Below are 288,358 nucleotides of genomic sequence, written 5' to 3'. Positions count from 1 at the left end.
ATATTCTTAGGTCTGGTACCATTCTGTGAGCCCGCTGCCTCATCAGGGGAACCAGTTGTTCCTCATCTCATTCCATGCTTGACTATTCAGATGATCCATTACTTCTTTTGTCACCATGCTAAGGTGTTACCCATTCCGATCTCATGATTGGACATGACACATGAGTGAATGATTCACATCGCTTTCACTCATGATGCCTTCCTTGCCTGGAAGATCTGAGAAAGCAAATACAGAGATAAATCAACACTCCTCTTGGGCAACTTAATCTACCTGCACATAAGTTGCATAAACCGTGGATCGCCAGCAGCCAATTCACTTCATTGTAGATACCTGCAAACTCTGCTGTGCTCTGCCGGTGATTGCACCCATTCTGAAGGAACGCGTGCCAAAACTAAGTGAGGGCAATTTTCAGACAGCCAGTCAGTGATGAATTTAGGCTTCTGCAAGCACTAAGCATTATTGTTGCTGTCACAGCCTCCTGTCTCTCTCTCTCTCTCTCCACCCTCCACCCTGATAAGGTCAGAAAACAGAGTAAAAGGTCTAAGGCACAGCCCAACAGTTTCCTCTGACAGTTCAAGGACAGATTATTTGGCCAAAATTTAAAAAATTCTGCAGCATGTTGATAAACATCTCAATCTTTATTTAACATTATAAAAAGAGAGTAATTTTCTAACCTTGCTTATGTCTGAATAATGTATTTTCTTTGCATTATGTGAAGAAGAGGGGTAGAGGATCAGGGAAGGGGTGAGGACTATACATGTACATTTGTAATCTGCACTGAGCAGATTCTTATGGAAGCTGTGGAATATAAGAAATAATAAATAAAAAATTAAGGTAAAAGGATAGGGGATCAAGGAAAGGGTTGGCAGAAGTGGAGGGAGATTTTGGCACTGAAGAAGGGGAGGAGAGAGTAGGAGGGGGTTTGCGTGCTTTCCATGATCTGGGGAGAAGGGAGAGATAGAAAAGCAGGGAGATTCCAGGATCTGGGGGTAGAATCCAAAATCAAGGGCAAAAGGATTTGAATTGCATTGGGCTGGGGGGAAAAAGTAGATGCCCCTACTCTGGTCCTGCTCCCTTTTGCATCTCATCTCTGAGCTCTCACCCAGTCTGGCACACAAGCACACCCCCAACACCAATCCCTTCCATCTCACACATACAAACACCGCTTTTTTTTTCCTCCATTTACTCTCTCTCTCTCACACACACAAATATGCTCCTGGCTGATCCCTTCTCAGTCCCCAGCCGCTCCCCTTGACCCCCAATAATACCCCATTCAGCCCCTCCTATCCTCCCCAAAATAATCCTCTTTTGCTATGTCTGCTCCAGGTTCATTCCCACTCCTCTCCCCCTGTTCCATGCACAACTGCCTAGGAAGGGAGGGGCTGGATCAGGAAGCAGAGGGCTCTTCTCTGCCGAGTAAGAATCATTAAAGTCGGAAGGTAGCAAACCTTCAGCAATCCTGCTGCCCCCAGATTTTTTTTACACCCTAGACACAAGCCTACTGTGCCTATGGAAAAAAATCCAGGCCTGCAGCCAGGTAATTGCTATTTTTCCAGGTCCTCTGTATTTGGATGTCAGGATTTGGCTTCCAGGAGATGAACAGAGCCAAATATCTGAATTTCTCCAGTATTTACTGGCATAAAAGAGGATATTCAGCTGCTATTCACTGAGGAGGCATTTTTGAAAAGCATTTAAGGGTGTATAGGGTGCATGGACTTTTGGAGAATTGCCCCCGGGGTTTAATTGCGTAAAAGTATGCCCTGAAGCTATTTTACACATACTTTTAAGAGTACTGCAAAGAGATGTTGTTAGAGGCAAGGAAATCATTTGCGCATGTATTTTTGATTTTCAAAAGTACGCTGTAGACCTGATTTAGTGCAGCTTTATATAACATGAAATCGTTTATAACCCATTCATAGATGTGGTTCCACATTTTTTTCAACGTTAGCATGAATTTTTTAATTGATAATGATAGAGTGCAGGTGGTTTTTTTTTCTTAACACAAACAGGTGCCATGGAAAGAGAGCTGTGCTCCTGACAATTAGCATTTCTAGCTATGCGGATATGGATTGATTTGGATAGCCAGAAGGCACATTTATTTTCATGGCAGCACTTTCATTTCAACCCCTGAAGAAGATAGGATTATTCAAAACTCTGCAGTGTCAGGTTGGCTGCAGAAGATTTTACACCTAAGTTCTAGAATGGCCTTACTTCAGAAACTAAGATTCCTGTGGAACAAATGTCAGTGGGAGCTTGCATGGGAGAAATACTTCTCACGGACCTGAGATAAGTACAGGTCTTTATCTTTATTTGACCAAGACCAGTTAATTTTATTCGCATCATAAAAAGATTTAAAAAAAATAATATATTTTGTGAGTTTGGAACAATTCCAGACCGATGATTATGAATATCCAAGCACGCAGTTATAGGACGTAAGGCACACGATAATATTGTGCTTATTGTATGAGGTCTCTTTGTCTGAAATGTATGTTTTCTAAAACTGTGCATGTTTCCTGTTAATAAGAGTGAGAATGTTATTGGGATTACAGTTATTTTTTCGTTCTCAGGGTTATTTTTCGATAGTGATGTTTTGTTCTTAGCAATAAAACCTTTATTTCTATGAAATCTGTATTTCCAGCATCCAAAAAATTGAACACTATATAAGATTCTCACATCTTTCTTATTTATTACAGCAAAATATATATACGCGATAAAATGTGGATTCACTTATCATGCGGACTAAATTTTTAGTCCCCTTCGCCAGCGTGATATGGGGTCTACAGTTTTATGCACATAAATGTTGGTATGGAACTTTACACCTGCTCTCTAACACAGGTGTGCACATTATACCTGCTCTCTAGCATAGGCTCTCTAGCAGGTAGAAATGTGCACGCCTGTGCTGCGCTAAGGTGCATATGGTCCCATTAATTTTCAAAGCAGACTTACCTACCCGGGGAGTTGAGAAAAAATTTCCCTTTGTGTTTACAAACTCTCCAAAAGATATTTGTGTACAGGCCAACCTAGGTCTCTACTAGATGTCCTTGACTCGGGCAACATACTATTCCTAACCAGCATCTCCTCCAAGGATGCTGAGAGTGGTGCATCCTTGCTGCTTAACTGCAGAAAGCTGCATAGGATGGTGCAGCACTTTAAGTAGAGCTTCGAAGAAGGAGGAGTGTTAAGTTTTAGAGTTCCCCAGTCTCCAAATGTAGGCCCCATGTTTGGATACTTAGGAGAAGGGGCAGACACATTCCTGTTCAGTACCCTACTGGTCTGGAAGGGGTTAGCTCAATAGTATGAGTAATTTTATTTTTATTTTTTTTTGAGAGTTGTGTTGAACTGTGTGGAATCTTTGTGCCTGGCCTTCAGGAGGATTGCTCCCCTGCCTGAAGGAGGACAGGAGTTTAGAAAAAAACCTGGTTTACCTTTTTCTTGGATTAACACTGCGAGTGTGGGGCCCCTCCCAAAAAAAAGCATTGCAAGCTGTTTGGTGCATTCTTTTGTCTCGTGACCAAACACCACAGGACAAAAGAACACGGCAAGCGGCCCTTTAATGCAATGGCGGCACCAACCTCACGGGACCACCATTGCCTTAAAGGGCTGCTGCTCTGAAAAAAAAGTTGTGTGCAAATGGAAAAGTTGAGCGGGGGTCAGTGCTGATCCCGTCTCAACCTGGGGCCACCAGTTGAAGTGGTCTCATCTCCCCCAAAACGTAAATTAGAAAAAAGAACTGTGCAGCGATGACACCGGCCCCCCCTCCCCAAAGCTAAAACATAAAATGTGGCCTCGACCCCCTACTACCAAACTCCCCACCTCCCAGATGACAGCAACAGCCCCCGACAGTCCATATCCCCCCAAGTGACAGCAATGTCTCCTGACAGTCTATAAACCCCCCCCCCCCCCAAGTGACAGTGATGGCTCCCGACAGTCCATACCCCCACACTCTTCCCCCCAAAAGTGACAACAATATCTCCCGACAGTCTATAACCCACACCCCCCAAGTGACAGTGACTGTTTCCCAATGGAAAGAAAAGGTCCCAGGCCCCTCCCATACCTAAAAACGGATCCCGCATCGGAGACTGTGAAAGAAGATTGAACATAACATTGAGAACATGTACTGGTGCCTGATGACAACCCTTGAAGATTTAGTACAGTAAAGTTTGTTTTGAAACACTTCTCTCGTGTCTAGTGTGATCATGCCAGGGAGAGAAAGAGAAAAGTATTCTCCCTGCAGCCTTGGGCCCTAGAGGTTCAGCCTCCCCCCACCCCAGTCGGTAAATCCAGACCCTGGGGCTGAATTAACTTGGGACTACATGCAGGGATTTAGCCCCGGGACTGGGTGTAACCCCTGCGCATTTTAACCTGAAACCCTGAAGTAGGGGCCTCATATGGGAGGGCACAAAAGATATTTGCAGCGTACAAGAGGCAGAGTCACAGTGCCACGGTGTTTTAAATAAATAAAACCTAAATCTAATCCTTTTCATTACTGAGCACCATTCTGCCTTTGGTCCCACACACAGAATGACTTCACCTACCTAAATTTGTGACTTTTATTCAGCCGCCTGCGGCCTCTACCCAGATTACCTTTCCTCCTGCTCTGAGTAGAAATAAGAGTGGGCTGCCTCCCATTTGCTCACATTGCTCCCATTCTTTCCAATGAGAGGAAAAATTAGTTTTTACATTTTATTTTTTCTCTAATTCCTTGTGAACGAAACTGAGAAAACAGTCTTGCTTGGATCTGTTTGACACTTTTAAAGAGACAGTACCAAAACAGCCACAGCACATTGCAGCACTTGTCTGTCGAAAAGCAGCATTTATAGCTCCTACCGACTACACAAGAATGTCAACACTATCTGCATACATTTTCGATAGTTCCCCAATCCATACCTCTTTTTCACAATCACTTTTACAAGTATGTACATTTATGCTCACAGTCTTGCACTCACACCCATCATTCATGTACACACACCACTAAATCTAGGAAAACTGTAAAGAAGGTTTTCATGGGCAATGATTCAGATGGACTGAATCAAATCACGGTGAACCTAGAAGATGTGGTAGGCCTGATTGACAAACTGAAGAGTAGTAAATCACCTGGACCGGATGGTATACACCCCAGAGTTCTGAAGTAACTAAAAAATGAAATTTCAGACCTATTAGTAAAAATTTGTAACTTATCATTAAAATCATCCATTGTACCTGAAGACTGGAGGATAGCAAATGTAACCCCAATATTTAAAAAGGGCTCCAGGGCGATCCGGGAAACTACAGACCGGTTAGCCTGACTTCAGTGCCAGGAAAAATAGTGGAAAGTGTTCTAAACATCAAAATCACAGAACATCTAGAAAGACATGGTTTAATGGAACAAAGTCAGCATGGCTTTACTCAGGGCAAGTCTTGCCTCACAAATCTGCTTCACTTTTTTGAAGGAGTTAATAAACATGTGGATAAAGGTGAACCGGTAGATATAGTATACTTGGATTTTCAGAAGGCGTTTGACAAAGTTCCACAAGACTGGCTTCTAGGAAAAGTAAAATGTCATGGGATAGGTGGCGATGTCCTTTCGTGGATTGCAAACTGGCTAAAAGACAGGCAACAGAGAGTAGGATTAAATGGACAATTTTCTCAGTGGAAGGGAGTGGACAGTGGACTGCCTCAGGGATCTGTATTGGGACCCTTACTTTTCAATATATTTATAAATGATCTGGAAAGAAATACGACGAGTGAGATAATCAAATTTGCAGATGACACAAAATTGTTCAGAATAGTTAAATCACAAGCAGATTGTGATAAATTGCAGGAAGACCTTGTGAGACTGGAAAATTGGGCATCCAAATGGCAGATGAAATTTAATGTGGATAAGTGCAAGGTGATGCATATAGGGAAAAATAACCCATGCTATAATTACACAATGTTGGGCTCCATATTAGGTGCTACAACCCAAGAAAGAGATCTAGGTGTCATAGTGGATAACACATTGAAATCGTCGGTACAGTGTGCTGCGGCAGTCAAAAAAGCAAACAGAATGATGGGAATTATTAGAAAGGGAATGGTGAATAAAACGGAAAATGTCATAATGCCTCTGTATCGCTCCATGGTGAGACCGCACCTTGAATACTGTGTACAATTCTGGTTGCCGTATCTCAAAAAAGATATAATTGCGATGGAGAAGGACAGAGAAGGGCTACCAAAATGATAAGGGGAATGGAACAACTCCCCTATGAGGAAAGACTAAAGAGGTTAGGACTTTTCAGCTTGGAGAAGAGTCGACTGAGGGGGGATATGATAGAGGTGTTTAAAATCATGAGAGGTCTAGAATGGGTAGATGTGAATCGGTTATTTACTCTTTCGGATAGTAGAAAGACTAGGGGGCACTCCATGAAGTTAGCATGGGGCACATTTAAAACTAATCGGAGAAAGTTCTTTTTTACTCAACGCACAATTAAACTCTGGAATTTGTTGCCAGAGGATGTGGTTAGTGCAGTTAGTATAGCGGTGTTTAAAAAAGGATTGGATAAGTTCTTGGAGAAGTCCATTACCTGCTATTAGGGATGTGAATCGTTTTCCATATCGTCTTAACGATAGAAATCGTGTGGCAGGGCAAGAAAATTGTCTTAGGCACGATTTTTTAGTTAAAAAATCGTTAAAAATCGTTTTTTCCGATTAGTGCGCACTAACTGGGAGTTAGTGCGCACTAACTGAAAATGATACAATTTGACACTTTTCAGGTCAGTTAAGGTCAGTTTAGGAATGAATATGTATTCCTATTGGCTGCCCTCTTATTTATTCATGTTACCAAGTTTCCTACTGACAGTATATGGGGGATGGGAAATGGAAACAGTTGGTAGCTTGACAAAACAAGTAATGTGATCAGTCAATGTGACTAGAACTTGTGCCCTAACCCTGATACCAGGGGTATTGTGATCTTCCTGCACACAGTGCCCTATCCCTATTAATACCAGGAGTGTTGTGATCTTCCTGCACACAGTGCCCTATCCCTAATACCAGGGGTGTTGTGATCTTCCTGCACACAGTGCCCTATTCCTGATACTGGGGGTGTTGTGATCTTCCTGCACACAGTGCCCTATTCCTGATACCGGGGGTGTTGTGATCTTCTTGCGCACATCCCGGTATCAGGGATAGGGCACTGCATGCAGGAAGATCACAACACTCCTGGTATTAATAGGGATAGGGCACTGCATGCAGGAAGATCACAACACCCCTGGTATCAGGGATAGGGCACTGTGTGCAGGAAGATCACAATACCCCGGAGGAGTGAGGGTCAGGCAGCTCCCCCCTGTCTGTGAAGCCAGCCTCTCACTAGTAATGCAGGGAGGGAGCTGTCTCAGACTTCACCATCCACCCCCCCCCCTCACCCACACACCATTCACTAGCTGGGACATGGGGGAAGTCAGGAGTGAGGGACAGGCAGCTCCCCCCTGTCTGTGAAGCCAGCCTCTCACTAGTAATGCAGGGAGGGAGCTGTCTCAGACTTCACCATCCACCCCCCCCCCTCACCCACACACCATTCACTAGCTGGGACATGGGGGAAGTCAGGAGTGAGGGACAGGCAGCTCCCCCCTGTCTGTGAAGCCAGCCTCTCACTAGTAATGCAGGGAGGGAGCTGTCTCAGACTTCACCATCCTCCCCCCCCCCCCCCCTCACCCACACACCATTCACTAGCTGGGACATGGGGGAAGTCAGGAGTGAGGGTCAGGCAGCTCCCCCCTGTCTGTGAAGCCAGCCTCTCACTAGTAATGCAGGGAGGGAGCTGTCTCAGACTTCACCATCCTCCCCCCCCCCCACCCCCTCACCCACACACCATTCACTAGCTGGGACATGGGGGAAGTCAGGAGTGAGGGTCAGGCAGCTCCCCCCTGTCTGTGAAGCCAGCCTCTCACTAGTAATGCAGGGAGGGAGCTGTCTCAGACTTCACCATCCTCCCCCCCCCCTCACCCACACACCATTCACTAGCTGGGACATGGGGGAAGTCAGGAGTGAGGGTCAGGCAGCTCCCCCCTGTCTGTGAAGCCAGCCTCTCACTAGTAATGCAGGGAGGGAGCTGTCTCAGACTTCACCATCCTCCCCCCCCCCCCCTCACCCACACACCATTCACTAGCTGGGACATGGGGGAAGTCAGGAGTGAGGGTCAGGCAGCTCCCCCCTGTCTGTGAAGCCAGCCTCTCACTAGTAATGCAGGGAGGGAGCTGTCTCAGACTTCACCATCCTCCCCCCCCCCCTCACCCACACACCATTCACTAGCTGGGACATGGGGGAAGTCAGGAGTGAGGGTCAGGCAGCTCCCCCCTGTCTGTGAAGCCAGCCTCTCACTAGTAATGCAGGGACGGAGCTGTCTCAGACTGGTATCAGGGTTAGGGCACTGTGTGCAGGAAGATCACAACACTCCTGGTATTAATAGGGATAGGGCACTGTAAGAGATGACTGTAGTAGATTGAATAAAGATCTGATGTTTCTGCTCTCCTCACACCAAACAAAAACAACACACAAGCAGAGAAGCCCTTCTTACAAAGCTGAGCTAGTGAGTTAAGTAGGAGGAAAAGTAAACATACTGGTGCCAGTGTGGCTACTTAAAAAATACACTTACCAACAATCAATTACATATATTTGAACTGTGTACAGTTCCAGCCAGGACCACCTTTCTAAAATGCACAGTGATTGGCAAATTCAACATGCACTAGCATTTCAGGTGCCTGCTAACAAAAATAATAAACAAACAAGTTCTAGTCACGTGAGTGCTGATCATTACATTACTTTTTTTGTCAAGCTTCCAACTGTTTCCATTTCACATCCCCCCAACCATATTGGTAACATCAATAGATAAGAGCACAGCCAGCCAATAGGAATACATACATACATATTCATTCCTAAGTGACCTTTACTGACCTGGGAAGTGTGAACACTTTGTTTCATTTTCTGTTGGTGTTCGTTAGTTTCCAGTTCCATTTCCCATCCCCCCAACCATCACCTCAGTGGTAACCTTGGTAACATCAATAGATAAGAGGGCAGCCAGCCAATAGGAACACATATTCATTCCTAACTGACCTTCAGTGACCTGGAAAGTGTTTATTTGTATCATTTTCAGTTAGTGCGCACTAAATCGAGTTAGTGCGCACTAACGGGGAGTTAGTGCGCACTAACTCGATTTAGTGCGCACTAACACGATTTAACGATTTTTAACGATAAATCGTTAGAATTTCTATTGTATCGTGTTCTATAACGATTTAAGACGATATAAACATTATCGGACGATAATTTTAATCGTTGAAAAACGATTCACATCCCTACCTGCTATTAAGTTCACTTAGACTTAGAGAATAGCCACTGCCATTAGCAATGGTAACATGGAATAGACTTAGTTTTTGGGTACTTGCCAGGTTCTTATGGCCTGGATTGGCCACTGTTGGAAACAGGATGCTAGGCTTGATGGACCCTTGGTCTGACCCAGTATGGCATTTTCTTATGTTCTTATGTTCTTAACACCAGTGTAGATGAGGGAAAAACGGTGTGGTTTTTTTATTTGGACATATACTGGCCTTACATTTCAGTAGTTGCTCATGCCTTGCATCTTGCTAAGGTAGTGGTTCTCAGCCCAGCCCTTGGGCACACCTAGCCAGGTCAGATTTTCAGGATATCCACAATGAACATGCATATGATAGACTTGCATACAATGGAGGCAGTTTGTGCAAATCTGTCTCATGCATATTCATTACAGATATCCTGAAAACCTGATTGGCTAGGTGTGTCCTGAGGCCTGGGTTGAAAACCACTGTGCTAAGGTATTGGTGATTTTGTATTTTTGCTTTTCCGTGTGTGTGAATGCTAGGGTTTCCCCTATTGATTGCAAATAAGTGTTTCAAAAAGTATGCAAATTAGGTGTTGCCAGTGAAGTGAAGGCAGGAATTTTTTACTTCTTGCCCTTAGACTGTGATGATTTTATGACCCAAGCATGCTCAGTGTAGATTCCTCACATTTTTTTTTCGGGAACTAATATCACCCTACTGACTTTCCATGTCCAAAACAGGATAATAAAGATCATGCATATGGAAATGAGGCAACTAATCCATTCCATGGCTCAGAGCAGGATAAGCCTGAAATGTCTATTGAAATGCCCATGTTCACTCTATTAAACCCTATTTGGCCTCCCCTGCAGCCTCTGCTCCTGCAAATATTTTTATTTGACAGCCTATCTGAACAGCAATTCATCTTGGCCTCCTTTCTAGATGCAAAGTGGGTGAATTGATCCCATTGTCTGGATCTAGGCAAGGCAAACTTGGAGGTAGGTCACTGCCATGCACTCTTGACTGCCTGACAGAACAGTACAGACAGAAGGGAGAGGGGTTAGATTGCAGTAGAACCATGAAGATGTATTTCTTCATCAAAAAGTTAGTTTATGCAGGGAATATATGTTGCTAGTTCCTCCTGCCTGCACTCTCTGATCTTATGATCAGATGTAGACACTTCTCTTTAGTGCCCTATCAAGCGGTGAAGAACACTCATTTGTTACTGGCTGCATGAAAATCCATTTCCTGGGACAGTGAATATTTGTGCCACATGCCACTGAGTACAGGAAATATCTGGCTTCAGCATGTGGCATTCAGCAGCCTCTGCTTTTGCTCTTAAGAGTTCCTTCTCAGCTGTTGCAACTGAGCTTCCACCTGCCCATCCTTTCAGGGCAGAGCTGCATGCACTCATGGGAAGCAATGGCAATGTCAGCTGACTTTCCTCTCTTGTATAAGGTTACCAGGTTTTGGCATGTGCACATATCTATAACATTGCATTACTCTTTGATTTCAATGGTTTAACCCCATCAGTGAACACAGAAAATATCTGAGAGCATTGCACTTTATGTGAATCAACAAAATATGTTTTGTTTTCATCTGCATCTCCCATAAATGTATTCAAGGGTGTTTCTTTTTGTCTATCAAAAATAGAAAAAAGTAAACAAATTCCATCTTTGTGTAGGAAGAATATTACAGGGATGAGATTTCATGGATTGTTCCATTACTTTTGGTTTCTGTACACATCACAAACTCCATCCTCCTAGACTTGTGTTAACTTTCTGGCAACCTTTTAGTTTCATGAGGCTATCAGGATCATTGTATGTGATTTGAAACTTTCTGTTCTCAGAATATCTACTTGCCTTGCCATGAACACACTCTTGACCATGAGAAGCAGAAGCTGTGACCGCACAGCCTTCATCATTTACTATTACACTAGCAGTATTTTTTCTCATTTGTTTTTAGACATACTCTTGCATGCTAATCACTATGGCATGGACACACACGCAAACACAATCTTCCTTCCTCATGCTTACTTAGCCATTCCTAATCTCAAATTAATCTCTCATCATTAGCCATACAGTCATAGCCTCACCCTCAAACACACACTTAAAAACAGGCAGTCACATCTGTATTCACAAGTAGAGTACACAGGAATCCACATTAGCTCCCATCAGTCAATGTTTCAATACTACAGCCAGTGTTGTAACTGAAAAGCAACTTCTGGTACAGTTACAGCAATTAAGAATGACAGTAGTTCAGTAGTTTATTAAAACATTTTTTAAATCAGAGCAGAGCATAGAAATGTGATAGCAGAAAAAGACCATATGGTTTATCTAGTCTGCCCATTCATACCAACTGCTCAGCTCTATAATCCTTACCACTCCCTCAGAGATCATCTGTGCTTATCCTATGCTTTCTCAAATTCACATGCTGGGGCAGATTTTATAAATCTGCGCACACACTTACTTTTGTTCGCGCACCAGGCGCGAACAAGAGTACGCGGGATTTTAATAGATACGCGCGTATCCATTAAAATCCTGGGTCGGCACGCACAAGGCTGCCCAAAATCGGCAGCCTGCGCGCGCCGAGCCGCACAGCCTGCCTCCGTTCCCTCCGAAGCCGCTCCGAAATCGGACCCCCCCCCCTACCTTTGTCGGCAAAGTTACACCTGCTGGAAGTAGGCGTAACTTTGCGCGCGCCGGGCCAGCTGCCGCGCTCCATGTTCCGGTCCGGGGGCTGGTCCGGAGGCCGCGGCCATGCCCCCGGGCCGAAACCACGCCCGTGGCGCCACCCCCGAAATGCCGCGTCACTCGCGACACGCCCCCCCAACACGCCCCTCCATGCAAGCCCTGGGACTTACACGCGCCGCCGAGCCTATGCAAAATAGGCTCGGCGCACGCAGAAGGGGTTTGGGGTAGGTATTCGGGGGGTACGCGCATATCTTTGAAAATCTACCCCATTGTATTTTTGTCTCCTCCACCTTCACTGGGAAACTGTTCTATGCAGCTACCACCCTCTCTGTAAAGAAATATTTCCTTGGAGATATTTAAATGCCCCTATGTTATCTGCTCTATCCCGCCTACCCCCATATACTTTATAACAAGAGACTTTCATTTTCAGTTTTTATTTTATTTTCTCCAAGAATGTATCAGTCTTTTTAATAACCAATTTAAGAAAGGACAAAATTGTGGAAAAAATAATTTTTTAAATGATTTTCTGCCATTATTTGGTTATAATAAGCATTGATAAATTCCCTATTTATAATGAATACCATTGATCATTTTAGTAGCCATTCTCTAGACTAACTCCATCCATGTTATATCGTTTTGAAGATGCAGTCTCCAGAATTAGGCATAGAAACATGATGGCAGAAAAAGACTATATGGCCTATCTACTCTGCCCATGCACACCAACTATTCAGCTTTACAATCCCTATCAGTCCCTCAGATCTTCTGTGTTTATCTCATACTTTTTTTTTAATTCAGATACTGTCCTTCTCACCACCACCTCTACAGAATTTCAAATGAGATTTCACCAGGGACTTATACAGAGGCAATATCATTCCTTTCCCTATGCAACCAAGCATCTTTCTGAATTTTGCAGTTGCCTTATCCACCTATTTGGCCACCAGATTCCACTCTTCTTTCATGCATAGAAGAATTACATTTCCTAGATTGTACTGCTCCTTTGGGTTTTTGCAGCCCAAATGCATAACTTTGCATTTTTTATCATTAAATCTTAGCTGCCAGAGTCAAGACTATTCCTTGAGCTTCATTAGATTCTTCCTCATGCTTTTCATACCTTGATGGATATCTACCCTGTTGTAAATTTTGGTATCATCCACAAAAGACAAACTATTCTGAAAGTCCTTCCTATCTGGCAACATTTACTATGCTATACTATACAATATTACTTATAAAGAGTCCTGCCACTTCCTGGCAGTCTCACATCTAGCAGCCGTACATACAAAACGGACAAGCATACTGTCATATTTACTATCCTTAAAATAATCTACATTTAACAGGGCATGAATTGGTTGTAATAATACAGATAATGATAAGATATCTTTCAACCATTGGCATACACCTTCCCAAAGTTTTATAATCGCAGGGCATTCCCACCATAAATGCAAAAAACTCCCTTTCTGACTGCAGCCCTTCCAACAATCCTCAGGCCACTTAGTATTTATTTTATGTAAACATGTAGGAGTCATGTACCATCTATATAGTGTTTTGTATCCATTCTCAATTAACGTAGCTGATAATAAACCTCTTCCTGTAGTCTTACATATTCACCCACATATCCTCAGTAATTTCATATCCCAAATCAGTTTCACAGGCTTTCATGTAGACTGGTTTAACTGGGGGATCTCTATTTAAGATGGCGTAAATTTTAGATAGGGTGCCAGAGATTCGATCTGCATAATGGCATATTGTTTCAAAATATGAGATTCCTTGTGTAAGGTGACTAGCTTTGAAAAATTTATAATTTGTAAATAAGCGTACATAGCTGAGTCCAGTAGTTTATAACATTCCTGTAAATCAGGAAAGCTACAGAATCCTTGTATATTCCATAAGTGCTCCCATCTCTCTATTCCCTTGGTTTGACAGTTACGGAAGTCTGCGGTCTCCAACAGCCTGAATTTATTATTATGGTAGATAGATGTACTAAATTGATAGCCTCTTGATCCCTCCAGTACTTTCTTCCATTTACGTCAAAGGGCTAAGGTTAATAGCATAGATGGTGGTAAATTCCGTGGGATATCACCTGCCCCCTTGGGTTGCCATATGTTTGGGTACTTGCCAGGGTCTTATGACCTGGATTGGCCACTGTTGGAAACAGGATACTGGGCTTGATGGACCCTTGGTCTGACCCAGTATGGCATGTTCTTATGTTCTTAAAGGAATATGATGTATAATATCTGTTCAAAAACTACCCAAGCTTTCTGCTGCCAATACCTATCCCAATCCACTATTGGCCTAAGATTAGCTGCTGCATAATACCAGGCTAATCGAGGGATTCCCATTCCTCCCCTCGGTTTAGTTAAGTATGGCTCCTTTTTAGCTATCCTAGGCCGTTTGCCCATCCATATAATCTCATTAATTTTGCCTGCCATTTTTCTAAAAGGTTTGATGATGTCTGTATTGGTAGTGTCTGAGACAGATATAGGAACCTGGGAAGTATGTTCATCTTAATTATCAATATTCACCCTATCCATGAAATGTGGTAGCGGTTCCACTCTTCTAAATTTTTTGAGATATTGTTAAGTAGTGGCACAATTCAAAGAATACAAATCATCTTTGATGCCTAAATATATTCCCAAATATTTTATCTTATGGGCCGCCCATCTAAAAGGGTATATTTCCTTTAATGATCTCTCCTGTTCCTGAGAGACAGTGAGATTCAAAATCTCTGATTTGTCCCAGTTAATCCTATATCCTGAAATCGAGCTAAATTCCTCTAGATCCACTACTGTCGTTGCCAGGGAATCTTTTGGGTTTGTCAAAGTGAAGAAGACATCGTCCACAAATAATAATAATCTGGAGCAAAAGGTTCCCAATGAGACACCCTGAATTGCCAAGTTTTGTCAAATTTTTTTTTATCACTAATGGCTCTAAAAATATAGCAAATAATAAAGGTGAGAGAGGGCACTCTTGTCTGGTACCTCTGCCCACTGGGAACAGATCCTAGTAGCTCCCGTTTATTTTAACGCAGGCTTTAGGGTCTAAATACAACGCTTGAAACCATTGTATGAAGTGCTCCCCAAACTGCATTTTACCCAGTAGCTGAAAAAGAAAAGGCCAATGAACCAGTTCAAATGCTTTTTCAGCATCTACTGATAAAAATAATGCCGGGATTCCTTGCTTTTTGACCCACCATATTATATCACAGATCTTCCGGACATTGTCTGCTGCCATCTTCCCAGGTATAAATCCTGCTTGGTCAGGGTGTATAATTTGGGCTATGAACTTATTTAGACGTCAAGCCAAAATTTTTGCCAAGATCTTTAAATAGACATTGATTAATGAGATTGGTCGATAGGATCCACATAGTGTGGGGTCTTTTCCTGTGTTCTGAACGTGGCCCCTTGAAACGAAGGAGAGTGATTCAACCCATGAGGTGGAACCCCACTAATCCCTCCCTTCGGGAGGTGAGGTTGGAGAGAAGCAGAGACCCCACTGGAGCTTCACCAGTACCAACCCATGTTCCCCTTAGGTTGAGCCCTCAGGTACCAGAGCCGGCTGGACTTATGAGGGGTCTCTGTGGTTGATGTCCAGGCACAGATTGAAGCAAGCGAAGGTCAAGACAGATGTCCATCGGAAGAGCAGGAAGAATCAGAAATTCAGGCAAACACCGGAACCTCTGAAACTACAGGAGACTTAGGAAGCACAGGAAAAAATCAGGAGCCACAAGAAAACCAGGAACCACAGGAATCTCAGGAACAAAAGAAAACTCTGGATGCCCAGGAGCACAAGAAGAGCCAGGCGTTGGAAAAAGTAATTGTCAAGGCACTAGTAAAGTGCAAGGATTATCCTCTTATAGTCCCTGCACTGTGATGTCAAAGAATAGGGCTGCGAGGATAGAAGCTACTGGCCCTTTAAACTAAAAGTAAACAAAGCACACACCTAAAGAGCCGGGATGACAGTGGCACTGAGAAACCCCGGCGAAGACAGCAGAGCCTTGACCACCTGAGACGCTCCAGCTGTGCTTACAGCAACGTCCATGGAGCAACCAGACTCCGGACACAAAGCTGAAGCCCGACGAGAGCCCGATGGCAGACCCCCGACTGCACACATCGCTCCCTCACGCACAGCAACAGCCATGCCACAGTCAAGCCCAGGCCCCAGTCGCAACCTCGAAGCCAAGGTAAGCGGAGTTGGACGTCGAGCAGTGCGTCCGACCCGCACAACATCCTGGCTTGCCTATTATGGTAATACCAGCTACATTAGTCTGTGGTGGTAATGCTGTTCCCTCCTGTAAGGAGTTATACAAATTTGTTAATAGTGGTGTTACAATATCAATCAATTTTTCATAGAAAGTATTGGTAAACCCATTCAACCCGGGAGATTTACCTGCTTTAAGGGCCTAAATCGCTGCTTTCACCTCAGTTTCAGATATCTCAGCTTCTAGAATATCTCATTGGGAATCCATCAGGGTTGGGAGATCGACCTAATTCAGGTAATGATCTATTCCGTCCTTAGTAATCTGAGTATTCGGGCTATATAATTCAGCATAGAACTCAAGAAAGCGCTTACGGATGTCTTTATTCTCATATAGCAGTTGCCCATGTTTATTCTTAATTTTGGTCACATTATTTTGCATCATTCGTTTTTTTAATTTGTTGGCCAGTAGTTTCCCGGCTTTGTTGCGTCCCTCAAAGTAGCTATGTTGAGTGAGTTCCAGGGCATGGCAATAGCCATTGTATCCCAATTATCTATTTGTTCTCTACATTGTTTTATTTGCTGATGAATTGATGGAGATAGTGAGGTCTGATGTTGTCATTTAAAATTTTTAACTAAGCCTTAAGTTTAATATATTCCTCTCTTTTCCTTTTCTTAAGATAGGAAGCTCTGGAAATTAAATATCCACGTATTACTACTTTAAGGCCTTCCCATAGCAAAGTAGAAGTGATCTCACCAGTATCATTTAGCTTCAAATAATTATCTATTTGCAATTTAAGCTTTCCCAAGAAACTATCATCACAAAGCAGTGACTCATTTAATTTCCAGAAGCATTGGCCAATGTCTTAATTTTTGAGGGAAATAGTGAACCAAACTGCTGCATGGTCTCTCCAATGGACTGGCTCTGTATCCATTTTTGTTATTTTATTTACTGGTCTCTTATCTACCAATAACATATCAATTCATGAGTATGAATTGTGAGGGCGTGAGAAAAAGGTATAGCATCTTGATTTGGGATATCTGATCCACCAGGTATCTAATAGGGTACCCTACTTTATTAACAATTTCAATGCTGTTCTAGTGGTTTTGAATCCCATGTTCCTATGCGATGAATTATCTAGCAGAGGATTCATTGTGATATTAAAGTCTCCACCCAAAATTAAAGCACCAGATGCTTTTTCCCTTATTAATTCACTAATACAAGTAAATAAGTGTTCTTAAGAACATAAGAAATTGCCATGCTGGGTCAGACCAAGGGTCCATCAAGCCCAGTATCTTGTTTCCAACAGAGGCCAAACCAGGCCACAAGAACCTGGCAATTACCCAAACAATAAGATCCCATGCTACTGATGCAATTAATGGCAGTGGCTATTCCCTAAGTAAACTTCATTAATAGCCGTTAATGGACTTCTCCAAGAACTTATCCAAACCTTTTTTGAACCCAGCTACACTAACTGCACTAACCACATCCTCTGGCAACAAATTCCAGAGCTTTATTGTGTGTTGAGTGAAAAGAATTTTCTCCGATTAGTCTTAAATGTGCTACTTGCTAACTTCATGGAATGCCCCCTAGCCCTTCTGTTATTCAAAAGTGTAAATAACCGAGTCACATCTACTCGTTCAAGACCTCTCATGATCTTAAAGACTTCTATCATATCCCCCCTTAGCTGTAACCTCTTCAGCCTTTCCTCATAGGGAAGCTGTTCCATCCCCTTTATCATTTTGGTTGCCCTTCTCTGTACCTTCTCCATTGCAACTATATCTTTTTTGAGATGCGGCGACCAGAATTTTACACAGTATTCAAGGTGTGGTCTCACCATGGAGCGATATAGAGGCATTATGACTTTCCTTTTTATTAACCATTCCCTTCCTAATAATTCCTAACATTCTGTTTTCTTTTTTGACTGCTGCAGCACACTGAGCCGACGATTTTAAAGTATTATCCACTATGATGCCTAGATCTTTTTCCTGGGTGGTAGCTCCTAATATGGAACCTAACATCGTGTAACTACAGCAAGGGTTATTTTTCCCTATATGCAACACCTTGCATTGTCCACATTAAATTTAATCTGCCATTTGGATGCCCAATCTTCCAGTCTTGCAAGGTCCTCCTGTAATGTATCACAGTCTGCTTGTGATTTAACTACTCTGAATAATTTTGTATCATCCGCATATTTGATAACCTCACTCGTCGTATTCCTTTCCAGGTCGTTTATATATATATATTGAAAAGCACCGGTCCAAGTACAGGTCCCTGAGGCACTCCACTGTTTACCCTTTTCCACTGAGAAAATTGACCATTTAATCCTACTCTGTTTCCTGTCTTTTAACCAGCTTGTAATCCATGAAAGGACATCGCCTCCTATCCCATGACTTTTTAGTTTTCTTAGAAGCCTCTCATGAAGGACTTTGTCAAACGCCTTCTGAAAATCCAAATACACTACTTCTACCGGTTCACCTTTATCCACATGTTTATTAACCCCTTCAAAAAAATGAAGCAGATTTGTTAGGCAAGATTTCCCTTGGGTAAATCCATGTTGACTGTGTTCCATTAAATCATGTCTTTCTATATGCTCTACAATTTTGATCTTGAGAATAGTTTCCACTATTTTTCTCGGCACTGAAGTCAGGCTCACTGGTCTATAGTTTCCCAGATCGCCCCTGGAGCCTTTTTTTAAATATTGGGGTTACATTGGCCACCCTCCAGTCTTCAGGTACAATGGATGATTTTAATGATAGGTTACAAATTTTAACTAATAGATCAGAAATTTCATTTTTTAGTTCCTTCAGTACCCTAGGATGCATACCATCCGGTCCAGGTGATTTGCTACTCTTTAGTTTGTCAATCTGGCCTACTACATCTTCCAGGTTCACAGTGATTTCATTCTTGGTGTTGATTGGTGTTGGATTGACTATGGTGATAAGTTCTCCTCCCACCAGTAAAGTTAAAAGAATATATCTCCCATTGGGATCAGTAATACAGTTCTTCAATTCAAACACCACATCCCTATGAATCAATATCCCCACCCCCGCATATTTATTAGTCTTCGAGCTTCCAGCCCAATATCTGTGCAGGAACTTATGTGTGCGCATTAAGTATTTGTACCTAGGATTTAGATGTGTCTCTTGGAGAAGCACTATAGCAGCCTGAAGCTTATCCAATTCTTTAATAAGCAAGTTGTGTTTTTTCGTGGTATTTAACCCTTTAATATTTAATGATACAACTTTAAATGACGCCATTTTATATCCATAAGTACTGCTGACATTTCCCAAGCCCCAATAGCATTGAAATAATCTCCCCAACAAAGCTTTTAAAGGCAACCCTTTTCACATTGGGTATATACCATATTGCACTCTGCACCTTCATTACTATCCCATGCATTACATCCCATATCAAACTATTATAATTTCCCTCAGAAACACCCCTATGCAGTAAAGAGAATAACAAGATCACCATCACTCACCCCTCCCCTCCATTCTCAGTGAGGCCTTCAACTTGCCCCCATTCCCAAAATCTCTGAAGAGGAGTCATCATGTGAAGCAGTGGTCCCCAACCCTGTCCTGGGGGCCCACCAGCCAGTCAGGTTTTCAGGATATCTACCATGAATATGCATGAGAGAGAATTTGCATGTTATGGAGGCAGTGCATGCAAATTTTCTCTCATGCATATTCATGGTGGATATCCTGAAAACCCGACTGGCTGATGGGTCCCCAGGACAGGGTTGGGGACCACTGATGTGAACGGCTCACTGCTCCTGAGCAGAACTTATATTAATAAGAATAACGTAAAATCTCAGACATTCGTCAACAATATCACTATGGAGATCAGTACCAAAATATTAGCTAGAACAATAAGTGTCACAAGTAAATCATAAGCATTATGAACTTGCATTCCCCTTTGCAAAAGCGAAAGCCATAATTGCAGATTTCCCAATATTGAGGTTTTATGTCCATCTTATGCGTGTTATAGGTAAAAATCTTGCCGCATAGAAGTCACAGTTCCTTCAGTCACCTATTTTGTACATCCTGCATTCAGTGTGTCTATTGGTGGCACGGATCCGTTCGAGTTTTGTCTGAGTCAGCGTCCACCTTTAGCTACTCTCTGCCAGCATAAATTATCCTCTCGGGTGAATGGAGCTTGTTTTGTAGTAGGTTGGTTAATAACACGAGCTATATTAGCCTCTTTTAGGATAGTTATAGCCTCCGCCGTAGTTCACCCAATGGGAGGTGCCCTTAATCGTGAATCCCAACCTGAAGGGGTATAGTCATCTATATCGCAGGTTCTCTTTGCGTAATACGCCTGTAATGTCCCGAAAATCCTGGTGTTTTTTCAGGGTGAGTGGTGAAAGATCCGCGAACACCGCTATTTCGTGGCCTTCCCTAAGCCAGGTAGCCTGTTTATGGGCCTCTCAAAATATTTGTTCTTTAAGTTCATAAGAATGAAAACGGACAATAATGTCCCTCGATTTGTTAGCAAATTTGAGCCCTAAAGCTCTCTGCGCTCATTCTAGTTTAACCTTCAGATCATCGGATGTGCTTGTGTCCGGAGTTTCAGTCTTTAAGAAGAAGTCCCTGCACAACTTAATAATTACAGCTTTGCAGTCTATGTACTCAGGCAATTCTGGTATTCCTTAGAACCGTAAATTACATCTACGGGTTCTATTTCCGAGATCTTCTAGCTTTTGGTTGACTCGTCAATCTCTATTTTTGTATCAGCTTGTTCAGATCTCACCTTCTTCATATCTTCAGTTAGGGCATCCACTCTGATGTCTGTATCATCTATTTGACGGCCTAATTCAGTCAGTTCTTCTTTAACCTCTGTAATAAGGCTCCTAAGTTCTTGCTTTTGATTCCTGATTTTGTGTTTTAGCTCTCAGAACCAAGCTCTAAAATCTTCACGGAAGGGTATTTCCATGCCCGGGCCTGCTAGCATCGCAACAGGTTCAGTGTCGGGATCGTTTTCTTCCCCGGTCGCCATATTGTCTCCTTCACATTCGTGGCCTACCTCTGTTTTGGAATATGAAAACTTGCGAAAATCTAATATTTTCTTCTTAACCAACATCGCCCGTTATTGCCTCTCATGTCGGGAGGAAAAAATACCATTCAATTTGCAACAATGCCTGAGATTTCGCTTAGATTTTACTGCTCTGTGGAGGAGCTCATTCAAAGCCGTCCGTTCATTCTGACGTCATTTCCTCCCCTGATATTTTGTATTTTTATGTATGTATTGGGTTTTTAGTATTATACCTCTCTCTGAAACCGAAAAGTGAGGGGCAAATAATCAAGTGTCATGTAAACAAAGACACTCAAAGAAGAGAGCATATGGAGATAGAATAAAAAAATGAGACTATATTACAATGAGGACAACATGTGCCAGAATTATAGCAAAGGTCTGAAATCAGCATGACCAAATTTCAAATTCTATTTTAATGACCTCTAACTACTCAGGAATGACTAAGCGTTGATTTGTCCAGAGGTCATTATGACTTACTTATTCATACTTACAACCTGCTTTGTTTAAAGAAAACAATAGGCTTACAATAATTATCATTACAAAGTCCTCAGCAACTATAATGTTGGAAAAGCATTTTTACTTAACTGTACATATACAGTGTTGAACAATACAGGATTTGCTTACCAATCATAAGCCCAATGAAATAAAGATATTTGCTATCATTAAATACTATCATATAAGACAAACAACCCTAAGAGTTTAAAACCAGAAAACAAGTCTTACTGCTTCTTCAGGTGAGATCTCATTTGTGAGGTGACAAAAGTGTTTTTCCTGTTTCCCAACCTACATATCCTAAGAGTTGCTGGGACTCCTTTAATGACTAATTAGGAGAGCGCAGACAGAATTTCTCTATAGAACTTTTGGATTATCAGAGGACTCCAACAGAGCAGCCCTTTGACTCTGCCTACCCCCCACCACCAGCCCTGCAAGCTAAACAAAACAGCAATGATGTGGACTGTTGTGTCTCTCCTACTGCACCCTCAATGATAACGATAAACTCTATGCTCAAATCTATGGCTCTTTAAGGCCATTAGTATGGCTCTTATATACTACCCAGGTTTTAAACATCATAGATTCAAATAAATCTAACAAACTTTAAAGCTAAAAGAGAGAGACTGTTTGTATATGGTTCTTTAAGGTGAAGCCTGCTGCTAAAGTGACTCATTGAGATATAAAGCTTGAGTATCACTGTTCTAAAACTATGAATTGAATTTTTAGTTTGAAACGTGATATTTAACCTCTCTCCGAGTCCTAGCTGAGAAAAAGTCCAAAGTCATTCTCTTATTTCATGCCTTTAAGGGCCTGATTTACAATGCTTTTCTTTCTGTGTCTGTGGAAAGATATCTTGCTGAATCAGGTCCTAAATCTACAAGGTTATAAATAAATATATTGTAAACCAGAATGTTGATATTTTATAAAGGTATTCCACTTCAAAAGCATGCTGTCTCAAAATGATCAAGTGAAAGGTGTTGGATTCGTGGACCCTTGGGCCGATCGGAACCAGAGGAGGAGTTGCTGTGGATGGTGGCAGCAGTGGCCCCGACCGGGAGGCGGCAAAGACGGGCTCGGAACTGGCCGGAGGAGGGACTCTGGAAGCCCTATGCGACCAAGGGCTTTGGCGAGGAGGGTGGAGACGACGGAGCTGGTCCAGTAGTGGGAAGATCTTCGCCCTGGAAGCCGATCCTCCCCCGAGAGGAGCTCGTAGGAGTTCGGCCGCTGGGACTTAGGAGATTCACCCTGGAAGCCGGAGTCCCCCCAGGAGGAGCCTGTACGAACCCGGCCGCTGGGACTTAGGAGGGCCCGCGGGGGCCGAGTCGGATGAAGTCCAAGGTTGAGTGCCGAAGAGTCGTCGCTCGCCAGTCCAGAGTCAGGGACCAATGGATCACCGTAAGCCAGTCCGAGGTCAGGAGCCAAAGAGTCAACGTAAGCCGGTCCGGGGTCTGAAGCCAGAGGATCACCGCAAGCCAGTCCGGGGTCAGAAGCCAGAGAATCACCGCAAGCCAGTCCGGGGTCAGAAGCCAAGAATCACCGCAAGCCAGTCCGGGGTCAGAAGCCAAGTAGAAGCCAAAGAATACAGGAACACAGCAACTGGAGACAGGAATATCTGGGAACCTCGTTGCAAGGCGAGGAGCAGATCTCGTAGCAGGGTTTAAATACCCTGAGGGCGTCTGACGTCATCCTAGGGCTGTGCAGCTATTTCCCGCGCTGGCCCCTTTAAGAGCTGGGGCCTGCCACGCGTGCACGTCTAGGGGGGCGGAGCCAGCAACCGCGGGGAACGCCGGCGGAGCTGGAGAGGCTGGAGCGTGGTGCCAGGAGGCCCTGCAGGCCCGAGAGCGGCAGAGTCGCGCCGGGAACGCTGCGGCTGAGGTCCCTGCGGCCCCGGGGGACGGGAAATAGAAGCGAGACCGCGACGGGGTAAGAGCCGATCCCGGGGCCGTCCCGGGATCGCAACAAAAGGGTTATGCAGTTTAGAACCTGGAAGCGCTTTTCTCTATATATTTGTGTAGTGCTTAGGTGTGAATGACTAAATAGATGAGCAGCAAAAAAGGGGCCAACAGTCATTCTTGAAATCTGAGGCAGCATCCTAATCACATCCCACCTTGGCCAGAAAATAACTTTCTTTTTATGAAGCAATTATATTCATTACACAACTTGCAGGTGGACTAGTTTTATTCCTGTTCCCTTTTGGTAAGTCTGAATGCACTTCAGTTTGAATTAAAGTGTAAGTTTACTCACCTATGCACAATGGATACTATTTGTAAAAGACTTTTGCCATTGACAGGATCTTAGAAGAAAATGGGACCCTGCATGTTCTTATTATGACTACCCTTGAGCATCTGAGGTTTGTTGTATACAAGACTGTGTCATGATAGGCTCATCTATTTAGTTCAAAACAGTTTTATTGAATTTTATAAGGAGAAGAATGCAAATGCAACAATACAAGAAACATTATCCACCATTGATACAATAACTCAAACTGATACAGAGAGTAAGTGATCAGATTGTGAGCCATAAAACTCACCCTTCTGCATTCCCATTCAACTCCCAGAGCTCTATCCTCCCGCCCACCTACCCCCACAGCTCTCCCTGGTCAGCAGAGTGTCCAATTAGGTCCAACCAAATTTCAGTCCATATTGCCTAACTCCCCGGTGAGTTAAGCATTCAGAATGAGACTTCAGATCCGATTTGGTAAGGCCTGAATGTAGGGCTCCCAGATGCGCAGGAAACGTTTATCACGAGGAGAGGAAGAGTCAGCCAGTTGCTTATCCATCTGCATCAACCTGTGGAAATGGTTCCTCCACAGCCAGTACGAGGGGGGATCAGGGGACTGCCAGCAAAGCAGGATGAATTTTTTCCCCACAGCAAGTGCTTTTCGCAACAGCAAGCGTGCTGCTTGCCCCCAAATCAAGGCCAAAGGAAGCTGTCCAAACAGTACCAGGCGCAAAGAAGTAGGAAGGGTAATGTCCAACAGACAAGCAATATATCGCAATATGCGTTCCCAGAAAGGCCGCACCAGAAGGCAGCCCCAAAACATGTGAAGCAGAGTTCCCTCAGCATTGTGGCATTTCCCACAAAAACCAGATGGTACTAGCTTAAATGCACCGCCATTACTGGCAGGATATAAGCTCTCCATAAAAATTTAAATTGCATCTCGCGGTAATACGAGTTAGAAGAGATACCCAAGATATGGTGGAAACATCGTCTCAGGATGTCCACCGTTATCACTTCCCCTCCATCTTTATGCCAGCAGTCATCCAATATGTTACAAAACTTATCAGTAGCTTGCCCCATTAACTTTTTATAATAATGAGCAAGAGGAGGACTATGCTGCTTCTCCAAGACAAATAGAGCTCCAATGTGAGAAAGTTTTGTGGTTGTTTCACGTCCAAGGAGAGGGATTTTATGTAGTGCTACAATTGTAAATATGAGAACACCTGCGCTGAGGGTAACCCGTATTGCAATTGAAGAGTCGGAAAGGGTAACATCTGGCCCATGCCATCCAAAACATGGCCTAAATACAGTATTCCTTGAGCGGCCCAGCTCCGAAAGCCGACCGATTGGGAGCCAGGTGAAAAATCCGGATTACCTCAAATGGGCAGGAAATAGGCACATAAACTAGGGATACACAGCAATTTGGTGGTCAGCTTCCAAGCAGTGCAGAGCGGAGTAATCAAAGATGCTATTAGCGGGGAAGGGAAGCTTGGTGGTCTCTGCCTGTAAGGCAAATCGAAGGTCTATGGGATCAACCAAAGTTCTCTCTGCTAGAATATCAATGAAGGAAGATTCCCCCAGGAGCCAATCTTGAATAATTCTAAGGTTCTCCGCTAGATTGTAAACCTTCAGGTTCGGTACACTTAACCCGCCATGGCCCCAATGAGCTTGCAAAGAACGGAGAGGAATACGCGCCTTCTTGCCTTGGCATAGGAATTTATGCAAGGCGGCCTCTATTAGCCTCCGATCTGATGCTTTAAGAGTAATAGGCAAATTTTGAAATAGAAAAAGCCATTTAGGAAGTATAATCATCTTGAACAAATTAAACCAGCCCAGCAGAGAGAGAGGGAGTGAGCGCCACATCTCTAAACGCTCCACCATAGTCTTTAGTACGGGGGCTACATTGCAGACATACAATGATTGGAGCTGAGTAGGAAGAAAAATCCCCAAGTACTTAACCTTGGAGGTTGCCCAAGACATCGGGAAGGGAGTCCCCCACATATCCTTCAAGGAGGTAGGAAAAGGTAAAGCCTCCAATTTTCCTTTGATTTAACCTAAGCCCAGAAAATGACCCAAATTCTTGAAAGAGCCAAAATGGCAGGGAGCAATTGTACAGGGTTCGTCAGGAAGGCCAGAATGTCATCGGCGAATGCTGCTTATTTAAAAGTCTCCATTTGAAAGCACACCCCTTTAATCGTGCGCATGTTTTCAACATGCAATAATAGCGGTTCAAGCTGTAGGATAAACAACAAAGGAGACAGTGGGCAACCCTGTCTCATATCCCTATAGATGAACAGGGATCCAACTGAGCTTGGTTAGCCACTATAATGGCTTTGGGATCATGGTATAACAACTGGACCGCCTGGTAAAAAAAAACGTATTCCCCACCAATTGTAAGACAAGGAACAGATAGCCCCACTCCACCAGGTCAAATGCTTTTTCTGCATCAAAGCTGACCACCAAATAAGGCACCCACCCCTGCTGGCACAGTCATAGCAGTTAGAATTTTATGGATATTAGCGCGTATCGATGGCGTACAAACCCCACCTGACCCGATCCAATCAACCCGGGTAGAATGCTCGCCAAACGATCAGCCATGATCTTTGCTAAGAAGTTTTGATCTACATTTAATAAGGAAATTGGACGATATGAATTGGGTCGCAAGGGGTCCTTCCCTGGTTTGGGAATCAACATGATATGCACAGTGTTTGTGCTGAGGATACGAGCCCACCACAATTAACATGTTGAAAGTATTAGTAATGGGGCTAACAAGAGGGTCAATCAGACTCTTATAAAATTCTGCTATATAGCCGTCAGGTCCCGGGGTCTTATATCGCTTAGCTTGTTTAATGATCGGTCGGACCTCTTCCTCTGAAATCGGGCTATTCAGCCATTGTTTCTGATCTACAGTTAAATGAAGAAGATTTACTCGAGTGCAAAATTGTTCACAGACCAACGGATTGTCCGGTTAGGCAGAATAAAGAGTAGTATAGTACTCCCTAAAGGAGCGTAAAATATAGGGGGTGTCTTGTATTATCCCTCCTTGGGGGGGGGGGGGGGCAAAGTGCGGATATATGTCGGGATGCCCTTTGCAATCTAATCAGATTAGCCATCATTCTACCCAGCTTATTTCCATACTGGAACATACAAAATTGAAAATTATGCTATGCCTTTTTTGGCCCTCTGGTGTAATAAAGTATTAACAGCATTTTGGAGAGCAAAATACTGTGCTCTATGTGCTGTGGAGGGGACTTGCTGTAACGCCTGTCGGGCCTGTCACAACTGTGCGGTCAAAGATAATAGCTGTTTATCTAAAAGTTTCTGTCGATGGGCTAAGTAGGCAATATTGTCCCCCCTCAAGACCGCCTTTGCTGTGTACCAAAACAAAACCAGATCGGTCAGGTGAGCACCATTGAAGTGAAGGTATTCATCCCATTTAGTGAGTAAATAATCTTGGAAAGTTGTATCTTCTGACAAGAAATATGGATAGCACCACCATCAACCCACAGAGTGGGGGGTGGACGAATTCAATTCCAGCCATACAGGCGCATGATCGGAGATTATGACATCATCTATGTCAGCATGTGCAACCTTGGAAAAAAGGCGGTGACTAATAAAAAAAAAAATAGTCAATCCAGGATTGAGAAGGGTGGGCTCTTGAAATAAGAGTGAATGTTTTATCAGTAGGTTGTAGAAGATGCCAAGGATCCAGCAAGTGTAAGGATTTTTCCAAAAACTGAATACCCTTACTAGGCGCCATGGCACAGGACTGGGTGCTAACCCTATCAAAAAGCAGGTCCCGAACAGAATTAAAGTCCCTGCCCAGAATCATGTCCTGCTCTAAGTAAGGTAGCAGATGACCATAGAGCCTCTGAAAAAACTCCATACACGGGTTATTAGGGGCGTAGACATTACATAATATGACTGGTTTTTGATCTAGTTCAGCGACTAAAATTAAATAGTGCCCGTAGGGGTCTTTAATTTCCTGCTGGACAGAAAATGGAACATTCTTATGCACTAAGATGGCAACACCTGCCGATCTGGCGGTTGCTGAAGCGAAGTGTACTGCCCACACCCATTGTCGGCGGAGCTTTTGGTGTTCAGCATCAGTAAGATGTGTCTCTTGAAGAAACACCACATCCGCCGCTTTCCTTTTCAACACAGATAAAATTTTAGTTCTCTTTACTGGGGAATTAATACCACAAACATTCCATGAAAACAATCTCAGGCCTTGTTTAGTCATTGTTTATGTGTACCACAGAGACCAGAGTGAAATGTGGCTAACCATTACCAAGTTATGGTAGCATGAAGGCCCTCCCAGCTGAGACCCCCACACAAAATGCCCATCTGAGCAGTAATAGGACTGGACTATATTAAATAGCACTAAGGCTAGATCCCGGTCTACAGACCAGAAGAGCTGAACCCACGCACACCCCTTCCCTCTATCCCTCCCCATCCCCCGCCCAAACTCTATGCCCATACCAAGCTCTTACTTCAAACCCCAACCTAAACCCTCCGTAAGGGAGGTCCAGAGGTCACTGTTGAGCCAAATGGCCCCCCCCCACCCCGCCCCATCCAACCACCAACAGCAAATAGGGAACATTTTATAGAGAAATAAGACATAGCAGGTGAAACAGATATGCTTCAAGAACAATAAGCCCTTAACAGCAAAATACCCTGCGTGTGAGAGCTGCGGTGAGGCTAATGACCAAAGAATAAAACAGAACTATGAAACCAGCCAAAAGAAAAGTGGCTAGTCTCATCCAGTTAGCCATTTGCGCCTCCATGAACCACTCAACAGGATTCGTCGCTAATAACTTAAAAAAAAAACGCCAATGCAATGGTGTTGTGCCGCCGTTCTGACCAGTAGTAGGAAATGGCAACTCAGGAAGCCAAAGAAAATTGTCCTCTGCCTGTCCAACCAAAAACAAAAGCAGCTTCATAGAGGGAACGACACGGCACCCGGCCGGGTGCCTCACGATTACTCAAGAGATGGCCGCTAGTACTGGCAGCACTGTCTCACGTTACTCAACATATTTAGTCGCCTCAGCGGGGTCTGTGAACCACCTCACCCCTGTGGTGGTGGCCACCCGAAGGCGGGCCGGATAAACAAGCATTGCCTTTCCCCCAGAACATGCAATTTGGAACAGATAGGCGACATTGCTGGGACACCGCTGGGTAAAAATCCCGAAATACTAATACTTTCCTGTTCTCATGTTGCAGCATTGTTCCCGCCCATATAGCTGACAGGATGCCTTATGTGCATAGTTCAGCACTTTCACTATAACTACCCGAGGACGGGCCTCAGTCGTACACCTCGGGCCTAACCGATGTGCACGTTCAATGCACAATGCGCCATGCACAGATGGCAAGTTTACTGCAGTCTGGAGCCATGATTCTAAAAACTTTGGTAACTCATGGTCCTGTATGCTTTCGGGAATTCCCACAAAGTGGAGATTGGATCTCTGCGAGTGGTTTTCAAAATCCTCCATGTGCTCCGTCTGTTGGTGCACTATGATTTTAAATGCTGCAAGTTCCTGCTGTAGGGTCTAGTAGCCTTCTTAAAGATCGGAGATACATTGTTCCCTGTCTTCAAAGCGGGTCTCAAAGTTATGAAAAGAAGCAGCCAGCTCGGTTAATTTAGAGGAAATCAGGAGCAATTCCTGGCAGATGGCCTCTTGTATCGCGGCTTTGATGTCAGCGATGACCACCGACATCGCAGCATCTGGGGGGTGCTCCTCCTCCTCAGCATGGATGTCTCTTTCCTTTTCTTTGTCCTTCTTCGTCTGGCGCGATGTCATGGTGCCACAAGGTATCCCAGCATGCTGCACCAGGTCAGGGAATCGTTTTGGAGGGCAGATCAGCTCTTTAATTGCGGTGAATGAGGCTAGATGGCAAGCGGGGGCGCCAAGAAGGGAAATGTGCATCCTTTCCCCTGACAGCATCACGTCAGGCTCATCTATTTAAACAGTAATCTTACTGGATGCAATGATTTGGGAGTTTTTGTCCCTGATTTATAGAGAAAATAGAAGGCTGACTAAAAACAGACAACTAAAAGAAAAAGGCAAAACTGGAATTCAGGTGTAATGTGCATTCAATGGAAAGAACATTCCAAACAATCTTCCATAATTTTGGATGAAGAATTAAAAAATGATTGCATAGTTTCTAATTAGCCTTTTGGGATGAGACATGTTTTGAATCTTCTTTGTCACACTGGGACACAAATGGTAGCAGAGGGAGGACTCTCTGTACAATGCAGAGGTCATTAATACCTTGAGGAAGTGTAGTATTGTTCAAGTTACTCTTATAAATTTAATTATTGCTTATCACAGACGTGGACTACTTACAGTTACTCAGAAACAAAATTATACCAAAATTACAGTTCGCTTTTTATTCACTCCCTGAGCTTACTTGAAAACAAGATATATAAACTGAAACTGTTTTTAGAATCAAAACACTGATTAGACATAGAAACACGATGGCAGAAAAAGACCATACAGTCTATCTTGTCTTCCCATCCACACCAACTGCTCAGCTATTGTTGCAACCGTCCCTTCCCGATGGCTTCACTCCGCCTACCTTTCTTTCTTTGCACCTCCTCTCGCTATGGATGGATGCCTGGCTGCCGCAGCGTCTGCCTGCCTTCCTCTCCGGCGTCCCCAGACCGGCTTGGGCGCTGCCTCCCGCCATGCTCCGCTGGTACCTTAGAGCGCGCGTGCCGCATGGCCCTCACTGTTATTTCCTACTTGGTACGAACCTCAGGGGCGTCCCCCTGTGATGACGTCATGCTGCCCAGATATTTAAAGCCTACGATGTTTGCTAGCCTTTGAGTTAGCAAGGGGAATCTTATGGATGGGATTCGCTCTCCGTACCCAGCTACTCTGCCTCTCCAATCTTCCATTGGACTCAACGCTAATGGGGTACCCGCTCCTCGGGGGCCTCACTTGCTTTTCAGGTCGCTATCAGGAAACCGGTACTCGCTCCTCGAGGGCCCATGTTCCCTGACTCACTGCCTGCTCCTACCTTCTCTTCTGCTTGGAAGGATTCACTATCTTCAACACCAGTGAGTACTACCATCTTCACCTCAGAGCTGTTCCCTGGAACCAGGTTCTCGCTCTTCGAGGGCCTGCCTCTGTTCCAGCCCTAGTGCCATCTCCTACGTGGAACCGCTATGTGGAACCGCGCCGGCCATCCAGTGCTCCTACCATGTGACAGGATCCGGCCAATGGCACGGATACCCTGTCACATGGTAAGGGCAAAGGGCCATCGGCGCCATTTTGATTAGTGGCAGCCGACGGCCCGGGAGCGGGAGGACAGCCCGGAGCGGTAGATTGTTCCCGGGACCCCAACTGGATCACCAGGTACCTGTAAAAGGTTTTTTGGGGGGTCGGGAGGGTGGGGGAAGCTAAGGGGTTAGCTTTAAAGGGTCGGAGTAGGTTTTTTGTTTATCGGCTGGGGCGCAGCCGATAAACAAAACCGCAATCGGGCCCGATGGGGAAAAAAACCCACATGTGAATCAGAACCAGAATCCGAACCGATTCCGGTTCCGATTCACATCTCTACCACCTATCCCCATTTCCTGGGGCTTCCGCTGGAACACACTTTACTGTGAGTACCTTGACTCTACGGTAAACTACCGTACCATCTCTAGTCTGGAATCCACTCTGGTGTACCCCACGCTGCGGGCCACTACCATACCATCTCTAGTAGGAGACCTCCTCAGGTGGACCTCTGCTGTACCATCTCCAGTGGGAAAACCCTCACCGGTGTACCCCGTGCCACAGGCCACTACCAGATCTCCACTACCGAGGTATTCCCTCTGGGTATACCCCACCGCACACACTCTGTGTCTTCTCCTGCACTCCCCGCTTCTCAGGCAGTGCCTTTCTGTCTCTCTAAGACTCTATTCCACAGTTGTGTCTGACGTCTGCTGAGATCTCACCTCCCGATGGTGAGGCTCACAGGGCTCCTCCCTGTGGGCGGTACCATCTCTCACCTCGGTCCAGGGCCCACATACCTACAAATCCTAACACCCTCTTCCCATGACCTCTTATTCCAGAGTCTCCCCTTTCTATTGAAAGAAGCCCACCTCCTGTGCATTAATACCTTGGAGTTATTTAAATATCTCTATCATATCTCCCTATCCTGCCTTTTTCTATAGGGTATATATGTTGGGATCTTTAAGTCTGTCCCCATATGCTTTATAATGAAAACCATTGGCCATTTTAATAGCCACCCTCTGGAATGATTGCATCCAGTTTATATTCTTTTGAAAGTGTGGTCCCCAGATTTGCCCAAAGGATTCCAAATGACATCTCACTAGGCACTTATATAAGGATAACACCATCTCCTTTTTTCTGCTGACCATTGCCCTCCTTATGTACCCAAGCATCTTTCTGACTTTTACCACTGCCTTATCCACCTGTTTGGTCTCATTAAAATCATCAGATATGATCACTCCCAGATCCCACTCATTTTGACCTTAAAAGAATTTCTCTAGGTTTTTGTATCCCAAATTTAGGACTTTGCAATTTTTAGTATTAAATCTTAGCTGCCGGATTATACCATTCCTCAAACTTTGATAAATCCTTTTTCATGGTTTCTACACCTTCCTGGGTGTCTATCCTATTGCAGATTTTGGTATTATCTGCAAAAAGACAAACCTTTCCCAATAGTCCTTCTGCAATATCTCTTAGAAAAAACCTGTCTAATGACAAATTTCTGTGACACACCAGTAATGCCCCTCTCCTTGGAGTGAACTCTCTTTACCACCAACCTTTATCACCTCCCATTCAACCAATTTATTACCCAGTCAGTCACTTTAGGTCCAATACCAAGGACACTCACTTTATTTATAAATTGCCTATGCGGAACTGTGTCAAAGGCCTTACTGAATTCCAACTATACTACATCTAGCGCCCTTCCCAATCCAATCTCATGCCACTAGTCAAAGAAATTGATCAGATTTGTCTGACAATACTGCCTTGTATCGTGTAATCCATTGGCATTATCCTCGATTTTAGCAGCGTTTCATTAATTTACTCACCATAAAGGACAGACTAATTTTCAGCCTTTTCCTTACTTTCACTTTTGTGAAAGGGAATTACATCCATCTGTCTTCAATCTTCCAGAACTTCTCATGACTCTAAAGAAACATTGAAAAGGTCAGCCAGTGGAGCTGCCAGAACTTCTCTAAGTTTCCTTACTACCCTTGGATGTAGTCAGTCACTTTATCTACTTTTTAGTTTAGCTAGCTCCACATGGTCTTTTGAAAATCATTTGCGCTTTACCATACTTCCAAACCTATTTGTGATTTGTATTCATTTTGTTTGGTCCTGGTCCTGGTCCTTCTGTAGTGAACTCCAAATAGAAATATTTGTTAAGGAATTCTATTTTTTCCTCATCAGCCTCTAATATTCCTCCTTTCACTTCTGAATCTCATAATGACATTTTTGCACTTCCTCCGATCACTAACATATCAAAAAAAAAAAAGTCATGTTCTCCTCCCCATTATACTGTATTTGCTATTTTTTCTAACATTTGCATCTTTGCTTTCCTGACTACTTTTCCTGCTTTTCTTTGCATTTCCAGATATTGTTTCCTGTCTTCTTTTTTTCTGCAATCTCTTGTAGTTTATGAACACTAACCTTTTTTTCCTTACCTTTTCAGCTACTTCTTTACAAAAGCATAGTGGCCTCTTTTTCCTCTTACCTTTTTATTTACTTTTCTATCAAAAAATTGATTGCTCTTACAATATCTCCTTTTAGTTTTGTCCGCTGCTCTTCTACTTCCCCTAGATTTTCCCAACCAGCTAACAACTCCTTGAGGTATTTCTCCATTTCATCAAAGTTAGTTTTCCTGAAGTTGAATGAACTTTCACCTCCTGTATTTTAATTTATTTAGAGATTTTTATACACCATGGCATGTTCAGAACATCACCTTGGTTTACATTAAACAGTAATGCAGCAACAGGCTTTACATTAAGAATGTTAAATAACAGTATTAAACAAAACAAAAGGATACATTCAACTGGATTTACAGTCATTTTGGAACTAGAACCATTTTTTTTTAAAATAAATATATCATTAACTACACATAACAGTGGTTACAGAAGCGTTTGGTGGAGGCACCAAAATTGATATCCATTTGGGCATTTACAGTAGATAGATTTTTCTAGGGAATAATTGCTGAATAGGACGGGACAGAAAGGTAAGGGAAGGGAAGAGTGTTATGTATACTGCAGGTAAAAGGGCCCTGTCAGTCATTGGTATGCTTTTTTGAACAGCCAGGTTTTTAGGTTTTGTTTAAATTTTCTGTGGCAAGGTTCCTGGCGCAGGTCGGTGGGCATACTGTTCCATATAGTGGATCCTGCTATGATGAAAAAGCCTACCAGAGTTCTGATTGATCCAGGTTCCCTTTCAACCACTTATTGTCGCCCCCAACCTTCCTCTTCCCTCATCCTAGTGTAAACCCCTCCTCACCAATAGTCTACCACTTCTTTGATTTCATTTAGCCCTCGACGTCCTCGAGGCACAGATCCATTATAGCATACTATGTAAATATTAACTGTAAATGCATTTTTACTATGTAAATATTCCTGTCCCTCTCTCTTTTCCTCCTATCCCAGTTGTTAACTTCCCCGTTCATTGTAACTATTATTTTCCGCACCAGTTCAATACCTCTAGTTCTATATTCAATGCACAACTTGTTAAATGTAAACCGACTTGATGCAACCTCTGGTCGTGAAAGCCGGTATAGAAAATAATAAAATAAATAAATAAAATGAATGAGCATTCCTTTGTAGATACATGTTTGGTGAGTTTACGGGAGGGTATCCGCAGTTTGGCCTGGTGCTGTGTTCTTGTTGGTCGAATGGTCTTATTGAAATACAAGTTTTCGGAGAACTATTGCATGTTTTGGTTATGTAAGGCCTTGTGTATTAATGTAATGGTTTTGTATATAATCCTGGATGCAACGGGTAGCCAATGTAGGGACTGAAGGGCAGGAGTGATGTGATCGTGTCGGTGTGTGTTGGTGAGAATGCGGGCAGCTGCATTTTGTAACATTTGTAATGGTTGTAATGTATTTTTTGGTAATCCTAACATTAGAGAGTTGCAGTAGTCGATCTTTGATAGTATTGTAGATTGTAGGACGGTGCGGAAGTCATTTGGGTGTAGAAGAGGTTTGATTCGTTTTAGGGTGTGGAGCTTGAAGAAACCATTTTTAACAGTGGCAGTGATGAATTTTTTTAACATAAAATGGTTATCGATGATGATGCCAAGGCTGCGGACTTGTTGTACAGTGGACGGGCAGACTTGTGATGGGAGATTTGTATTCATTATGGAGTTGTTTGGAGGTGAGATGATGAGTAGCTCTGTTTTGTTGGTGTTGATGGCTAGGAAGTTATCAGTGAGTAGTTTTTTTTATTTCTGTGAGGGCAGCATTCCAGGTATTCAGGGCATTAGGAAGAAAGTTGTTTATGGGAATGAGGATCTGCACATCATCTGCGTAGACGAAGTGTTGAAAGCCCAGTTTCGATAATAGTCGACAGAGGTATAAGATAGATATTAAAAAGAGTTGAAGAGAGTGATGATCCTTGGGGCACTCCTTGTGCAAGGCTTCTTGGTTTAGATTCATGTTGTCCCATTTTTACACTATAGGTCCTATTGCTCAGGTATGATTGGAACCAAAGAAGAGCGATGCCAATTTCGGTGAGGCGGGTGATGAGGATGTTGTGATTGACCGTATCAAATGCAGCAGATATATCTAGAAGATCGAGAATGTGGGAGTGGCCAGAATCTAGAGCTTTTCTGATAGGGAGAGAAGAAGCGTTTCCGTGCTGTGATACTTTCTAAATCCATATTGGGCAGGGAAGAGTAATTGATGCTCATCAAGGTATTCAGTGAGCTGTTTGTTAATGATTCTCTCTATTATTTTGGAGAGGAGTGGGAGGTTCGATACTGGGTGAAAGTTCGCCAGATCAGAAGAATCCAGGTTTGGTTTTTTAAGTGTGGGTTTTATTATAGCATGTTTGAACAGGGAAGGAACTATGCCAGATATTATAGATTTGTTGAGGATATTGGCTATAGGTTTTGCTATAGTAGTAGGGATCGACAGTAGAGATTTTGTGGGCATTATGTCAAAGGGGTGCAGTGCTGGATTGATTTTTTTTAAGTATAGACTCGATTTCTAGAGCAGAAGTAGTCTCAATGTTTGTGAGTGTGTATTCGAAGTTTGTGTGTGTGGCTGTGTGGTGTGAAGTTTGAGGTCGTTGGAATGTATACTACTTGTGTGGTTGGAGTTGTGGGTGTTAGGATATTGAGACGAATTGGGAGAGGAGCAGGAATTGAAGCGTGTTAATATAGTCTCAATTTTGTTGTGGAAGTATGAGGCTAGTTGCTCACATTTTGTTTCATCCTCGTTGTTTGAGTTTATGTTGGTGGGGGCTGTAATAAGGCTATTGACATATTGGAAGAGTGCGCTCGAGTTGAATTGGAACTGGTGTATTTTCGCTGCGTAGTAGTCTTTTTTTTGCTTTGTCAGTGGCTTTGCAGTAGTTGTGGAGTAATGACTTGAATTTTAATAATAGTGTTGGATTTTGGTTTCTGCACAATTTCTTTTCCAATTTGCGGAGTTCAGCTTTAAATCTGAATTCGGGGGTAAACCAAGGTTTTTTGTTTATCTTTTCTGAGTTAATTTCTTTGGTTCAAATGGGGCAAAGTTTGTTTGCTATGTTGCTTGTGATTTGAAACCAGGATGACGAAGCCGTCTCGGCGTCAGTGAGGTCTAATTTTTTTAGATCTGCTGTTAGAGCATCAATGATATCTTCTTTTTGACATTGTTTTCGGTAGTATATAGTTTCTTTGTGATGTTTAGTAAGGGGAGGGCACTTAATTGTACAGCGAATGTCAATCCAGTAGTGATCTGACCAAACCACACCATCCAGTGATTATTGGATCCCAGATTATCATTCACTATGACATCAGAAACACTCTCCTGATTTGTAAGCAACAAGTGCAGTATTGTCCCTTCCTATGTAGGTTCCATTACCAGTGGTCAGAACAGTTTCCCCCTGCAGAGAACTCAGGATCTCCCAGCTTCTAGATGACACCACATCCAGGATCAGGGCTGGTGCAAGTGTGTTTGGCACACTAGGTGAACCTTTGGTCATTCACCCCCTCCCCAACATACCTCCAGCACAGTGCTCCCTCCTACCAACGACAGTGGCTCCAGCATACCTCTCCATTCTTTGGTGGTATTAGTTCTGGTACAACACCTCTTTGCTTCATTCTGGTGGAATTTTGCCACTTCCAAAATGTTGGCACTCTAGGCATCCAGCTAGTTTGCCTAATGGAAGCACCAACCCTGGCTGGGATGTCCCATAATCAACATCCAAGAGATTGAAATCACTTAGCATTAGCATTTCCACTTTCATAGCAATTTTGAGGCTATCCTTCATTCAATTTCTATTCATTTCTTCTACTTGTGATAGCAGTTTGTATATTATACCAGTATAAATAGATATTCCATTCCCTCTTTACAGATTAACCTACATTGCTTCCTCCATACTTCCTAAGCTCTGCAGTTCTCTTGCTTTAATATTATTTTTTATATATAGTGCCACTCTGGCCCCCCCATCCCTTTCTTCCTACCCTTTCCTTCCTGAATAGATTGTAGTCTGGTATTACTACCAGACATGGTTATCTGTGTATCATGTCTCCATGACAACTACTTCTTCCAAGTCAGCCTCTTCCAAGATTTCCTCTACATCCAGGTCTTTATTTCCTATACTATGGGCATTAGTATATGTAGAGAACCCCTGGTCTTCACTAGGTGGACCTAGATCCCTACCCTTAGTTAGATAGCAAGGAGGGAGATACCATCCTATCAACACCTCCCCCTGAGGACATCTGAAGTGGTTTAAGACCTGCCTAGGAGGGGACACTAGGAGTCTAGAGAGTGTGATCATTTTGTTTTGGCTTCCGGAGAGGAAGGAGCCGGTTTTGGATAGCTGTGTTGATTTAAGAGGAGTTTCCTGCAGTGCACCCCTTGCCTGTCAGGACCTGCTTCCAGTTTAGTGGCCAAAAGACTTTGGTAAAGTTTTGGCATTTTTTTGGAGTTTTCCTGTGGTGAGACACAGGTGAGTTCTGGTGAGGGACAAGCCTCGGATCCAAAGGCCATAGGTTGGACGATCTGTGTGATCCTCCCCCTGCCAGTGAGGGGATGCAGTGACTTCACCTCAGAAGAAGTTTGGGATTTGTAAAGTGTTTTCCCCATTTTGGTTTAAAAGGAGGTTTAGTGACATTCCCTTCTCACGATTGAAGCTGGGCTATATTAGCCTGTTTTTTCAGCAGCAAATCTATCCCAATGAAAGGTCATATTAGAAGCAGACCAAAGATCAGAGACAGGAGCTTTGGAGACCCACAAGTGAATTTCCACCCTTTGGAACACAGGCTGGGAGCAACTGGACCTGAGAGGACCTCAAGTACAATTTTGACACGATTTTGATCACATAGGGATTTCTCTGCTCATCTGGGATATCTTGTTCTCTTACTCCCTGAAGGACAAGCTCCAGCTCAGGACCCTGTACTGGGGATACATGCACAGAAGAAGGATAGAGTAGTTCAAAATGTACATATACCAGTGTGAGCACAGATGTAAAGTGGAACAATTTATTTACTTGACTGGACTTTTTTTTATTATGAAAAATCACAGTAAAGTTTACGTTGAACACCCAAATTGTGTCTAGATTGTTCCTGCAGCATCATCACAAAGAGGATACAGTAACACACCACCAGAAGAGGGATTTCACTACACTGCCTGGGCCTTAAAGGTCAGCCTTCCCCCAACAGAAAAGAAAAATCCACTCCTTGGGACCAGAGGATTGGAGATGTGGCAGAGAAGTTAACCCCAAGGATTAAATTATTTTAAGGACCCACAGGATATAACCAATTCTTTAAAAAAGGGTTAATATGCATAACTGTCCAGATGTTGTCCTTTTTCCAAATTTCTCTGTAAGAGCTTAGACTCAAATGCCTGAGTTGTTTTATTTTTCCTTAGAGCTTTGTTCACTCATTCCTGACAATCCTAGTTTAAAGCCCTCCTCTGTAGGTTTGCCAGTTTGTTCTGGAAGATGCTGTGCATTTTTTTTGACAGGTGGACCCCATCTCTGCTCAGCAGATTAAATAATGAAAAACAAAGAATTAGGTCTTGTCAAAAACTGGTGTTGCGAATGTGGTGTTGGCGCTACTTGTGAGGGAGGTCCCCCACTGTCGGGAGGCGAGGCCAGACGGGAAGCAGAGGCCAGCAGGAGCCTTGCCACTACCAGCCCTCGTTCCCCACAGTTTGAGCCCTTGGGTACTGGGGTTGGCTGATCTTAGGTGGGCCTCTGTGCGGACAATCCCATGGGGCACGGCCAGACGAGGTGGATGATCATGAGGGACCAAAGATCCAAAGCAGGCGGAAGAAGACGTGGTCAGGTCCGGTCCAGAGGTCCGAGGGAGGTGGCAGAAGACGTGGTCAGGTCAGGTCCATGGGTCAGAGGCAGGCGGTAGAAGACATGGTCAAGAAGCAAGCTGGATCAAGAGCCAAGGGCTGTCCAAGGGAAGAGGGGTCCGGAACAGGAACTGGAAGGCAGGAACTGGAAGGTAGGAATGCAGGATCAGGAATGTAGGATCAGGAACACAGGATCAGCCAAACAAGCACGCTGGAGAAGACAGCGAGGATACCTGTTGCTAAGCTGCCTGCTGGGAGCTCGATGCAGCCTTAAATAGGCTGGAGGTGGATACATCATCGGAAAGGGCTGGCAGTAATTTCCCGCCATCGGCCCTTTAATATGCGGGAGGAGGCACGCATGCTTAGGAGGAGCCCATGGGGAGCGGCAGTTGGCGGTGTCCCAGCTGCCGAAGAGGAAGGAGAGAATTTGGCGGCCCCAGAGAAGAACGGCTGATGTCAGCAGCAGCTTCCCGAGGATGCCAGGGAGCCTGGGCCCTCTGCCACACCTGTGAAGCAACCAAAGGTGAATGATGCCGACTGCGGAGCCCCATGGTCGGCGAGTGTAACAACTGGTGGGTTTGACAAAGGAGCTGTCACTGAAATACATTCATTCTCAAACATTCTGAAAGCCTGTAGAGTGAAAAGTGGAACAGCTGTGCAGTAACAACAAAAATGAAACAGACAGGCCTCTATTCTGCAAAATGACCTGGTCGTATGCATGGCATTTTTTCTCTTTCTGTAAAATACTTGTGCTAACTCAAGAAATATTCAAGTATACACAGATTTATACTTGTTATTTTTTGCATTTTCCTGAATTTCACAGAATAGAGGTCATCCTTAATGGTTACCAAGGACTTCTGAATACTATTGGTTAACAGTTGGTTATCACTGCAGACAAGTGGTTACCTATGGGTCCATTTAAAATGTTTTAGGCAGCTATGTGGCCATGTAGAAGGCCATTATCTGGTGGAAAAATCTGAACTGCTTAATCACATTTGTCAATCCTGGCCAATGTAGAAGAAAAAGTCTGAAGTGGGCCCCAAGCATCAATGACTCTATGGGGGTTATTTTCCAAGCTGTGTTATGGGCTTTCGCATGCGAAAAGCACCATAATGCATGGTGTGATGCTAATTTAGAAAAGGGGTGGAATTTCTGGCCAAGTGGGCTGGCTTCGCAACTAAGCTGCAAAGCCATATCACACAGTTTTAACTATACCTTTTTCATTTGCGTTAAGCTGTGTGATATGGCTTTATCACACTTTGCAATATTTTTGCACAACATTGTTAGTCTTTTTTTTGAGAGAGAGAGATGGTAACATCAAGCTAGGTTGAGAGACATTGTGCAAATCTCATCTTTGGGCCAGTTTCCTCACTCCGAAGGACATCAAATCTTCACAAGAGTGCACTGTTCTGTTGTCTAAATGTTAAAGTGGCCCCTAACCCCTACACTAATACCTAAACTTCACCTCCAGTAACTAGGTGGGGCCTCAAATAGAGGTATAAATTCCTAACTACTAGAAGGGCCTTATAGCTAGGTGCTCTCTCTCTCTCTCTCTCTCTCCCCCCCCCCCAGTGGTTGTAGGTAGGAATTACAATTGTGGCACTTACTGCAAAATGTGAAAAGTTATTGCACTCTGCGGTAATACCTATGCGAAGCACTAAGATAGCACACTTTGTGATAAATAAGCTATTACCATAAAACTCGCCCCTCTTCCTATCATATGTGATAGTTTGATGAATCTAGCCCTATGGGCCTTATTAAATAAAGATATTATTTATAGATGTGAATAAGACTCTATGGGGCAGATTTTAAAAGCCCTACGCATGTAGGGGGGTTAAGCGCGCCAGGCTATTTTTAAAAGGCCCAGCAGCGCACGTAAGGCCCCAGGGCGTGTGTAAGTCCCAGGGCTTTACTGAATGGGCGGGCAGGGGGTGGGGCGGGGCGGGGTGCAGACGGAATTGAGGCCACTGTGCTGGGGGATCGTGCACCAGCAGTCGGCCGGTACCCACAACCTATGCCTGCCCAGAGGCAGGCGCAACTTAAAAATAAAGGTTAGGGGGGGTTACGTAGGGCTGGGGGGTGGGTTAGGTAGGGGAAGAGAGGGGAAAGTGGGGGAGGTGGAAGGAAAGTTCCCTCCGAGGCCGCTCCGAAATCAGAGCGGCCTCGGAGGGAATGGGGAAAGCCAGCAGGGCTCGGCGTGCGCAAGATGCACTATTGTGCACCCCCTTGCGTGCACCGACCCCGGATTTTATAACATGCGCACGGCTGCGCGCGCGTGTTATAAAATCGGGTGTACATTTGTATGCACCCGTGCGTAGGTATTAAAATCCGGCCCTATATGTTTTGGCAAACGTATTTGTTAGGATGAAACAGGTTTCCCTGAATTTGCAGTTATTGCTGGAAAATTCAGCTGCTATTTGGATACAGTTTTGTCTGAGTTCCCTGAGATAGAAATTTGAGCACATGTATACATGGTTTTGGATTTCTCAGATATATATATATATATATATATATCATACTTCATTTAACTCAGCAACAGAATCCTTGTCCTGTTCCAACTCACACTAGTGCTCTTCTAAATTGGATTGTTTCTTCATGTTCATTACTTGCTCGGGGTTTCCCTTCTCTTATTTCCTGCAGAACTAAGTAATGTTTATCCTCACTAGCTTCCTCATGGGGTTTCAGCTGTAAAATATGTTCACTGATATCTAAAAAACTTAACAAATCGCGTTCAAAATAAAATGAATTGTCTGACACCAGTGGTTGCCCTATGGATCATCTTTCTTGCCCTAGTACTGAAAAAAATGAGTTATTGATTATTATAAAATACTTTTAACTTTTTCTCATAGAGATCACAATATCTCTATGGGCACTTGAAAAAAAAATATAACAGAAAAATGAAAATCTATCTATTTTACACCATGCATTTTACATCATGCAAGTTTTCTGTTCCTCCTAAATATTTTTAGATACTGCAGCTTCTCTATTTTTATAAGCTGACTTGGAATAACCAATAAAGAATAGGCCAGACCTCTCCTCTCCTCTTCTATATTTAGGCTTCTTTTGCAAAACTAGGTACGGTGCATGTTACATGCATAAGTTAAACTGATGGAGAAGACAATAATAATGACTTATTTTTATGCCGGTCTTTCTTACCATTTTTGTGTCCTTTGTGTCAAAATGTGTCTGCCTGATTATACTGTTGCACAGGTGGAGAAACAGGGTAGAAACCTAATTGTGGAAGGAACAGTTGATATTATATGTTTGAAGGATAGAGTTGAAACAGAATTGTCTTAGTTGCTAAGGGATGAGTTATATAAAGGTAGCAGATTTTTAATGAGTGAATCTAGGACACTTGTGTCTCCTGTAACAGTGAGCAGTTTGTGTGGGGAGTGGGTGTCCAGGTGATTGTCCCCTCGGAAAATTGTGGTAAAATACTCTCACAATATGCAGTTTCTTAATACCTAAAAGTACTTACTTTAAGTCATCCAGAAACTATTTAGGACCCAATATAAAAGGTTTGGAGTTGGTTGGTATGTCCTGCCTTGAAGATATCCACCAGAAAAGCCCAAATCAATCAACAAAATACAGCTTTTTCCAACATGTATATCTCAGCCTCTGAGGAAGATACATCCAGCTCATGGGTCCCAGGATCTTACACTGATTGATCGGTGTGTCTTTTTTTTGTTGTTGTTGTAATCATGCTCTGGTCTTGTCTCTATTCCTATTTTTTATTCTTGCTTTAGGTATAGGATGTTCCTTACATTTTCAGTTTCAGTTCCATTTCTTCTTTCTTTGCCTCTTTCCTATAGTGGTGTATATTTCAATATTTTCTTTTCCTTTTCTATCTCTTTCTAATCTTGTCTTTCTTATTCTATCCCTTACTCCTGCTTTTCTTCTTTTCCCTTGTCCTTTTATCCATTTTTCCTATTCATCTTGTTTGCTTTCCTTTTCCCATTCTGTCTCCACTTTCTGTCCTCTCCTCTTTCTCCTGTGCTTTCTCGCCACCTCTTATCCATTCTCTATCCCCGACCTCTTCCATTACCATTCTGAAACTTCTCACCTCTAATCCAGGGCCCTTGCTTTCTCTATCACACCTCCCATCTCCGGTCCTCTCTTTCTCCATTTCCTGCTATCCCCAGTCCATACTTTCTTCCCTTATTCTAAGTCTTCTATCTGGTAATTAAAAAATAATATTTAGAAAATCCTAATGGATGTAAAAGAGACTAATTTTCATGATTTTTCTGAATTTTGCTTCCTTGAATAGCTGAAGATGTAATTAGATGTCTTCTGATGTGGCAGAAATACATTTTATTTGTGTGCCTAGCAGGGTAATTTTGAAAGGAATGCGCATGTGCTCATAAATGCGTGTATCAGCGCTCAAACGGAGAGACACTGCAATTTTACATTGTGCTCACAAGTATGTGTGTGTCATTTAAAGTACCCCTCATGTGCATATTTCAGCTACAGCTTCAGCAGCTTTTACGTGCTTATGCAAGTGGATTTTAAAACACATTTGCGCAAATGAAAAATCAGTTTTTCAAAGCAGTCCACCAGTTTGCCCAGTTGATATCAAGGTCTTCAAGACCCCTCCAGTTCTTTATCTTGCAAGACCCTCGCTTGACTCCAAACCTTCATGCTCCTCATCAGGACCAGACGTAAAGTTATGCTGATAACAAGCCAATGCGCGCCATGGTCAGCTTTTTTAAAATGTGGATTTATTCGTGTAATTCTTGGCCTTGCCCTGGAATACCCATACCACACCCATGCCCCAATCCTTTTCCATCCCTTCTTGACATGCGTACGGGAATGTATGCGTGTACTTCGTGGCTTCTTAAAATGCGCATTGCTCACGTAAGGCCCACATACACACATATGTAGCTGTTTTTGTGTGACCAACACTTTTAAAATCGACCCATAGGTCATTCCTGTTTAGTATAGACACTCTATTGCCATTAGGGATGTGATTTCATTTTTAATGACATAGGTAATGTCAATGATATACCTATTTAATTTCATATTGTTTCTGAAGCAAAATGACCAAACTATTCACATTTCATGTTTTTTACATTGGGAGGTACATTTTAAAAAAGCGCGTGCGTACTTTTGTTTGCGCACCAGGCGCGAACAAAAGCACGCCGGATTTTATAAGATCCGCGCGTATCTTATAAAATCCGGGGTCGGTGCGCACAAGGGAGTGCACATTTGTGCACCTTGCGCGCGCCGAGCCCTGCACGCGCTGCCCGTTCCCTCCGATTTCAGAGCGGCCTCGGAGGGAACTTTCCATTCACCCCCCCCCCCGCACCTTCCCCTCCCTTCTCCTACCTAACCCACCCCTCCCCCCCCCCCCCCCCCGGCCCTATCTAAACCCCCTCCCTACCTTTATCTTAAAAGTCACTATTGCCTCCGGGCAGTAGCAACTTACGCGCGCTGGCGGGGCAGGCTCCGACACAGGCCGCTGTGTCGGGGCACTCGGCCACGCCCCCGAAACGCCCCCGAGCCGGAAACACCCCCCGACACGCCCCCCCCAGGCAAGCCCCGGGACTTACGTGCGTCCCGGGACTTGCGTGCGCAGGGGGTTTTTAAAAGGGTTACGCGCGTACCTTATGCGTGTAACCTCTTTTAAAATCCGGCCCTTTTTGTTTAGTGCACACTATTTCGATTTACTGTGCATTATTTCAATTGAGTATGGACTATGTCGATTTAGTGCGCAACTCACATGGGGTAAGATTTACATGCATACAACTGGTTTTAAACATATAAATGCACTTTACTTATGTAAGTGATCTTTTGAAAATTGCTACAATATATGTTATTGAATTGTCCATAGGATATTCACATGAAAATGTAATTTGTGTGCATAAATAACTTTTTTAAATTACTATAATAGAATTTTACATTTTTAAATTATCTCGGAGTGTACACTAACTCAAATACAGGCTGATTCAATACCATGTGCTCAGGCTAACGCATAGGTTAACCCGCGGTTGGACATGCGTTTTAGATGCAAGTCGATAACCCCTTATGCAATAAGGTGATTAGTACGTCTAATACGCACGTCCAAACCAGTGCGTAGCTAATAGCACTCATCACATGTAAATGCTATTACCCCCTTATATAAAAAATAAATGTGTACCCTACGCACCCATTTTTACCCTCAAAAATTAACGTCAGCCCCCGAGCTGGCATTAAGTCTTGAGGAGCCCTATAAGTTTACAGAAAAGCAGAAAATACTGCTTTTCTGTAGCTCCTCCGACTTAATATTATGGCGATATTAAGTCAGAGGAACCAAAAAAAGGAGTAACCTAAAAAAAAAAAAGTCTTGCCAGCAGTCAGGTTAGAAAAATGGACGCTCAGTTAAGGAGCATCAATTTTTCTAACCTGTGGCTGTGTACAGGTTAGGAAAATGGACGCTCATAAAATTGAGCATCTGTTTTCCTAATCCACTCACAGCCACATCTCCTGGGTGCCCAATGCCATGGATGCTTTAAGGATACACAGTTTATCCCTAGCACATCCTTTTTAGCGCGGCAGCTCATTTTCCTATTGCATTGAGCACCTAGGAGAGCTGACTGTGCGTGCGTTAAAAAAATACGGCCAGTTTGGACGCATTTTTAGCACATCAGTATTGCATCGGCCTAAAAGTGCTTACTAAACAACCCCCCCCCCCCCCAAAAAAAAGCCCCTAACAAAATAAAACAAAAAAAGACAAAAAAATAAAATGAAACAAGTTTTATCGATGCACACCCCTAGTTGTTACTACATACATTGTTTCTGTTATTTTTAATAGCACTAACTTTCATGCATGTACTGTATGCTTAAAATGCTAGAAAGAAATGATTTCTGTCAAGTCATCTGCAATAGATAGTATAATACATATGACTATTTCTAATGTTTTTGTGGGTTACAGAAACATAGGTGTACTATATTGTGATTAGAATAAAATTGAGGTGGCCATGATAATTTACCACATGGTCCACCCCTCATTGTCTCTCTCCTCTTCTGTCCCCATCTCATTTACTTCTGCAGCTGCTAAAACAGATATTTCTGAAAGCAAAATATTGACCCCCCAGCAATTTTCTTTTTTCTGTAGTTGCCGTGTAAATTGGTAGTTAGTCAGAAAGTTTTATGAAGATTATGGATTTTGTATAATTTGATTTAATAAAAATATTCTCTAATTTGTAACATGGCATGGTAGGAGGTTCCTGATTCATGTGTTAAATTGAGGATTTTCAACCCTGTCCTGGATTACCCCCCAGCTAGTCAGGTTTTTCGGATATCTACAAAGAATATGCAGGAGATAGATTTAAGCAAATGAAGGCAGTGCATGCACATCCATCTCCTGCATATTCATTGTGGAAATTTTCAAAATCTACCTAAGGAAAGGGTTAAAAAAAATCTTGGATTAGTTTTAAACTATTATCAGGCCGATACAGTACAGTGTGCTCCGACGGAGCGCACTGTTAACCTGCCCTTGGACGCGCGTTTTCCCTTACCCCTTATTCAGTAAGGGGCGGAAAGCGCGCGTCCGACCCACGGCACCTAATAGTGCCCTCATGTTGATGGCCCTATTAGGTATGCACACACGATACAGTAAGTAAAATGTGCAGCCAAGCTGCACATTTTACTTTCAGAAATTAGCGCCTACCTTTGGGTAGGCGCTAGTTTCTGCCGGCACCGGGAAAGTGCACAGAAAAGCAGTAAAAACTGCTTTTCTGTGCACCCTACAACTTAATATCATAGCGATATTAAGCCGGAGGTCTCGAAGGGTGTAAAAAGTAAAAGAAAAAAAAGAAAAAATTTTTAATTGGGCCAGCGGCTGTCAGGCCGAAAACCGGATGCTCAATTTTGCCAGCGTCCGGTTTCCGAGCCTGTGGTTGTCAGCGGGCTCGAACTGACGCCGGCAAAATTGAGCGTCGGCTGTCAAACCCGCTGACAGCCGCTGCTCCGGGTCAAAAGGAGGCGCTAGGGACATGCTAGTGTCCCTAGCGCCTCCTTTTGCCCGTTTCTACCGCACCACCTAATATACATACTGAATCGCGCGCACTGGCGAGTGGCTGGTGCGCGCGCCGGGAGAGCAGGCATTCGTCCGCTCTCCCACATTTTTACTGAATCGGCCCGTATGTAAACTGTACAAACACCACAATATATGCTTCCTTTGGGTTATATCTGTTTATCATTTTTGTTGCAAACTAACTTCTAGATTTAGCAAAATGCTATATTTATGGCAGAAATAGCACATGGGTAATTTCCAAAAGGGGTGATAAATTTATCGCACCTGTGCTCATTTTCACTTCATGAGCTGATTAATTAACCACAGAGGCATTAGAGTGAAAAGGTTTTTATTGCACATGGAGAGAGAGAGAGACTCTGTAGAAACCAGTATGTCACTTTACTATTTATACCACTGTAAGGGGGGCACTTTTAACTCGGTGTGGGCCGTGGGGTAGGTTTGGGGGGAGCGTTTTTTACATGCACAGTAGGAGGTACGAACAGCAATGTTGACTTCACTGAAACGATGAAAGGTACAAGAGGAGTTGATTTGTACAATGCACTTTACCTAGCTTGTGTGAAGTTAGCTGGAAAGTGCATTGTACAAATCAACTAGCTTGTGTGAAGCTAGGTAGAGAGTGCATTGTACAAATCAACTAGCTTGTGTGAAGCTAGGTAGAGAGTGCATTGTACAAATCAACTAGCTTGTGTGAAGCTAGGTAGAGAGTGCATTGTACAAATCAACTAGCTTGTGTGAAGCTAGGTAGAGAGTGCATTGTACAAATCAACTCCTCTTGTACCTTTCATCGATTCAAACAGCAGAAAATCTTCAGTGATGTCAACTTTGCTGTTCGTACCTCCTACTATGTATGTAAAACTGCCCCTCAAACCTACCCCACCCCCAAACCCCCACACCAAGTTAAAAGTGCCTCCTCTTACAGTGGTATAAATAGTACAGTGACATATTGGGGTCTCTCTCTCTTTCTCCCCAGCCCCAAGAAATAATCTCTGGAGTAGAGCTGTGAGAGCACCACCTGGCTCTGAGCCCAATTGATGCATTTTTCCCCACAGTAAAATCCTGTGGGGGAAAATACTGCAGCAAAGAAACACCACACAATGGCAACTCCACATCCCAAGGCTTCCATATTTTAAAGGGGCTGTTCGGCCCAGAGCTCTCCATTCCATGGAGAGTAAAAATCTGTGGGAGGCCATTGACACTTCCTTCTGCACAACCCCTGCCACAGGATTATGTGCCCAAAGTATAAAAAGTAGATTGTAAGTGAGGCGGTGTAGTTTCTTCCCTTTGATCAGCTCCTCTCTTGGCCACCTAGGCTCCCCATCCTCCACAAGTACTACAGTCCGCTTACTGTTAACAATGGTGTTTTAGCAGTGAAGACTGCAGTGTCCCCTAGGCATCTAGGGATGGTGACTCAATTTTCAAAATGGTACTTGTCAGCTTCAGGCGCCCTTGGCAACAGAGGCAAAGGGGCTCCCGAGGCTGGCTGGTACCATTTTGAAAATCTTGCTACAGGAATGGGAGGGCGAGGGGATCTCAATATACCTCTACAGATATTTACACTCTGCCAAGGAGATGGGGAAGATCCAGTGGCATATCTACACAGCCAAAGTGTTCAGTCCTCTGTCTTAACGGAGAGAGCAGACGGCAGCCAAAGAAGGTGGGACTAAACTGCTGAGCCAAGCCACCATGGGGTCAGCAGCTCAACACAATGGAGCACTTTTTTCTTTGTGAACTGTAGCACAGTAGTCAGCAAAGGAAAACAGGCACTGGACTGACACCTATAATTGGCATGGCCAATTTAGGATCTCAAAACAGCAGAAGACCAATGAGGAGAAAAATCTGAGAAACTCATAGATGAATGCTGCTCAGTCTCCACCAGAGTGTGGGGGACACATAGCAGAAGCTGGGAGTGGACCTACTGTGAGAGCATTGAGAGGAGAAGATCATCTTGCTAGTGGTCGAAGAGAATCGGCAAGTATTGCTTTGGAAAAGTTTGAGGGAGAGGTGAAATAGTGGGGTATATTCTTTAGTGTGTGTGTATGTGTCTAATATAAACAGAAAGCCAAATGTAGATAATAGTTTAGAATTTGTGTGTGCCTGATATAAAAAGCAAGCCAAAGGTAGTTAATGTTATTGTCTGTATTTCCCTCCCTCTCATCCCAGTTTATCCTTTGATTTATAGGCAAAAGACACTTCCACATTAAAAATCAATCAGGATTTTATTGAAAACACAGGATTTCCCCAGCTCTTATCAAGAGTTTAATTATGCCCTGGCAGGTCACTACTAGATTAATCATGAATACACCAATAAATTTAAAGGATACTAATTTACACATTCCTACTCCCTATTACGCCTGTCGCTGCCAACTTCTCCACTCCACCCTCCTTACCTCTTTGGCGACTCCTCCTGCGGTTGACGGACGTTTGGCTGCCGCGGCGTCTGCCTGCCATCCTCTTCGGCGTCCCCTGTCTGGCTTGGGCGCTGCCTCCCGCCATGCTGTCTAGTTGCCTTAGGGCACGAGCGCCACGCGGCCCTGCTTCAAGTACCTTCTTTGGCGCGAACCTCAGGGGCGTCCCCCTGTGATGACGTCACGCATCCCGGATACAAATAGCCTACGCGATAGCTAGCCGTCGAGTTAGCAAAGGTTTCCTATCGGATGGGATTCGCTCTCTGTACCTAGCTACTCTGCCTCCACTATCGGTCTACTCTATTTGGGGTACCCGCTCCTCGGGGGCCTCTCTCTCTTCTCTTTCAGGTCACTGTCTGGAACCGGTACTCGCTCCTCGAGGGCCCATGTTCCTGGACTCGCTACCTGGACTTCTCTTCTGTCTGGAAGACACCGCTACCTATACCATCAGTGAGTTACCATCTACTTCTCTCAGAGCTGTTCCCTGGAACCAGGTACTTGCTCCTTGAGGGCCTGCCTTTACTTCAGCTCCTGTGCTCCACCCTGAGAGACCGCTGCATGAGTACATTACCAATGAGGCTCTATTCCTGAACCCTGCATATATTGCTTGTACTCACGATCTCAGTTTCTCTCCACTACAGCACAGCCATTGTGGGATTGCTGTTCCAGAGCCTGAGGGACTACAAGCCTAGCCGGGCTACATTCCTGCTCACTACCGCCACCTCTGGTGGCTCCTCAATACTGTTTAATAAAAGATCTAACTGTGTGTGTGTGTGTGTGTGTGTCCTAAAGCTGAGCCTGACTTGTGGCCCCTCATGGGATTTCCCCCCGTGGACGTGGTCAGCAGCCACAGAGTCCAGGGTCCACCCAAATCCTTACAAACAATAACACTCCCTTAGCAACCAAAACTTAACTAAGAACTCAACATAATTTAGATGAAAGGCAGTGATCCAGCAGCAAGAGGGGGGCCTACCATTTTTTTTCCATATATGATTTTCTACCTGCTAATGAGAGGTTGTCTGTGTGCACCCAGTGCAAAGAGCTCCTGGTTCTCAGAGAATGAGTCTGTTCTCGGGAAGCTAGAGTAGCAGACGTGGAGGAGCAGAGGCAGAAAAAGAGATATGTAGAGGAGATCTTCAGTGACATAGTAGCCAACTCCAGTCTGGCAGCCCTGGTGCTGCCTTGAAGGAGGAAGAACACCTAGTCAGAGAGCATCATTCTGGTGTAGCAGGAAGTGATCCTGTAGCAAGGACTTGCTCTCAAGTTGATGCATTGTCCTCTCACACTGAAGACGAGTCTCCCAGGGCTACTGCCCAGCAGGGAAGGGTTAGATTGGATGTCATAGTTGGTGATTCAATTATTAGGAATGTAGATAGCTGGGTGCCTGGTGGACATGAGGATCGCCTGGTTACTTGCCTGCCTGATACAATAGTGGTGGACTTCAAGTGTCACCTAGATAGGATTTGAGACAGTGCTTGGGAAGAGTTGGCTATTGTGGTTCATGTGGGCACCAATGACATAGGAAGATGTGGGAAGGAGGTTCTGGAAGCCAAATTTAGGCTTTAAGGTAGAAAGCTGAAATCCAGAACCTCCAGGGTAGCATTCTCTGAATTGCTCCCTGTTCTATGTGCAGGTCCCCAGAGGTAGGCAGAGCTCTGGAGTCTCAATGCATGGATGAGATGATGGTGCAGGGAAGAGGGATTCAGTTTTGTAAGGAACAGGACAACCTTTTGGGGAAGGGGGAGTCTTTTCCAAAAGGATGGGCTCCACTTTAACCAGGGTGGAACCAGGCTGTTGGTGCTATCCTTTAAAAAAGGAGATACAGCAGCATTTATACTAGAACAAGTGGGAAACCTGTCAATTGTTCAGCAGTATGTGATTTGGAGGAAGGTATCTTCAAAGGATATTAATGAAACAGGAGAGTTAGAACATCACAACAGAGAATTTCCGATAAAAGCAAAAGTAGTCCATGTGCCTATAAATATAGAATCACCTGAGTTAAGAGTCCAAATTATCCCTGTCAACTGAAAAGCAGGTTGTTAATACAAACTAAAAATACACTTTGAAATGTCTGCATGCCAATTTCAGAAGTCTAAGAAGTAAGATTGTAGATTTAGAGTGTATAGCAGTGAATGATAAGGTAGACATAACTGGCAGCTCAGAGACCTGGTGGGAGGAGGATAACCAATGGGACAGTGCTATATCAGGGTAAAAATTATACCACAATGATAGGGAGGATCAACTTGGTATTGGGAATGGGGGCTTTATGTTCGGGATGATTTAGAGTCCAACAGGATAAAGCTCCTACAAGAAACTAAATGCTCGGTAGAATCTTTATGGATATAAATCCCACATGTGTTAAGGAAGAGTACAGTGATAGGAGTATACTACTATTTTTACCTATCCAAAATGATAAAATGGATAATGAAATGCTAAGAGAAATTAGGGAAGCTAATCAATTTGTCAGTGCATTGATAATGGGAGATTTCAATTACTCCAGTATTGATTGGGTAAATATAACATCAGGACATACCTGAGAGGTAAAGTTCCTGGATGGAATAAATGACTGTTTCATGGGGCAATTGGTTCAGGAACTGACAAGAGAGGAAGCTATTTTATATCTAATTCTTAGTGAGAGCGAAAACAGTGGTGGGATCACTGGGCAATAGTGATCATAACATGATCAAATCTAAATTAATGACTGTAAGGGGGATACTAAACTAGCACTAAACTTTCAAAACGTAAACTTTGATAAAATAAAAAAGAAAAAAAAAAGAAAGGTGCAGCTGCAAAGGTTAAGCGTGTACCACAGGCATGGACATTGTTTAAAAATACCATCTTAGAAGTGTAGTCCAGATATATTCCACGCATTAAGAAAGGTGCAAGGAAGGCCAAATGATTGCAGGCATGGTTAAAAGGCAACGTGAAAAAGGCTATTTTATCCAAAAGAACTTCCTTCAAAAATTGGAAGAAAATAGGGAAACAGCATAAGCAATGGCAAATTAAATGTAAAAATATTGATAAGGCAGGCTGAGAGAATTTGAAAAAAAGTTGACTGTAGAAGCAAAATCTCATAATAAAAACTTTTAAAAAATATATCCAAAGCAGGAAGCCTGTGAGGGAGTCGGTTGGACCGTTAGATGATCGAGGGGTTAAAGGGGCACTTAAGGAAGATAAGACTAAATGAATTTGTGGAAAGACTAAATGAATTCTTTGCTTTGGTGTTTAATAATGAGGATGTTGGGGAGATACCCATTCTAGAAAGAGTTGGCAAGGGTGATGATTCAGATGAACTGAACCAAAACAAAATGAAGCTGGAAAATGTAGTAGTCCAGATTGACAAAATGAAGAGTAGCAAATCACCTGGACTAGATGGTATACACCCCATGGTTCTGAAAGAACTAAAAAATGAAATTTCAGACCTATTACTAATAATTTGCAACCTATCATTAAAATTGTCCATTGTATCTGAAGAATGGAGTGTTGCCAATGTAACCCTGATATTTAGAAAGGTTCCAGCTGTGATTCAGGACGCTATAGACCAGAAAGCCTGACTTCATTCAGTGTTAGGAGAAATCATGGAAACTATTCTAAAGAACAAAATCACAGAACATATAGATAGACAACACAACCAGCATGGATTTACCCAAGGGAAGTCTTGTTTCACAAATCTGCTACACTTTTTTGAAGGGTTAATAAACATGTGGATAAAGGTGTGCTGGTAGATGTAGTGCATTTGGATATTATTTATTTGTTTATTTATTTATTTATTTATTTATTTATTTAAAGAATTTATATACCGGGGTTCCTGTATAGTATACATATCACCCCGGTTTACAAGGAACCATAACTATCGCTAAGGAAACGATCATTTAGCGGTTTACATTGAACATTTAGCGGTTTACATTGAACATAGTTAATTTGAGAAAACATAATGAAACATAAATAAACATAAATGAACATAAATAGTTAATTTGAGAAGTATATAAAATGGTTAACCAGTTAATAACTAAAAAGCAGGTTAATAAGTAAATAAGTAAGTAAATAACATTGAACTTGGTAGAATCTGGTAACAGGATAAAATATAGTGTTGCATATGTTTAAGTACAGTTTCGTGTTAATTTCTTCAGAAAGATGTAAGCTGGGGAAGATACGGAGGATATGAAATGCCTTTTTTCTTGCTCATTAGCTCTATGGGAATGCTTGTTCGAACAACCAAGTCTTAAGTTTCTTTTTAAATGTAGTGTGGCACGGTTCAAGGCGAAGGTCCGGAGGGAGCGAGTTCCAGAGAGAAGGGCCCGCAGTGGATAGAGGAGGGCCCGCAGTGGATAGAGTGGATTTAGAGCTTTTCTATACCGGCATTCATGATACAATCACATCATGCTGGTTTACAGTTAACAGGGGGTGTAAAAAGCCTTGAACATTAAACAAGTGGAGAGGAGCAAAAAAGTTACAATAAAACAAAGGTGCTAGAACTGGGGGGAAGAAGAAGACAAAGCTAGAATAACTTAACAGTAGGATGAGCAATTATTTACATTGTGCTGAGAGTCACTCAATAGTTATTGAGGTGCTTCAGTTAGGTTCAGGAAAGCTTGTTTGAACAGCCAAGTCTTAAGCCTTTTTCTGAATGTTAGTAAGCATGGTTCCTGTCTGAGATCAGGGGGAATGGCATTCCATATAGAAGGTCCTGCTGTAGAGAAGGCCCGGTCTCTGAATGCTAGGTGATGTGTAGATTTGGTTTGGGGGACATGCAGTGATCTCTGTAGGCTTCTCTGATGGGTCTGGATGAGGTATGTAGTCTGAGCGGGATTTGAAGATTAAGAGGGGCTTGATTATGGATGGATTTATGGATGATGGTAATGGACTTGTGAAGAATTCTGAAATGTATTGGCAGCCAGTGTAAATTTTTAAGGATGGGAAAGATGTTGTCTCTTCTTCTAGTGTTTGTCATGATTCTAGCTGTCGCGTTTTGGAGCATCTGAAAAGGTTTTATGGAGGAGGAAGGGAGACCTAGCAAGATAGAGTTACAATAGTCTATCTTGGAGAAAATTACGGCTTGGAGGACAGTTCTGAAGTCTTGAAAGTGGAGGAGTGGTTTAATTCTTTTTAGTACCTGCAGTCTGTAAAAGCAGTCCTTGGTTGTGTGGTTGATGAATGTTTTTAGGTTCAGGAGGTTGTCGATTAATAGTCCTAGGTCTCTTGCTTGGGTGACGAATATATTAGATGGTGCACTTTGTGTGGTATTACTGTTTTCCGGGGAGATGAGGAGGAGTTCAGTCTTAGCTGAATTTAGTATTAGCTTTAAACTAGCAAGGAGACGGTTAATCTCTCGGAGGCAATTTTCCCAATGCTCGAGTGTTTTGGTAATGGATTCTTTGATGGGGATCAAGATTTGCACGTCGACGGCGTATAGGAAGTGTTTTAGTTTAAGGTTTGTTAACAGCTGGCATAGTGGAAGAAGGTAAATGTTGAAAAGAGTGGGGAATAGGGAGGAGCCTTGAGGAACTCCTAGTGAGGAGTTGTAGCAGGGGGGATTCTTTATTGTTGATTCTGACCTTGTAACCTCTGTTACTGAGGAAGGCGTTTCACAATGTCCCTCATGAGAGGCATCTAAAAAAAATTAAAGTCATGGGATAGGAGGCAATATCCCTTTGTGGATTATAAACTGGTTAAAAGACAGGAAACAGAGTAGGATTTAAAGGTCAGTTTTCTCAGTGGAAAAAAGGTAAACAGTGGAGTGTCTCAGAAACCTGTACTTGTACTAATGCTTTTAATATATTATAAATGATCTGGAAAGGAGTATGACAAGGGAAGTGATCAAATTTGCAGATGTCACAAAATTATTCAGAGTAGTTAAATCACAAGCAGATTGGGATGAATTGCAGGAGGACCTTAAGAGATTGGAAGATTGGGCATCCAAATGGCAGATGAAATTTAATGTGGACAAGTAGAAGGTGATGCATATAGGGAAAAATAACCCATGCTGTAGTTACCTGATGTTAGGTTTCATATTAGGAGTTATCACCCAGGAAAAAGATCTAGTCTTCATAGTGGATAATACATTGAAATTGTTGGCTCAGTGTGCTGTCGCAGTCAAAAAAGCAAAGAGAATTTTTAGGAATTATTAGGAAAGGAATGGTGAATAAAATGGAAAATGTCATAATGCCTCCATATCTCTCCATAGTGAGATCACATCTTGGGTACTGTGTGCAACTCTGGTCGCTGCATCTAAAAAAAGAATTTGTTGCACTGGAGAAGGTTCAGAGAAGGGTGACCAAAATGATAAAGGGATGGTATGGCTCCCCTATGAGCAAAGGCTAAAGAGGTTAGGGCTGTTCAGCTTGGAGAAAAGATGGCTGAGGGGAGATATGACAGAAGTCTATAAAATCATGAAAGGACTTGAATAGGTAAATGTGAATCAGTTATTTACTCTTTCGAGCTCACCGTACTGTATCGGCTTGTTTGTGCATAGTTAAGCTCTGGAATTCATTGCCAGAGGATGTGGTTACAGCAGTTAGTGTAACTGGGTTTAAAAAAGGTTTGGATAAGTTCCTAGAGGATAAATCCATAAACTACTATTATGGTAATTAAATAGCAATAGTAGCTTGTGATCTATCTAATGTTAGGTACTTGCCAGGCCACTGTTGAAACAGGATACTGAGCTTGATGGACCTTTGGTCTGACCCAGTATGGTATATCTTATGTTCTTATGTTATGTTCTTATAAGCAGCTCTTTGGGCGGCAAGCAGACAAAATATCTAAGAGCACGAAGACCATGATATTGAGCTGGATTGCCAACAGGATTGCTAGCGAGGGTGGAGGGAAATGCAACAGCGAGCAGATCGCCCACCGATTTAGAGTCCTTAAGGCCATCTTGAAAAATAAGATTACCTGATTGCGAAGTATGAGAGGGAGGATGCGCATCTTGCCCCATTACCCTGACAGCAATAGCGCAGCGCCTCAGAGAAAGCTGGATCCTGAGGTCTTTGAGGAAGTGGTGCCAGATCTAGACACCTATGATGATAAGGTGGAATGTAAGCCCTTGGGAGGTATCAGGGCAGGGGAGGGGAGAGTTGATCATGAGTAATGAGATTTTCATCTTTCTTAATTGAAAAGTGTTATAAGTCAAGTCTAAAGTGTTGCTCACTTGATTCATATGCTCTTTTGCTGGCTAGCCACATAGAAGATAATAACAGAAGAGCAACAGGAACAGCTAGAGGGAGAAGACCAGCAGGAGAGAGCGAGCTAGAGCGGCTGGAGGAGTTGAAAGAAGAGTAGCATGTGGGGGATCTCTCATTAACAAGCTTGATACCAGATATTCAATTGGAGTCAGACCTGTAGACTATGGTAACAGCAACCAGCACACCACACCATGTGCAGGAAGTGGACGGCCATCCAGTAGAAGGTCAAGAAACTGCATACACCTTCCCACCAAGGTCCATGCCAGTAATGCAATTAACTCCTGAAAACCACAGGCACCTCCACAGCAGTCAGAAGTGACAATAGCCATGATAAAAGAGGCTATCCATCTGCAAGGCAACACACTACACCGTGAATTCAGAAGTTTACGCCATGAGATGCAACTGACATGTCAGGCCCATCAGCAGCAAATAGTCACACTCTCCCAGGGCCTCAACAATCTGACAGTGGTGATACATACATTGAATACATTCCTTACATCAGCTGTTAGTTTGAACATAAGCCTCCTGCATGCAGCCCAGGCTTTCCAGCATGCAGCCCCCAGTCTGGCATCCATGACAATTACACCCAGGAACAGTCCCAGTCTTTCAGGCCATGGCCTGGGCAGAAGAGCCCTCAGACAAGAGGCCCAGATGAAATCACCAGAAAGGAACACCTACACAAGATAGTTGCTCTTCCACAGGGTTTCCTGTGCTAAGTCATCCTAGCACCTAGGCCTGTCCTGGCTTGAGTCCCTGTGCCAGGATAGTGGAAAATCTTGGCCATTAGATGTCACTAGATCCCTGTATAGAACTTTAATATCATGAGCCTTCCATCCCTTATTCGGCCCCTCCCTCCTGGAGGGCTATGTTTGGACACCTCAACCCTATTCAGCCCAGCCATTTTACGACAGAGTGTTAAGTTTTAGAGAGCCTCTGAACAATAAGGATGTTTTGGTTTTATTCTCCGGTGAGGCCTCCCAGCTTCATTCTGCATTTTCTGTTTGAAGTGATACCTCATTGAGCACTCCCTGCCAGACGGTCCTTCTCATATTAATTTCAAAGAGAGAGAGTTTTTATGCAAGATTCCCTTTTGTGGCAAAAGGGCTCTCACCCAGAGGACTGAAGACCTGTGAGCCCACTTTAAACCCTAGGAGAGGCAAGCACCAGTGACAGATCCTACTGAGAGAGACAGTGATAGCTGAAGATGTATCCAGCTTTACTTTTAGAAGTATTTTTTTGGACATTTGCTGTGTGTGGAGGTTTCTCCTGATTCATCCCTCCCCACTGGGATGCAGTGCCGAAGAATCCTGATCCCTTTTTTTTACTTTTCCTCCCAGAGAATTCCTTAGTAACAACAACTAGGGAAAAAGAGCAAGATCAGGAGACCCCAATAGGATCTCCACACCCATGGGACCATGACCCGCTTCACATGTGTCACCATTTCCGGCACCCCCTCATTTTGTCCAGGAAGGATATGGATTCAGTGTTAGGGTTTGTGGGTACATGGGCCCCTGGCCGAAGTGAGAGATGGTACCACCCATGGGGAGGAGCCCCGTGAACCTCAACGTCGGGAGGCGAGGTCTCAGCTGCTGGGTGCGCAGGGCAGCAGGAACTGAAGAGAGAGAGCGGCACTGCCCGCAGAGCGGGGAGTGCAGTAAGAAAGTCACACAGACCCAGAGGTGCCACGGGGTCTGTGAAGTGGAGAATACCCAAAGGAGGATTCCTCTGTGGAGATGATACGGCAGAACAGCAGAAGATTCTGGAGACTCTGGCTAACACCATAAATCAACTGAAGAATCGGCTGGACTCCGCCTCAATGTCTGCCAAGCCAAGCCCCGCTTCACATGTGTCACCATTTCCGGCACCCCCTCATTTTGCAGGTGACCCCTTGTTTTGTAGGGGCTTCTTGAACAAGTGCAACATGCACTTTTCTTTACAACCTACATATTTCCCTGATGTAATCTCCAAGACAACATACATCCTGTCTCTTCTGGACGGGAAAGCATTGGCCTGGGTATCACCCCTCTGGGAACGAATGGACTCGATCCTCCAGGACTTGCTGGGCTTCCTTGCCCTGTTTCGTTCCATGTTCAATGACCCAGGTTGAAAAATCATCTCTGGGTCTGCAACGCGGGGTACACCGATGAGGGTTCCTCAGTAGAGATGACACAGTAGTGGTCCGCAAGTGGAGTACTCACGGTGGAGATGCGACGGTTCCAGAGGAGGCCCCGGGGAGCAGGGCAGGCAGCGGTCCAGACAAAAGGCCCTCCGAGGAGCAGGTACCCAAGACGTCTCACGCCGAACAAGCAGGAGCTGGAACGGGAAGTCCATGTAGAGCGAAGTGGAATCAGCAGTGAGGGAACTTGTTGCCAAGTCGTAGGCAGACAGGGCCAGCCAGCTTAAGAGTCCATGGAGAATGACGTCATCCGGGGGGAACGCACCCGAGGTTCCCGCCATGACGTGCATAAGACTGGCCCTGAAGCTTGCGCGCACGGCTAAGGGGCTCCGAGGGCAAGATAGCGGTCGGCAGCATCTACGCCGTCCAGGGAGCCCCAGGAACAGGGGCGAGCAGGCCAGCGATAGCTGGCGGAGGCTGCAAGACTACCCCATGGAGTCAGTGTACTAAGGTAAGAGGTGAGCAACAGCGGTCGCAGCCGTCTGCGACCGACGGGCGTAACAGTCAGTAGGACTGTTTTGCTGTGAATGTGGGGACCCTTTGTTATTGTTTGTAAGGTTTTGGGTGGACCCTTGGACACTGTGGCTGCTGACCACGCCCACTGGGGGGGTGTCCCGTGAGGGGCCACAGGTCAGGCTCAGCTTTAGGACACACAACACAGAATTATCTTTTATTAAACAGAGATGACGAGCTACCAGATGTGACAGTAATGAGTAGAGATGAAGCCCGGCTGGGCTTGTAGTTCCTCAGGACACTGGAACAGCGATCCCTCAATAGCTGGCTGTAGTGGAGAGAAACTGAGAGAGTGAGTACAGTGGAGCATACACAGGGTTTTGGAATAGAGCCTCGTTGGTTGATTACTCACACAGGGGTTTCTCCCGGAAGGTAACACAGAAGCTGGAATAGAGGCAGGCCCTCGAGGAGCGAGTACCTGGTTCCAGGGAACAGCTCTGAGAGAAATAGATGGTAACTCACTGATGGTGTAGGCAGCGGTATCCCCAAGCAGAAGTGAAGCTCAGGCAGCCAGCCTGGGAACATGGGCCCTCGAGGATTTCCAGACAGCAACCTGAAAGAAAAGAGTGAGGCCCCCGAGGAGCGGGTACCCCGATAGAGTAAGTCCAATTAAGGAGAGGCAGAGTAGCTAGGTACGGAGAGCGAATCCCATCCGTAAGGAGTTCCTTGCTAACTTGATTAGCTAGCAAACAGAGTAGGCTTTTGTATCTGGGATGCGTGATGTCATCACAGGGGGACGCCCCTGAGGTTTGCGGCAAAGAAGGAATAAGAAGCAGGGCCACGCGGCGCACACGCCCTATGGCAGCTGAACAACATGGCGGGATGCAGAGCCCAGGCCGGACAGGGGACGCCGGAGAGGACGGCAGGCAGACGCTGCGGCAGCCAGACGTCCATCAACCACGTGAGGAGTCGCCAAAGAGGTAAGGAGGGCGGAGTGGAGACGTCGGGCAGCGACAGTCGTAACACCCTTCCAATAGGATTCACGGTTAGCTGCTGGGTGAGCTTTGTGCATGTAAAAACACCATATGCCTGAAATTAAGGACACCTGTCTACAGAGAAATACACATATACGAACAGTCAGATGTAACTTCAACATTATGGACAAATGGACTTTTATTTAATAATTGCTAAATCTGTAAACTTTATTTTAACACCCAGAGTCTGGTCCTGTCTGATTGTCCAGCATCTCAACCTTTGGGATGCAGCTACTAACACACACTGAAGGCAAGACACCATGGTCCGGGCCATAAGTCAGAACTTCCCCCCATAAAAATAATCCACCATGGGATAGAGATTCAAGCATGCGATGTAAATTTCTAGCTGGAGCAGCCCCGAAGAAAGCAAATATGTTTGTGTGCCCTTGGGACTCAACAACCCCCCCTCCCTCCCCCCGGGTAAGGGTACATGTCGCTTGAATATTTTCTGTATGGTGTTCTTGCAAAGAATAAATACAAAGTATTTGGTTTAAAATGGTTGTCAGAATGATACGTTTTGCACTCTACTTTCTGTTCTGTTGTGTTTTGCTTTAGTGCCAAGGGGTCAGAGTTTCTGTGCAGGGCTGGTGCAAGAGTAATTGGCACCCTAGGTGAACCTTTGGTCATGCACTCCCCTCCCCCAGTGGCAGTGGCTCCAGCGCATCTCTCCCTTCTTTGATGGTATTGGTTCTCGTACAACACTCCCTTGGTTTAATTCTTGTGAGATTTTGCCATCTCCAAAGTTTTGGCACTCTAGGTGACCACCTAGTTTGCCTAATGGAAGTACTGGCCTTGTTTCTGTGTTCTTGGTTTTAAAGTTCTCCATTTTACAGAGTTGATGCTGGTTAGCCTTTCTCCACATCTCACTCACATCCATTCCATGTAATTCTGGCCCTTTCTGCAAGCATTCTGCTACCTTCACAGAGGATGTTACTTTGCCCTGGAGATTTAGGCCTCCCTTTGGGAAGAAGGTAGCAGAGTAGGCCCCCCTTAAACTTGCCCCATGGTTAACATGCCTCAAGGTTAGTCGGGAGGCCATCAGGTATTTTGTACCAAAATCTACAATATTTTCAATTTTTCATGCAAGAAGCTGAACACTTTCATCTGCATAATTTGCAAGAGATTTGCATAAAAATGTTTACATATCAGGTTTTACCTCATGGAATTACCTTATCACTGCTAAGTAAATGAGCCCCTAAATTTAAGAAACAATAGAACCATGATGGCAGAAAAAAACCATATGGCCCATCCGTCTAATTAATTTAACATTATAATTCTCATCACTTTTTTAGAGATCCCCTGTAATTATCCCATAACTTCTTGAATTCAGATACAGTTTTTGTTGCGCTGCGATGGACAAGAGCACCAGGGGGGTACTCTCCAGCGTGGGATGAAATGTGTGCCCTTGTGGTGAAACATCCTTACCCTGAGCCTCGACCGAACCTGCATGCTTCCTTGAGACCCCCAATGCAATGATGGTCTCTGACTGGTCCTCTGACCGTTCCAAGCCCTTTCGGACTGCTGCTAAGAAGCGGCGGGAAGCAGCAGGTCGGACAGAGGACAAGGCAGACGAGGACAAAACACAGGACTAGGATTCAGACGATGACTCAAGGCAGGCAAAGACTCAGACATTGGAGTAGACAAAGACTCAGGCGTTGAGGTAAACTTGAAAGGAGTGCTATGATGCCACGCGCCCTACACTCCCCAACCGGGATGGTCGCGGACCACGTGGGAGGCAAAGCAGCAAGGCTGGCATCGACTCAATTACATTAGAGTTCAAGATGGCAATAGGTACTGAAGAGAAGGACTGGAATCCAAGGAGAAGGACATCAGGACAAACAGATGAAGGTAACTGGCCAAAACCCCAGGTGGCCCTGTCCTGACCTGAGCCTTGGGAACCCGGCGTGATCGACATATCAAGAAGGTCAACAGCAGGAGGACGAACCTCCGACCCAGCGTGGAAGACGCATCATGAAGGTATCCCGAAGTTAGACTTGAAGACGGACCACAGGAGGAAAGCTCCGGAACCCTGAACATGAAGAAGATCAGACAAGTGTGAAGATCCGAGACGGTACTCAGATGGATGAATACGATCTTCGATCCGAGATGAAGGAGACTCCAGATAGAGCACTAACACACACAGCCAGGGAGGAGGCTGCGGTGGCCAGACTGGCCCTCAGGCTATCCACTGGAGCACTGCCCGCCGGGGGCTAGGCGTAGCTGGAGTCCAGAGCATCGAAGGAAGAAGATGAGTCTCCAAGGCAAGAATCCAGGACATCCGGAACAGACTCCCCAGACACTCGATGAGGAGCAGCTGGGACAGATGAAGTGGACGTCCAGAAAACTCGGACCCAGGAGAGACAGACAGGAACATAGGTACCCTGAGCTCCGGAGATGGAAGAATCCCACCAGCGCCCTACACACCCCAGCCGGGGTGGTTGTGGACCACTGGGCCACTACGCACCCTGCCAGCCCAGCCGGACTGGTTGTGGACCATGAGGGATGGGAAGACAGAACCTCTGGACTGGAACGGAACATCAGGATAAAGCTGGAACAGAGACATCAGGATACTGAAGACATCACGAAGACAAGAGACCAGGAACGTAGAACATCAAAGTAGTTAGGAACAAGGAATGGGATCCCAAGACAAGGATGCCAGGCAGGAGCTGGAAATGAAGATCCTCAGGAGACCAGCTCCAGGAAGGAAGTTGCTCCTTGTGAAGGCGAGGAAGGACTGACAGTGGAAGCCTTTTGTAGGTTGAAGCAGGAAACATCCTGGGAGGAGTTCGCAGGAGGAGCCAGAGGGACCACTCCCTTCTGGCCTTTTAACCTCAGGAAGGAGGCGCGGCCCCGTGCCTAAGGAGAGCAGGCAGAGGACTGCAGGACCACGGACAGTGGCCCTGCAGGAAGTTGGCGCACTTGAGCAGGAACTGGGCCATGCAGGCCCTGACGTGGGAGGCGGCATCAGGTGGAGTCCAAGCCGCGAAGAGGAGGGTAGAGGGGCTGCCCCATGCTGCAGGGGAGCCTGAAGGCGTCAGCGGCCTCTGTGCTGCAGAAAGAGACCCGGTGTGGCTCCTGGCGTTGGCGGCTCCTGCCGCATGAGGGCAGGCCTCCAGGCCTGTAGAAGATGGTGATGTCCGCTGCTGGAAAGAGCCGGGGCACAGCCTCCGAACCATGGAATGGCAGCGGCTCCATGCCGTGGGAGAGGCCTCTGCTTTGGTGGCCTCCGGGCCTCAAAGGAGAGATGACTGTGGCCTCCTGCCGCAACGGGGCATGGCAACAAGGCCCGCCGTGCTGAGGATAGCTTGGGCAGTCCCTGGACCGCATGGGAGCGGCGTCGGAAGTCAGGCTGAGGAAAGGAGGAAGATAAGAGGCCTCCCATGGCTCCGGCCACGGGAGGAATCACAACAGTTTTGTCTCCATCACTTCCACTCTGAAGCTGTTCCACACATCCACCACCTTCTCTGCAAGGAAATATTTCCTAAGATTACTCCTGAGTCTATCCCCTTTCAACCTCATCTCATGGCACCCTCGTTCTAGAACCTCTTTTCCAATGAAAAAGGATCACCATGGAAACCTTTGAGATATTTGAATGTCTCTATTATATTTCCCCTATCTCGCCTTTCCTCTAGCGTATGCATGTTTAGATCTTTAAGTCTATCCCCATATGCTTTAGAATGAAGACCACTGACCATTTTAGTAGCCAACTCTGGACAGACTCCATCCTTGAAAATGTATACTCCAGAATTGTACACAATATTCCAAGTGAGGTCTCACCAGGAACCTATTCAGGGGCAATATCACCTCCTTTTTCTGCTGACCAATCCTCTTAGGTTTATAGTAAGGCAACTGAAGATAAAATAACTTGCCCAAGGAACATCAGTGGGAGAAGCAGGATTTAAACCCTAACTTTCCTGGGTCTCAGTCTACTGCTTTAACCACTATGCTTGCAAAGCTGAGGCAAAATAGGCTTTTAATTATGGCTATGTGTTTAATTAACTGCATCTCCGTATTTAGCAGAGACATCACAGTAGCAATCCATGGATCACAATTCCCTCCAGAATTGGGCATATGTATGCCCTTGAGTCAGTCAGTTGGTGCCACTCTTGAGTGATGGCTGAGATTCCCTCCCTGTAAAACCTGCCTCTGCATCATTCCCAGCCTTTGCTGGTCTGAGAAATGGAAACCCTGTTATGGAATTGAACCTTGACCTTAAGTTACAATTCTGGTTTCTCATATCCAGGACCAGCCTTTCCTGCTTCAGCCTGAGCCATTACACGGCCCCATACCATAAAGTTGTCACCAGGAGTAGGCAACTTCCATTCCTCATGGACACCAATTTGCTCAGGTTTTCAGAATATCCGCAATGAGTATGCATGAGATATTTACAAGCACACTTCTTCAATTATATACAAATCTATCTCAAGTATATTTATTGTGAATGCCCTGAAAACCTGCGAAGATTGGTGTCAGGAATGTAGGTTGCTTACCTCTGGGCTTGCCATCCAATCCAGGTGCCCTGAACAAGTTGAATCAGTCTTGGTTTTAAACCCTCCCCCCCCTGCATGCACAGAGTTATAGCTCTGATTTTTAGAAGAAAACTAATTTTATGATTCCATGCATGCAATGGAAATAAAACCAGAATGCCTGGAAACCCTAAATTATATTCCCTTCACAATCGACTTTAATATTTCTAGCGCCTGAAATGGACGACCAAAAAAAAACCAAATTACATGGCCCATAATAAAGATGCCTAAACAAACGTATGAGAACAGTAGGAGTTGTAGGCTACTTATGGTTTTGTTGTTGTTGTTGTTGTTGTTGTTGTTAAACAGGGCATCAACAGCTTAGGGACTGATGTTCCCCGTCTCTTTTAATAACTACAAAGGCAGTTTGAATGTCATGACTAGTCTGTGCTAGTCATGGGAATGAAATAGAATTGAATTCCAGCAGAAGCAGAGGAACCGATAAGGTAAAAGCAGAGACCATAATTAACCCCTGAAAAAGCCAGTGCATTTCCGAAGCGGGAAACCTCCCAGAAATAGAAAGTTTCTGATTTGCAAGTCTTCATACCGGTGTTCCTTCTTCGTTTTGCTTATTATCCTGATTTGGAAAGTAGTCCTTTGGAAAGAAATTGTTCCTCTGCAAATCAAGCATAGGCTCCTGAGTAGTTGGTGTACCCTCTTTCTGCCACTTACAGTCTTGGCTTGTATTGTAAAACTACAATTCCCAGTTAACCTTGCGAACCGTGTTAGAAGGCAGTACTCCGCCTGCGCAGAAGAGGATCCCGGCGCGAGGAAGCCTGGCAGGCGTGAACGCGCGCAAGCAAAAGGAAGGGGGCGGGCCCTGGGCTGTGTCGGTTTTCGGCCTCAGTCGCCATTTAGAGTGAGCGAGTTCTGGCCGCCGGACGGTTCATCTCGTGATAGTGTCTTCGCACAGCACTGGCCTGGACCACACAGGCTTTTTCGGAACTAGCGCACCGGCACTGCAGGGCGGGAAAGCGGCCTTTTCCCCTCCCCCCCCCCGCCTTGCTGCATCCCTGCCAGCGCCCGGAGGTAGTTGGGCGCCGGATACCTGCCGCTTAGACGGGGAGTGAGGTAGTAGTCGGGGTTCGTGAGCCGGCGAAGCCCCGATCTTAATGGAGTTGTTACAGTGACCGTGGGCGGAGATTCCGCCTGCATGGAAAGATGCGGGCCGTCTGACTCTTCTGCATCTCCTCTCCTCCGCCTCTTTTTCGGGGCATTCTGTTGATCCCCCCCCCTGGGTTGTGACGAGTTTTTTGTTTTTTTTTTTTTCTTTCCACTGCGGATTTTATTGACTCCAAGGACCGTGACAGAGTTAGGCCAGGCCGCAGCCCTTCCACCCACCCACCCATAGGTCCAGAGGCATGGCGGGGTGAGGGAAGAAGACTGAGAACCGCGCTACTATCTGTTCTCCTCCTCCTCCATCTATAGGCCCTTCCTCCTACAGAGAGGCCTTGTTACCAGCAACCGGAGCCCAGTTTTGATACTCTCAGAACTTTCGACGCTTGACAGCCGCAGTGTCCTGTGTGAAAAGAGGGCAGGAAGCCCCGAGACGGCGAGGAGAGGCGTCCATACCCCCGGGCTCTGCCGCCTCCGGTCTCTCTTAGCCGGAAGGCCTCGGGCTCCCATTGGCTGCAGTTTTGGGGAGGCCTCTCGGATCTCTACCCCTCAACTGAGGCTCTCCTGGAATCCTCGTCTCCTCCTCCTCCTCCCTCACTTGGTCACTGGCTTCTCGCGTCACTCCATGACGGTGCTGCCCGGCTTCACGCTCCAGCATGGGTGGTGAGCGCAGGACGGCTCAGGCGAATCCTAAGCAAACTCCGTATTCCCTCCCCAGGGAGGGCCCCGATCCATTGTTGCACTCCACGAACTCTCGGTGTTGAGGTGCCCGGCGGGCTCCGCTTCTCCGACTTGCCTGTCTTCCGAGCAACTGTTCCGATCGTCCGCCTAAGCGCTTCCCGATCCCGGTGCCATGTCTGCAAGCTCAAACGCCCCCACCAGCTCCAGCCCTTTCCTGGCTCCGCCTAGGCCCACTAATGGCTCCAGTTCGGATACTTCGGTAGGGGAAAGACTGGGAGCCGAGAGCTCCGGTGCCGGTAAGACGGAGGAGTTGCGGCGTAGACGGCACACCATGGACAAGGACAGCCGGACTGCCGAGCATCGCTTCTTCCGTCGTAGCGTCATTTGCGATTCCAACGCTACGGCCTTGGAGCTGCCCAGCAAGGAGTGCATCCTCGCCTCTCCACCGGAATCCGAGACATCCTTGTCCGTACACCTCACCGCTAGTATCCCGGATACAGACTTCAGCGTGCAAGTGCCGGCTCCAGTGAAGGGGAAGCTAGATGCAGGCAGTCAGGGGGATTCGCATTCCCATGCTACTTCTGTCCCTACCTTAGAGGTGGACCTAGGATACATCAGATTGACCGCCTGTCCCGGGGAGCAGGAGAGGACAGAAGACAGAGAGCAGGGCGCCCTGAAACCGGACACGGGGGACGAGAAAGGTGAAGAAGTCTTCTCCAAAACTGGCGTTGACGATAACAAGGAATCTGGAGAGAGAGGACAGCAGGAAAAGGCTACGGATGATAACGAGGAACTAGAAACCAAGGCAGTGGGCTTCTCCCCAGATGGCAGATTTCTCAAGTTTGATATCGAGATCGGGAGAGGCTCTTTCAAGACGGTGTATAAAGGTCTGGATACAGAGACCACGGTGGAAGTGGCTTGGTGCGAGTTACAGGTGAGCCGACTCTCCGTCCTTCTCCAGTCCTAAATCACTCTATGGCAGAGATCAAGTGCGGTTCTAGTTAAAAGTATTTGGCCTTTGACTGTGGAAAGGTGGCATACATTATTCACATGGGGAAATAATTATTTTCAAGAAGGTTTCAGCTTTATAGGAAGGAGACTTATTACTAGGCCTGCTATATATCTCTTCCAGTGTTTTGTAATAACTGTATCACCAGCATAAATACATTTTTATCCCAAGTCCTATAGGGAGCCTTCACATTCACAAGTTGTCAAATAGGAAGAACAGTTCGCAGCACTTGCACCCCAAAACAATGGTCCAGAATCAATGTGCTTATAAATGTATGAATTTATTTCCTCCGAGTAGGTGCTTATTGATGTTATGTGCAGTTCCTTTTGCATTGCAGAATCCACAAAGATATGGAAGAAGCAGAGAGGATCTCTGAGGGTTAGGAAGGGACTATAAAGTGCAGCAGGAGATGTGGATGGGCAAACTAGATGGGCCATATGGGCTTTATCTGCCCTGGTGTTCTGTTTGCCTCTTGATTTACTTGGTTGGGATAAAGATACATGAATTTATAAATGTTGTGAATTTAGAGCCTAGTTTAAGGATGTAAATAGTGAAAACTTCTTTACAGCAATTGGTTGCATCATTAAGTGTTTTCTAGAAAGACTGACAATGCAAAAGTAGCAGTGGCTTGTAGAGCTAGGTGACAATCTATACAGTCTTTATGCCAGTGTTCTAGCTTATTGCCTTGCTATTTGATAGGATCATTTTAACTGATAGCTGAAAATGTGAATGACTTGGTATTGGCAGTGTTTACTGCCTTTCTGTGTTAAATGTCATCAAAGCCTTGTTATGATCATCAGTCTTCATTATCTTCCAATAAATTACAGCACTTTTGTGCTGGGTATATAGTAGTCTTATGTAGCTTTAATATGAATCTCTATTCTTTTAGTTTTATAAAGTTCTTTGTTTTGTCTATAGGTGAATGCAGTACTGTTTTTGCCACTTGATAATCTGGGCACATTCTATTTGATGCTGGGAGTTTAGCTGTTCTCTGTGGTGGAAAAATGGGAAATAGTTTCATTTGTTTTAATTTTTAACCTTTGGGTAGTAGCAGTGGATCAGTTAGTTCTGCTCTAACCTGCTGGCAACTCTGTAAGTTAAATTATATATTGTTGTAGGGAGGTCACAAATAAACCAATTATATGCTATTGAGCAGGACATAGCATGTCTCCTTGAAGCTTAGATATAAAAGTTTTTAAACTTTTAGATCGCTAAAGTGAGGGCCAGATATAAAGGGTTTTTCTCATTTTGTGCCTCTTGCTAAATGCTTCATAATCTGTCCCTAAACTAATAGTGATCATAGTTGGATCACAATAGTTTTCCATAGCTCAAATATACAGTTGTTTTCCAGTGAACAAGTTTCTTGAAACACTAAAACTAAGCAGGTTTGAAGCACTCCAGGAGAGGGTAGTATAGATAGGTTACTCTATTGTTACTGAACGAAGTATTTGAGGTGCCTTTAATATTGCATTTTGTTGCAAGTATCAATATCTTTGCAAAAATGGCATTGTAGACAGGTTTTTATTGCCTGCAGTTTTGTACAATGTTTCTTATCACACAAATACATGACTGTAGAGAAACGTTATCTGAGCTAATATTAAAAAAAAAATGAAATTCTCAAGAGCCTGAATACAAGAACAAGATTAAAGTAATGCCAAAGATGAAACTATCTGGAAAACAAAGTAAGAAATTAAAAATAGTAATTCATTTGAGTGTATCATTTACAAGTGTTTCACAAAGTGTTTTAAAGTTAGTATGAATGCAGTTGGTAGTTGTGTTCATTTATCTAGGGGACTTGTGCATCTTAAATAGGATAGTGCTATAACTTGTCAAATGTTTGAAAATAAGAGGAAATCATATATGTACGTAAATCAATTGATTTAAAGAAACCTGAACACTAATGCCAAGAATTCCCTTTATTGTACATCAAAAAATGCTATTTTGAACTATAAATATCTCCTAGATCTACACTTGAGGTGGGTATCACCAGTTTTTTTTCATAGTTTTACTAGCATGTGCTGTTGCAGGGTCAGACTGGAATATAGCCACAGAGTACCGATTTACTTTGAACCAACAATAGACTCTCCTCTCCCCCCCCTGTATAAAACCAAAATGGGGTGGACAATATTTCAAATACATTCAATTTTTTATTACATCAAGCTTTGGTTTAACTTGGGTGGTAGCCATTGCAGAATTTTTGATTGCCATTTAGTAAATACACCATCTTTTGTATGGCTGTGGCAGACATTCACAAGTAAAGTAGCAGTCCGTTGATGTCTTAGACTAATTGAATCGACTGCTTTAACGATGGAGTCACATTGAATTTGGTTGTAGGTTACATTCTAAATGTTCTTATCTTAGGCTTGGTGCATATTTGCACTTCAGACAACCATAAGGGTGCAGTGCTAACTTGTCATTTGCAATCTTGAGAGGAAGCAATTCTGTGAACTGCAAGGGGAATAGGTGGTGGCCATAGCTGAACACTGTTAAAGAGTAACCTTTGTTACTGTATATTTTAAGCTAGTGGCTTCCAAGCACATTCTAGCTTGGGATCAGCTGGAGCAGTAAATCATAGGAGTAACCGTACCATAAAATCTCCAGCATTTGTTTAATTTTTAATGTATGTTGTAAAACTGCAATGCCCTAGATTAATATTTTTAAACTAAAACAGCTTCCATTAAAGTATTTTGTTTCCTTTTATTTTTTTTCCTTGTGAAGGGTCCCTGATTAAGGCCTTCAGATCATTTTTATTTTACTGTCAATGTATTGTACTTGATAAGTTATTTGACAGCACTATACAAGGCAACTCAGCTACCAGGCATTTTCTCCAAATAGCTTTCAGTCTAATTTGAACACAGACGTTACATGATCTATTCAGGGTCACACAGTAACTAGTAGAATGGGGTGGGATGTTAACAGATGTTGGTACCATTATCTTATTGGTGCACTAGATATCCCTATTGAAACACTACTTGGGGGGCGGGGCGGGGGGAGACGGTGTCTTGTTTTAGGGAGAACCCAAAAAAATCCTAGCTTGAACACAGGTGGTAAACTGTCAAATATCTTGTTCCTTTCTGAATTTTTCTGTTTTTGTGGGGTTTTTTGTTGGCCTCTGGAAATGTTTAGCTGTATCACAAAATGCCTTATTTTTAAATTCTTATAGTAGCATGTTCAAGATTTTGGTCTCTGCAGGGTGTATTATTTCTAGGTTTACAGTTTAATAAATGGTACTGGAACTTTTTCTCTCATACCTTCATTTGCTCAGCATGATGCCAGTGACAAATCTAGTTCAATTTTAATTGTAAATGTGTCTGGACTTCTGAAACAAATGTCAGCATGCTTCAGAAATGGCTTTACACTGAGGTACAGGTTCTTCTAAAAGTCTTCCCATTCTTGTGCATTTTTCACATTCTGCTGTCTGAAAAATGCAGATCAAAAGGCATTAAATCAGGCATTTGTTTCACTGATCTACACAACACACTACACTTTTATAGTGAGTGAAGAATTATAGAAATATTCCAAAATAATTAGGAATGAAAAGCCAAAATGTATTGATTGCATAAGTCTTCACCATATGTGGTGACAGCCCGTTTAGCAGCAATAAAATATATGTTCAGGATAAGCATCTACCAACTTTGCACTGTAGGATGGTGCAGTTTTTTGCCTATTATTTTGGCAGAGTAGCTCAAGTTCTTTCAAGTTGGCTGGGGACTGCAGTCTTATTTATTTTTATTTATTTATTTAGCATTTTTCTATACCGAACTTCATGGTTAAATACCATATCAGATCGGTTTACATCGAACGGGGAATAGAGAAAAACTTGTAACAGAAATGGAACAGTACAAAATACTCAGAAGAGAGCAGTAAGTTACATTAAACAAGGACTATAAACTTGGAGGCTTTACAGCTTAGAAGTAAGAAGAATAGAAGGCCCAAGAAGGGCAATAACTTAAACACAAAAGTTGTAATGGATTCAGATTAAACAGGAAACAATATTATCTGAGGAGTTAGGATAATCATAATAATAGGCAACAAAATAGTAGCATGGTTCCGTAGCTCGTGAAAAGGTTGTTTGTCTATTGTGAGTCTGAAGGATCCGAGAAGGCTTGTTGGAACAGCCAAGTCTTAAGTTTTTTTTTGAATGTTAGTAGGCATGGTTCTAGCCTGAGATCTGCGGGGAGGCTATTCCAGATGTTTGGACCTGCAAAAGAAAAAGCTCGGACCCTAGTCGAGACGAGGCGAATAGCTTTGGTTGGAGGGGATTGTAGCGTTCCTTTATGGATTTCTCTAATTGGTCTGATGGAAGTATGGAGTTTGAGAGGGAATTCAAGGTCAAGATGAAAATAGTTATGGATGGACTTATGTATCAGGGTGAGAGATTTGTGAAGGATTCTGTGGTAGATTGGTAACCAGTGTAGGTTTCGGAGAGTGGGAGTAATATGTTCTCTTCGGTTGGTGTTGGTTAAAATTCTGGCAGCAGCATTTTGAATCATTTGAAGTGGTTTGATGGATGAGTTGGGAAGGCCAGTGAGAAGAGCACTGCAGTAATCTATTTTTGCAAATATTAAGGATTGGAGAACAGTCCTAAAGTCGTGTAAATAAAGGAGGGGTTTGAGTCTTTTCAACACCTGTAGTCTGTGGAAGCAATCTTTGGTAGTCGTATTGATCATGGTCTTTAAGTTAAGGCGGTTGTCAAGGATTACTCCCAGATCTCTTACTTGAGTGAGGGTGAGATGATAACTGTGGTGTGTTTGTGGGGGGTGGTTGTCTGGGTTGGAGGAGATAAATAGTAGTTCAGTCTTAGCGGAGTTGAGGACCAGATTTAGGTTGTTGAGGAGATTGTTGATAGATTGAAGACAATTTTTCCAAAGCGAGAGAGTTTTGGTGATGGATTCTGTTATGGGAATCAGAATCTGAACATCGTCAGCGTAGATGTAATGAATGAGGTTGAGACTTGTTAACAGATGGCAAAGGGGAAGGAGGTAGATATTGAAAAGGGTGGGAGAAAGGGAGGATCCTTGGTGGACGCCAAGAGAAGAATTTGTCAATGGCGATTCTTTGTTATTGATCCTGACCCTGAAGTTTCTGTTATCAAGGAAGGACTTGAACCAGCTGTAGACTAATCCGGTTATGCCAATGTCTGACAAGCGATCTAGGAGGATGGAGTGGTTGACCGTGTCGAAGGCTGCTGAGATGTCTAGAAGGATTAGAAGAAATGAGTGTCCTTTGTCCAGTCCCATAATAATATGGTCTGTTAGTGAGATGAGCAGGGTTTCTGTGTTGCGTGATTTGCGGAAACCATATTGGGAAGAGGAAAGGATATTGTTTTCTTCTAAGTAATCTGATAACTGGGAGTTAACTACTTTCTCTGTAATTTTGGCTAGGAAAGGAAGATTAGAGATTGGACGAAAATTAGCTAGAATGCTGGAGTCTAGATTGTGTTTTTTCAAGAGGGGTTTAAGGGAAGCATTTTTTAGACTATCTGGGTACAGACCTTGTGTTAGGCAGCAATTTATGATGTTGGTCAGAGGTCCTGCGATTGAGTCTGGGATGAGTAGCAGTAATTTGGAGGGAATGTTGTCTGTTGGGTGGCTGGATGGTTTCTGCCTCTTTAGGATGGATTCGATCTCTTTTGTGGAAGTTAGTTCAAAGTTGTCGAATTTAGCTTCCTTGAGTGTGTGGTTAGAGGTGTATGAGGCTGAGGGGTTTGTCTTGGTTGGAAGAAGTGCGATAGTGTTTGAAATCTTCTGTTGAAAGAACAAGGCTAGCTCATTTGCCTTGAATTGAGCCTGTTCGTCTGGTATTGATGGAGGAATTGGTTTTGTGATTTGAGATACATATGAAAATAAAGCTTTTGCATCATATAGGAGGTCATGGATTTTATTGGCATAGTATTGTTTTTTTGCTTTTAGGATGGATGTTCTGTAAAAATGTAAGGTTCCTTTGTATGATGATAGCGTAGATGGTGAAGGGGCTTTGCGCCATCTGTTTTCTTTTTGGCGTAGTTCTTGCTTTATCCGTTTGAGTTCACTGGTGAACCAAGGTTGGTTTCCTTTTTTTGCTGGATTAATTAATTTTGAGGTTGAAGGGCACAGATTGTTTGCTACCTTTTCCGTGATCTTATGCCAGGAAAGCACGGCAGAGTTGGGGTTGGATATATCTAGGTTTGTGAGTTCCTTGGTGAGCTGCTCGCTGAGAATGTCTGAAGCGCAAGATTTTCTGAAGTGAATAGTGGAGAGATGCTGAGTGGTGATAGATTTATTCTTGGAGGAGAGGGTCGTTGTTATCAGGAAATGGTCCGACCAGGGGATGGGGGTACATGTAGGTTCCCTAGAGCAGAGGAAATTATCATTGATGAAAATAAGATCCAATGTATGTCCTGCTTTGTGGGTTGGATTATTGATAATCTGAGTGAATCCCATAGCGCTAAGAGAAGTGAGGAGGGCTTCACAATTGGCTGAGAGTGGGGAAGCATCAAGGTGTAAGTTAAAATCTCCCATAATTATGGTAGGGGAATCTGTGTTAATATGTTTTACAATGGTTTCTATAAGGGGGGAGGCGTCAGCATCAAGGGTTCCTGGGGGGGCATAAACTAGCAGTATTTGAAGGAGGTTCGATTTGAATAATCCAATTTCTATTGACGATTTCAACTTAATAGGATATGATGTTAGTCTGAATTCTTTCTTCGTGGCTAATAGCAAGCCACCCCCTCTTAAAGTCTTAAAGTCTTTCCAAGTATTTTCTATAGGACTTGCGTCTAGGCTTTAAGTTACTCACATTTACTTTTCACTTTCTTCTTACTGAGCCAGTCCATTGTTGCTTTTACTTTGTGCTTAGGATCATTGTCCTGCTGAAGGGTGAATTTTCTCCTCAGTCCCTGGTCTGTGGTAGACTGAAGCAGGTTTTCCTCCAGGTTCTGCCTGTACTTTGCACTATCCATAATTTTCCTGGATCTTCACAAACCTCCCTGTTGCTGAAGTGTACGCCCACAAAGTAATGCTGCCACCATCTTGCTTTCCTGTAGTGATGTTAGTAGCATTATGTGCTGTGTTTCTCACACACATGGCTTAACACTGAGACCAAAAGGTTCCACTTTCAGACCACCAAACCTTGAGGCCAATTAAAAAAAACAAAACAAAAAAAACTGGCGGGAGAGCCAGTGCTCCGTGTTGAGCACCCGCTCTCCTGACGCGCACCCAGGCACCTCTACTGGGTGTGCGATTCTGTATTTAAATTAGGGCCCATGCTAATAAGGAGGTGCTAGGGACACTAGTGCATCCCTAGCGCCTTCTTACTAGCGGCTGTCAGCGGTTCCGACAACTGATGCTTAAACTTACCGGTGTCGGTTGCCGAACCCGCTGATGGCCACAGGTTCGGAAAACGGATGCCGGCAAAATTGTGTCCGTTTTCGAACCTGCGAACTGGCAGGCAGATTTTTTTTAAAGAAGTTTTTGTTTTTTTTGGGGGGGGGCTGTGCTATGATATTAAGTCGGAGGTGTCGCTTCTCCCACACGCATGCTTCTTTGCAAATACTTTGTGGTACATCATATGGTATCTAGCTATAGCATTAACAGCCACCTCGTACAATGTTATTATTTACATATATAATTATCTGATCTTCTTTTTCCTTCTTAATCCAAGTTATTGTTTCCCTGTTATATGTAACTGCTTCTCTACACTACAGTTCAAATTGTAATGTTTATTATATTTACACCCCTGTTCTTTGTGAACCAGCATGATGGGACTTCTGTCTTGAATGTTGGTATATAAAAAACCTTAAATAAATAAATAAATAAAAATATGGCTTTTCTTAAGCAGTGGCTTCCTTCTTGCAACCCTCCTATACAGTAGTAATCATGAAATGGTTGAACAGTCAGCATTTTCCCTAGTCTCAGCCAGAGATCACCATAGTTCTTAAGTAATCTGAGGCCTCCGTGACATTCTGCAGCAGTTTCCTTAACCCATGGTTACTAGCTTTGGATGGATGACCTGATCACAGCAGTGTCTTGGTAATGCCAAACTTTCTGCTTTCCAGATCTGTCAGGCCCTCCTATGCCACATGCATGCTTTATTACATGCAGAACCTCTATAGCCTCACAATCTTGTTTCACCCATAGGCATACCCACACGAACTCCTAAATACAACTTATAAATGTCCATATAAAATCAGTTAACTTTCCATCCATCTCCCTCCCACTTCACTGAAATTACATCACAACTATCTAGATTATGATTTATCTTTTAGTATTGGTGATTTTAAGATAATATGCATATTTGTAATTATATTTACCTAGGGGCCGATGCAATAAGGGCGCATAGAAAGCAGGCGCTAAACAGTCAGCGCCTGCTCTTAACGCGTGCACAGTGCCCCAAAGGGGGGGCGGGGCACCATGCAATATTTAAATTAGGGGGTCGTGCTAGGAAGGAAGCGCTAGGGTCGCTTGCACGAACATAGCGCCTCCTTCCTAGCGCGACCTGCCACGGCTGCCTGTCTGCCAGTAATGAAACGGCCTCCGAGTTTATCGGCGGCCAGTTATGAAAAGGTTGCTGAGTTTACTGGCATCTATCTTCATAACTCTGTGGTCTGCGGAGTTACTTTATTTTTTTTACTTTTCAATGTGCTCAGCTATTAACACGTGCTCCAGGCAGGTGTTAATATCTGAGCGATAAATGTGAGTCTGACACATTTATCTTTCTGCATTGGGAGTGAATGAGTAATAGGCTCATTCACATGCATTTGCATATGATGAGCACTATCTCATTCACTCGGCGTTAGACGTGCGTTAAATAGGCGCTAATCCCCTTATTGCATTAGGGGATTGATTAGCGCCTATTGTCTAACTGCTCGTTAAGAGCGCGCTAGGGATATTGCATCGGCCCCCTAGATCTCGCAGCTGTCCTGCTGTCACACACATACTCCTATTATAACAAAACACATTCCTATTCCAATTGCTTTTTAGAGATCTACCTCTGCTTCCTTTATTACATTCTAACCTCCAATAAAATTTAAATGGGTATAAGCTAGTTACTTCATATTGTGGTTATCATAAACCCTAGATATCACCTGGCTTTCCTTTCAGTTCTCTGCAGCTAAGGATTTTCTGTTTATTCCATGCTTTTCTTGATTTTGTTACTGTTTGTCACCTTCCACTGAAGGCCGCATTATGTATCGCTACCTTTTCTGGAATACATTTCCTAATGTTTCTCTGAGTCTGTCCCCTATCCTGATCTCTTGTTTTAGAACATTCCACTATAAAAAAAAAATAAAATAAAATTCTTGGTGCATTATTTTATACTTTTATGAGGAATTGAAATGAGTCATTTCTACCCCTCTCTGTCCTTTAAAATTCATTTACTTGGGCATTATAATGGATTTGATTCAAGTTTTTGATAGCTTACTGAATTGTGAATTTAAGAGCTTAGAGACCAAATAGATACTTTGGTTACAAGTTAAAGACCATTAAACTATTGTATTTATAAATGTGCCTAACTTGCATAAAATGTGATATGAAAGGGGAAGAAATGGAAAATTAAATTTTAGTGTTCAGGCAGGTCAATCCCAATGAGTGGGTTATGCATCTCTGCTAGCAGATGGAGACGGAGCAAAAGCAGATGTCAAGGCTATATAGTCCCACCCTGACATCAGCTTGCCAGTTTTCTGCATCTCCAGCAGATGGTGGACATGCATTCCCCTTCGGGGATTGCCTATGAGTTTAAAAAAAAAAAAGTTGGAGATATTGGAAAAATGAGATGTCTGTGTAGCAATGCTTGCTTCCTGAGGAGATGTCCTCCTTCAGTCTGGTAGCCTTGACTGGCATGGACCTAAATTCCAATTAGTTGTAGGCTGGGAGATGCTTGGCGGTGAAGTCTTTAGCCTTCTCCCCCTGTAGCCAGGAGATGTTTCCCACTCTCAGCCAGGGAGGGCTGAGTTCAGGTAAAAAAACCTTTTTTTTTTTTTTTTTTTTTTTTCCAAGTAAAAAAAAACCACAAAAAAAGGGAATCATTTTCCTCTGCATTCGGCTGTCCTGTTCATGTGTCTGGGGAGTTCTGTGAGGAAGATGTGCAGGCATGGTGGATTGAGCAACTGTTTGGCTAGGCCCAGCTCCCAGGCTTCTCCCATCTTGGCGCATGGTAGACTGCAGGATAGTTTTGCGTGTTTTTTGTTGCAGGCAATCTGCACGTGCTTGTGTGGCCGTGTGCATCCATTCTTGTCTCTGTAACTTGTTTTGAATTTTTCCTTCTGGAAGCAAGTCTTGTGTCTAGTGTAAGCGTTGTTTCTGGGCATCCAGTCGGAGATACAGCCTAGGTACTTGGACGCACATTTTTTATTCATCCATTTTTGGTGAGCTTATGCACGAAGGTAAGCTAGGTGCAAGCCTTTATTGGTCTGCACGCTTTTAGCCTGGTGCCCGTGGCGAAGAAACAAAGTACCTATCTGCGCTGTATGTTGCATCAGGGCCATTCAGCTGGAGCTTTCTTTAAGCCTATGAGCACTGGCTGGATGCTTAGGGAAACTTGCCACCTGATTCTGCTGGTGATGGTTCATTTCCTCTGTCTGAAGTGAGTGCAACTGAGGGAGATGCGGCTTGGGTGACCCCTCCTTTGATTCATGGGTAGAGTCCTCAGGGGACACTAGCTCGTAGGATATCAAGTTCAGGCCTATGGGGCTTGGGATGGACCTGTCCTCCTTTTCCTGGGTAGAATTCTTCCAATGACTGCAGACATTTTGTATAGGACCATCTTCTTCTGAAGTGGCAGTACCTACTAAGGTAGTTCCGCACACTGAGTGCTCCTTTGCCTGTCTCCTCGGTCAAGTACTGTGCAGTCTGACAGAGCTCAAATGCAGGTAGATCAGGATGATGCCGATGATGGGGTTGTCTCTCCTGGTGATGAAGACATTCTCCCAGATTTGGAGCCATGTAGAACTCTTCTTTGTTTCTTTTTGAGATGAGTTACCAGGTTTGATATCTCTGACCTTGAAGTCCCTTGCAGTGGTTGGGCCTGACTCCTTAGGGACGCAAAGGAGGATCCTATTTTGGTCACTTTGTGCAAGGTGTCTTGTTAGTTTCCACTCTTGGATGCAATCCAGAGTTAATTGATTTGGAATGGAGTGCGCCAGAGGCGTCCCTTAAAGGGGACCTTGACTTGGGTTTATAACCCTTGGATCTACAAGCCAAAGAGCAGTTGCGTTTCCCTAGGGTGGATGCCATAGTGTGTGCTGTTACGAAAAGTACCACCATCCCGGTAGAGGGAGGTATGGCACTGAAGGATGCTCAGGATAGGATTGAAGCTATCCTGAAGCAAGCTTTTGAGGCAGTGACAATGAACATAGTAACATAGTAATAACAGCAGAAAAAGACCAAAATGGTCCATCTAGTCTGCCCAGCAAGCTTCCCAAGGTAATAACTGCAGCTCCATGCAGGTTACCCCAAGCTGCTTTATTAATTCCCATCTTCTAGCCTTTAGGGATCCACAGTGTTTATCCCATGCCCCTTTGAAATCCTTCACAGTTTTAGTCTTCACCACTTCTCCAGAAGGGCATTCCAGGCATCTACCACCCTCTCAGTGAAGAAATATTTCCTGACATTGGTTCTAAGTCTTCCTCTCTGGAGTTTCAAATCGTGACCCCTAGTTCTACTAAATTGTTTCCAATAGAAAAGGTTTGACTAGCATGGATCATTAAAACCTTTAAAGTTTCTAAAGGTCTGTATCATATCACCCCTGCTGCTCCTCCTCTCCTCCAGGCTATACATATTCAGGTTCTTCAACCTCTCCTCATAAGTCATTCGATCGAGACCACCCACCATTTTGGTCACCCTTCTATGGACCACCTCCATCCTGTCTCTGTCTCTGAGATACAGTCTCCAGAACTGAACACAGTACTCCAGGCGAGGGCTTACCAAGGACCTGTAAAAGGGGATTATCACTTCCCTTTTCTTACTAGATATTCCTTTCTATGCAGCCTAGCAATCTTCTGGCTTTGGCTATCGCCATGTCACACTGCTTAGTCAACTTCAGGTTGTTAGACACTATCATCCCAAGGTCTCTCTCCTGCTCTGTGCATATCAGTCCTTCACCCCCCAGTGCATACAGTTCTTTTGGATTTCCACACCCCAGATGCATGACTCTGCACTTCTTGGCATTGAATCCCAGCTGCCATATCTTCGACTAGTTTTCCAGCTTTCTTAAATCCTGTCTCATTCTCTGTAATCCTTCCGGCGTGTCCACTCTGTTGCAGATCTTAGTATAATCTGCAAATAGACAAACTTTACCTTCTATCCCTTCCGCAGTTTCGCTCACGAAGAGGTTGAACAGAACCGGTCCCAACACCAATCCCTGTGGCACTCCACTTAGAACCTAATCTGAAGAGAGAATGGTGTTGTTTACCATCACCCGTTGTCTTCTATCAGTCAACCAGTTTGTAATGAACTTGCAAATTGCTTCTTGTTGCGTCTTGGTAGCTCATATTACATTGTGTCTTGGTGGCGCTGGGTACGATCTTGGACTTATGAAAGAATTGGGAGCCGCTGACTTGGCTGTGACTTGGTATGCACAGCTGCCAGAGGAGCTGCTTCAGTTATTGTGACCAGGTGGCAGCTGTGGCTGTGCAGCTGATCCACAGATACTATTTCAAAGGCTCACATTTGTTTGGCAGTGAATTGGAAATATAATGGCAAGTTAAATGGTGAGAGACTCAAGTCCTTTGATTGCCAGAAGACAAACCACTTGCCCAGTCTCTTCAGGCAGCTGGCTGCTCTCAAGACTACAGGCATTTTCGGCCTTATAGGGGACGAACTTCTCGGAGATCCCATCCCTTCTGCAGGTTCCGGAGGTGGATCTCCTCAGTCTTCCCAGTGAAGGTTTGCAGGCTCACCTGGTGGTGCAGGAGCTAGGTGATCGCCTATCCTGGTTTTATCACAGGTGGGTCCAGATTACTTTGGGTCAGTGGGTTCTCGAAGTGATTGGGAATGAGTATGCTCTAGAATTTCTTTGCATTTCTCCGATGCCTTCATGGTTTCTCTACGCAACTCCCTCAGAAAAGTGTAGAAGTGAGTGACTGTACAATGACTGAATCTGAAAGCTGTGATTCCCGTTCCTGAATTGCAGCGAAATACGGGCCCGTATTCCATTAACTTTGTCATGCCCAAGAAGGAAGGGTCATTTCGGCCCATACTGGATCTTAAGGGCGACATCCGACATCTACGAGTCACGCATTTCAGGATGGAAACTGTGCGCTCTGTCATGGCTATTCAAGCAGGGGAGTACCTCACGTCTTTGGATCTGATGGAGGCGTATATGCATGTTCTCATACGGCTGGAACATCGGTGGTTCCTCCGATTTGCTATCCTGGATCGTCATTACCAGTTTCAGGCCTTGCCTTTTGGACTAGCCATGGCACTCAGGATCTTTTCCAAGGTGGTAGCGGCTGCCCTTCGCAAGGAGGGCATTCTAGTTCACTCCTATCTGGATGACTGGTTGATTCGTACTAAGACATTGGAGGAGAGTCTTTGTGCTTTCTACAGGGTGGTTTCCTTGCTACAGGACCTAGGCTGGGTGGTGAATCTGGCCAAGAATGATTTGCAGCTGTCTCAGACCCTGGAGTATCTGTGTTGGATTCGATATAAGGCAGGGCAGAGTGGTTCTGCTGGAGTCTGATCCATACGTTGATGTTGCAAGTTCGATCCCTCCGGAACTCTGGTCCAGCCATATGGTCTTACCTACAGGTCCTGGGATTGATGGCTGCCGCATTAGAAGTGGTTCCCTGGGCGAGGGCACATATGCACCCTCTTAAGCATGCCTTGCTCTCCCAATGTAGTGTGCAGTTGCAGAACAATGTGGTGAGTCTGCTCCTTCCATTAGAGGTAAGATCCCAGTTGGACTGGTGGTTGACTACGGATTATCTCAGGAAGGGAATTTCCCTGACTATGCCGGATTGGTTGGTACTTATGACAGATGTGAGCCTCTGGGGTTGGGGGGCTCACTATTAGGAGTTGGTGCTACAAGGGTGCTGGAATGCAGCAGAGCGGCAGTGGAACATAAACGGACTGGAGTCACGAGCAGTTTGGTTGGCTTGCCTGTGGTTCGCCAAACGCCTAGAGGGTCGGGTGGTCTGGATAATGTCCAACAATATGACAATGGTGGCTTACATAAATCATCATGGTGGACCCAAGAGTCTAGAGGTGTTGCAGGAGATAGATGTGCTTGTAGTGTGAGCGGAGCATATCTGCCTCTGACATTGCCAGAAAGCACAATATTTGAGCCGATTTCCTCAGTAGGGAAAACCTGTACCCAGGAGAATGGGAGCTAGTGGACAAAGTCTTTCTGCTCCTGGTGAATCACTGGGGCATGCTGGATCTAGACTTTCAGTGCAAAGGTTCCATGTTTCTTCATTCACAGGTGAGATCTAAAAGCGATTCACATTGACTTCTCTTGTTTAGGAGTGGCCACGCAGTCCCCTTCTGTGTGTTTTGACCTGATCTCTGATAGGCAGGCTGGTCCGGAAGACTGTAAGTCAAACCAACACCATCCTTTTTAGTGGCTCCAGATTGGCTTTGAAGACCTTGGAACGCCAATCTTCAGAGACCTCTAGTAGGCAGTCTCCTCAGGCTCTTGTCTCGGACGGATCTGTTATGTCTAGGGTCCATTCTGCATGAGGATCTGTCTCAATTCTGTTGTACTGTTTGACCATTAAAAAGGACTCTGTTGTTGAAGCAGGGTTTCTCGTCTGCGGTAATTTCTACTCTTCTTCGGGTCCGGAAACTCTCTTCTCTAGCCTATGTTAGTTTGGAGGGTTTTTGAGGCCTGGTGTTCAGAGTGAAGTACTCAACCACTCAAAGTGGATATTCCTTTGGTTTTGGAATTTTAACAAGATGACTTGCTTAAGGGCCTGGCCCTTAACACATTAAAGGTTCAAGATACAGCCCTGGCTTTTTATAGGGGGAGAGTCAGTGGAGGACCTTTCTCCAATTTGGATGTCTTGTTTTCTGCAGGGGGGGGGTTAAGTATCTTTGCCCCCCCCCCCCCCCCCCCGGCCCGTGCCTTTGTGGGACCTTAACTTGGTCCTCGAGTTCTTGGCAGGTTTTACTTTGTGGTAGCAATCTTCAGCGCATCGGATCTCGGAGCTGCAGGCTCTTTCCTGCTGTAAGCCTTTCTCCTTACATCTTTGGGAGTGGTTCAACTTTGGACAGTGCCTTTTTTGCCCTTAGTGGTTTTGGACTTTCATTTGAATCAGTCCATTTCTCTGCCTGCCTTGGACAGGGACAGAGATGAAGCTGAGTACCGCCTTTTGCATTAGTTGAACAACAAGTGTCATGTATTGTATTTGGAGATGACTAAGACTGTTCTGAAGTCTAACCACCTGTTTGTGCTCCATGGTCAGGGTAAGCAGGGCAAGAGTTGCCCGCTGAGTTAAGGAAGTCATTAATTATGTCAGCCTATGTGGCTGCTGAGGTTGCCTTACTGAAACAGATTAGATCACATTCATGAGGGCTCAGGCGGTATCATGGGTGGAACTTCATTTGTTGTCACCTGCTGAAATTTGTCGAGTGGCGACATGGTCATCTTTGCACATCTTTTCCAAGCATTACCACTTGGATGTTAAGGCTAGGGAGGACACTGTTTACGTGAGTGGTATTGACTGGACCTCTGGCAGCCTCCTACCCTTTTTGAGATTAACTTTGGTACATCCCACTCATTGGGATTGACCTGCCTGAAGCTAAGGAAGGAGAAATTACTTACCTGATAATTTCCTTACCTGATAATTTCCTTTCCTTTAGTAAGGGAGGGTCAATCCCAGACTGTCCTTGGCTGCCGATGTTTGTTTGAATTGCGGTTAGCCTTTCTTTAGGCGAGCTATGCATAGTTTTGTTTGTTTGGTGTTGAAAACTGGTAAGTGGCTTATCTAGCCCTTAGTTTGCTAGATATGTTCTTTTTGGTTGAACTCAGTGTTCCTGTTGGTTCAGCCAATCATTCATGTTTCTCAAGATGATCAAGTATAATCAGTTTTGTACACAGTCTGACTTTTCCAGAGAATACTGGTGTACTGATGTTGGGGCAGGACTATATAGTCATGACATCAGCTTTTGCTCAGTCTCCATCTGCTGGCAGAGGTGCATAACCCACCTCTTACTAAAAAGGAAAGGAAATTATTAGGTAAACTGTAACTTCTCCTTTGTTTCACGCTCAGTTAACAGATGTATTTCCTTTCTCCCTATCATTTTTATTACACTGACTGCTCTAATGAGCTTTTTTAAAAATATTTTTTCTAGTATTTAACATTGGAGAACTTTTAAAATATTACTTTTCAAATATGTACTGGTTTCATATATGGGCCCCTGCTTTACAATTTCATAGTCCTGCCTGATTTTATGGTTAGAAATCCCCTTTCTATCATCTCACTTTCAGTGGTTTAATTTGTGCCTTTTATTTTTTTTAATTTTTTTTCTGTGACATTGGACACCCAGCTCATACAGGGGCAAATGCAATACCATGTGCAGCGGCTAGCGCATGGCTTAACATGTGATTGGACGTGTGTTTTGGATGCTCGTCCATAACCCCCAATGCAATAAGGGGATTAGCGTGTCCAAAACACCATGTAGCAAATAACTTTTATCACATGTAAATTCCACGCAGATGAGACTATTAGCTAAACCCTGCAAGGCAAACAATTTCCCGCATGGCCAATGCGCCTGTTGCAAGGTGGCAAATTTAATGCCATCTCGGGACTTTGGAAAAAAATGAAAAACCCTGCTTTCTGTGATTCCTTCTAATAGTATTGGAGTAATACTAAGGAGGAACCAAATAAAGCAGATATAGTTTAGACTTTTTTCACCAATTTTTTTTTTTCTAGATGCCCAGTATACACAGACACACACACAAGAAATACTGTCCAGGCCGTGTATCTTTTGCGTGGCTATGCCAGTAGCGGGAGAAAACGGATGCTTGTAGATTGAGTGTTTGTTTTCCCAGTCCGCTTGACAGCCACCTCTCCTGTGTGCTCAATGCTGAGGAGGCGCTAGGCTTGCACAAATTTTCCCTAGCACCATCTCTCTTGTTTGACCCCTAATTTAAATATTGCATCACCTGCCCAGGAGAGGTGGCTGGGTGTGCATTAGGAAAATGGGTGCTCAATACTGAGCATCCGTTTTCTGTACACAAATATTGCATCGGCCCCACAATCTGCTAAGTCTTGACCTTTTCAAGGTATAACTTTACTGAGGCATACTTGTGGATCTAGAAAGTAAAACAAGTAAAAACAAAAAAAAAAATCCCCAAAATAAACATTGAGCTATTGCAATAGAGAAATCATATTTCAAGGGTTTTAGTCCAGTTGCCATGCTCCAAGCTCTCCCCCCTTATTGTAATCTGTGGGGTAGACAGTATTTGCTTCGGCATCAATGGTGAAGTTTTATTTTTTACACTTTTGTCTGGTGGTGAGGGCTTCTGTTGATTAAGAAAGTAGATGCAGCCGGGCATTCTAATTTGATACCAGAAGCAGAAGTAAAATTGGCTATTTCATTCAGAACGGTGCGCTCTCCTAGCACACCATTTAGCACCCGTTTGGCCGCGCGTTTTTGACGCACTATTACCCCAAGCCAAGCCGCACATTTTACTCTCAGAAATGAATGCCTGCCAAAGGCAGGCATTAGTTTGACGGCACCGGGCAAGTGTACAGAAAAGCAGAAAAAACTGCTTTTCTGTACACCCTCCGACTTAATATCATAGCGATATTAAGTCGGAGGCCCCAAAACAAAAAAAAATCTGCCCACGGGTTGGAAAACGGATGCTCAACTTTGCCGGCGTCCATTTTCCAAACCCGTGGCTGCCAGCGGGTTTGACAACAGACGCTAGTAAAATTAAGCATGTTGTCAGACCCGCTGACAGCCGCCACTTCCGGGCTCTAATTTAAATAAAGAATCGCATGCCCAGGAGAGGTGCACGTAGGGAGAGCGGGCGCTCGCCTTGGAGCACCGGCTCTCCCGTGGGCTTTATTGAATGGGCCTGATTGTTGGCAGACAGTGATTTTTAAGATGGTGTGTGTTTTCCTGTTATAAAATGAGTACACATACCCTAACTCAGTGTTTGGTTAGGTATGCTTTCAGGAGAGGGTTGGCAATCAAGTTTTCAAGATTGCCACAACGAATATACATGAGAGATTTGTATAGCCTATGTCTCCAATGTATGCAAAACAGTGTTATACATATTCATGATGGCTATCCTAACAACTGACTGATTAATGTGCTTCCAGGAGAGGATTGGAAAACACTGCCTTAACTGGATAAGCTAGAGCAGAATAAACTGTACCTGCAGATACTTTCCAAATTGGGGTATAGGTTTAGCTGGTATAGAAAGATTAGAGCATGGACTTTCATAGTGATGGCTTGTCAGCAAGACTAGGAAAGCCCAGCATAGTGAAATGAGGACACTGTTGACTAGACTCTAATTTTCAGAATTAATCTGCGATGTCATCCCCTGACTTGAAACCAAGCTTTTATTGAATTTGAATTGCAGAAGGGAGTAAGCACCATATGTTTTGATTAGTGGATTCTCTGTTGAAGAGAATGGTGTAGGTGTAAGTTTTCTCAGGCTTTGTTGGATTGTTAACTGTTTTTTGCAAATAATCAGTCTCTTGGGAGGTTAGAATGGGGGACATGATAAAACAAGCATGAAAGTAAAGGTTAACAAAATACATTTTTTACATTTTTTTTTTTTTTTTTGGACTAACAATGCATTCCTAAGATATAGGAAGAAGGTAGTTGAAATTTTGTATTGTCGTACCTTTGGGCTTTCGGATCATTTGAAAGCAGCCTCTATTCAACAATGGTGCCACGAACTTTCATTTGTAATGAAGTTGAACCCCTACCCACTTTTTTTTTTTTTAATTTTCTTCCTAATTCAGCTCAGCCATCAAAGTGACAGTCCTTGAAGGGAGACCACAAACTGCAGCTTCTTCTGGAAACCAGCCACTGTGGTCTCTCTGCGTCAGCCCTGAGTGGCTGCTGAGTCCCTCCCCAACAAGGGCTGTGAACTCTACTTCTGCATTATCCTTGTTGTCAGCGGGCTTTGGGTAGTAGGACCTTGGCTCAGGAATTGAATCCCAAGTTCTCTGCATGGCAACATAGAGCACTACCACTTAGCTGGCTTAATTCTTTTTGGTACATCTTAAAGTCTGGCTCTTGAAAGTTAAAAAAAAAAAAAAAAGCAGTAAGTCATTTCCTTGTAAGGAGGTCAGTGCCAGTGTTCCTCGAGTCTTGCGCAAAGGTAGTCTTCTCACTTTAGCCTATTTTCTTGATGCTGCAGGGGAGGGGGGCCACTGAATATTGAATAGTTCCTTTTCTTTGCTGCCTGTGATGGTTGTGCTTTTTTTTCTTGTCTGCTGACACTTTGTCTCCCAGGAAGTTTTCCCATTCCTCTTTGGGTATTCTCTTTCAGGATTGCAGTCTACCCTATCGGGACTTTCTTGGGGCTATATTTTCTTAGAAGTATTCTTCTCAGTGGTCATTGTTTTGCTGCAAGAGTATTGGATATGCAGACATTTTGCAAAGGAGCCTTGCTGAGCCTAATGAAGGATTTGGTGAAGGTTCAGGCAGCTCCTTCCTTCCTTCAGATTGTAGTTTTGGATTAAAACTTTATTGCCCTTATGCTTATTTTAATGGAATACTGCATAGCTCCATGGTTTTGCTGTCCAGAGAGTTCCTTGATTCTTCAAGAATGGAAAAACCTTTAGAAAGTTGTGCACAAGGGCTCAGTGCTTTGCTAGTAGAGCAACGATTGGTGTCACCTTAGGCATTCCTTTTGAAGACTCTGCCTTGGTTGTCTTTACGTGCTTTTCAAAGCATTGTTACTTGGATGTGGGCATCAGAGAGGAGGTCTCTTTATCTCAGAGGTGTTGCAAGTGGTTTTGGAGGTCCCAGTCTAGTCAGGGATAGCTTGGGTACATGCCATTTGTCTGGTCTGTTCTCACTGGATGAAAATTAAGGTGGAATTAGTTCTTACCTGATAATTTCTTTTCCTTGAATACATTCAGACCAGTCCAGGATCCTCCCTGTTCTGCAAAGCTTGCACGACCTTAAAATATCTGGAATAGACTCGAGCTTCTTTGCTCAGATTGGCTCAGACTAGCACAACCTGGCATATATCTGAGTTTGTTCATTCCTGTTCACTTGCTGGCTGAAGGATATCTGCAATGTTTTTTATCTTAATTAGGAGAGTACTTAAGAGTTGTGAGCAATGTTCTTCCACAGAATTTTCTTTTTGTAAGTGCACTGGTTTAAAAAAGAAAATGTTTTAAATATTTGTGATGGAATTAACATTGCCAGAGTTGGCTTGTTACAAATAATACTGGCAGACTGAAGTCAGCACGGATACATATAAGGGGTGGTGCCATTAAGCCTGTTCATTTGTCTCCATCTGGTGGTCAGGAGCGTAATTCATTCATTTGGACTGGTCTGATTGTATTGTATTCAAGGAAAGAAATGTATCAGGTAAGAATTAATTTCACTATTGTCCATAAAAAGTACTCTGATAACGATCATTTTAGTATTACTTCTATTTTGAAGCTGTACACACCAGCTAGGCAGAACCTGTTGGAAGTTCCTTCCCTCTGTTACATCTGACTGAAACGTGTAGCATACATTTTATGATAGCCCAAATTTATGGAATTCGTTGCCAGTTGTAAAGTCTCTTCAAACATATCTCAAGGCTTTCTTTTTTTATACAAGCTTTTGGAGGTTGCTTTTAGTTTGTATTTGTATTTTAGCTAAAATTTGTTTTGATTTGTAATTATTTTTGCTTTTTATTTAATTATGTATGCTGATTTTGTAGTCTTTGTATTTTATTCTTAATTATATGCTTTAACTCATCTAGAATGGTAGATGGGCATTTAACAAATATTTTTAAATACAATTAAATGACTGTTATGGGGTAAGTTAGGGAAAATAGCAGTGACAATTCAGAACAAACTGACTGATATGGTTATCAGGACCGCAAGAAAGATACTAAAACAAATTGCATAGACTGAAGGAGATTAATACATGTAAACAGCTTTTTAAAAAGGCTTCAGAAAGATAAGACATTAGTCTTGATTAAGCATGTGTACCTTTTATCCCGAAACATTGTTTTTATTTTTATTTTATTTTTAGTCCTCACTGTTTTTAGTTAAAACACTTTTATTTTAGTTATCTATTTTTGGATTTCTTTTATAATACAACTTTGTAAACCGTTTTGGTCAAACTTTGTTTGTGAAAGACGGTATAGAAATATTTTAAAATAAATACCCTGATTTTCCTGAGAATAGTTTATCAGTAGAAAATATAACTAAGGCAGTGGTGACCAACTCCTGTCCTCAAGAGCCACAAATGGGCCTGGTTTTTAGGATATCTTTAATGAATATGAATGAGATTTACATGTACTGCCTCTATTGTATGCAAATCCCTCATGCATTTTCATTGTGAATATATGGCAAACCAAGCTTCCATGTAAACCGGTTTGATATGAATCCTTTTCATGAAGATCGGTATAGAAAAATGTTAAATAAATTTGTGGCTCTTGAGGACTTTGGCCTCTCCTGAACATGGGCTTATTGTTTTCAGTTACAACCAACCCCCACCCCTCCCCCAAAACTGACATGCCTAGGTGATATCCTGGCTGCTGCTGGTTTTTGAAGAGGAAGCAGAGCAGCGGACAAGCATCCAGGTAGTATTTGAGTTTATATGCCATCATTCTAAACGGATCGCAATGGTTTACAACTTAACATACATATAGTGTAAAATATTAAAGATTAAACATATTAAAATAAACATCTAATCAACATCAAATACATATTAAAATTATTTTAATACAAGAGTATTTACATTTTATCAGTTTTCCTCAATCAGATAAGAATTCTCCATAACACTCACAATAGATTGCAGGCCTTCCTAAACAACCAAGTTTTCAATTCACATTTTCATTTTTTGCCATCATTTAATGTGTGTAATCTTTCTGGCATTGAATTCCACAACTTGGGTGTGCATTCCGAATTGAGGGGATAATTTAATGAACCTTTATTTTGAGGTCTTAGGTTTCTTTGCGGAATGTAAAAATGTAATGCTGCCCCAGTCTAACCAGAATTATTAGAATGAGTCATAAAAAATGAATAAGAATTTTGTACTGAATTCTAAACTTCACAGATAACCAATGTAGAGAAATCAAGAGGGTGATATGGTAAAACTTTTTACAACCAGTTAAGTGTAGCTGAAGCATTCTGTAACATTTGCAAAGATCTCAAAGCATAGGCAGGAAGACCAAGCAGTAATAAATTACAATAGTCTATGTTGGGGGAAAAAAAATTCTGTAATACCATGTGAAAATCATTAAAGGTTAGTTAATAGGTTTTAGCTGATGTAAAAGATAAATGAAATATGGTTATGGGAAATTAACATTTTAACACATTTTTTTTTTTAAAGAGATTCTCATCTAATTGAACTCTCTCAAATCATGTGCCTGATCTGAATAGTGCAATTTTACAAGCTCCCAAATTAAGATGTAAAGGCTTAACTAAGAAGGGATTCCTGTTAACCAGATTATTTCAGTTTTAGTACCTTTTAGAGTTTAGCATTAATTTTTTTTCATCTCAGATTAGAGTACTAAAACTAAAATGTTCTCGCACTGCTGCTGACAACCCTTGCCTATTTGCCCCCACTGTCTCAAGAGCAGATAAACTGAAGGATGGAGTGGGTGGTTTACAAGCAGCGGCAAATTCCTTCAGCTGCTGCCTACAGCAAACCCTTAAGGGAGCATCAAATATAATCTTGGCAGACTGCCTTAAAGCAAGACTGGCTGCCTTCTGTAAGCGACTGATGTCTGTAGGGGTTGTGGGTATTTTATTTTTTTGCATGAATTCAGTGAATTTTAATTCAGGCATGTAGAAGCTTGAAAAGAAACGAATTAAGCTTTATTGATTCAACTAAAAAAATGCACCTAGAAATAGTCTGCTGCGGTAACATCGATAAACACCTATTTTTAATATCCTACAAACCCCACATTTTTCTAAATCTACTATTTATAAACATGTAGAATCAGAAGCCCTAAATATAAAATAACTATTGCCATGATAAATTTAGCAAATGGTACACATGTGGTTCTCTTCATAGAGGGGAAAAAAAAGAGAGCCAGGAATTTCCACCAACACCAATAGTGACCCTAAAAAGGAAATCCCAAAACAGCTAATGAATTAACTTAATGTCTTGCAAATATTGATAAACAAACGCATCAGTAAGCCTCACAGCGTGCCCTCATTCAATGGGCAGCCCGGACAGCTCCATCATTAACGATAAACCTTTTTTGTTTTTTTTTTCTTATGATGCATTAAAAATTCTAATATGATTACTTCATAGTGATCATGGCTCTCTTCATAGAACCACATCTAACTCAAATTAACATCAATGAAAGAAAATTAAAATATTTTGGGTAATTTTGTTGGGCCAATAAATACTTTGAGAGAAGCTTACAGGAAGTATCCATTCCTTGGACATTGTTCAACTGCTTCTTTGGTTTTCTTCTTACTAACTTTATTTTTGGTGGACTTGTATAGTGGTCAATTTTTCAGATACTGAATAAAATTTATAAATGAGCAGATCCTGCAGGAGCAAGAAAACCTATTTACAACTAGAGACTGACATAGCCAGCTTTGAAGTCCATGCACTGCTTAATTCATGGCTGATTCCTAAGCCTTGGCAGTGTGCAAATTGAGAGAGCCCTTGGTAATCTTACAGCTAGTAGAACAAATTACTCTTGGTGTAGAAGAACTGCACGGTGCTTTCCTGGGTAGCAGAGATGCTTCTTATTCTCTGGTTCAATTTTTAACAGGCTGGTTATATATATTTCAGTATTTTAGATGGTATCTATATCCTCTTGGCACAGTTGTTGAGCTCAACAGTTTGTAGTTGTTGCATGTTGTCACTTGCTAACAAGGCTGAACAGGCCTACTGCATGTGATTCAACCATCTGAGCAGCAAAAATAAGCTGATAAGGCAACTTAGTGCAGTAGTTTCCTTTCTGAGAATCATTAAGCACCTTCCTTCTGTGGTTTCCCTGCCTTGCTGGCATGCTATTTGCATGATGCTAGGGTAAGTGCTTCTGCAACGAGGCCTGGATGCTTCACATGTTCGAGACTGTTTGCATTTGTCTTGTAGAATTTCCTCGTAGTATCTGTGCCTACAGGCTCATGTATAACTTGATTTGGTTCAAATGTATTATAATTCTTTAGCTAAACAATGGACTCTGCACCTGATATTAAGTGCTTCATGTGTGAAAGAGAAGAGATTGCATTGTATTCTGGTAGTGAGTGCAACCTTCTTTGATTTTAATAGTATAGTTTTTCTTCTGTCACTTGTGAAAGGGAAATGCCATAAATTATGGCATAGGGTCCTACCTCTTTTGTTTCCGGACATGATCACATATACAAGTGCCCTTCATTTATGAGAAAATTGAGCATCTTGGTTAGTGTAGCTAGTGAGGTCCAAGTATGATTGTTTATGAATTAGTGCTGTAGTAGGTGGAGTACAGGTTTGGACTAAAGTGATAGTGTGACCTTGTGTAGAAGACCTATGTTGCTAGTCGGAGGAAATGCAAGGTGACCATGTGATATGTGAAACTTGCAGAAAATTTGATATAACATAGTAAATGATGGCAGAAAAATATCCAAGTGGTCCATCCAGTCTGCCTAGCAAAAGCTTTTTTTATTTATTTTTTTGGGGTAGTACTTTTTTTTTTTTTTTTTTATTTACCCCACTTGTCACAGGTTACCCTTGTCCTTATTTCCATCTTTTAGCCACAAATAATCCTCTGTTTATTCCAGCCCTTTTGAATTCTATTACCACTCGTGTCTTCACAACCTTTTCCAGGGGAACATTCCATGTATCCACCACCCTTTGTGAAGAAATAATTCCTGATGACCTTCCTGAGTCTACCCCTCTTGGAGTTTCATGAGCCCTAAGTCTACAGTTTTCTTTCAGTTGGAAATGGTTTGATTCTTGTGCATCATTTATACCTTTAAGGTGTTTAAAAGTCTGTATCATATCTCCCTTATCTCTTCTTCTCCAGGATATACATATTTAGCTCATTTTCTGCATTATTTTGGTAGACTTTCTCTGGACTGCTTCTATTCCATCTTTTTTTTTTTTTTTTTAAATATGGTCTCCTGAATTGAACACAGTATTCCGAGAGGCCTCGCCAAAAACCTGTACAAGAGCATTATCGCCTCCTTCCTGCTGGCTATGCTCCTCTTTACAGTCCAGAATCCCTCTGGCCTTAGCCCCCACTTTATCACACTGCATCCCTGTCTTCGCATTGCTAGACACTACCACTTCAGTCTTTTTCCCCCCATCACATAGTGCTCCTTCTGGGTTTCCTTCTTAACTTGTGAAGTGGATTAAACATAAGCAGCCAATTGAATACTTCCTCATCACAAGTTAAGGCATCCTTTAAGCAAATAAAAGAAACACAATAGTGTGAGAAGTGGAACATCAGATGGACTTTATTGACCGTGTCTACCTAGTGTGAAAATGGCAGACCTCTCACATCACATAGATAAGATTTTAGACTGTACTGGGGAGCAACTGGTTGTGAGCAAGGTTCACAGTGTATTTGACTACACATAATTGTGCTTATTAAAACCTGTAAGACAAATGTGTAATGATTGCATTCAAACAAGAAATGAAGTATATGGTTACTTGTTATAAAATAGATTTAGGCCCATGATTTAAGTTGATTTTGTTTCTTCTATTTTGCAATAAAACTATTTTAATGAAAAATCTGAATGTTTCATTAGTGTTCCATAGTTTTTTTGTACTGTATGCAGAATTGAATACTTTGTTTTGCCTAGCACTTTTTTCTACTTATTGTGTGGTGAAGTTATTCTGGAGCCCACTACTTTACTGTAAGCATTTACTGGAATTAACAATAATGTAAATCAAGGAAGTGAATTTGCAACACATCTGTGTTTTGTGTGGGGTGCATGTGTTTGTTTTTTTTTTTCTCACCCTCTAATTCCACCACTGAAATATATTTGGCCAATGTGTTGTGGAGCCTAAAAAAAAAGCTGTTAATTGTTGAACTGTTTGCTTATGTTTAATCCTTTGCAAATGATCAGAACTTTTATATTCACATAGTCAAAGCCCCTGTCTTCAGGGTACAGCATGAACATTTGTCCCCTTCTAAGGACCAGAGAAATAAGGCACCTATAGAAATTCAGTAAAGCCCATGGATTTTGGTGACTTCTGTAGAATGTGCATTTTATGTCTACTGGTTTTTTTTTTTTTTAAGTGTAATGCTGCATCCCACAAGAGACAAATGCTATTATAGATAGAATCGCTCTCTTTTGATAGAATTGAGAAATATATTCTGGCCAACATTGGTTTCCTAATGTCACTTGCCAGCAGTTCACTTAAGCATATGCTGAGTAGATTCTTTTAGATTCTAAATGTGTGGAAATTATTTTTCTGCTATTCTGCAGACTTACGATTTCTTTTGCAGATTTTTAGTCCAAGAAGACTATTGAACTTTAAGAGGCTATTCATTAAGAATTACAAGACCTTTTATAGAGGTTGTTTGAGAAATGCTGTGGAGAAATAGTGTGGTGGTGAACAATTCCCTTTGCTGCTGCTTTGTTTTGTGTTTGTTTCCTGAAAGGATAACTATAGTGCATTCAAAAGTTGCTGAGCAAATGAGTGATCACTTGGAAAATACAAGCACATGAGGGCAGTATTAGGGATTAGAAAATTAGTTTAGTGAGGCATATTTTCATATATGGAGAAGGATTAATAAGTGTGAGATTGAGACTTAAACCCTTGATTTTTAAACCATATTTCAAATAGGTTGCCTAGTCAACCTAATGAATTAGAAGGTGACTAGAACCTGTACTCTAATTCTGTCCTGAATGTGGTCAGGCTGCCCCTTCTGAGTAGCTGTCTTTTTTTTTTCTCAGATTTCTTTTCCTTTTCTCTAATCACCACCACCACTCTCTGTCTTTGATCTCCTTTTGAGTTTTCATTGTTCTGGTTCCTCCTATTGTATAGGCTAAATATTTTCTACCCCAGTGATGTCTGTTTGCTGCTCCTCACCAGTCCCTTCTCATGCCCTTTTTGTGTTCTCACCTTTTTGCTCTTTACTCTTCTTCTCTGTCTTGCCCTTCTCCCTTGTTCTCTTCTCCTCTCCTGTTTGCTTTCTTCCTCAAAATGCTGTAAATGGCAACCCAGGCAATAGAGAAAGTGACCATGGGTGAGGACAGGGAGGAGGTGCTTCTGTCCTCTTAAAAAAAAACACAAAAAAAAAAAACCAGAACAAAAAAAAAAAAAATTGAACAAATTATGGGCCTGGGTCTGCAATTCTCAGTTCTGTTTTCTTGGGTTGGCTATGGATATAGCCCTTGTAGGGATCAACTTATTCATTGTATATTGGTGATACTTGGTGGTTGGATTTAGGCCTCAAAACTATAGGGTTTTGGAAGAAAAATTAATGCATGGCTTCTGGCCCAGGATTGTTGCTGTGGAAATTGAGGGCCTATAAAATAGGGAAAAATATATCTCCTGGAAGTTATGCATGAAGACTTATGGCACCAGATCCCAGCCCTGGTTCCAGCTGTGTTGGAGCTCAAAGGGGCAGGGGAAGCTACCTGCAGCACCTGTTTTCTTGCTACCACAGTTACTGAACAAGCCCTGGAGTAGCATTGGCATGCCCTCTTCAACACTGAGGCCCACTGGGTAGCTGGAGGAGGCCCTCTTTCTTCACATTGTATATCTCTTTACCAGCTGCATGTGGAAGCAGGTCACTGACAGTGATTTAAACTAAAAGGGGATAGTGTGTAAAAATGAGTTGATTACAAATATAATCTGGAGTGGTTTTAGCTGCTGATTTTTATATATATATATATAAACTATATTTTTGTTATATATATATATATATATATATATATATGCAACCCAACAAATATATAAATGGCTCCCTACCTTGCCCATGCTTCCAAATCTCAACCAACTTTATATTGACCTAAACTTATTAGTACTGTTAATAGTTGGGAACCAACACTACTATGAACTTAATGGCAAGTTATATATATATATATATGCTAACTTGCCATTAAGTTCATAGTAGTGTTGGTTCCCAACTATTAACAGTACTAATAAGTTTAGGTCAATATAAAGTTGGTTGAGGTTTGGAAGCATGGGCAAGGTAGGGAGGAAAGCTGAAAGAAGTGGAGCAGCATAGTTTCTAACCTTTGTATCATCAAATGAAGTCTAAATGGAAACCAAGGGATTGAGAAGTAATGGAGATTCAAACTAGCATCTCAAAGCAGCACACAGGGATGCCTTACAATGTTACATTGTGTTAGCAGTCCCAGGTATCCTGGAAGGGGAAGTGAAACAGCAGTGGGCAAAACTAAAATGAGACATAAGGGCAGCTAACATTTTACTTAGGAAAGTTTAATTAAGGAAAGTGGAAAAAGACTTTGTTTTTCTAAAGTAGTAGCTGAAATGGTTTAAAACAAGAAATCACAGAAAGAGGAAGATGGGTAACTAAGAGAAGCTGGGGAAGTAGTCATGAATGCAGAGATGCAAATGAAGAATAAAATAGCAAATGTAAACCTTTTTTTGGGGGGCAGAGCTTTTTTTTTTTTTTTTCGATATGTTGCTGATAGGAGGAAGTGCAAAAGTGGTATTGTGAGACTAGGAGTATGTAAAGGCTGACTAGTAAAGTGGAATTGCTTAAATATTTCTCTACAGTGTTCACTGTGGAAGGGCCAACCATAGAAAACACAAATAGGATTGGATATGACGTATTCTGGAGGAGCTAGCTAAACTATAAAAGTAAATGAGATGGGGATGGATGGGAGACAGAGGATATTAAGGGAACTTGACGTTCTGGCAGCACTACTGGTTGACCTTTTTCAATGCTTCTTTAGAATCTGGATTAGTTCCGGAGGACTGGAGACTGCTGGATGTGAGTCATATTCACTAAAGTAGAAATAACGGAGGTGGCTCAGCACTATAAATCTCTGTAGTGAGCAAATTGAGAATCACTGCCAAAAAGGATGATAGATTCAAGAAACTGCACTAACAGGTTACAAGATCCAAGGCACTATGGTTTGTTTTACCAGATCTTGTTAGAGGAATCCCTTCAATTTCTTTGGGTAACTGGAAAACTGGACTGGAATGCTAGACATACTGTACTTAGCTTTCAGTAAGGCCTTCGAAACAGCTCCACATAATTGATTTAGAAAAAACTGAGCCCCTTGATATCTGCCCTAAAGGGACTGACTGTTACAAACTGAGAGGTGACAAAGGTCGCTGGTTGGTCCAGGAGGCTTCATGCCAGATCACCTTGGAATTTGAGCAATCGGGTATGCACTCTGGATGTTCTGAGATCGCCTATCCAATCGAGCGGTTCTGGTCCAGAGAGACAACCAGGTTGTGATGTACTTCAACAAGCAGGGAGGTACGGAATCGCTCTTCCTCTGCCAGGAGGCTGTCCAGACTTGGTCCTAGGCCCAGTCCCAGGGAATTCTGCTGTGGGCTGTGTATCTAGCGGGGTTGGAGAATGGGGTGGCGGATTGCCTGAGTTGAGTGTTTCACCCCCACGCGTGGTCCCTGTACAAGACAGTGCCAAATCACCTTTTCTGCCTCTGGGGGGAACCGGACGTAGATCTTTGCCTCCCCCGTACAACAAAGTGAGCAATTTCTGCTCATTTAACTGGAGAACCGGGAGACCAGCCTCAGATTTCTTTTCCTGCCATTGGGGCAAGGGCCTTCTGTATGCATATCCTCCACTTCAGCTGGTGTTAGACTCTCCTGAAGCTCTGGCAGGACCGGGGGGGGGGGGGGGTGATGACACAGTGATACACATGCGCGCCCCCCCACCCCAGTGGCCGAGACAGGTTTGGTTCCCAATCCTTCAGGACCTCTGTCAGGGGTTTGATCAGTCTAGGGACTCTTCCCCCCCCCCCCCCCCCCCCCCCCCCCCCCCAACCTGATCACACAAGATTGAGGCAGGCTGCATTATCCCAACCTCCAGGCACTGACTGCCTGGATGTTGAGAGCTTAGACCTGCGATCTCTTGACCTCTCTGAGGATGTATCTCTGGTTCTATTAGCTTCTCGAAAGCTGTCCAGCAGGAAATCATACACTTTGAAGTAGAGGAGGTTCTCCATTTGGTGTGAGCTGTGGCTTGGATCCATTCTCTTGTCCTATTTCCAAGTTGTTGTACTACTTGTTATCTCTTTCCGATGCTGGTCTGAAAACCAGCTCTGTCAGAGTGCACCTCAGTGCTATCGGGGCCTACCACCACGCGGTGGATGGTCCACCGATTTCCATGCGCCCTGTGGTGAGCTGTTTCATGCAGCCTCCTATTATGTCCTGGGATCTTAATGTAGTTCTAGCTAGTCTCATGTAAGATCCCTTCGAGCCATTGCGTTCCTGTGAGTTGAAGTATCTGACATGGAAGATTATCTTCTTGATTGCAGTTACTTCGGCATGCAAAGTCAGTGAGCTTCAGGTGTTGGTAACACAGCCACCTTACACAAACGTTTTCCATGACAGGGTGGAGGGAAGGTCAAACAATGCCTGCAAGGTTAAAAGATGAGGTGAGAGGCTATTCTAACCAAAGAACATCTTTCAAAAAAGGGATTCAAATGAGGAAAACGGCATAAATACTGGCAAGTTAATGCAAAATATTAATAAGGAAGAAACAATTTGAAAAGATGCTAGCTGTGGAAACAGTCATAAACATTTTCAGGTATATTTGAAGCAAAAAGCCTATGAGGGAGTCGACTGGACCATTAGATAATCGAGGGGTAAAAGGTGGGGACTAAGGGAGGAAACGACATAGCAGAGAGACTAAATGAATTCTTTGCTTTGGTATTTACTGAGGAAGATATAAGGGAGATATTTATTCCAGAAGGGAAATGAAACAAATCTCTGTGAACCTGGAAGTTGTAATAGGACAAACTAAACAGTAGCAAATCACCTGAATCAGTATATAACCCAGAGTGCTGAAAGAACTGTAAAATGAAATCTGACCTACTATTAATAATCTGTAAACTCAGTAAAATCATCCATGGTACCTGAAAATTGGAGGGTGGCCAATGTAATGGAAATTTTTAAAAAGGGTTCCTGGGTAATAGTTTCAGCCATTTTGCCCAGCACTGACAGGCTCACTGGGCAAAATGGTTGATACTATTGAAAAGAACAAAATGACTTAACATATAAATAGTCATAGTTTAGTGGGACACAGCCAACATGGATTTAGCCAAGGGAAGTCTTGCCTCACCAGCCTGCTACATGCTTTTTTGAAAGCATGAATAAACGTGGATAAAGGTGAGCCAGTTGATATAGTGTATCTGGATTTTCAGAAACATTTGACATGTTCCTCAGACTCTTGAGAAAATTTAACAGTCCTGGGATAGGAGGCGGTGTTCTACTGTGGATTGAGAACTGGTTAAAAGAAAACAGAGGTCTAAATGGTCAATTTTCTTAGTGGAGAAGTGACTAGTGAATTGCCTCATGGATCTGTTCTGGGACCACTGCTTTTTAGCATTTCTAAATGATCTAGAAACGAGAACAAGTGAGGTCAAATTTTGCTGCTACTGAGTTATTCAAAGTTGTTTAAATAGAAAGAGGGTTGTGAGAAATTGCAAGAGGATCTTGCAAAATGGGGTGTCTAAATAGCAGATGTTTGATGTAGACAAGTGCAGAGTGATGCACATAGGGAAGAGCAACCTAAATTATAGCTTATACAATGCAAGGTTCCACATTGGGAGTTGCCACCTGGGAAAAGGATCTCTGCATTATGGATAATGTGTTAAAATCTTCTGTTCAGTGTTTGACAGAGCCATAGAGCAAATAGAATGCCGGGTATTAGGAAAGGAATGGAGAATAAAACCAAGAATATCATAATGCCTCTCTTGCTCCATTGTGCAACTGCACCTTAAGTATTATATGCTGTTCTGGTCCCTGCATCTAAAAAAAAAAACATAGAGTGAAATTTAGAAACAGTATAGAAATGGGTGACCAAAATAATAAAGGGGCTGGCATGATTGCCCTATGAGGAAAGGGTTAGGGCTCTTCAGCTTGGAGAGTGACAGCAGCAGGGAGATACAGTATGATAGAGGTTTATAATTGAGTGGAATATGAAAGGGTAAACATGAGTCATTTGTTTGCTCTTTCAGAAAGTACAGAGACTAGGACACAATGGAAATACTAGGTAAAACATTACTCACAGAAAATATTTTTTGCTCAGTGCATAATTAAGCTCTCGAATTCAGTGCCAGAGAATGTGATAAAAGCTGTTAATGTAGCTGGTTTTAAAAATGTTGTGGAGAAGTTCTTGGAAGAAAAGTCCATAAACCATTAAGGTGGTCTTGGGGAATTCTACTGCTTATCATGGCTTAAGTAGCATGGAATCTATCAACCTTTTGGGATCCTGTCAGGTGCTTGTGACCTGCATTGGCCACTGTTGGAAACAGGATTCTGGGCTTGATGAATATTTTGGCCTGACCCGGTATGGTAAATCTTAAGTTCCTGGTTGTAATAAACACGGATTCATTATTGGGGAAAAAACTTAAGATGAAGGTCCAAGTATAGAGGTTTGAAATTCTAAGTACAAAAGGCGATTACTTCTATATCCCACTCTTATCTAATGATCTTAAAATAGCCAAATAAATGAATTAGGTTATGGCAAAAGCCAGAAAGATGCTTGGGTAAATAGGGAGAGTATTCTTTGTCAGAAGAAAATATATTGCCTCTGTATAAGTCCCTGGAGAGACCTTATTTGGAATACATCTCCAGAACTGTACATAGTATCTTCAAAAGGATATAAGTTGGTTGAATCAATCTAGAAGGTGTCTGTTAAAATGGTCCGTGGTCTTTGTTCTAAAAGCATAAGGGGACAGGTCTTAAAGATCTAAGCATGTATACCCTAGAGGAGAGAGGCAAGATGAGGGAGATATTTTTAAATGTTTCCATGCACAGGTGGTAAGCCTCTTTCTACAGAAAGGAGGCTCTAGAATGAGGGTGAAAGGGGGTAGTCAGTAGTAATCTAAGGAAATATTTCTTTACAGAAAGAATAGTAGATGCATGGAACAATCTTCTGTGGAGTTGGTGACTGGTATCTGAATTCAGGAAAGTATGGGATAAACACACTCTAAGGGAGTGATAAGGATTGTAGTGAGGAGCCAGTTATGTGGATGGGCAGGCTAATAGGCTGTATGATCATTTGTCTGACATTTTGGTGTGTTCAGTTTGCTCTATGTTTAGCAACTGAGATGTGTATTTTTTGAAGACTTGCTTTTTAATCTTTTTTTAGCTCTTCTTTCTTAAACCATGTTTATTTGGTTTCATGTTAGCAATATAGAAAACATGAAAGTAGTGGGTCTGGAAGCCGTGAAAGCTCATTAAAGCTTAGAAAGATCTTTCTACTTGTCTAAGATTTTTGAGAAATGTACTGCCCACAAAGCAGTCTTCCAGAATGCCATCTCTACCATTAAAGCAGAGGTGAACACACTTTAAGCTGCAGCCTCCCTTCCATTCATGCAGTTGATTGGGGCTCCCCAAAATGGGTTACTATCTATAGATATAGAGTAGTTATTCCTTATTTATCCATTCTACCCAATTCATGATTTTATAAATCGCAATCATATCCCCTGACATCTATTTTCCAAGGCTACAGATTAGGGCTCTTTACCTTTCTCCGTAAGAGAGCTTTTTCTATTCCTTTTATTATACATATGCATAGTATTCACCAGGCAGCCATACTTGCAACCAGTGGCTCAAAGCCCCCCTTTTTTCTCTTAAAGTTGCTGAAAGGAGTAAGCTCACACACTCAGGCACAGTGGCAGATACCCCATACTCAGAGAAACAAATATCTTATACCTAGACCAACAGTGTGTGAAACAGATACCCAGACAGAGACAGACAATACCATACCTAGACAGAGAAACACAGAGGCACAGGCAGATAAACTGATTCACAGACAAACTCCACACATTAATGGTAAGGGCTAGAAAACTGAAAAAAACAAAAAAAAAACCACTTTAGATGCCAGTCAACTTTTTATGAGCTGAGAAAAATTTCATTTTGCCCAATTTTCCTTTTTTTTTTGCTAATTTTTCCTCTATTTTTGTAATTTGCTTATCTTTAACTTTCTCATGTTTTGATTTGCATGTTTAACTTTTTTACACTTTTGCCTTTATTCTCCCTTTCCCACCTCTATCTCTCCCCTCCAGCTCCTCATTCTCTCTGCCTCATTGTCCATTCTGCTCCCTATCCTGATCACTTCTTTTTTTTTTTTTCTCCCCAGCGGGCAACAGCTGTGATCTCTCTCCTTGGGTGGGGACCTGGCAGCAGCAGGAACTCCTCCCAGACTGAGGGTGGCATGTCGTCTTGGGCTGTGGAAAACTAGTGGCTTTTGCCATGTCCCATTCTGTCTTAGAGTAAGCAGCTCCCCACCTGAACCACTAGAGAAGATGCAGCTCTTTTCCCAGGCCCACTGAAAGAGATGCATGGCTAAGCTATGGCATGCCAACGATGTCACTATGTTCTAGCAGCTTCCTCCATTCTTTGTTTACAGTGCTGCCACTGCACAAAGGCTCAACAGCATAGCCATTGGGTTTTTTTCCCCTGATTTGGACAGCCAATGTGTCCCCCTCTCAGGATTGTTCAAGCCCCTGAGTTTGCTCACCCCTGTAATAAAGGGTTCAGTTTTGGTGTGGATGGTTTGTTTATTTTTAAAGGCAGCACAGAATTTGGTTCCAGGTGATGTATGAGAATCTTGAGTGCTGTGGTTAGCCTGAAATATGCCTTATAAAATGCTGCCTAATATATGATCATCCTGGATCTTTCTGCACAGTCTTATAACATTGCTAAAGGTACCTGCCCCAACTGTCTGTTTACAAGTGCAGTTAAGCACTGCTGAGTATGCAGTGTGAGACACTTGATTGTTCTTCCCAGGTGGGAGTGAGGCTCACACAGCTGGAGCTTAAGGTAAAATCTGTTTTACTGTAAACTTAGTTGTGACACATCGCCTATTAATTTTATCCTTTCATCTCAGATTGGACTTTTTCCAGTGACCCAGTGTATTGATTTTAGCTGTGGAAAAACTCCTCCTTTCCTAGGCCAAGGCCAGTGATCTCCTTTGTTTAATTTTTCCTCTTCCTAAGGCTGTGTTTGGAACTAGCTCACTGGACTGGTTCAGTCATTGATATAAAGTGAGAAATAACTGTATTTAACTTGCTTTTTTTTTCTGTTGTAGTTTTCCAACAACTGAAATTCCTTCTATGCTAATCACCTTCCTGCAAGTGTTTTCTTTTGCCATGATTCACACTATCCTTTTTAATGCAATTATCAAGAAAATGTTTCCATGGCCCATTTTTCTTACATATTAAAATCTCAATCTAAATTATATACAATAGAATAATCTGGAGAAGAACAGAGCTGCTTGTATTTATCACACCATGGAGATGTATTTTTCTTATGTGAATTCAGTAAAATATTCTAGAACAAAATTTTAACAATTGATCCAATGGTGGTATAGTAAATGTTCACACTCTCTCTTGTTTTTGTTTTAAGCCTAATTTGGCTGTGAGGAAGTTTTTTTTCATGAATGCAAGTAGTTCTAAAATATAGCAGCCATTTGCAGATTGTGCCCCTGTTTGGCATTAGTCTATGCAGACTTGAAATACAACTGAATTCCACAGTGCATATTAGTGGCATTTTCCTATTAAATCTCTTGGCTACCAGTACTAATCAGTATTGTCGTCCCACCCCCACCAATCCCCGCTTGTGTACATCTGATTGCAACAAAAAAGCTTCTAAAGTACTGTGCTCATTCAAGCCTGCTTTCATTCTGTGATTTTTTTTTCCCTTAACACTCTCCAGGGGTATGTCTTCATTACACCATCCCCTTTGGTTGAGAAGAATTAGCTGAGTAACTGGTGGGAGCAGAGCCAGAGCTCCAGGCAAACGATTTGCTGTGCTATCCTCCCCACTTCCAGTGGGTTCTAACAGTTCTTCATAAGCAGCTTTTTTTTTTTCATTTCCCCTCCCCCCCCCAAACAGGTTTGGTGCTCTCTGGGAATCTCTTCACCCTCTCTCTGAAGCAGTACAGCCAGTCTTCCTCACTTGATCCCCACCAGGAGGTGGAGCAGTGATTAATACAATGGCAGCTTCCTCTTTCATGTGCAGCCAGTCTTGCACTATCAACTGGCTCTGTGTAGCAGCAAAAGCAGACGTATTGAGTACTCCTCCTCTTGCTGGTTGTGTGGCGAGGGGGGGAAATCATTTAGTCTTCATCTTTGCCTTTCCATGCTGTTCTTCTCACCATCTCTGCATGGACAATAGCGGTCATGTGCTGCTCCTTCAGCAGCTGTCACTGCTGCATTGACCAGTTCAGATATGTTACATCATCCCTGGGAGCCAATGCTTCATGCAAATGCATGGTTACAACCTTGTAGTGTTGATCATGGGTGGAAGGATTGCCAGGCAAAAGCTTTCAGAAACTATGGAATCTCGGACACCACTGTTTGCCCACCTGGTATTGATCGATCTTTGTAACAGTAATCATTGCTTCTGGACTGGCCAGTCTGATTTTTTTTTTTTCAAACATCAGTGAAGTAATGTGTATCACTTGGGCTACAACTACAGTGTAGTGTTAGGAGTGTCCTCTGACTTAACTGGAGGTAGGTCTTCAGGTACTTCATTTAGGAACTGATATTGCTTGACTTAGACCGTGCACTTGCTAAATGAAATAACTCATTAGTATGTTAGGCTGGGTATCTGACTTGTAGTTTTTTTCCTGCTTGTAGTATGCTTAAAAGCTAGTGATCTGCTATTAATTCTAATGGAAACCAAATAGATGAACATGGGAAGAAATTAGAAAAATATGAGGAAGAGATGTCTGTGTTAACAAAAGATACAATTGATTCAATCGTCAGAGAATGTTTTTATACGTGATAGTATCACGATGCATAAGGAAATAGAGTATATAGAGAATCTATTAAGATCTAGAAATTTGAGAATAATAAACTTCCCTATTACTTGGTTACTATCACCTTGGGAGATGTTTAAAAAATTCTTGTTTTTATTGTATCCTGATGAGGACCTCCCTAAAATTTCGAAGATTTATTATTTGATTAAAAGGCCAATCAGGGGTACTGAAGGGCAAAATGTAAATGGTGATGCCCCATCTACTATGGGAATGTCGACCTTTCTTGAGGAGTCGATGGATGTGATAAATAATAGAGCTACTCTTTTTATTTCCTTCGTGGCCGAACAAGATAAGGAGACATTGTTCAAAAATTTTTTTAGATCTAAAGATATGTTGTTTTGTGGGCACAAAGTGCACATATTTCTAGATGTGGCTAGAGCCACTCAGGCAAGAAGAAAATACTTCTTGTCTTTAAAATATCGAGTAATTGCTATTGGTGCCACTTTTTTTCTAAAGTTTCCGTGTTTATGTTTAGTAAATTATAGAGGTAAAAAATTATCAGATAAAAGTCAGGCCCAGGCTGAGGCAATTAAGGACGATGGTGCATAAAATTGTATAACTCCTTCTCCTTTATTGTATTAGTTATGTTAATTTAAAGATTTTGAAAAGCCTCCCCCTATTATGGAATATGTAACAACTGAATGATGTGATAATATATTTCCTTTATTAATTACCTTGTTGAACTACATATTTACTTGTTTTCATGATGTAAGTCATTGATTAGAAAACTTAATAAAGATTAAATAAATTAAAAAAAAAAAAAAAAGCTAGTGATCTGATTAGCTTTGAGATGTGTGTGTATATGTATTGGAAATTTTAATGCATTTGGTGCCTTATTGCAAAACTAGAATTTGGAAGTATAAGAGAGATTAGTATATGTAGAGAAACTTCTGGTGGCTTGAATTATTCTTTAAAGGGGAATTTGTGCATATGATCTATATGTACATAAGGGCTAAAAGGTGCAGTCTTGCTATTTAACTCTTAAGTTATTGGGCACTAATTGGTTACTTTTAAAGGTGGCTTTCCATATAATCAGAGTATGGTATGGCAGACCAGGGACACTAGACATATCTTGCCAGCTAGTTTCTTGGGTTCCCTTTAATAGTTACTCACCCCCTCCGGATATCCTCCTTTTAAAGAAAAAGTAGACTGGCCTATTCCCTGTAAAATATAATTTTGTAGTGAATGTGCAAAACTACCACTTTAAACTGCTTACTGGATGTTAACGCCTAACTGAGAGGTTTTTGCATGCACTGTTAAACATTATGAGAAATAAAAAGCACCATTAAAACATAAGTACTTAGCAACTAGCTGAAATGTATGCTAATAGAGAACCTAACCCATCTATTAATCAGCTGAAACGACTCCCGGGGACTGCTGCATGTGTTGTGCTGTAGTTATATTTGGACTCTAGACTATACAGAGTTTTTTTTAATGTAGATTTTAAATTGGTTAATGAGTATGGTGTAAAGCCTTTTGAATCTTGTTACCTTTTAATATGGACTACTTAGCTTGTACTGATCTAGTCCAACTACTCCAAGTTCCTATTCACAGAGACAAATCTTTTACAAATTCTAACAACCATATGCAAAAGTATTAATGAGAGAAAGTCAGCTACTGAATAGTGTAAATAATTGCATTGTGCCATTTTAAGTACAGTTTAAGATTTAATTTTAATATAGTGCAGATACAGAAATAACTATGCCAGGATATTTATTAAATTTTTATATTTTGCTTTACGGCACTTCAAAGTGTGATTACAGTCAGGTTCTGTAGTTATTTCTCTGCCCCAGATGGCTCACAATCTGTCTGTACCTGAGGCAATGGAGGGTACAGTGGTTTGCCCAAGATCACAAGGAGCAACAGTGGGATTTGAACCCCGCTTCAAAACCAGCTGCTGTAACCACTAGGTGGCTACTCCATTCCACTATATCATTCAGGTGACACATTATTGAGACATGACTGAAAGATCATACTGTGGTTCTCTCTACCAAACTGCCTGATAACGAAATTTACTCTTCCTCTCTAATAGATAAAAGTGGTGGTATTCATAACGCAACTATTAGCAGGGAATTGTCTTGTGTAACATGTGGGAATAGAATGCTTAATTGTGAGGAAGAACTTATAAAATGGTATTCTTTTGATACATTGAGCTCTCCGAGATGAGGATTGATCTTTTAAAAAGATGATTCAGTTGAATTTTTTTTAACTTTAAATTTTATTGAACTTCAACCATCTAATACAAAGAAGCAAAAATGACCCAGTCCAAGAATAAGAATCAAGACTGGACAGCAAAATTCCACAGAGAAATCTTAGATCGGCAAATAAAGCCCTCCTAACCGTCCCTTCTGTTAGAACGGCAAGACTGACTCAAGTTAGAGAGTGACCCAAGAAACAAAGTGGTAGCCGATCCAGTGAGCTTTGTAACAGTGATGACAATGGGAATCGGATAAAAACAAGCCCTTTATTAAAACGCCCGACTCTGGCCGAGTTTCGTTCCCTTGCACAGAGCTGCCTCAGGGGCAATTCATTCAACCAGGACTTGAAATGGTCAATGTAGAAAATATCGCATTGGTTGTCCTACAGCATAGATGATTTCACACCGAAACAATTAGATTTTCTCTTATCCACATAGCGATGCTATGTGATACCAGCAATGAAGTCAAAAGCGTTCAGTGTATATTAAATCCAAAAAGACGAGCAGTCTTTCAACTTGTCAACAAGTTGAAAGACTGCTCGTCATCGCTATGTGGATAAGAGAAAATCTAATTGTTTCGGTGTGAAATCATCTACGCTGTAGGACAACCAATGCGATATTTTCTACATTGACCATTTCAAGTCCTGGTTGAATGAATTGCCCCTGAGGCAGCTCTGTGCAAGGGAGCGAAACTCGGCCAGAGTCGGGCGTTTTAATAAAGGGCTTGTTTTTATCCGATTCCCATTGTCGTCAAGTTAGAGAGTGGGCATTATCCTTAGCAGGACCAATACTATAGAACACCATGCCCCTCGAAATCAGATTACTGAGAAATTTCAAACTTTAAAAAAAAGTTTGAAAACCTGGCTTTTCAAACAAACATTTTCTAAAGAGAACAAAGAATTGGATAACTAAAGCAGGCAGCAGAACATCAACACAGCCCATAATTAAAAATTGTGTGTATTTTATTATTTTATCACCTCAAAGTTAATATTAGATAAAATATACAGTGAAAGTACTATACATGTAAGTTAATCTTACACGTATAAATGGACAAGATTAATGTCATTTATCAAGTAATCTTTTATTTTGAAACTATGTAACCGAAACCTTTTGGCACTTTGATAGAAAGTATTACACAACATTGATATTGCTTTATGTGCCTAGCTGTGAACCGTTCTGATGGTATATCAACACAGCTTGGAGAAGAGACGACTGAGGGGGGATATGATAGAGGTGTTTAAAATCATGAGAGGTCTAGAACGGGTAGATGTGAATCGGTTATTTACTCTTTCGGATAGTAGAAAGACTAGGGGGCACTCCATGAAGTTAGCATGGGGCACATTTAAAACTAATCGGAGAAAGTTCTTTTTTACTCAACGCACAATTAAACTCTGGAATTTGTTGCCAGAGGATGTGGTTAGTGCAGTTAGTATAGCTGTGTTTAAAAAAGGATTGGATAAGTTCTTGGAGGAGAAATCCATTACGTGCTATTAAGTTCACTTAGAGAATAGCCACTGCCATTTGTAACGGTAACATGGAATAGACTTAGTTTTTGGGTACTTGCCAGGTTCTTATGGCCTGGATTGGCCACTGTTGGAAACAGGATGCTGGGCTTGATGGACCCTTGGTCTGACCCAGTATGGCATTTTCTTATGTTCTTATGTATATAACTTAATGACGGTATAGAAAAGATTTTAAATATACCATTTCTTCAATGTAGGGAAGAATTTAGGTTTCCAGTTTTTCAGTGCCATCTTAAAACTCGCCAAACATAACTTTTAAAGTAACCTCTGCTCCCTCTCTCTTGCTATATCAGGAACAAATAATATATAAATTCTCAGATCCTCAGGTATTTGCATATTGATGCTTTCAATGGAACTCTGCCCCTACCTCCAAAAACTATGCAAAATGGGGCAACCATACATTATATGCAATAGGTGTCCTAGTTCGCCACAGTCCCTCTAGCATAAGGCCGACTTAGCCTTATCCATAGCATGGAAATGCGTAGACATGAAGAAATTGCAAATAAAACAAAAGGAAACCTCAAGAGTTCAAATTGCTCTTTGAATGCCACACAGATACAAAAAGCACCCCCTCAAACACTGAGAGAATATTCATAAGAAGGAATTATACAGCTTGGTACAGATATCCTTTCTCCCTATATGAGAATTCTTTATAAGCTAAAATTGGGGTATGCCCTACTAATTATTACAGGAAGTAGAGGTATGAAGCAACCATAATTTCTGCTGCTACAACAATTAAACTCTGAAATTTGTTGCCAGAAGATGTGGTTAGTGCAGTTAGTATAGCTGTGTTTAAAAAAGGATTGGATAAGTTCTTGGAGAAGTCCATTACCTGCTTTTAAGTTGACTTAGATGATAACCACCGCTATTACTAGCAACAGTAACATGGAATAGACTTAGTTTTTAGGTACTTGCCAGGTTCTTATGGCCTGGATTGGCCACTGTTGGAAACAGGATGCTGGGCTTGATGGACCCTTGGTCTGACCCAGTATGGCATGTTCTTAACACCGTAGCCCATATCTAATCTCTACCCTTCTACGGCCAAAAGAGAAGTTCACCTCTAATCTCTACCTTCTTAAAATCCACCCAGTGTTTATCCGGAGTAGGACGATACACCTATGCTAACAAACTAAACAGAAATGACCAGTAATCTTGGAAATTAGGTAGCCCAATGTCTCCATCTGTGTTAAGTCTCTGCAGGGTTCCCGGTCATATACATGCCTCTCTATTCCATTAGAAAGCACCAACAATTTTATCTAATACCTGGAAGAAAGGACAACCAGAACATTGACAAATATAATAAATGGAGTAGCCAGTTCATCCACACCACATTTCACTCTACCTAACCCAGAAAGGTACAAACCCCTTCACCTCTGATATCTTCCTTAAATTTAGGGAGGGTACCATTAAACAATGCAAGTTCCCTATCTGAAAGGACAGTATAGTACCTACCAAAATTTCTGACTCTTGACACATTTGTACCCAGAGAGGGCCCCAAATTCTTCAAGATTATCCAAAATAACAGGCAAGAATGTTTCAAATTCGCAGCAAACAGATCTTCATCAGTATATAGAACTGTTTTTTTTTCCCATCACCTCCCACCATAACCCACTATCCTCTCATCCATTCTGATATGAACAGCCAGAGGTTTTGTAGTCATTGTGGATAGTAATTTAGACATTGGCATCCCTGTTTGGTACTTCGTTGCAGGTCACGTTGCCATTCAATCCCTTTAACCCTAATCACTGTCCTAGGGCTTTAATATACTGCTTGAATCCAGCTCTTCATGTTCTCACCAATACTTCTCTCCCCCCAGTACCACATCCATAAAACTCCACTTGACCCTGTCAAAGGTTGCCTTTGCATTAAGGGAGATCAGAGCTACTGCATCTTTAGGTCCTTCCTGGGCCCCATAAATCACCCCAAGATTATGTAATTATCAGAGTGCTGACCTGGAATAAACCCCATCTCCTCATGGTGCATCGCCTTAGGTAAAGTATTTTCCAATCTTAGTCAACACAGGTAAAGATCTTTGAATCTGTGTTCAGCAAGGAAATAGGACAATAAAACACATCTGTCCTTAGCGTTGCCTTGCTTAAGAATAACACCTGATAGAGGCCTCATACATAATTTATGGTAACAGCTTTAGCTGTAATATATGAAAACCCAAACCAGCTGAGTCACAGGTTTTGTAGAAACCAATACCAAACCATTCAGACCACATGCCTTACTAGACTTTAATGCCTTAATGTAGCCTGAATCAACACAGCTTCCATGATTTGGGGAGTCCAGTCTATCCCAAATGAGCTAAAATTAAAATCAACTGCCCCTCAGGGGGAAAAAAAAAAAATCAGAGGGCCTAGCATTAAAAAGTCAAATGTACATTGTGACTTAAGTTTCCAATAATCCATTGCTGCCATACTCTTGTCACTCCCTGAAGGCCAACCTTTTTCTTTACCTTGGACTTGCTTGTGATTCTCCTCTCCTGCTCCTCACCAAGAGTGCTTGCCATGTGTTTTCCTGGGCGCTCTGAATTTCAACTTGCTGCCTGGGGGGAGGAAGCACCATTTTTTTTTTTAAAATAAGGTAAGAAATGTCATAGCTGCCTCTGTAGAAAAACGCTTCCTAGTCTTGCAGGGTACAGTGTCGTAAAGCGAGTTTTTCAACAGCTTTATGGCACCATTCTTAGCCTTTTTTTTTTCCCCTGAGTCTTGAAGCTGAAATTGAACTGTACTACGTGGTTAGCTTTAATTCAGGTGGTCTACTTCTTCTGCTCTTTCCAAACACTCATTTTTTTTTTGGTTTGGAATTTGTAGAATTTTACAAGAAACATTCATGGAAGATTCAGGACTCTGCTGTCTTGGAATGCAGTGACACCTGTCCATTTTAGGGTTGTTCCGGCTTGGGGTTTTCTGTTACAAGAGTACTCACATTTGAGCCCTCCATCTGCTCTGAGATCCCTTCCACTCATGTATTTGAATGCTGAGATCTGTCTTGAAGCTCTACAACTTTCTTCTGCAATAGCCCAACCTGACTTCAGTGCCATGAGTGAGTTTGCTGCAGACTGTTCCCAGTCCACATCTGAGATGTGGCATGCAGCTACTTCATTCTTGGTTGCATACTATCTAGTTGTTCCTTAATCTTGGAAATCAAGGACTGTATAAGGCCAAGCCTTTGTCATGTCTGCCTGCAAGTTCTTAATTGTTTCAAAATCTGGGCCATCATATCATTTTCCACCACAGCCAAAGGGCCCTCCACACTCTCTTTCCTTCCCATTGTCTCTCTAACCCTCTGACTCACCAGTCTCTCAGTAATCCGTGATAGGCCTCTGTTTTACTTCGGATGTGCCTAGTGCTCATCTTTAAAATTGCAAGGGGGTAGCTGTAAAAATAATCGATTGAATCAGAGGTACAGTTTAAAAAAACAAACAAATCTTCACCTCACATGCAGAGAAAATTGGAGGGGAGAGAGGGGAAAAACTGCCCTGGGGTGGATGGAGCTTCACAGATATGTGGCCACTATCATTAGTTCTTGCTAGTGCCCCCCTTCTGGTTCACTTGATTTTTTTTTTTTTAATGTTACAATTTAGAATTCTAATTTAATACAATATACAAAAATGTATTCAGAAGGCAAGAGAGTGCTTTGGAAGACCATTTAACAAAAGGCTTTGGTAAAAAAACAAAAAACCCCGTAATAAATCTTCATAAATACTGGGTAATCATTAACCAACTTTACAAGCTCTATGCATAGTCTCTAGTTTATCAAGATTTTCTGGCATACATCATACAAATAGTTCAAAGACAATACAACACTGCACTTAAGGTAACAAGCAAAAAGCTGATAGGCTAAAACATTCTTCTGCCTACAAAAGAATTTTACATTGTTTGATAGGGGCCCCACACTTTATAATATTAAAACGCTCCTTTTTAAAGTCATACCTCAGCTTCTCAATATTTGCTATATTTTGGGCCTGGGCCTATCAATAATCCATCCCTGGATTAGATTTCCAGAATGTTGCAATAGTAAACCAGGCTGCTAGGAGGAATTGTCCCACCAGTGGCCTGTACTGCTTTGAAACCAGGGAGCCAGCCTACCTTCCCATAAGACCCAACTTTGGCTTGATATATACTGGGGTAACCAAAACAATTTCCTGCATAACCTGGAATCAAAATTGAACATGTGTGAAATTGAGCTGTGTGAAATTTCTCATAATTTTTCTTCACGGAAACACGAAGTTTTACTTCACAAATAATTTTTCCCTACATGGGTCTCCCTTCGCGTACATTTAATCGATGCTCGGTGAGTACTATGCCCTGTTTTTTGGTCTGTTTCTGTCACCTCACTAACTGTTTCCCCAGTCTACCAACCGAATTTTGGCCTTCCCTCTCCCTATGTTTTCATCCTTAGTTAGCCCCACAAAGCCTGGGAGTGTCCTCCTGTGACCCTCCACCAGGTTATTAGGGCTAGTGGGATAGGGACATCACGGTTACTGTTGCCGCCAGGGCTGTTGTCGAATCCATGCCTCCATCGATTCCCCTGGTACCTTTGTGCGGTCGATGCCCCCATCAATACCGCCAGTACCTCCATCGATCCCCACATCGATTTTTTTCAGTGCCATCTATGTTCACATCTGTGGCACTAATTTCTCCTTGAATTCCATCGATGCCCTCGCTGCCAACATCTATGCCATCTGTGCCTGGGTAGATCCCATCGAGGCCCACGTCAAGGCCGTCTACGCCTCCGCCACTGTTTTCGATGATACCCTCGAGGCTGCTTTTAATGCCGCCATCGATACCGTCAATACTGACATAGCACCTAAATGCAATGCCCTCAACTAAACACAGTGCTCCATACTTCGGGTTCTTAACTAAAGCCCTGTATCATCCTACGGCACTACATAGTGCTTGGAGCAGTGCAGGCATGCTGACAGTCTTGTCACCACTCGCCTTCCAAGACAGCGAGGGCATCCACCTCTGCGCTGGGGAAAGACCGGGCCGAGCACCGTGACTATCATCATCGCTGGCACGGTGACTGTCCGCCACAGACACAATCCAGAACATCGGTGCTATCCTACTCGGTGCTGGAGAATGACCAGACCAAGCAACATCGCTACTGCCACCTCCACTGTTCCGCACAGCGGTGGCAGTCCTCTGTGCTGGAGAATGACCAGGCCGAGCTCAGGGATTCCGCACTGGCGTCAGGGTACATTGAGCCAGTTGTGAAACGGGCCCGGGTTCATGAGTCATGAGCGCCTCTGCTCCCAAGGCGCCAAGGCATTCCCCACCGACACAGGTGCGGGATTCTGAGCCACTACAAAATAATGTGGAGGCGCTAGACACTCCTAGCCTGTCTCCTCTGTACCTGCGCTACCATACCACATTAGAGTTGAGTCGGACGTTTACGTCCTTCAGGCTGTCCTCGATGTCTCCTGAAATCCATGGAGCCAGCGATCTTCACACTCGTCCTTCTGCGATCCACCACAAAGGACGGTAAGTACTCTAATTCCACTTCAGCAACAATCCCATCGAGACCTGGTCGCTAAATCAGGCCACATGGTTTCAAAAGGTTCTAGGTCATACTATCTTCCAAGAAGCGTATTAGTGTCACATATTGCTACTGCAAGCTATGTTTGACACAATACCAAGAGAACCTCTCTACCAATAAACCTGGGTTTGCATCAAGACATCCTCCCGTTATCAGCGACAGGACTCCGAACTCTATGATACTCTGGTTCCTAATTAAGGCCCAAAGTCCCAGATGCATTAGCTGATCTGCTGACACAAGATCCAGCTAACACTGCCTCAATTGCAAGTCCACCTCGAGACCTGGCGACAGCTCTCAACGTTTTCTTGCACAGCAGACAGATGCGGGTAAGACTTTTACTGCTCACGCTCCCGTGGGAGATTAGCTGATATCCAGATTACATCAGCCCCGCCAGTTGGACACCCTCCTGGTCTCTCAACTTGCTGGATATCAGAGCGGCCACCCCACTTAGTACCAAGGTTCAGAGTACAGACCCCCGGACGCTACAAAGCGTGGTGGGGGGGGGGGGGGGGGAGTTTTTAATCTCACTATTCTTTCTTTCAACAGAAAGCAGATGCTCTCCACCCATCTTGTACCTCAGAAATGTCCATGTTTTTCAGAAGGGACAGGTAAAATGATGTGTCTCGTCACCATGCTTTCCTTACTGCAGTAAGTGGGTTGCCTCTCTTCTCTAGTTTTTCTATGTGTTTCATAGTGAGTCAACAATATTTTAATCCCAAGTTCTGCTGATTGCTCAGGCTTCGGCAACTTGGGTATTTCATCAAATCACTAGCAGTGACTGCTGTTTCTCTATGGAGTAAAACATTCCCTGTATGTGCCGGGATCAGTCCAGGACAACTGGAGACAGATGGTACTACAGGAACGAAAATTAGCAGGTAAGAACCAATTTTCCTTTCACGCTTTTCCTTGCATGGACAACTGCCTAACAGTCAATCCAAGCAAGGAGCTCTATCTTCTCCACGACTCACTATAAATCTACTACCTGGGATTGCTGTTTAACTGCCATAAATCCCATATAGAACAGTTCTGGACGCTACAGTTGCAACGAACTTCCTGTCCAACAACTGCGCAGACATTCAGCAAATTCCTACACATCTCTGCGTGCATGCAACATAACCTCAGCCCCACGATTCTTTCGTTGCTGGGCTACGGGATTTTTTCACTATCCACTTTACTCATATATCCAGATTCGCTATGAGTAAGATTCAGTGGAATTTTCAATTATCTGGATCTAAGCTGTTCAACCGCTTTCGTCCCTGATCCATATTACTGATCCGGAACCAAATCCTCGGCTGGTCCTACTCGTGGTCACATTTACTTAGGGTTGACGAGTTGGAATCCACATCTTCCCAATCCAATATGCGTCTATTCCGCTCCATGCAGAGTTTCACGTCAACTTCCTGGAGCTTCGAGCCATGCGTTATGCCTTTATGCCTTAACAATACTGCCTCTGCAGTATAGTGATAATGTGGTATTTCCAACTCACAAGCACGCATAACCTCTTAGCTGCTCTGCTAGGAAGCTGCGCAGCTCAAGCCTTTGGCCCTTGCACACTCCATGCATCCCCGGGCCATTTATCTAACAGATTTACTGAACGCATTAGCAGACCTTCTCCATAGATGTTTCCATCCTCTCAAATGGTCTCGGACTACATATGCAGAGAGAATAATCTTCTAGCGCTGAGGTCAACTGACCTTTCCCTCTGCGTCCGAATCAAACCATAAGGTGGACAAATTCTACTCCCTACACATGTCTCGAAATGCGTTCTCATGGATGCTGTTGCTGTAACAAAGGCTTCTTATATGTCTCTTTCGACGCCTCTCATAGCCAGCATGCTTATTATGCTGCACTGGGACGGGGTTTACTGTTCTAAGACCCACGTCCTGACCGAGACCAGTATGCTTTCCCATACTTCTCAGTCTATCACATCAGTATCCAATTCGCCTTCTCACAGGTCAGTCGCATATTATGGACTCACTGATGTTTTCAGGTAATGGTAGCGTCACAACAGCCTTCCATACATAAATCTTACCATTCAAAATGGCATGATTTACCACATGGCGCATACAAAAGGGTATTAGCCCTTTTTTCTATGCCACTCCTTTTCTTTTACTCCCTCGGATTCTGCTCCTCAGATATCCTCTGCATGTGTACACCTCGGTTCCAATTCGGCGTACCACTTGGGAGTGGGGATGCCCGATTAACGATTCAACCCCTTCTGAGTCAGCTTACCATGGGTTATCCACGGATTAAGCCAACTCTGTTCACTGGTTACGGAATGGAGCCTACATTTAGTGCTTACAAGACTCATGTTCCCCGTTTGAGTCTTTACATTCCTATCACTTAACAGTCTAGCATGGGAACTTCTTTCCCTCGTAGTCATCACTTCTGCCAACAGGGTCAGTGAGTTACACACCTTGTTACATATTCACCCGACCCTGCGTTCCTCCATGATCGAGTGGTCCTATGGATTCACTCTCATATTCTTCTTAAGGTAGACGCAGCATCTCACCTTGCTCATAATATACTCTGCCCACTTTTTCTCAATGCCTCTCTCTCACCAGGGCGAGAGGGTTTTCCACTCCTTGGACTGTAAGAGTGCACTTGCATTCTATCTAAACCGCACTACACTCCATAGGAATTACACCTAACTCTTTCCTCCTTTGACAAAAGCAAGCTGCGAGTTCCAGTGGGCAAATAGACTCTCTCCAACTGACTAGCAGACTGTTTCGAATTCTCCTATGATGCACCAGGCCTTCCTCTCTAGGGGTGAGTGCAGGCACATTCTATAACGGCCGTGAAACATCAGTACCACACTATCGTTCAGTACCAATTGCGGACATCTGCTAGGCTGCGACATGGAGCTATCTTCACACATTCGCAGCCCCCTACTACTTATCAATGAACGTCTATCAAGACTCTGCCTTCGGCCAACCTGTCTTGAAAAGCTTTCTTCCACTATGATCCCCAACTCCTTCCACAACCACCTGCTGTGATGTCAGGCTGCTCATTGCTAATAGCACCCCAATTATTGTGCCTCCGCACGAGTTGTCTGCTATTGGCCTGTTGTAATACAGAGTCAGTCTGTAGCTTGCTAATCCACCCATACGTGAGGACTAATATCCTGCTTGTCCTGGGATAAAGCAAAATTGCTTACCTGTTATAGGTGTCTTCCCAGGACAGCAGGATGTAGTCCTCATGAAACCCACCCGCCACCCTGCGGAGTTGGGTCTGCATACGTTTCTTATTTTATTTTTCGCTTGCACTTTTTGCTACAAACGAGACTGAAGTGAGACCCCTGTGGACACAGGGATCATGGCATGCCATGAGCACTCAGTATGCCAGTCAAAGCTTTTTAGAAACTTTGACAAAGTTTTCCATGATAGGGCTCCGTCAGCGACGTCACCCATACGTGAGGACTACATTCTACTGTCCTGGGATAACACCTATTACAGGTAAGCAATTTTGCTTTATTCAGAGTTGACCACCTTTTTAATTCACCCTAAACAAGTGATGTTTCTTGAACAGATTTGCCCACTCTACCTAATTCCAAATAAATATGGATGTTAGCATATCAAATTTCCAGTAGGCTGGGAAGAGAATAAATATAGGGAGTAATTTTCAAAAAGATTTACTGTATTTTTCGCTCCATAAGACGCACCTGACCATAAGACGCACCTAGGATTCAGAGGGGGAAAATAAAAAAAAAAAAAAAATTTGTGCTAAACCGGCTCTGCGTCTGGGCGTCTTATGGAGCAAATTAGGGGAGTGCATAGCTTTTTTTTTTTTTTCTCCCCATTTTGTTTTCGGGTCTGGGGAGGGCCAATTCGGTCCACTCCCCAGATCAGAAAACTTTTCTTTCTCTGGGAACCCCTCCCCCATCCCAACCCTTTAAATTAACAACCCCCCACCCTCCTGACCCCCCCAAGACCTGCCGACTTAATTTACTGCAACCCCCACCCTCCTGACTCCCCCAAGACCTGCCGACTTAATTTACTACAACCCCCCCAAGACCTGCCGACTTAATTTACTGCAACCCCCCCCTCCTGACTCCCCCCCAAGACCTGCCAAACGTCCCTGGTGGTCCAGCGGGGGTCCAGGAGCGGTCCGGGAACGATCTCCTGGGTGTGGGCCGTCGGCTGCCAGTAATCAAAATGGCGCCGACGGCCCTTTGCCCTCACTATGTCACTGGGACCGACCGCTGCTATTGGTCGGTCTCAGTGACATAGTGAGGGCAAAGGGCCGTCGGCGCCATTTTGTTTACTGGCAGCCGACGGCCGAAGCCCAGGAGATATTTCCCGGACCCCTGCTGGACCACCAGGGACGTTTGGCAGGTCTTGGGGGGGGTCAGCGGGGGGGGGGGGGTTGTTAGAATTTTTTTTTTTTTATATTCGCTCCATAAGACGCACATACATTTTCCCCCCACTTTTGGGGGAAAAAAGTGCGTCTTATGGAGCGAAAAATACGGTATATGCTTAAAAATGGTTATGCATGTAAATGCACTTTACATGTGTAAGTGGGCTTTTAAAAATTGCTACAATATATGCTACTTTTATGCAGGTTAATCTTTTTGAAAATGACCCCCATAGAACACAGCACCCCCCACTCCATCTTAATCTTCTGGTCTTGGAAATTGATTCCTTATTTTATCACCTGAGTTTGAGTTGAGAATGAAACAAACCATGTAAGAAGAATGCCATTGACGGAGAAGGCTATGAGATGCTGAGTCCCATGGTTGATAGTGTCAAAGGCATCTAAAAGGTTTGAGGACAAGGGAATCTGATCTGCTATCCATACTCATCCTAAGGGCATTAATTAGAATCTACTACTATTTTACTGCTTAACATTTCTATTGCGATTGACACTATATGCAGTGCTGTACAAACACACAGTCCCTGCTAAACAGAGCTTACAGTCTAATAAGACAAACACAAGACAAAGACACTTTGCATTTCATAAAACAAGCCAGTTAAAATAAATAAAATAAAAACTGTGCCAAAAAGCAGCCCTAAGATTTAAAATCAGCCTCAAAAAGGTGGACCTTTAGGATTTAAATATGGCAAGAGAACAAACAAGACACACCAGTTCAGGGCTCATGGTTTTGAGGTACTTGTGCTATGGTGGTTGGCTATTTTTTGACAGAGCCAGTCAGTTGTTTGACATACCTGTCATTAATTACCAAAGAATTTACAGTATGGTAACTTGACCAGAAGCCCATTTTGCAAATTATAGGCCTGTAATGTCAAGATCAGGTATCTTCTTTTTTTTTTTTTTTATTATATCAGGTGAATTAGCAATTCTTGTAGGATCTATAAGAAAAACACCACCTTGAAGAGAGGCATTAATAAACAGCCTTAAGGAGTCTATTTTCTGCCCATACCTGTTAGGCTTAGAACTAATTAGGAAATATTAATTGATTGAATGTCAAAACACCAAAAAGGCCAATACATTCCATAAAAACTGGAGGAAGGGTGAACAGTGGTTTGCCTATTTGGGCCTCCCCTAACAAGCAGTATGGGATCGGTCTACTTTTTAGGGTCGTGCCAGATACTTGTGACCTGGATTGAACAATGTTGGAAACGGGATACTGGGCTTGATGGACCCTCTATCAGACCCAGTATGGCAATTTTTATGTTCTTATGTTTTGTATTGCTTCAATCTTTGAAACAAAATAAGAGAAAATAAAGAGACTTTCTACAGTAGTCTGAGAACTTTGCTTCTTATACAAGCCTTTTATTAGCGTAAAGGGTTTTTGGATAGTTTGAAATCTTTGTTTTCCCATGTTTTGTGATACATTTCGGGTAGCAGTGCACACTAAAATGACAGAAGAAAAAACACAATTTTGTGGATTTTTTTTTCTCGTTTTCGTTTTGAAATTGACAATGTTTCAAATGAATGCGCACATCTAAAATAACTTGTCTTTTAATCTTACAGCTGTAGAACTGGAAATACTGCTTGTATCTTGTTCTCTGTTCAAGACCTCTAAGCCAAATAAGATTTAAGCATCTACCCTTCTACTTTAGTGTTATCAACTTTGCTGTAAACTAGAGACAGGATCTTTGTATTTGTACTGATCTTTCTTTTACTGACTCAGCTGGTCAACTGATCATGTTACAGCAGCATTCTAGAAATCAACTCATTTATCTATGGAATTATTCTCTAAAATCACATTTTAATCGAATGATTTTAAGAACCTAGCCAGGTCCTTCTTATACTTAAGTAGTTATTTCTTATTTCAACTGATTGGTCAAAAGCCTTCAGTTAGAAATTGATCAGGAAATGTTCAAACCAAACCACAGGTTTGATTTCCAAACTATAATTCACCTGGCCAAGGCCTATAGTTTCAAATAAAAACAAGAGATGGTGAATGACTTTTGTGTGTTGGACCTTTTACCAGCTGCACAAAACTCTGCAAAAGCATAGAATAAAACTCACATGTTGACCCTTTGATTATAATATCAACCTGTACATTAAAATTGCTAAGGACTAATACATTTTGCTGCTGTAAAACAAAAATTGCTGTTTTGTTGTTTTATTTGTATTGATATATCACTTAAATTTGTATCTAGCCTAGAGCCATTTCATTGAATTAGGTGGCTAAGAAATTTAAGAAACTGAAATAAATTATGTAAATTTCCCTCTTCTACCTAAAAGCAATGCAAGTTGCTGTGTATATGGCAATCAAACTTGCATCATATATGCAGTGTTGCCAATATTGGACTCATGATCAGTTGTGAAATTGCAAACTTCATCCCTGTTTTGAGAGCAGGTGTGCAGAAGTTCAGATAATGGTTGTCTTACTGTCACTTGAGGTTTGGTGGCAGAGAGAGTTTTCTCTTTAACATTCCTGAGATTCTAGTGTAAGCAATAAACTTGCAACAAATTGTGGAATTGGTATGGTTTTTTCTCTTTTTTATATAAAGTTTTGGCCACTAACAGTTCAGCATGGTTCTCAGGAGGCATGGTGAATTGATTTATATCACTACGTCTTGAATATTCTTGAAAGCATTCTCTTATTCTTGCAGGAAAACTAAGATTTGAAGACATTTTTTAAACTTAAAACGATGGAGCTTCAGGGAGTTGAGCTGACAGGAAAGAAATCCATTTGAACTTTTGCTTGGTGAATGTTAGGTTAGGAGGATTTGAAGAGAGGGACTGCTGAATGGGAATAAAATAAATTACAGATTCTGAATGGAGAACATAGAGCTTAAATTAAACTAATATAAATATTTTCCCAGTGTAGGGGGTACTAATGTCTATGGGAGAAATGAAATATAGATTAAACAGTTCGGTGGCTCAGTAGGTTTCTGTAAGGCTGCTTATAGTGGGAAGGCTAAAGTGGTATATAACTGGGGAAAATATACCTCCCAATTTGAAATATAACCAAGGATTTTGTTCAAATATTTTTGTCCTTTAAAGAAAAGGGAGCTTTCTTGCTGTTTCAGTATGGGATTATAGGCTCTGATAGCCTCCTCCACGTCATGTATGATTTTGGAGAAAGGGGTTTAAATACATGGTTAGAAATCCTGAAGTACTTTTCCTGAGTTGGGGTTCTTAAAAGTTTTTGGTTTCAAATGCATATACATTTGTAGGTGTGTCCAGATTTTCTTTGGTAGTCTCCTATGGTAAAGAAGGGAAACAAATGTTATGGTTCTGCTTCATCATATTGAGTGCAAATAGAGCAAACTAGTGGTGCTTTTTTCATTTAAATGATTTACATTATCTGCGTGGGAGCTTGAAATCTAGTACAGAATAGTAAGGGCTGAGAATAAACCTGGGTTTTTCTGAAGCTAAGTTATATTCATACTTGTCCTTTAGAATAAATGTGTGGAGGTCACGTGATGCAGTGCAGGGGAAAGCCGTGATTTTTTTCCCTCGCAGCGCCGACCCTCCTGCATCCAGCCTCATCCACGGCTAATTGGGCTTAAAATTACTACGGGACCTTGGGGAACCGGTTCTGATCCTCCGCCAACCCAGACGAGCGCCATGGCGGCCCGCTTGAAGCAAAAAGACAAAGAAAAAGACAAGCCGCGCGGCTCCGAGGTAATATCCAATATGGCGCCGGCCACCCCGCCCCCATCGACCAAAGCGGCGATCACAGAAATTAAGACCGCGATCTCGGAACTGTTGGGTCCGGAGCTGAAGGGTATATCCACTAAGCTTACTGAGCTAGCCGCGGCGTTTGCGGGCTGCGAGGCCCGCTTTTCAGCGCTGGAGCAGCGGGTCTCTGATTTGCATGACGGCGCGCACAATGTGGAGGCTGAGGTGACGGCTTTAAAACTGGTGGTGGCAAAGCAGGCAGACCGATTAGAAGACCTAGAAAACCGGTCTCGCCGGTCAAACCTGCGTTTCTTGGGGCTCCCGGAGTCTATCCCTGATCGGGAGCTTGTGACATTTCTGGAGGGCTGGCTCACCAGGGAATTGGGCCTTACAACAGCGCACGGGCCCCTGCGCGTCGAGAGGGCACACCGGCTGGGCCAAAGGAAGGAGTCGGATCCAAGACCGCGTATCATTATCGCTAAAATTTTCAATTTTGTGCATAAAGGGGAAATTTTGCAGGCCACCAGGGCGGGTAAAACGCTGATGTATGACGGCAAAAAGATAATGGTGTTTCAAGATTTTTCAACCGCCCTGTCGGCGAAGCGCCGCGTTTTGGCCCCGGTTTGCACCCAGCTTATCAATTTAGGTTACCGTGCCACCTTGATATATCCAGCTCGGTTGCGGGTTGTTACCCGTGAGGGGGTCCGGTGGTTCACTGGGCTCCCGGAGGCCCAGGAGTTCGTGCGTACCATGGCCTCCAGCGGTCATCGGGGCTCCCCTCGCGCCAGTGAAGACCCGGATTGAGAGCAGCGGAGTGGCTGGCCGTTACGGTTTGGAGCCTTGGCGGGCTGAATTTGGAGTCTCTCCTTTTTCTGGGAGCTTCTTTTTGGTGGTGACTTCCTTTACTGTATGCATGTTGGGGTGGGGAGGTATAGGAGATAGGGGGGGGGAAGGGAGACAGGGTAGGGGATGTGGGGAAATTCATTTTGGGTTCGGGGGGGGGGTACCATGCACGTAGTTCGGGCGGTCAATTACTGTTTTACTCGGGGCTTGTTCTTTCAGGGAGGTTTTAGCTGGGAGAACCTTCCTGTTTATGTCCAATGTTCACTCATTGCACTGTTTGTCCTCTTTTTTGGTCATGTCAGTTAGTGGACTAAGGTTTATATCCTGGAATGTCTGTGGTATAAATTCGCCTATCAAAAGGTCAAAAATATTGAATCATCTTAAGAAACGACAGGTGGATGTGGCATTTCTCCAAGAGACTCACCTGACTGATGTAGAACATTCTAAACTCCGCAGAGGTTGGGTGGGGGATGTGTATTATGCCTCGGCCTCATCTAAATCTGCAGGGGTAGCCATACTTTTTGGTAAACATGTACCTTTCACCATACTGCGGGAATTGAAGGATCCACAGGGGCGCTATCTGCTTTTAGTTGTAAAATTATTCAATGTGACAATAATACTTTGTAATGCTTATGCTCCAAACAATGATACGGTAGGCTACCTACGAGCCCTGCAGGGCCTGCTGCTGCCCTATCTTGATGACTTTGTTATCCTGGGGGGAGATTTCAATGCGATCCGAGATTTACATCTAGATAAATCCACTAGTAGTCCCAGGGATTGGGCTGTCAGCGCCAGTTTAACACAGCTTGAGCAGTCTGTACATCTTCTTGATGCGTGGCGGCTCTTACACCCGAGTGAGAGAGACTTCACACATGTGTCTCGGGCACACGCGACGTGGTCGCGTTTGGATTATTTCTTTATTAGTGATAAATACTTTACAAAGGTTAATGATGCTTGTATTGGCGATATTCTTATCTCCGATCATGCCCCAATATGGTTGGATGTGCAGGTTTCCCCTTCCGCTCCTACTACACGACAGTGGCGGTATCCATATTTTTTGGCAGATGATATTCCCTTCCAAGAATATCTACGGCTCCGGTGGCAGGATTATGCGACTCTTAATGAGGAACATAAATCCGACCCTGTACTCTTTTGGTACACTGCTAAGGCAGTGATACGTGGGGATATTATCTCATATGTGGCCCGTCGACGGAAAGTCCTTGATGCGAGTCTCCTTACTTTAAGTGCCCAGTTGCAGAAGCTTAAACGGCGTCTAGCTCGTACTAACCTCCCGGGGGACAGGGAGGCCCATCGGGTATTACAAGGGAAAATTAATACTTTACTTCACCAACGAGAAAAGAAGAGTCTGCTCTATTATCAATATCGAATGCATCGATATAGTAATAAGTCGGGCAGGTTGCTCCATAACTTGGTGAAGGTGTCTCGCTCCTCCAAGCACATTCCTGCAATCCGTTCGGACACGGGAGTTCTGCATACGGATGCTAACGCCATTCTTGCACAGTTTCAGTCGTTTTTCTCTCGTCTGTATACTAAGGGGGATTGGCAACCGGGAGTCTGTGCTCAATTCTGTGCAAAGCTGGATTTACCAGCTCTTACCAGGGCACAAAAGGAGAAGCTGAATTTGCCCCTTGAGCAGGAAGAAATTCATAAGGCCATCCAGCAGACCAAGCGCTTTAAAGCGCCGGGGCCAGATGGGTTCACTGCTGAGTTTTTTAGAAGCCTGGTGGATCTGGTTAGCCCGGTCCTGGCTCAGACGTTCACTACCCTGGTGGCTCAGGGGCAATATCCCCACCATGTGAATCGGGCCCATATTACCCTTATAGCCAAGCCGGGGAAGGATGCCACTTCGGTGACCTCCTACAGGCCTATATCACTCCTCAATGTTGACCAGAAGCTATTGGCCAAAATTCTAGCAGACCGATTGGCAGAGGTACTTCCTTCTTTGATCGGGGAAAACCAGGTGGGCTTTGTCCGGAGGCGCCATGCTTTAACTACAATCTGAAATATTTTGGCAGCCATGGAAATGAGTCAAATGATGGAAGAGCCGTATCTTCTGGTCAATTTTGATGCGGACAAAGCCTTTGACCGTGTAGAGTGGGGCTATCTCTTCTATATTTTACAGGAGTTGGGATTTGATGGCTGGTTCCTAGATGCCCTTCGCTTATTATATCATGACCCCACTGCTGTTATAGTAGCCAATAATGTTCACTCAGAGGTGTTTTCTATAACCCGTGGTACCAGACAAGGGTGCCCCCTGTCTCCCTTGCTTTTCCTGCTACAGTTAGAGCCTTTATTACTGTCCATTCTCGACCTGGGGCTGATACGGGGTATACGTATGCACCATGAAATTTTTAAATATGTTGCATTTGCTGATGATGTGATGCTCTTTTTGTCTAGACCCCAGCGCTCTTTACCACCATTGATGCAGCTTTTTGCAGAGTTTGGCAGGTTTGCGGGCCTTCGCCTTAATACTACTAAGTCTGAGGCACTGGCCTTTCCGGCTACCCTTAGAGGGAGCTGGCAGGATGATTTCCCATTAAAATGGGCTGACGGCCCCCTCCGCTATTTGGGGGTGAACCTTACTTCCCCTCTTACGGATCTTTACGTGGCTAATGTTAAGCCCTTACTTCAGGTGACCCTGGATAAACTCCGCACATGGCATGCCTTACCTCTCTCTCTTTGTGGCCGTCTCAATTTATTCAAGATGGTGCTCTTACCGAAATGGCTATTTCTTTTGCAAAACTTGCCTCTTTTGCTTAATCGTCAGGATCTCCGATCCATTGACAAAGCCCTATGGGTTTTTTTATGGAGGGGAGGTAAGGCGCGCATTTCGTTGATGGATCTTCGAGAGCGCTGGGGAGAGGGGGGCTTGGGAGTCCCGGACTTGCGACTCTATAATTTGGCATGCAATCTCCGTATTCTACGGGATTGGCTGTTACCTCAATCTTCTTTTGTTAATATAACAGCGGAGTCGGCATTGGTGGTGCCCTTTGCTCTTTCTTATGTTGTTCAAGCTCCCACCCGGGAACTCCCTGCCGTGATACTCCACTCTTCAGTTGTTACCCCGATTCGAGCTGCGTGGCGGCTGGTCACCAAGCTGCTACGGACGCCTCGGTTGTGTGTGCCCCTATTGCCTATCCAGGGGAATGGTGCCTTTCTCCCGGGCTCCCAAACCAAGGGGTTCCACTACTGGCGGACACAGGACCTTACTCGCCTGGGACAGGTTATAAATGATGATGGTCAGTTGCTGTCATTCTCTGACCTGCGCTCTAGGTTTGGGTTGAATGTTTCTCATATTTTCCCATACCTCCAACTTAAGCATTATTTTCAGTCCTTGCCGATGGACCCCGGCCCGGTGGAGGTTCTTACCTCCATAGATAAGGTATTGAGGTTTAACGTCCAGAGGGCCCCCACGCTATCCCAGTATTACAAGAGTTTAAAAGGGGTTACGAGAATTGAGCCCTATGCACTATTGCTTGAACGATGGCATAAGGATGGGATATTTGTTCTTACAATCCCCATATTAAAAGCAAGCTTTGGACGAATCAATCACATTACTATTAATATGTATTATAGAGAGATGCATTATAAGTTTCTGCGAAGGGCTTACATTTCTATCCAATTAGCTCATCGCTCCGGATTGGTCCAGAGTGAAATTTGCGGTAAATGCCATGGGGCAATTGGGCATCTCTCTCATGCTTTTTGGGCTTGTCCTAAGGTCCGTCAATTCTGGGGACGGGTCGCATCTTATTTAATGGACCTTCTGGGGGTTAATTTGCCTATAACGCCACTACTGTTTCTTTTTGGCCATTTCCCCCGCATCTCCTTGAAGCAGGGTCCCCGTTATTTCATACACAAGGCTTGCTTGGTGGGGAAGAAGGTTATCTTATTGTACTGGCGAGATCAGAGTCCCCCCTCCTTTTGGACTTGGCGCAATCATTTACATCACTTGTTACGAATGGAGGAACTGGGCTCAAGGGTGGATCCTCGCTCCCGCAAACGATTCTTACTAATTTGGGACCCTTATTTGCAATCACTATCTCCCCGGTCCCGAAGTTTGGTTATCAACGATTGCTGAGGTTGTCGTGGAATCCACCTTTTGAAGATTCATCTTGGCCTCTGGACGTCTCGCAGGACTATACGTGCATGGACTCTGCCTTTGGACATTTTCCCCCTTATGGGAGAGAGGGTGGGTGGGAGGGTTGGGGGGGGGGGGGGGGGGGGGGTGGTGTTGGTTGATCATTGTGAGCAGGTGTTATTGCATGGTCTGTGTGGAGGACAGTGTACCACCTCTCCAGACCAACTTTTGGTTCTCCATTGGTTGTGATGCTTGTATAATAACAATAAAAAACCGTTTGATACTAGAATAAATGTGTGGCTTTATTTCTGACCCAAAAGTCCCTCTGTTTAGAAAGAGGTGTTTCTCATAAGGAACTTCTAAAAAGTACCTCGCAGATCACCAGCATCTTCACAGGAATCTAGTTTGGCACTGTGTGGAAGTATGGGGCGGGGTTAGCTGTGTGTATTAGTAAGACAAATGGTACTTTATTTTAGAAAGCAGAATTGTAACTGATCTGGTCTTGAGTTCTAGGAAATGAGTTGTATTGGTATACTGCTCTGTCCCCTACATGTGGGATTTGGAGAACCTTTTCAGTTGGGGGGGGGGGGGGAGCTAAAAATTTAGAATGAAGTTCTATGTTGCTGCTCATTTGTTGTAACTGATAAAAAGCTTTCTGCTGCATGTTTTCTTTTCTTGAAGTTTATTCAGATTTTGTTCAATCTCTTGTATTATTCATCAAAGAGCAGTTCATACATTATGATTACAGTACTGGCATTCCACAAGGAAGCAAACTTGCATTTAATTAGGAGAGAGAGCCTTTTAGGAAGAATACACTGGACTATTGACTTTGTATCAGCAGATCCAGTGTAGAGAGAGCCCATGGGATTGGTATGATGCGAAGCTGAATGAGAATTAATTTACAGGCAATGACTCTACAGTGTAGTCTGGAGGATTTTATTTATACCATAAGCTATTTGCTGTATCTCACAAAAGATTGTATTTTGTTTCTGGAACTAGGCAGTAATATAGCAAATGATGACAAAGACCAATTTTCCCCACCTAGTCTGCTTATTAGTATTTCTTCCTTCCCCCACCACTTTGGATGTAGGAGCAAATAAATTCCCATGCTTGGAACACCAGTTTCCCCTCATCTTCTACACAACCTCTCAACTCTGTTTCTATCACTGCCCTCTTATCTGTCTCAAGCATATTTCAATTCTATTACAATGCTGGCCATTACCATCTCCACTGGTAGGCTATAGTCAGGCCTAGTTGTCTTTATACCCATACTTAATCCAACACTCAGGCCCCCTTCCTACGCCTTACCACTGACTTTTATAATAGTCCACGCAGTCACCAATACCTGTCTGTTATCTGAGATAACCGGACATCCCTTGATTTGTGATGAACTTAGCATATAGCTTCTGTCCCTTTTAGAGGAGACTGGGTCAGGCCTGGAATGTACATTCATAGCTGACGTGTCTGGAATGTGGTTGCAGCTTCTTGAAGTCTGCTGTGGTGAGTAGTAATTAGTATAGGTTAGAACATGTAGAAGCTGTAATTCAACAGCATAGCAAAAGATGGAATTTTGATAAATAGATGTAGGATAACTTAGTGATTCTGGACGTCTGTTCCGAAGTAGCTTGCTATTTTCTTTCCATAGTTCATGGTGCGGGTAATGAAAATATGAATGTAAGGATTTTACTTGCTCATTCTACCCCACAGTTTCCATTTGTAGAGTTTGTTAATCATGGGATCAATTTGCATTGTTGAATGACATGTAAAATGATTTCTTGGTGTGACTGTTGTAGTTTGAGCAGCAAGTGAGGTGGTAATGTTTATGTAGTAATATAGTACATTAATTTGATCAGTATAAAAAAATATATATATGAACTTTGTGTCCCTTTGATCTTTTAACACATTTTTACAGCAAAGACTAAGTTGAGCAAATCCTAAAGAATGTCATGAGATCATTTACAGCTGCAGGATAGCTAGTGGTCACAGTAAAAATGACATTTTAAAGGCTTATGTAGCACTATGTATATCACTATATTGGTCCATGTAATGCAGTGCATGTCTACATTATGGGGCAGTATGAGTAAAGGTGTTACTCATAAAGTATTAGAACAGTGTTTGTTTTTTTTTTTTTTGTTTTTGTTTGTGTTTTTGATGGCATGGAGTAGCTTGACTACAGGAGACAAACATAGAAAGAGATGGCTTGTACCCTTCTATCCACTTATATGACTAGCTTGGATTGGTTGGAGTCACTGGAAAAGGTAAATAGCACAGTTCCCTGAAGAAGTGGTTCAAAGAAAAATGAGTGTGCATATATTTGAGGGAGAATATATTCACAGCTAAAAAGCAGTAATGGAATAGGTATGGAGGTAAATTATGCGAGGGAAAGTACGTGCAGAATAAAGACACAAGGTATAGTAAGAAATTTGGATAACGTGCATGGACCTTGAAGAAAAGTAGGAGTTTAGGTTTTATCTTTAAAAGGTGTTTGAGGACAACAAAAGCAACGGGTGTCTCCTGTATTTGAGGTTGACTGGGGTAGGGAAAGTAGAAAAAAAATCTATTAAAACTACTACAGTTAGTGTAGCTGGGTTCAAAAAAGGTTTGGATAAGTTCTTGGAGGAGAAGTCCATTAACTGCTATTAATCAAGTTTACTTAGGGAACAGCCACTGCTATTAATTGCATCAGTAGCATGGGATGATCTTAGTGTTTGGGTAATTGCCAGGTTCTTGTGGCCTGGTTTGGCCTCTGTTGGAAACAGGATGCTGGGCTTGATGGACCATTGGTCTGACCCAGCATAGCAATTTCTTATGTACTACATTTTCCATAATTATTTTTTTTTTCTTTAAAATCTCTTGCCCTATTTAGTTTTTATCCTTATGTTTTCTTCAAAGCTGTTTTATATCTTTACATAACTTTGCAGTATAAGTTATTTTGAGGAAAGTCTGGACAAATACAGGTGTTAGGTAGTTTAGAAATTTTGCCATGGCACTTAGAAATTTTGTGTCCTGAATGACTTTCCTTGCTGTTACCATCTCTAGAATAGCTGTCCCCTTTTGCTCTGACATTGCTTGGTTCTTGGTGAGTTTAAGCCATGCGATGCCCGAACTCCTATGCTGGTCTTGCAAGACCAGTGCAGGAATTTGGGCACTACCATCTCATACTTGCTGAGATCTGCATGATGCCAGACCAGATATGAGCATTTGGGGTGGCATCCTGCAATTAGAGGGGGAGGCTGGCTGGGAATGACTGAAGCTGGTTACCTAAGGGGGGGAGGGAGGTGATGGCTTGCTGGCTGACGGGATTGATTGGCAGAAGGAGGAATGGAGTGACTGGTTGGGGGTTGGTTGGCTTTTAAATTTTTGGACTGGCTCCTAGATTCAAAGAAAATTATTAAGGCCTGTTAGGTATTTTTTTTTTTAAGTTTATTCTCTTATAAAGGCTGCTTGGGCTATTGCTTTTTAAATGGAGATCCATTACGTGTGTGGTCTGTTTATTTTTGTTTTTGTATCATTAAAGTCATCTGAGCTAGATCTTTTTATTGACATATTTTAATTCATTCTTTAACTCTGTACTATATATCTCCCCCAAATAGGAAAACTAGAACTAGGTGATGTATTGGTAATCAAATCATGTTGTATTAATATAGGTAGAAATCTGATGCAGTGTGACTTTACATTGTCACATTACATCAGTGATAAGAGAACCTAAGATATGGATTACTTAGAGTAAAAGGATTCCAAACACAATAGTGTAAAGTTATGTTCTAAGATTGAAGGTCCATGTATTTGGAGCATAGAAATCCAAGAGAACAGATTATTTTAGGGTGAAGGGGTAGAATACAAGAATCAAGAGGTCTCAGGTTGATTATATCTGGTCTTAGTATTGCAAAACATTTGTAGCTCTTAACTACCTCTACCTTTCTAAAATGATATGAGTAGAGGTAGTTAAGAGAAGAGCTACCAAAATGGTGTGCTCTGTACCATAAAGGAGGCTAGGAAACAATTTAAGGATCTAAATATCTGCACCATGGGGAGGACAAGTTAGAGAAATTCAGATTCTTCAAAGGTATAAATATACAGGAGGCAGTCGGCAAACATTTTTCAATGAAAAAAACAGATCTAGACCAAGGGGTCCTGATAGGCTCAAATGTGGTAGATGTAGGAGTAATGTAAGGAAACATTTCTTCCTAGAAATGGTGGTGGATGCATGGAATAGAGCTGTTGGAGGCAAGAACTGTATTAGAATTAAAGAATGATACATGGAATAATACAGAGGGAGGATCTGTAGTTACTATGAAGTGATGATACAGCCAGAGTAGGCTTTCAGATAATATAACAGGAAATGAAATTGGGCAGACAGGATGGCTCTTGCAGTCTTTTTGTTTTATTTTTTTCTCAGGTTTTATAAATGGAATACTTTTTGCTTTATATACTTGAAGTACTAAAACAGCTCCTAAGAACTTGATCAAGCTCTCATTAAAAACCCAGTGCTGCTCTTGTCCAGTTCAGTGATTAGATAAAAATATTTGTGCTTGTGTTCGCGCATATACTTTGAAGACGAGGACCTGAGCCAGGTGTCCAACCTAGATCTGGTATTCTCATCTTGGAATATTTTAGTGTTGTAGTTCTGCTTGCCTAATCAAAGTTTTGATATACCAGAATACCTTATGTGGAGATTAAAAAAAAAAGAGAAAATCACACACACAATTCTGATCACAAGTCCCATCTATTGCTAGAGTAGTGGACATGGATAAGACCTCTTCAGAGTTGGGTCCAATTTTGTAGAATTATTTGCCCCAAGACCTTAAGACTGTAAAGGAAGTGACTGTTTTGTAAATTGTGTAAAGCTTTGTTTTGTCTGCTTTCAATTAGTTGGTTATCTGGATTAAAGGTTTTTCATTCAAAGTTCTAATTCTGTAGATATGCTGCTAGAATCAATTGTAGTGCTTTCATAGTACTATGATGTCAATTTTGACATAAATATTTAATTAGGTTGTAGACAACTTTGAGCCTGTCAAAATGGGTTATAAACATAAATGTTTTCAAACATTGTTAATTGGATGTCATTAATTCAGTTGACAATGCAAGATTGTGGCATCAGTAACTCAGTGTTGGTGCATTGTCAACACTTAAGTTGCAACTGCGTAGGTGGTGGTGTTTTAAAGACTGAGCAGATCTTTAGTGCTGTAGTTTGACGGATTCTGGCAGCTGCCATGTAATGTGGATGTAGACAGATTTTATGAAGATAGAAGAATTTAGTTATAGCCTTATTTTTTACTCTGTGTATAGAGAAGGGGAGGGAGGTTCATTTGTCTTCCCAATGGGGTTGAATAGTATTACACTTCCATGATTTTAAGTGTTTCCACGTTTAGAACAGTGGTTCTCAACTTCTTTTCTGTTGGGACACACTCGTAATCACATCACTCCTGTTCTTAAATCCCTCCATTGGCTCCCAGTATCATACCGTATCCGTACAAATTGGCCATGATCATACTGTTTCATTCGAATCAGGCTAGCAACATATAGTCTCCCTGGCCTTTTTCATCCTTAATGCCACCCAGTGTACAAAACTGTCAGCAAAGCGATACTAATTTGTCTTGTATCTCGAACACATTTTTTTTTATCATTGCTTTTTAACTGTTATCTAATGTATGTATGTATTGTACCCCAATCCTGAATGTAGGAAGGGTGGCTAACAAATGTTTTAAAATAAAATAACCTGAAGATGCTTACATGTATGACACTGAACACATGACTGTCATGGGGCTAAATGTAAACATATACTCTGCATCTACAGGAATCCCCTGATACCCCACAATGGGTGCATAACAGAACAAGGATATTGGTCTGTACAACTCATCATACAAAAACATATTCTGATTCTGGTGTGATCTCAGTTACAGCAATACAAGCGCTCTACTACTAAGCATTGTAAAATACAAAACTCAAAACAAACCCTCATGTCACAACACTAACTTTGCATATCCTATTAAAAACAACAAATAAGAATGATATACATGCTAGCAAAGTACCTCTTCTTAGTCACACACAGAACTGACCTTCACCAAATACAGAATCACCCCCCCCCCCCCCCATAAATTATAAATGTGGAGATAAAAACAGGAATGGCAACCCCAAAAAGCTGCACTGCAAAACTAGAAATGGAAATACTCTTCCTTTTACACTAAAAATACAAAAGCACAGTTCCAAAATTTCTGTATTATGGCTCTTGCATCCCGTCGTGCCCCTTTCATACTCCCATCATCCCTCACTTCTCCCAATTACTCCCTTTCAATCATCCCCTCACTCAAATTCCTGCCCAGTATTCATGACCTCCCCCACCTACATCCTCTTCCCTGTGTTGCCTCTCTCCTCTGCTTGACTCTCCCTGCCTCGTCCCTCTCCCCTTCCTGCTCAGCAGCCCCACACTTCCTCTTTCATCTCACCTTGCCCAGTATTCCCAACGTTGTTTCCCCCACCCTCCACAGGGTTAAGAACATTAATTGCATCACTTCCAGGCCCTGCGGACAAAGTTGGTGTCCAATCAGGCCCAGAAGAGCCTGAGTTGGCAATGTCTTGCTCTGATATCAGTGAAGGAGGAAACAGCCTCCCTCCTGGCCAGAAAGAAGGAATTGAGAAGCCCAAAAAGAAGCAACTGACTCCCACCCTGACGGATGAGGAAAAAGTAGTCTCCTGTGACACACTTGTTGAGAACCACTGGCTTAGAGAGCTATTGAGTAGCATGTCTTGTAAATGGAATAAATTATTTTTTATAGACAGTGAGACCTCATATGTTATGGCGGGCTTTTGAAAGTCAGCCCTTAAATGCCAATGACAATGTTGTGCGGTGATATAATCTCTGTTACACCGTGTCAAAATATTATAATCATTGGTCTCTCTGTCAAAGTTAGATAATGGTACCTTGTATCAATGTACACCATGTTACCGTATTATAGACGGCAGTGAGAAAGGAAAACACTTATCGTAGCAAAATGTGCAGGTGTGCAGCTGGGATGAAAATCTGGCGATGGCCCGACCCGGCTCGTGTTTCTGGGAACCTTCTTCAGGGGCCGCAATATGCCAGTATGATTCCCGTGACTGCCGATCACTTCTGCTACTAGGCTGCAGCGATATTCTGGCAGAATATCGCTGCAGCCTAGTATCGCTGCAGCCAGATTTTCATCCTAGCTGCACACCTGCACATTTTGCTACGATAAGTGTTTTCCTTTCTCACTGCCGTCTATAATACAGTAACATGGTGTACATTGATACAAGGTACCATTATCTAACTTTGACAGAGAGACCAATGATTATAATAATATTTTGACACGGTGTAACAGAGATTATATCACCGCACAACATTGTCATTGGCGTTTAAGGGCTGACGTTTCAAAAGCCCGCCATAACATATGAGGTCTCACTGTCTATAAAAAAATATCTTAGGCCAAGGCTATCTTTGGCACAATATGATGGTATTTTGAAAAAAGTGCTAAAAGAATCCGTCATAAGTTGACAGTTTCAAATTTAAAATTGTAAATGGAATAGTCAGTGGATTGGCTGGAGAAGCTGATTGAATTGCAAAGTACAGCCAAAATACGTATAACACAGATTCTGGTCAATTGCTTGGCTGCTTTGATTGTTTTATAGCTTTCCCCCAGGTATCAGAATCAAGCACAAACCCCAAGAAGCGATTTGAACAGGTTTGAAAAGCTGATCATCTTTGGGTACTGAATCATTTGGACAACAATAATTAGTGACCAAGTCGAAATGAAATTTTCAATTAGCTGTCCTTACTGTATTAAAGGCCTGATTTTTATTTAAGGCCCTTCCTCCATTGTGTGTCTGTGGGGAAAAACAACTTAGTAAACCAGGCCTTAAAGGTGCCCCAAGCCAAGGAGGCAAGTCATTTCTACAAGGATAAAATTAGCAGCAATCCTGAATGTTTAATGCCCTTGGAATTTTCTCTGCATATACTGGTATGTACTGCTAACAATTATTTTTCTCCTTTTGCAATGTTGACCTCAATTGGCCATTTGATAATTCCAGTTCCTACTACCTTACGTATTTATATTATTTTAAAGGGTCACAGGATTGTAAAACTGGTATGACTGATTATTAATTACAGCTGTGGTTGGGCAGCAAAGACATGGCATTTGAGGTAACTGGATTGGCCATGTTTGTTGAGCTAATTTAAAACAAAACATCCGTCGTTCTACCTGGCCTTCTTATACTGATATTAACAATGGGAGAAAAATCTGGGAATAATGCTAACAGAAATACAAGGGAAAATATTACAATATCCAATCTTTTTCAATAGTTTCCTTCTCCTGTTATACTTATGACAGTATCTTTAAGATTTCATTTTCTGTATGTACTTTATGGACCGCATCCTTGTCATTTTGATACCGTAGTGTACCCAGCAATATAAACTTTTTGTAACTATGGGTGACAACTCTGCTTCGCTGGCAAACCCTGCCAGTGGGGAAAAATGTGCAGAAGGGGTGTAGGAGTGGTGTGTATGTAGGGCTGGGGACACTTTTTCCCTTACACTCTCGGTAGGGGCCAAAGTTTTATATGGGGGAGGGTTTGGTGGTTGTTGGATGTGAGTGGAAGTGTTGGCAGTTGTGGGATCTGTGTTGGGGGGAGGGGGGGGGGGTGGATGTTGGCAGTTGTGGTGTATGGAGATGGGGTTAAGTCTGCACTCCCAGAGTCTTCCTCTTCTCTCGGCCTGGTACTCATTACTGACCATATTTTCCTTCTCTCCCCACTGCTCCTCTTCTTTCTGCTTCCTTTGGGGCCCCCACCAGCCTTTCTGAAGTAGGCTGCACTGCCTATCACTTCTCCTTTCCCCTCTTGCACCTTGGGCTGCTTTTTGCTGCTAATACGGTCAAAGTAATCCACCATTCCCTGCCGCCACAGCTACTTCCCCATTTGTTTAGTTTTTTTTTCATTGGCTGGTAGGTTCCGGGTAACCCTTTTAGCCTTTCCCACTGTTGCTGCAGCATTTTTTCCCCCCCCCCTTTTGTTGGTGGAGCCTAGGGAATCCTACCAGGCCTGCTGCTGCTTTTTATCTTCCCTCTCTGGCCCTGCAGGGCAATTCCACTGCTTCTGACTCTGACAGTGGCCTAGGATGAATGTTGCATGCACAGATATACTGCAACGGTCATCTGGATTTTCTAATGTTTTTATAATATAAAAAGATTAGAAGCCATACTGGTGTAATAACTTGCTACCTGGAAGTTCACAATGTGTGTGAGGAGGGAGGAAAACAGACTAGAGCTTAAAGTAGGTAGTGTTTGAGCAGTGGAACAAAGCTCAGGAATATGGATCTGTAGCTTGTCACACGGGAGACTTGCAGGTCCTTGAAGAGATAACTGCAGTTGAAACATGGTAGAAATGGACCATATAACCTATCAACTTATTTTTACAAGCGTATGGAGAAATTTATGTATTTTAGATGTTCTGTGTACTGTACTTTGGTTTTGTATTCATTTGTATGTTTTTAATTTTAATGTTACAATAATGTTCAATGTGGATAATATTTGTGAGCTAAAAGATTTAAATATCTAGTCTGCCCATTCACACTTAAGTGCTTGGGTCAGCAAGCCCCACTAGGGATCCACTGTGCATGTCACATTCTTTCTACACAACCTCCACTGGGAGGCTTTTCATTGCACAGGAGGCAGGCCCCTTTGATACCCTGTCCCACCTTTCCTCTGAGGCAGGGCTTCCCAAACATATGCTGGGGGACCCCACTGTCAGTCTCCATGATATGCAAACTTATCTCATCCATATTCATTGTGGCTATCCTGAAAACCTGGCTGGTTGTGGGGTCCCCAGGACAGGTTTTGGAAGCCCTGCTCTAGTGTATACATGTTTGTCTTGCCTTCCTCACTCCCATATGCTTTGTAATGAAGCCCGTTTTAGTTACCAGCCACTGGACAGATTCCATCCAGTATATATTCTTTTGAAGGTGTGGTCTCCAGAACTGTACACAGTATTCCAAATGAAGTCTCACCAGGGATTATTCTTAAGCATATCTTTGGTTTTTGACATTGTCTTATCCAGCTGACTGCCTTAAGATCAGATATGGTCACTCCTCTAAATCCTGCTCTTTTGTGCGTAGAATTTTACCCCCTGTACTATACCTTTGCCTTGGGGTTTTTGCAGCCCAAGTGCACGACACTGCATTTTTATTTTTTTATTTTAGTATTACATCTTAACTGTCAGTCAAGACTGTACATCCTGGTTTGTTAGATCACTTGTCATGTTTTCCATATCTCATGGATGTCTACCCTGTTGTGGATTTTGGCATCCTCTGCAAAAAGACAAACCGTTTCAGTTAGCCCTTCTGCAATATTCACAAAAACTTTGAAAAGAGCAGATTCAAGGACTGATTCCTGTGGTAACACCTCTCTCCTTGGAGTGAACTCCATTTACCACTACTTTGTCTCCTCTCGCTCACCCATTTTCTAAGTCACTTTAGAACCTATACCAAGGCCACTTAGAAATCACCTATGCAGAACAGTGTCATGCGCCTTACTGAAATCCATATACACTAAATATATTCTCTTTCCTGATCTGTTTTGGTTATCCAGTCAGAGAAATGGATCAGATTCTCTGAGCCATACCTTGCTGCCTTGGATTTTGTAATCAGATTCCAGAAAACTGTTTTAGCAGCGATTCCATTAATTTACTTACCTGTAGATGAAATGGAGTTGTACTTGTTTTAAGTTAAATATGGAAATCCAGAATAGGAAGTATCAAGGGAAAAGACTCTTGTGAATGAATTGGTGTGCAAAAAAGAATCTGTACTGTGGTTGGAATAAAGATATTGATATTTTTATTCATTTGTGGGATTGGTAGGGGATGCTTCTTATATCTTTTGGATGGTACTGCAGAAAAAAGGGAAGAGACAGGGGCTAAAGGGAAGGAGGTCATAGCAGTCAAGGTGAGAATGTGATTAAGCTATAAAAATGTTAGTGGCAAGCTTGTTAAGAAGCAGTAGTAGGGTTTATGAGGGTGTAAAAGTGAATTCTTGTGGGAACAGTACCCTTATGATTCCTTTTTGTGGTTTATGAACACTGTATGGGTAGGTCTTAAAGATCATATTTTTAAAATCTTGGGTGCTAATGTTGAATTGAAATTATCCATCACCCATCCTTTTCAAACACGAGATCTCTGCTTTCTGAGAAATAAAAGCCAAATGAAAACCTTATTTAGATGACACTTATGCCAGTTAAACTTTGGATATGTTGAAGAGATGGCATTAGAAAGTGTATTGTAATTGCTGAAAAATCAAAATTCTGGTGCTATTTTTAATTCTTAAAATGTAGCAGATGCTAGCATGTTAAAGTGTACAGTTAAACAATTGCAAAAACTTGAGTTTATAGTATAGAGTTTTGTGATCTGAAGCTACTCATTAGAAAAATATGAATAGAGAATTTAGAGTCCTGGCTGCAAAGTCAGCATGATACTGGCATAATGTTCTTAAGGCACATTTCTGTTTTCTCAGATGGGCAAGAAATTATCTGATTGGTAGAGAGCAGTGGGCCAAGTATTGCTGATTTAGTAGATTTTGTTGGTAGGCCAATGAGAATTTTGGCCTGCTACCCCTTTTGATGGGTACTGCATAGGTTAGCATCATAACTAGGAGGCCAAAGGGTTCATCCCCTGAAATATCAGTACTTGTGCTAGTGGACTTACCGTACCTATTACATTTGGAGTTCAGCCTCTCCTGGGAACAGTTTTTGTAGAATAACCTGGAAAGCAGCCCAGGCAACTTGCCTCTTTTGACTTATGAGCAAATTCTGATTGTTTAGAAACACAAGGCATCCACATGTGACAGTTGAATCAGACCAGGCAGGGGAGTGCCTGGGAGAGTCTGGGAGAGCTGGGGAGATGCAAGAAACCCTGAGGGCACCTAACTGTGTGTAGGAGAAAATCATGTCTGAACTAGATAGTGAAAGGGAGCCACTTTATTTTAATATGTGGAAAGGGGTAATAGAAGACCAGTAAAATTAAACCTTAATTCTAAACAAATGGCTGAAAAGGTAAAGGGTGTAAAAAAAAAAAAAAAAAAAAGTTAGCATTCAGAAATCATGGAAAGAGGAAGGCAGGCAAAAAATCTGGCGAAGTTGGAAAAGTAGTCAGGAAAGTGAAGGTGCAAATGGAAGAAAAAAAATAAGCCAAGCTAATACAGTAAGAGGGCAAAGACTTTTTTCTTTTTTTTCCTTTTTGTCGACAAGCGAGTTGCACCCTCCCCACACACATTCGTCTTATATCGGACATTAAGGAATTAAAGACACTAAAAACCCATCTCTTCAAATGTGCTTTTCCAGATTGTTTCCTCCATTACTTCCTTTCCTCCCTTAATACATTTGCTTTTGTGCTCTTCCTCTCAAGTGTCCTCTGACTTATCTTAAATCTGTTTTCCTTTTTCTTAATATTTGTCTATGTATCTTTTTCCTTTTTTCATTTTAATTCAAAATAGTTCTTAATGAAATGTTATGTATGTAATTGTATACCACTCCAAACCTTGGGTGCAGTATATAAGTATTTTTAAATAGATTCTTTTTCTGCAGTATATCTACTCTGCCGAGTAAGGAGTTGAGCACTAGCTCCTCTAGAATGCTGCAGGATCAAGTGCAAACTGCCCTGTGTCAAGGATCAAGCAACATCACACTCTGAGGCTGCTGGAGCCTGAGTCGAAGAAGCATAAGTCCTCAGTGTGCTGTATCTGCAATGCATCAGGCAACAGCACAATTGGCGTAAGGTGTGTTGGTGCGCTCAATGCACGGTACATCTCAGTGAATCTGCACCATGTTTGCAGTGCACCAAGGTCCACATAATCTATTGATGCTCAGGGTGTTGGGGCTCCATTCAAGCTAGGAATCCTGATACAGCTGCTGCATGCATCAAAGAAACATCCCAGCTCTGAGCCAGCTTCAACACAGTTCAAAGGAGGCATCTCAAAGCATTCAAGAAACTTCTTCAGCGGCTTCCAAACAGATTCTATTGAAGCACAAAGATCTTATACTGACACAATTGATGCATCAAGCCCTGGGCCAGTCATGCTGCATTGCCTACACAGCTGTATGCTGGCCACCCTAGATCAGGTACAGAAGAGAATTTGTTGCCTCTTTCCCCCTCGAATTATAAGAGCCCTCACTCCTTCATGACTACTGGTGGAGGGCTTCCATTTGGAGGCTGTGAACCCAGAATGTTCCACTTGCCTCCACAACCATCTATTGTGGTACAGGCATTCTTGTCTCTGAAGAGGATGTACCACCTCCTACACCAGATTGCAGGATGTCAGTCACTTGTCCAAATTGCAGATATGGTGAAGTTTCTTTACCTCTTTGACTAAAGAGACAGAAGGAACTATCCAGCCTTTCGCCTTCACTTTCACTATGGCGATCTCTCAGACCGGTGTCTGTTTTGCCTATCATTGAACACATCATCAGAACCCTTTCTGTAAGCCTCTTCATTGTCTCACTCAGTTGAGTGGAGTCAAGTTGGAGAGAGGTGGTAGACAAGAGCATTTCCCTTCTGGGGCATCCAGGAGAACAGCATCATTATGGTCCTGAATTAGTGAGCCAACACCATTGGGTTTAGAAGTAGGTTCTACAGGTATATCTTCTTACCCACTTCTGGATCCTCCTGACCATACATCACTACTGGAGGACCTTATCTACTCAAACTTTGTAGAACAAATACTAGGCATCAATGTATGCAAGGAAAAAGATCCCCAGTTGAAAGTCTTTGGTCTCCTCCAAATAATGGCTGTGCCATCAGAACCAGCAGCTTTTCCAGTTCACAGCATTATGAACTTGTTACAATTGAGACTGTGAGAAACTCTTATTTCTGGCATACCTAGTGGCCAGAGAACTGAATGTCAGATATAGAGTTTAGAAGTCACCGGTGTTTGGAGTTATCAAACTACCTCATCAGAAAGGTGTGAAAGACATTCATTCAAACTCACCTTCAGGCAAAGACCATAGGCTACTAGACCATTTTGGAAAATAGTATTTTAGAGCTTCATGCTTACTGCTTGTATCTCTATTCAAAAGTTTGGTGTGTTTTTTGTTTTTTTTTAATATGGTACAATAGCTACATGACTGCTTTCAAAAACTAAAGCCTTTTCTCTAACCTGCAGTTAGTGACCCTTATGCATTCTTCTGCATCCAGCGTAACAGGAATATCTTCTCTGTTCTGAGTTGTTAAATTCTCACATAGCTCTTCAGCTCAACACATGGCTTAGAGTGAGTAGCATCTGAGGCTGTTCATGGCAAGTTGGCACAAATTCCTGGTCTGGGAGACCTTTTTGGTGAAAAACTAAAGAGAAATGATCGCTTAATGCAGAATGTGGCAAACCAGCCTTCCAGTTTGAGATGCCCATTCCATCCTTTTCAACAGTACTACCTCTCGCCTCTTCTGGCTTAGCAACAACCACTTCCAGCTTGGTCTTAGCATTCGGAATGTTGGCAGCCTAAAACAGACCCAGCGTAAGCTTGGGCCCAGTTTTTGATCCCTTCAAGCATTCAGCTATCTTCTGTCCAAGTGGGGAGCAGAATTCAGGCCACCTTGGATTCGTGGTCCCAGATGACAAAGGATCTTTGGGTCCTCAAGATCATGGAGTCTGGATACAGTTTGCAATTATCCTTTCTACCCATTCCTTCCACATTGCTAGACTCTCAATCCAGATTGGCCTCACTTGACACAAGTTTGGACGTGCATTGCTTCTTCAACAAGTGATAGAGCCATCCTGGTGGCTCAGCGTGGACATGTTTTCTACTCCTCATATTTCCTTATCACCAAGAAATCAGGAGGCTTGAGGTCCATTCTGGATTTGAACGAACATCTCTTGGAGAAAAATGGAAAACGCATTCCTTCAGCATGATTCTCTTGTATTCAGAAGGGAGAATGGATGTGCATGCTCAATCTGAAAGATGCAAATGCTCATATACCATCTAACCTTCCCACTGGTGCTAGATTGGCTTCAAAGTGGGTTCTTCCCAATGATTGATACAAAGTACTCTTGTTTGGTATGTCGGCAGCTCTGAGCTTCTTCACCAAATGCTTCGTGGTGGTAGCATCTCATCGCTAGGGGATTCAGGTTTTCCAGTACCTGGATGACTGGCTAATCACAGTGACTTCTTGGGAAGAAGTATTGAACTCTTCTGTCTTCAGGTTTTGGGGTTTGTGGTGAACTTTGAGCAGTCAAATCTAGTACCACCTCATAGGATAAAATTGAATGGATAGATTCATTACAAGAGAAGGCATTTCTATCAGATCTGACTAGCACTATGAAATTGCTCATTTACGAACTAACATCTCATCACTCGACAGCCAGAGTGATTCTAATTGCTTTAGAAAATATGGCAGTGGCCATTCATGTAGTTACACTAACCTGCCTTCATATCAGTTGCATATAGTGGAGTCTGCGCAGTAAGTGGGCTCAGTTAACTCAGCTACTGTCAACAATAGTACAGGTTTCTGGAGATATGAAACGGTAATTGTGCTGGTGGTTAAACCCCTTCATTATTCAGGATGGAGCATCGTTTTGCATTCTTACCCCATCAAATAATCCTAGCGACGGATACCTCCACAAAGGGATGGGGCATCCACATGATCCTTTCGGACTCGGGGCAATTGGTCTTTTGGAGAGCCACTTTCAGATTAATCTGCTAGAACTAAGAGTACTGTAGTTGTATATGCTTGTGATAATCGCACATCTCCAAGTAAAGAATTTGATTCAAACTGTCAACAGAGTTGCAATGTGTTATGTCGTCAAACAGGAGGGCACAGGGTCATAGACTTTCTGCCAAGAATTGAGCTGCTCTACAAGCCACCTATCTTCCTGAGATCTCCAACAAGCTAGTGGATCACCTTTGAGTTCATCCGCATGAGTGGTCTCTGCAACAATCGGCAGTTGATGAATTAATCGACTTATGGGATTTGCCTTCAATCAACCTATTCACATCTGAGAGAGGAAGTGAGACAGATTTTGCTCAGTTCTTCCCAGCTGTCTGATTATTTCAGGAAGCTTTCTTAATTGATTGGGGAAATAAGCCTTATGTATGCTTTTTTGCTGATAATGCTGATCATCAGGACAGTACAAAAGCTGCTGCAAGACCATGCTCACTTGATCCTCATAGCTCCAGTGTGGCCCAGACACATGTAGTTTGTGTATATCATACAAGCTTCAAGCAGACCTCTAATACATTTGGAGACAGACCCTGCCTTGCTAACTCAAGATGGAATGCTGTATCATCTGAATCTTCCATTATTCAGCCTGATTGCTTGGATGTTGAATGCTTGATCGCTACTCTTTGCGTAGACATTGAAGAGACTGTGGTTTCAGCTAGGAAAGCCCCTAGCTAGGAAAAACTATGCCTTTAAATGAAGCATATTCCACATGGTGCCATCAGAATGCCTTGGACATATTCTCTTGCGAGCCCAAACATCTGCTAATGAATTTGCTCTCCCTTTCTATCAGGCCTCACTACATCCTCTTTAAGGTTATATCTCAATATTTCAATAAACAATAAACCCATCTTTACTTTTCCACTGGTATTGAGATTTATGAAAGGTTTGTGGCATGTGAAACCTCTGGTTTCATGTGACTTGATTGTCCTTGTCCCACCTAATGAAGCCCCCTTTTGAGCTTCTAGAGACAGCTTCTTACATTTTTGATGTGGAAAATAGTTTTCCCTGTAGCAGTGAACTCTAAGCTCTTGTCCCTTATCCACCATGTGTGCAGCTCTTCCACAATAGTGATGCTCTGCTTTCATAAGTTTCTGCTTTCCATATCATTCAATCCATCATATTACCTATTTTCTTTGTTTCTTTCCACTTTCCTACATGCACATGAAAGCGAAAAAATCCTTCATATGTCAGATTGCAAAAGAGTTCTGGCCTACTACAAGAAGAGAACTCTGCTGCTTTGTGAAACTTTGGAGCTCTTTGTTTCTTGCAATTCTTAACAGACTTGGAATAGTGGTTGTGAAACATACATAGTCAAACTGGATTGCAGAATACATTCAATATTACTACACTTCATCAGGCTTGTAAATCAGATTCTGTCATAGCTCAGCATGTGAGAGCTATGGCATCTTCTGTTGTCTGTTAGTGAGAGGTACCTCACAAAGACATCTGCAAAGTTGCAGCATGGTCATCTGTTTACATCTTTGTCCCATTAAGAACAGCTGTACATTTTGGACAAGAACTTTTGTGAACCTGTTCTTGCAGTCTGCTCTCCACAGTGGAATCTGAGTTGCTTATTCAGTAAACACCCTGCTGCAGCCCTCAGCTTGGACTTTACCGCATGTCATGGCTAATTCATCCTGTTTATCAATGGAAAAAGCAAGTTTTCATACCATAAACACCACCAGGTGAAAAAGAAAAGACCCACCCACCATCAACTGCCTGCAGCCCCAGTAAGAAAGGGAAGAAAGAAAAAGGCAGGAGCCTTTAAAAAAACAAACAAAAAAAAAAACCAGATTGGGAGGCCTGTGATCGTGAGCCCCACCCACCAACGCAATGTCATCAGTTCCAGAGCGCAAAACGAGCGACACCACCAGGCGTGACAAAGGGACACTCCCGTTTGTGCACTCCTTCATGCAAATCGCAGTGTTAACAGTACTCAAGCTCTTTATCTCTTGATAACTCCTGAAAGAAACAAAGAATGGCAAACCATCAACTCCCAAAGACCATAAGATCAACAGAAACGGCCCAAACACAACAATTGGAGACAGAAACGAAAACAAAAAAAACTCAAACATAAACTCTCAACCATTACACACAACAACAAATCTCTCAGCAGCTACTTAACAATTTCTTTCCTACTCTTTAATGCTCAATCTAGAATTAAAAAAAATACCAATCGTCAATGACCTTCTCCGTGATGAAAAACCAGATTTCATAGCCATCACAGAAACATGGGCAAAAAACAGTTGCAGTACTAATTAACCAAATCAATAACTACATACAAAACTTTTTCAATTCCCAGACCTAAAAAGAAAGGCGGAGGCCTTATGCTACTCATCAAAAAAAACTTAGATGAAATTAATTCCAACAAGCAATTGCTCTCCACTGGAAAGTGCACTATTTAATTCTCCACATCTACAAATTTGTCTGGTAAACTGCCCCCCCCCCCCCCCCTAATACTCTAGATAAATTCAATAGGTGATGAGCAGTTTTTTTCCTGACCAAAATATCAATCAAACCCATAATTATTCTTGGTGACTTCAACCTACACATACACTCCCCCCCCCCCCCCCCCCACTCTCCTGCCTGTACCTCAATCATTGACGCACTATCATCACTGGGTCTCAGTCAAATTATCAGTGGCCCAACACACAAAGCAGGTCATACAGTAGACCTAATCTTCATCAACACTAACATTTGGTCAAACCACCATACTAAGATAAAAATACCATGGTCAGACCACTCTATCATCCATGCAAACTTATATTCAAATTGTAAACTAACGACAAGAAAAAGCACAACTAAATCCTTCTCATACCATCCACCTTTTTGCATTGAAACTCTTCAAGCAAATCTACAAACTGAACTAACTAACATAGACCTGTCAAACACTAAAAACGCAACATCATCCTGGATTACCATAACTAGAACTATAGCAGACAAGATAAATCCCATGGTAAAGAAAACTAGAAAAGAAACAAAAAATTAGAACCTTTGGTACAATGAAAATATCAGAGCAGCCAAACGGAAACTCAGGAAAAAAAGAGAAATCATGGAGAAACAACAAAACCACACTACTAAATGCATACAGAGCACAACTAGCTGAATACAAAAAACTCATCCATAAAACAAAGACTTCTACACTAACAAAATAAACAAATACCAACAAAACCCTAAGATGCTCTTCAACATAGTAAAAAGTCTAACCAAATCATCTTACAATGATCAGCCACAATCAACATCAAAGATCTCTAGTAACAAATTCGCAGACTTCTTTAATGATAAAATCAAAATCCTCAAAGAACAACCTAAAAAATGACTCACAAGACCAGAAAATACCAAACATTTAAACAAGCTGGCCCAACCTTGAGACAGCATCTTCTTTAGAAGTCTAAATGAACCCAGTCAAACATCCTATTGACGCCATTCCCATTACAACGATAAAAAATCCCGAACAACCAATAACTAAGAACTGAAATCGTAAACCTCTCCCTCACATAAGGAAACTACCCAGAATGCCTAAGATCGGCAATCAAACCCATTCTGAAAAAGAATAATCTTGATCCTGAAAACCCAATGAACTACCGACCCATATCAAACCTCCCATTCATTGCCAAAATCATTGAAAAAGTTGTCCACATATGACTCACTGACCACCTAGAAGAAAACATCCTGCTACTCACTCAATTTGGCTTCAGAAAACACTGAGACACTTCTACTAACAATGAGCGACTTCGTACTCAAAGGTTTTAAAAAAGGCCACAGCTACCTTCTAATCCTACTTGACCTTTCTGCAGCCTTTGATACAGTAAATCACTCCATCATGATTGACAGTCTATCCGAAATTGGAGCTAAAGAAACAACCCTACAGTGGTTCTCCTCTTACGTATCACAAAGATCCTACGAAGTGCTACTCAATGATTCCCTCTCAAAGAAAATCAATCTAAACACTGGAGTTCCCCAGGAATCCGCTCTGTCAGCGATGCTCTTTAACATCTATCTGCTTCCATTATGCCACTTCCTATCAAATCTCAATCTGACACACTTCATCTATGCTGATATTCAAATACTAATACCAATAAAAAAGTCACTAGAAGAAACATACAAATTAACAACTTACCTAAACAATATAAAGGAAATACTAACCAACTTAAAACTCATTCTCAACTTTGACAAGACTGAAATTATTTTATTAGACAGAACTCTCCTCAAATACCACCACTCAACCTAATGAACCAAAATACGGTTATCTCCAATCATGCCTGCAACCTCTGAGTAATAATTGACAGAGAACTTTCTTTTAAAAACCATATCACAACAAAAATCAAAGACTGATATCATAAAATACGTACTCTCTGTCATTTAAAACCTTTTCTTTCCAATAATGACTTCAGATCAGTCCTTCAATTACTAATTTTCTCCAACATAGATTACTGTAACTCCCTCTTTTTCAACTTACCTCTAAACACTATTCGCCCACTACAGATCCTACAGAACGCAGCTGCAAGAATCCTCACTGGATCCAAAAAGCACGACCACATCACTCCAATACTTATTTCACTACACTGGCTACCAATAAGATTCAGGATTGAATATAAAGTACTATCCATCCTTCATAAAGTTATATATGAAAAACAAGAAAATTGGCTACGCTAATCTATAAAACTACATACCCCAAATAGAAACATCAGATCAGCAAACAAGGGACTTCTAAAAACACTACCTATGCGTTCCAATCAACTCACCTCAACCCAAAGGAGAGCAATATCTCTAGGTAGTCCAAAACTCTGGAACTCCCTACCAGCTGAACTCAGAACTCAAGAAAATCAAAAAACATGGTTGTTCAACAAAGCATACCAATTCACGCAATGAACAACCCAACTTCACCCTCCACTTCAACCTGAAGAATAAATGAACTTATCACAACTATGGACTATAAGAAGTAAAACAGAACAGTAAATAACTAGCATTTGATACTCCTATGTTTAACAGTTTGAATCTTTTTGAAACCCTGTTTATTCCCCTTGACATTGTAACCTTCATATTTTGTAAACCATTATGATGGATTTATGATGATGAATCTGAATGACGGTATATAAAACTCAATAACTAGTGCCTTCTGTAGCTTCCAGGATGAATAGCCATGTTAAATACCCATCCACCTCCCTGGAGAGTTGACTACCTAGGTGGATAAAGCTCTGTTATTGACTGAGGAGGATTACGAGGTAATGCCTGCATGGGAACTTCTACACATGCTTGGTAGAGCTAAAAGCTGTACTAGCTAGGAGAGATTAGTGTCACTTGATATCCATGTCATGGCTAATTCATCCTTCTTTGGAAAACAATTTAAGGTAAACAAACTTGCTTATTCCAATCATTGAGTGAACAGGCACACTTTTTTCTTAAGAAATTAAAATTGGAAGGTCTTAAACCAAGTGAATTCTTAGTTTTAATTTTGTTCTGTGTCCTGATGTCTGATATTTTGAGAAATATAGGTATATGTGAGATTATTGTGGAACCTGAACTGCATTTCATTAATTATTTATTTATTGATTGGTTTTTATATACCGCCGTTCATCTTAGGATATCACGTCGGTTTACAGGAAAACAAAACGTCAGAGCATTGTACATAGAACAAGTTAGTAATTATGAACTAATACATAAATAACTAACAGTAAGAATAGCTAAGTAATTTAAATGGCAAAAACTTAAAGTAGAGGGAAAGAGGGGGGGGGAGGGGGGGAGGAAGAGAGGATTGGATGTTAGAAATTTGATTCATTATAAATGGAGAATAATTAGAAATTTGATTCATTATAAATGGAGAATATTTCAAGTCACTCTCATAATGAGCTGAACTAGAGTATATCACATGTACTGCTAGAGAATGGTACTCCCCATAGGAAGGAGAGACTGAAAATGCTACATATTACACAGTCTTGTCTGCTGCAGAAGATTCCTAATCCATTTATTATAGGGGTGGCCAACTCAGTTCTCAAGAACCACAATCTGGTCTGGTTTTCAGGATATCCATAATGAATATGCATGAAAGATTTTCATATACAGTCTCCACTGTATGGAAAAGCAGGCCTGTCTGTGGATCTTGTGGACTGGAGTTGGCCACCTCTGATTTACCTAAAGGAGTGGCATTTCTGCAATTAGTGAATGTACTTACTTTATGCAGTCATGAGACTTCAGTAAATTAGTGACCAGTAACCTACTGCTTAGTGATAGAACTGTAATTAGTGTATAAGTAAAATCCTGAACTACATTTAAATGATGGTTAGCTGAGAATTGTAAGGTTATAGTGCTGTTGAAGAGTTAGAGAATTAAATGATCATTTCTTATTTTGTGAAAAGCAGTAGGTTTGTATGTATTATCTAAAATGTTTTAATGAGATCAGACCATCGTATTAATCCAGGGGTGACCAACTCTGGTCCTCGAGAGCATTCATGGTCTCCAGTGAATGCACATTCTCATGCATATTCATCGTGGATATCCTGAAAACAAAGTTTGACACTTGAGGACAGGAGTTGGCCACCCCTGACCTACATTATCACACACAATACAGGATTTTTTTCTGACTAGGACTTTTCTACATAGTATGGCCTTAATGTACTGTAGGGAGCTAGTGCAGTTTCCGACTGCTGTACTTGATGGATGGATTGACTGATGTTGTGCAAATCTGCAGTGTTATGGGAGTGCTCAGTCAGAACAGGAAGCAATCATCCTACATAACACATTGCTGCAGGAGTGGTTTCCTGATAAGTTAAAAGAATTTTACGAATGTTAAGTTGCAGATGAGAAGTAGTCATGCAAAAGCCAAGCTCAGCTTCATATTCTTAAAGCAGTGTTTTAGCTTTGATTTCTTTAGGAGCAGAGCTTATTAGATGGTCAAGTGCATTGCCTGCCCCTTCCGCTTCCACTTCAATTTCTAAACAGCTAGACTGACCTGAACCAAACTTTGTGTGCACATAGGCCCCTAAGATAATATTTGACTTTGGTACTTAGCAAGTTGGTGAGATTTGGAGGGGTAGAGGAGGTGAGCAAAGTTGACAACTTGCACATACTGGTAGTAAATGCATAGAAACCAACTTCAGTGCATCATATCTCAAATCATTGATCCAGTTCTTACAAAATTTTGTATCTGGGCATTGGGTACAATGTTTAATTGGATGCTTGAAATATTGGTAGCTCCTTCGTTACTGATAATTTTACATAACAGCATAGTTTCAATCACTATCTTTTCTATCCCTTGTAAAATTGGTATCCATGTTCCTTGTGCTTCAGTTTGGAATTATCACTGGTCTAAGCTTGATTATTATGTACTAGAAGTTTATCACAATTTGAGTGTCTGAAAAAGAATAGAAGTATGAAGAAAAGTTGCTGGATTTCAGAATGCTTGTACTCAGAATACATTGTCATCATTTCTTAGCATTCGGATAGGTGGATCCATGACCAATGAGTTATGCACCTCTGCCAGCAGATGAAGACGGCACAAAGCTGAAGTCATTGACATCAGCCCACCAGTATTCTGTCTCCAACAGACGGATGTGCATCTCCCTGTTGGGGATTGCGTAAAGTTTGTTTTTAATAGGAGAAAAGTTGATTGCCATGCTCTCCTGTGGTGATACCTTATGGTCCCTCCCTCAGTTGAGTTTCCTGAGGTGATTTCTTTGGATCCTTCCCTCAGATGAGAGAGGGGGAGTCTATTTTAGGGATTTCTCTCCCCTCTGGTTTCCATGCTCGGGCAATACAATTTCAAAGTCTAATCTTTATAAAATTGCCCTTTAAAGGATCACTCTTGTTTGGGAGTGAGCTGGAAAAAATGGTCAATTGGGGCGAGTCCCAGGTTCCTCTGGTTACCAGAGGTTAAGAAGCAGACGCCATGCTCCTTCAGCACAAGAAGTCATGCTAGGGATTTCAGATGCTTTCGACCCTATAGAAGAGCAGCCTTTGGGTAGATCTCGGTCCTTTTGTCACAGGCAGCCCAGAAAGGGTGCAGGCTCTGGTAGTACCCACTGAGCCTTTCAACGAAGGTATGCCAACCCACCTCTGGGAACAGGACATAGGGGGGTCACCTCTTTTATCGTGGGTGGGTCAAAGATCACATCAGACCAGTGGGTTCTGGAGGTGATAAACTCCAGAGCATAACCATCACTTTTCAGTGTTCCTTGGGTTATCTTCATGATGTCTCCCTGCAACTCTCTGCAGAAAAGACAAGCAGTGGAGTGTGTTGTCAAGGCTGCTCAACCTGCAGGTTGTAGTTCCAGTACCCAGGTCTCATGAAAATATGGGCTGATATTCTATTTATTTCGTTGTGCCCAAGAAGGGGAGGGCTTCTTTCACCCCATCTTAGATCTCAAGGGAGTCAACAGTCATTTGCAGGTGACTCATTTTCACATGGAAACCTTGCGCTCAGTAGTGATGGCAGTACACTCAGGAATTTGACATCCTGAGATTTCAGTCATACCTTTATATCCCCATCCGCCTGGAGCATCAACCATTTCTGCGTTTTGCTGTTTTGGGGTGACAGTTTTGAGCGCTGGCCTTTGGGTTGGCCACCACGCTCAGAACCTTTTCCAAAGGTAATGGTGTTTGTGGCAGTGTTGAGAGAGGTGGTATTCTGGTTCACCTGTACTTAGACAATTGGCTGATTTGGGTCTCATGTGAGGTGATCTCCTTGCTACAGGAACTAGGTTTGGTGATGAACTTGGCCAAGAGCAATCTATAGCCATCCCAGATGCTGGAGTATCTCTGTGTTTGGTTCGACACTAAGCAAGGCAGGGTGTTCCTGCCTGAGGGCTGCATTCAGAAGCTGATGGCGCAGGTGCGACTATTGACAAACAATATGCCTGACAGTGTGGTCTTATCTACAGGTACTTGGGTTGTTGGTGGCCACCCTAGAGGAGGTTCCATGGGCAAGGGCGCATATATGCCCTCTTCAGCACACACTGCTGTCTCTGAGTCCTTGGTCTCAAGACTATTCGATATGGCTTCACCATATATATGGAGATCAGCATACAGCTACATTGGTGGTTGCAAGCAGACCATCTAAGGAAGGAGGGTTCTCTAAAATCACCAGACTGGCTAGTACTCATGACAGATGCAAGCCTCCAGGGTTGGGGAGCTCACTCTCAGGAACTGACAGCACAAGGCTGCTAGAGTGCAGAAGAGTCTGTCTGGAACATCAGTCGGCTGGAAGCTCAGGCGGTCCAGTCAGCATGCTTATAGTTCCAGGACAGGTTGCAGGGTCGAGCAGTCTGGAAAGTATCTGACAATGCAACAGCAGTGGCTTACATCATTCGGCAAGGAGGAAGCAAGTGCCATCAAGCGTTGCACAAAGTAGACCAACTTATGGAATGGACAGAAGTGCATGTTGAAGGAAAAGACCATGTAAGAGCAGACTTTCTCAGCAGGCACAATCTGAACCCAGGAGAATAAGTATTGTCAGATGAGGTGTTTCAGCTGATAATGGATCACTGGGGCCTTTTGTTTCTGGACCTGCTGGTGACTTCTCACATTGTGAAGGTTCAATTCTTCAGTCACAGGAGAGATCCGAAGTCTTTGGTCATCAATGCTCTTAAACAGGAATGGCTGGAGGACAAGCTACTGTATGCCTTTCCCCTGTGGCCCATGTTGGGCGGAATGGTTCGAAGGGTCGAGAGTCAGAGATGGTGCTTCTGATGGCACCAGATTGGTCCAGGAGACCATGGAAGGCAGATCTGTAGAGGCTCCTGGTAGACTCCCCCCTCCGGTATCCGGCACACAGAGATCTGTTGCAGCAGGGGCCAGTTCTTCATGAAGACCCAGCTCTATTTTGTCTTACAGTATAGCCCTTGAGAAGGCTCGCTTGCTGAAGCATGGATTTTCTGCTGCGGTGATTGCCACCTTGCTATGAGCAAGAAAGTTCTCCACTTTTTTTAGCCTATATGTAGGTTTGGCCATAGTTTAAGGCTTGATGTGAAGATCAAGGGGTGCTTCCTTGTTCAGTTAAGATCCCGCTTGTTTTGGAATTTTTGCAGCATGGAGTGAGTAAAGGGTTGGCCCTTAATTCCTTAAAGTTACAGGTAGTGGCTCTTGCCTGTTTTGGGGATCAGGTGAATGCTGGTCCCTTGTCTACTCATCCAGATGTGGCCTGCTTCTTGATGAGTGAAACATATTTGTCCTCTCTTGCAGTTACTGGTGTCCTTGAGGAGTCTTATTCTGGTTTTGTATTTCTTAGTGGGCCCTACGTTTTGACCACTCTATAACCTTTCCTTGTGGTTGCTGATATTGAAAACTGTTTCTTGTGGCAATTTTGTTCTACGTGTAGTCTCAGTATGATGTGTCAAGGTGCCATCAGTTATATTGGAGCAGGGTGGTTCAGTGCATAGGACTCTTGCTGCTGAGGTTAGGGCATAGTGATACGTGCAGCCTATGGACCACAATGCCATTTAAAATGAAGTGTAAACATTTCAGGTATGGGCACCTCAGATGACCACTGCCCATGGTACAGAGTTCTTCCAGAGCAATTTAGATTGCCTTTTAAGAAGATGAGCCAATCTGAGTTTCAGAAGAGAATGTCTCTTCCAACTCCACCTGTTGGAGTTAGTGAAGAATTTCCTTGCTGCCTTAAGCACTGGAGACCCTAAGGGAAATTGGAACGTCTCCTGTTCAAGATAGAGGAATTTCCCCACGCAGTGCAACTGCCTGAGGTCCTGAACTGTCTTTCCATAGGAGCTGCTTGAGTTAGAACAAAATCTTCATCATAAGGTGGTGACTTCTCCTTATTAGGGTTGTCCCCTCACAAGTCTGAAGAGGATGAAGCAGATTTATTTATTTAAAAATTCTTGTATTCAGTCGTTCATAATATACATCACAATGGTTTACATGTTACAAAATCATAAAATCACACTAAAATATCTAAAAGGTACAGTAAAATATGATAAAATTAATCAATTATTAATAAATGAACATAAAATAAAGATAAAAATGTTTCTTTAAACCAATTAGTCCTTTTTTTGTCCGTTCTAAGTTCTTATCAGTTATTTCCCCCTCAGAACAGTAGCAGTCTTAGTCGCCCTCATCCATGTCAGTGTCATGGCTTAGTGTTACTCCAGGTCGGAAGAAATGGAAGATTCTTCAGGGATCCCTTCAGATACCCTGCGTGCCTCTGCATACTTCTCTTCGAGGATCTCTGTTCCATATTCTTGGTTAAGCTGGCAAAGATTCGGTCCATCAATGTCAGGAAAGAATGTTTTTAAGCTTCTTCAGTGCCTTCCACCTATGGTGGATTTCACGGCTATTCCGGTTCACAAATTTCCATTGGACCTCTAAATCTGGATACGGCAGACACACATATCATACCTGCCAGTCCCATAAGTTGTATTTATAATAGTCCAAGCCTCTGCAGTAGTTTGGAATCAGCACTGAAATGTGCTAAGAGCACTCTTGATCGCTCCATGTGCCTCCAGGGAAGGACTGAAAGATGTTGGACACATTTAGGCAAGAGATTTTCCAGGGTCCATGTTGAGTGCTCAGATTGTAGCTGAACAGCTTTACATAGTGCAGTATCTCCATGAATGAATGCAAAAGTTAAAAGCATCTGATTCAACAGACACGGAGCTGGCAGACATCTGCTGAGCAGTGAAGGAATGTGAAAAGTATCTCTTCGATGTAAGAAGCTTTTGGTATGCAGCCAGGACATTGGCAGCTTCTATAGGAGCCCAACACCCCACATAGTGCTGTGAGTGGCCTGTGAGAGGACATGCAAGATCATCTTGTGAATGTGCCTAGCAGAGGAGACAATTTATTTGGTAGCTTTGAAAGAATATCAAACCACCTTGCAATCACTATCTGCTATGGCGGTGAACCAACTGGACCCTATCTGTATTTTCTGTTCAAGCATCCATTCTTCCAGACACCTCTTCCATACTTTTGTCTTTCTCCCTTTCTTCAGCAGCTGCCCACCTGAGACTGACAGAGGGAAATGCATCAGCAAAATGCTCAGCAGCAGAACCAGTTCTTGCTGTATTTCCAGAGACTGCTAAATCCTGAAAATTGTGGCTATTGCTTATTCTCTTGCCCACCTCCTGATCTAACAAACTTCAGTCTTTGGATCAGACAGTTCTTAGCCAACTGGAGGTGGAGTGACACCTTTGCAGAAGACCTTCAAACCTGTCCCTCAGGAATGTTGCTAGGAGTCTCTCAGGTATTTCTTGATTCCCAAGAAGTCAGGGTGTCTGACCTATACTGGGCTGATGGAGTCTGAACAAGTTGATGGTGTGGGAAAAGTTAGATTAACTTCTTCCAGACAATTCTCCCTTTCATTCAGTTGAGGGATTGGATGTGTACTCTGAATCTGAAGGACACTTATGCATCATCCCCATTCACTCTGCCTATAAAGTTCCTCAGGTTTGATGTGAAGGGAGGCCACTATCAATAGAAGGTGCTCTCCTTTGGCCTCTCAGCGGTCCTTTGGATGTTCACAAAATGTCTTATGGTAGTGGCAGCACACCCTTTGGTATGAAATCTGTGTTCTTATACCTGGGTGATTAGTTGGTGATAGACCAATCGCCATCAGGGGTTCTAGAGTCCCTTGATGACCATTTGGCTTCTCCAGTCCCTGAGTTTCCTTGTTAACTTTGCCAAGTCAAATCTGGTTCCATCTCAAATTCAGATTTTCCAGATACTTCCTGTCCAGATATTTTACCTGAATGGGAAAAATGTGACTAATATTTTTAGCTCTGTTTTATTGCAAATGTTAGCCCGATGCAATTCTGATTTTTGTGGTGGTGCACTTTTGCACAGTCCTTTGCTAGAAGGCTATTACAATATTTCCTTGTGCTTTTTCCAAAATGTTTATATGCAGCTTGGTCTCAGAAGACACAAGTCTTTGAGCAGAAAGTGCTGACATGGTCGTTCTCTGTTTATGCAAGCTTGCATCTATGAAGGTGTTACCCATATTTTCAATCAAAGGTCTTCCCTTTTTCTGAATTCTCTTAAATCCACTAGGTCAGACACTAGACAGATAAAACTTGCAGTCCCAAGAAACAATCGGCAGCGTCCAATGTTTTAATAAGAGATGTAGCCTCATATGGAACCTGGATCACAGTACCATATACGTTGCTACTTTGAGTCCTACTGCATACTGTTTTGCCAGCAGTCTGGGTGCCGTCTTGAGTCATGTTATCCAGTAGCATATCTATATTGTTCTGAGTGACACATCATTGCCATGTTCTGAGTGACACATCTTAAATTAAGGGCATGACTTTTCCCAACTGATGAGTCAGCTGTGGTTTTGCAGCAATTTCACAACCTGACCTCTCCCCCTCTAATCATACTGAAAAGGATCTGGATTTTATCACTGTATTGTCCAGATAATTATATGCCAAGATCTATAGTTTCTGAAGCATTGCTTCTAGAGTAACTAGCACTTTTGTGAGTACCCTGGTAACTGATGCCATGCCAAACAGGAGAATTTGTACTGAATATACTGACTGTCTGCCATAAAGCAGAGAATTCTGGTGGTATTGAGCAATAGGGATGTGCTCGCAAAACATTTTCAATTGTTTGGTCATTTGGTTTATCCATTTTTTTTGTTTGGAATTTATATGTATAAATACTATTTTAACTCAAAATTGGATTTTTTTTGTATACAAATGAGAGAGATAGATATATATCTCATTTGTACATTGCTCCTTTAGTTTGGCCCTTTTAGTTTGTCAAAGATGGTGTACATCTGTCTATGGAGGGAAAAAGGATCCTAAGAGACAAATTCAAATCCTGTGTCATAAGGCATTTAAACTAGATGATGGGGGTGACAGTAAGACATTAGAATGTCACCCCCTAAATACAAATGCAATAAAAAAGGGCAAAGTGGATAACAAGTCAGCTAAAGTCACAAAAAGTCCAAGAAAAGCATTAACCTGTACCAGAATAGCTGGACAGCTATGAACACAAATGCTCATAGTTTGGGCAATAAAATCCCAGACCTGCAACCCCTAATGGTGGAAGTGGACCTGGACATTGTTGCTGTCACGGAGACGTGGTTCACGGATTCACATGATTGGGATACTACCATACCAGGATATAACTTATGGAAGGACAGAGGACAGAAAAGGGGGAGGAATGGCTCTTTATGTAAAAAAACAATATCAGAGCTGCAAGGAAGATGGGGCAAAGAAGAAACGTTATGGGCCGTCCTAAAAAAGGATGATGGGGCATCCCTTTTTATAGGCGTAGTTTACAGGCCTCCAAATCAAATGGAAGTACTAGACAGAGATCTGGTTGAAAACATCCAAAAGATGGGTAAGAAGGGAGAAGTGGTGGTTGGAGATTTTAATCTGCCGGATGTAGACTGGAGAATCCCTTCTGTGGAATCTAACAGTAGTAGAGAGATAGTGGATGCCCTGCAAGGGGCTCTGTTTAAACAAATGGAGCCTCCGAGGGAGGGAGCTATACTCAATTTAATGCTCACTAATGGAGATAATGTCTGTAATGCCCGGGTTGGTGCCCACTACAGCACCAGTGATCATCAAACAGTGGTTTCATATCACTAATACGATACGGAGAAGTCTCTCAAAGACCCGGGTTTTGAGTTTCAAAAACAGTGATTTTGAAATGGGGAAGTACCTGGAGGAAGAACTTAGAAGGCTGGGAGAAAACGAGAGATGTGGAACAGTGGGCCAAACTAAAAGGAGCAATTACTGAAGCGACTAATATATGTTAGAAAAGTTAGGTTTCATTCTTTTCTTGCTTTCCTTATCTGGGTCACAAAGGAGGTGACTGATAAAATAAGATAAGAGAACAGTGTTTAAGAAATATAAAAGATCCCAAAGGGAGGATCACAAGGTAGAATATCTGGTAAAACAGAGGGAGTCGAAGAAAGAAATCAAAGCAAAAGGTCAAGCGGAAGAAAGGATTGCCAAAGAGGTAAAATGAGGTGACAAAACATTTTTTCAGATTCATCAGCGAAAAGAGAAGTCCAAAGTGGTATAGTGAAATTGAAAGGTGAAAAGGATCAATGGGTGGAAACAGATGAAGAAATGGCAGAAATATTAAATGAATACCTCAGTTCAGTGTTCACTAAAGAAGACCCTGGAGAAGGACCATTGCTAGTAAACAAGAAACTGGAGGGGAATGGAATGAATGAAACTCCATTCACAGAAGAGAATGTTTGGGAAGAGCTAAGAAATCTGAAAGTGGACAAAGCCATGGGGCCTGATGAGGTTCATCCCAGGATACTGAGGGAGCTCAGATGTGCTGGCGGCTCCGCTGTGTGACCTGTTGAATAGATCCCTGGAAACGGGAGCAGTGCCGAGTGGTTGGAGAAGAGCGGCGGTGGTCCCTCTACACAAGTGGGAGTAGAGGAGGCTGGAAACCGCAGGCCAGTTAGCCTCACCTCTGTGGTGGGGAAAAGTATTGGAATCGCTGCTGAAGGAAAGAATAGTGAACTATCTACAAGCAGCAGAATTGCTGGACCAGAGGCAGCATGGTTTCACCAAGGGAAGGTCCTGTCAGATGAATCTGATCGACTTTTTTGATTGGGTGACTAAGGACTTGAATCGAGGAAGAGCACTCAATGTCATCTACTTGGATTTTAGCAAAGCTTTTGATACGGTCCTGCACAGGAGACTTGTGAATAAAATGAGAAGTTTGGGAGTGAGTGACAAGGTGGTGGCCTGGATAGCAAACTGGTTGAAGGACAGAAGACAATGTGTGATGGTAAATGGAACTTTCTTGGAAGAGAGAGTAGTTGTGAGCAGAGTGCCGCAAGGCTCGGTGTTGGGACTGGTCCTGTTCAATATCTTTGTGAGCTACGTCACGGAAGGGATAGAAGGTAAAGTTTTGTCTTTTTGTGGATGGTACTAAGACGTGCACCAGAGTGGACACGCCGGAAGGAGTGGAGAGAATGAGATGGGATTTAAGGAAGCTGGAAGAGTGGTCGAAGATATGGCAGCTGAGATTCAGTGCCAAGAAGTGCAGAGTTATGCATATGGGGTGTGGAAATCCAAAGGAAATGTATTCGTTGGGGGGTGAAGGGCTGATGTGCACAGAGCAGGAGAGACCCTGGGGTGCTAGTGTCTAATGATCTGAAGTCGGCGAAACAGTGTGACAAGGCGATAGCTAAAGCCAGAAGAATTCTGGGCTGCATAGAGAGAGGAATATCAAGTAAGAAAAGGGAAGTGATTAACCCCTAGTACAGGTCCTTGGTGAGGCCTCACCTGGAGTACTGTGCTCAGTTCTGGAGACCGTATCTCTGAAGGGACAGAGACAGGATAGAGGTGGTCCAGAGAAGGGTGACCAAAAAGGTGGGTGGTCTTCAGCAAATGACTTATGAGGAGAGATTGAAGAACCTAAATATGTATTACCTGGAGGAAAGGAGGAGCAGGGGTGATATGATACAGACTTTCAGATACTTGAAAGGTTTTAATGTTCCAAAATCATGAGGTCTAGAACGGGTTAATGTGAATCAGTTATTTACTCTTTTGGATAATAGACTAGGGGGCACTCCATGAAGTTAGCATGCGGCACATTTAAAACTAATCGGAGAAAGTTCTTTTTCACTCAACGCACAATTAAACTCTGGAATTTATTGCCAGAGGATGTGGTTAGTGCAGTTAGTGTAGCTGTGTTTAAAAAAGGATTGGATAAGTTCTTGGAGGAGAAGTCCATTACCTGCTATTAAGTTGACTTAGAAAATAGCCACTGCTATTACTAGCAACGTTAGCATGAAATAGACTTTAGTTTTTGGGTACTTGCCAGGTACTTACGGCCTGGATTGGCCACTGTTGGAAACAGGATGCTGGGCTTGATGAACCCTTGGTCTGACCCAGTATAGGCATGTTTTTATGTTAAGTCAACGACAAACCTTTTCCATCAGAAAAAAATCAGCAGAACTAGGGCTCATGATTTAAAATTCCAGGGAGGAAGACTCAGAACCAATGTCAGGCAGTATTTCTTCACGGAGAGGGTGGTAGATGCCTGGAACGCTCTTCTGGAGGAAGTGGTGAACACCAAAACTGTGAAGGATTTCAAGGGGGCATGGTATAAACATTGTGGATCCATGAAATCTAGAGGATGTGAATGAGGAGAAGAGGCATGGGGGTGGCTTACGGGAATGACGTCGTCTATCTGGTGATTAATACCCTTATTCAATAAACACACACACTGTTAATGCGTGGAAAAAAGAATTTGCTTTCACAAATAAGCGGGGGAGTAGCTTGCTTGTTGCAGCGGTTACTACCCCAAACCACATAAGCCTGCTACTTCACTTGGAATACATAACCAGCGCAGCTCACTGCTTCAGCAGCAGGGGGGAATGAAGAGGATTTATATTCAGACAACCACAAACAAGCACTGAATTGTACAGGCTGGGTAAACAAAAAGAGTGGGAGTAGCTTTCTTATTGCGGCAGTTACTACCCCTAATCAATTAACAGGCCGATACAGTAAGGGCGCGGTAGAAAAAGTGCAGCAGTGCCGGGCGCCCGCTGGTTTGCCGCACGCACAGTTCGGATCACATACCGCTCGATACAGTATTTAAATGGCATGCAAATGCAAGCCGCGTTCAAGAAGCATCCATGAAGCACAATCCATTTTACTGTTTAGAGCGCTATACAGCGCCTATACAGTATCCTGGGTGCGCTGGTACCTGTCATTTCAAATGACATTTGAAATGACAGGTACCAGGAAGTGGATCCCAACTTTAAGCAAAAGAAAAGGATCAGAGAAGTATCAGCTGGCCATTAACAGCAAGGGTCATGATTTAGCAAGTCAATTCCCCTAGGGGAAAAAAATACAATCAAATCAGACCAAAAGAAAAACATATTAGGAAGGACCTGTTTCCAAGCATAACCTAAACTCTTGCCTGCCCAACCTAAAATCCAACGCACCAGGAAAGCCACTCTTCAGATCGCAACTAATCCCATCACTGGAAGGACGAAAGATTTTTTTAAGCATCCCAGTTCCTTTCTCTGCTATGTCAATGCATTCTCCTTTCCACTGCAATGCGAACAGTATTCTGAAAAATAACTTTCAAACCCAGGATGGTGGAGCATTGTTGTGCTTATTTATTTATTTATTTATTTTTAATTTTTATATACCGGAATTCCTGTATGCAATACAAATCAGTCCGGTTTACAAGTAACGAAAAGGTTGCCCTGGTCTGGGAGGTTAGACTGGGGTTTTTTACATAGAACATAGAACAATAACAATCAACTATTGAACATTATTACAAGGAACAGTGAAAGTAACAATAGTATTTAACAAACAGATAATATTATTATAACATTATTTGTGTTCACATTTTACAAGGAACTTTAGTAGCGTATATAGTCTGCAAGTAATCGGTTAAATAATATAATATGAGAAGGATGACTTAAATAAATAGATATTGCGAATAATCAAGTCCGTGTATGAATTTGAGTGTCAATGTGTTTGTGACACCTTGCAATGGTTGGATCTGAAAGACAGGAGGAGGTGCCTAGTTACACTCTGGGAATTGGAACGCTTGCCTGAAGAGCCAGGTTTTTAACCTTTTTTTGAACTCTGGTAGGTTGGGTTCGAGTCTTATGTCTGGTGGGAGCGCATTCCATTGATGTGGTCCCGCAGTGGATAGTGCTCTTTTTCTTAGCGTTGATTTGGTGGGAGCTGCGACTAATGTGCCTTTGTAGGCGCTTCTGATGGGTCTGGCCGATGAGTGTAGGCGAAGTTGAGTTTGTAGAGATATAGGTGCGACGTTATGAATTGTTTTATGGATAATGGTTAAGGTTTTATATATGATTCTCTGTTTGATGGGTAGCCAGTGGAGGTAGCTCAAGATGGGGGTAATATGGTCTCTTCTATTAGTGTTAGTTAGGATTCTGGCTGCGGCGTTTTGTACCATCTGTAGGGGTTTGATGCTGTTGGAGGGGAGGCCCAGTAAGATTGAGTTGCAGTAATCAAGTTTCGAAAAAATAATGGATTGAAGAACGAGGCGAAAGTCATTGAAGTGAAGGAGTGGCTTTAGTTTCTTTAGGACCTGTAGTTTAAAGAAGCAGTCCTTGGTGGTTGTGTTTATGAATTTTTTAAGGTTAAGTTGATTGTCAAGCCAAGTTCCTAAATTCCTGACGTCTGCAGAGAGCTCCATGTTTAAAGATGTGGTTTGTGCCAGACTAGGTGGGTGGTTGTTCGGGTTGTGTGAGATTAGTAGCAGCTCTGTTTTGCTGGAGTTTAGAATCAGGTTTAGGCTGGAGAGTAGTTGTTTAATTGGTTTAAGACAATTCTCCCAGTAGACGAAGGTTTTTTGAATTGATTCTGTGATGGGGATTAGGATCTGGATGTCGTCTGCATAGAGGTAATGAGTAAGCTTGAGTTGAGATAGCAAATGGCAGAGGGGGAGGAGGTAAATGTTGAACAGGGTAGGGGAGAGGGATGAACCTTGTGGTACGCCTTGGTCTGATAGGATGGGGTCAGATTCCTTGTTGTTGATTCTGACCTTGTAATACCTGTTGGATAGGAACGATTTGAACCAACAGAGGGCTGTGCCTTTGATTCCTATGTTTGATAGTTGTTCTAGGAGTTGTGAGTGATTTACCGTGTCGAATGCTGAAGATAGGTCTAGTAGGACCAGTAAGAATGACTGTTTTTTCTCCAGGTTCAAAAGTAAATTATCAGTGAGGGAAAGCAGAAGGGACTCTGTGCTTCGAGATTTGCGAAAACCATATTGTGCCGGGGAAAGAATGCTGTGCTCCTCGAGGTATTCGGAAAGTTGTTTATTTACCGCTTTTTCCATCAGTTTGGAGATCAGGGGCAGGTTTGCAATGGGTCTGTAGTTGGCTGGGTCCATGGGTGATGCAGTTGGTTTTTTCAGTAGGGGTTTGAGGATTGCAAGTTTTAGCTGATTAGGAACTGTGCCCATGGCTAAGGAGGTATTGATGATTTCTGCAATAGGTTTTGCGACGGTGCTAGAGATGGCAGTGAGCAAATTAGTAGGGAGTGGGTCCGAGGGATGTGCCGATGGTTTAATTTTTTTAAGTAAATTTTCAATCTCCATGGCTGATGTGGGCTCGAATGACTCTAGTCTAGAATTCAGAGTGAGTTGGTATGTGCTATGAGGTGTTGGAAGCGTTTGGTGGGTTGTAAGGGAGAGGGTGAGGTTTGAGATTTTTGTTTTGAAGTAGGTGGCTAGTTCGTTGGCCTTACTGAGCGCTAGATGGTCTGGAATGGATGGTGGTGTTGGTTTGGTGAGTGATGAAACGTAGGAGAATAAAGCCTTCGAGTCGAAGATGAAGTTATGAATTCTTTTTGCATAGAAGTCCTTTTTTGTTTTGTGTATGGCGTTTCTGTAGGTGTTGAGGGTGGCTTTGTAGTCAAGTCTGGATGTGGGAGAAGGGTTGTTTCTCCAGCTTTGTTCTTTGTTTCGTAGTTTCTGTTTCAGGGTTTTGAGTTCCGGGGTGAACCATGGTTTTCTGTTGTCTCGTGTCGGTTGGATTTCTTTTGAGGAGGTTGGGCAGAGTTGATCAGCTATTTTGTTCGTGAGTTTGATCCATGAAGTGGTGGCTGTGTTGGCGTCTGAGAAGTCAATTTGTTTGAGGTCTTTGGAGCATTGTTTGTTGAGTAACTCCAGTGCGCATGGTTTCCTGAAATGAATGGTGGTTTTGGAGATGTTTGGAGGAGGTGTGTTTTTCATTTTGAGGGTTGTGTCTATAAGCTGGTGGTCTGACCATGGGATTGGCGTGCAGGTGGGATTTGTATGGATGGACCAGCTATCGTTGATAAATATGAGGTCTAATGTATGACCTGCTTTGTGAGTGGGCCCGCTGATTATTTGTGTGAATCCAAGGTGACTGAGGGAGGTGAGGAAAGTTTCGCAGTTAGTGGATTGAGGGGTGGAGTCTACGTGAATGTTGAAGTCTCCCAGTATGATGGTTGGTTTGTCTGAATTTAGATGTTTGGCTATCATCTCTATTAGAGGGGAGGGGTTAGCCTCTAGAGTTCCTGGTGTGGCGTAAATGAGGAATATTTGTAGATGTTGAGATTTGAATATGGAGCATTCAAGTTTTGAGGTGGAGTATGATTGTTGTAGTGTTATACCCAATTGTTTTTTTAACCTGCTAATTCTCAACAGGATCGGGCAAACTTTCCCCCAGCCCCCGCTCACCTGCCCTGGCCGCGTCCATGGGTGCCGGTCTCCTGCTAATTCTCAACAGGATCGGGCAAACTTTCCCCCAGCCCCCGCTCACCTGCCCTGGCCGCATCCATGGGTGCCGGTCTCCGGAGCAGCCCCAGTCCTCTCTCCCCTCCTCCCGGGGGCAGCCGGCGGCGAGAGCGGCTTCAGCAGCCCGGGGTGGATCGGGCGCTCCCCATGCGAGGGTGCTTCCAGCAGCCCTCGCTGGCGATGGTGAATGAGCGCAAGCCATGACCACTGACGTCCAGTCGGGCACTCAGGTCATGGCGTGCGTTCATGCACCCTCGCCGGCGGGGGCTGCTGGAAGCCGCCTCACATGGGGAGTGCCCGATCTGCCTCGGGCTGCTGAAGCCACTCTCGCTCTCACCGCCGGCTGCCCCCGGGAGGAGGGGAGAGAGGACTGGGGCTGCTCCGGAGACCGGCACCCGTGAGCGGGGGCTGGGGGAAAGTTTGCCGATCCTGTTCACATTGCAGTGGAAAGGAGAATGCATTGATATAGCGGAGAGAGGAACTGGGACGCTTTAAAAAAAAAAAAATCTTTCATCCTTCCAGTGATGGGATTAGTCGCGATCTGAAGATGGCTTTCCCGGTGCGTTGGTTTTTAGGTTGGGCAGGCAAGAGTTTAGGTTATGCTTGGAAACAGGTGAGCGGGGGCTGGGGGAAAGTTTGCCCGATCCTGGCTCCTCTAAAGGTCTTGTCCCGGGGGGTGAGGGGGTCGTTTGCCCATGAAATTTCGTCTCTCTGACCTGATGCTCCACACTAACGCAGGGGTAAGGGTAGGCGGTAAATTAGCAGGTTAAACATGCGGCAAAACTGCAGGTTAAAAAGGCGATAATCCAGGTGCACGTTATGGGAGGGAATCCAGGTGCACGTTATGGGAGGGAATAGCTAATCCAATCGTTTACATATATACAGGTCGCGGGCGGAAAGGGTTACCCGTTGATTTAAAGAAGTGGTAAGGATGGGTTAAAAGGGATAGTGAATCGCAGGTTGGACTTACGCGGCCAAATTGTGGGTACAAAGCGGGTTAGAAGCAGGGTAACCGCGGCCGCACTTTACTGTATCGGCCTGCTAGTTAGATACTTTACTTTGCGGCTCCAGCACTGCTCTCTGCATCGGTGGCAGGGGGAAGGAAATTGGAACCAAGAGTAACAGATAAGTATGAGAAAAATAAGTGTGAAAGCTTGCTGGGCAGACTGGATGGGCCATTTGGTCTTCTGCCGTCATGTGATGAGTGAAGACAGCTGGTTTTGAGCTTTTACGCAGGTATTTGAGAGATTTTATGAGATTGGAGATATTTTGTAGAAGGAAAGAATTTATAATGAAGTAATTGGTTAAAATTAATTGGTATCAATATTTGTTAAATTGCTTACATAGATGAAGAATTGGAGTTTCAATCCAAGAAAGATGGAGTTTTAAGAAAAGCTACTGGTGTATCTACCAAATCGGCAGCATATCATGAATATAGTGAAACAATAAGAATATTTGCAACTCAACTATTCCAATTCCCCTGTTGAAGCTGTAAGGTGAAGCGAGGGCCCGGTCGGGATTAGATTAACAAAGATATTTGTCTGATACACAATGAAGTATTGGGATTTTGTGATGTAATTAATAGATTGTGGGATTAATAAGTGGTGAAAACACCCTAACTACTACAGCATCACAGAAGAACGCAAATACACATGAAAACATCTCTATCAATACCGAAACTAGTACTTCTGATCTAATGGAGGCCTTATCTCCCTGAAGGCCTTACTTTTTTTGTGTATTTGCACTGTAAAGCCAAAATCTCTTCAGCTTAGCAGAGAGGAGTTGCATCAGCAGGGATCCTAGGAGGGAGGAGTCATTTGAATTCTGACTTGCGTGTTGATCTGCCAAGCCAGCAGGTAATGCTGTTAAATTACATGGTGCAGACTGGCAGAGAAATAATAGAAGCTCCCCTCTTACAAATTGTGGTTAAAGACTGAAAACTATTTTCCAGCTCTTGCAAAGTGGAGTGATGCCACATTTTAAGGAGTACTTCTCAACGTGTAAATACTACGGGACATGCTGTTTTCTTGCGAATTTCTTTGGGCCGTGTCTCTCTCCCTGTTTTCAATCTGTCACATTTTAAAGACTATGGGGTAGATTTTTAAAGAAGTGCATGCATCCATGTGTGCATGCTTCCTGGCGCACATGTTATACGTGGGCCAAGTGCGTGTATGTGCTGGATTTTGTGGGCTGCGAGCGTATGTGTGGACGGCGTGTGCAAGGGGGGGGGGGAGCATTAATGCAAACTTTGCACGGTGACGCATCCTGGCCTTCCCTAGTTCCCTCCCAGTCCGCTCCTTAACTGGAGTGGACTGGGAGAACTTCTCTACCACCTACCCTAACCTCCCTTCCCTTTACCCCCTCTTCTCTTTACCCCCTCTTCTCCCCAACCCCTAAATCCTACCCTTTTTTGTTTTCTGCCCGACCTGAAGTAAGTTGCATGTGCCGGCAGCCAGGACAACGATCAGTGGCCCGCCCCTTTCAGGAAGGCTGGCACTTATGTGCGTACCAGCCTCTACATGCATGGCTGGGCCTGTTGGAAAATAGGCTTGGTGTTTGCAAGGCTTGGCCACGCACGTAAAGGCTGGATTTTACGCGTGTGGCCTACTTAAAGTCTACCTGTATTTGTGCAAAACAATTGGAGGAACAATTTTTGTTAATCCCTGTTCAGTTCTCATAGTGATACATTTTCAGTTTGGTGCTTGCTGAAAGCCTTAAAATGATTAAATTCTGACCTACCACTTTTCTTTGGGTCTGGCAGTTTTGCCCTTGCTAGAATGGAACCAACAAACCTTTTGGCTATGGCCTTGAGCCTTCATTTGCAAATACTCGAGTTTTCCATATATTTGACTCCCAGCAACAATCATGCTCAACCAAGGGGGCTACATATTGCATCTTCATTTGGAGCATGGCTAACATGGCTCCTAAATTTGGCAACCACTGAATGAGATTCTTCTCACCCCAGGGGTTGTGAATGCTTCCTCAACAGCATCTCTCATCTGGGCTAGGCTGGAGATCAGAAGCCTGACCAGGAATCGAATCCAGGTTTGTGTGGCATTGCACAACATCTAGTACTGAGTCACTAAGCAAGCTGGCTTATGATCTTATTCTTTAGAGCCGTATCTTTGAACTTTGGTATTTGCTGTTTCAAAAAAAGAAAAAACACAACCCAAAGTTCCTTTAAGTCAGCTGACAAGAATCTCTGTCTTAAGTCCTGTGATTGCTGTTTTTTTTACATTTTGCGTTCTTATATACATCAGGCTCATTGATCGTATTAATTCATTGGCTTTTTTTTTTTTTGGCAAGGATGGTTTTCCTGCTCTGTTTGGAATGGCTTATTGAATTTAAAATTGTTGCTTTGGATTCAGGGGATGCAATTTTATGTTGTGAATGTATTTGTGCTTTCTAGCATATTCTTTTGGTAGTTTCCTTGTGCCTCCTATATTTTCAGGGGCTGATGCAATACACTGCGCTCAGCCGAGCGCACTATATAACCCGCAGTCAGACGCAGGTTAAATAGGCGCTAATCCACCCCCAATGCAATAGGGGGATTAACACTATTTAATGCGCGTCCACGGAGTGAATATGAGAGAGCTCATCACATGCAAATGCATGTGAATGAGGCTATTACTCATTCACTCCAAATGCAAAAACATAAATGTGCGTCTCAGACACACGTTTATCGCTCAGCTATTAATGCCTGCCTGGAGCAGGCGTTAATAGCTGAGCGCAAAAGCAGAAAAAACTGCTTTTCTGTACTTTTAAAAAAGTGAAAAGAAAAAAACCCTCTGCCAGCCGCTTTGAAGACCAATGCCATTATGCTCGGCGTCTGTTTTCATAACCGGCAGACCACAGTTATGAAAACTGATGCCGATTTATCTGTTTCTGCCTAACTGCGCGACCCCCTAATTTGTTTATTGCATGGTGCCCCCCTTGCGGGCGCCATGCACATGTTAAAGCGGGCGCTGAAAAGTCCGCGCCCATTTTCCGCATTTAATATTGCTTCAGCCCCTCAATTGTGGCAGTGACCACCAGTTAAAGGGTGCTCTAAATCTCCATGTCACTGTCATATCTGCTCATGTTAACTCATGACTGACTTCTGCTCCCCTTTCCCGGTGTATGTGGATCCCCATGTTGGAGTAGTTTGGGTTGCTATTGTCTATCCCAGAGCACGTTGACACAAGGAAAAGGCATGGGCAGGGTGGAGGCTTTCTCAACAGCTGGAAGCTATATTTATCATTTAAATGATTAACTTTTTAATCAAAATTTACATCCTTATTTTGAAAACCTAAGGGCTGTGAACCAATTAGCTGCATATCGCAGAGAGCTTTATTTAAGGCGGCTTAGGAGGCTCAGATCAGTTCTGTATTTCTCTCTTTTTAGGGTTAATTGTGCAAGCTTTGATCTGTCAGATTATTGTAATATACTATTGGTAGGTCTCCTGAAAAAAGATTTATATCCATTATAAGTAGTCTAAAATATGGCTGCTTGATTGATCTTGTGTTATACCAGAAGGATGAGCGCTACACCTCTGTTACAACTACATTGGTTGCCTGTAGAGAAGCGAGCCTATTTTAAGTTCTTGTCACTGATATTTAAGATACATGGAGTAGGGGCAAAGTATCTACAGAAAGGGATCAAGCACTATACCCCAAAGCGCAACTTACTTTCTCAGAATTTTGTTTCTGGTTTCCCCCAGAAAAGAAGTGAGAATGATGGCTCATAGGAAAAGAATTAGCTTTAGAAAGAAAATTGTTTTGATTTAGTAGATTGAGTATTAAGAATCTTTGCCAATTGTGAGGAAAGCTGTTTTAAGTTAGAAATCATGTAATTTTTAATGGTTTTTATGATACACAATTTGATTTTGCTTTGTGTTTAAAATTTTTGTTCTCCACTTTGACCAGACTTGTCTGATTTAGTGGGTTAAAAGAATTAAATACCTGTCAGTATGATTATGGAGATCTAATCTTTCCCTCCTTCCTCTAAATCCCTTCCCAAAATGAGTGTAAATGTTAGAATATTGAAGAGTGTAATTTGTATTTGGGTATTGCTACTTGATCTGTTTGGGTGTAAGACTAAGTTTAGTATAGTACAAGGAGCGAACTTAGTTTTTTATGCTTTAGCAGTTTATCTTGGGTTAATTGAATTTTGTGGGCAAAATTTTTTATATATACTAATTTAGCAGTGTGAGAGACAGCAAATATAGCACTGATCCAATTTCTTTTGGATCCAATGTTCTATTTCCCAGGTCAGTAACTTTGTGTAAGTGCATATGAGCAATAGATGCATTCTGTTTGACTATTTCTATATTTTTCCAGATATCTGGCAGCTCTACATTCTTTAGGCTTACAGTCTAACTGGTATATGTTTGTATAAAACCAGTCTTGTATGTTAGGAGTCTTAAAAAAAACAAAACAAATAAAAAGCAAATTTTAGGTCTAGGTTTGAAATGTTAGTTTTGATCTCTGTGAAAACTGATGTCCTTGTTTTGAGCTAATAATGACCACTTCTGTAAATGTTTATGTAGTTTCTAAGTTTGTTTTTTTTTTAGCTCTAGTGACTTAATTACGCCAGAGATGTTTTGTGAATGTGAGAGAAATAAGTGCCAAGTTATGGTAGTTGTCAAAGGGTTTGGAGTTCTAGTTTTAGCAAAGTTGATGTCACCACATAAAAGAACATAAGATGTCATGCTGGGTCAGACCATAGAGCCATCAAAGCCATCATCCTGCCTCTGTCAGCATCACATCCAAGTCATTAGGCAGAATCTGGCAGATCCCAAATAGATCCATTCCTTGTCGCTCACTCCTAGGGCTAAGTGGTGGTGTTCCCTGAGTCTACCTGCTAATAGTTTGGACTTTTCCTTCAATGAACTTGTTCAGACTTTTTAAACTTGGCTGTGCTAGATGCCTTGAACACCACTTAACTGTATGTTGAGTGAAAAAATACTTTCTCCAATTTGTGTTAAATTCTGCAAGTTTCATGGAGTATCTCCAAGTTTAGCACTATTTGAAAGGGTAGATAACATTCCCTATTTTCCTCTTCCAACCCCATTCATGATTTTATAAACTTCTGTCATATCCTCTGTTCTCCAAGTTGAACAGACCTAATCTGTTTAGTCTGTTTTCATAAGGTAGCCGTTTTATCTCCTTTATCATTTTAGTTGCTCTTCTCTGCACCTTTTTTAATTCTGCTTGCTTTCTTGAGATGGGGCGACTAGAACTGCACACAGTATTCCAGGTGCAATGCCTCATGTATCAAAGGCATTTTGATATCAGTTTTATTTTCCATTCCTTTCTGAATAATACCTAATATTCATGTTTATTTTATTTTATTTTTTTTACAGTTGCATTGAACTGAGGATTTTAATATGGTGTTCACAATAAATCCACGCTTTCCTTTGGTAGTAACTCCCAATATGTGTACCAGCGGTTAGAATTATTTTTCGCTATGTTCATCACTTTGCAGTTTTCCACATATAAATTCATCTGCCTCTTAGATATATTTACTAATGATTACTGCCTGACTTCTAATTCACCTTGACCCAGTTAACTGAAATTTGTGCTAATCATTCCCTTCCCTCCCCTCATCCCCCCCCCCTTTAATGTAGCTATGATTGCTCTTATGAGCTTTTATGTGCTTGCCTTTGAAGTACACCCTTAGTCCTAGAAAGTGTCTCCTTGTTCCCATGTGTTCCTGCCTACCTTTGTAATTCACCCTATGTTGTGTGAGTGTCAACCCTGTACACCATTGTGGATTAGTGATTCTCACATGAAGTGACTGTATATAAAACACTCAAATGTCTCCCCAGTTTTGTAAGTTCCTTCTGCAGTTCCTCATAATCTGCTTGTGTGTTAAACTACTTTGAATATTTGTCTTCTGCAAATTTGATCACTTCACTCGTTTTCTTTTCCAGATTGATTTATTTTAAAAACTTATTCATTAAACAATACTATCCCTGAAGTACTCGCTATTTACCTTTCTCCATTGGGGAAAGCTGACCATTTAGTCCTACTGTTTCCTATCTTTTAACCTCCGTGCTGGGTGCTTTCTTTTTCAGGGCTTCAGAGGAAGGTATCCAAAGAAAGTCTATCATAACTGAAGTGAAGAATGAGGGAATAGATGAGTCTGTTTTGGTAGAATATGGCAGTTGAGATGTGTAATTTTGTGCTTGAAGTCTTAAGCTCTCATGTTTCTGGACTGCTTGTGAGAGCTGACAATACTGCATGGACTCTTGCTTAGAGATCAATAATATATTGGTGGGAGTGTGAGGAGAGGAAGTGGCAATCTGAAAGAGAGCAGATTTGTCTATTACCAAGGGGGTGAAACTTGGAAATGAAATAAAAACAGAGGTGAGATATTTCCTGGGAACACCTTGTATGGAAACAGAACAATATAAATTTTGGTGTGAGAATATCTTGATCTGTGCCTGAGCAGATATGTTGATAAAGAAGCATATTTTAATTAACTTTGATGTTGTAGTGGTACAGATCATGAGAATTGTTAAAGGGAAAGCAGTTTTTTGCTACATTGTCTGTAAATATTTTTGTAAGGCTCCACCTCTAATATTTTGGCTAAAAACTGAGTCCTGTTAGGGGGGCAATTGGCTTGTTGTATGGAAAACTTGCTCAAAAACAGGAAACATCAGTAAGTAGCTATGAAAGGTGACATTCTTTTTAGAAGGGAGCTAGTTTGTATTGCTTGTCACATTTTGATGTATAAATGGATCAAGATTTGATGACTATACACAATTATGGATGTCATTGAAAGCATTGCAGACTGATTTTGACCAGTAGTGCTTATGGGACTAGTCAAATTACAAACATTTGGAAGTAAGGATGTTGTATATGAGTAATTCATAACATTTGGCTAGGAAATGGATATAGAGACTGTGGAAGCTATGAACACTAAAAGTTTTTAGCCTTTTGGGATGCAAATTGAAGAACAGAAATTAGTTAAGTGATTATTTTATTCTTAGCCATTTTTAGTAATTTAATGATTTAGAAAATTTACAGGAGGATGTTTTACAAAGTGTTCTAATTTTATTTTATAATTATGTAATGTTTAATTTTTCATAAAGCATTAAAATCCATATAACTTAAAGTACGATATAAACAGCTCGTAGTGCTATTTCTATGTACTTACGTTTGACCTGAATAGCTACACTACACTTTTTCAAAAACTGACAAAATAATGGAAGCGAACTCTTGAACAGCACCAGCTCATGGAAATACTTTCCATAGTTCCCTTTTTTTTTTTTTTTTTTTTTTTTTTTTTTACAGCCAAGCAGTCAGATGGTTACTACTCAAAGGCACAGACCCCCCCAAGACTAACAAACTGTATACTAAAGGAAAGCAGTATTACTTACCTGCAGTAGGTATTGTCTGATAGTGCAAAGAATTATGCACATGAGTCACAATTCTATTTCATACTGCTGGGGAGGATATTTCCAGGGTTTTCTAGGCATGAATTGAGGGTTCGTGCATGTCACTGCCCCTGCACCTGCTCAGTTTTATCAGTTAGCTAAAATTACTTAGAATAGCATCTCAAGAGAGAACATATTCTGAGGACAGGCAGGATGACTGTCCCCCATGTGGATGATGCCATCGACCGGAAGATACTGGGGCAGAACTCCTTCTTTAGAAGCTTCCAGAGATTTTTTCATTCTGCTGTGGAGCATGTGTGGATGACCTACATCACCATTGTGTTAATCCCCCTTGGTCCATGTTTCTCATCAGTTCCCCATGAACATTCTTTAGTTAGCTGAATTCTAGTTGCAGTTTTCAGCTTTACATATGTGAGCCTTTTTTAGTTGTTCTGCATTTGACCCAGTTTAGTCTCTTTAGTCAAGGTTTTTTTATTTTTTTTCCAATTTTTGTGCAGTAGGAGTCTGAGCAGTTTAAGGCCTCATTGTGCTTCACAGTATTGGTTAGTATTTTTTGTTATAGCCTCAATTGATTTTGCATTGATTATTTCTCCAATGATGTCAGAAGCACGCCAGTTTGAAAAAGTGAGTGTGCTGCAGTCACATGATGTCTAACACAGACCCTCACGTTGACAGAAATGCATATCCCCCAGGGCAATGGAACTTTGGAGAGAATTACAGGATAGTTACCTTGTACTGACTTTGAACTCCACAGTCCTAGCGTCCAGAGGCCTCGTACCCTTATGGCACGTGAATCTCAAACCTTTCAATCCTTTGAGTGAAGATCAACTTAATGGTGCTTGAAGAGGATGGGTAAGTATAGTTTGGAGAGAGATGAAATAGTGGGATATATTCTTTAGAGTTTGTTTGACTGAGGTAATAAGCAAGCCAGAGGGAGTTAATTCTAGTGTCTATCTTTCCCACCCACCCATAGCTCAACTCTTCATTTTTTTGCAAGAGACACTTTCTCATTAAAAATCAATCAGGCTCTTATCTAAATCATATTATTGCACCAGCCCTTATTGAGTTTAATCGTCCCCTTGTAGGACACTAGCAGATTAATTAGTAAATACACCTGTAAATTTAAAGTATTCTAATTCCAACACCCTTAGTAACCTAAACTTAACTAGGAACTCAACAAAATTTAAGATGAAGACAGCAGTCCAGCAGCAAGAGGGGGACTTTCCAGTCTTTTGCATTAAGCGTCACATATGATTATTTTTTTTTACCCGCCGGTGAGAGATTGTGTGCCCCTGGTGCAAAGAGCTCCTGGCACTCTGAGAACGAGTCTGATCTCTGGAGGCTACAGTGGCAGACCTAGAGGGTCTGAGGCAGGCAGAAGTACATTGATGAGACATTCAGGGACATAGTAGCCAAGTCCCAAATCCATCCAGTCTGGCAGCCCTGGTGCTGCCTTGGATCAGAAAGGTCTCCTGGTTGGAGAACATCAGGCTGGTGTAGCAGGAAGTGATCCTATAGCAAGGATCTGCTCTCAGGTGATGCATTGTCCCCTCTCACTGAGGACAAGTCTCCCAGAGTTACTGCCCAAGAGGGAAGGGTTAGGTCGGCCATTATAGTTGGTGATTCAGTTATTAGAAATTTAGATAGTTGGGTGACTGGGCGTGAGGACCGCCTGTTAACTTGCCTGCCTGGTGCAAAGGTGGTAGAACTCACGTGTCACCTAGATAGGATTATAGACAGTGCTGGGGAGGAGCTGGCCGTCGTGATACATGGGGGCACCAATGACATAGGAAAATGTGGGAGAGGTTCTGGAAGCCAAATTTAGGATTTTAGTTAGAAAGCTGAATCCAGATCCTCCAGGGTGGCATTCTCTGAAATGCTCCCTGATCCATGTGCATGTCTTCAGAGGCATGCAGAGCTAGAGTCTCAATGTGTGGATGAACCTATGGTTCAGGGAAGAGGGATTCAGTTTTGTAAGGAACTGGTGAGCCTTTTGGGGAAGGGGGAGACACTTTTTGAAAGGATGGGCTCCACTTTAACCAGAGTGGAACCAGGCTGCTGGCGCTAACTTTTTTTAAAAAAAAAAGAGATAGAGCAGCTTTTAAACTAGAACAAAGGGGAAAGCTGGCAGTCACTCAGCAGTGCATTGTTTGGAGGAATGTATCTTTAAAGGATGCTAATGAAACAGGAGAGTTGGAACCTCTGTTGGGATTTATTTATTTAAATAATTTTTTAATACCGATATTAGTGGGGACATCATATCTGTTTACATCATAACAAAGAAGCCATCAAGCTGATAAGTATGGTATTCCTGATCTACTGTTCTGTCTAGCAAGGATGCATTCTCTTTTCTCAGTTCTGCCATTTGCTAAACAAGCTGATTGGATGCCATCTTGTGTGCCATGATCTGATTATCCAGGTTCGTCAACTTCACAGCCTGTGTACCAATTTTTTCAGTCATTTCTTCCATGGCTGACTGCAGTTTGCTAAATTGGTCAGTTAAAGCCGCTCTTCTGGTTTTTTTTTTTAAATCTCTTACCAAGTCGTCTTTAAGATCCTGCAGCGTTTACTCATTCAATCACCACCTTAGATTCAGAAGAGCGCGGTTTCTCCTTTTCTTTTTCCTTCTCTTTTTGGGTCCGTACTGATCATGTCAACATTCCAAGCAGCACAGTTTGTCATGAACCAAATTCCCACTCGTGTGTTCCAAGTTTGACTCTTGCAAAAATAATTAGGAAATATAAATAAATGAGCAGGCCCTCTTGGAGCTAACCTTACCCACGACTTCTCAGGAAGTCCGCCTTAGATCTTCTGCTTCCTGTTTGACCTTCTGGGTAGTTGGGCGGGGGAGGGGTGTGTGACATCACTAAATGCCTAGAGGTGGAGAAGACTAAATCTGTCATGGGTAGGAACTGCTATACTGCTTGTACTCAGAGAAAGCAATGTTGCATACCTGTAACAAGGGTTCTCTTGAAGGATACCAATCCATATAGTCCAATTTGCCTCACCTGGAAATTTTTCTACCAAACAGCTTTTATGTAAGAATGAGGGGGGTCTGGCACAGTAGTGATGATGCGGGTATGTTTAAGAGCATGGCAAAAGCTCTGGGATTTTCTAAAGAATTATTCCATTCTGGGTTCTTTTGATGACTGTGCCCACTTGTGTGGCCTGACATTCTTCTCATCTCAATGCCTGTTACAGGTAAGCAACTTTGCTTTATTTGATGACATGTAGATGTAATAGAGCCACACTTGATTTCTTAGTAAAGGATCCATATCAAATAAAAAGGACACCATAAACAGCTGTTGATGAATACATTTTAAACCCTTTTTTGGAGGCAGCCTTTCTTATTTTCAGTAGACTAAGGAAAATGACCTGAAGACCTATGGCTTCTGGAGTGGGGTAGGATTAGGGCTGTACACCGTAAACAGGCCTTGAAGGATGTACAGTCCAAACTTAACATGCTGATGAGACTTTGAGACAGCAATGATCGGTGAATGCAGGAATACTTCACATTCCAGTTTTGCAAATCTTAAGGAGGTACACATCAGATTGATAGGCATATCACCATAGGTGTTGATATGCCCTTCCAAGGTTAGATTTGCCAGGACATGAGACAATTTGCTATCCCTTTAGAGGTGGTGTATTTGGCACTATAAGACCTGACTAATTAGGATCAAATGAAACAAAGGTGGATGAATATTCTATGGTCTCAAGAGAGCTATCTAGTGAGAGATGCAGCCTTTCCCTTATGCAAGAGTCTAAGGAAATATTGGAAGAAAAATTGACTAAGCTGGAAGAATGTTGCCACTTTATGTAGAAACATAGAATGGTTGCAAAGCTGTATCCTGTTCTTATAAACTTAAAGATGGATAAGTGACTAAAGCCTAGAATTCATTGATTGGTGATTTTCATGTACACTCTTTAGGCTCAAAAGTGGCTTTCATCAGCTAGGTTTAGAACCATGCTATAGCTCACGACAACATCGAAGGCTTTAGGAGAGCTACTAAGTGAAGCAAGCCTGCATAGACCTGACAAGTGTAAGCTCATGGATAGTCTTTCTTGCCTGTATAGTGATGAGTGGGATTTGACTTGATTCCTAGGTCTCTCCATGACATCAAAATATCTGAGAATTGTTTAGAGGCCTGGCCACGAAACAATCCTCAGATATTTGTGTGGCTGTGATTGGATCCCTAAGCTTTTATCTGTAGACTTCAAACTGAAAATACTTGTACCAGACAGGCGAAGAACTTCTGCTGGGCCTGCACCACTTTCTGTAACATCTTGCTTCAGAAGCTGAAAGTTGTCATCGCATGCTCCCAGATACTTGTAGCATGCCTTATGATCTATGAAGGAACACCACCAAGAAGCACTTCAGTTACCCAAACAGTATCAAGGCTGCAGTGGGTTTTTAAGAAGGTATTGGGGTAACCTGCATGGAGATCTCATGGTTAGAACCCAATCTTCAGTGTTTGGTGGGAATCGGGATGTTTTGATAAATAGGTTTCTAGGTTTGGTAGCTGTGTGAATTATTAGAAACCTTGGTAGTAAGACATGGAATGGGACCTGGGTGATGGATTTAATGTTGGTCTTGTGAGAATGATAAAGGAAGATAACCAGGCCTGAAATGGTGAAGTCAAGCTAAAGCACGCTAGAACTGAATTTTTGGTTATAAAGCATTCAAATAGTATTGTTATCCCTGCAAGTCTAGTCCTAAACACATACTTTTCTTTCTCACAGGACAAGCAGGATGGTTGTCCTCACAAATGGGTGACATCGAGGATGGAGCCCCAACCACGGAAAACTTCTGTCAAAGTTTCAGGAACTTTGACTGGCCCCTACTGGGCATGCCCAGCACAGCACCAACCCTGCAGCCAGCAGGGGTCTCCCTTCAGTCTTCTTTTTTCCACGCAGCAGTAGCCACGCGGTAGAAGAGCTCTCAACCACGTTCCTGACAGGAATTTCGAATACTTAATTCTGAAGAAAAATTTGCCCCTCAGGGGTCTCCCTTCGACAAATTTTTCGGTCCGCGGAACTTCGGTAAGTTTTTGCCGTCGTTTGGTCGACTTCCATCGAGTTTGGCCCTCGGCCCGTTGGCATTCGACAGTCCCGCGGCTAAATTTTTGGCCTTTCGCCATGGCGTCGGGGTTCCGTCGGTGTCCGGACTGTACCCGAACTATGTCAATTACAGACCCTCATAGAGTCTGTGTTTTGTGTTTAGGGAGTGAGCATGATGTTCTGACTTGCACCAAATGTGCCCTAATGACACCAAAGGGTCGCAAAGCCAGAATGGAGAAGATGGGGCTCCTCTTCCAAGCTCGTACCCCAACGCCATCGATTGCATCGACTTCATCGGAACCGGCACCGTCGAGGTCTCATTGACAACCCTTCGGTGACCGTCCGCCATCGATGACTTCGCGGCCATCGACTCCCGTTCCTTCCCCTGATGATTGAGGGGATCGGAAAGAAAAACATCGCCATCGACGTCATAAGTCTCGGCCTGTCGAGGAATCGACGTCATCGACATCAGTACCGACCGAGCCACCGCCAAAAAAGTCTCGATCAGAAGTGGCACCGTCCACTACTGTTTCGCAGGCACCGAGGCAACCCTCACCCCCTCGGGGTTTGGGAGCCGCGACCCCACCGGTGACGGTGGTCCCTCCGGCTCAGCCTCAGCCTCCCTCTCCCGTCGAGCCGGGTCTTGTTACCCCTGGTCTCCGGGCAGAACTGGACCGGCTGGTCCAGGAGGCCATCGACAAGGCGATGCTACGGTTCCAGACTCCTCCGGCACAGACTCCGGCACCGAGAGTGGAACCGGTCACCGAGCCGATTGCAGCAGCACTGGCACCGCTGCTACACCGGATGGAGGCGCTCATGACAGCCCTTCCACCGGTGATACCTGCGTCACAGACACCAGTAAGACCGCTGTCACCGACAGGTTTATCATCAAGTGGAGAAACACCGTATCGAATTCCCCCTTCGGGTATTGTTCAATCGATGCCAGGTCGTCCCTCACCACCGATTTCTTCTTCGGGGGCGATACGCACCTCTGCTCCACCGAGGTTTCCGATGCCGACACCGATTCCATCGAGACCGACACCGGTTCCCTCGATGCCTACACTGGCACCGATACCGGCACCGATTCCATCGAGGTTTTTCTCGATGCCCCCCGGTGATTCCAACCGATATTTCGGAGCCTCAACCTGGGCCTTCAGGTGTTCAACCCCCTCGAGGTCCTGCAGGTCATCATCCAGATCCCTATGATACTTGGGGTGATGATACCTCTACTGACACCGATGATTTGCCTTCACCGCCCTCTCCTGCGGAGAGTAGAAAGCGTTCTCCCCCTGAGGACCTCTCTTTCATAAATTTTGTGAAGGAAATGTCAGAGTTGGTCCCATTCCAACTTCAATCTGAGTAAGATGACAGGCACCAGATGATGGAATTGCTCCAATTTTTGGATGCCCCGAAAGTCATCACTTCTATTCCCATTCATCAGGTTTTTCTAGACCTTCTTAAAAAGAATTGGGAATCTCCCGGATCTGTTTCCCCGGTCAACAAAAAAGCTGACTCTACATATCTTGTACAGTCAGCACCTGGTTTTCAAAAACCTCAGTTAGACCATCATTCTGTAGTCGTAGAATCAGCTCAAAAGAAAGCTAAGCAACTAAAGCCACCCTCTTCCATACCTCCTACTAAGGAAAACAAATTCCTAGATAGTATAGGTAGGAAGGTATATCATGGAGCTATGCTGATTTCCAGAATAGCTTCTTATCAACTTTATATGACTCAATATAATAGGGTCATCCTGAAACAGATACAGGAATACACTGATGCCTTGCCTGAACAGTTCCAGCCACAGCTTCAATCCCTTCTAAATAAAGTGTTTGAAGCTGGGAAGCATGAAATACGAACAGCCTATGACATCTTTGATGCTTCCACTAGAATTTCTGCCACGGCCATCTCTGCCAGACGTTGGGCTTGGCTTAAATCATCTGACCTTCGTCCGGAAGTTCAGGACAGGCTCTCTGATTTACCCTGCCTAGGGGGATAATTTGTTTGGTGAGCAAATTCAACAAATTGTTGCTGAATTGAAGGATCATCATGAGACACTTAAACAGCTCTCATCCATTCCTCCTGACTTGCCTTCTAAACAGCCCTTTAGAAAGGACTCCAAGAAGTCTTTCTTTAGGCCACGAAAGTATTATCCCCCATCAACCAAGCCTAGGCCTGCACGGTCTTACCATAAGACTCAGCCTCGCCAGACTCGTAAACAAAAGCCTGCAGCAGCTCCACAACCGGGCCCTGCGGCGGGTTTTTGACTTTCGCTTAGAGAGCAGTTGCCAAACCCCTCTTCCAGCTATACCGGTAGGAGGACGGCTGTGCCACTTCCTAGAAAAGTGGCATCAAATCACCACAGATCAATGGGTGATAGCAATCATTGCACAGGGTTACCACCTCAACTTCCTATCCCTTCCTGCCGACTCCCCACCTTTGCAGGCGTGGAGACTCCCCGATCACTCTGTTCTTTTAGAGCAGGAAGTTTCTCTTCTCCTACAGTCAAACGCTATAGAACCCGTTCCTCCCTTACAACAAGGACTCTGGTTCTATTCCAGGTACTTCCTGATACCAAAAAAGTCAGGGGGACTTCGTCCAATCCTAGACCTACGGGCCCTCAACAAGTACCTTTTCAAGGAGAAGTTCAAGATGGTAACCCTGGGCTCGCTGCTCCCTCTACTACAAAAAGGGGATTGGCTATGCTCTCTAGACCTGAACGACGCATATACCCACATTGCGATCACAGAATCTCATCGCAAATACCTGCGTTTTCTAGTAGGCCGAAACCACTACCAATACAGAGTACTACCTTTCGGCCTGGCGTCCGCACCACGAGTCTTTACCAAATGCCTCGTGGTGGTAGCAGCATTCCTCAGGAAGGAAGGTGTCCACGTCTACCCCTACCTGGACGATTGGTTAATCAGGGCCCCAACCCAGCAAATAGCTCGGTCCTCCCTGACCCTAACAATTCATACTTTGCTCTCTCTAGGATTTCTTGTCAATTACGAGAAATCCTACTTGGTCCCATCTCAGACCTTATCTTTCATTGGGGCAGACTTGGACACCTTACAAAAAAAAGCCTTCCTCCCTCATCAACGGGCCAAGACTCTGGTGTCCCTAGCTCGCCAGCTGAGGTCTCAACACACAGCCACGGCTCGCCAATTCCTCATTCTACTAGGACATATGGCCTCCTCAGTTCAAGTAACTCCCATGGCCCGTCTGGCCATGAGAGTCACACAATGGACTCTAAGACTACAATGGAATCAAGCTCTTCAGCCTCTGTCCTCCATTGTTACAATCACCGACGCACTCCGTCTGTCTCTTGCCTAGTGGACAAATCAATGCAACCTCCTACAGGGTTTGTCCTTTCTTCCACCAGATCCCCAGATAATCCTCACCACCGACGCTTCCAACATCGGGTGGGGAGCCCAACTACACAATCTGCAAACTCAAGGATACTGGTCACTAGAGGAAGCCAAACACCAGATAAATTTCCTGGAGCTGCGAGCAATCCGCTATGCTCTCAGGACCTTTCAAGATTGCCTCTCGAACCGCGCAATCTTAATTCAAACAGACAACCAGGTGGCCATGTGGTACATAAACAAGCAGGGAGGCACAGGCTCCTTCCTTCTGTGTCAGGAAGCTGCGCAGATTTGGGCGGAAGCCCTCTCCCGCTCCATGTACCTCAGAGCCACTTACCTCCCGGGAGTGGACAATGTATTGGCAGATCAGCTGAGCCGTGTCTTCCAACCACACGAGTGGACACTCAATCCCTTGGTAGCGACCTCTCTATTTCACAAGTGGGGTTATCCCCACATAGACCTCTTTGCGTCCCCTCAGAACCACAAAGTGGTCAATTACTGCTCTCTCATTCGGAACCAGCACTCTCGGCCGAGGGATGCGTTCTCCCTCACGTGGACAACCGCTCTGCTTTATGCATTCCCTCCACTTCCTCTTCTGTCGAAGACTCGTGAAGCTGAGTCAGGACAGAGGAACTATGATCCTGATAGCACCGCACTGGCCACGCCAAGTGTGCTTTCCCATACTACAGGATCTCTCCATCCGCAGACACATTCCTCTGGGAACGGACTTGCATCTGCTCACTCAAAACGACGGATGCCTCCTCCATCCCAACCTCCAAGCCTTGTCACTGACGGCATGGATGTTGAAAGGTTAGTCCTTCAGCCATTTAACCTTTCGGATTCAGTTTCTCGTGTCCTGATCGCTTCACGAAAGCCTTCCACAAGAAAATCTTACTCATACAAATGGAAACGGTACACATCATGGTGCACTTCTCAGTCCCTTGATCCCCTTTCCTGTCCAATCTCTAAATTCTTGGACTATTTATGGCATCTATCAGAATCAGGTCTAAAGACCTCTTCCATTAGAATGCATGTTAGTGCGGTAGCCGCCTTCCATAAAGGTATCGGGGGTGTCCCTTTCTCAGTACAACCCCTGGTAACCCGTTTTCTTAAAGGCTTGCTCCATTTGAAGCCACCTTTACGTCCTCCGGCCCCATCTTGGGACCTTAATCTGGTTCTTGGTCGCCTTATGAAACCACCTTTCGAACCTCTGCACTCCTGTGACCTAAAATATCTCACATGGAAAGTGTTATTCCTTTTGGCTATCACTTCAGCTCGCATGGTTAGTGAATTGCAGGCCCTAGTTACCTATCCGCCTTACACTAAACTCCTGCAGGACCAGGCGGTACTCCGCACTCACCCTAAATTTTTACCTAAGGTAGTTTCGGAGTTTCATATCAATCAATCCATCATACTACCTATCTTCTTTCCCAGGCCCCACTCCAACTCAGGGGAACAGACTCTGCATACCCTAGACTGTAAACGAGCTCTAGCTTTATATCTAGACCGTACAGATTCTCACAGGAAGAGCACACAATTATTCGTCTTTCCATCCTAACAAGTTAGGACAACCTGTGGGTAAGCAGACTCTTTCCTCCTGGTTGGCGGACTGCATTTCCTTCTGCTATCAGCAAGCTGGCATTCCTTTCCAAGACCGTGTCAAGGCACACTCTGTGAGGGCCATGGCGACTTCAGTAGCACACCTTCGATCGGTGCCGCTTCCTGACATCTGCAAAGCTGCAACCTGGAGTTCCCTCCATACCTTTGCAGCCCACTATTCTTTGGATAAAGCTGGAAGACAAGATTCCATCTTCGGCCAATCTGTCTTGCGTAACCTTTTTCCAACTTGATGTATCAACACCCTTCCACCTCCCGGTAGGGTGCGGATGTCCTTACCAAATTTCCCCCCCCCCCCCCCCCCCAGTTGTGCCTGTTGCATGCCGTTGGGTACATTTGGTGCAAGTCAGGACATCCTCAGCTCGGTACTCACCCATTTGTGAGGACAACCATCCTGCTTGTCCTGTGAGAAAGCAAATGTTGCTTACCTGATGTAACAGGTGTTCTCACAGGACAGCAGGATGTTAGTCCTCGCGAAACTCGCCCGCCACCCCGCGGTGTTGGGTTCGTTTTTATTTTATCTTTTCGGCACTGCCTGTAGCTTTGAAAACAAGACTGAAGGGAGACCCCTGCTGGCTGCAGGGTTGGTGCTGTGCTGGGCATGCCCAGTAGGGGCCAGTCAAAGTTCCTGAAACTTTGACAGAAGTTTTCCGTGGTTGGGGCTCCATCCTCGATGTCACCCATTTGTGAGGACTAACATCCTGCTGTCCTGTGAGAACACCTGTTACATCAGGTAAGCAACATTTGCTATCTCACCATGTCAGAAGCCTAGGCATTTGGCTAGACTATGACTTATTTCACCAACACATCAAGAGTTGTTTAAAAAAAAAAATAAAAATGGTGGTTTGAAATTGAGAATACTGCATGGCCTGAAAAATTTACTTGAACCGAGCGATTTCGGATTGGTGTTTCAGGCATCAGTCCTTCTGCGTATTGATTATTGCAACGCTTTATACCTTGGACTTCTCAAACAAACTATAAAACTGCTTCAACTCCTCAATTCAACTTCATGCTTAGAGATGCAAAACGATATGACCACATTGCTCCCATTCTTTTGCTTCTTCGATGGCTTCCAATGTGCTTCAGAGTACATTAAAAAATATTACTCATGACTCTCAAACTACTAAGTTCCTCTTTTCTCCCTTGGGCTAATTCATTATTACGTATTTACCAGCCAACGAGAAGTCTTAGATTTCAGGAAAGAGGCCTTCTTGAAGCACCTTTAATAAAAACAGCTCGACTATCATTCATTAGAGATTTTGCTTTCTCTGTGGCCACCCCTATTCTGTGGAATTCAGTACCCACATCCTTTGAGGCTTGAATATCCAAAAAATTTTCAAACAGACTTAAAGGTATTCTTGTTGAATCAAGTGTTTAAGTAAGTAGAGACTGTATTCAACCAATATCATCTCCTGTATTATGAGGTCCCATCCCTTTGCTAAGTCATCGTGGAAACAGGGCACAGTTTTAACTGTTCTTTTGGCTTTTATGATCTGCCAAACAACTTTTTGTCTTAGGTTGTTAATGATTGTCCTTTTCTGTCTTGCTTGGTGTTTTATATTTTAATTGTATGTAATTTTTATTTGTTCTTAATGTTTTATTTGTTAATTATGTACATTATGTAAATCGCTTAGATCTCATGCACAAAGCGATGGAGAAATTTTAATAAATACTTTTAACAGGTTCTGGGCATGCTTGGCACTTTATATAGAGCAAACTGGTAAAAAAAAAAAAAAAAAAAAAAAAAAAGGGTTCAGGTAAGACCTGGGGTAAGGAACTGGTGTTGGGTTGAGTATGGGAATTTATAAGCTAATCTTCCCAAAATGGAAGAATTGAAATTGAGCAGACTGGATGGGCCATTTAGATCTTTCTCTGCTTTCATATATTGTTAGTGCTGCAGGCTTGCAGCAGATTGTGATAAATTGCAGGAGGACCTTGAGAGACTGGAAAATTAGGCATCCAAATGGCAGATGAAATTTAATGTGGATAAGTGCAAGGTGATGCATATAGGGAAAAATAACCCATGCTATAATTACACAATGTTGGGTTCCATATTAGGTGCTACAACCCAAGAAAGAGATCTAGGTGTCATAGTGGATAACACATTGAAATCGTCGGTGCAGTGTGCTGCGGCAGTCAAAAAAGTCAAACAGAATGTTGGGAATTATTAGAAAAGGAATGATGAATAAAACGGAAAATGTCATAATGCCTCTGTATCGCTCCATGGTGAGACTGCACCTTAAATACTGTGTACAATTCTGGTCGCCGCATCTCAAAAAAGATATAATTGCGATGGAGAAGGTACAGAGAAGGGCTACCAAAATAAGGGGAATGGAACAACTCCCCTATGAGGAAAGACTGAAGAGGTTAGGACTCTTCAGCTTGGAGAAGAGACGACTGAGGGGGGATATGATAGAGGTGTTTAAAATCATGAGAGGTCTAGAACGGGTAGATGTGAATCGGTTATTTACTCTTTCGGATAGTAGACTAGGGGGCACTCCATGAAGTTAGCATGGGGCACATTTAAAACTAATCGGAGAAAGTTCTTTTTTACTCAACGCACAATTAAACTCTGGAATTTGTTGCCAGAGAATGTGGTTCGTGCAGTTAGTATAGCTGTGTTTAAAAAAGGATTGGATAAGTTCTTGGAGGAGAAGTCCATTGCCTGCTATTAAGTTCACTTAGAGAATAGCCACTGCCATTAGCAATGGTTACATGGAATAGACTTAGTTTTTGGGTACTTGCCAGGTTCTTATGGCCTGGATTGGCCACTGTTGGAAACAGGATGCTGGGCTTGATGGACCCTTGGTCTGACCCAGTATGGCATTTTTTATGTTCTTATGTTCTTATTGACATGAAATCAAAATATTTTCACAGGAACATATGATTTCCCATACTGACTCAGGATACTGGGCTTGATGGACCTTTAGTCTGTTTCCAATAGTGGCCAGTTTAGGTCTCAAGTACCTGGCAGGATCCCAAAAGGTAAATAGATTCCATGCTGCATATCCCAGGGATAAGCAGTGGATTTCTCCAAGTCCACCTTAACAATGGTTTATGGACTTTTCTTCCAAGAACTTGTCCAAACTCTTTTTAAACCCAGCTACACTAACAAGGTTTTACCACATCCTCCAGCAGTGATTCCAGAGTTTAATTCCGCACTGAGTAAAGTATTTTCTCCTATTTGACTTAAATATTACCTAGTAACTTAATTACCTGTCCCCTAATCTTTGTAATTTTTGGAAAGAGTAAACGACAGATTCATGTTTACCTGTTCCTCTCCACTCCAAAATATGTTTAGGAGAAAACAACTTCCAAGTGATGGTAAGTGGCAACAAAACGAAACCCTACATTTGAAAATGTAGAAAACCCTAAATAGGTGGTGCTGAGAAGAGAGCTGAAATAGCAAGCATTTGTTACAGAGAATACCTTGAGGAAAAATCTGATTAAGTGGCCTGGGAAATGTTCTCTGGGAAATGAAATTAACAGCTGCAAGTAACATAACATATGGCAGAAAAAGGATCAACTTGCGGCTCATTGTTTTGCCCAGTTATTTCTGTCCACAGTGCTAAGGATAAATCCCGCCTAATAGTCAGACTGAGACTGCTTAGAAAATATTCTTTATCCCAGACAGTTTTTGTCATCTTTCTCTTTAGTATTTAACTATCTTGGATAAATGAGCATATATGATCCCTTATTTGCTTTACACTTAGTAGCTTCCCCATGTCAGACCACAAAACTGTGACTTGAATATCTAGTTCCCTGTGTGGCCTGCCAGGCAGACACAGCTATGAGTTTTTGCATTTCTACTAGGACTTCTAGTTAAGTCTGTAGTAACTCATAATAAAGATTTGTCATTTTGCACCCTCCCTTTGGAACAGCCTTTCCAAAAGAGATTAGGATCACTGAGGAGTTGGTTCCTTTTCACAAGCATCTCAAAATTTGGCTATTTAGCCAGTCTTTTGGACCTTTGTTAAATTAGTTTGGCATGCCTAGTGCTTGGTCCCTTGATTTTTTTTGTTTTGCTTGATCTCTAACTTGGAGGCCAAGGTCTCAATATTAATCTGGTTTTAGGAGTGTGGGTGATATGTTGGGGAAGGGAGACTTGTCAACACTGAACTTGGTAACTTCATGATTATAGAACGATCATTCTTTTTGCTGAGCTATTTGTCTACAAGATCAAATTTCCTGTAGAGGAATTTAAGATTATGATATGCTTTGTTCATTGCTTGGTCTTATGTTGCAGATTTTTTTTCTATTATGGTTTTATTTTGATATTGTTATACCTAGCACAAGGTGCTTTGATAGGGCAAGTAATTAAACTTTTTGTAAATAATTACTGTACTAGCAGCCTCCCAGCAGTAATTAGTTAATTATCATTGCAGCCTGCTTCTGCATCCTTTGTTCTTCTCACTAAAAAAGAGATGTCAATTTACCAATTTACTTCTCAACTCAAATCTTTTATTGTTTCTTGTCTTTGCATAATTTTCTCAACTATCTGAGCAAACAACCCTAGTTTGGGGGAAATAAAGCTATTAACGAAGTCTTTCAGATTCCTATTATAAGCTCCGTTCCCAGGATTATTGCTGCTGAGGTGAATGTGAATGATGTGTAGAAGGGGTGCTGTGGTTCTTGTACATTATAGCTGTGATCAGTTGATACCTTCTCATTCTGCATATTCCCATCCAGTGAGCATGTATTCTTTTTTGTGTCTTCCTAAAATATCTCTCCATTTCCCTTCTACAACTTGCTGCTTTGCCTAAAATAGTGGCTGCAGTTGTTCCAGTGGGTCCTGCTTGGGCCCAGCCTTATGCTGTTAGGTATCCTGCCATCCTTTTGCATTGATCTGACTAGTGTGTGTGGTGGAGAGAGCGGTTGGTACTATCCTGGCTACCTCTGTGGCCTGGGATATCACACCATCATGTTTCCATTATCTCATCACCTTTTCTTGCATCTAAGGATCTTTTGTCTTCATCCTGTACCCTCTTGAAGTCTGTTTTTGCCACCTGCTCCAGGAGGACATTCCATACATCCACAACCCTGTCCATGAAATAGTTTCCTGATATTCCTTGGAGCTTCTTATTGCAACCCTTAGTTCTAAAACTTTTTATTGGAAAAAGGTGTGTACTGCTAATAAGCTTCAGATATTTTAATGTCTGTCATGTCTATCATATCTCCTATCTTTCCTCTTCTCCAGGGCATACATATTTAGGTCCTTAAGCTTCATTGCATGTGGGTTTTGGTGCAGACCCCATACCATTTTTAGTTTTTTCTCTGGATTACTTCCATTGTAAGTATGGACTCCAGAATAGGGGACACTATTCTAATAGTATAGAGGCATGATTGCTTCCTTTTCTTTCTGCTTTTTTATGTCTCTCTGTTCCCTAATATTCATAAGAACTTAAGAACATGCCATACTGGGTCAGACCAAGGGTCTATCAAGCCCAGCATCCTTTTTCCAACAGTGGCCAATCCAGGCCATAAGAACCTGGCAAGTACCCAAAAACTAAGTCTATTCCATGTTACCGTTGCTAGTAATAGTGACTATTTTCTAAGTCAACTCAATTAATAGCAGGTAATGGACTTCTCCTCCAAGAACTAATCCAATCCTTTTTTAAACACAGCTACACTAACTGCACTAACCACATCCTCTGGCAACAAATTCCAGAGTTTAATTGTGCGTTGAGTGAGAGAGAACTTTCTCCGATTAGTTTTAAATGTGCTACATGCTAACTTCATGTATACATTGCTTAAACTAATATTTGCAGCCATGAGCCGCATGAAGTACCTAAACTACTTTTCACATTTATTTTCTGTAAAGTGGTTATGTATCCATGTGTTACAGCACTTCGACAGTCCTTTAATTTCAGATGTGTAGAGTAGGATTGAGAAGTACAAGCGTACAAATTATATACCACTTTTATGATGGAGAAATAAATTACTGTAAAGGAGAATAACTACCCACTTATTTAATTATTTGCAAAAATTAGGTACACATGCAGTTTCTGTGCAAATCTACTTATGTGCATTTTTAATAGTGTTATCTTCTCCATGATATGTCAGCCAGAGTTGCTGCTTAAGGGAGTACTTGTTCAGTGCTTCAATTTAAAAGTCCCATGAAATGCCTTCACAAGAATTGACTTTTACTCTGTGACTCATCAAACTTCATCCATTGGCTCTGATATGATAGGGTGGGAGTTTTGCTTGAAAATGTGCCCAGTTATATTTAGTATCTTTGGACCTATTAGAAAGCAAATATTTTCTAATTTTTGCATCTATTCAATTTTTTGTCAGGTCACAGTTTAACCAGCACAAACTTGTAACGAAATTTTCATGTCTATATTCTCCAGTAAAGAGTCCAAATCACATTAGAAAGACTTGTCCTGACTCATGTTTTTGGTAGACTACTTAATCCTAAATGTGATCTCGCCAACATATCGAGTTGTGCATTTGGGCTGCAAAAACCCAAGGGAACAATACAGTATTAGGGGTGAAGTTATTTTATTTATAGAATAAGAGCGGGATCTGGGGCTAATTTTCTCACAGGACAAGCAGGATGGTAGTCCTCACATATGGGTGACATCACAGGATGGAGCCCAATCACGGAACACTTTTGTCAAAGTTTCTAGAACTTTGACTGGCACTTACTGGGCATGCTCAGCATGGCACTAAACCTGCAGCCAGCAGGGGTCCCTCTTCAGTCTTCTTTTTTCCCGCGCAGCAGTCGCCACGCAGGTTAAGGAGCTCCACAGAGATTCCTGACAGGAGGAATTTTCCTCATGGAATCACTAAAAACTTTCATACCCCACAGGGGTCCCTCCTTCGAATTTTTGACTCTGTGGTACTCCGGTAAGTTTTTTACTCTTTCAATCGATTCCAGTCAAGTTTGGCCCTTGCGGCCTACTGGCAGTCGACCGTACCGTGGCTAAATTTTTCAAAGGCCATGGCATCGGGGTTCCATCGGTGCCCGGACTACTCGCATCATGTCCATTACAGAACTGCATAAAGTCTGTGTAATGTGTCTCAGGTGCGAGCATGATGTCCTGACTTACCCAAAAATGCCATCCACCCCCTACAAATTCTGCAAAATACTGCTGCCCGGATCCTCACCAATACATGCAGCAACGAACACATTACTCCTGTTTTAAGAGCTCCACTGGCTACCAATTTCCTCCCGCATACAATACAAGACTCTTTCAATCATTCATAAAGCACTACACAACTCCAACATGAACTGGTTCAAAGACTCCCTCCAATTCCACGCTTCTTCCAGACCGACAAGAACCATACGCATCCCCTCTCCTAAACTCACCAATCTTGCCTCCACCAAAGCCCGAGCCCTCTCCTTAGCTGGTCCCGTCTTATGGAATACAATGCCGACAGATCTGCGCCAAGAACTATGCCCGAAAAACTTTAAGCAAAAACTCAAAACGTGGCTATTCTCACAGGCTTACTCCTAATATCTACACCTTGGCCTCCTACTCTCTGCATGCACACATCCTCTTAGCCTAACCTCCCTCAATCCCCCCTTAGCTAACTCCCACCTATCTGTACCCCCTCTTTCAGTCCCAATGCATCTTGCTGTGTTCCTTATATTGTATATATTATATAACATTGTTTTGCCGTTATCTTATATATCTCTTAAACTACCTTGTATTTCTCCTATGTTACGCAATTCACTCAAGTCTAAACTCATATATTCTTTCATGTTTATTGTCAAACGCCTTCGGCGCCATACTCCTGTCCAATGTACACCGACGTGATATCCTCGAATGTCAGTATATAAAAACCGTTAAATAAATAAAATGTACCTTAATGACACCAAAAGGTCGCAAGGCCAGAATGGAGAAAATGGAACTTCTCTTCCGTTCTCAAACTCCGCCATCCATTGCATCGACTGGTGACAGTCCGGCGTCGACGACTTCTTGGCCTTCGACTACCTCTACTCCCCCTCAGGATCGAGGAGATTGTAGAGAGAAACATTGGCATCGACATCGCAAGTCTCGGACTATCGAGGAAGGAAAATCTTCGACCTTGCCATCGTCCAAGCCGCCTTCGAAAAAGCCCTGTCCAGAAAAGGCACGACCCTTTCTGCGACTGGGTCACCGAGGCAACCCTCACCCAGACGGGTATCGGGAGCCGCGACTCTGCCTTTAACGGTGGTTCCCTCCGGCTATGCCTCTGCCTCCTTCTTCCCTTCCGGAGCTGGGGCTGCTCTCTCCAGGTCTCTGTGAAGAACTGGACCAGATGGTTCAGGAGGCCATCGATAAGGCGATGCAGACTCAGACATCAAAACTGGTGCAGATTGTGGAACTGGCCACCGATCCGATTCCAGCAGCACTGGCACCGCTGCTGTCTAAGATGGAAGCGCTTATAGCTGCTTTTCTACCAATGGACGCCTTCATCCCAGCAAAGAAGAAAGTAATAAAAACCACCTTAGACAAGTTGTAGGGCTTGCAAGCAATGGTACCAATACCCATCCAGGAACAGGGCACAGAGACATATTCCATATATTTGTGGTGCTCAAGAAGGATGGTTCCTTCTGCTCAGTGCTAGACCTCAAAGGGGCCAACATATGCCTCAAAATTCCACACTTTTTGATGGAGTACCTTTGTTGGGTAACTGCATCAGTGAGGAAAGGAGAACTTCACTCCTTTCTCGACTTAACAGAGGCATATTTTCATATCCCTATAAGGGATGCATACCAAAGGCTCCTGTGTTTTTGTGCTAGGGCAGCATTTCCAGTTTCAAGCGACTGCACCAAGAACTTTCACCAAGGTTATGGTGGTAGTGGTGGCACTGCAATGCAAACAAAGGGGACTAGTTAATCTGGGCCAGATCAACCCAGGAAAATGACCAGGCCATAAGAGCAATAGTGCACTTAATGCAGCAGCTAGGCTGAGTAGTAAACATAAGTGTCACTTCATTCCCACATAGTTTCTAGAATTTCTAGGGGCATGGTTCAGTTCAAGAGAGGGGCAGGCTTATTTAACCCAGGAAAGAATAGGGAAGCTAACTACCCATGCTCAAGAGTTTGAGGCAACAATACCCTAGGGTCTGGGATAACCTACAACTGCTAGGCTCATGATAGCAACAACAGATCTCATCTTTGACCCAGAGCGCACGTGCCCACTACAGGGGACCCTCCTATCCAGATGGTCCCCCACTTCTTTGGATTATGAATGATGGCTACCACTAAAAACTCTAAGGAACAGTCTGAGGTGGTGGGAAGAACCATCCAACTCATTGAGAGGAATAAGCTTGGATCCACCACCATGGATCATCATTACCATGGACGCCAGCAATTTTGGGTGAGAGCCCATTGCTTGGGCCAGATCATGCAGGGGCAATGGAAAGATCAGGAAAGTTCCTAGTCAGCAAACAACCTAGAGTGAAGGGCCATCAGGCTAGTGCAGGCAGCCTTTTGCCTGCTAATAGGAATGCCAGTCATGGTCCTCTCAGACAGTGTGATGGCAGTGGCATGTGTACAGACAAGGAGGTGTCCACAGCCACTCAGTGTGCAAAACAGCTGTGATCTGCGATTGGGTGGAATAGAACCTGAGCCTTCTGTCAGCAGCCCATATTGCAGTGACAAGCTAGACCCAGGAGTATGGTAGCTCAGCCAGAAAGCATTCCTCAGAATCACCAGCCTGTGGGGGCACCCAACCATGGAACTGATGGCAATTCGAGCCAGCTCAAATTCAGTCAGTTTCTTTAAAGAAACCCAGCTCTTGCAGGATAGACCCGTTGAGCAACCCTTGGCCAGAAGAGGCTCTGCTGTATGTTTTCCCTCCTTGGCCCCTGATTGGGAGATTGCTGAAGAGAATAGAGAACAATTCAACACTAACAATCCTGTTTGCTTCAGATTGATCAAGAAGACCATAGTATGAGCACCTTCAGACTACTAATGGATGTACCCCCTATATAACACGGGCTGTTACAGCAAGGCCTAGTGACGTTAGAAAGCCTAGCTCCATTCTGTCTTACGGCATGCCCTTTGAAAGGGCATGTCTGAGCCACAAAGGATACTCATCAGTAGTAATATCCACTCTAAGAGCACGAAAGACTCAATGTTGCTGGCCTATATTAGAGTATGATGCCACTTTGAAAGCTTCTGTTGTCAAGAAGGAAACTCTCACTTGTAGGGCAGGCATATCACAGATCATGGATTTTATCTGAGTTCTAGGAAAAGGGATAATCGTTAACTCCCTAAGATTAGATAGCTATTTCCTGTTCAGAGGCCTGCTAGAGGGCAAGAATGTAGCTATGCCACCGGATGTAAGTTGATCCCTCAAAGGGGTTAAAGTGCATCAGGTTGCCGTTCTGCCCTTTGGTTCTCTTATCGGCCCTTAATTTGTTCCTTAGAACGCTAATGGGCCCACCATTCGAGGCTGTGTGCTCAGCAAGAATGAACTCAGAACTACAAGCTATTTCCTGTAGAGATCCTTGATTGATCTTTTCCAAGGATTTGGTTGTGATCAGGTCAGCCCTCCTCCACCCCTTGCCTAAGGTGGTATCTGCATTTCATTTGAACCAGTTACCCTACCAGCCTTTAAGATTATGATCTAGACCTCCTGGATGTCAAGTGAGTGCCTTTAAGATACCTTAAAGTCAAGAATGCATTCAGGAAGTCGGGCTGTTCATATTGTTCACCGGCCCACGGAAGGGAGAACAGCCCTCCAAAGCGCTCCTGGCTTGATAAATCAAGGAAGCCATCAGATCAGCATATCTACTGGGAGGTAAAATGAATCCATCGGGACTTTGGACATGCTCCATGAGAGTCCAAGCAGCCTCTTGGGTGGAAGTGTCGTGTCCCTGGAGGAAATCTGTAAGGCGGGCACATGGTCTTCCTTATGCTTTTTTACGGAACACTACAGATTGGCCATGCTGGCCATCTTTTTTGTACCATCAGGTAGCCATCGTTTTTGTACCATCAGGTACAAAAACTTAGATTGTAAGCCCTCTGGGGATAGAGAAATACCTACAGTACCTGAATGTAAACCAGTGTGATATCTCAATTGAGATCGAATGTCGGTATATATAAAAAAAAAAAAAACTTGGATGCAGCCTTTGGGGCTGGGGCACTAGGGGCTGTGCTCACAGCCTCTTGCCCAAGGGAGTAGTGACTGTTACATCCCTAAATTGATGACTGGTCTAGCAGTAGGATAAGGAATGTTAAAATTCTTACCTGATAATTTTTTCCTTGACTACTGCTAGATCAGTCTTTTCCCTAACCAGCAAGGTTGAGTCAGCATTCATACAAGGGATGGAAAAATCCCTGTTTAATTTCTCGTCCTACCCCAGGGGGTAGGTGGGACCCTAGACTCCTGTTGCTCCTTTCTGCTATCTGTAGGCTTTCCTACAGCCTTGTCTATCCTTTTAATTTTTTCATTAGGTAAGCGTAGAAAAAGACATGTAAATAAAGTTCATTCAGACAATTGATCTGACAAGCTAGACAAGGAAGAAACACACTTCAAGTATGCAGGAGTATGTGGCTTACATGCTACAATTGGGAGAGTTGACTAGATCCTCAACAGTTTTCACTCTTTCATTTATTTTACTGGGTTGCAATTACCAAGGCAGCTGGGTATGGGTTGGTTCTGGCAAAGGTCTACTGAAGGCTGCCTCCAGCCATAACTCCCTTATAGTTCTGACGTCACAAGAAAATCTGGGGAGGTACGGTCTCTGTCTCCACCAGCTGCAGAGAGGGGAAATCCCTAAATTGATGGTGCAGTAGTTAAAGATTCCAGAATGTAAAAAATATCTGATAGACTGCACCTTCAAAATATAAACCGGATGAAATTGGCCCAGAGGATGGCTACTAAAATGATCAGACTTCATTATTAAGCATATAGAGACAAACTTATAAACTCCTAAATATGTATGCTCTAGAGAACTGGTAGGATAGGGGAGATATGATAGACATTTAAATACCTTCAAGGTATCAACGTATAGGAGGTGAACCTCTTTCAACATATGAGGATTTGGAACAAGGAAGGGGGTCATGGTAAGAGGGTGAAAGGGATAGATTTGGGAGTAATCTAAGGAAAAGTTTGCAGAGAAGATGGTGGATGCATGGAATAGATTCCTGCAGAATGTGGAGACAGGACATTATCTGAATTCAAAAACATAGGATAATCACAGGGGATCTCTTAAGGAGTGGTAGGGATTGTAGAGCTGAGTAGTTGTAGATGAGCAGACAAGGTAGGCTTTATGCTGTTACATTTCTATGTAGCTACTGAAATCCGTCAAATGTCATTTTTCTGGAGCTGCCTAAAAAAAGTAAGGAAGAAAAGGGGCATGTTAATTTGCAATGAATGAAATCCTACACCAAAGGCACGGAGATAAGTATTCAACTGTGTGGAGTTTTGCATATATAGAACTGTTTTCCAAGGTTATGCAGCTGGGTTCATGAGAGGTCACTTCTGTCTGGGTTGGGATAGTGAGAATGCTTGCTGAAATTCAAACAGATTGTTACATACTGTGGGTGCAGTGTTCTCATCAAGCAAGAATCCAGCCCCACAGAAAAGAATATGCTCCACAGTCCAGAGAGCATGACTACAAAACTGAACAAAGAATCAAACTCAGCCTGCCTTTAAGAAGGTTCAGCACTCTTTAGTAAGGACTATAGAAATAGCTGTTCTAGCCAGGGAAGTTGTTTAGAAACCACCAAAACCATGAAGAAATCAGCATTTCAATACAAGCCTAGGAGCAATTGCTGTATATGCCTAGAATGTTTCTTATTAAAAACTGTTTGCTGCTTCTACAAATATCTGCAAGTTTGGAAGAAAGCATGCTCTTAAGTTGTGCAGTGTGGCCAGTTTGTAGCAGGTGAATTACTGAAATATCGCTTGTAGAAAAAGCTTAATTAGGCTCTGAAAGAAATTTATGCTGTTTTCTAATGTATATAACACATTTTATTGTATGACTTTTGGGTAAAAGTGCTATGTAAATGCTTGTATAATTATGAAATAAAAGGGGGCAGGAACCAAGTGAACACAGCAAAGTTTCTGGTTCTCTCAAGAATATTGCCAGTCCAACTGCTAACATTTTTAAGGTAAAACTTAGAAAATGTTTGACCAAAGTTTAAATCTAGAAGGCAGTGCATTCCAAACTTCAAAAGTGAGGATTAGTTTAGTAAGAGTTTCTCACTTTCTTTGGAATGTCTCATAATTGAATCATAACAGGATTATCTCAATATCAAAAGCTTTGAAAGAATGGAACATGAGCGCCATGTTGCAAAGCCGATTATTAATTTTAAAAAGTGCTTGCATGCTGGTATATTTAATCTGCACTGGGTCCCATTTTAAAAGTAGGGTGATTGTGTGCTTGGTTTCTAGCTGCCAAAAAGAGAAAAGCTATCAAGCCATCAGCATACATGTGATCACAGAAGCCATGATATAAAAACCTTTATCTGAGCAGTCTTTAAATAAACGCAAGTGATCTGTTCCTAAAGCTTTCTTTCATAACTGATTTCACAAACGCATTGACAGATCTACCCAGACAGGCTGAAATGAAATTAGGAGTTTAACATTTTCCAAACAAAATCTTTCATATGTTGCACAAAAGATTTATAAAGTAGGTGTTGCTTGTAATTTGTACCATAGAAATACTACACAGTACATAGAATATGGTGGCTGAGGGCTGCAAAGGTTCATCTGGTCTACCCAGTTTTGATTGTATTTGATCTGACTCCCATCTTTCTCACCACAGATCCTGCTTACTTTTATCCCATGCTTTCTCAAATTGTTGTTTTTGCCTTCAGTGCTTTTGGGTGCATCTGTTTCCCTTTCTGTGGAGAAATTTATGCCAGCCCACAGTTTGAACCTTGTATCATCTCTTGTTATAGAACTTCCTTTCACTAACAAATGTTTGGTACAGGGTGATTTTTTTTTAAAGTACTTTTTGTGTATCTTAGTTTGCAAAGAGAGACTAGTATTTTTTTATCCTGACTTATGAGCAACCAGAATGGCTAGTTTCAGTGGCTTCACTCAGTTACATGGCACTATATAATGTTGACACCACTAGTTTTTTAAACTCTGGTCATGAAGATTTTGCTTGCTGAGACTTTAGCATATTCTGCTCCGAACTAAATCATGAAATGGAATTTTTATTTAAAAAAAAAAATCCTTCTGTATTTCCTTTGTCTCATTATCTACAAGGTTACTTCCTGGGCTGCATTTTTTTGATATGGCAGTAAGGTTAAGGTTGGCAGAGACCTGTATTTCTGTATTTAGAGTTAAGGTCTAGATTCATCAAAATGCTATAAATATAGCAGAAATAACAGCTGAAGACAATTAGACTGCATTGTACAAATCAACTCTTGCTCATAGATTCAAATGATGGAAATTCTTCAGTGATTTCAAATTTGCAGTAAATTCCACTGACTGAACAGAACCCCCCCCCCAACCCATCGTGAGTTGAATGTGCTCATCTACAGTGCTAGATATATATATTCCTATTATCCCTGTTAGTGTTCTTCCCCCTCTACTTATCCAGTTAAGTGGTGCTGAATATGGACCTCACATTATCTCACTGGCTAGCAAACTGTATAGTTTACTGCTAAATGCTAGGAAGCCTACAAATTGTAGATGACGTTAAGGCTTATCAGGTTAGAGCCATTGCTGCTTCAGTGGCTTTTCTAAGAGCTGTGTACCTCTTGAAGACATTTCCAAAGCTGCATCTTGGTCATCAGTACCCATCTTTACATCCCATTTCTGTCTGGATAATCTTTCAAAAAACGACAGCAAATTTGGACAAGTAGTTTTACAAAGCCTGTTCACCCAGTAATCTACTCTCCATGGGGGTCCTGTATTGCTTATACATTAAATGCTGTGCTGCAGCCCTTAGCTTGGGGACCCCCCCCCCCCCCCCCATGTCAGGGCAAATTCAGCCCTGCTTGTTGACAGAGAAAGCAAGTTTGTTTACTATAAATGATCTCTGTAAACAGCAGTATGAATTGGCCATGCTAAATACCCACCTGCCTCCCTGGAGATTTAATTACCTAGCTAGAATTAGCTCGAAAATTGAGTGAGGGGTTTTACAGGATGATGCCCACAAGGAATTCCTGCACATGCTTAGAGCAAAGGTTCTACAAGCTTCAAGAGAAGGTCCATTCTTTGCTGCCAGTTGACATCACCCACATGTCATGGCTAATTCATTCTGCTGTCTGTGGGACTACTTTTACAGTAATCAAACATTTTTTTGGCATTTCCATTTCTCCCTGTTGCCCTTTCCACTTCCCCTCAGCGAGGGTATTCTTCCTCTGCTTCTCTTCCTTCTAGCTTCCTTCCTACTTTCTTATTTTCAGAATCCTTCCCTTTGTTCATCATGCTTCCTCTGCCTGCCCCTTACCAGAATCCTCTTTGAACCTAATCTTGCCTCAGTTTCCTAACTCCTCCTTTATTTCCTTCTTTTCTCTCTCCCCCCCCCCCCCCCCCACACACACACACTCAACTATCTCCCAATCCTTTCTACCCTGCTCTTCCCTTCCAAGGAGAATTGCACTGGACCTCTTGTTTCTAGTCATCCATTCTGCATGGCATTTTGTAAACATTTCTCAGTTGCTTAGTGGGATTGAAGCTCTTAGCAACATATAATCAACCCTACAGTTGGAAGAGCATGGCATATGATCATAATGTCCTGAGGGTCCTTGGATGTTTGTCAGAATGACTGTTAAAGTGTTACATTTATATCTTGAAGATCACAATAGTGTTCCTCTGGTAGCCAACTGTCAACAAATTGTATAATTTTGATGTAAATTAAGATATTGTATGCTGCTGTGAATAAAGGAGCTGCCTTTCTATGATCAACAAAAAAAAACCCTTTTTACATTAAACTGTTACATTTTCTCAGAGCAAAGTGCTTTTACTGGAAAGTCCCTAAGTAAGCGCATGCAGAAAACATTTTGTATTCATTCTCCCTTTGACTTTTTTAAATTTCTGTATTGCATGCACTTTGCATTTTTTACATTTTTATAGCTTTTCAAATACCCGTTTATGTCAGGAATTATCAGAGCTTAATATGAAGCTCGTATCCTGTGTGAGGTATGAAGCATGACAGGACATTGCCAGCTGCTCTGCTCATGTGACTCATTTCTGCTGTTTTGACTGATCATGTGCAAGCTCATACTCTGAATAAACAGCTTGCAGATTCTGGTAGCTTGTGTACTGGAGTGCAAGTTGGATGACTGTTCAATGGTATACCAAATAGATACATTGATTTTGTACCAGCAAGCCTTAATTTTACTTGGGGACTTGCCTACCAAATGTGACACTACTTTGGTCTAAGAAGCCAGTCCCAGTACATGTTCTCCAAGCTCACATTGTTCTTTTATCCTAGTTATGTTCTCCAAGTTACTCTCACCCTTGTTCTTTGTAAGACATATTCTGTCATTTTGCTATTTGTTGTAATGTAAACCGGAATGATAAGTAACTCTGTTATTTGAACTTCGGTATAAAAAAAGTTATAAATAAATAAATACTGAGGTTCTTTTGATTTGATCCCAGGCTAGGTAGCTCTTTGCTTTGGAGCAGCATGTAGTAAATTATTGGTTTAAAACAAATTATCGTAGTTACCTGAGGACCTTTGTGATTATCCTTTTAATATGTAGTTCTGCTGCTTGAAAAGTGTTCTCAGTCATTTGAGTGCGGTAGAGAGCTTTAGAAATCTTCTTACTTCATTTCTTTTTCTATTCCTTGTGTGCTACAGTCATTTGCAATGTTGCGGATGGTATTGGTTTTCAAACTTACTAGTTTATCATTTGTAGAATAACTTTGCATAAATTATTCTACAGTATTTTCTCTCTCTCCATGTGACACAAATGAGAATCAGATGTTACTATCTTGTCTACTATATAGTGTACATAGTTATCACAACTAAAATTCTTGTAACTACAGAATATCAGTAATGCAGCATTGCTTAATTTTGTTCTCCATTGCCATCCCACCTTTCTCCTAGTAAATGCTTTTGTACTGAATAACCATACTTTATTTTCAAATACTTATTAATCCAATCTTTTTAAATTAAGAGCATTTTTCTAATGAAAATTTAAAAAATATATATATACGCAAAAGAGCTGAATATGAAACACACCTGATCACATTTTGAAAACTGCTTCTCTTCAAGGCTTTTTCCTAGGACTAGAGCAATTTGAATGGCTGGGCATGGAGTAGCAGCCTTCACATTAGGTTTGTGATGTTGAATTTGTATAAAGTGCTGTGGTTGCCATGTTAGTACACTTGAATGTCTGAAAATAAAGGTTAACAAAAACAAAGGGAATACCTTTTTATTGGACTGTTACCTTATTTTATTTTGCTAATCTTTATTTTTATACTACTTGAATTTGTAGGTAGATTTCCCTATTAAAACAAAGTATTATTATGTGCTAGTTTATAAAACACTTTTCTGAGGACAAACAGGATGGCATTCCCCATGTGGGTGGTGACATCAGATGTAGCCTGGCACGGAACTTTGAAATAAAAGCTTCTAGAAGCTTTGAGCATGCCCTACTGGGTGTGTGCAATCCTAATCACCTCCCAGGCAGGGCCCTTTAGTCTCACTTTTTTGCGCAGAGTCTGCAAGTCGCGATTCTTTGTTCTTTCACAGCTGTTGCAGTGAGTTTCTGGAGCTACAGAAGCTATTTTTTTTCTTGTAGGCACCCACAGGTTTTTCTCTAGTACTTTTAGATAAGTTTTGTCTTTGTGCTTTTTTTCTTGTTTCTTATCCTTTATTTCTGTTAACTGCATAGTGTGCTGGCCTGGTGCCCATCAATCTGGTTGAGTGTTTATTCCCCCAGCCTTCATGTCCTGTGTGTGCCTTAAGTTCAGGTCCCTTTAGGCATTACTTTCAAGGCCACTGCATGTTTGGGCTAGGCCTCTTACCCTGGGTCATTCAGGGGCTTACGTGGGTATATATAGATTACATGGTCTCTGGAGGGCCCCCCTCACTGTGAGGCTTCTGCCATTATTAGACTAGCATTCCAGGCAGGAGCTTCGGGATACCTAGTCAATACCTTGGCATTGATGGAGGCCTCAACATCGAGGGATCTGGGAGGGTACTGCCAGCACATCAATGTTTCATCCTTGACCCATGCAGTGGGTTTGAGACTGGGTCTGTACTTGATGAAAGAGCATTCCTGTGGGGAGGAGAGCTCCTCCTTCCCATAATCATGTGAAGTGCACTAGTCTTCATGGGTCCAACTTAATTATCACCTCTAGTGCCCTGGTTGATGTGGCCTCCCCTCCTGCCTGCCATTCTGTCCTGTTCAATGGCTGATTTATTTTTTTATTTTTATTTTTTCTTCAGTAGGTGAAGGGTATTGCTGTGGGTGCCACAATGGCCCATGATATGGCTAACCTAGATGTTGGCTAATTTGACATTTTTTGGTAATCCTGTTGTCCATTCGCACTACATATGCAACTTTGGCAAAGGTATATAGATGATATGTTTGACAGGGGATTTTACCTACATTGGATTTGTTTTTTGTTGACTGGATGTAATCTAATTTACAGTTGACTTATCAGTCCAGTTATTTGAGTGTTCCATTTTTTGATATTACAATTGGGTAACAGGAGAGTAAGCCCCCCCCCCCCATCCATTGGAAACCTACAGATTGTAATGCTTTGAGGTCCCCGTCCCCCCCTCCCCCTGGTTGTCACCCATGGAAATTGCATGAAAACTTTACCCGTTGGTCAGTTTCTTCAATTAAATAACTTATGTACATCTATAGCTGAATTTAAAGTTAAAGCATCTGAAATGCAATAATTTTTAGAACGAGGTTATCCCTTGTCTTTTGTACGTTGGGCCTATAAAGATCTGTTTTTGAGTCCAGGTCATACTGAATCCCGGATTGTTTTATATTTCACCGGAAATGCATTTAGTCTAGGAGAGTATTAGAAAACATTTGGCTATTTTGCAATTGTATTCAGTGTTTTCAGAGCCTCCTTTATTTGCATTGCAGCAAGGTTGGCATATTTGGGATATAATGGTCCATTTCCTTTTCAGTTCTTTGGTTCAGTCTGAATGTTTTCACCCTATTACAGCTAATTATATGTTTTGTGAAAAGTGTTTGATGTATCCACAAGCGTTCCAAGGGGGTAGTTTACCCTTTACTGCTTTATCTCACCATTAACTCTTGCATTACAACAGTGGTATATCTGGTTTGGTGCCCCCATAATTTGATTTATATAGGAAAAAACATGAATGTTAAAGATCAGAATGATGGAGCATCATAGCTGTATAAATCAGAGGAAGTTTATTTAAAAGTATTTATTGGCTCTGCACCCTTCAAAGTTCGGGGAGGGTTACAATACATTCATAACTAATTTGAAAACAAACATTAAAAGAATAGAGAAATAGTGTTAAAATTAAAAATCTAAATTTAGCAGATATGAAAATAGATCAAAGATAAAGGAATAGATGAAAGGAAGTGCAGAAGTTTGTCTTGCAAAGGTCTGGAAAGGCTTGCTGAAGGTAGTGTTTTAATGCTTGTAGAGCACTGTTTAGAGACAGTCTGGCTGGGGTCCATTGGTTGATGTCTCCCATCCTGCTGTCCTCAGAGCATTGTTACAGGTGCATCTGATGAAATGGACTCTAACCAATTTATTGAGGCATGAGCTTTCGAAAACAGTCTATAAGGTGCCATTTGCCTATTGTCCGTTTTACAGGTAAACAACTCTATGCTGCTTATGCTGTTTTCAGTTATATTCCAGAACTAGTTATGATATTAAATTCTGGAGTTTTACTTTAATTCGCATACTTTTCCATGGTAAAATTAACTTTAGGATTTTTATTTTAAAATATTTTGACCTCTTCCCCAGCTCAGTCGAAAAGTTAATACATGTCCATAATTGGCTCTGAAATGAACTACAAAACTCATTCACATACATTTAATACAGCATTAGTTATGTCTGGAAAAACTAATCTGGGAGTGAAACTACCTTCCAGAGAGACTGGTTAATGCAGCATTAATATGTACTTGCTTCTTCAGTTTTTTGCAGTGTGAATACGAATAGGGAGCAAGGCAAATCTGAAGTGGCAATTGAACCAAAATTAACTGTGAAAATTCAGTTGTGTTAAAACAGCAATTCCAAAAATGATTTTGCTGTTTGTGTTCCTAGTTATATTTCATAGCCATTGTCAGTAATCCAGTCATTCTTGTGATCAACCACCGATTTTTCTTGTTCGGTTTTCAGCAGTTGGTGGCTATTTGACCACTACTTCGATGCTCTGATTATGGTGTATCCTATCATACGTTATGGTGGAAACTTGCACATTAATCTCGGTGTGCTTGTGTTGGATAGAAAAGTTTCCATTTTGTTTTAATTTTAAAATTTGTCTTGCTTTACCTCCTGTTCTTGGTGGATAACAAATATATTCACAATAAAATACTCAAACATCACATTCTCTCCTGTTAACCCATGCAATTGTCTTGCTATCCCTATATAATCATCTGTCCATACAAAACTTAGTTTGAGAATGATCCTTCAACTGTTCATCCTTTGTACGATCCTTTTAACTAAATCCTGCTCCCTGAAACTCCAAATGCCTAATAAAATGTTTGTAACCGTTTGAAAATAGCATATGCAGCTTGCAACTCCCCTAGTAACGTGTTCCAAACAGATGGTTCTTCCCTCGTCTCAGCCAATTGTATGAGCCCCACTGATGGCATTTCTAACAAGTTGCACTTACTCTATCTTAATATATGAGGTATAACTTTAGCACTGACTCACAGATCAGAATTAAGCACCTTGGGCACTAAAGTTAGAATTGAATTATTGGCCATCGGGTCAAGTTGAGTGTGTTTATTAAATTTTATATACTTCCTGCCATTAGACAGTTTTACAACAAAATTATAACCAATTCCGCTGTTCCATTAAGTGTTGAGCCTGAAAATGGATGTCTTTCTTTACAAGGTCCCAGTTACATTGATTCTCTCTACAGCAGGCCTTTACATGTTAGTAAAGGGGAGATTAATATGGCCTAGTCGTTTTGCAAACATATTTCTTTAAACAAATTTGCTTGTCTCTTGGCTGACATTTGGGACTATTAGGCAGGAAAGAGATTGCTATCCCTAGCTTATATTTGTCATGCAAAATCTATTTTTTAAGTGGAGTATTAGATGTGAAGGAGAATTATGGTTTCTTGTAAATCAGGGATTGATGACAAATCTCAAGAATCAGATTATGGACCTAAACATTTTGTTCCTTGCTGCCACTACTCCCTCCTCCAGGGACAGTTTTCTTCTGGCCCAGCACCTTCTGGCTTTTAGTGTGTTGGGAAGGGAACAGCTATTCTGGGGATTGGTTGTCAATGAGGTGTGGCTGGCTGGTATGACTGACTCCAACTGGCTTGTTAGGAGTGGTTGGCTAGGGAGGGATGACTCAGGCTGGCGGGAGGAGGAAGGATGAGTGGGTTGCTGGCTTGGGGTGGGGAGGAAGGGGTTGGCAGGCTAGAGGATTTAGGAGTGTATTTTATTTAAGACCACATATTTCTCTGATCCAAAATCTTTGCCCTCAGGGGATTACAAAACGTAGCATAAATACAATATAAAATACATAAAACAAATGGGCTAAAAGAGCATATAATATAACAAACATGGAAAATCCACATTTACTGCCTCTTATGACAGTTCATAAAACCACATTGAGTACTGTGTACATTCCTGGTTGTGAATCTCAAAAAAGATATAGTTGCACCAGTGAAGATACAGAGAAGGGCGACCAGAATGATAAAGGGGATGGAATGGCTCCCCTATGAGGAAAGGCTAAAGAAGTTAGGGCTGTTCAGCTTGGAGAAGAAGACTGAGGGGGGGATATGATAGAGGTCTATAAAATCATGAGGTCTAGAATGGGTAAATGCGAATTGATTATTTACTCTTTTTTTTTTGGATAATAGGACTAGGGGGCACTCCTTGAAGCTAGCAAGTAGCACATTTAAAACAAATCAGAAGGTTTTTTTTTTTGTTTTTTTTACTCAATGCACAATTAAGCTCTGGAATTTGTTGCCATAGGATGTGGTTAGTTCAATTAGTTTAGATGGGTTTAAAAAAGGTTTGGATAAGTTCTTGGAGAAGTCTGTTATTAATCAAGTTGACTTAGGGAATAGCCATTGCTATTACTGACATTAGTAGAATGGGATCTAGCTAATGTTTAGGTACTTGCCGGGTACTTGTAACCTGGATGAGCCACTATTGGAAACAGGATGCTGGGCTTGATGAACCCTTGGTCTGGCCCAGTATCTACCTTATAAATGGCCTGTGACCGACGGCCCGCAAATGCGCAGTAGAGCACAGCTCTACTGCGCATGTGCGGGCAAGGATGTCGATCAGAAAAAAAAAATGGCGGTGGGGCCGCAGGAGCGGGAGGAGAAGCAGCGGCGCCGCGCGCGCGCGGTGCCGCTGCTTCTCCTCCCCAGATCTGCCGGCAGATCTCGGGGGGGTCACTGCTGCGCGCGCGGGGAGTGACCCCCCCCCCCCCCCGAGATCTGCCGGCAGGAGCGGGAGGAGTTAATGGAGCCGGGTGAGGGTTGCGGGAAGTCGCGCTTACGGCGCCGGGAGGAAATGGAGGTGGGTGAAGGGAGGGAGAGGGGGACTGAGTGAGTGGGAGGGAGGGAGGGAGAGGGGGACTGAGTGAGTGGGAGGGAGGGAGAGGGGGGACTGAGTGGGAGGGAGAGGGGGGACTGAGTGAGAGGAGAGGGAGGGTGGAGAGGAGTGGGTGGGGGAGGGGGGTGGTGAAGAGTGAGGGGAGAGAGAATGAGGGGGAGGTGAGAGACAGAGGGATGTAGCCCGTTTTAACGGGCTTTACGGCTTGTATCAACATATGTTCAATTGGTCAACAGCAAATAAATTAAAAAAGATGTGGCTGGCTACTATATTTTTGAACTGGCTCCTAGATGTATAGAAAATTTGTAAAGGCCTGTTGTCAAATCATTTTCCTTATTCAGCAGTGTTTTCCCATGAGACTAGTAAGAGTCAATCCCATTGATTTTGTTTGTTTATAATAGATTCTCATGGTGCTTGGTCACTCTTCTGGAACAAGCATTTTGAATATGAATATAACATAAGAAATTGCCATGCAGGGTCAGACCAAGGGTCCATCAAGCCCAGCATCCTGTTTCCAACAGAGGCCAAACCAGGCCACAAGAACCAGGCAATTACCCAAACACTAAGAAGATCCCATGCTACTGATGCAATTAATAGCAGTGGCTATTCCCTAAGTAAACTTGATTAATAGCCGTTAATGGACTTCTCTTCCAAGAACTTATCCAAACCTTTTTTGAACCCAGCTACACTAACTGCACTAACCACATCCTCTGGCAACAAATTCCAGAGCTTTATTGTGCGTTGAGTGAAAAAGTTTTCTCCGATTAGTCTTAAATGTGCTACTTGCTAACTACATGGAATGCCCCCTAGTCCTTCTATTATTCGAAAGTGTAAATAACAGAGTCACATCTACTCGTTCAAGACCTCTCATGATCTTAAAGACCTCTGTCATATCCCCCCTCAGCCGTCTCTTCTCCAAGCTGAACAGCCCTAACCTCTTCAGCCTTTCCTCATAGGGGAGCTGTTCCATCCCTTTTATCATTTTGGTTGCCCTTCTCTGTACCTTCTCCATCGCAACAATATCTTTTTTTGAGATGCAGCGACCGGAATTGTACACAGTATTCAAGGTGCGGTCTCCCCATGGAGCAATATAGAGGCATTATGACATTTTCCATTTTATTCACCATTCCCTTCCTAATAATTCCTAACATTATTCGCTTTTTTGACTGCTGCAGCACACTGAGCCGACGATTTTAATATGCTCTATTGCTAGTGCAACAAGTAGAGTAGTAGGTAAGAATCATCTATTTATTAGTGATCCATATGGGGCAGTTAATTTTCCCATTTTAAGCACAGGACAATCAGATTCCACACGTTCTCATATCTGCTTTTCTTTTACATCTAACAAGCGTCAGTAATGCAAAAAATAGAATTCAATTGCCACCTAAATGTTGACCTCTACTGCACCAAAAGATTGTTTTGAGGAGTCTTTCCTTGTAGCCCTTTTCCAGTTGTGGATGTCTTGAAATGATTAGTCTTTTGGTGGAGGAAAATATTTATGAAAATGTTTTTAAAATATAATTAAGGAATTTTCCGTTTAGTACTGGAAGATTTACTTTGTAGCGAATATTTGTGAGGATTTCTACCTCTCCCACTGGTGAGCATAATACATTAAAGGGCAATGCCTATGCAAGGGATAGGGGACTTCAGTCCTCAAGTGCCTCAAGCTAATCTGTTTTTGAGGATGTCCCTTCTAACATTCTTCCTCCCACACCAGCTTATCTTTCCAGTACTCTCTCCCATTTCCCTCAACTCATCCTCTCCAACATGTTCCTCCCACCTCCCCCCCCCCCCCCCCCCCCCCCAAAATCAGGTCTCTTCCTGCACGCTCTCCTTCCCCCAACTCCTCTCCCAGTGACCCTGGTACAGCTGTCTTCCTGGCCGGGGTGGTGCCTGAACAAGTGCACTGTTCTCAGTCTTGTGAGAACAGGAGTTTGGGCACTGCGCTTCTCACACTGATGGATGAAGGTGGCACTGGTACAAGCTCTGGTTTTTCCTCAGTCTTTTTTTTTTTTTTCTTGCTGGCTTGCACTGTGTCAGTTCTGCACAGAAAAAGGTGTATTCTGTGCAAATTCTGTATTGTACAGAATTCCCCCCCCCCCCCCGCCCATTACACCCTCAGGATTGTATAACTAGTGGTGGTAATAAACTCTAAGGGGGTAACCTCTGGAAATACCTTATGAAATTGTTTTTGCAGAATGGTGGTAGATGACTGGAATGCCCCTCCCTGAGGGAGGTGATGGAGACAAAAAAAACTGTAACTGAATCAAAGACAGAGGATTCTTAGTTGCAAGAGGCACTGGGGTTACCTACATGGAAAGAGAGGCAGTTACAGCCCAAAGTAGTAGTGTAATTCTAAGAAGACATTTGGGTAACCTGATTGGCATAGTGGAATAGGATTGAGAGGTTCGATAAATAACACATGGGGGAGTTGGGATTTGTTGGGTTACATATGGGAATTTATATGCAGTCTACCCAAAGTGGACAAATCTCAACTGGGTAGACTGGATGGGCCATTTTTGTCCCTATTTACTGTTTAATAAGTTTCAAGCGACTTCGAGACCAGAATCCAACTCGCTCCCCGCAGGCCCCTCTATGTTCTATAATATGTAATATCAGATGAATGGTTTCTGAAGCCATGTTGCAGTATTTCAGTTTTCTCTGTTCCTTATTTTCTATTCACTAGGATCGAAAATTGTCAAAATCGGAACGTCAGAGGTTCAAGGAAGAGGCTGGAATGCTCAAGGGACTTCAGCATCCCAACATTGTTCGTTTCTATGATTCATGGGAGTCCACATTAAAGGGAAAGAAGTGTATTGTCCTGGTGACAGAATTAATGACATCTGGAACACTGAAAACGTAAGTAAACTGAAGCACGTTTGAAGATCATTAGCAGGGTTTACCAAGTGGTAAACTGGGCCAGCTGCAGTGCTTTACATGGTGTGGGAAACAGTTTTGAATCCTAGTATTGATTCTTACTTATTGCTCAAGTCATTAAGCAAGCCTGGGGTAGGTTCTATCCAAACTCGCTCAAGTAATTGGAGGAAGGCACAACCAGATTCCAAACCACCTGATAGATTGTAAGCAATCCTATCAGTTTTCCTTGGTCAGCCAGGTGAGTCTTGACATGGGAAACCAGTAAGGATTCAGTCTTGGAATGCAGTGCTTTTGGAAGATGGGACCCCATTGTAGGTAATTTGTCATTGCCCATCCTGGGTTTGTTTCCCTTTTGGGTGAAAGATTTGTGTTCTGAAATCTGTTCCTAAACTGCCTGCTTAGAAATATGATTGCCTAGTTCAGTAGTCTCCAAACATGGTCCTAGAGGACAGCAACCCAGTCAATTTTTAAGATTTCCACAATGAATATGCATGAGATCTCTTTGGGTACATTGCCTCCATTGTATGTAAATACATCTCATGCATATTCATTGTGGAAACCCCAACTGGGTTGCAGCCATTGAGGATCAAGTTTGGGGTCCTCTGACAGTTGTTACTACTGACTGACACACACATCTGGCTTCTAGTATTCAAAATGAATGAAGTTTGATACGCATCTCTAGTCCTCAGATAAGAGGCCAAGAAAAGAACTATTCTTGTAATGACAGGCACTGGGCAGCCAAAGGGCAACATTGAAAGTATCTGTTCAAATAGGTTTTCCCTGCTGCTCCAGGAGGTGCTGCAGTATATCGTCTCTATCTGTGAAATACGTGCTGCTTTTTCTGTATGGCTGATTGTAGTGTGTGTGTGTTTTGTTTTTTTTTTATGAACTGTATGGCAAGGGTTATGGTGGAGACTATTGTAAAGGAGGATAAATATAGATTTAGTGGAAAAAAGTGAATTGTGCTATTCTCAGTTCTTCTAGGCCTATAAATAGGTCTGTTTTTCAGAGTAATCAAAATATTTAATTTGGCCCTAAACTAGAGCCATTGCATGCAAATTATGAATATACATTGAATAGCCTTAAGACTTTTTTTTTTTTTTAAATTTCTTAAGGGCTAGATTTAAGAATTCTTAACAGAAATTGAGCGAGAATTTTGCTGGTTGAAGCCTGATAAGGAAGAGGATTCTACTGCTTTGCAGGGAAGAGTTCAGTACTGAGAGAGAGAATTTAAGATTCCAGGCTTTTACTATATTTTATACAAGGTTAACATTCCTGTACAACATATACAATGCTGAGAGAAAAATGAAGTGGACATCTTGGGGAGCCCTCTAGTGGATAATGGTTAGTTTTTGCAAGAGCTAAATAATGATTGAACTGGATGCAGCGAAGTGTTGGCTAACATTTTCCACAGATGAAACCTTCAGAGACACTAGATTGGTATGAAACTAAACAAAAAGAATCAAGAGTAGCCAGCTTACGGCTCGATACAGTAAGGCCGCGGTAAAAACAGTGCGGCAGTGTCAGGCGCACCCTTCCTCCCCGCACGCACAGTTCTCTTCACTAACTCCCCGATACTCTCCTCTAATCGCATGCAAATGCATGCCGCAAATGCAGCGCACCCAGGTTACTGTATAGGCGCTGTAACAGCGCCTATACAGTAACCTGGGTGCGCTGGTACCTGTCATTTCAAATGACATTTGAAATGACACACCAGGAAGTGTAAAAAAGTGTAAAAAACAAAAAACCTGTGTGTTATATAAAAAAATAAAACAATTTTAAATACCTGTCGGAGGGCCGTGGGTCCAGGCGGCCGGTGGGCGGCGGGTAGCCATCAGCGGCATCCGGTAGTCCCTTCTCCCTTCCTCCCTCCCTCCCCCTGCCTGGATGAGCACCAAAATCGCACGGGCGGGTCGGCAGCGGGGGGGGGGGGGGCGGGAGCGGCGGGTAGGCAGCAGCGGGGTCCGGGGGGGCAGCGGCAGCAGGATCCAGGGGCGGCAGCGAGATCCGGGGAGCGAGTAGCGGCAGCGTGTTCGATCGGGCAGGCAGGTAGGTGGCAAAATAAAGATGGCCGCCTGCACGGGAAAATCGTGCAATTGGCCGCTGAAGACGTGACGTCACACCCCGTGACGCCAAACGTCGTGACGTCACGTCTTCAGCGGCCAATTGCACGATTTTCCCGTGCAGGCGGCCATCTTTATTTTGCCACCTACCTGCCTGCCCGATCAAACACGCTGCCGCTACTCGCTCCCCGGATCTCGCTGCCGCCCCTGGATCCTGCTGCCGCTGCCCCCCCGGACCCCGCTGCCGCTGCCCCCCTGGACCCCGCTGCTGCCTACCCGCCGCTCCCGGATCCTGCTGCCGCCGACCCGCCCGTGCGATTTTGGCGCTCATCCAGGCAGGGGAGGGAGGGAGGAAGGAAGAAGGGACTACCGGATGCCGCTGATGGCTGCCCGCCGCCCACCGGCTGCCTGGACCCACGGCCCTCCGACAGGTATTTAAAATTTTTATTTTTTTATATAACACACAGGTTTTTTGTTTTTAACACTTTTTACACTTACCATAGCAGGCCCGAGCCTTGCTACTTTTTCGTTTTTTTTTTTTTTGCTTCGGGAGGAGGGGACCGGACGGGGCTGCAGGAGACCGGACGGGACCAGGGCGGGTAAGCAATGTTTTTACACTACACTACACTACACTAACTCCTACTAGGGGGAGGCGGTAAACTAGCAGGTTAAGGCCGCGGCAGAACAGCGGGTTACGGAGGAGATAATATCAGCGCCCGTTACAGTATCGCAGGGGAATAGCTAATTCCTTCATTATACAGCTTTTTCGTTCATTTACATGCTGGGTGCGGAAAGGGTTTAGGAAAGGGTTTAGGAAGCGCTAAGGACGCGTGAAACTGGAGACTGTATCGCTGGATGGCCTTACTCGTCTGTATTGTGCGCTCCCAGCACGTTACAGACCGGGAATCTTTAACTCAACGTTACTGTATCGACCTGTTAGTTGGGGAGAAGACACTGGCAACCAAGTATGTGAAAACCAGCTGACTTCTTTCCTGGTGTTCCTGAAAGGGTCTTCTGTTGAATTGTGTTGAGCTGACAGTTCATCTGAGAGAGTTGGGCAGTTTCTGAAATTCAAAGCTCAGGTGAAGCCAGCGCAAGTGCAGTTTGAGACAAGACTTGTGCTAACTACCTCCTAGGAATATAGAAGGCTATCAGAGGTAACTTAGCTCCTAATTATCTTTGTACTCTTTCACAACTTTGGTCTCTTCCACAGTTTGAGGCCAGTATATTTTAAGATGGGGCAGGATTGAAGAAGAAATGTACTATTTCTGCAGCAATTAATGTTGCTCTATTTGTAGGAAGCACCTTGACTTACGAAGGCTACATCTATTTGCTTTTTTTTTTTTTTTTATTACTGACACATGTTGCATTTTCTCTTTCCACTTGATTTGCACCTAGCCCCTCTGTCTTATATTTGAAATCTAAAAAAAAAAAAAATACTCCAGCTATTCCAGTTGATCTTTGCTGTAGACTTATGGCCTCTAGTTTGAAGTTGATCACCACAGTCCCATCCATTATATCTTCTCAGACATTACCTTCTGATGCATTGTGTAGTAGTCCTGACCAACTGGTGGATAGAATCGAGACCAGCAGCATCAAACTGGAAGTTGCACCATAGCACTTTATCGTCTATAGTTGTCCTTCCAGCTAGTCATCTTGTGTGGGGGGAAAATATCTACAGTAGTTTCCACAGAATGTTGCTACTGGGCTAGAAAGAAAAAAACTTGCTGCAGCAGTCTTAAACTCTGCTGCAGTGTATCCTTAAGCACTGGTTAGACCACTAAGGGTTATAATAGTGAAGGAAGCAAGCTCCTTGTGGCTTCTGTCTTGGCAGATAAACTGCCCAGTTGAGGCTATTTGGGTGCCATTGTTGAGCCTAGTTTTATAAACTGCAAAATGTTAAAAAAAAAAAAAAAAAAAAAAAAGCCAGATGCCTGCAATTTTTTTTTAGACACATGAATGTAGTTTTGGACTGCATGATAGTGCCACTTCAAAACTGAAATGTAACTATTTTTAGAATTTTTCCTAGCTGTCCAGATATATGGCTGCATATTATGCTACCAGCAGATAGAGACAGAACAAGACATTCACTGATATCACTCTATATACGAGCTGCTTGCAGCCAGGAAGCATGATTCTGAACTGATACAGCAGGCTGAGGTTTGGATCCCGAAGACATTTTTCTCTGCTCTCCCTGCTGAAGTTGGGGGACAGAGTGTCTGGGGTTGTCAACGGGCAGCTGTTAGTGATTGACTAGTCCTGCCTGCCCTAGTGGGGCCTGCTTTTTAGCAAGAGCTCCCCCAGACCTGCTGTGAGAACGTGCTTCAAAGGGACAACGATTGCAGCATGCTTCTATTACAGACTGGAGAGGCAGCAGCAAAAAAACAAGAGCTTGTGGCTGCAACCTCTTGGCACACTGCTTCTCTCAGTACTCTTATCCATTGGAATCATTGGAGGCTGCAGTGGTGAAGAACCCACTTGCAGCTAGCAGCGTTATGCACACCTCCTTTAAGGTAGCCTGAACGGGACAGGCATTTAAAGACTCTGGGAGCAGGCACTTGTGCAGCATGGCTACCGTTTTTTGTTTGGTGTGCGATGGACGTGATAAGTCTTGTGGTCCCTAGCACAGATGTATAGTGGAAACATCATTCTCTCCCCTTGATTTGGGCTTGAATCCAGGGATCATGTGTCAGGAGCGCTGGTAGGTTCATCACCTATCACTGAGTCTTCAGTGGCAAGAGGGGTGTTCATTTTGGGACCTTGGTGTGCCACTGGGGTTGGCTTTTGAGGCTGTTTCACCATTTTTCCAAGGCAGTCTCCTGTTCTCAGGAGCTGTTTTCTGTTTTGCGAGCTGCTTCTTCTCTTCAGTGTTGGTTCCTCTCATTTGTTTTTCACTCTGATTTTGTTATGATCCAAATCTACTGGCTGACGAGGCATCTTCTGAGGTGTCCCTTCTGCCTCCTCAGTTACCCAGGCCTTTGCCTGCCTCTTCCCTCCCAGATTCCAGCACCAGGCCCTGCTCTCAAGAAATCTAGGTGGGGAGTGAGAGATGAGGATTCCTTGGGCAGCTCACTTGGATCATATTTTTGGGGGAAGAGAGAAGGAGGATATTTAGTGTTTCAAGGGATGATGAGGTGGAAGAAGGGAAGATTTCTCAGTGTTGAAAGTAAGAGCAGTTATCAGTCCTGATCATTCAGGGTAATACAGATCATCAGGAGTCTCTATTTTGGTGGGTATATGTGAACCCTCAAAAGGCTTTCCCCTCCATCAAACTAAGGGATTTCTTTGAAATTTAAAACTACTCTAGCTATTTTGAGTGGCCAAATGAGAGATGCCAGATACAGACCTTAGGATGGGGAAGACTTTTGGAAAGTTTTAAACCCTCTTTAGCGAGGCGAGAGAATCCAATGCAGCTCTCTACAGTAAATGCCCTTGTCTGGTGGTAATGAACAGCATTAGGATTCCAGTGGAGAGGAGCATAGCTCATGGGGTTGCTCAGGATAGGGAGATGGATCCCTTCTGAAATAGCCCTTTTCAGGAGGCGGCTGGCTGCAGTGTGGAACAGTTGTGTGGCTCGTGTGCCTCTGTATTGGATTCAGTAGCTGTCAGAGGCGCCTGGGGGGAGCAAGTTGAACTCTGGTCTCAAAGTAGCTTGTTTGGAATCAGTGGCTGCTTTTCTGGCAGACTTCTTGTATCACGTGATTTAATGTCATAATGCCTCTGTATCGCTCCATGGTGAGACCGCACCTTGAATACTGGGCTGGATTTTAAATGCCCTGCGCACGTAAATCCGGCCGGATTTATGCGCACAAGCCCTCGCGCGCCGGCGCACCTATTTTGCATAGGCCGCTGGCACGCGCACAGCCCCGGGATGGGCGTAAGTCCCGGGGCTTCGTAAAAGGGGAGGGGGCGGGTCAGGGACCGGGTCGGGACTGGGTCGGGTGATGGCGCGCCAGCAGCCCTCTGGCGCGCGCAGATTTACGTCTGCTTTCAGCAGGCGTAAATCTGCCAACCAAAGGTAAGGGGGTTTTTAGATAGGGCCGGGTGGGGGGGGGGTTTAGAGAGGGGAAGGGGGGGAGGGGGTTGGAAAGAAAGTTTCCCTCCGAGGCCACTCCGATTTCAGAGCGGCCTTGGAGGGAACAAGCAGCGCGCGCCGGGCTCAGCGTGCGCAAGTTGCACAAATGTGCGCACCGACCCCGGATTTTATAAGATACGCGCCTGGTGCGTGAACAAAAATATGAGCTCGCACAAAATTATAAAAGCTACCCCACTGTGTACAATTCTGGTCGCCGCATCTCAAAAAAGATATAATTGCAATGGAGAAGGTACAGAGAAGGGCTACCAAAATAAGGGGAATGGAACAACTCCCCTATGAGGAAAGACTAAAGAGGTTAGGACTTTTCAGCTTGGAGAAGAGACGGCTGAGGGGGGATATGATAGAGGTGTTTAAAATCATGAGAGGTCTAGAACGGGTAGATGTGAATCGGTTATTTACTCTTTCGGATAATATAAAGACTAGGGGGCACTCCTTGAAGTTAGCATGTGGCACATTTAAAACTAATCGGAGAAAGTTCTTTTTTACTCAACGCACAATTAAATTCTGGAATTTGTTGCCAGAGGATGTGGTTAATGCAGTTAGTATAGCTGTGTTTAAAAAAGGATTGGATAAGTTCTTGGAGGAGAAGTCCATTACCTGCTATTAATTAAGTTGACTTAGAAAATAGCCACTGCTATTACTAGCAACGGTAACATGGAATAGACTTAGTTTTTGGGTACTTGCCAGGTTCTTATGGCCTGGATTGGCCACTGTTGGAGACAGGATGCTGGGCTTGATGGACTCTTGGTCTGACCCAGTATGGCATGTTATGTTCTTCAGCTGTAGTGAAGAACATGGCTTTAGTGCTCCCAGGCTGTCTGTTGTGGCTCCACCATTGGGCAGTGGACACTGCCTCTAAAACATGCATAAGCAGCTAACCTTCAAGTGAAAGCTTCTGTTGATTAAGGACATGTAGCAACTGGTAAAAAAAATTGAAATCTTGGAGCATGGTTCCCAAAGAATGTTTCAGAACTCTTCCAGTTACAGCTGTCCGATTTTCCCCCTCTCGCAGAAAGGTAGACCTAGAAAGGGTCATACTTTTGGAGAGGTAGAAAAAAACAAGCCATGATGGAGGTATGAGTGCCGCAGTGGGGTTTGAGGCTCCCAGTGAAGGTCAGCGTGTCCTCTGGTGCACCTAGCAGGAGGCTGCTCAGGTGATTCTGTAAGGGAGTTGACCTACATAATGTCAGTCCAATGGGTTTTGAACATAGTTAGAAATGGCTATACCTTAGAATTTTTCTTTGTGGTGTCCCCTTGCCTATTGGTCTCAAAGTTCAGCCATGAAAACTACCTTGCACCATGTGATACAATTAAATGCCGGGGTTCGAGTTCTAGAAGAAGAAAGAGACCAGGGGCCCTATTCCCTATGGTCAGTTGTTTCTGGACTTGGCAGAAGTTTCTCATAGTCCCATTGGATTTCTTAGATTTGTGGTCCTGGGGCAGGACTGTCATTTGCAGGTGCTTCTTTTTGGTATAGTAATCGCTCCAAAGATTACCTCCAGGCTTATGGTGGATGTGGTGACCTTTCTGTGCAGAAAAAATACCAGTGCACCTTTATCTAGACGTCTGACTAATATGAACCAGTTTGGAATGGGAGAGTCATTTGTCCACATCCAGTTGTTCGGTTATTGAAATCCATGAGCTGAGTAGTGAATTTCATGGTCCCAGTTCTTGGAGTATATGGGAACCCAGTTTGAACACTGGGGTAGGCAAGATGTTCCTGTCTGCAGACACAACTTGCAAGTTATGTTCCCACATTGGGTCCTGTTAGCTGCCAGGTCCCCCTGCTCCAAGTATGAGATTACCTTAAAGTTTGGAGTCCTGGATGACAGCCCTAGATTTAGATTCCTGTGCGGAGGTTCATATGTGCCTGCTTCAGAGAGCAGTTCTCTTGAGGTGGTTTCCAGAATCTCAGAAGTACGAGATGGGCTGGCAAGGGGGGAGTTGGTCCACACACAGTATGCTACAGAGCATGAATCTGGAGACAATGGGTATACCTACCAGACTTATCAGCAGCAGATAGCTCAGGGCATTTGGATGCAGTGAGGTGACCTAATCCATAAACAGGCTGAAGATCAGGGTTATCAAGCTAGCTCTTCAGCACTTCCTCCTGATAGTGCGGGGGCAGCAGTCAAGTCTTTTCAGGTAATGCCATGGCAGTGGCTTATGTGAACAGTCAAAGGGGAGCCACAGGCCCTCAGGTAGCTTGGGAGACAATCATTCTAATGGAATGGGTAAAGTAGCTGCAGATGCTGTCTACAGTGCATACTATTTGTATGGAAAATGTCCAGGCAGACTTGAGTTTGGAATACTTTAGACCCAGGAGAGTGGGAAATGGCCAACTTGGCATTTGCCCTGATTGTTTTAAGTAGATGAGCTGGGGTTTGGGTGTGAAAGGGGGTAGGACTTTGTTTGAATGGAAGGGACATGATGAGAAGGGGGGGGGGGGGGGCGGCGAAGGATTGGGGTAGGGTTTGAGACAAGAGAGGGACAGATCCCGCCCGGATTCCAGAACCTATTCCTTCAGTCCTTGATCTTGGCTTTTTTCTGCCTCTCCCCTTATTGTTGCCATCCTCCCTCCCTCTTCTGTTCCTGAGAATCTCCTCTTCCTTTTAGCCTCCACATCAATACCTGAAATTTTCCATGCATAACTTTCAAAAGAAAAAAATATTCAGACACAGCAAAGTTGGAAAATAACTTTTTATTCAGAATTTGTATTTAATGTTTATACTTTTATACCATCTTCCTCTAAACATAATTTTCTAACTTCGGCTGCAGAATGTAGCCCTGAACTGCCACAGAAAGCTGAGAACTGAGTGCAGAATACCAAATGTTTTCACAATGGGAAGATTTTCCAGACAAACTTGATTGTGTATTAAGTAGCTGTGGAAGAGCCCTCTGGATTTCAGTAAGGCTTTTGACATTGATCTGCTAGAAAGACTAGTAAGCAAGCCAGATGGGAGTAGAACAGGAAGATGTAAATTGGGTGAGAAATTGGTTGAGCAGTGGGATGCATAGAGTGGTATTAAATGGAATCCACTCTGGTGAAAGCTAAGTTCCTCAGAGCTTTGTATTGGAACAGCTTCTTTTCAATATCTATATTAACATTTCTAAGGATCCTGAAGGAAAAATATGCTTGATCAAGGAATAATCATCTCAGATGACCTCAAAGCAGTTTGTCAAACTAATAAAGCAACTGAGGGCCTGATGTAAGGAGGAGTATGGTAAAACTGTGCGATGAAATACAACACTGTTTTTTTTTTGTTTTTATCATCTTGGTAACAGATGTAGCTCCCAGTACAGTAAGCAAATGATAGCCCAATGTATTGGGAGTTAAAAATCATGCAAACTTAAGTTAAAATGTGCAGTTGGCCTTTTGTATAGGTTGAGTACACATTTTAACTCTGGGGGAAAAAAAGTCTGACTCATGAATTGTGTACAATAAACAAGCACTTTTATGGGCATAAGTTTGTTTATGCACAGAAAACATGTGGGCTCACAGTGATAAAATCCCAAATGCAACCTCCCGTGCTGGAACTCCAACTTCTACCCATAGATTAGTCAGTTGTAGAGTAAAATGTACAGGGTTAAAGTTTCCAGCACTAAGAATACTGGTTAAGCCAGTGCACCTCTCTGTATTTTGAGATAATGGCTCATTCCATCATTAGCATGGGGTTTGCATGAGAAGGCGCTAATCTGTACACACTGTGTGTACATGTACCACACAGAAACCTTAGATCTGCCAATAAAGCTCTACTAACTCTTCCTTCTGTTAAATCAGCATGCCTCACTCAGATAAGTGAGAGCACTGTCGCTGCTGGACCTGTTCTATGGAACTCCATGCCACTCGAAATAAGGCTGCAGAGAAATTTGAAACTATTTAAAACTAGTCTGAAAACCTGGCTTTTTAAACAAGCTTTTTATAAAGACAAAGAGAAGGAGGAAAACAGTTGAAAGATAAGGACGCACCAAGTAATCAGTTTTTTTCCCCTTTAATATCTCCAATTGCATATTAATGCCAGATTTGAACCGCTTGACAGTTTCTCAACTGGCATATAAGCCTTAAACACACAGTTTCTCTTATTAAAATGTTACTGTTTTGTGTTGGCACTTGTATAATTTGTAATCTATACCAATTATAGTTTTTCCTTATTGTGCCTTTCTGTCAACTGTTGTGATGGTGAATTAACTTGACAGTATGGAGTTTTTAAATAAAACATTGGTTGTTTTCAAAAGGATTTGCATGCTTAAAACTGGGTTTTACACATGTAAATGCACTTTTGAGTGTAAATTGGCTTTTGAAAATTGCTAAGATAGTATGTTTTACATGCATTACTCTTTTGAAAATTACTTTTGTGTGTGCAAAATTCTTTGCATTGGCAGTAAAGTTTGTGCACAGCTGTGGGTTAAACTCTGCACTCTACCATGCACACTTTATTACATTAGCCTCTGAGAGAGCTAATGCTATGCTTGCTGGCATAAGGAGATATTGCCTCTTTGTAAGTCTCTAGTGCAGTGGTTCTCAACCCTGTCCTGGGGACCCCCCCAGCCAGTCGGGTTTTCAGAATATCCACAATGAATATGCATGAGAGAAAATTTGCATGTTATGGAGGCAGTGTATGCAAATTTTCTCTCATGCATATTCATTGTGGATATCCTGAAAACCCGACTGGCTGGGGGGGGTCCCCAGGACAGGGTTGAGAACCACTGCTCTAGTGAGACCCTTCTTTGAGCTCTGTGATCAGCTCTGGAGGCCATATATTCAAAGGGATATTGAGATGATGGAAGCAATTCAGAAAAGGTCTTCCAAAATGATACAAGTCTTGCAACAAACCCTACAAAGGAGGTCAGTATTCAGTCATTTATATGGCTAACTTGTTTATCTGTCTAAATAACTTTGAATATTACTCTTGCTTATCCGGCTAAAAGTATTTATCTGGCTAAGATTTAGCTGGATAACAGAGGAGTGTTGGGGTGTTCTGGGGTGGGCCAGAGTAAGCCAGGTAAACTATTTTCCCCAAGGACAAGTAGGATGGTAGTCCTCTTACATGGGTGACATCGGGTGGAGCCTGGCACAGAAAACGTTTTTCAGGCACACTGAGCATGCCCAGCATGCTAACCATGCATTCACATCGTCTCCCTCGTCAGTCTCTTCTTTTCCATGGAGCTATTGCCTCGTGGTTTCGGAGCTTGTGCTTCTTTCTGGCATTTTTGCTACTTTAAAGTGTGTGTTCTCCTTCCACGCGTTGCGTAGGGTCTCTCGCCCTCCTTGGGCATTGATTGGTAAGCGCTTCATGCTTCACGGTCACAGATGGTTGGCAGGCACCACCGGTAGGGGAAGCCATCGACCACGCATTGTGCTTTTTTCCATGGCATCGACTGGCTTTTGCTAGTGCCCCCCAGACCATGTCCATCACAGACCCCGACGAGATCAGAGTCCTCTGCCTGGGGGCTTCCCACATCCTCATCTGCAAGCCCAGATGACCCCCCCAAGGATCTTTGGGCCCATCTTGACAAAATGGAAAAACTTTTTGGGTCCAAGCAGTTGGATACGCTTGGAAAGGAACCCTCAGCCACAACTCGGTTGGGTTCACCTCCTCTTGCTTTGTCTGGCTCCGAACTAGGCACAGGGGAGTATCCGCTCTCCCTGTCATCCCATTCTCTGCATGAATATGCAACCGATGTTCAAGCAACCTTACCCTAATTTGTCAGCTGGTTCGCCCAACATAAATTTTCAGGCAAGGACAAGGTTGCTTGAACATTGGTCATGTATTCATGCAGAGAATTTGACAGTCCCCATAGTTAACCATTGCATCGAAAATCACAGTTTTGGTCAACTACCATGGACTATCATTGATCAGGTGTTATACATAATTAGAGGGGATAATTATGCATCACGCTTGAATTACTGCAAGCAGTTTTGGATTTATAAACTGAATTCAGTAACACCTCAAGGTCTGAATGAAGAACTTGATTGGTCCTCATTGTTGTGACTGGCAATTGCCCAGCTTCCATTAGTCTGTTTGAACCACGTGTTCAGCTTTATATAGCATTACATCCATGAATGCGAAATTGTCCACACTAGTCGTCAGCGTTTTGTAACCGGAGTGTTTGGAACGGCGACATATATCATTCCCCTGATGAAGGAATATGCTATGAGCTAAGTAAATGTTAGCCATGTTTATGGTATTGACTTTTTGAAATACAATCTGAGTGATCCGGCATAGCATGAGACATGAGTGATTTAAGAATATGATTATTGAATACACTTTAATTTCTTTCACAAGCAATTTTTGAAAAATTTTCTTTATAAAAACTAATGGCGTTTGTCATATCATTAGATGGGAGGTGGTTAGCTAATGCTTATAAAACAAAACTGCATAGCAACTACACTGGTGCTTTAGAATGGTTAATGTATGAAACTACCACTTTTCCACTTTAACAACATTTTGATGGCTTTTCTATAAACTTCTTCAGGAATAGATTTATCACTTTACAATTTATAATAGGGGTTAAAAATAGTTTGTAATTGTATTTCATATAGTTAACCCCATAAGTGGAGATTTTTTATATTTAGGAGTTTATTATATTCTGTTTAGCACACAGCTGGTAAGAATATAATAGTTCTGAGACTTCTGTCTTAGATATTAGTTCTAATTTTACTGACTAATATAAAAAGAAATTCCATAGAACCTGTGAGCACACTGAAATATAGAAACATAGAAATGACGGCAGAAGAAGACCAATCGGTCCATCCAGTCTGCCCAGCAAGCTTCACACTTCTCTTTTCTCAGCAACCTTAGGTTCCATTTCCCTTTCACCCCCACCATTAATGTAGAGAGCAGTGATGGAGCTGCTTCCAAGTGAAATATTAAGTTTGATTAGTTGGGTAAGCGGCAGCATAGCTCTCTGCCATTGAAGCAGAGAGCAATGCTGGATATGCGTGAAGTATTAGTTTTTCTTCTCCCCTGCCGTTGAAGCAGGGAGCTATGCTGGATATGCATTGAAAATGAAGTGTGCCTTGAAAGTCACATTAACTATCATCAAATATTGAAAAGCCTAATAATTGGTAATTGAATAAGCCTAATAATTGGTAATACCTATAGCCCATGAACCCATCCCTGTTTTTTTTTTGTGTGTTTTTTTCTTTTTTTAATTGGGAGATGGCAGCCCTCCATCCTTCCGCTCCGTGAAGGTGGAACACCAACCACTGGCCACTGGCATCCCGCTGGCTACTGCCACTCCGTGCAGTGTTTTGCTGCCTGCTCTTTATACGCGTCCTCTAGACCTGATGGATCCACAGTGTTTATCCCACGCCCCTTTGAAGTGCTTCAGTTTTGGACTTCACCACTTCCTCCAGAAGGGCATTCCAGGCATCCACCACTCTCTCCGTAAAGAAATACTTTTATATATAAAATAAATATAAAAGAAATAGCAGTGTCAACTTTGTATACAGAGCAGGCTTATACCTTTGTGAATGAGAGGATGGTTCTTACACCTTCATGGACTGATATGACATTTAGGAGATGCGTTATCCAAGCTGTTGTAAATCCTACCCTATGAGATACTGCTATGCCCTTGGTCTTGATTGCCGGAGAGTTTACTAGAATGGGTATTTTATACTCTTTATCAATTTGTTGCATTAACTTCAGCAGTTGGGACCTGACCTTCCCTTTCAATAGTATGGTATTCTACTTTCCAAATTAGGACCTCTTAGCCTGTATAATAGGTAGGCTAATATAGTGTTTTAAAAAAACACTGAAATGTGCATTTTGGATTATGAAGTGCTCAGGTTAGGCAGGAAGAACTGGAGGAAGTACTAGCAGGGTAAGAGCCATAATGCATCTGGTTTGAAGCTGTTAGTCTCAATTAAACTCTGAGTAGCAGTGCCCATGTCCTGATTAAGTAAAATTCCCATTTTACTTTGTGTAAGATATTTGGGTCCATTGTATACATAGGCAGTTGTGACAACTGCTCTGACAGTTGTACTTTGCCTTTGAGCCTGTGAACTGCTGGCTGTCAAAATCCCTTAAATATTTCTGCATATGTTCATTACATGTTGGTGATAGACTGCATGTTCTCATGCTTTCAGGCAGTGGCATCTACCCAGAGCTCTCTGGAGTGGTGAACTGGTGAGAGCCTGAGTATGAGCTTACAGTATACGTCATTCTCTTTATGATGCTCAGGCAAAACGTGTGACTTTACTAGGATAATCTGAAGCTATGGTACCATTGCGATTTTATGACAATAGGGACAAAATATGTTTGGTATGGATAGATGTTACATTTTAGTATTAACATTTGTATGTCTGGTACTTGTATCGTATGGGGCTTCTATATAAATTAATGATCATATAATAATCGTGCACTGTTTGATATATAAAAATTATTACAGATAATCACTTACTCTTTCATTTGTTTCAGGATCCCCCCATACATGGACATAATATCAAATCATTTCAGCATATCAAAAGAAATGCACAAAATAAAACCTACAAATTATCCCTTGGGAAGCAGCTTACAATATAATCATTTGTATACATATACATACAATCGTGTGTGTGTATGTATTTAAAATCATTTATTTTACTGTACATTTCAAAGATCATGGCGGTTTTCAAAATAACATACACGGCTACATAAAATACCAACAAAAGACACAACACCTGAATAACACCACTCTCTTGAAGAAAGCAAGTCACTTTCTGTGCCTTGCTATAAAACAACCTCGAGCCTCCTATGATTTACTTTTTTTTGATTGGGTGACTAGAGAATTGGATTAAGGAAGAGCACTTGATATGATATACTTGGATTTTGGCAAAGCTTTTGGTATGGTCGTGAATAAAATGAGAAGCTTGGGAGACTGTGCCAAAGTGGTGGAATGGATTATAAACTGTGATTGACAGGAGACAGGGTGTAATGGGAATTAGAGCTTATTCTGAAGAGAGAGTGGTGTTAAGGATTTGTTTTGGGACCAGTTCTGTTCAATATCTTTGAGTGACATTGCAGAAGGGATAGAAAGATAGCTTGTCCCATTTGCAGATGATACAAAGATCTGCAACAGAGTGGACATGCCTGAAGGAGTAGAGAATGAAAAGTGATTTAAGAACGCTTGAAACGTGGTTGAAGACTTGGCAGCTGGGATTCAGTGCCAAGAAGTACAGAGTCGTGCTTCTAGGATGCAGTAATCCAAAAAAGCTGCTTGTGATTCGGCGGGGGAATTTGAAAGACTGATGTGCATGGACCAAAAAGACCTTGCTTGGGGTGATGAGTATCTGGCAATCTGAAGGCAGTGAAGCAATTTCAACAAGGTGATAGTTAAAGCCAGAAGAATGCTGTGCTGCATAGAGAGAAATAACCCTTGTACAGGTCCTAAGTGAGGTCTCACGTGGAGTATTGTGTTCAGTTCTGGAGACCATATCTCAAAAAGGATAGAAACAGGACAGAAGCAATCAAAGGAAGGGTGACTAAAATGGTGTGGGATCTATATTGGAATGAGGAGAGGCTGAAGGATCTATTTATATATACTCTGGAAGAGAGGAAGTGCAGGGGAGAGATGATACAGACCTTCAGATACTGAAAGGTTTTAATTATGCACAATCTTTGAACCATTTCTTTTGGAAAAGAAACTGGAGACCCAGGGGTTACGAATCGAAACTCTAGTGGGGATGACTCAGAACCAACATCAGGTAATATTTCTTCGTGGAGAGATATGTGGATACCTGGAATGCCTTTCAAGAAGGGATGGTGAGAGCAAAAACAGTAAACAAATTCAAAATGGCATGGGATAAACAATGTGGATCCCTAAAGGCTAGAGGTGGAAATGAAGAAAAGGGTGCTTGGGGGTAACCAGCAGCTAATACCCCTAACAGAAGGCATGGTGATTACCAATTAGCTAAGCAATTAGCTTTCATGATTTTGATGCAGTGCAGTATCGCGCTCTGTTTCAGTGAGGGGGAAAAAAAGAGGCAATTGGATTCAGACAGCCAACACTGGGCCCTGACTTTCATGATTTGGGGAACTGATACACAGATATTAGGGAAAAAGTGCAGGGCTACTTCTATGGCCAAATCAAAGCAGTACAAGCAGTATATATCAAGGCTTCTCACCCTGTAAAAATGCTGCTAGCAGTAATTTTGTTATGAGTTTGACAGTTGCTTGGTTTTGAATATTAACCTTAACATAAAGCTTGGGGTAACCTGCATGGAATGGCAGTTACTACCGTAAGAAATTTACTGGGCAGATGTATTAAATATACAGTATTTTTCGCTCCATAAGACGCACTTTTTTTCCCCCAAAAGTGGGGGGAAATGTATGTGCGTCTTATGGAGCGAATATAAAAAAAAAAACTAAAAATCTAACAAACCCCCCCCCCTCCCTCCTGACTCCCCCAAGACCTGCCGACTTAATTTACTACAACCCCCCCACCCTCCTGACCCCCCCCCAAGACCTGCCAAATGTCCCTGGGGGTCCGGGAGCGATCTCCTGGGCTTGGGCCGTCGGCTGCCAGTAATCAAAATGGCGCCGACGGCCCTTTGCCCTCACTATGTCACTGGGACCGCCCGCTGCTATTGGTCGGTCTCAGTGACATGGAGAGGGCAAAAGGGCTGACCGCGCCATTTTGTTTACTGGCAGCCGACGGCCGAAGCCGAGGAGATCGCTCCCGGACCGCTCCTGGACCCCCGCTGGACCACCAGGGACGTTTGGCAGGTCTTGGAGGTGGGTCAGGAGGGTGGGGGTTGTTAATTAATTTAAAGGGTTGGGATGGGGTTTTTTTTGGGGGGGAGGGGTTCCCAGAGAAAGAAAAGTTTTCTGATCTGGGGAGTGGACCGAAATGGCCCTCCCCAGACCCGAAAACAAATGGGGAGAAAAAAAAAAGCTATGCACTCCCCTAATTTGCTCCATAAGACGCCCAGACGCAGAGCCGGTTTAGCACACTTTTTTTTTTTTTAATTTTCCCCCTCTGAATCCTAGGTGCGTCTTATGGAGCAAAACATACGGTACATATGTCTGAATCCTGAGAAATTGATTTCAAGTAACATAGTAATGATGGCAGAAAAAGACCATATGGTCCCATCTAGTCTGCCCAGCAAGTTTCTTACGTAGTAACTGCCATTCCATGCAGGTTACCCCCAAGCCTTATGTTCAGGTTAATATTCAAAACCAAGCAACTGAGTACCCTCCATATATGTATGTGAGTGGAGAGTACTGAAACAAAGGAAAGAGTATTTATGTGATTAGTTGTGGGGGGGGGGGAGTCTTATTGGTATTAACCAGCACATGTATACATATCTCTTCTGCCCTTTTCATGTGATTTGGTGCATTGCTTTTGGAATGAGATGTTGAAGTTTTCAGAGCAGTTTTCCCAGAAGGATAACTGTTAGGACTTTCAATCCATGGTCTCTTTGAACTTGAGAAATGGAGATTAGTGAGTTGTTGATGGCACAGAGCCAGATTGCATCCTATATGAATTTTCTAATCAAAGAGAAGTTTAGAAGTGAATTCTAGTCATGAAGAATCATGAGGTAACACTGATACCCTGTAGCATATTTGGGCCTGCTGTGGCTGCAGGAATAGTTCAGTAATGCAGTAAGACTGGACCCAGCTTACTTATGGTGCATGTATGTATTTATAGTGCTTCAAAGATACAAGAATCAAGATCTTGTATTGGGCACAGCTAACTGGTAAACGTCCACCATCTGGGTGTGTCATAAGGTCTTACCAGCTCCCTGGGGCCTCTCCTTGCAGCGTTCTCTTTTAGAGGACTGGGTTAGAAACCTTGAACTGGGCTCCTTAAGGTAGAATGAGGGTGGTGTCGATACACTTCATCACATACCCATTTTATCATATCTTCTATAATTCTTTGTGAAGTGAGGGGATTTATATTACTGCATTGCATCTTGTCTGCATTGGAGGATGGAATTCAGTTTTCCTTTTCAATGTTATCTTCTCTCCTCATAAAAAGAGGTTTTGAAATCCTATTTGTCTGGCAAAATAGACAGCCTTCCTTTTTCTCTGTAAGGAACTGACCAATGTGGTAATTCCCATTTTATGTGTAATTTGAAAGATGCTGTTAAATGTTTTCCATAATCTCTCTAGACCGCATAACTTTATCTTGCAGCCATGTGGTTGGAACTGTGAAACTTGAAGATTCACTTTTGAATATTATCCAGCACTTAGCATGTGATTACCAAATTTCAGAGTTTACTGCTTGTGCCAAAATATTTACTAATTTTTTTTTTTTTTTTTTAGTAATCAATGTAGAACAGGGCTGGAAAAAATCTTGGGCACTAGATCGCTTGGTACCTAAAATTCAGCATCTGGTGCCTGCTTCTTCAGTCAAGTTGATGTAATGCCTGCTGATGTCAGGGGCCTGGCCCAGTAATCTGCTGCTGATGTTAGACCTGATTGAAAAGCAGAATATAAATCAAACAAAAATTGCTGATGCTGTCTGGCGCTTTCCTGTCAATAGGCCCTGTATTAGTATGCTGGGAAGGAGAAAAGGAAGACGTAGAGGTGGGGATAATGCCTGGAAGAAGAGAATGAAAAGTTAAACAAAAAAAACTAAAAAACAAACCCAAATTAAGAAGCAGAATTACCTCTTACTCCCCCCTCCCCCCAGAAAACTCCCTTTCTAGTTTGTAAACCCTCTTGAGCAAGGAAATAACAATAGTAGCTGAATTGTAACTCACCTTGTGCTTGGATTTGGAAAAGGAGGGTACATATAAAATCCAAATCCTAAAATATTTGGGCTGGCATCTGAGTTTACTCTGTATTTTTCCATCCCTGCTTTAGAGACTTTGAAATACTATAAAGGATGTTAATATACATTCTATGTATAAAACACAAAAATCCTTTTCTTCCCTATGTATTAACCAAAACATTGCCATTTATGAACAGATGTAAGCTTGTCTGTGTATAGATTAAGCTGTGCATTATATATAATATATATACCCTGTACAAAATTGACAATCTCTCAATATATATCATTGCATACATAGCATAAATATTACATTATCCTGTACTTGATACATTAGAGAACAATGCCTTCTACCATAATCATGTGTATTGTAGAGCATAAAGATTTATTGTAACCAAGTCAGTTCTGCCATACTTTGTATCATACTCGGCACAGTATATAGCTAATACCTGTTGGCACTAAATTTACCAAAGTGTGGAGGGCTTTTAAGATGGTAGGGCATGACTGTATAAGCCCAATTTACACTTCTGGGTTTTTTTTTTTCCTGTTGTCCAAAAATCCTTTACCAAATATTGTGTGTGAAAAAAAACAAAACAAAAAACCCAAAACAAAACCACTCTGACTTCTGATCCAATCTGATCACCCAAGTGCCTCAGACCCTGGATGTTTCATTGGCAGTGACTTCTTATCCATTACTTGGGGTGTGATTTCTCCTCCCATGCTGACATGTGCTGAATTTGCTGGTTCCCTTGAACTGGATCTGCCAAATGTGCTGCAGATGCCTGAGGTAATGAGAGAAGGGTTTATCAGCTTCAATACAGGACCTAGAGTCTTAGTATGCTACAAGAATGCTAGTAAGTCTTAGCCTCTCAGAGGAAAGATGGAAGGTACTCCTGTGGGAGTAGGGGGTGCTGTGAGCCAGTTTTTTCCATGGGAGAAGTGTTTTGTTAGATGAAAGAAATGGCAAACAAGGCCTTCTCTTGCCTCCATAGATCTACCACCAACAGACAGAGGTAATCAGTACTCCTTTGAGTCTAAATTTGAGTATGAAGTCCATGGATGAGCTTTTAGTATGATTTCAGAATCTATTAAGGATGTACAATCCTCAGGGGGGTTCAATGGACTATACCATCAGACTTCTGACTCATGATACTTGAGTATGATTTAAGCACCCTGGATTGAAAAACCTTCAAAACCAACAAAGAACTTCAGTAATTTTGTCCTCTAAAGGTGACTCTCAAATCTGAGTTAATTCAAGCTCTTCAACAGCTTCCTTAAATATACATTTCCTCTAGGATAAGTGAAAATTTTAGGCAGAGGGAAAGATTGTCAGTGTCTTCAAAGGGTCAGAAAGATATTTAAACCTGTTTAGGAGGAATTGGGGGTGATTTGGGAAAACTCAAAAAATGCAAGTTAATATGCCTGATAAAGTTCTCGAGGGCTCTCCACTTTAGTTCATAGGTTCAAATTATCTTTTAACAGCCAGAAGTAACTTTTTTTTTTGGGGGAAGAAGCAGATTTTTCAAGCTCTCTCCCGTGTTGGCTTAGAGAATTTTTGTTCATGAGATCTTGCTTCTGTGGGCACAGTTTTGTACTTGGATTTCCCTGGAAATGTTACCTAACATTCAAATATTGTGTCCCTGTAGAAGGGACACGTTAAAATAGACTAGAGGGATGTACCATCTTCCCATTGCTGAAGTAAACCATTCTAAATTTTGATGTGGAGTTGCCTTGTGCTTTCTAGCAGTAGAGAAATATAGCAGAGGAATTGGGAGAAGAAAGCTGTAGTCTTAACGAGAGCTAGCTTGTTTTATTTCCTTTCTGCAGGCAGAATATGTTGGTGTTAGATCATTCGTATTCACACAGAATAGCTGCTAGCCAACTTCAAGGGGCTGGTGAGATGGTTTTACTTATTTTTTTCCCCCATTTTCTGGAAGTTGCAGCTTTTATATTTTTCAGATTTTTTTTTTTTTAATATTCTGCTTTTTAGCACTTCAAAGCGGATTACATTCAGATACTGTGAGTATTTCTCTATCCCCAAAGGGTTTGCAGTCTGACTCCTAGATTCATCAAAATGCTATAAGGCATGGATAACACCCGCACTAAGAAAAAGGAACATGTTTATGGAAATTTTAGAATTACTGCTCCACGCGGTAATATAGCACTTCGCATCGATAGTATCGCATGGTGCGGTAAAAAGGTTTTGCGCGCCACGACAATTCCTATTCTACATCTCGCGCTGAGAGAGTGCCTCTCTATAAGGCCCTCATACTGGTCTCCCCAAAAATAAGACTGGGTCTTATATTTCTTGCTCCAAAAGACGCATTAGGGCTTATTTTCAGTGGATGTCTTATTTTTTCATGTACAAAAGCCTTCCTTTCTCCAGTATTCCAGCCCCTGTGGGCCAATGGGAAGCCTCCTTTCTTCCTGCCCCCACTGCCCAGTGGGAAGCCGCCTTCATTCTGCCTGCCCCCGCACAGGCCAATCGGAAGCCTCCTCCTTTCTACCTGCCAGTGGGAGTATGAAGAAGGGAGGAAGCCTTTGGCTGGTGAGGCAGGCATCACATAGTCCGGGGGTGGGAGGAATGGCAGTGTCAAACCCCGTGGCAGCAAAAAAGGCCCAGCAGAGTAAAGCTGCGATGGAACTGGAGCCCATCCCTGCAGCGAAGGAAGAAGAGGTTTGGCAGTGAGAGCTGGTGTGTGTGGGTATGAATGGGTGCCTGGGTGAGAGCTTGTGTGTGGGGGGGTTTACCTCGCGTCCAAAGGTGCCCGCTTGGGTATTTACAAATACTTAATTATAATTTATATTATTTTAAGTATAAATGTCAATATTTATTTATATTTAGTTATATATTTACAATTCAATACGTCCGTCGTGTGTTGCAATGGACGTACTAAATGCATCCATCTGGCTCACGATCTTAACTGGGGCTTATTTTTGGGGTAGGGCTTATATTACGAGCATCCTGAAAAATCATGCTAGGGCTTATTTTCTGGTTAGGTCTTATTTTTGGGGAAACACGGTAGTAAAGTATTTATCTCTCTATAGGCGGGCCATCTAATAGCTCGAGGTCAGGTGCTGGTGGTGGTTTAGGGGCCAGTTTTCATGCAGAGTGAGAGGTACAAACAGCACAGTACACCTTGGTAAAGATTTGATGTCATTTGGAGTGAGGAAAGTCTCACAAAGATGTCACTTCTACTAGCTTGATGGATTCTATAACAGGTACAATCAAGCTAGGGTGAGATAACAGTACAAAATTTCATCTTTGTGTTGTAACACTACTGCTGTGCAAGGAGTTTTTATTCAAGAAGTAAAATAACTCTTGAGCCTTGAAGGAAAAAAAAAAAAAAGAGTAGCTTGCTTGTTACAGCAGATACTACTCCAAACCAAATAAGCCTGATACTTCACTTTCAATGCATATCCAGCATAGCACTCTGCTTCAACGGCAGGGGAGAAAGTATGATACTTCACTTTCTCCCTTGCCGTTGAAGCAGAGAGTAATATGCATTGAAAGTCTGATACTTCACTTTCAATGCATATCCAGCATAGCTATCTGCTTCAATGGCAGGCGTGAAGGAAGAAAAGTGGATCTATATACAGACAACCAACAAGGACTGAATTACATACAGGCCCATACAGTACAGTGCGCTCCGGTGGAGCGCACTGTTAACCGGCATTTGGACGCACATTTTCGACGAGCTAGCTTTACCCCTTATTCAGTGAGGGGTAATAGCATGTTGAAAACGCGTGTCCAACCCCCCCCCGAGACTAATAGTGCCCGCAACATGCAAATGCATGTTGATGGCTCTTAGTCATTCCCACGCGATACAGTAAGTAAAATGTGCAGCTAAGCCGCACATTTTACTTTAAGAAATTAACACCTACCCAAAGGTAGGCGTGAATTTCTGCCGGTGCTGGGGAAATGCACAGAAAAGCAGTTTTTACTGCTTTTCTGTGCACCCTCCGACTTAATATCATGGTGACATTAACTCGGAGGTCCCAAAAGTTAAAAATTTAAAAAAAAAAAAAAAAATTTAATTTCCTAGCATGTAGCAGATGGACTCAGGACCAATGAGTATAGTGTACTCCTGATAGCAGTTGGAGACGGATCAGATTTCAATCTGACGTCAGCCCTAGTACATATACCCCTGCAGGAAGTGCAGCTCTTCAGTATTTTCTGTCTCCATAGCAGACTACCTGCATGCTCTCACAGCGTTACAACAAATCCAACGGAGAAAAACCCAAATTCAGAAGAAAACTTATCTCTACAGATGAGCCCTGCTCTCCTGCAGGGATGCCCTCTGGTCCCTCCCCCAGTTGAGAATTCCCGAGGTGATTTCCGTGGTCCCTCGGAGGTAAGCCTCGGTCCGGTGGCCGATCCTTGGCTGGGGTCTAGTCCCCGACTTCGGGCATGGCTGAGAGGCAGCAGGTGCATCCTCGAGCGTCGCAGTGAAGGTATTTGCCCTTTCCCCCTGCAGTCGGAGACCGCCCGGAATGAAACCGGGAAGCGCCGAAGACAAGGTAAGGTAGAAATCTTCTAAGACTCCGATCTCCGAGGTTCGAGGAGTCGCACAGGTCGCCGGCCAGGACCAGTGCCGCTGGGTTGATCCGCCCTAGCAGGGCTTGGCCCCGGTTGGATCCAAGGGTCCTCCCACGTGGAGACCCTCTGAGGCGGTCGCCATATTGCCCGCATGGTCGCCGTCGCCATTTTGGCCCTATTCGCTGCTCTGTCCGCCGTCTCAATCCGGGTGCACAAGGCTAGCTAGGCGCACAAAATACATGCACGCATAAGGTTACACGCACAAGTGCCATGCGCATAAGATACGCACGCATCACGCGCTTATTGGGCCGGGCGCATAACTGCGAATTAGGCACATACCTGCGCGCACACAACCCGCACGCATATCTTCGCAGCGCGCAAAGATTTACGCGTCTATATCCATGGCACCACCGGAAACGGAGCTCAAGGCCTCTGCCCAGCATGCCACATCAGAGCCACACAAAATGAAGAGGCTAACGCCCTGTGCATCCAGAGCGAGGAGGCCCTGGGAGATCCAGCCCAGGGCCAGTCCCACCCAGGGCAGAGTACTAGCTCCTCAAGGAGTACCCCGGACCTAGCAAATTCCAGCGGGACACCCCCTCAAACGGGGACCCCCAGGGACTCTGTGCCCCTAGCTTGGACCCAGCATCTATCTCATGGGTGGAATTCTTCAAAGGCCTACACACCTTTTGTTCACATGCAGACGGAGCCTCCGGCAAAACAGCCACAGCCTCCACCAGAAGACCTTTATGCCTCTGGCCCCTCTAGGCCCAGACAAATGTTTCCACCACCCTGAAGTCCCACCTATGGGGACATGGACAACTCTGAAGAGGAATCAGAGCCCCTAGAAGAGGGGGAACTCCCCCCGGGGACAGAGCCTCACCGGACCATGAGACGCTTCTTCACCAAGGACAAGCTCCCAGACTTGGCCACCCACAGCCTGAAGGAGCTTGCTATCCCGGGCACAAGTGCTTCAGGGGAACCGAAGATGAATCCCCTGCTAGAGGGACTCCGCCAGACCTCCCGCCATTTCCCTCTGTTACAAGCCGTCCAGCAGCTTATTGACCTGGAATGGAGTGCTCCAGAGTCCACATTCAAAGGGGGACGGGCTATGGCAGCCATGTACCCTCTGGACCCGGCGGCGAAAGACCTTCTGACATGCCCAAAAGTGGGTGCCATGGTCTGCGCGGTCTCGAAGAGCACCACTATCCCAGTGGAGCGAGGTGCAATGCTCAAAGATGATCATGACAGGTGCCTGGAATCCATCCTTAAACAATCCTTTGATGTCGCCGCTATGTCCCTACAAATAGCGGCCTGCTGCATCGTGGTGACATGTGCCTGCCTATCACAGACCAGGAGCAACACCCCTGGGGAAGCCATGGAACCAGCAGTATCATTCCTTGCGGATGCTGCTTTTGATCTGGTGTGCACAGCGGCCAGAGGAGTGTCATCAGCTGTGGCAGCCAGGAGGCAACTCTGGCTCCGAAGCTGGTTGGCCGACACATCTTCCAAAACGCGACTCACAAGGATGCCCTTCAAAGGATCCCTCCTGTTCGCCAGTGAACTAGAGAAACTGGCTAACAAATGGGGCGAGTCCCCATTGCCGCGACTACCGGAGGACAGGAATATGGAAAACCAGCAACCCTTCCCCCGATCTTCCAGGGGCAGAAGTTCACAGCACTTCAATCCTTACAGAAACTCTTATCACGTGCCTCGTCCTACAGGCGGAACCAGTCCTTTTGGAACTAGCACAACAAGGGGAACCAGCTCGGGCCCCGGCCCCAACTGCACCCCACAATGAGATTTGGCTGACCCTTCCAAAGGAAGGAGCCATAGGGGGGCAGACTTGCCCTATTCTACCAAAGATGGGTCGAGATAACTTCGGACAAGTGGGTCCTAACCATCATTCGAGAGGGATACTTCTGGACTTCCTCCAAACCCCTCAGGACAAGTTCGTGGAATCCCTCTGCCACGACCCCTCCAAGAGGGTGGCAGTGGAGGCTACTCTGACCAGATTACTGGCCCTAGAGGCCATAACCCCAGTGCCTCCACAGCAAATACTGGACACTATTCCATTTATTTTATCATCCCCAAGAAAGAGGGAACACTCAGGCCCATCCTGGACCTCAAGTCGGTCAAACGCCACCTGAGGATCCCCCGCTTTCGCATGGAAATCCTACGCTCTGTAATAAGGGCGATACAACCGGGAGAGTTCCTCATATCTCTAGATCTGTCGGAAGCCTACCTACACATTCCAATCCATCAAGATCATCAGCGCTTCCTTCGCTTCAAAATCCTGGACCATCACTACCAGTTCCGGGCATTACCCTTCGGGTTAGCCACAGCATCCTGGACGTTCACCAACACTGAGGAAGGAAGGAATCCTCGTACACCCTTACCTAGATGATTGGTTGATCAGGGCGAAATCCCCAGAGGAAAGACTCTACTGGAGTCTTGACTCTACTGGAGAGCCTCGGGTGGGTGGTCAACACAAGAGCGGTCTGCAACCCTCACAGACTCCAGAATACTTAGGAGTCTGATTCGACACCAAGGAAGACAAGGTCATCCTGACACAGGCGAGGAGATTAAAACTGATGAACCAGTTGCGAACCCTGCTGAGCGAACCTCGCCCCAAAACATGGGATTACCTACAAGTTCTCGGTCTCATGGCATCCACAATGGAAGTAGTACCATGGGCACGAGCTCATATGAGGCCCCTACAGTGCTCACTCCTATCGCGATGGAGCCCACTGTCTCAGAACTACACCGTACGTCTACCGCTCCCAGGCAAAGTTCGAACCCAACTACGGTGGTGGCTACAGGACGGCCACCTGAGCCAGGGAAAGATACTATCCTCAAGACCTGGATCCTGCTCACCATGGACACCAGCCTACGAGGATGGGGAGCACACTGCAAAGAGCTAACCGCCCAAGGGCAGTGGAGCACAGAAGAGTCGGGGTGGAACATCAATCGCCTAGAAGGCCCGGGCAGTCAGACTAGCCTGCCTATGGTTCGGTCACAGACTCCGAGACAAAGCGGTCAGGGTAATAGACAATGCCACAACAGTGGCCTACATCAACCGTCGGGGAGAAACCAGAAGCCAACAGGTGTATCTGGAAATAGACCCCCTAATGTTGTGGGCGGAAGGGAACCTCCAGGAGATCTCGGCCGTCCACATTGCCGGGAAAGACAACATCATGGCGGATTACCTCAGTAGAGAAAGTCTAGACCCAGGAGAAATGGAAGCTGTCGACCACAGCGTTCCAACTGATAGTGAACTGTTGGGGAACACCAACCATGGACCTTCTGGCAAACCGGTCCAACGCCCAAGTACCCAGTTACTTCAGCCGCAGATGGGAACCTCAGTCCCAGGGCATCGATACCCTGGTTCAGACATGGCCACTGGAGACTCTGCTATAAGCCTTCCTACTGTGGCCCCTGCTAAGCGCGATCATTCACAAGATAAGTCTACACAGGGGACCGGTACGTCTTGTGGCCCCGGACTGGCCAAGAAGACCATGGTACACAGACATGCGGAGTTACTGACAGGGAGCCCCCTGCCACTACCTCCACACAGAGACTTGCTCCAACAGGGACCGATCCTCCACGAGGACCCAGCTCTATTCTCTCTTACGTTCTGGCCATTGAGAGGGCTCGCCTGAGAGAGCGGATACTCGGGGGCTGTAATCGACACCCTACTCCGAGCATGCAAGTTCTCCACATCTCTAACATACATAAGGGTGTGGAGAGTATTCGAAGCCTGGTGCAAGGACCACATCATCATACCTCACTCAGTCAAAATTCCTGAGGTCTTGGAATTTCTACAGAACGGCCTACAGAAGGGATTGTCCCTCAACTCCATCAAGGTACAGGTTGCCGCATTGTCATGCTACGGCACCAAGAACGAGGGCGGCAGCATAGCCTCTCACCCGGATGTCTCCCGCTTCCTGAAAGGAGTTAAGCACATCCGACCACCTCTAAAGTGTCCGGTACCTCTTTGGAACCTCAACCTGGTCTTGGATTTCTTAGCAGGAGCCTCGTTCAGACCTCTCCGCGGCCTGTCTCTCTGACCATTAACATTGAAAACAGCCTTCCTGCTGGCAGTCTGTTCAGCCCGTCACATATCCAAGCTGCAAGCACTATCCTGTCGTGAGCAGTTTCTCAGACTCACCCCTGGAGCCATTCAGTTGCGCTCGGTTCCCTCGTTCCTCCCCAAAGCGGTGTCTCACTTCCACCTTAACCAAACCATCTTGCTACCATTGCCAGATGAACATAAGAATTCGGAAGAGGCCAAAAGTCTACGCCACCTCAACATCGGCAGACTCCTGGCCAGATATCTGGAAATGTCTGAATCCGTATGAAAGACAGACCACCTGTTCGTCCTTCACAGTTGGAAGAAGGAAGGGGAAGCGGCCTCACGAGCAAACATAGCCCGCTGGAACAAGGAAGTCATCAAGGCGGCCTAAGTAGAAGCAGGCAAGCCGCTGCCTCTACAAATCAAGGCCCATTCTACTAGGGCCCAGGCAGTGTCCTGGGCAGAAACCAAGATGCTGTCACCCGCCAAGATCTGCAGGGCGGCGACATGGTCCTCCATCCACACCTTTCCAGGTTTTACCGCCTGGATGTTCAGGCTCGGGAGGTCACAGCATTCGCAAGGGCAGTGCTAAGTGGGTCATGGGCAGCCTCCCACCCGGTTCAGGAGTAGCTTTTATACATCCCATTGGTCCTGAGTCCATCTGCTACACGCTAGGAAATGGAGAAATTAATTACCTGATAATTTCGTTTTCCTTAGTGTAGACAGATGGACTCAGCATCCCACCCACAGCTGCCGTTACGCATGGAAGCCTCTGGGGACAGCTTCGAGAGCAAGGGAATTAAGGGTAAGCCATGCTTTCCTTCATCTAGGACACCCACCCTACCGGGTGTTGACGTTTCCCGATGAGGGCACTGGCGGTCTCCAGCTATAGCCAATTCAACCGATTCAAGTTAATCAAGTTGTGAAGTTATTCAAATTAGTCAGTCACACATATATCCACAATGCTTTTTGAAGAGAATACTGAAGAGCTGCACTTCTTGCAGGGGTATATGTACTAGGGCTGATGCCAGATTGAAATCTGATCCATCTCCAACTGCTATCAGGAGTACACTATACCCATTGGTCCTGAGTCCATCTGTCTACACTAAGGAAAACAAAATTATCAGGCAATTAATTTCTCCAATCAGCTCGCGGGTTGAAAACCAGACTCTCAATTTTGCCGGCGTCCGGTTTCTGAACGCATGGCTGTCAGCAGGCTCGAGAACCGACGCCAGCAAAATTGAGCGTCGGCTGTCAAACCCGCTGACAGCCGCCGCTCTTGTCCAAAAAGAGGCACTAGGGACGTGCTAGTGTCCCTAGCGCCTCTTTTTACCACTGGCCCTAATTTAAATATTTTGTCTTACTGTATCGCGCGCACAGGACACTGGCCTGTGCTTTCCCGTGAACTTTACTGTATTGGCCTGCTAGTCGGGGTAAACAAGCACGGGTGTAGCTTGTTTATTGAGGCGGTTACTATCCCTAACTAATTAAGCTAAATATTTCACTTAGATGCAGTTCCAACACTGCTCTCTACATTAATGGGGGGGGGGGGGGGGAGAGAAAGAGTGCGAAAGCTTGCTGGGCAGATGGTCATCTTTTGCCGTCATTTCTATGTTTCTATGAAGCAGTGCTTATCCCTGTTGATGAAGTGTGAGAGGGTTCTAAAGCTTTGTGGAGCAACGTTCTCTTGGTCATTGAGGACATGGGAGGGGGCTACTTTATTCATTTTCAGGAAATTAGATGCATATTTTGTGATCCCTCTGAAATATTTCCTGAGGAAGAAGTAGAGGCTATTCCAGCAGCGCACGCTGTCTGATATCTTTCTGGATCCCAATATGGGGTGAATTTTTATTAGAGACATAAGATTCCCCCCTCTCCCTAAATTTTTTTTTTTCATGTATTATAGATTCTCTAACAAACAGGGCTGAATTAGCCATGATGTTGGTGATGTCACTCTACTGAATGAACCCTTCTAGCTCATAGAACTTTTCTCTACTGAGCATGCAAAGGAGGTGCTTCATGAACTTTTTTTTTTTTTAAATTTTTTATTTGAACTGCTGCATGGACATGTCCCCTTCCTAACTTACAGGCCAATTCAGTAAAAGTCGCGGGCGAGCACACAGGCCACTCTCCTGTGCACACGATTCAGGGGCGAAGAAGGTGCAAATGAGGGCCCGCGGTAAAAAGAGGCTCTAGGGACATAGTGCGTCCCTAGCGCCTCCTTTTTGACAGGAGCGGCAGCTGTCAGGTTTGGCAGCCAATGCTCAATTTTTCTGGCGTCTGGTCTCGAGCCCGCTGACAGCCATCGGTTTGGAAAACGGATGCCGGCTAAATTGAGCGTCCCATGTTCCGACCTGCGGGCAGATTTTTAATTTTTTCTTTTTAATTAATTTTTTTTTTTTACTTTTGGGTCCTCCGACTTAATATCACTATGATATTAAGTCGGAGGGTGTACAGAAAAGCAGTTTTTGCTGCTTTTCTGTACACTTTCCTGGTGCTGGCTGAAAACGCCTGCAGAATTTGCAAACAAGAATGTGGGGAAAACCCGGCATTCGGGGTCAGCTGGCTCGAGAACCGAGGTGTTTTGAAGCAGTTGTAATCTTTTAACTGACAATTTGGCACTCCTGACTGTAAAGATTTACAAAAACGAACTCTGGATGTTATGAAAGCATGCACCAAAGTTTTTAAATCATGTAATTTCATTTTTGTTCATAATGGGAGCCTAAAACATCCATAGTGCACATTGCTTTTGATCATGTCTGCCACTAGGAGGTGCTATTGTTGCAATTTTTTAGCCCTGTTTTTGTGGTGACTTGACTCTTGTTTTCCTCTTAGGTATCTGAAAAGATTTAAAATAATGAAGATCAAAGTGCTGCGTAGCTGGTGCCGGCAGATTCTGAAGGGGTTGCTATTTCTACACACACGTGTGCCTCCTATCATCCACCGGGACCTGAAATGCGACAACATCTTTATCACAGGCCCTACTGGATCTGTCAAAATTGGTGACTTGGGACTGGCCACTCTGAAGCGTGCCTCCTTTGCTAAGAGTGTTATAGGTATGTTTCCAGTAGTTTACGGAGCCTGGGGCATTCTTATGCCGTTATTGTCATCTGGGGTGTTTACATTACATTCTAACAGTTATTTATCTGTTAAATTGAAATCTGTGGCTTGAAAAAACATGACTGTGCACAGTTATAAGCTGCTTTTATCTATTCTGAGCTGTGGGTTCCATCTGCATTGCCATGAAATAGGATATCCCTTTTTGAACTTCTCTTGGCTGTGCCAATCTTTTGCCATTATTGGAAGCTGAAAGAAGTAGTAATCAGCTTTTAATGAATTTTGGGTGCTTTAAAAATGCTGATAAAACAAAGCAGTGCTGATAAAACTTCCTTTGGCTTGATTATCTGTGGTACTAATTTTATTCTAAACTGGTAGAAAACTAGCTAGATAATTAGGGATAGAAGGATATGTGCATCTAAGTTCTGGGTACATATGTGGTCCCTTTTTGACCCTTTTTTTGCAGCTTTAGCTGCTGTGAACTAACATTCGCTCAAATGCTTGGTTATGAGACCTCTTTTTAAATTAAAAAAAAAAAAAAAAGGTACTGAGGTTTACCAAGCAGTTGTTAACCACACTAACCTGCCTCTAGGATACTGGTTTTGTCAGCCCTGTCTCTACTATCTTCCTTGAGCTGTCTGGTGAGTTTGTGCTGTAATTAAGGAAACTGCTCTTAATTCCTCTCTGAAACTGTTTTGTGTCAAAAATGAGGGAATAAAGGGCTGCAAAAAGCACAGCTGAGGGAATGTATTTCTTGTAAACACAATGTCTGTCATAAAAGGGAATGTTCTCTTTCATAGCAGGCCAGAGGCTGCCAGTGTTAATACAGGGAGCAAAAAATTAGTTTGCATCCAAATAGATATCTCCCTGTTATGAAGAAAGAAAGGCAGGGACTTAACTAAATATAGCTAAATTTTCCTGATTGCTCATTTTAAATATTCTTGTTCATAACTCACTGAAAGATGAAGAAGTATTTTTTTCTTTTGGGGGGGGGAATGGGGATCTATTTCTTGCTAAATTTGCTACAGTTCCAGGCTTTTTCCCCCACTGTTTTACTACACATGGCATCTTCTAGCCTCAGGCCTGCAGGCACTGCCAGGGATATCACAATCTTTTTGTACACTTTCCTGTAAGGTATGCCTTAATTGGAGCCTCTGCAAGCTGTATGCTGTTGTTCTGATCTTAAATTGAATCGCGCTCTGCTCTTGTAACTCAACTCTCTGTATTTCTGAGTATTTTTTGCCTGTAGGGTATCGCTCTATTCCCTGCAGCTGCAGTAGATCTATAGTACTGCAGTTGAGATGGTAAGTATGAGACTAGAAGGGCTCTGGTGAGTGGCTCTTCCAGAAAATTAATTTTTTTTTCTTTTTTGTAACCTCTCTCTTTATTCTGGCTTAAGGTTTTTCATTGCAAGGCCTTTGACTTTGAAAACTCTTCTAAGGTAAATGGAGTGTTAGAAGTTGGAGACTAGCTGATGGCTTTTAACCATCACTTCTTTTTTACAGCAGGTGGCGATCTGGTACACAGGTATGTGCAAATGTCTAAATCTGCTTTTTCTTTCTTGCAGGTGGAAAAGGTAGGTTTGGTTTTGGTTTATTGAGCCTCGCTAGTCTTTTCCTTTCTCTCTATTTGTCTTAGATTTATATTTAAATTTAATATCCTGTGCTCCTATAATTTTTCTTAACATTTTGTTATGGTCCTTGTTCTTTCTATTTGCCCTTCCACAACCAGTATGGTTCTTCCTTCCCTCCCCATGCACACCTGGAAATATCCCTTCGCAAAGGCTTTGCAATGGAATACTCATAAGGTGTAGTGACGCAACAGATTAACTAAGGAGCCTTCCTCCTCTTTTTTGCCCCCACTTTCTCTTTTCTCTCACAGGTCATCCCATCAGCATCCTGCGGTGAGTAGCGTCACCAGCCTCTGCTCGCTTTGAGACATTTAGAGTCTGAATCGTTCTTTTAATTTAAGGTACCCCCGAGTTCATGGCCCCTGAGATGTATGAGGAGAAATACGATGAATCGGTTGACGTGTATGCTTTTGGGATGTGCATGCTTGAGATGGCCACATCTGAATATCCTTACTCCGAGTGCCAAAATGCTGCGCAGATCTACCGTCGAGTGACCAGTGTAAGTCCCCCCCTCCCCCCTCCCCACTTATTCCCTTCCCTTCCCCACCCCATCCTTTTTCCTTCATTTCCCTGCATGTAGCCTTTCCTGTCTTAACTTTAGATTCCCATGCCACATTGCATGGTATGCTGCAGTTATCTCAACAGATACCAGGTCTAGATGTTGAATTAAAAAAAAAAAAAAGCTAAAAATGCAGCTGTGTGGGATAATTGTCATGTATTATCAAAAGAGAAAAACAGATCAGGCTGCAAATGTCCTATTAGAAATGAAAACTTGTGGATTACAAGGTTTAGGCTAGTTCCGTGTTTACACTTTAATATAACAAACTGTGCTCATAGCCTATGTGAAATAGAAGTTGAATACAATTTGTACATGTGGCCAAAATGCTGTAGCTTTAACATGGATATCTAGGGAACTGTCCTCTACTCTTAGCCCAAGGACATTGTTCCAGTAATGGGACTGCATGTTGGTGGCAAAAGCTATATGCTGGAGATTCATGCATGATGGTGGCCAGGTAAGAGTAGAAACTAAGATTAAAGTATAAACAGATCAAAATGTAATGGGGCATTTTAGCAAAACCTCATTTTCTCCCTACTTGGTTAAGCATGTTTGAGAAACATGGTGAGGTTTCAGTTGGAGCATGCTTGGTAGTTTCTTTAGAAATGTTTGTTTGATGCCATACTGTAGAGTCCTTATAAGGGACTTGGTAAAAACATGTTGTCCACTGGAGTTGATGCATCTGGGTATATACTTCGTACTTAGGGACCTTCATTTTCAGTTTAAACCAATTTTCACCTGTAAATTCCCGGAATTTTCCAAAGGTGAAAATTTTGTTTAAACTGATTTTCAGCTTAATTGTGTGGCATTGAAGCCATGCTCTGGCTGATGCTTTGGTTCAAGCCCTTTTTGGAGTATAGGAGTGGAACTAAAGCATCTGCCAGAGCTTGGCTTCATAGTCCTCCACCCAAGCGCACAGATAAGCAGCACATCCCCTACCCCCCCACCAGAAGAAGTTTGACAGAATCCCTGCCTCTCTGGCTCAGTGCAGACTCAAGTTGTGTAGGGCTGCACTATAGAGCATGCTGCCGAAAATGGAGGGAAGAAGAGCCTGGGGTTGTCATAGCCTGTAAGAATGAATAATGTTTGGGGGGAGGGGTGGGGAGAGGAGGATTCTGAGGAGGTTTAGTGAAAGGGGGGATTCTTGGGGCAGGGGGGGGGGGGAGAAATGCTGGGAGAAGGGTAAAAGGATCAGGATTACCTGAAGTGTTTGGGAGGAGGTTATATAGGTGAGGTGGGGGGTGTGGGGGGGGGGGTGAATTGGGGCAGTGGAAGGCTTCTGTCCACCAAAATAAATTGAAATTCTCCTTGAAAAATATATTTTTTTCCACTGATTGTCTTCTGTTTTTGTTCTTGTCAAAATAAACTGATAAATTTCCCAGGAAAAAAAAGAAAATGAAGGACCCTATTCATACTTATTCACCATTTCATATAGTTGACTCAAGTATCGCTGGAAGCTGGCATTTATTGAGTCTTATCTCACAATGGGGCATCTTCCATGGAATAAAGCAGCAATATTCTGTATTGTAGCAATTATGATGTATGGGATGTAAGAATATAAAAATATGAGATTATTGGAAAGTGTTTTTTCTATGCTGTGAAATCAATTATTTAACTCTTTGCTGTGACAGCCTGGAGAGTTGAGAATAGAATATTGCTGCTTTTCATGAGTCCATTATTTAAAGAAGTCTGTTATTTCAATTTAGAGCTGTTCAGAGAAGCCTCAGTGATACATTAACGTATGATAAAATATTTACTGCTTTTGCTGCTCTTATTTTTATTGCCTCTGCTTAAGAATTTTTGGGATTTGCTATCTGACTTTTAAAACTAACCTTTCGCTCCTTATGAAGTGATTGATTAAAAATGGGTAAACTTGTTACAGCTCTACTGAATTTTTTTTTCTAATACCATAACCATCGCTGTTTACTCTTGGCTCTATTCTTAATTTCTACCTGAGTATAGTTTGCTGTATTGACTGATTTAGGTTCAATGGAAGTTTTAGCAGGAATCAGGTTTCTAGTAATCCGGAGTATTTTATCTTAAATTAACCATTTCCTAGTGTGTAGCAGATGGACTCAAAACAAGTGGGTATAGTGTGCTCGTGCCAGCAGTTGGAGACGGATCTGACGTCAGCATGAGTACATATACCCCCGCAGTAATTTCCGTCTCCAAAGCAGTTTGGAGCTACCTCACGGTCGCTGAGCGTGTTTCCAAATTCTAACAACTAAATTCATAGAAGAAACCTACCTGAAGACGAGCCCCACATTCCTGCGGTGATACCATTCGGTCCCTCCCCCAGTTGAGTTTCCTGAGGCGATTTCTGTGGTCCCTCGGAGGTAAGAGCCTCTGTCCGGTGGCCGATTCGCGGCAGGGACCTAGCCCTGGGTGAGAAGGGCTCGGGCGTGGCATAGAGGCAGCCTCGGTCCCGGCGTGGACTTGGCCCCCGAGCGAGACGAGTTCGGGCGCAGCCCAGAGGCAGCGGGTGCACCTCCTCGAGCGTGGCGGTGACGGTAATCACCCTCTCCCCCCCGCAGCCGGAGACCGCCGGGTCGCAACCGGGAAGCGCCGAAGACAAGGTAAGGCGTACATCTTTACTTGTGGGTCTCCGAGGAACCGAGGAGTAGCAGAGTCTGCCTACGTGGCAACCCGCCAAGGGGGTCGCCATTTTGCCTGTCTGCTCGCCGACGCCTTCTGTCCTGGTTCGTCACCGCACAATAGGCGCATGTCGCTACGCGCACGTTGATAGGCGCATGTTGCTCTGTTAGGCGCATACCGTTAGGCGCCCACGGATAGGCGCATGCGGATAGGCGCATATTACAAAGCGCAGACTCTAGCTGAATTAACAGACGAGATGGAGTGTAAGAGAGCCCATGCGTCAGCAGAGCCGGCACCTCCTGAATCAGGCATAAGCCTCTGCTCTGCATGCAACCTCAGAGCCACACAGAGCGAGGAAGCAGAATCCCTATGTGCCCAATGTGAAGAGGCCCTGGGAGTTCCAGGCCAGGACCAGTCGCAGCCCAGCATACTTGCCAGTTCCTCAGGGAACACCCCGGACCTAGCAGGCAGCGGGGAGCTGCCAGGGAACCCGCGAGACTTGGTGCCCCTAAGGCCAGATCCGGCTTCGCTTTCCTGGGTGGAATTATTCAAGGGGATTCATGCCTTTGTCGCAATGCAGGCTGCGCCCCGAACGGGTCCATACGTACCGCATGACCCGGCCCCTGGACCCTCAAGGCCTAGGCACGGCCACTCGCCACCCGGAAGCCCCACTTATGGGGATTCAGATTGCCCGGAGGAAGACTAAGAGCCCCCCGAGGAGGGAGAATTTCCCTCGGGGATTGAACCATATCGGACCATGAGGCGCTTCTTTCTGAAAGAGGATCTCCCAGGCCTGATCTCTCAATGCCTGTCGGAACTGGCTCTTCCGGGCCATGACGCTCCAGGGGAACCGAGAATGAACCCCCTGTTAGAGGGCCTGCGTCAAATGACTCACCATTTTTCCCCTCCTACAAGGAGCACAGCAGCTAATCGATCTGGAATGGAATGCGCCGGAGGCCTCATTCAAAGGGGGGTCGGGCCTTGGCTGGCATGTACCCCTTAGACCCGGCAGCTAAGGGAATGCTGGCGTGCTCTCAGGTAGACGCCATAGTAAGCACAATTGTGAAGCGCACCACCATTCCGGTGGAAGGGGGGACGGCCCTCAAGGATACACATGACCAGCGCATGGACGCCATTCTGAAACAAGCTTTTGAGGTGGCAGCAATGTCCCTACGAATTGCGGCCTGCTGCACCGTGGTGACGCGTTCCTGTTTATCACAGGCTAGGAATAACACCCCGGGAGAAGAGATGGAATCAGCTCTCTCATTCCTCACTGACGCAGCCTCCGACCTAGTCTGTACGGCAGCCAAGGGAGTATCATCCGCAGTGGCAGCCAGGAGGCAGCTCTGGCTACATAGTTGGTCGGCAGACTCCTCTTCCAAGACACGTCTCACGAGAATGCCCTTTAAGGGATCCCTCCTGTTCGGCAGCGACCTCGAGAAACTGGCCAATAAATGGGGCGCCTCTCCATTACCCCGTCTACCAGAAGACAGGCCAAGGAGGAGCCAGCGCCCTTTTCCTAGACCATCCAGAGGTCGAAACTCTCAGCGCTTCAACCCTTACAGGACTCGCTACCAAGCACCTCGTCCGCAGGCCAGGAACCAGTCCTTTTGGACTAAGCACAACAAGAGGGGAACCGGCTCGGGTTCGGGTCCCGGCCGTACCCCACAATGACAATCAGCCGACCCATCCGGGGTTAGCAGCCATAGGGGCAGGCTAACCCTCTTCTACCGCAGGTGGGTCAAGATTACCTCGGACCAGTGGGTCCTAGCCATCATCCGAGAAGGGTATTACCTGGACTTTCTTCGGCTCCCGCCAGACAAGTTTGTGGAATCTCCTTGTTCACCCCTCAAGAGGACGGCACTAGAAGTTACCTTGCAGAGGCTCCTGTCCCTAAAAGCCATAATCCCAGTGTCTGCAGGGGAGATAAATTCTGGGCATTATTCCATTTATTTCATAGTGCCCAAGAAGGAGGGCACTTTCAGGCAAGTCCCGGACCTCAAGTCGATCAACCGACACCTACGGGTCCCCAGCTTTCGCATGGAAACTCTGCGGTCGGTCAAAAATTCAGTACAGCCAGGGGAGTTTCTCACATCCCCTAGATCTGTCTGAAGCCTACTTGCATATCCCAATCCATCGGGATCACCAGCGCTATTTACGCTTCAAAGTCCTGAACCAACACTTCCAGTTCCGAGCTTTACCCTTCGGGTTAGCCACCGCACCAGGGACCTTTACCAAGGTCATAGTAGTAGTGGCGGCGTCACTCAGGAAGGAAGGAATCCTCGTCCATCCCTACCTGGATGATTGGCTGATCAGGGCAAAGTCACCGGAGGAGAGCCACCAGGCAACCAACAGAGTTTATAGCTCTTCTGGAAAGCCTAGGATGGGTAGTAAACTTGAACAAGAGTTCCCTACAGCCTTCTCAGTCGCTGGAATACCTAGGAGTCCGATTCGACACCCAGGAAGACAAGGTCAGTCTGACCGCCAAGAGGAGAGCAAAGCTCCGGAATCGTCTGCAGGCCCTGCTGAGCGCCACCCGGCCCACAGCTTGGGATTACCTACAGGTCCTCGGCCTTATGGCATCCACTCTGGAGGTGATACCATGGGCGCGGGCTCATATGAGACCATTACAACGCGCCCTCCTATCTCGGTGGAGCCCACGATCACAGAACTACACCGTACACCTACCTCTACCAGCCAGAGTATGGAATCAGGTACGGTGGTGGTTGCAGCCCGGCCACATGAGCCGGGGGTCAAGAATGTCCTCCCCAAATTGGACCCTGCTCACTACAGATGCCAGCCTGAACGGATGGAAGCACACTGCGAAGAACTCAAAGCCCAAGGGCGGTGGAACAGAGAAGAGTCAGGGTGGAGCATCAACAGACTAGAGGCACGGGCAGACAGGCTAGCGTGCCTGCGATTTGCCCACAGACTTTGAAACAGAGCGGTCAGAGTGATGTCGGACAACGCCACCACGGTGGCATACATCAACCGACAGGGCGGAACCAGAAGCCAACAAGTATCCCTAGAAATAGCCCCCCTGATGACTTGGGCGGAAGCAAATCTCCAGGACATCTCCGCCGTCCACATCGCCGGGAAGGACAACACCACGGCAGACTTCCTCAGCAGAGAGAGCCTAAATCCAGGGGAATGGCAGCTGTCGCCCACGGCTTTCCAGATGATTGTGGATCAGTGGGGGACACCGGGCATGGACCTACTAGCGGACAGGTCCAACGCTCAAGTACCCAGATATTTCAGCCGCAGGCGGGATCCGCTATCCCAGGGGATCGATGCCCTGGTACAGTCTTGGCCTCAGGGGGATCCTGCTATATGCCTTTCCTCCATGGCCCTGCTGGGCGCCATTGTACAGAAGATTCAGCGGCACAGAGGCCTAGTTCTTCTAGTGGCCCCGGACTGGCTAAGAAGACCCTGGTACGCAGACATGAGAAGACTACTGGCAGGGACTCCATTTCCCCTGCCTCCACACAGGGACCTGCTGTGGCAAGGTCCCATCCTCCATGAGGATCCAGCTCAATTCTCTTACGGTCTGGCCATTGAGAGGGCTAGACTGAAGAAAAGAGGAAACTCGGGGCCGGTAATAGATACACTCCTCCGAGCACGCAAGTTCTCCACATCACTTAACATATATAAGGATCTGGAGAGTATTTGAAACCTGGTGCGAAACTCACAGCACCAATCCACATGCCGCTAAGATCCCTATCATTTTGGATTTCCTGCAAGAGGGACTTCAGAAGGGTCTGTCCCTCAATTCCATCAAGGTTCAAGTAGCAGCGCTATCCTGCTACTGTCCCCGGAGTGACGGCAACAGCATCGCCACACACCCAGACGTTTCACTTTTCCTGAAAGGAGTCAAACACATTCGCCCGCCACTGAAGTGGCCAGTGCCCCTGTGGAACCTCAACCTAGTGTTGGAATTTCTAGCGGGACACGCCTTTAGACCACTTCGAGGCCTGTCCCTCCATTTGCTAACCTTGAAGATGGTGTTCCTGCTGGCTGTATGCTCAGCACGCCGCATCTCAGAGCTACAAGCACTGTCCTGCCGTGATCCGTTTCTCAGAATCACTCCAGAGGCTATCCATCTTCGCACGGTTCCTTCCTTCTTACCCAAAGTAGTCTCACACTTCCACCTCAACCAAACCATATCCTTGCCTACCACGGAAGGTTTGAAGAAGTCGGAAGAAGGTCGAATATTACGCCATCTCGACATCGGCAGGCTGCTGTCCAGATACCTGGAAATGTCAGAAGCAGTACGAAAGACTGACCACCTGTTCGTCCTTCACAGCGGGAAGAAGCAAGGGGAAGCGGCCTCCCGGGCAACCATCGCCCGCTGGATCAAAGAAGTTATCAAGGCAGCTTACGTAGAAGCGGGAAAACCACCACCTCTACGGGTCAAGGCTCACTCTACCAGAGCGTAAGCGGCCTCTTGGGCAGAAACTAGGATGCTGTTGCCTGCAGAGATATGTAAAGCGGCGACGTGGTCCTCCCTCCATACCTTCTCCAGATTCTACTGTCTGGACGTCCAGGCCAGGGAGGACACAGCATTTGTGAGGGCAATCCTGAACGGACCTCGGGCAGCCTCCCGCCCAGTCCGGGAGTAGCTTTTATACATCCCACTTGTTTTGAGTCCATCTGCTACACGCTAGGAAATGTAGAGATTACTTACCTGATAATCTCGTTTTCCTTAGTGTATGCAGATGGACTCAGCATCCCGCCCGGCTGCCGGCATACATGGGGATTCACCGACTCACGATAAGCCATGTTTTTCTTATAATAGGGCATCCACCCTGCCGGGTGTCGACGCCTTCAGGTTGAGAACACTGGCGGTCTCCAGCTACTATCAATCGGTCAGGGTAATCCTGTTCATTTAAACGATCGGTCAGTTACACATATATCCATAAAGCTTTTGCAAGGAAGATTACTGAATTGCTGCACTTCCTGCGGGGGTATATGTACCCGTGCTGACGTCAGATCAGTCTCCAACTGCTGGCACGAGCACACTATACCCACTTGTTTTGAGTCCATCTGCATACACTAAGGAAACGAGATTATCAGGTAAGTTATCTCTACATTGTTCACCATTCTGTAGCTTCTTACAATATTGATCTCCAGTAATAATTTAAGAACAGCGTTTTTGTGCCAAGCAGTTGCATGGTATTTGTTACAGAGAGGAGAGGAGGATGAGATTAATGGCAGAGAAGGTACATAATTGGCAGGAGGAGGGTAACAAACTCTTGAACAATAACCCCTCATGTCTCTCAGTCAATCCTCTTTCCTTTCCTTCCATTCACTCTTCTAGTCTGGCAATGCTTTTACTCTCTTGCCCCTCAGACCACCTTTTCTATCACTGCTGTGTGACTTCTTGTCTTCTGCTGGTGGGGCCTGGAAAACCCTACCAGATTTTCTATTGTACCTCTTTTCTGCTGCTGGTGCCACCACCATGACTGGTCCTGCTGAACTGATCCTATCCCTCCTCACTTCATTGCCTGAGGTCTGCCCTCGGACCCAGGTGAATGTTATGCAGTGCATGCACAAATGTACTGCACATTTTCACTTGCAGCCATAGTATTTTTATAATGTAGAGAGATCTGGATTTTAATACTTGCAAAGATTAGTGGAATGGTTTGTAATACTTTGAAATGTCTGTATACAAATACTAGAAGTCTTAAAAGAAGAAAAATAAAGATGGGAGAGTTAGAATGCATAGTGCTTATTGAAGAGGTAGATATAATTGGCACCTGAGACCTGGTGGAAGGAGGATAACCAATGGGACACTGATAGCAGGGTACAAACTATATTGCAATGATAGAATGGATCAAATTGGTGGAGGGGTAGCACTATGTGTATTAGAGGGTATAGCTAAACAAGATAAAAGTTCTCATGAAACAGAATACATTGCAGAATCTTTATGAATTGATATGACTAATATGGGGAATAGAATAGCAATGGGGGGTATACTATCTATCTAGCCAGAATGAACAGACAGAACAAAATGGTAACAAATTAGGGAAGCTAACAAAATTAGCAACACAATGCATGATTTCAGTTACCCCAGCATTGACTGGGTAAATGTCACATCAGGACATGCTATGGAGGAATAGCCTGGTGGTTAGAGCAGTGGGCTACGAACTAGGAGACCAGGGTTTGAGTCCCGCTGTCGCTCCTTGTGACCTTGGGCAAGTCACTTTACCCTCCATTGCCTCAGGTACAAACTTAGATTGTAAGCCCTCCGGGAACAGGGAAATACCTACAGTACCTGAATGTAAACCGATGTGATATCTCAGATTGAATGTCTGTATATAAAAAAATAATTAAATAAAAAGTAAAAAAAAATAAATAGATGAAATAAAGGATTGCTTCACGGACAGCTGGTACAAGAATCAATAAGAGGGGGCATTATTTAGACTTGATCATTAGTAGAACATATGAATTGGTATAAGAGGTAAGTGTTGGGGCAACTTGGCAACAATGATCATATATATGATTGTTTGACTTGATAACTGGAGGGAGGACACTAAGGAAATCTACTGCAATAGCATTTCATTTTCAGGCGGGAGAGTGATACATTGAAGAAAATCTTTAGGAAAAAACTGAAAGGAAAAATTGCAAAGGTTTACATCAGGCATGGGTGTTTACAAATACCATCTTCAAATCCAGACTAGATGAATTTCATGCAATAAAAATGGTAGAGGAAAGGTCAAACGATTGCAGGCATGATTAAAAGGTGAGGTAAAAGGGGCTATTTTAACCAAAGAACATCTTTTAAAAAAATGGAAAAGGGATTCAAATGAGGAAAACAGCATAAATACTGGCAAGTTAATGCAAAATATTAAGGAAGAGAGGATTTGAAAAGATGTTTGCCATGGAAACAAACTTTTTCAGGTACATTTGAAGCATAAAGCCTGTCAGGGAGTCAGCTTGGACCATTAGATTATCGAGGGGTAAAAGGAGCACTAAGGGAGGAAAAGGCCATAGCAGAGAGACTAAATTCTTTGCTTTGGTATTTACTGAAGAAGATATAAGGGAGATATGCCAGAAGGGGTATTTAAAGGTGATGAGTCCAAGGAACTGAAACAAATCTCTGTGAACCTGGAAGATGTAATAGAGCAAATGGAAAGAGTAAACCATGAGACATTGTTTGCTCTTTCCAAAAGTTCAAAGGCTAGGACACACAATGAAAATACTAGGTAATTCATTTAAGACAGAAAATATTTTTGCTCAACACATAATTAAACTCTGGAATTCATTGCCTGAGAATATGATAAAAGCTGATCATGTAGCTGGGTTTAAAAATGGTGTGAAGAAGTTCTTGTAAGAAAAGGTGGACTTGGGGAAATCCACTGCTTATCCTGGCTTAACTACCATGGAATCTGTCAAGCTTTTGAGATCCTGCCAGGTACTTGTGGCCTGGATTGGCCACTGTAGGAAACAGGATACTGGGCTTGATGGACATTTTGGTCTGACCCAGTATGGCAAATCTTAAGTTCTTAAGCTAGTTTGTTTGTATTTAAGAACATAAGAAATTGCCATGCTGGGTCAGACCAAGGGTCCATCAAGCCCAGCCTCCTGTTTCCAACAGAGGCCAAAACCAGGCCACAAGAACCTGGCAATTACCCAAATACCAAGAAGATCCCATGCTACTGATGCAATTAATAGCGGTGGCTATTCCCTAAGTAAACTTTATTAATAGCAGTTAATGGACTTCTCCAATAACTTATCCAAACCTTTTTTTGAACCCAGCTATACTAACTGCACTAACCACATCCTCTGGCAACAAATTCAAATGGTAACAAATTTGTTACTATGTTTAAGTGGGTTTGTTGAATTTTCTGTCAAGCAGGCTGAATTAGCCATTACATGTGAGGGTGATGCCTTCCAGTGCTATGGAATAGACGAGTCTCCAATCTAGTAGAGCTTTGAGCTCTATTGAGCATGTGTGGAAGTTCCTGCATGGGCATTGTCTCATGAGTCTCCTCATTATTTGGCCATGCATAGCACAGATGAGACTTCTCGCTTTACAAATCCTAAAAACTCATGTTTTTGATATTTTTTATTTTACTTTCTTCTAAAGTTGCCTCTGCAGCCCCACAACACTTTTCAGTGCTACCAAAAAAAAACCCTTCTTAAAAACGAAATGTGACCACCTCTTCTACTTCCTGGGCAGAAAAAGAAATCAACTAAGGTGAGTTGATTTTAAGTGTTGAATCTGTGGGGAGATTGTCCCTTGCCGATGGCCATGAATTATCCATGCCTTGGACTGGATCATTACCACATAAACTGTTAATGCCTGCAGATGGATGCCCCTGTACTTGCAGAGGTCCGGGGCTCTTAAAATCGAGGATCTACATAAATCTCTACAGTATCGCAGTAGATCCTTGTCCTGTAGTGTAGCCTAGTCTGCCTTGCTGGGAAAGGAGTTGAATAGGAGCTTGTAAAAACAAAATAAAAACTATCCTGTCCGCTCAGGCTGAAGCTGCGGGGTGAAGTTCTACCAGCTGCCCTGCATCGAAGGCAATGTGGCATCAATCACTGGAACCATTGCAGCTTGGGTAAACATAAGCATTCTAAATCTGTGCTGTTAGTGGCAACCATCGGCATAGTAGCATCAGTGACACATGGTGTATAGACTTGCCTGATGCAACTTCCACAAATACGTACAATATATCGAGGTGCTTTATGCAGAATGCATTGACCCACTTGATACTATACATGATGCATGCGATGCACAGTGCACCAATGCACTTAATGCTTGGTGCTCTGCCTCACAAGCCTGTGGTCTCCATACATGATCCTGTGATGCATAGTACAAGAACCCATGGCACAGCCCTGATGCTACCAATACAATATTGCTGACATGCGCCAGGCTCTTTATGCATTTCCAAAGACCTGTTGAAGCATGCTAAGGCATCTTAAGGTGTCCAAACATTTTACACCATCAAAGCAATCAATGCATCCACCTCAGATTTTTTTTATCAAACTGCTTTGCTAGAACAACTCTATATAGCCCATCCTAGATCTGCAGGAGAAGGGGGTTAGATTTCCTCTGCTACCAATAAACACAGGATACTTACCTTATCAAGCCTAGTAGTGGAGAGATGTTGCCTGGACATTGTAGACCCAGTAACCTTTATTGTACTTCTCACTTCTAACAGGCCATGTCCTCATGCAGAAACCTTTCCTGGTTTCTGAAGAGGACGTTCTGTCATCCTATGCCAAGCCAGATGATACGTCAGTTGCTCAACCAAATCGCAGACTTGTTGTGGAGTTTCTTTATCTCTCTGATCAAGGAGAAGAAAGGAACTTTTCAGCCTCTTCTCTCCACTCGCCACAGTGATACTGCAGACCAGAGTGCAGATATCACCTATAGGTTTGCATTCATTATCAGAACTCTTGTTCAGGGTTTTTTTAATAGTCTATTGTAGTGGATTCAAGCAGGTAAGAAGTATTAGATCAGGCAGCTTCTGAGTCAACCGAAAGCCCCTTTTGGTTCGCTCTCCATCATTGGAGTCCTGGGTAAGCGATCCTTTACCTTTAAGCTTGGGTGAGGACTCTACCAGTATACCCTGGGATAATGCTTTCACCACCAGAGGATCTGACCTATTCTACGTTAGTGGAAAAAATGGATGCTGCACTGGGTGTCCATGTCCACAAAGATCGAGAGCCAATATCTGAGCTCTTTGGGTTTCCTCAGATTCTTCACACTCCAGCCAAACCAGAACCCTTCCAGTTCACAACTTTCTCAATGCTCTACAAATGAGAATATGAGAAATACCCATCTTGGTCACCCCAACCACCAGGAAGTTAGACCTTAAATTCAGAGTTCAGCAATCACCAGGCTTTGGTGTCATCCAGATGCCTCACCAGTCCATAGTAGTTGAATATGCTAAAGAAAGTGAAGAAGACACACTCATGCTCCTGGAAAAGACCAGAAACTTCTTCTAGATATCTTCGACAAGATTTTTCAAAGTGCAATGCTCTCTGCTTGCATTACCATCCATCAGTTCTATACAGTGGAGTACATTCATGACTGCATTCAAAAGTTGAAACTTTATCTGCCATGAAGCAAAGCAAAGCAATTGCTATCCACAACCATCTGCCATCTTCTCTAGTCGGTAAATGAATCTTTTGATTCCATTTCATGTACTTCATCTGACTCCAATGGGGCTAGACATATGGCGTTGTAGGGTAAACACCAGTGGTGCATGAACTTTTGAGTTCTACTGCGTACACACAGACTGAGTAAATGTGCAGGCCATAAAGCAATGCAGACATGGAGTTTGCAGCTATGTGATATTTTTGCCAACTTTGTATGAGGCTATTTTTATACAAAGGGAGAAAGAATGTTTTTCTTCATATCAGTTGTCATCACTTTCCAAATGAGGAGAACCTTGGACCAGAACAAAGAACATGTCCTTTGTGAAACTTTGTGTCCTGCCTGATACCAGTTATGAAACGGCTATTGTTCTAATACTTGTTTTGCTGATGGACTTTAATGTGTGTATGAGAATATTCCTATACATTGGGACCCAGATGATGGCATTTGCATCCCACTAATCCTGTGTCTATAGGAGGAGGCAATATCCAATCCAGATCAACTTTGGACTGTTATGGAATTGAATATTCGAGAGACTCTGAGAAAAGAACTGTTACTCTTAATGGACATTATCCTGGGGAACATTCCGAAAGAGCGTTTTGCTAAGGGCTTTCCCCTATGGATTTTCTTCACGGACTACCCGGAAGCTCTGAGAGCAGTGCTGCCAGAACTGATGGTACCACGCTAAGACTGAGTTTTACTCTGCACAATTGTTCAGTAACGTGAATGCAACTGTTTGACAATTAATCCCATTGAAGTACTTTTGGTCAATTAGTACATTTTTACCCCTTTTTTTCTGTGATCTGTGAAACCTTTGGGTTTTTTATCATTCACTAAAAGGGATTTTGTGTGGTTTAACCCTTTGGTGTTGTCAGATCCCTGGACTTGTGCAGTACTATAGAGGGTGAGAACACTGGCTTAAATGATCTTATATAAGATATGTATAAAGGTCCATAAAGCCCAGTATTCTGTGGCCAACCTTATAGCTGGGCTAATCTCTTTTGGCAATTGTGTAATTCTTAAGTGCTAAATTGAACTCAAAGATATTTATTCTCTGCTTATCTTATGACAGTGCTTGTGCTGTCAAACTAAAACTGTAATGAGCCAAATAATTATTGTACCATATTACTCTTGTTTCAGTTATGCTGCTAATAAATTGACTACCTCATAAGTCAGTATCTGATCCCTAAGATTAATGATTTCATATCATAAGGTTATTGGTTAAATCTGATAATCTGCTGTAAGATTATCTATAGCATGGCTTTGAGTGAGTTACATCCATGAAGGGCATCCACGAAAAACTAGCGGACCTCTCCCATTCTTAGTCTTTTTGGTGAAAAGCTTTGTGAGATGGTTGCCCAGATTAAGCACCAGAATGAAGTGGTGCAGTTGCTCTCGATGGATCCTGAACTGCCCTCCATAGCATGGTGTCACTTCTAGCCATACAAGAGACCATACTCTAACAGGAAGCCTTACTGGTCTTTTTAACAATACCGCCTCTTCTGACCCAGCATCAGCAGCCACTTCCAGCCAGGCTTTGTCAGAGAGCATTGGCAATAGAAACCTACTCAACAGGCTCAACCCAAATCAGGGTCTAGTTTTTGATTCCTCCTTACAATGTTTCCAACTCTCCATGGAAGAGTGGCATCAGATCACAAATGACACCGGGTTCTTCAAATTGTGCAACCCATGTACTGGTTGTTTCTCCTATCCTCCAACCCTTCCACATTGTTCTCTCCATCCAGATCAGTCTCATTTATTGCAGTTTTGACTGGAATTCCAATCTCTTCTCCCACAATGAGCAATACAACCAATTTCACCGCCTCAGCATCCCTGGGATTCTGTTCCCAATACTGTCTTATCCCCAAGAAAACAGGGCCTATAGCTCATTCTCAACTTCAGACCACTGTACAAATGCATATTCTGAGAGAAATTCAAAATGAGCTCTTGACAAGATACTACCTTATATACAGGACGATGAATGGATGCATCCTTGGATCTGAAGGATGCATTTCCTCACATACCCATCCACCTGTTGCATTGATGCTGTCTTTGCTTCCAGATAGACCCTTCCCACTATCAATACAAAGTATTCCTGTTTGGCCTCTTGGCACTGAGGCTCTTCACGAAATGCCTCACGGTAGTAACATCTCATCCATCTCCTCATACCTGGATGATTGACTTATCAGAGCAAGATCAAGGGATGAAATACTGTTCTCTAAGTTCAGCCATAGCTCTGCTACAATGCTTAAGTTTTTTGATCAACTTACAGAGATAAACTATGAAGCCCACTCAGTCTCAGATTCATAGGGGCTTGCATAAACTTGAATTCCTTAGTGAATTCCTCTATAATATATACTCTTCGAGCTATGACTATGAATGCCTCCGATTTAAGACTAAGAATTTGCCTGCTGTTTTTTGTACTTTGAACTCTCCTATCTGTGTATATAGTTGGTTTACTCATATTGAGTTATATTTATAGCTAGTTTTCACCCCCCTGTTTAATGTACTCTATTGGTTATATGTAAGGGCCCCGCCCAAAAGTTAACCTTGTTCCGCTGTTATATGTAAGGGCTCTGCCCAAATGTTTTTGTTTTTTGTAAACCGATGCGATGTGTCAACGGATGTCGGTATAAAAGAGACCTTAAATAAATAAATAAATAAATATAGGAAAGAACATTCCTGCCTCCCGACTGAGCAAACACCATGGTATCACACATCTGCAAGATGACTCCTTGTGGTTCTTGGACATATGGCAGTGGCCATCAATGTGGTTCCACTGATCCATCTTCACATCTGCTACCTCCAATGGGGTTTAATTGCCAGTGGGATCAACTAACGCAGCCTGTCTTCTCTAGCTCAGATCATGACGACTATGAAACAAGAGTTCCAATGTTGGTTACACCTACGAGTTTTAAAAGAAGCCCCTCAGTCTCACCCCTACGTTCTTATGACAGATGCCTCCACCCAGAGGGTGGGGAGCACATATTGGAACATTCTGAACTCAAGGCCTCTCGATTCTTCAAAAGAGCCGTTATCAGTTCAACCTTCTAGAGTTGAGAGCAATCAGATACTCTCTTGCACATCTTCAGGGAAAGAGCATCCTAATTCAGACAGACAACCAGGTCACCATGCTTTATATCAACAAGCAATGAAGAACAGGATCATGGCCTCTGTGAATAGGCCCTAAAAATCTTGTTATTGGGTGGAGACAAATCAAGCTTGTCTTTAGGCCACTTATCTGCCAGGTATCTCCAGCAAGCTGGCAGATTGACTAAGAATGTTTCAACCACATGAATGTTCTCTACAGCAGTCAGTGGCTGATGAACTCTTCCAACTTATGGGTTCTATTATCATTGGATCTGTTTGTAGCACAGCAGAACACAAAACTAAATTTTGCTCAATTCTGCCAAATGTCATTTTCCTCCTTGACTGGGATCGAAATCCTCATATGCTTTCCACTATTGCTGCTTATCACCAGAACAGTACAGAAAGTTATAAAGAATGTATTCATCTGATTTTTATAGCCCAGACAGATCTGGTATGCATATGCCCTACAACGTTTCAGCAGTCCTTTTCTACATTTGGGAACAGACTCTGTGCTGTTGATGCAGGAAAAGGGGACAATGTACTATTCCCAGCCTTTCAGGCTTCAACTTAACAGCTTGGATGTTGAGCGCTCAGTGATCAGATTGTCACTTACCTATTGAAATTATGGACATTCTTGTCTCCTGTAGGAAACCATCCACTGAAAGGCATTGTCTTCAAATGGCACAGGTACTCCAAGTGGTGTCATCAAAATGCTTTAGACCGATTTTTCCTGAAGCTTAAACATCTCTCTAAAAACTTGCTCCACCTTTTTAACTCAGGCCTCGCCACCTCGTGTCAATGGGTGCACCTCATCTCTATAGCAGCTTACCATACTAAGTAGAGAGCAAACCAATCTCTACTCATTCGTTTCACACTTCATGAAAGACCCATGGCATGTCAGTCTTCTGGTACAAAAGTCAATTGTTCCCTGAGACCAGAGTGTAGTCGCTTCCCAGCTAATGAAGCCTCCTTTTGAAGCATTGGAGTCAGCTTCTCTAAAATACTTGCTCCAGAAGGTGGTATTCATAGTTGCAGTGACTTCAAATAGAAGTCAGCAAACTTCAAGCTTTTATCCACTATCCTCCATGCATAGTTCTTTCACAATAGGGTGGTTTTCTGAACTTGCCTAAAATTTCTTTCAAAGGTTGTCTCAGCTTTTCATATCAACCAATCCATCATGTTTACCTTCTATCCTAGGCCCCACGAGCACCTTGGTGTATTACTAGAATTGAATTCTGCTATGTTGTAAAGCCTCACGATTATTCATCCCATACGAGCCAGTTAGACAAGTGTACCTTGTCTAACTGGCTGGCTGACTGCATTCATCACTGTGTGATTTGCAGTCTGCCAAGATGTAGCAAACTCTGTGAAAGCTCAAGTAAGAGACATGGCTGCTTCTGATACCTATCTTCGAGAAGTACCTATCAAATATATCTACAAAGCTGCAACTTGGTCTGTCCATACCCGTACATCCCACTACGGTTTTGATAACCCCTCAACTCAACTGACAGCAAATTTGGACAAGCAGTTTTACAAAGTCTGGTCTCACTATAGTCCACTCTCCATGGTAAGCGCTGGGATTTACTAAGTAAATACTCCGCTGCAACCCTCAGCTTGGGACTCCCCAAATGTAATGGCTAATTTAGCCTGCTTAACTTGTTTGCTTACTCTAGATGGTGTTTTCTGTAGATAGTAGGATGAATTAGCCATGGAATATCCACTCGCCTCCCTGGAGATTAGATTACATATGGATGGAGGACAATCACGTGGTAACACTTGCATGGAAACTCCTGCACATGCTTGGAGCTTAGAGTTCTACTAGCTTAGTGTCACAAGTTTGATGCCACCAGAAGATGTTACCCTCATAAGTAATGACTAATTAATCCTATCTATGGGGAAAAGCCATTTACAGTAAACAAACTTGCTTAATATCATTTTATGTTAATATATTGTAACTTTGAGCATGCCATTTGGAAAAATGCTGAAATATGTATTAACTTAAAGAAAAAAGCATTTTTGTTTTCTGAGAAGAACTATTTAAATTTAGATTAGCTACAAAAGACTCAAGCTTGAGAGAAATTACTTGAGTGAAAGGAATATTGATTATATCAGGACAACTAAGAAATGCAGAGAGAATAGCAGAGTCCAATAGATATGAGGTGTGATATCTCGATCGAATGTCAGTATACAAAAAACAAATAAAATAAATAAATGAGAAGAGAATACAAGCCCAGAAAGGGCTAAAGCTATGGTTGAGTTCTTATTGTAAGAGTTGTCTGAAGAGCTCACTTGGGATGAGGCAATTAATTGAATGCGAAGGAGAACTTTTTCAGGTAGCTGATAGACATCAAACACAAATCCAGTCCTAGTTGTTAGAGGTGGTTTGTTATGGTGTTCAAGGAAATCTGAAAATATAGGTGCTAGTATAGGCAGAAACATTGCATTTTATTCCTACAGGAGATTGTCTCAAGATTTTTTTTTTTTTCTTTTTGGGTATGTGGGAAGTGCATGCATTGCTGCTATGGTGGGATTTTTTAAATAACTTTTTTAGCATATTTTAGTACAGAGAAAAATGGACAATAATAGTAAACACTCCAACTTTAAGACAACAGCATAAACCACACACACCCCACCCTGTTATGGTGTTTGTGGTCATAGTTCATTTGACATATTTAACTGTGCCTGCAGGAAGAAAATATTTTTCTGACTTCCTGGCTTGTCTTGGTAGGGCCTCTGTATAGGTTGTACAATCCTCTTTGCCCCTTCTTTTGTTTGCTTGCCAAAACGGACTAGTTTGGATTTTGTTGTAAAAGTTTTCTTGGTATCTGACCCAATGCACACAGTCCTTAACATGGAAAACACTGAAATCCTAGTTAAATACACAATTCCACTATTCACCACAAACGCTGTTAATATTAATTACAAATATAAATTGTAATTGTAACCAATATTAATAAGGATCTTCATAATACAGGTCAAAACATCATTTTACCTTAAGCAACTAAGTCTTTGCTATGCCCACATTACGTATAATCATGGGTCTGATTGTATAATCTTTTTTTAATAAAATTTTTGTGTATTCATTTAAAACTTAACTTTATTTTTTTACTTATTTATTGTTGACTCTTGGTCTTGATGTCAATATCACTTGCTGACCACTCTGAAACGACCAAGTCATTAGATGACTGAAATGCTGAACCAATGTACGTTATAAAGTAAGCCAGTTGTTGCTGTCCTATAGAGCATAGGAGCAGTGTTGGAAAGAATCCCCCTGAAGAAGGGAGTGTGACTGCCGAAACATGGGCTGTTTTGGTCATCTGGTGACTTGGTCGTTTCAGAGTGTTTAGCACGTGGTCAGCGAGTGATATTGACATAAAGACCCGAGAGTCAATAAATAAGTAAAAAAAAAAATGTAGTTTTAAATGTATATTAAAAAATTTTATAAAATAAAAATGAATGTTATACAATGGGACATGTTTATGCATCACCTGGGCATGGCAACATATTAGTTGCTTAATGAGCTAAAGCAGAGTTTCAGCCCGCATTATGAAGGTCTTTATTAATATTGGTTGCAATTACAAGTTATATTTGTAATTAATATTAGTGTTTTGTAATGAAACCACCTATAGAGTGATTAGAATTTTGTGTTTCTCAGATTTCTTGGTATCACATTTATAGGATCACACTAGTACGCATGATCACAAATAGAGGTCAACTATAGACTTGTTCACCTTATGCTGTAATGCCACAAAAGATTGTGAAATTGCATGTTTTCAAATCACTTGGGTTTTTTCCTTATGAAACTGATACTTTATAGCTCTCTTCTGATTTTAGGATCTGAGGAGTAACCTACTTCGCGTAAATCTGGAAGAAGGAGCTCTAAAATGAGATTAGAGTGGGTCATATTTGACAAAATGCCACCTGGGTTTCCTTTAAACATCTCGAAAGAGCAGGATGATAGAACATTTGTTTGAATGTTTTTATTTTTGTAAATGAAAGCATAATCTTCGTTTTCTTTTGTAGTTTGGCTCCTTCCCTTTCCATTCTGAAATGAGGTTAAGGGCCCAAGAAAATTTAACTAAGTGGGATTAGGGAAAACGATGCAGGAGGTCTTCGCCACTGTTGTCCTGTTTATGAAGGCAGCAGTAGCAGCTAGGTTCTTCAGAATATTGACCTACTTGTTCCTTGTTTCTCTTGCTTCTCCTTTTGGCTTTATTCCCGGCTTCTTTTTTTTCTGTGTCCAATATATTTTACTGCTTACGGTTTCATGCTATTTTGTAATACCATGCATAGTTTTACAGCTATTTCAGTTTGAGCCATGGGAAGGCTTATTTACTTTAGCACATACAACTGAAGAATGTTTATAACAGCACGTCAGTTCTCACTGGGATACCTGAATGAATTTCTAATGTGGATCAGTGCTTAGCACTATGGCTTGTAGGCTTTGAACTTGTGCTACTTTATCCTCTTGTGTCTGTTACCATGGGTCCAGTATAGGCGTGCATATTTTTCTGTGTAATATGAATCAGTAAAATAATGCCTTTACTTACATTCAGAATGGTGGGTGGAGCTTTCAAAGAGTTGACCACTATCTGAACAATGAAAGATTCGGAATGAGAGAATGCTGATTCCCCACCCCCTTAACTCATAGTTCCCCCCCCCCCCCCCCCCCCCCCCCTCTGTACTGCAGCTTACTAGTGGTATGGTTTTAAATAGTATTAAACAATCATGGTTTCTCCCATCTTTTGTCTGTCTTATATTAACAATAGGAAAAGCATGCAGCGGCATGGCTTTTGGAATACTTTCCAGGATACATTTATAGATGTGGATATTGTGAAGGCTGGTTTGTGATGGGGTGGAAAAATTAGAGGTGTGGGAGGATGTGGAGGGGGTGTATGTGTTGTGGGATGGATATGTTTGGGTGAGTAGGGGCTGTTGGGGGTTATGTGGGTATAGGTGTGGGTTGTGTGGCAATGTTTGTGTATGTATTTTGAGGGTATAGCTATAGGTGAGTATGGAGGTTATGGTTAGAGTAGGGGGTGTGTGGTTGGGATGGGGGGTTTTAAAATGAGAAGTGTGGAGATTGGTGACTTGGACATTACCTTTTCGGTGCACCAGATGTCCAATATTCTTCCTGTTTCTGAGGGGAAGGGGGCTGGGTTTGTGACTTTAATTATGGAAGAGGTGGCTTTCAAGGAGCTTTTTAGTTCCATCCTTTGCCTGCTTCTGCTTTTTCCATCTGTCTGCCTGTGTTGCTCTGCGCTGAAGTGCTAGGAGTTTTTGGAAGGAGTGCTGGCCAGTATTCTTTAATACAATATAAATATTGTTCTGTTTTCCATAATAGCAGTGAGGATTTGTGTGGAGGCTTGATTTTCTAGGTCAGTATGTTCAGTATTTCCAGTCTTTGAACTATGAAAGATTCACATTTTTTCCTGCATGCTAAATTTTGGTGAATAGTCATCCATTTTTGGAGAGTTATTGTTCCTATGATGGGTGAACAGATTGACATTGATCACTTTTTATACTTTCCAAAGTATGGACTATTGGAAAGAATTATACAAGATTGATTGTCCATCTGTCTGTCCATCCATAGGTACATCAACTTTCCAAAAAAATGTCTAAATTTGGTGAATTTCCAACACAGGAAGAAAATGTGAATATCTGAGTTCAAAAACTAGAACCTTTGAAAATTGTGACCCAGAGAACTGAGCTTCCCAAACCCCCCCCCCAAAAAAAAAGCTCATTGCTTTTTATGTGAAAAAGTTGGAGAACAGTTCTATTGAATTGGAGGCTGCAGAATGTTGACCAGCATGCCATTCCAAAATCCCTTCCCCACACCAACCCCCAATCTTTGCAGCACTTTAGCAAAGAAGCAACACTGGAGAATAGGGATAACTGAAGCAGGTGGTGCATGATGGCACCAAAAAGCCTCTTCAAAGCTACTTAATGTACAACACCCATTTCTCCTCTACTTCCACCATCCATAGCTTTACATCCCCTTTAAGCATTCGCATCCCATAGAGGCAGGGAAAATTGACACAACTGGTGAAGGGTAGTGCTAAAAGGCATCTTCTGAAGCTACCTCCCTCCCCATACACACAGCCATTACCCACCAAAAGATACACAGCCTCCCCCGCCCTGCACACGCAATCCACACAGACACTACTCACCTAAATGCACATCCCTTCTTTCACAGACAGCCATGCCCCCTCCAAAACACACATCCAGTATCCATCCTCTCACCTCGATCCTTCAACACATACCAAACATTTTCAAATCTGTTTTGGAAAGATTCCTGAAGCCATGCTTCTGAATGTTTGTTTTTTTTTTTTGTCTGCTTGTTACAGAACTAGCTCTCTTCATAGCCTCACACATACAAACTGCTAGAATAGTTCTGATGCAACAGGAGACATCAGTTTGAGTATTTTTGCAATGTAGACTCAAGTACGATCATCACCCTCTTATAAATCTTTTGAAACTGAATAAAAATGTTTCAAAAGTTAGTTTATGCCTGCTCACTATTCACAAATACGCGCAAACAAAAGTAGATGCAAAAAGAAGTAGTCAATTTTTGCTTAATACGAATACCTAATGGCTATGAAGATGCTGTTAATGACATTGAGAGCAATACTATTATCGATTTGCTTTTTGAATGAAAATATATAGAGTCTATGAGAAAGCAGTAAATTAGACAGAATCAGCTTACTGCATTCAAATCAAAGTCCATTGCGGGCACAAAGCAGTGGATTGTTAGTGAGCATTCCTGTGTAGATCAGTGAAACAAACTCTTGCTTTAATGCATTTTGATTGGTATTTTTTAGATAGGTGAAAAATGAGGGTATGAGAACTTTTTACAAGGCACTGTACAATCTTTTTATCAAAGGATTATAGTACTCTAAAAAGGATGCTCGGATGATATAAATCTTAGTCTCTTGTATTGATGAGCTATTTCATAATCAAAATGCTATATTTTTATGCTTTGAGATAAATCTGGACATAATTTTGTGTTTGAGAGGTGGTGTAGGGAGACTAGTCTTCAGATGTGAGCCAAATAGAGGTTTATTGACACAGAACATGACATAGACCATATGGCCCACCCAATCTGTCCATCCATATCTCAGCTTGATAGCTTATTCCTTTCCCTCTGTGGCCCCCAGTGCTTGTCTCATTTTTTTTTTTTAATTCCATGAGGAGGGATCCCACCTTGCGGCAGCCCGAGGAGAGCCCTCCTCGTGGCAGCCCACCTCATTTCATTCCAAGAAGATCAGGGCCACCGTGGAGCTCATCCCGCAGTGACCTGTGAAGTGGAGGCCCAGAGGTGAGAGGCTTGAGGCCCTAGAGAGAGAAAGAGAGAGAGAGGAGATTGCGGGCATGAGAGCCTGTATGATCGGAGAGACAGCATGTGAGAGCCTGTGAGTGTGTGTGAGACAGCATGAGTGTGAGAGCCTGTGAGTGTGTGTGAGAGAGACCGTGAGAATGAGAATCTGGGTGTGTTTGAGGGAGGAAGTAAAGAAGACAGGTGGATAGAGAAGAAACAGAAAGAGAGACCCTGTAAAAGGAATTGGCAAAAGACCAAGAAAGGGAAAGTGGAAAATAAAGCCTGTGACCAACCGATTAGAAAACCAAGATCAGGGTTTTTGTGGGTGTTTTTTTTAATATTTGCTATCATTTTTTAATTTTTAGTGATTGGCATATGTTATCTTTGGGAACGTGAAAGATTGCTGATCTTGCAATTCAAATTTTTAATACTGTGGGGCTTGCACAGAGGAGGCAGCAGAACAGGCTTCTGTGCCAGTAGCAGCGATTGGCACCTCCCCAATAGCCATGTGGCAGCAGTGGCAGCGAAAGACGAGAGGCTCGGAGGTTGCTGGCAAAAGGAGGGGGTTTGCCCTCCATGTGTGCATGTGTATGAATGGAAGTTTGGCTTGGGAGTGTTTGTATGAATGAATGGTGCCTTCCTGGGGTCTGTCTGTGTGAGAATGTGTACCTGCCTGGGGGGGGGGGGGTGGTGTAAATGGAAGCTTCTCTGGGGGGGGGGGGGGAGGGTGAGAGAGGGAGAATGGGTGCTGCAGGTGGATTCCAACCTGCCAGCAGCTGAAACGAAAATGAGGGCCTGATGCTGGTATATCCCAACCAAAGAAGTGCTGGAGACGCCTGTGGGTGTGTCTGAGAGGGAGCGTATGTGTATGAGCTTGTGTGTGCATATAGGAAAGAGAAAATGTTTGTGCATCCCTCTCCCACTAATCCATGACAATCTCAGGGTGACTGGAAATCAAAGTTCCCAGGTATGCAGAGTGTGAATTTAAATCCTATTTAGTTTTATTTTTCAGGTGTTATTTGATGTCTGCTGTGTTTTTTGTGTTTAATATTATTAGTGTTTGGGACATTTAAAAAAAACAAAAAAACCCCAAACTTGTATGAGTTTTAAATTATTTGATCTTTTATTCATAGCTCTTTTTTAAATAGTGTGTTTTTAGTGTTATGTGTTTTATTTCTTGATTTTATTGTTTGAGGAATGGTGATCTTTTTTTTTTTTCTTTGTTGCACTGCATAGAGTCTGGCTTCTTGCGGTTTCCAGTTCACTATGTCTGCGCATTTGTATTTCTACTTTATGGATGCTGTTCTGTGTTTGGGGAGGGTCTGTTTATGTTCTGCATGTGTGACTGAGGTGAGGCATTCTAATAGGAAGTGTATTAGTTTTTTTTAGGGCTTTTGGAGGTTCAAGCCGACACACATTACAATAGGCCTAATACCATATGGGTTCCAAGTGTCTTTTTTGCAGGGATTTTTGGTTGGCATCACAGCAGTGCATGTAAATATAATGCAAGTGATATTTTTACCTCAGAGTATTATATTTTGATGTTTTTCATGTAAAATATAAATAACTCTTAACTGTGTGTAGAATAGGGCGGGGGAGGCATTGTGCAAGGCTATAAACCTCGAATACGACGAGTGAGGTTATCAAATTTGCAGATGATACAAAATTATTCAGAGTAGTTAAATCACAAGCAGACTGTGATATTGCAGGAGGACCTTGCAAGACTTGAAGTATTTATATAAGAAAATAGCCTGTGGGGTTCTTAGTCCTTCCCAAAGTTTGAGTAATACTGTACTCTTGATACCCAGACAATCATAATTTCAAACTAGCTTAATACAATTGTTCTAAAAAGTTCAGTAGAAATGAGAATGAAGGATATGTATTTAAAATACCAGATGGGTTAATAGGGTTTAATTGGGCACCACTCTAAGTGGGTATAGCTGCAAGGTATTGGGTTATTGCCCCACAAAACATTTTATATAAGTAAAGCAGGACATGAGGTGGAACCTTTTAGGTAGTACAAAGCTTTCTTTATCCTTCCAAGTTAACCTTTCAGTAATGTGCTAATTCAAAGAACCATATGCAATTTGCAATTGAAATGAGACAAATATAAATTCCAGTATTTTTTTTTTTTAAATACTCCTTGCAAAACAATCAGAATTAGTAAAGTTGATTTATTTGGAAACTAAGCCAAAACAGGCCAGAACCAATGTGTACTACATCTTCTCCTGAACCCCCGTATCATGGGCTTTAAATCCAACCACCAGATGTTACCCTGTTGATGACCATAACCCCACTCCATCCCTTGAAGTCTCAGTCCTGATCTTTCCCAATGTTGAAAAGTCTTTGAATAAGCATTTCCTTCTGGGGTTGATGTCAAATAGGAATTAGAAAGGTTGAACACCTATTCTTTCCCTAAATAGAATTCCAAATCTTCACTGTGAAACCAAAATGATTTAACTTTGGCCTGCCAGATCTAGACAGTGTAAGATTGTTGTCATGGATTCTCAAATACTACTTCCCCAGAAACACTTGTTCTAATTGAACACAATGTGGGGTAGATTTTAAGACCGTGCGGGCATACATGTGCGCGTGCTACCTGGTACACCCGATTTTATTACATGCGCGTGCCAGTTATAAAATGGGGAGTCAGTGCGAACAAGGGGGTGCACAATAGTGCACCTTGCATGCTTCCCCCGTTCCCCCCCCCACCCCACCTACCCCCCAAAATTCTTATCAAACCTTTTGCACCTGCCTAGAGGCAGGCACAGGTTGCGCACGCTGGAAGCCTACTGGCACGTGATCCTCCAACACAGCGGCAAATGGTAGCGGTGTCTGAAGCCTCTGGCCTCGCCCCGGACCACCCCTTTTTGCAGGCCCCAGGACTTAGACGCATCCTGGGGCTTTACGTGCGTCGCTGGGCCTTTATAAAATAGGCCCGGCGCGCGTAGAGCTTTTAAACTCCGGCCAATGTTTTAATATACTCGGTGCATATCATTACACTGTGTTTTAATTGACTGGCTGTGAAATACCACAGAATATTGGGAACCCCCATACCACCTTCAATCCTGTCTCTATATTGTACCATTTTAGCTAATCTTGGCAGCCTATTTCTTCAAGCAAATCAGCATTTGAAGGCTTGAAATAATTTAAGGACAGCTATTGGTAGGTAGCATTTGAAACAAGGGTTGGATTTTTGATAGAGTTCACCTTGATGGCTGCAATCCTTCCAAACAACAATGTACTCCATCTAGACCAAATGTTGAAAATGTTTTCCAATTTTTGAATGACATCTGGGTAATTTTGTTTCCTACATTGATCTGGCATCTTTGGATTAACTGCCAAATATTTAAGGGATTATTTGCCTATCAAAAGGAAAGGTGCCGTGATATTTGTTGTAGGTGAGTCTAGGCTGATATTTAAAGCCATGGATTTTTTATAATTAACCTTGAAGCCTGAGCAATTAGTTTATAATTATAATCTACTGATGTCTTGATTAATTTTTGGTGACAGTCTCCAGCACTAGAGCAAACAATAGTAGGGAAAGAGGGTGACTCTGGTGCATCTCCCCCCCCCCCCCCCCAGGAATTTAAAAATAAAATGAATCTGTTTTAAGACGAGCTTTTGGCTTGTTGTGCCCATAATAGAATATTACATTTAATTTTCCATTTGCATGCCAGTCTCCCAGTTTTGCAAGGTCCTCTTGTGATTTTATAACTTTGAAAAATGTTGTCATCGGCAAATTTGATCACCTCACTTGTTCCTATTTCCAGTTTGTTTATAAATATATTAAAAAAACTGTGTGTGTTTGTGGAGGGGGGCAGGGTAAGATGGAGCATAGTTTTGATTGTGACTTTTTGCTGTTCTGGTTTTTCTGTTTTCCTCTTAACCTTTTTCCTCGAACTTACGCCTCCCAAGCAGAAAGGGAAGGTGAGGGTCTTCCCTCCAGACCCTTCTCCTCCTTTGGGGCCAGAAAGTTATCACCGCGTTCACAAGTTCACTAGCAGTTATGTAGAGAGCTGAGGATCCTGATGTGCTGCACGGCGAGGGAGAGCTGCGCACCCCTGCGGATGAGGTATCCCTGAGCCCTGATCTGCGAGCTCCTCTGGCACAGACAGGCTTTGCAACAATGATGGGCTGGACTTGACCGTGGTGGAAGGATAGTCTTTGTACCACCACTACAGGACATGCAGCCTTCGTTAGAGCAATGGCGGGGGAGTTGAGTATTCCTCCTCCTCCTTTCGTGGCTTGCTCGCTGAACTTGGAGTCTGTGCTGAGGCCACCTTCCTTTGGTGTGCCCAGGAAGCCCAGACTATTGCAAGTGGTGAGTCCATTTTTTTTTTCTTAATTTTTTATTTATCAACATTTCAAAATACACAAGCAAGAACTTGCATAGAAATATCAGTACAGGTCAGAAATTCCATACAATAGCAAACATATAATACTTATATCCATCATAATGCTGTACTAACTAAAAGAAAGAGGGGAAAAGACCCTGGAATATGTTAACATTTGCAAGAAAAAGAAAAGGCAATGGTCGCTAGAGGAGATCCCAGCAATATCTCTCAATACCAAGCCTATCAGGGATACATTAGGCATGTGAATCCAGGAATGCTCTTAGTTGAGAAGGATCAAAGAACATATTCTGATTTTGATATTTGATGCAACATTTACAAGGGTAGCGCAATAAAAACTGTGCCCCCATTTGTAATACATCTGGATGCATATTTAGAAAACATTTCCTTCGATCTACTAGGAATGCAAATGAAATTAGAAGGGGTCTCCTAGTCACCGTAGTCTCCTGAGACATCTCGAGTATCTCAGATGTCTAAGGGTAACACCGGTTCATCCAAATCTTCACGAGTATCTGTAGCTAGAGGTAGATAATATGCTTTTGTTTTAACAGGTTTAGCAGAATCAGGACATTTCAAAATCTGAGAAACATTTATTTATTTATTTATTTATTTATTTATTTATTTATTTATTGTTTTTGTTATACCGAGTTTCATGACAGGCATCACATCAACCCGGTTTACAATTAACAAAGTGTGTAAAACATAACATAACATAAAACAATGTTCTCAAAAAGAACCTCTTAGTTTGTTTTAAAGAGTTCCATTGGGGAAATCAGGTTGATCACGGGGAAATTCAAAATTCTCAGGTTGAGAGACCTTAAGCTATTCTCAATATTCTCCAGTTTTTTGTTGTAAACCAGTTCAGTTTGTACCATATTATGCTGTACCTTTTCAACATCAGCCATACATTGCTCCAAACTTTCAACTTTAATATTTTGTTGAGAAATCACATTAGCATTTAATATCACCTGATTTTTAATTTCCAGAGTTATTTTTGTTAGGGAAACAATAGAGGCTTCCAATGACTTTAAGGCAGTCCAAATTGTATTTAAAGTCATCTCTGCGGGAGGTTGAATATTAACTCCTGAACCAGGCTCTCTGGATATTACCACCTATTCCCGTAATAGTGCCTGTCCCATTCTCTGTGCCAAAAGGCCTCAAAGGGGTTAACTATGTTCCCATTTGGTTGTGCGTACCAAGTCCCCTTCCACATCTATCCCCATAGGACTGTACCTGCACGTTGTCTTCACTCCTGATCTCCTGCGGGGCTTCTTCATGCAATACCTCTCTCTCACCTCCCTGAGAATCCTCCGGTAGGGCCGCAGTTGCCAGTTCTCCATTTGCCTCTCGCACGGTGGGGCAGACCTGCTTGGTGAATCGGGGCTCAATGAGATATCTAGGGTCAAGGGGGGATGGTGCACACCCATCAACCGTCCCCACCGCAACCAACTCTCCAGGCGTGTTGTTTGCTGTCGCTGTGAAGAAACTTCCGATTCGCGGCTGTGTGGACTCCAACAGAGAGGAGCTCACCCCGTCTCGCCTTCCTCTTCGTATGTGGCACTGCGTCGTGCAAATCAGAGAATAAAGTAATCAAACCGGGTGCGTTCGGCCGGAGTGTCTCCTCAGGCGGCCATCTTGTGCCCCCCCTTCCCCATCAAGTGGTGAGTCCTTTTAATATTCCTTCACGACACGAGGTGACACTGGAAACCATTTTGGGACTTGGTTGCTAGATTCTGGAAAACTCTGAATTCGCTTAACACTAAGATGCACCTTCTCTAAGTTGCCAACAAAAATCTTTTGAGTTACAAGAGCAAATTTTAGTGTCCTAGCCAAAGATTACAAGTGTTGAGAATATCGTTAAAATTTTGCAGGAATTCAATGTTTACAGTGTGAAAAAAGACTGGATACCCTCTCTAGGCACATTGAATATATAGAAAATATGAGACATTTAAATCTGCATCTTTTGAATTTCCCAAAAGTTCTAGTTGAAATAGCTTATCTGACTTTAGAGGTATTTTCAGGATGTCTTAGGTTTTACACCTGAGTCAATACAGCCTGTCAACACTTGCTATTTTCTTCCTAAAAGGACCTCTAGTTCTTCGTAAAATATTGATGTTCAATCTCCCAATTTGACAAATTTCCTTAAATTCCTCTTTAGAAGTCCTTGATCAATGTTATACAAAATTACTTTGGGAAGTTTGCTGTTATGGTTTCAAGGTGTTTGAGTGGATTCTTGGGTACTGTGGAAAATGACCACGCCCACGGGGAAGGAGCCCTGTGGGGAGCCCACAGTACTGGGCTAGACTCAGGAAGCACAGAGTTTTCTTTTATTGTACAGCTGATGTATGCCACCAGAGGTGGCAGTAGTGAGGTGATCCAGAGGTAGCAGTCCAGGAACCCTCGGCAGAGGGAACCCATCTCACCAAGATGGTATAGGGAGATCCAGGTGTAGGTTTCCCAGCACAGCAGAGCTGTAGATGAGACAGACTGAGAATTAGATTACTCACTACATGGTAGCTGTTAGGTTGATGATTCCACCAGGCAGAAGTAGATGGTTACAGGCACCGAGGCAGGGAGAGCAGGCCCTCGAGGAGCGAGTACCTGATCCCAGTAAGGCACCTGAAAGAAAGCAGAGGGCCCCTGAGGAGTGGGTTCCCAGGTTAGAGAATACCCCGAAGGGCAGAGAGGCTTCCAGCGGCAGCACGGAAGCGGCAGAGTAGCTTAGACCAGACGAATCCAATCGTTGCTAACTCAATAAGCTAGCAAACAAGCGTAGGCTAAATACCCGGATGGCGTGAAGTCACTCTAGGGGGACGCCCCCGAGGTTCCCGCCATGACATGGATAAAGATGTGGGTGGCATGTGCGCGCGCGCCCCTTAGGAGGCCCTTAGAAACATGGCGTGAGGCTTTGCCATAGCTGTTCTGGGGACGCCAGAGAACGTGGCTTGCAGTCGCGGCGGTAGCCTTCTTCCCAAGGCTAGCAGGGAGAGCAGAGAAAAAGGTGAGGCACAAGGGTCGAAGCCGTCTGAGACCGGACGCAACATTTGCTTCCCAATGTTATGGTCAATTTGTAAGGATTTTTACTGACATTCAAGCTACTCAGTTTAGAAGGAAAGGCTTCTTAGCTTTAAGGCAGGAAATTGTATCTTTAGGTTTTTCCTTTGTTATCCTTGTAAGCGTGACATTAAGCACAGTAACAAATGATTCCACACCCCCCCCCCCCCCCCCCCCTGTCTGAACAACAAAACCTTTTTGGAGTCCTGAAGACAAACTTCTTCTCCAATGTTAACTAATTTAATACACAGCTTATATATACTTCTGCTAGCCATATAACTGTTATAAAAATTTCTATTTTTATTTTCCTATTTTATTCTCCCTTGATTTCTTTGCCACCTCCTCTTTATTTGTACTGCTTGGTTTGAAGAACAGCAATATGGAGTTTCTATTCTTTTTTTTCCTTAAGAATTATGTTTTTTATTAATGCTGGAATCCATGTATTTCTGTGACGTGTGTCATCTTGTAATTTGGAAATTATAAATAAATAAAAAGCGGTAGTCCCAGAACAGATCCCTGGAGAACTCCACTATTCACCTTTCCTCATTTCAAAAATTTACCATTCAGCCATACTTTGTTTTCTATCTTTTAACCAGGTGGCAGTCCGCAACAGGACACTGCCCCCATCCCATGACATTTAATTTCCTAAGAAGTCTCTCATTAGGGACTCTGTCAAATGCTTTGTGGAAATCCAGATATACTATATCAGCTGGCTCACCTTTATCCACATCTTTATTAAACGTCCTAAAAAAAAAAAATGTAGCAACTTGGTGAGCAAGATTTTCCTTGGCTAAATCCATGTTAGCTTTGTCCCATTAAACTATGCCTATCTTTAAATTTATTTGTATTTGCTTATATTATGATTTGGTCATGTGTTAGATGGAAGTATAAATAATCTTTATAAAATATTTTGAGGTGTAACAAGGTAGAGGAATTTTTTTACTTGACAATTCTTTGTATTTAATTTTACCTATTGTTATGGATTATTTTATTTAGAGTTTTATATTCCACTTTTCGGCACTTCAAAGTGTACAACAAAGCGGATTATGTTCAGGTACTGCAGGTATTTCCCTATCCCCACAGGCATGACAATCTAATTTTGTGCCTGAGGCAATGAAGAGTAAAATAAATTGCCCAAGGTCACAAGGAGCGACAGCAGGATTTGAATCCTGGTTTCCCTGGGTCATAGGTCACTGCTCTGACCACTAGTTTTATATCGCTAAGCTAGTTTTATATCACAATAATAAATAGGTAAAATTAAACACAATAGAGTAAAAGTTGTTATAGCAAAGATAAAATCAAGAGCATTGAAATAATATAGCATAAAATCCTGAATAAAGAATGCTTTTAAACCTTTCCAGAATTTCAGGTAATTAGGCTCCTACTTTAGATACAACAGCAATTTGTTTCAAAGAAAAGAATCCATATAAAAGACAAAATTGGAAAATGCTATCCAGTATAATAGTTGGTAAAGATACTGAAAGCAACTAATGCAGTGAGGAGTGATAAGGTGTATAGAATTAACAAATCGGACAACTACCCAGGTAAACCTATTAAACTAATAATTTTAAAATGAATTTGGAATGCGACAGATAATCAGTGTAGTTAAGCCATGGTATGTTTGGGCAGTGTTCCAGAGGCCCTCTCAGCTTCCCCTGAGCAATTTCGAATGTTTGTGGGCAGAGAAGATCCTGTAGTTAGGCCTCAGACCCTGACCTAGACACCGAAGAAAAAATCTACGAGAGAGGCTGAAGCTTCACAGAATGGTCAAGGTATGGATTATTTTTTACTTCGTCCCTCTTTGCCAAGATCTTCTGTGATCATCCTTGACTCAGTTTGGTTAGCATTAATGGTTCTTCAGAAATCTATTTCTACTTTAGTTGATGGTACCTCTACATTTTCCTCTCGTATCAAATCATTGAAATTGAGTTGGGCTCTCATTCTCAAAAAATTAAAGATCTGGGAGAACTAATTACATCTATACAGCAAGTTCAAGAGTCTTTAAATATGTCAACTAAGGAAGCTGGAAAATATTGAACACTCCCTTCGTTATTTGAATCTTAGAAATTAAATTAGATTGGGGAAAATTAAAAATTCTGCTATTGATATATTTTAAAATTACACAAGTTCTCAAAATACCTGTGGAAGCTACATCTACTATAGCTACATCCTATATGATAAAGTCCACAGAAGTCAATACATCTGGTCAATCTCAAGATTTGGATCCTGACAAAGTCCCTTATGAGAGGCTTCTAAGAAAACTAAAAAGTCATGGGATAGGAGGCGATTGTCCTTTTGTGGATTGTAAATGAGTTAAGACAGGAAACAGAGTGGGATTAAATGGTCAATTTTCTCAGTGGAAAAGGGTAAACAGTGGAGTGCCTCAGGGATTTGTACTTGGACTGGTGCTTTATAATATGTTTATGAATGATCTGGAAAGGAGTATGACTATTGAGGTGATCAAATTTGCGGATGACACAAAATTATTCAGAGTAGTTAAATCTCAAGCGGATTGTGATAAATTGCAGGAGGACCTTGTGAAACTGGAAGATTGAGCTTCCAAATGGCAGATGAAATTTATTGTGGACAAGTGCATGGTGATGCCTTTAGGGAAAAAAAAAACCCCTTGTTAGGTTCTATCTTAAGAGTTACCACCCAGGAAAGAGGTCTAGGCATCATAGTGGATAATACATTGAAATCTTCGGCCCATTGTGCTGTGGCAGTGTTAGGAATTAAGGGAATGGAAAATAAAATGGATGTCATAATGCCTCTGTATCGCTCCATGGTGAGATTGCACCTTGAATACTGTGTACAATTCTGGTCGCCGCATCTCAAAAAAAAGATATAGTTGCACTGGAGGATTTGCAGAGAAGGGTGACCAAAATAAGGGGCATGAAACAGCTCTCCTATCGAGGAAATGCTAAAGAAGTTAGGATTCTTCAGTTTGGAGAAGACAACTGAGGGGGGGATATGATAGAGGTCTACAAAATCATGAAAAGACTTGAACAGGTTAATGTAAATGGCTTAACCATAAAGCCTCTGACATGGTAAGATTGTAGTGGATTGGCTAACTTATAAACTACGAGTCAGAGTGAAGGCAAGCAGCATTATGGATTTCTGAATCACCCTTATTAAAGTAAGCCACTAACCGCATATCGGCATAAAAATAGGGGCTAAAACCAAAGTGCTGAATTCGTAGTGGCTAATAAGGCCAAATAAAAGGTAAAAAGTGAAGGTGCCAAAATCCTGTGGAGCACAATAAATCAGTTTTCCATTACAGGAAACAAATGAGCCTTGTCTTGATGTTTTGTGAGTGGTTCCCCCAGAAAGGAAGTGAGAATGATGGCTCATAGGAAAAGGATGTTTGTAACTCAGGAGCCCGAGTTATGAATTCCATGCCATGGGATAGGATTAGAATCAAATTACTTAGCTTTTAGAAAGAAAATACCTATATCTTTATTTTGATTCAGTAGACTGAGTGAGTATTAGGGATCTCTGTCAATTGTGAGGAAAGCTGTTTTAAGTTAGATTTAATGTATTTCAATGTTTTTATGATATATTTGGTTTTGTGTTTAAAATTTTTGTACACCACTGATTTAGCTCAAAGGAAAGAGGCAAACCATTTCAACGTTTTACCCTCAAAATCAATATTGTGAAGATGCTGAAACAGTAGAGTGTGATTAATTGAATCAAAAGCAGCTGACAATCTAAAATGCATTTTTGCCACTATCACACTTAGTTAAATTTCATTTTCCTAAGCCAAGAGAGCAGTCTGTGTTAAACCTTTGCGAAAACCCAGTTGTCTAGGATGGAAAATATTCATTTTATTCAAAAAGTAAGTTGATTTAAAAACATTTTGCAAGACTTTAGAAACAGGCCTATATTGATTTGGGTCAGAAGGGTCTAAGCCATGTTTAAGGAGTAGATTAATTTGAGCTTCAAAGCTAGTGGAACAGTCTTGATCTAAACTTGTTTAATGACTGACAAAAACTTTTCTAAGCCAAGCTCAGGTTTTGTTTTTCCCACTAGAGATGATAGCATTGGATCTAGTGAGGAGGTGACAGAAGCAAATCATGCAAGATTTTAGCAAGGCCCAGTGGAGAGGTCAAGTATCAGCCTTGATTCACCACAGTAAAGATTATTCAGGACACCTTTCCTTTTGATAGGCAAAAAGTCTGCTTAATTATACTTGGAAATTAATTCAGAGATGTCAGATCAATGTAGGATGCAAAATTACCTTGTCATTCAAAAGTTAAGCATTTTAGATGTGTGTTCTAGATGGAATATTTATATTTATTTATTTAAATGCTTTTATATACAGAAGTTTAGCTAGCTGTCTTCACTCCGGTTTATATATATCAGTTTGGAAGGATTGCAGCCATCAAGGCGAACTTTATAAAATAAAATCCCTGCCCTGACGCCAGAGTGGCATGCGCACAAAGGAGTATAACTAAGCATGCATGAATTTGTGGCATTTTTTTGGGCACTGTTGAAGATTTAATTTTGTCTTCCTGATTTAACCTTTGGGTTCCTTTTAGGTAAGCTTTATGATGTCTGACTATCAGGTCGATACAGTAAAGTGTGCTCCGTCGGAGCGCACTGTCACCCTGCTCTGGACGCGTGTTTTCCCTTACCCCTTATTCAGTAAGGGGAGGAAAACACGCGGCCCACCCGCGGCACCTAATAGCGCCCTCAACATGCAAATGCATGTTGATGTCCCTATTAGGTATGCCCGAGCGATCCAGTAAGTAAAATGTGCAGCCAAGCCGCACATTTTACTCTAAGAAATTAGCGCTTCCCAAAGGTCGGCGCTAATTTCTTCCGGCGCCAGGGAAGTGCACAGAAAAGCAGTAAAAACTGCTTTTCTGTGCACCCTCCGACTTAATATCATAGCGATATTAAGTCGGAGGTCCCCAAAAGTAAAAAAAAGTAAAAAAAAAAAAAAAAAATAAAAATAAAAATAAAACATTTTTGAATTCGGCCCGCGGCTGTCGGGCCGAAAACCGGACGCTCAATTTTGCCGGCGTCCGGTTTCCGAGCCCGTGGCTGTCAGCGGGCTCGAGAACCGACGCCGGCAAAATTGAGCGTCGGCTGTCAAACCCGCTGACAGCCGCCGCTCCAGGCCAAAAGGAGGCGCTAGGGACGCGCTAGTGTCCCTAGCGCCTCGTTTGCACCGCGTCAGCTCATTTGAATACTGAATCGCTCGCACCGGCCAAGGGCCGGTGCGTGCGCCGGGAGAGCGGGCGTTGGTCCGCTCTCCCACGGACTTTACTGTATCGGGCTGTTTATCCCTGTAGTGATGGAACATGGACAATATGCTGGATTGCCTATGCGTAAAGTTTTCTTCAGGCTGCTAACTAGTCAGGTGGTAATGCATATCCCTTGATCAGCCTCTCATGAACCCTAAACCTGTGATTGTCTGTTTTTGGTAAATGATCAGTTTATTATAAATAAATGTATCCATTTTCTGATTTTTTTTTTTAAACTAGTAAGTAACCAGATTTGTTCTGTATCGCAGAAATGTAGCTGTTAGTTTGATGTTCTATTGAATCATTTACATGCGCCTGCTTAGAAGCCCTTTTCATAATCATGATTGGAAAGGAGGGCTGTAGGATTGATTCTTGCTGAAGAGGATTTGGCCTTGTCATTAGTTCCCTACCCTTTCTATCTTGAAATGCTGATATCTGCTGGTGGCTGGGGTAATAGTTTTATTCTCCTCCTGGCTTTTTAAACATTCACCTTGTTCTTTTGAAATATTCCTTTTGCTTTAAAGGTAGACAGATTTTATTTTAGGGGATTTTAAAATGGATGTTGACTGTATTCCATTGTTACCTAGTTGGAAGGATTTTTTGAATACTGTTGGCCCTAGGGTGGGTGCAATTAATTCACTCACCAACCCATAAGCTAGGGCAGTGGTTCCCAACCTTTTTTTGGCCAGGACACATCTGACAGATGGTTCTCACATGTGTGACACTGAACATTTGACCATTACGGGGCTAAATGTAAACATGCACTCTGCATCCACAGGAATCCCCTCAACCCCCAGCAATGAGTGCAGAGCAGATCTAGGGCATTACCCTGTAACTCACCATACAAAAAAGATATTCTGGTTCTGATGACATCCCAGTAAAAGCAAAACAAACTCCTTTTACTACCAGGCACAATAGCCTTCCTTATGAAAAGACAGTAATTTACCACTAATGCATATCCTATTGAGAAAACACAACAAATAAGATTGATACAAATGCCTACATGCTAGTAAAATACTTCGTCGGTCACACACCCAGAACTGACCAAGTACAGGAAAACCACAACCAGTTGCGGTCTCTTTCACACCAGTAATCTTCCTGACCAGTCTCTCTGTCAATCATACTCATGCTGTCTTATATACAAGCTCTCAATCACACACAAATGCTGTCGCACCCATTCACACCAGCTCTCACCCTGGCTTTCATTCACACCCTCAGACACACCAGCTCTCACCCTGGCTTTCATTCACACCCTCAGACACACCAGCTCTCACCCTGGCTTTCATTCACACCCTCAGACACACCAGCTCTCACCCTGGCTTTCATTCACACCCTCAGACACACCAGCTCTCACCAAAAACTTCTTCCTTCATTACAGGGATGGGTTCCAGTTCCGCCATAGCTTTACTCCGGGCCATCTTTTTTCGCCACCATGGGGATGGGCTACCGTGGCGGCCTTGCTTCGTTGGGGTTCGACACTGCCATCCCTCCCACCCCACCCCTGGGCTATGCGATACCCCTTCTTCCTGCCTCACCAGCCAGTCAATGGCATCCTCCCTTCTTCCTACTCCCACTGGCAGAAGGGAGGAGGCTTCCAATTGGCCCGTGGGGGCTGGAAAAAGGAAGATGGAAAATACAACGGGGGTAGAGGGATACCGGGAGACATGACACACCTGCCGGTGTTTGGCGATACACTGGTTGAGAAGCACTGAGCTAGGGCATACTCTAGATTCCCTTTTTTAATTTAAGGAGAAAGATTTGTGACTGAACATTTTCATTATAGTACTATAGCGATTTCTTGGTCAAACCATCTTTTACAAATATAGATTCCATTATGATATCTGTTAATATTGCTGCCTCTTCTAAACTATAAAAGCATGTATATATTGAACTTGACTGCTTAGGTTACCATTTTGAAACAATATTGTCTCTAATTGCTGGTTCTGCCCTTGACTGGTTCCGTTCTTTCCTTAGCAATAGATCATTCAAAGTTAAAATCAACAATAAACAATCACATCCAATTAGATCCATCTTGGGTGTCCCACAGGGCTCCGCCCTTTCACCAACTCTTTTCAACATTTATCTGCTTCCACTCTGCTTCCTCCTTACCAAGTTAAAAATCAAGCATTACATCTATGCGGATGATATCCAAATTCTCATTCCAATCAAGGAATCATTACAAAAATCCCTTATGTTTTGGGATAATTGCTTTAAGGAAATCAGTTCACTCCTTTTCCAGCTTAACCTGGTTATCAACACAGACAAAACTGAATTCATAATCATCTCTCAAGATGAAAACCTCATGTCCAGGGAAACAGTTTTTCACCAAGATGATCAACCTCAAGTTGACAACCAATCTCTTCCTAACTTCCCTTCAACAAAACTAGATAACATCAAAAAGACCTCTCACGTAAGAGATCTAGGCACTCTCCTTGACAACCAGTTGAACTTCAAAAGGTTTGTCAACAATACAACAAAGGAGTGCTTCTTCAAACTACAGGTCCTTAAGAAGCTTAAACCTCTCCTGCACTTTTATGATTTCCGTCTGGTTCTACAAGCAATCATTCTCACAAAAATCGATTACTGTAACTCATTATTACTTGGACTCCCGGCTATCACCACTAAGCCACTTCAAATGTTACAGAATTCAGCTGCCAGGATTCTAACCAATTCTAAAAAAGGGACCATATCACTCCCATTCTATACAACCTTCACTGGCTCCCTATCAAATATAGAATCCGATACAAAGTGCTGACCATCATGCACAAATCTGTACACAATCTTGCCCCAATCGATTTAACTCACCAAGTCCGCCTTCATAATCCCACTAGGCCAATGAGAAGAGCTTATCAAGGCACTCTCTTCGTCCCTCAAGCAGAAACATCACTAAAGATCAGAGCCTTCTCTACCTCAGGACCCACTCAATGGAACAATCTCCCACCGGACCTTAGACAAGATCCTTGCCCAATATCCTTTAAGAAAAAATTAAAAACATGGTTATTCAACCTTGCATTTCCAGACTCTGCATTTTAACTAATCACATTTTTCTCTTTGAATGCTCTAGGACATTTATGACTATGCATTGTAAATATTTTTTCTCTGTTCAGTTAAATTTTAAATTTTTACTGTTTGCCCTGTTTACTATGTATGATGTTAGTTCTATGTATCGCCGTTCAGGCAATTTTCTGTTCCTTGTAAACCGGTTTGATTTGTATTTAATGCAGGAAGATCGGTATATAAAAATAATAAATAAATAACGTGAATTCTACAATTGAAGGAATGGCAAAGAACTTGTACTACTTTAGATCAAATTGTCCCCTTAAGTGTTTCTTGCACACTACAGAATTTTGCATGCTATACCAAGAGAATGCTACTGCATCAGTTACAGGAGCTCAAGTATGTGATCATATTGATCTGATTTTATTTAAACTGCATTGGTTACCAGTTTTATGGAGAATTTAAGGTGGCGGTTTTTAAAGCCTTCTGTGTCCTTGCACCTAATTGTTTTAATTCTGTTTTAAAGATTTACCAGCCAGTATGCCCACAAGGTCTTCAGATTGGAATTTATTGGAAGGTACCTTTGTTTAAGTAGATTAGATAAGTTTGGAGTGTGTGTTTTTGCGTAATTGGTCTTGATCTTTGGAGCACTTGCTGCCTGAAAATTTTAAGGCTGAAACTTTCCTGCTGACTTTTCATAAGTCATTGAAGGTGTATTTTTCTCTGGCCTTCTGTGATATGTTCAGATTTGATCAATTTACGTCATTTAACTGTTTTATGGGTGTTTGTCTTCCTATCTTGATCTGAAAGAATAAGGATGGCTAGGGGCTGGGTGCCTATGTGATATCTGGTTTTATATTGAGTGAAGCTTTAGATGATGTTTGGAATATCTTAAGTTTTGTGCAGAAGTGGAAGAAGCTCTGCTATAAGTTGAGAGGCTAGGCAAATTATGGGTAGTGGCCTTGGGATATATTTAGTACAGGTATTACTATGCCTGTTTTGATCTCTTGATTTGTGTTATTGATATACAGCAAAACAAAAACCAGTATTTGTTTTAAGCTGTATTTATGGATGTTTATAGTTAATGAGTATTGTATTCAATATTCTGTTTTTATGGATGTTTTATTGTAACCCACTTACCGTAGATGTTCCTTGATTGTGTGGGATATAAATTTATAAGTTAAACAATGAAAATTTACTGACATACAGGAGATGAATTAGTAAAAGATGTCAGCACAATCATCATTTTAAAACTCTGCCACAGGCAGAGTCAAACATTTATATTGAAAGGATCATCTGAAGGACCAGACAAATGCAGCTCTTCCTTACTAGCTTTGTTTGTGCAGGTATTCAAATTTTACAAAAGCTGTTTTAGAATATCTTCTTTAACTGGGCTTTGAAAACTTTTTTCTTTTAAAATAGCTAATTGATTGTGAATGTTGAATATAAAGAGTGACAAAGATTGATTTTTGATTATTCTGAATGTAAGATGCTCATTGCCTTTGTTTAAATTTTATTGTAATCTGCCTTGAGGTCACTGTTGGGGAAAAGACAATATTTTGTGTCCATAAATAAATACATCAAAAGTTGAAAACTTAATTGATTCCAACAGCTCTATATGAAGTTTACATAAATTTCTAAACACAACACACTGGTTAGGTCAAAACCAGCAATAAATTGTGTACATATGGAAAAAGTAAATCTGTGATCAGTCCAGAGAAGGGGAAAAGTCTTTATAAAAAAAAAAAAGTCTATTATAGTAAAGAACAAATTGAGTTTAATCCTCTGTATGTGTAATGAAATGAACATGCTGATCAAAACAAAGATCTCTCATCCTAGTCAAATGTTTCGCATATTGAGGTGGGATTATCTGCATGGGCATTTAAGCCTCCTAAAATGATCAAATTAGAGTACTTACTGATGTTTCTGAAACAAAAATACTCATCTAAGGAGGATTGTAAAGTTCCTGGCGGAGGACAATAAATTAGTAGTAAAGCAATGCTGGCCTTATTCTCTAAGTAATATGGTATCAGCTAACGCAAGACTTACCGTATTTTTCGCTCCATAAGACGCACCTAGGATTTAGAGCAAGAAAATTAAAAAAACAAAAAAAAAGTGTGCTAAACCGGTTCTGTTCCTGGGCGACTGGGCGTCTTATGGAGCAAATTAGGGGAGGGCATTTCAACTACAGCACAGCTTTCTGCGAAGAAGAGGTGTAATAATGTGCAGAGTTCTTTCCACTTGAAGCTGTCTGCTGCAAATTGTAATAATTCAGCTCTGTCCCTAAAGCTGCTTATGTCAATGACCAGAAAAAAACTTTTGTACCCCGCAGATATGAAGGCCTACCTAGAGTAATGTATCGGACATAGCTATAGTATCTACCCTAACCTTCTCCCTGCTCCTGCTATCTGTCCTCCCTCCTAGGGTCCAGATTACACCCCCCCCCCCCCCCCCCAAGGCTTCAGCTTCCATTTACAAATCCCTTCATTGATGTGCCTATGCTTCTATTTCTGAAAGACTCATCTTTCAAAGGAGATCACGCAAGACTGATTTCTTTTGTGTTCTGCAAGACATGTAGGATAATGTCCTATTTTTGATGGCTTTCACACTAAAGCTCCCAGCTGTCAACATTCAAGAACTCCCTGCTGTTTCCATGACCTTGCTCTCTCACCCACCTTTACCACTTGCAGTTGTTAAGGCTCCTCATACTAGAAGCCTTCAGAGCTTGGCTGTCACCTGAAGCAGGGTCAGAACTGTAACTTCTCCTAGGACAAGCAGGATGGTAGTCCTCACATATGGGTGACATCGGATGGAGCTCTATCACGGAACACTTTTGTCAAAGTTTCTAGAACTTTGACTGGCACCTTGAGCATGCCACTAACCCTGCATCCAGCAGGGGTCCCCCTTCAGTCTCTTTTTTTTTTTTTTTTTTCTGCACAGCAGTTGCCTCACGGTTCTCAGGAGCTCTGAGAATTTCTCACAATTTTTCCTCACGGAACTTTTCTCAAAAACTTTCAAAAGTTTTGCCCCATCCCGGGGTCCCCAATCAACTGTCAATCTCCGCTAAAGCTGGTAAGTTTACCACGCTTCTTGCGGTCGATTCCTGGCAGTGTTTCCATCAGTACCAGACGACCATTGACCGCATGCTGCCCTCTTTTCCGAAATGGCGACAGGTTTTCCGAAGTGCCCAGAGTGTCAGAAGGCTGTCCATTTCGGACCCTCATGACGTCTGTGTCTTATGCTTGGGGCCTTCCCATGATGTCCAGCGGTGCACTAGTTGTGCCCAAATGACTCCTAAAGCCTAGAGAAGATGGAGCACCTGTTCGCCTCTAAGCACTTGACTCCACCGACTCCAGCCAAAAGCGCAACAACATCGAGGCGCCGGTGACCGGCTGTCACAGGCATCATCCCGTTCAAAGGCTTCGACGTCCTCTGCGCCGGAGAAGGACTGGGCCTAGCATCATGAGAAGTGCAGTCACCCGTACAGACACGAAGCTTCATCCGGTGCTGGCACAGACAAGCCATAGGCATCAACCTCGACTGAGCCGCTATCCAAGAAGTCCCGGGAAGAGGAGCCCCATCCTCCTCTGGACCCGGGACACCGAGGCGTGCCGGGAGCTGAGATTCCACAAATTCCGGTGGACCCTCCGGCAATGCCTACTCAGCCTCCAACCCCGGCTGCTGTGTTACCAACACCAGCCTTCCAGGAGAAATTGGACTGAATGGTTCGAGGCAGTACTTCAGGCGCTTCAAGGATTTTAATCACCGCCGGTGCAGACTCCCATGCAGACGCCTGACCCAGTGACCACAATGTTAGCTCCATTCCTTGAAAGATTGGACACCCTGATCGGAGCACTTCCATTGATGCCCGTTCCTTCCGGACCAGTGGCGCCTCCAAAACCATCGATCCCTCTACCGGCATCGATCCTGATTCCTTTATCTTCGGACGATGAAGAACCGGACAGTGCTGCTAATTTAAATGAGGTATTGGCAAACCTGTCAGTGATTTAAAATTTTCAAAATTCACCTGGTCTGCTTGATCATTCACCTAAAAAAAAGTGTGAACAAATTCAAGTGTCAGTGTCCCATTATCACTGTGAAAAATCCTGAATCCAAATGCAAAATTGTGCTTGATAAACCCTCTTCAAAATCTGTGTATATCAACTCTATATGAAGCAAAATCAAGCCTGTGGTTCAGACAGAAATATGAAGAAAATATGTCAATATGGGATAAGAGACTCAAATCCATGTCCTGTATTGCACTGTACACAATGCTGCCATTGAGCCATGAGACTTGTCCATATGCCTTCTAAAAAATATATAATTATTCCCATCATTTAAGTAAGGTAAAACTCTGAGAAATGACACCTAATTTTGACCTGGTTAAAAATTTGTTCTGGCCAATTTGATTTTAGTCTTCCATGTTCTACAGTGAGAGAGGTTTCTCACAAGAGGTAGGTAGGTATATCTATTCATAGCCTAGAACCCTTTTTATGAACTTTTTCTTTTCAGCAGAGTAAAATCTGAACATTGTGGAAAATATTTTAGAGGAAGAATGGCTTGTCATAATTTCAACAGCATCTTCCATAATATGGCTACAAGCCTTTCTCACTGACGCAGATGAACCAGAGAGTTTGAAACACGGGCCCGTGTTGGGGATTTGCTATCTAAGTTAAGAACAGTTGGATATTGAATGATATTCAAAAACCATACTGACCGGCCCTTCCATTGATGCCTTCAGTGCCTCTTCCTGGTCCATCGGGGGACACCGGATGTAGATTCCCATTGATGCCGGGCGAATCACCATCGATGCCCGACCTACCTCCATCGATGCCAAGGTATCCTCCATTAAAAACATTGAAGATTTCATCGATGCCAAAATGTCCAAGTATACAGGATACTCTTCCTCCACCTGGGTCCCATTTAGAACCCCAGTATAACCCATGGGAAGACATAGATACAGATACAGATGACCTTATTTCAGAACCTTCCCCACAGGAGGAAAGAAGTCTACCCCAGAAGACCTATCTTTCTCTAATTTTATAAAAGAAATGTCTGAGAATTCCATTCGACCTGGTCACAGAAGAGGACACGAGACACAAAACATTGGAGGTCCTCCAGTTTGTTGATGCCCCCAAAGAAGTCATGGCAATACCAGTCCATGAAGTGCTCTTAGATCGACAGCACCATCTTTGGGAGCACCCCTGTACAGTTCCACTTGTTAATAGAAGAACAGATGCGTTGTACCTCGTACAACATACACCGGGGTTCCAGAAACCACAGCTACCACATCAATCAGTGGTGGTTGAATCGGTGCAAAAGAAGGCCAGGAAGCAGAGCCCTCATTCTTCTGCACCCCCAGGAAAAGATCAAAAATTCTTCGATGTCTTAGGCTAAAAATGTTTCCAAGGTTCGATGCTAGTGTCATGTATTGCATCCTATCAACTCTACATGACACACTATCAGGGAAACTTGTGGAAGCAGGTTCAAGACATTACAGATAATCGCCCACAACACAAGGAGCCACTTAATGCCATTATTCAAAAAGGCCTTGAGTCGGGTAAGCACGAGGTCCGTGCTGCATATGATTCTTTTGAAACCTCTGCAGGCAATCTGCTACTGGAATCCGTGCAAGAAGATGAGCTTGGTTAAAGGCTTCAGATCTTAGATCAGAAGTCCAAGACAAATTGGCAGATCTTCCATGCACTGGAGACAGTGAAAAGATTCAGGATGCTGTCTCACAACTAAAAGATCATCATGAGACACTACGCCAGCTCTCAAAATTACCATCTGAGCATTCCTCCTCAGCTAGGAAACCCATCAGAAGAGATACTAGAAAACCCTTCTATTGACATCGTAGATATTTATCCACAAGCATCGACCGTGCTATCTTCACGACCACCTCAAAGGGGACATCCACACCAAACCAAACAAACCAGAACTCAACCAGCCCCGCAAACTGGACCAGCATCAGGGTTTTGAAATATTCCCAGAGAGCAGCAGCCACTCCAACAATCCCAGACCAGACTTGCCTGTAGGAGGTCGGCTCCATTATTTCATACAGGACTGGGGCCTTATCACCACAGATCAGTGGATATTAGCCATATTGAACTGAGGATACAGTCTCAAATTTTACATGATACCTCCGGATTTCCCACCCACTCCACTGTGATCACACAGCATTCAAAAATCTGAACTAGTTAGAACTCTTCACCCTGCTAACTACCAGAGCCGTCAAAACCGTTCCCCAGTCTCAACAAGGCAGAGGGTTCTATTCCCGCTATTTCCTAATTCCAAAGGAAACAGGCGGTCTCTGCCCCATCCTAGACCTCCGCAATCTCACCAAATTTCTTCAAAAAGAAAAATTCAGAATGGTCTCCCTAGGGACCATGTTTCCCTTATTGCAGCAAGGAGATTGGCTCTGTTCTCTGGACCTTCAGGAAGCCTATGCCCACATCCCCATTTTCCCACAACATCAAAAATATCTACAATTTTATAGCGGGGCAAAAACATTTCAAATAGTTTTACCATTCAGACTGGCTTCAGCACCTCGGGTGTTCAGAAAATGCCTAGCAGTAGCTGCTGCACATCTAAGAGAACAGCATTCCCGGTTTTCTTTACCTGGATGATTGGCTCATCAGGAGTCAGTCCAAGCAAGGAGCTCTCGCTGCCTTAAAAAGCACCATCACTCTGTTGCATTCCCTGGGATTCCTAATCAACTATCAGAAATCACATATGAACCCGTGTCAGCTCCTCACCTTTATCGGAGCAAGCCTCGACACCACAGCCGCAAAGGCTTTCCTTCCGAGCAACCCTACATACAACCTGGCAAAACTTGCAAATTCTCTAAGCATGTGCAAAGTATCCTCTGCACATCAGTTTCTTACACTACTGGGCCACATGGCATCTACAGTCCACGTTAACCCTATTGCGAAATTAGCCATGAAAAGGACTCAATGGACTTTAAAATCTCAGTGGCTCCAAGCTCTTCAGCCACTATCGTCCCTAATACGAGTCACCCACCAGTTACGTCTCTCACTTCACTGGTGGACAAACCAACCTGCCTTGCAAACTTGTCTACCGTTCCAGCAACCAGCTCCTCAAGTAACCTTGACCACGGATACATCAACCTTGGGTTGGGGAGCTCGCGTCAACAACCTCCAAACGCAATGTACGTGGACTTCACTCGAATCAAAGTCTCAAATCAACTTTCTACAACTTCGAGCGATACTCTATGATCTTCATGCCTTCAAAGCCTGCCTCTCACACAAGACTGTGCTGATACAGACAACACAGTAGCAATGTGGTACATAAACAGGGAAGCACAGGCTCTTATCTGCTGTGTCAAGCAGTGCAGATTTGGGCCTGGGCCCTAACACACTCCATGCATCTCAGGGCCACTTATCTAGGAGGCATACAAAATATCCTAGCGGACAGTCTGTCAACGTTTCCACCCCCATGAATGGACTCTGGATCCCTGTGTAGCGAGCAAGATCTTTCAACGCTGGGGTCAACCAACCATCAACCTCTTTGTGTCCAAATTGAACCACAAAGTGGAAAGGTTCTGCTCCCTCCACAGCCGTCAACAGTCTTTCAACAGGGATGCCTTTGCTTGCCCCTGGAACAAAGGCCTTCTATATGTGTATCCTCCGATTCCGCTCATAGCCAAAACTCTCGTGAAGCTACAACAGGACAGAGGGTCAATGATCCTCATAGCCCCGTACTGGCCTCGACAAGTATGGTTTCCCATACTCCTCGACCTCTCGATCAGAGAACCAATTCACCTGGGGACAGCGCCCACTCTCTCATAATTCAGAACCAAGGCATGTTACGCCATCCCAACCTACAAACCCTTGCCTAACAGCTTGGATGTTGAAAGCTTGATCCTACAACTGCTCAATCTTTCGACTAGTCTCTCAGGTTCTCGTAGCTTCACAAAAGCCTTCTACATGTAAATCTTACCTTTCCGAGTGGCCTAGATTTACCAATTAGTGCACTCAAAAAGGTATTGACCCTTTCTCCTGCCCCACTCTGTCACTATTAGACTATCTATGGCACCTCTCAGATTCTGGTCTCCAGACTTCTTCTGTATGTGTCCAACTGAGTTCCATTTCGGCATACCTCTAGGGAATAGGGGATGCCCCACTAACAGCACAACCCCTAGTGAGTAGATTTATGAGGGGCTTACTTCAACTTAAGCCTCCCGTTCGACCACCAGTTACAGAATGGGACCTAAATGTAGTGCTTGCAAGGCTCATACGATCCAAATTTGAGCCTTTGCATTCCTGCGATGTAAAATTTCTTACATGGAAATTCCTTTTTCTAGTAGTCATTACATCTGCTAGAAGGGTCAGTGAGTTACAAGCCCTTGTCACATACTCACCCTACACAAGGTTCCTGCATGACCGAGTGGTCCTCCGCACTCATCCCAAATTTCTGCCTAAGGTGTGGTAACGGATTTTCACCTTAACCAATCCATAGTCTTGCTCACTTTCTTCCCAAGGCCCTACTCACTAGGGCGAGAGGTTTTTGCACAACTTGGACTGTAAAACGTGCACTTGCATTTTATCTAGAACGCACTGCAGTCCATAGGAAGTCCATCCAACTTTTCATTTCTTTTGACAAAAACAAGCCAGGAGTTGCAGTGGGCAAACAAATTCTCTCCAACTGGCTAGCAGACTGTATCGAATTCTGCTATGGAAAAGCAGGCCTTCTTCTCCAGGGGCGAGTAAAAGCACACTCTGTATGGGCTATGTCAACATCGATAGCACACTACTGTTCAGTACCTATCGCTGACATCTG

The 288,358-nt window shown here is 43.0% G+C and overlaps 1 protein-coding gene across 2 annotated transcripts; it reads left to right on the top strand.

The window, feature by feature from the left end:
* Nucleotides 1-65,989: 65,989 nt before the first annotated feature.
* LOC115090598 (serine/threonine-protein kinase WNK1-like) lies at nt 65,990-251,583 on the top strand. Of its 2 annotated transcripts, XM_029599931.1 has the most exons (5): nt 65,990-67,945; nt 207,881-208,053; nt 238,380-238,600; nt 240,573-240,730; nt 251,472-251,583. In XM_029599931.1, exons 1-5 carry the CDS (start codon nt 67,184-67,186, stop codon nt 251,538-251,540), a joined length of 1,383 nt encoding a protein of 460 aa, XP_029455791.1. In that variant the 5' UTR covers nt 65,990-67,183; the 3' UTR covers nt 251,541-251,583. The 2 variants fall into 2 exon arrangements, with proteins under 2 accessions (XP_029455791.1, XP_029455793.1); XM_029599933.1 differs by lacking the exon at nt 251,472-251,583 and having other exon boundaries at nt 65,991-67,945; nt 240,483-240,715.
* Nucleotides 251,584-288,358: the final 36,775 nt, after the last annotated feature.

The sequence above is a fragment of the Rhinatrema bivittatum genome, chromosome 4 (assembly GCF_901001135.1).
Source record: "Rhinatrema bivittatum chromosome 4, aRhiBiv1.1, whole genome shotgun sequence".
Classification (NCBI taxonomy): Eukaryota; Metazoa; Chordata; class Amphibia; order Gymnophiona; family Rhinatrematidae; genus Rhinatrema; species Rhinatrema bivittatum.
Note: the sequence above shows the minus strand (reverse complement) of the source record. Positions and strands in the feature narration are given on the sequence as shown.

Coding starts and splice junctions, on each gene's coding strand:
- LOC115090598 (XM_029599931.1), top strand. CDS start 67,184: ATGTCTGCAAGCTCAAACGCCCCCACCAGCTCCAGCCCTTTCCTGGCT. Junction 238,601..240,572: donor CTTTGCTAAGAGTGTTATAG/GTATGTTTCCAG, acceptor TTTTAATTTAAG/GTACCCCCGAGTTCATGGCC. Junction 240,731..251,471: donor TCTACCGTCGAGTGACCAGT/GTAAGTCCCCCC, acceptor TTTCTTCTAAAG/TTGCCTCTGCAGCCCCACAA.